Below are 288,358 nucleotides of genomic sequence, written 5' to 3'. Positions count from 1 at the left end.
CTATACTAACGACACATCGGCATTCAAGAAAAGCTGTGTGTGTATAATGTAGATATAAAATATACACACATAAGATATACGTTCCCCGTATATTTATATATATTTATATTTATGTAAATATATTGTGTCATTATTTTTCGTAACCACATTTGTACCCAGCGGGATTACAGTTCTTAAAGATCATATATTTTCCTGAAATGTGTAATATAGTTTGTGTATATATACTGAATGTTTTATACTTGTATTGAAATCTTGTTCTGAGGTTTTTAAAATTATCTATACATAGACTGGAATTCGTGTGTCTATATTATGAATGGCAGCATACACAAGGATGTGTATATATGTACGACGGTCTATAGGTGAGTACAGAGAAATCTAAAGATGCAGATAAACATATCTATCGATGTAATTATATAATATATCAGGAGCTACACATTAGACGCGTGCAGGAATATATGCTCTTGAAGAATTGCAGTCCTCCTGGGTACAAATGTGGTTACGAAAAATGATGTGGCAAGCCCGCGGCGGCTGGAGGGAAACGGAGCTTTGCAGGGATTCCCGTTCGTATGTGCAGTTCAAGAAAGTTAACCATGCGCTTCTAAAGAAAGATGCTCCGTGGCGTCCTGAGCCTGTGGAATCGGGGAAAGCTGCGAGATAGTTCAGTATAAGGCTCACTAATCCTGCACTCCGGGAAAACCCACTAGAGACCGCGAGTTTTTTCCCGAGCAAGTTCTGCAAGGTCACCGTTTTCTAAGTTAAAAGGAAGCTCATAGCGAGAATTAAATATGTGCATAAAAATGCCAGGAGACTTATTTTTAACCAGATCTTCGCATTTTGATACGCACACTCTTTGGACTACCTAGTTTTCAAGGATTGGTTCAGGAGAGCCGAAGTTTGTAAACACAGGTAGCTGTAGTTATAAATGACGGCTCAATATTAAAAATGGCAGCGAAGGAGCAACAAGGAGCCTCGAATTTACAAAATAAGCAGGCGAGTCCTCGTGCATTGTTCCTTAGAACCAAACCGAATATTTGTTTGCAAGTCATCGCAGAATAACGTTTTAAGGAATCCACCTCCATTTGTGCGACTGCAAATGGAGCGGCCTTCGTGACTATTTTTTGTACAATACCTTTGAGACGCTTCTGCAGGGTGTCCAGTACACGCTTCCTTCTTGCTGCTCGGAGTCGCTTTACCTGAAGATAAAAAAGGGAGATAAACATGTCACAGGCACATAGAAAATTCCGGTTAACCGGGGGGAAACAGTTCAGCTGTGTAGTCTGGATCTCTCCCAGAAAAGATTCCACTCTATAATCTCCCTCCAGTCCCTTCCTAGCCTCCTTTTGTTCGCTCATCTGCGGGGCCCTTTAAGGTTTGTAGGTAAACAAGCGCTGTCTGTTTTCGATCACATTTTTATGCTCTGGGTGAAGAAAACCCTGCTACGTCCTGGACCTGATCCTTCAGCCTTTACTCTTTTAATTCCGTGTTTTTTACTCCTGTGTGGATGGACTGCGAGAACCGAGCCCCGTTTTATTGTGCAACAGATTTAACAGGTGTGGGTTGGGATTTTGTTTGTTTTTACTTTTTTCGACTATAATCAGTTATCTAGGCACTGTGCCAAGACTCTAGTGAGTATAAATGCAAATATATATATATAGACATAGACATCTGAGAATGGGGAAAGAGTACCCTGTATCACAATCAGGTCCCATTTACAGCTATTGATTTCAGTGTAGGGCTGTGGGTTCGGTTTCTAGGCTGGGAGTGGAAGTTTGCAGTTTACTGCACAGTAGGCATGTTTGAGCTCACTTTCCTGGTGCTAAAATGAATGCCTGTGCCAGCCAAACCCAAATAACATGGTAGGTTTGCAATGAAGTGTGTTAGCTTCCTTTTACTGCTGATAATATGGTAGCCTTCAGAACCTCATGTTACTATAGCACTTAGCATTTCCCCCTCACTTAACTGGAAATCTGGATAATAATTTATCCACCTTTCACTGAGAGATCATCTCTGTCTATCAGGACTTCCTCAAAATCTCCATCTGAGACAATTATTCAAAACTGTAGCAGAGAAAGTTGCGAGAAGACTTCTTAAAAACCAAATATGAAATAAGTTAATAGATCGAGAACGTTTAATTTAAATATACGTGGCCATTTGATTTTTTCAGTTTAATACCCACTCTTTCTCTCCTTTTGCTAATAGGCTAGTCACTGGGGTTTAATTACGAATTAGAAATGAACTCGACCGTGCCTCTCTGGCTCCCCAGCTATAGGGGAAAGGGTTCCTGACGAAAGCGGAACTTACAAATCAGAAGAGAGCAAGTCCTTGAGTGCATTGGAAATCTGAGCCTCTGGAGCCAGAGACGCGTTGCTGTCTCTTGAAAAACAGGCAGGGCTAAGAGAGAAACTTTACCAGCTCCTAAGGGAAAGGGGCTCTGAGTATCAGCTGGCTCTGGGCGCAAGTTTGATCCAAATCCATACCAAGAAGGGACTGACTCTGAGCCTCTGCCTGTGGGATTGGGCTTCGAGCAGCCCGGCAAGCAGGAACGCTGGTTCTTTTCCCCCAGGGAAGAAGGGTGGACTTGTGTGCCATGATGGCCAGTTACCCAGACCCCGAGGAGGACCCCGTAGCCCTGATGGCTCATGACACCAACGCCAGCAAGGATGCCGAGCGAGCCAAGGACGAGCTGAGCCCGGAGAAGGGGGCCGAGAAGCCGGACCCCTCTCAGAAGCCCCCCTACTCCTACGTAGCTCTGATCGCCATGGCCATCCGGGAGAGCGCCGAGAAGCGGCTCACGCTGTCCGGCATCTACCAGTACATCATCAGCAAGTTCCCCTTCTACGAGAAGAACAAGAAGGGCTGGCAGAACAGCATCCGCCACAACCTGAGCCTCAACGAGTGCTTCATCAAGGTGCCCCGCGAGGGGGGCGGCGAGCGCAAGGGCAACTACTGGACGCTGGACCCGGCCTGCGAGGACATGTTCGAGAAGGGCAACTACCGGCGGCGGCGGAGGATGAAGAGGCCCTTCAGGCCGCCCCCGACCCACTTCCAGCCGGGCAAGACCCTCTTCAGCAGCGACGGCTACGGCTACCTCTCCCCGCCCAAGTACCTGCAGTCCGGCTTCATGAACAACTCGTGGCCGCTGGCCCAGCCGCCCGCGCCGATGTCCTACGCCTCCTGCCAGCTGGCCGGCGGCAACGTGAGCCCAGTCAACGTGAAAGGACTGTCGGCGCCGGCCTCCTACAGCCCCTACTCCCGGGTGCAGGGCATGGCCCTGCCCGGCATGGTGAACTCCTACAACGGCATGAGCCACCATCACCACCACACGCAGCAGCTCAGCCCTGCCAGCCCCGCGCCGCCTGCAGCCCCGGCCCCCAACGGAGCCGGCCTCCAGTTCGCCTGCGCCCGCCAGCCCGCCGAGCTCTCCATGATGCACTGTTCCTACTGGGACCATGACAGCAAACACAGCGCCTTGCACTCCCGGATAGACATCTAGAGACCCCCGCCCTCCTGTCTGTCTGTCTCTTGTTTCTCCTCTGTAGTGGCGGATTTGTCTAAATTGCTCTCTGTGCCAAAAATGGGCACCGCGGAAAAATGTAAGCCCTGCTCCGCGTTTGGTTGAAGGCAGTGTAAGTGTTGAACTTTAAAACCCTCTAGCTGCAGCGAGAGACCTGGGTGATCCTATTGGAGTGTAAGGTTATCAAGCTATGGCCGGTTTGTCTGATTTATAACAAGAGGAGGGGGTAACTTTTCTTTTTAAAGCATGCCATTCAAAATGCACACTTTTGTCCTCAAACATATACTCCATTCTGTAATTTGGCACTCTTATTTTTGGGCATTGAGGAAAGTAAACTGAGGGGGGGAAATAGAAAAAACGCCAATTCGATCTCCGCTAATTGTAGATTTGTTGCCGGGACAGGCCTATCCGCTGTGTGTCACAGGACTTTTATAGTCTGGAAAGAATTGCACTTCTTCAAAGTTCTGTCCTTCTGTCAAAATAGTACTTACCTGGGGACTGTTTTAAAAGCAGAACGCATGCCTACATTTCCTAGCAATGCTGTTGATATTTGAAACAAACAAAAAATAACAAGAGTAACTTGTGAACTATGTCGGCAGTGATATAGATATATGTATATTAAAGTAGAAAATGTCCTGTGAGGTCTTAAAAATAATTTTATACTGGTCTAAAATAATATTTTGAAGTTCTAAGAAAAAGTTTCCTATAATAATTGCGATTGTTTCCATGCGCATTATTAATTATTATTATTATTAAATAAAAGTTAAATTTTATCTTCATATTTTTGACCAAAAACCTCCTGGCCCCAAACGGAATCTTTGGTAGGTTCTGCGTTTAAGTACTCAGCATCTTTCTTACAAAGTTTTGGTCCTCCGACTTTAAATAGATTAATGTGAAAAACATAGATGTTTAAAATATTGGGGCCAGTTCATAGCGATTTTATAAATGTTTATGTAAGCTGATAGATACTAAGGCATAGTACTATTTTTGGGACCAACTTTTCTAGAGTAAACTAGCACTTTTATTGTATTTTCTAGCATTGTAAAGTCTCCAATAAAATGTTTTTTTCTTTCTTTTAATATTGTTTTATTTTCCTTCAGTCCTGCGTGCTCTACTGCTGATATGCAAATCCATTGAGAGATTCAATGCAAAATATTTTAATTGTCTTGAGTATTTGCAGAGATTCCTAACATTCTAATATAAAATACCAAAAAAATGATGTAATCAGGGATAGCATTGTGCATAATACCCATCTAGAGAGACGTGTGTAGAGTATATACAGTTTATATGCAGATTACCCTCGCTTGATATTTTTATTCCAAGTCTAAATAATTGAAATGTCCTAAGCAGCCAAAACTTAATAATTCTGTTTTTAAAATATATTGAAGACAGTCTTTCTTTTTTTGTCATGCAGAAATATTAAACTTTAGTCTCTTTCCTATATCCAGAGTCCGATCCTGCACTCCTAAGGCAGAAAAAACTCCACCTGACGTTCTTTAGCTTCAGTGGGAGTTTTGTTTGAGTAATAATTCCCAGATCCGGCCTTAAAGGGTGTTATGCTTTCACAAAGCCAGTCATTTTGAGCCGCTCCAAATTATCTAGCAGAACAGAGTAACAACTGCTTTGATTTCACTGCTCTTCTGCGATCAAACTTGCAGAGGTAGATAATACGGATTTCGTGTTCTCTTTTACAGCTGTGGTAATGTAGGACTAAACAGCTGTACTATTTGGATTAAGCCAATAACAGATTCGAACCCGAGTTTGACTCTGTCTTCTTCTGCTAAGCGTACCAATTCCCTAAAGGAAAACTACACTGCTTGCATAACTGATAAACTGTAGCAATTCAAAAAACTATTAAATTATGCCGGAGACATGTCAGAATTGTTTTGTTATTGGAAGGTACTTGGAAAGCATATCCTCTTTAACATACTGTGCATTCTTGACATGCCCGCTGTTTGTTGTGACTTAGAAAGCATCTAAACAGCAATTCAGCAATGCAAATAATATTATCTGCTTTGGCAGCTGCATTACTCAAAATGTTATAAGGTGGCAGTGCATCCTTTTTTGTAACCCCAGGCATCCAAATTTTATTTGTCCTCGAAACCTGACTTTATAGTATTTACTCTACGATGTTGGTGGTTATGTTAGCAGCTGTTTCTGGGCATTGACTTTGCTTTAAAGGCTGTCTATACTTGCTGGAGACAGACACCTTCCTTGGTTATGCAATATATTCTTGTGAGTTAAATGGAGACTGAGCAAAGAAATTCTTGGTCAGGACAAAGTTACTTCCCATCGATTTCTAATTAACGAAGGACCCTGAATGCATAGTGCAGTGAAGATACAGGAGGTTAGTTATGTCATTGGTTTTTTAGATCTGTTATTCCCACCGTTAGCAGTGGAGTCCCTCTCTCTCTCCCACCTTCTAATTTAATGGGATCTCTTTAGCACGAAAGGAATAGTGTAGATAGGTAAATCAAAGTGATTGAAAAGTGTCAATAACCTGGCGTGTTTGTGTTAGTGAGTGTTCTTATTTAAAAACCTGCAGGTGTTTTCAAAATCCTCTCCTTTCTTGAATGAAAAAAAATAATATCCCCACTGAAAGTCTGACTGCGTGCAGAAATGCTGTAATAATCCTTTATACTAAACAGGTCAGGGTTAAATGATAAGAGATGAATATAATTAGATACCATTTCACAACACAACATACGTAGACGTTGTTGTTATTTTATTATATTTGTGCAATTTTAAACTAGTGAGGGTTTGAATGTGACAAATTATGCAGCTGTGTCCCGTAACTACATTATTGGGGACCAGGCCAGAAGAAAGTTTAGCAACAAAATAAGGGGACTGAGGTATGCCGAAATTCCCAACTCCTGAGTTCTGTTTAGCCTCCTCACAGCTTTGCTATCACGTAGCACTGGTTTGAATGGCATTTCTGACTCCTGCAACAGTGTCCAAAAGAGACATTCTGATTACAGGGACTTCCTAGTCTTTCTTAAAATCAGTTCAGTGATGCAGTTTCCTCTCTGTGTAATACCCTTCCATTTTGTCCGTGGGCCTTTGCAGACTCTGCAGGGGATAAAGATGCAGCTCTCAATACAGAAAGAGAGCTTTCCCTTTATTTTTGGGAAACTTTGCTTCCACCTAAAATAAGCCCCTAGATAACATTCACTGCCAGGCGTTCAGAGGGTAGTTCCTCCTGTCAACAAAGACTGGCAGTGTAGCATTATTAACAATGTCTCTTGCAAAATAACGTTCGCCCCTGCATCCGAGATCTGTTATCAGATGCACAGGAAGAGGCCAGCCCTGCATTCTTGGCGTATCCAAACCTCAATGCCCAAAGAAGCCTCGATATAGACGGCACACGCACAGCGTATGTGCAACTGTAAATTCCTGTGGTTTTGGGTCTCCTTGTGTGTGGAGAAAATCAAGATGAATACAATCAGCACAGGCCTGAGTATCTGAATAGTATCTTGTTGAATGTTTCATTTGATAGATTACTGCTTATATCCAAGCCTACCTGCCCTTTTCTTGTTTGTGGCAGAGTAATGGCTGCGAAGCCTTGCCAATGAAATGTTTTTAGGATTAAGCAACCACCTGCACGTTTTTAATCCCAAATTAGGCCAAAGGATGCCTCAGGCTAGGAAAGCCCTTGCAGTCATCTTGAGTATAGCATATTCTGTGGTGAGATAAAACAGATACACACACACAAAGTAAAAAGGGGTGTGGGGGGGGGGAATATCCTTTGGTTTAACTTCACTGATGTCAGTTTGCCCAGGAACAATGAGGGGGGTATTAGGGAATATTTGTAAGGGTTGGAACAAATTGTAGCCAATATTCTATGCTTCTGATCTCTTTAAAATGACACTGACCTTGATCTCAGAAAGAGATTTACATCCTTCAGTCATCAGCTTTTTTAAGTGGCCTTCACCAAAATGCCTCTTCATCTTGTAAAATGCACACAAAGCACCTTCGTTAGGGAACTACAAATTCCGCCATGACCAAATCCTATTTGGCAGTAAATTCCTGACACACTCTTATTAGGGTGAACGTTCTAACGCAGATGTTCTGCTTATCGCCGATGGGGCTGGGATTGGAAATAAAATAATAAATTTGGTGCTTGATCCTGCGCTTCTCAATCAAACAAAACTCCCTTTGCTGTCAATAGGAGCTCAGTCTGGCAAGTGACTGCAGGATCAGGCTCCCGTTTCATAATGCATTGTGAGACCATGTGGGTTGATGCCATTTATTTGTGTTCCAGCCTTTTCACTTTCGACAGAGGGGAGAAAGGGACCATTAAAACTAATCGCCATAGAGGAAATATTATTTAGTGCATACGCACGTCTGAATGTTTTCATTGCACTCTGTGCAGCCTTTACCATAGGGTCTTCATTTGCCATAGTGTGTTCAATTTACCTTTCGTGGGCTCGATCCAACGCCTGTTGAAGTCAGTGGGAGCCTTTCCTTTTGAGCTCCATGGGTTTTAGATCGATTTTTAAGTCGCAGAGTCTATTTTTGTTGGTTTTAGTTTTGACCTAATGTAAGTTTTCACTCCAGTGCTTGCAGATAGCAGCCCCCCAGTATTTTATCATAGCTGGAGACAAAATTTTATAACGAATACGGATGATAGGAGAGTCTGAAAAAACTCAATTTCTTTACGGGCAGGAGCACAGATGTATTGAGTCGGCAGTGAAATATTGTTAGCGGCCTAGGTACTCAGGAAACCACTGTAAGTACATAGATGGGTTAAGTCTCATGGGCTTTTCCTAGGACTGGACTGTAGGAAAATCAGGATGCAAATCTGGAGGGGAAAAAAGGAAACGAAGCAGTATTGTCTGTGCCTCTTTCAGGTCCCTGGGGGTTAACGTGGACAATATAGATCCGGACAGTTGCGCTGGCTGTCACTGTGTTTGTGTCTCTCTCTGTCACCCACACACAAATATGTGCATTTGCAACATAGCTAAGCTGTATTAACTGTCTCTTTCCTTCTCGAGGCTGCATTTGTTTAGAGCTTAGTCTGAAGGTGAAGTGAGTGTTTACCAGAGTTTCCTCTGTGGATTTAAAGGGCCTGATCCAAAGCCCATTGTAGCCAGTGGAAAGTCTCGCCTTTGACTGGGATGGGTTTTGGATCTGTCTCCTAACGCGGAGGAGTTTATTACTCTCAGCAAAACACGTGGTATATCTGATTTCCACATGTATTGTCTGAGCTCTACGTTTTGTAAACAGATTTATACAAATTGATCAGAATAACGAGGGCACATTTTGAAATTACAAATGATTAAAACTGTAGTAGGGTGATAAGTAGAAGACCTAGACATAGCATTTTAATATCTCGCTCTTCTTTTTTAATACCTTAGGTTTCCCTATGCAATTTGAATTATGTTTGTGGGGACGGATCTAGATATTATAGACAAAATGAGGTAGTAAACCGTACAAAAATATCGAAATAAAGGGGAATATCATAATACGATTATTTCTTCTAGAAGAAGAAAAACTGGCTAGGAATAGACGAAGCAGCAGCTGAACGGCATCGTCATGCCAGATACGGATAAAATCTGGGTCTGATGATTTTATTATTATTAATGTTGTTTTTCATGTATCGTTATTATAGAATATTAATGTGTCAGTATCTACTTTTTGCCCCCACGCTAGTGGTCAGATCCTGGCTCACATTTGGACACAGATCCTCCGCATCTCTTTTGAAGAGTTCTGTTTCAAAGCTGCTGATAGGACATGGCTAGGTATTATTGTGGTGCGATCGTTTTAACTAACCAGTGCAGTGGCTTTGCATAGATTTCATTTACTGTTGTGAGCGAGAGACGCTAGATGGATAAAGTATCGGGGGTAGCCGTATTAGTCTGTATCCACAGGAGCAACAAGGAGTCCAGTGTTTCTTTAAAGACTAACAGATTTTTTTGGGCATAAGATTTCCTGGGTAAAAAACCCACTTTTTCAGATGCCCAATTAAATCTGTTAGTCTTTAAGGTGCCACCAGACTCCTTGTTGTTTAGATGGATAAAGAGCTGTCAATGTAACATCTATAATTAGTCTTTAGTAAGCCAAATAACGGATAGCCAGGCGGTTTTCCACCAAAATACCCTAATGATAATCTGTTGGATTATCACACGAGGTTTTTTGTTTTACTTACTCACGCTAGTCCTAACCTAACGTGTTAATAATGTGGGCAGGGTAGGATCGGATAGCTGCAAAACTAGCTTCAGGAATCACAAGACAAAACAGTCCAGGGCATAGTTTAGTACAGGACATTAATGTTGTGCGCGTTGTTTTAAAATATCCAGCTTCTGCTGAGCCCTGAAATCAAGCACGGGAGTGAAAATCAGAAAATCCATTAATCCTGTTTGTTTGCTTGCTTGTTCATTAAACTCTCAGAGATGCAATAAAATGCTTGGTATTACACCAACTGCTCTTTGGCCCATTCAGCTGGTCCTAGTTAGTCCTTGATCGATATTTTAAATATTGAATGATTGTTTCCTTTGAAACGTCGATGCGATTTTCAATTTTAAACTAAACCCGAAATGTATATTCTAATAAGAATAGGTCTGAGTTTTTATATTAACACCTGAAAATATTAGAAACTAGAGTTTTACACTAGGGAATCTTTTGTGGTACTTTTCCTTCCAAGATTACCTATCTAAAATTACCACAGACGATTAAAAATATCACTCTACAAGACATAGCATATGCTTGAGTTTTTCTCATTAAGTAAAGAACGGTGAATACTAAAGCTGTGATCTAACACAGCAGCCCATAGCATAGAGGTGTCACGTCTGCTTCTGTAAAGATGGTTTCTGCTCTTCTTTAAAAAGTATATTCAAAGTCTGGCTTTAAATGTGACTGTATTGAGTCCCTCCTCTCTGTAGCTGGTCAAAGGCTCAGCGTCAGAATTCTTATTATTTTAAGATTTCCGAAAAAAAAATTCAGTTCAGAAGTGAGCAAAGGGTTCGATTCTGCAGTCCTTACTCGGGCAGGTTTCCCTTTAACGCGGAGATTTTGCCTTGGTCAAAGCCTGCAGAGTCGGTTCCCAGAAAAGGGAATAATACATGATAGGAAGGGGAGGCGTTTTGTGACTCTCAAAACAAGGGGGCTTTCCTTTTGTGTGCTCGTTTTTGTTTCCCTGAAATTTGAAGCACAGTATGCAGCCTAGGTGCTTCTGGTATTTATAAAGAAATACCTGAAGCTGCCCAGAAGTTGAAAACCTGTCTCGCATGGCCTTTGTCAGAGATAGTGTTAAGCACGTGCGCATTCCCACATAAAGCTCTTAATGAAGAATACAAGCCTTGCTGTGTGTATCGGAGTCAGTGCCACACAGGACTAAAAGGGAACACAGTACATATCTGGTCCCCAAATATGGACCAGTAAAGCAGCTATTTTGCTTTGTAGTGTGTGTATTCAATCGACATAGCATGGTTCTGATCTACTGGGTGCATGTTATATATGAGACACCTTTACAAAATATATCCTCTAGTTCAGCCAGAATTCACGCTCATGATGCAGGAATCACTGTGTGCATTTCTTTGGCCTGTGTTCTGCAGGCTAGATGATCATACTGCTTCCTTCAGGCCTTAAAATCTATTAATGTTTCTCCAAATGTGTAATTACCTGAGAGAGCTGGAGCTGTCCTGGCTTCGGGGAAGTCTGTTTTTGTTTGTTTGTTTGTTTCTCTTTTTAAACTACTGTAAAAAAGGGAATTAAGTACAAAAAACCTACATGTAATGGCTGAGACATGAAGGAAAACAAAAAGCCAGGAAATTCTAAGTTAAGCCTGGCACGGTGTCCTTTTGCTCCCCCCACCGCAAGGGGGTAAGATAAGGATGGAGTGTCAGCCTTAACTGTGATTTTCCCGGTTTGTGTGTGGTTTGTAATACATCATCATCCTCACTCCAGCGTCTTTGTGTTTAATGTATATGCAGTTCTGGCCAAGAATCCTTCAGATGCCAGTGAATGTCCCATCTGTAATGTATTTAGCTACTTGATAGCTGATACAGTATCTGGAGGAGATGTTACACGTTAGACTTAAAACAATCTTTCCTGCTATTTTTAAATTACTGAGCTAATTATTCCCACCTTTGGAAGCTATTTAAGCAGAAGTTTGTTTTTACGCTTAATTACATCTCTCTCCGTAGTCCCGAGTAGAATCTGATCAGTTGCAGCTTCTCAGTCCCCAAACTCGATTCTAACAGAAATGTGTTCCGATCGGCGTATGGCTAAAGGCTGGAGCCTGTCTCTTAATACCCCTTTGTCGCTCTGAGTCACTTTGCATTACAATAAATCCATTTCCACTCCCAGTGCTAAGATTCTTGCTGGAATTTGCATGCTGCCATTCCTGGTACAGTAGGTTGTTTTCATGATCATTTTCTATATTTTATAAACAGAGGTCGCAACTGAAAGTAAACGGTTCAGTTTATTAACCCATTCACCTTGTTACCGTTTATTGCGACAATGCCCCCTTTCCCTTTTGCTAATCGCAGCCCTTCATTTAAATACCAGCAGTTGCTCCCATAACAAATTTAAATATTCGCGGGAGAAATGAAACCGGGGGGACATGTTTAAGGTGAGCCCCACGTTTGCAAATGTTCGGAAACGTGAATTATTATTGTAAAGCCTTTTTCAGAACAAGATAGGAGAAAATGCACTATTAATTGGGCTGTAAACAATGCACACACGTATCACTGGGGCATCAGGGCTTTGTGCACTGTGAAAACGGGAGTGCTGGCGTGGGGGTTAGTCGCTCAAGGAAATAACACCCCAGCTTTCCTGTGAAAGGCAGAGTGCGAGAAAGGAAAAGCTGGAATTCCCGCTTGAACCTTTTTCTTGACGGCTGTTAATAAAACAAAGCGAGCTACCAGGCAAAACTAAGTAAACAACGGGAAAAAATAAATCCGCTTTGGGGAAGGCGGCGTGGTCTTTCTGGGGTGTTCACCTATGTGGCTAACAGCAGGGCGTTAGACCTAAGTATTGTAGATCTGATCCTCTTTACTTGAACTCTTCAGTGAAGAGCAGATAGATCCTTGCAGGCTTTACTCTGGCAAAACGCCCATTGACGACCAATACTAATGTCCAGCTTTGTCTGTGATTTTTAACAGACTTAACAACCTATGATCCATTTCCAGCAAGGGGAATTTTCAGACATAAAAGATTAAAACACACCAAGTTCCCCAGTTTTAAGGCTCTGAATGACCAGAAAGTTATTTTCAAATAAATCCTCTTCTCGTTAGTCACTAGCAAAAACTCCCACTGAGTTCCATGGGAACAGGATTCTTTATTAGCAGCAAACCCGTATCTAAATATCATTTGGTGCAAGGACTGTGCTGAGGTTTCTGGCTAGGAAGCTAGAAGCTTTAGGAACTCTACAAAGGATAATTGGATTTTGCTCTCAATCTGAACCTGAAGCTTCTTTCTACTAAGTAAAGAACAACTGAGTTCCCTTACAGAGTAGAAAGCCCACCCTGCTGTCCTTGCTCAGCCATGGCTCCCAATGCAGTCTCTGGCTGTCATTTCAGGGAATGACACTTCACCCTGGGTACCATTAGCTTCCAAGATCCGTTGTTATTTGACCAAATATGTTTGTAACGACCAGATACTTTTTTTGTAGTAAGCAATTAACTATGATGTTAGGCACGTGTGCAACGGTGTTTTGTAAACAGCCGGGCTCCTTGAGTGGTGCCTTTGATTTTAACATTCGTTTGTCATGCTGCAATCTCTGTCAAATCCAAACTAGACAGAACTACAGTCATGACTGCGTTCATATTTTAAAAAGTCTCATTTTTGCACCAATCATCAGTGGAAATCCAAATGGACTGCACTTCAGGGAGTCAGCGGGAGCTGTGTCTGCCTGGGGACTGCAGAATCGGATCTTTGCTTCTCTGGAAAACAACTTGTTAGAAAACTGAGTAATCATTTAAAATATTCAACCAGATGCCACCACTCACTCTCTCTCTCTCTCTCTCTCTCTCTGTCTCTCACTCACACACACACACACACACACACAGAAAGAGAGAGAGAGAGAGAGAGAGAGAGAGAGAGAGAGAGAGAGTCCTGTCTACATTCTGATCATAAGCTCTGGACCGCTTAAAGCAATTGGTATGGGTTTGTAGCATTAAAAGGTGAACGTTTTCAGAGCGTCAGCAAGGGAGACTGTGACAGCAAGGGAGACCCAGATGTGGTTCCTAAGGAATCTCAGCCTTTACTGATCCCTGTAGCATTCAAACATATGAAATAATGTATTTACTCCACTCCAGCTTAGCCCAAATCATGTAAATATTCGCTTCTTAACAAAGGGTCTAAATCTCTCATAGAACACACGAATCCCAAACTCTCCCTAAGTCAAAGGGGAGTTTGTCCTATGGGAAGATGGGGTCCTAACGACTCGATCGTGGGAGGTGCTGAGCACCCCTCTTTTCAGGTCAGTACATCCGAGGATCGTGCCTCACATGCCCGAGCCAGCAACTTTGTACTCATCTGAGTAATCCTAATTCAGGTGAGTAGCCCCATGGAAGTCAATAGGAGACCGAGGGAATTACTCGCTCGAGTGAGGATTAAGATGTTGTGGGATCAGGACCTCCATGTGGAAAAAAATCAAGAAGAGGGACAGGGAGAGACCTTAGCTCATTATTACCTGCTGACACATTGTCGTTATGTATTTGCTATCAGTGACCTGGGGGTGGGTGCATCCGAAATTGAACGTACTAATAACTGCAGGCTGTAGTAGTTAGCTCGGATTCTGAGGGTGGAAGGAATGACAGCAAGTCCTACTTTATTGATAATGTAGGCAGACGCAGGTGTGTTTTGGAGAAGCCGGGCTCGGGGACTGATCCTGCTATCGGTACATTATTCCTGCCTAAATCTAGCACCCGTGCTTCTGAAGGTCAGGGCTGGCAGTAGCAGCTGCATAGAAATCCCTGTTGCTTTGTCTCTCTGGCCTCCCTACCTGACCTGAAAACAGTCGAGGGATATGATCCTTTAGTTCACCCCACGAAGATCCATCCTCTGTTTAAATCTGAGTTAATGCTCTAACTAGCCTTTGTAAATATAATTAAATGAGGAAACCTTTCTCATCAACAACCAGTGGAGATTTTTTTTTTTGAACTGTTGTGTAAGAACTTTTAATACACTGTTACATAAACGCTGGCGATTGAGGAGACGTTTGGCAGTTTCTGAAGAACTTCCTTTTGGTAACAATACACGAAGGCTTTGAACCGCCAGCTCTTCCTCAGGCAAACCAGTGGGAACGGAAGCAGGCCCATTGACTTCCATAGGATTTTTGTTTGAGCAGGATCGGGAGCAAACCGCACAGTTTAGGTTATTCGAGCTCTTGCAGCGTTTCTTCACCCTCCTAGATGTGGAAGCTTTGGATCCATCTTGCAAGCCTTACTCGTGTGAGTAAATCTTATAGTGAAGTCATACCTGATTAAAGATGGTTTAGGTATGCAAAAGTTGTAGAATCGGGGCCTTTAGGACTATATCATAGACCCTGAAACTTTTCCCTCATATTAATCTGACAGTAACTCCCGATTGGTTCATTTGGATTTGATGTCACAACTAAATTAAGGGAATGGCTGACAAATCACTTGCACAGTATGTCAATCCGATATAGTGCTGATTGTATGTAGCAACCTTCCCCCGCCCCCCTTACTGCAAGGGACTGATATTTAATAAATGAAGTGAGCTTCTGTATCTGTGCAAACATGCAAGCAACTCAACTAGTATTTTGACAAATATAAACAAGGCTGGTGACTTACAGACGTGTAGCCAGAAAGAGGAGGATTTATTCTCTCAGCTATTCAGCGCACCGTGCGGGATCTGACCTTCTCTTACACAGAGAATTTGTCTCAATTTAAAAGCTACACCCCAGAGTGCAATCTCATTGTCCCAGCCAAGGTACACTGCCATTGAAACCAGGAGAAGTTTTGCCTAGATGAAACTGCAGGATTTCACCCTTGCTATCATTTGCTCTAAATGATCTCTGAAAATCCGGCAGCCTTTCACTCCGCTCTTCCGTTAGCTGCTGGTCTCTGTGTGTGTGAGAACATCAGAGCGTTTCTATTTTGGTAGCTTTCTGGGCTTTTACTCTGTGTAATGTCAATACTGCCCTCTACCCGCAACAAGCAGCATTTGCAGGCAGAGTATAACGGCGTGTGTGTGGGTGTGTGCGCGTGGGTGGGGACGCGAACCAACATCGTGCGTATGATGTATAGTGCATTGGCTATCACAGCGTCAAAACTGGAGCAGATGCTACAATTATGACTAACGTGTGGACTGGGGAATTAATTGCTTACATGATAACCCCCCACGCCACTATTCTGTTCCTCCATTGCTGTCACAACATTGTTGTATACCTGTGTGGAGTTGTGCAGTTCGGGGCTCAGCAGGAATATGCTCATAGCTGCAGTCGCGTCCTCTTCTAGGGCAGGATGAACAAAGGAGGCACAAAGCGCGAATCAAGGTGCTTCATATTTATTTTACCTTGCTCTTCCCCGCCCCCTTCCTTGGCTCACGTTGCTGTTTCACCCAGCCTGATTCCTGGCATTCTTGTCCACGTTTTAAGCGGTGAAGAAGTCATTTCCAGTCCTATGGTCCGAGTTTCACCCTGAACTTATTGAAAAGAGAGTGTGGGGTCAGTTCTGTTTATTATACAACCAATTAAAACAGGAAAATATGCAGAGCCCTTCATTCAGAGAGATCCGGCCATTGTTATGTCGAAAATGAGAAAAAAAAATTTCTGAAACAAAAAAATACATGTTACCTTTGAAAAGTGTGTGTGTGTGTATTTTCTCTCTCTCTTAATTAATGCCTCAGTTGACCTAAAAGCCGGGGCACGATAGTAGAGAAATATTTCCCACCTCTCCAATTTTCAATTGCTTTATTTCTTATTTTAACTCTTTTTGTGCCAGATCGGAGAATTGGATCCCCAGTCCTCACCCGTTTGTTACTTTCCCATAACTCCCTGTCCACGTGCAGAGAGAACAGCCAAACCTGTCGTGTTTCCGCTCTTCGTATTCACGCGTGTCTGACGCACCCGGCGAGCCCCGTGAAGGTGTAACACGCTGGGCGGCCGGGCTTTCCATGGCCTGGGGGCGCAGGAGAGGAGCCCTCCAGTCGCAGCTTGCAGTGGGCAATGTTTCCCTTTTCCCTTAGCGCACCGTGATCCCTCATTTTCACCCCTCGGGTTCGGTGCTGTTTCCTGGGGAGTTTTTCTTTGTGGGGGTTCCCCTAGCCGGGTGGGCTTTCTCCTGCGTTAAGTACTAACGTGCTTTACAGGGCGGTTTTCAATTAGAGCTAGTGATATCACATCAGCTTTCCCCTATTTAAATTCCTTTGCCTTGTCAAACTGGTGACTCAGCTGTCTTTATAGGGAGTTGTTTTGGAAACCTGAAAACAGAACCCCCCCAACACTCTCCAACTCCTCTCTTTCTCCTTCCCCATCTGTTTTTAGCCAGAGGAGTGGAAAATAAATAACATTTTCTTTATTACCTTTAAAGAACAAACAGACAAAACAAGAAAAACCGTGGGAGGGTGGGGGAGTAAAGCCTGATTGTTCAAAGGCTCACTGTTCCCCCCAAGAATAGTCCCATTGATTGCAGTTGGGTTACTACAGTGATGTGAATTTAAGATTTTGGACTAGGATTTAGGCTCTCTAGGTTCAATTCCCAGCTCTACCCCAGAATTCCTGTGTGACTTTGGCAAGTCACTTAAGCCAAATTTTCAAAAGAGGCCTGGGCCTCAAGTGCTCAGAACCTGGAACTGGAGCCAGATTTTTCAGAAAAGCTCAGTAGCCTACTTGTACCCACTGTGCTGAGTTCTCCTGAAATCTGGGCCAGTAGTTTCTGCTCTCAGATCTGTAAAATGGGGGTAATGTAATGCTCCCATCCTCCTCCTGCCTTCCCTTTGTCTTGCCCATTTAGATGGCAAGCTCTTCAGGACAGAGTTTGTCTCTTGCATCTGTTTGCACAGCATCAAGCACAATGGGATTCTAGTCATGGTTTCAGCCTCTAAGTGCTACTGAACTATGGATATAAAAAGAATAATGACGGCATGCGGAAAGGGTTTGATGCTAGAAATATCAGTGAATGCTAGTAAAAGGAGCCAATATGCAACGTTTAAAATGTGGACACTTGCCTTTAATTTCCTCCTGTGCTAACGATTCACTGGCTAGTAGAACACACAGTCAGAGAGAAGATGTCTTTAAGTAACAATCACCAAAACAATTGCTCTGACTGCCCTAATCAAATGCATTTATTTTGATCTTTGAGCTGTACTGAAAACATTAGACCTGCCCTCTTGTGATTGCTTACAAGGTATTATATAACAGCCACCCTTCTGGAAAAGAGAAAAGAATTTCATAGGACTAAACCAATAGGATTCCACAAAAATGACTCTGAGGGCTTATCTCCGCTGAGCAACAATGCACGCTACAGGGGTGTAATTTCTAAAATGGACTAACTTGTTGCAAATTAAATCCTGTAAATTCTGCTGGTGTGCACTAAAGGTTTCCTAGCATGCTTTAATGTAGTACTGTTTGAAACAGCACTATGTTAGAGCGTACTAGGGAACTTTTAGGGCACACCAGCAGTGTGTATATGGACCAATTAATTTGTAACATGCTTCTGTGCTTTAGAAATCACACCCCAGCAGGGTACATTGCTGCACTGCATAGATAAGCCTTGAATGTCATGATGGAAGATCAAATCAGAGACAGGAAAGCTGAGGCAATCAGTGAGTTCTTACCATTTATTTGGACGGATGTTTTATTTATTGATTGATTAAAGTTTAGAAACCTGATGTGTGTTTATTAGTCAATCAAGATTCTGCAGGATTTGGGAGGCTGGAAAGAAATTCATTCAAAATAAACTGCATACGGTCTCTAGTAGAATTTGGTTTTCAATAAACATTAGTCCTTACCTGACCATGGTTGGAGACACTTAAAAATCCCTTGATAAACAGCATCATTTAGATGCCAAATGTCATTACGCTACAAGAAAGTTTTACCATGTAATTATTTTTCTGATGTGTGTATCTTTCAGAATGGACGTTCTCTGGTGAGAAAGAGTTAAGACAAAAATAACATGAATGCACAGTGAAATGTAACCACTGCCACATTTTCCTTTAGGCTGTCCAGCTCCAGGTGTACAAAGGAACCCTTTCAGGAAATCTTATTATTGGGATTTCACATGTAAGTTAATTTTACTTCTGCCTACAGACAGCTCTGAGCCTCTAACATGGGCCATCGTCCTTGTGCTCTTAAATGTCATGAAAAGTGCAAAGACGTGAGCCACACTTTGTTACATTAAATCAACACATACCCGGTTATAAAACCTGAAGTTGGACACACTTTTTAACCCTTGACACACAGGGCTGGATCCAAAGCCCATTGAAGTCAATGGAAAGACTCCTATTGGCTTTGGATCAGGGCAATGAGAAAGTTAAGTTTTTCCTCTTATGCATGTTACCTAGCTTCCTCTGATTTAGTGTGGCGTACATAGCTTCTCTTAGTGAACAGAGGAATATTTCAGATCCAGAAAACAAAATACTAATTGAGGGCAATTATAAAATAGTGAATAGAAATAGGATACTTTATTTCTTTCTTAAACAAAATATTCTTGTAAAGTAATGTAAGCTTAATTAAATTAAGGGAGAAAAGTGTTAATGTGTAATGCAAGTTAAGTAGCACATGCTATACAAATGTCCATTTTGGCCTTGGGGAGCACTTTAATGACAATAGATGTTAACTCTTTATCAGCTGGCCAAGGGCAGGAAAAAACAAGTAAAATGATCTTATGGTTGAATCGTCTTTCAGGAGGGGCATTCACCATGGAGGAAGTCTTTCATAGGTATTAAGCTTAAAGGCACACAGTCAATTGAAAAGTTAGTTTGAAGTATTTTCAGGTATTACACATGCCCCAGAGTCCCCCTGCCAATATTTATTATATTAGTCACATTTTCCTATTTTTGCCATGCTTTCTTGTTGCCTATTGTTGTTCTGAAAGCAAACAACAGAGGACACTGGTAGCTCAAACACAAAGTGTGGTCAAAGGCCCTAAATCAACAAGTTGAAAAACAAGAGACTAATAATTTGTCAGTAACAAAAGTGTGATTTTCAAAAAAGTTAATCATCTCTCTTATCACGCAAATTAATGCACCTTAGATATGCTCAAAGAATACAAAAGGTAACATATACACATTTTGGGGAATAAATCTGGCAAGTTTCCTCTGCTGTCCTTCATGGTGTGTTGTTGGCTGTTGTTTGTGAGTATGTGGCTGACTACTGGTTCATTCATGAAAATGTTAATAAGTTTAAAAAGTTTCATGAACTGTAACAGAAATGATTATTCATCTGAAAATTCCTCCTACAAGTGTGCTATTCATTATTTCCAGTTTAACATTCTCCTCTTTCAGAATAAGACCTTGCAGCAAAGAGTTGAGTAGTTGTATTCACCTTTAACTTGATTTTTTAATAACCGTTCTTGCTGTGCTTGCTAAAGAATACATGTGTTCAAAAAACAGTTTGCTGTTAGTCCTTCTTTTCTTCTCAAGCCATACCACAGTGAAGCAGGATGGCCATATACTGATTGGGATCAGCAGCTGTACTTCCCATTAATATCAGTGTGAGATGCATGCCATTGGCACTTTAATTTGTGTCATCATCATCATCACCACATATTTCCATGGCAACAATCTAATGTCACCAATGTGAGATTAGAAGATCATAGCTGGATCCAGCAGAAGCAGAGCTTTGAGGGCAAGAGCTCTTGCTATAAATCCAAAGGGTATACAGAAATTAACCAGCAAAGTAAATTACTCTAATATTCTCTTCCCTGCCATCAGATGTTCTTTCTCCATTTCCTAGTGTGCCCTTAAGATCTCCACACATTTTTAAAATAAACAGAGGAAATATTGAAAGTATCAGATTAATTTACTGTTAATACAGTACCATCGAACATTTGTTTTCTTGCTGGAATAAACTTTTTCCTTGTGCTCTAAATCTGATGTCCCATACAACGCTGTCTTTTCTTTTGTTTAATCTTGTTTGGGAAGCCTCCAGTTTTGGGTTTTTTGATAAACTACTGTTCACTTCAGCCCCGATGAGTAAAGTGCTGGCTGGGACAGTCACAAGTTACCCTGAAATAGAAATAGGAACCACTTGTTTAAACATCCTAAGACTCTCAAAGCAATCACAGAAAGAGATTTATTTATTTATTTATTTGAGTGAGAGGAGAGTAAGGAGATTATAGGGAAGAATGTCTGCTTGGGCTGCTACAAACACCATAAGATTTCATTTTATTTTTTTCCCCATTAGCTTTTCCATTCGTTGAGGAACAATTTCCAGTATCTGAATCAAAAAGCATTATTTCAGTTTTGTTGTGTTTTATCTTAGCCTTTTTTCATGTTTTCATTTTAAAAGTGACAGATTTGGTAAAACCCTCAACTGTTTCCCATTAGGGGGGGAGAGTTCATCAGTGTGTCTTTCTGATGTTCCACATTACACATTGTAGAGTTTAAAGCCGGAAAACACACTAAGTAGTTACAGTTGGCTTGATGTGTAAAGTCCTTATTTCTTTATTATTCTGAGTTCTGGGGGAGGTAGCAGAGAGAATATTCTGGAAAGGGATGAGCAGGTTTTGGTTGCACATACTTGCCTCTTTAAATCAACGAGCCAAATTTTGCTCTCATTTACCTGAAGTAATTTCACTACATTTGATCCAACTGGTCCATTTTCTGAAAGGTCTAGCATATGAAAGGAAGATTTTCAAACTGCCTAATTGTCAGTGTAACACTTGTAAAGTGTATACAGGCCAATACATTTTTGCCTCACATGGAGCCTTATTATAGTGATGTCCTCTTCTTTGTGAAATAACATCCCTGTAGTCAGATTTGCAGTTTGCACATTGTAATGCACTGAGGGTGAAATCCACTGCTCTTGCATGTGTACTCCTGTATACACTTTAGGGCAGTGGTTCTCAGCCAAGGAATACACAGAGGTCTTCTAGGGGGTACATCAAATCATCTAGATATTCGCCTGGTTTTACAACAGGCTACATAAAAAGCACTAGAAAAGTGAGTACAAATTACAATTTCATACACATAATGACTTGTTTATACTGCTTTATATTCTATACACTGAAATGTAAGTACAATAGTTCTATTCCAGTTGATTTATGTAATAGTTATATGATAAAATGAGAAAGTAGGCAATGTTTCAGTAATAGTGTGCTGTGATACTTTTATATTTTTATGTCTGATTTTGTAAGCAAGTCATTTTTAAGTGAGAGGAAACTTTGGGGTACACAAGACAAACTTCTGAAAGGGGTACAGTAGTTTGGAAAGGTTGAGAGCCACTGCTTTAGAGTGCTGCAACCAGGTAGACAATACATCCTATCCAAAAGGGAACAAACTAAGGAAAGTCTATCAATTTGTAGTTTCTGGTGTTTTTTTGTGAAGTAGTGGTGTGGCTTGATCACCCACCTGATACTAATTCCCTCTGGTTCTACAATGGATGGTTCTTGTAGCTGAGATTGAATTTGTAGGTCTAATCCTGATAGCGGATGGGGCCATCTTTGGTTAGCCCCGGTGTTCAGACTTGCTTTGATTTTGATTTTTTGTTAAGATTTTTTTTTTAGATGAATTAAGAACAAGTCTTAAATGTGTTTCCTTCAGAATTGTGGATTCAGAGAAAATGTACGTGATAAGTTATAGCCTACCAACAGCCATATATAGGATATACAGCAGGTTTAATACAAACAAGAGGAAATTATTTTTCACACAATGCACAATTAACCTGTGGAACTCATTGTCATTGGATGTCGTGATGGCCGAAAGTTCAAAAAAGAACTAGATACGTTCATGGAGGATAGGTCCATCAGTTGTTATTAGTCAAGATGGTCAAGGATGCAGTCCCACACTCCAGGCAACCCAAAACATCTGACTGTCAGAAGCCAGGAGAGGGAGACAGGGATGGATCAGTCCAGGAGCACTGTTCTGTACTATCCTCCTTAAGCTCTGGTATGGGCCACTGTTGGAGACAGGATACTGGCCTAGCTGGACCATTGGTCTGCACCACTATGGCATTTCTTATTCTCTTTTAGCCTATTGGTTCATCTTTTTATGTGTGAAGTCATGTCAAAGTTATCCTAGGTTTTTCTTATATGGGCAAAGTGGATTAATGTATGTCTGCTTGTATAAATATCTTAGAGATTGGAGAGATCATTTTCCAACAGCAAAGGAATGAATTGTTGCCCATTATTGGACATGGATACAGCTGCTTACAAGATGTTTTGATTATAAGAAAATATTGAGGAATATCATGATGGATGGAAATTTCTTCTAGACTATGTAAGGTCTTTAATACATCTTGAAACTTCTGGATCACTTGTGATGTTGAACTGTACACTGTTGTGCTAGTCCTCTCTTGTTCTTAATCTCACCTTCACTTCTTTCACACATCCTTCTTTTCTCTTTGATAATACTTCTAGCCTTTGATATTTTATAGTGTTAAGTGGCAATAATACACCATGCTTCATTATATCCTTTGTGACACTGTTGTCTCACCCTTTTTCTTTTATAAGTCAAATCACTGTTAAAAAAATCTCATATGTCTTTATCCTAAACCGTTGTCTTTATACCAAGTGCTGCATCTATGTCTGCATTTTAGCAGTGTGAACAGTTTTAAGATGGGATTTTCAAAAGTGGTCAGTTGGCCTAACTCTGTTCGCATTGATTGTTTTTGCGGTAAAGTTAATCAATTAAACACCAACACTGCAAAGTGAACACTGTTGACTTACAAAATATTTAAATAAGTTGTCTTCAATGGATAATTCTTCCAGTAAAGACATGCATGTGATAGAGAAGTTTTAAAATAATCTTTCTTTTATGACTGAGTTCTCTTAAGTGTAATGGGACCTTTTACATTTTAGAAAAATCTCTTAAGTACCTATAAGCCAATGTATGGAGTTTTCCATTGAGTGGTAAATCTTCATTTTGTGTTTCTTAGACCCAAAGTAAGTCAGTTTGCAATCTCCAGATTTTGATCAAATCAGAGGTTAGGATGGCTTGAGATGCAAATGAGGAAAAGAAGATATGGGCAATGGAAAATATCCCCTTTACTACTTGCATTCATGAATCTGCAAACAGAGAATAGCTGCCAATTTACAGCCACAATTCGTACAACAAAATACAAAATAAGACAAGCAAAGGACTCACACTGTGACAGAATATTCTGGAACCACTCTTTTTAATGATTTTATGTGAATTCTGATGTTCCCATAACATAATCAACTATCTCCACTTATTTAAAAAAGGAATTGCATATTTGTAAAATAAATGAATGATTAAAATTCATTAAAAAACCCAAGTACAGTAGATTCCTGTGAAACTCGAGATATGGTGAAATCACATTTATTAAGTAAGATGAAAATCCTTTATTCTTTTGGCCTTACATTAATCCATGATGATGCCAAAGTCAGAGAAAGGACCTTTGTGCAACTTAGTTTTGCACTGGGATTTTAAATGCTTTTCTGTGCAGCTGCTTGTGATGGAAAAGGAGTCTCTGGGTCAGTTTCACGTTGTCTGGCTCACAGAGTTATAATGGGTTGAGCATGGGACAAGCCTGGGGAAGAGCCGCAGGATCCATTTCTATGTGGCTCTCTTGGCTCCAATATCCCATTCAAGGGACACAGAAAGGTAGCAACCACTAGTCAGTCTATAGGTTGCAGTGCTGCATCCTGGCTCTCAGGTGAATGACATCAACTTCATATTTGTGATGATAGGTGTCATAGAGGAAGATATATAACTATATTACTAGATTATCTAGAGCCCAGCCACTTTTCCTGAATAGAGCCCAATTGCTCAGGTTTTACACTGGAGTAGTGGATTTCACCCTCAGTGCATTACAGTGTGCAAACTGTATGTCTGACTATAGAGATATTCTGTTATGAAGAAGAGAATTTTGCTGAAAGATTTCCACGTTAGTCAAAAATTTGGGGGCCTATGTTTTCAAGTGTCTACTAACAGTGAGGCCTTCAAATTTGAGCTGCTCAGGGCCTGATTTTCAAAAGTGCTGAGCACTCTCAACTCAAACTAATGTCAATGGGAAACTTGGGAACTGAAAGTCTCTGAAAGTTAGGTCCAAGGTAGTTCAGTTTGGGAATCCGGAATCAGAGGGTTCTTTTGAAAATTTGGCTTATGGGAAATGTCCTTGTTTTTCTTTTAGACATTATTTATTTGTATTACAGTAAATGCCTTGAGGCCCTAAGCCATATTGGGACCCCAGTTTGCAAACACATTGCAAACCTTGCCCTAAAGAGCTGACAGTTAAAATAGTTCTGTGATATTTTTTCAGAATATTACTTGTTCTTAAAGATAAAGAAAAGTTTTTGCTTATGAGAAACATGAGGGGCCTGATTCTTAGCAGGCGTCAGTTGCTGCATTGAAGTTAATGGATTTATGCTATATTGGTTGAGGATCTGGACTTATACTAGTGCATGAATTTAGCAATGTCTCTTTTGTTTATGCTATCCTCTGTGTCACTATATTAACTAATAGAATAACTGTGATGATATGTTTATATTTTCCATATCGTATTTGCTTTCTCCCAGACAGTTGAACATCCATGTACTGGAAAACCAGTTGGGGGAAAGTGCCTTAAGAGTGATTACATTCTATGATTAATGGGCGGAGCACGTGTGTGCATTCTGCCCCAGTGGCTCTGACGCAATATGAGAATTATTTTTCTGTATCACTTACATTATAGTCGAAATGTGAAATGAGCTCCATGTGGCAGTGGCCAAAAGGTTGTGGGGCGGGGTGAGGGGAGGGGGGAAGAAACACTCTCAGAAAGTTTCAGTTATCCCTTGAAGCTATATTACAACATATACTAGTCCTAATTGAATCAGTGTGAGAACCTTTCCCCCTCCATTTAAATCAGTGCAAGTCTCTGTCCACTTGCCTCTTGAGACACATACATCTGATGTGAAGAAAAGTGCAGGGAACACCAACACCTTCAGTATGACTTTAACATTTTGTTCAATACTTTAACTGCTAACAAAGGAAACTTTGTTTCTTACTCTTCCCGAGCCTTCCCCCCCAACACCTCCCCCATGACAGCTTTATCACCAGGGACTGATCCTACAGTCTCTGCTCATCTAAGACTGCAATAGGTGAGTCAATGGGAGTTTTGCCTGAGTAAGAACTGCTACATCTGAGCCTAAATCACAATAAGGTAGGTACTGTTTTCTAGTAAACTTGCTGTGAGTAGTCTAAGAGCCTGAAAAGTACTAAATTGTCATTAGGAGCGTTGATGATGATGATCACTCTGGGCGTTGTGGCTTGTAAATCAATGAAATGAGTCACATCAAACTAACTGTCTCTTTAGGAAAGACAATGTACTACTCTTCCAAAGAACAGCAAGCATCAAGGATAGCAAATGATTAAGAACTGACTAGGAATGGTTAGCTTAAAAATAAAACAATATAGTAATACAGGGAATACTGATGTCTAGCTGGGAGAAAGTGCTGTTTGGTGCTATACAGGTATCGGGTTTTGGACCTTTGCTAGATGTGACTTTCATGGAAACATCAACTTTTTAATTCGAGAGAGCATGGTCTAGTTTGGGAGAGCAAGGGAATGGGAGTTACGGCTCTTGGGTTCTGTTCCAGGCTCTCCCACCAACTCCCCACTTAATTTTGGCAAACACTTAACCTGTATGAGCTGCATTTTTACCTTATGTAAAATGGAGCCAACAAATAATCACTATCTCACTAGGGTGTTGAGGCTTGATTAACATTCATAAGGCATTTTGCGAGCCTCAGATGACAATTATTTGATGTATTTTAAAAGTATAATTATTATTAAGTAACACACATTTAAATGACCTCTCAGAAAGCAAATGACAACTGATATCCAAACACATGTCTGTTATGTAATGGCTGGGGAAATATACGCATATGCAAAGTAATATATTAGTCACGAAAACTTATGGCTCTTGTATTAAACACATGGGATGAAGATGGATTATGAAGACTTTGAAAAGGCCCTTGGTTTAAATGTATACTGATCTCTGAAATGTCTTGATAAATTTACTGGAACAATTAAAAATAGTTAGATTGTCAGGATACATTAGACTTAATACCCTGTGAAAGAAAGGTTTCAGCAGGAGGGAAGAACACAGCATAGCTAGAGAAAGTGCTAAATAAAAGAGAGGGGAGAACAAGAAGTAGAGAGGGGAGGGACTGAAAGAGAGAAGCAGAAGAGAGGAAAAAGGAAAGAGAAAAGGAAAAAGAGGAGAAAAGGAGAGTGAAACTAACAATAATAGTAATATTTTGCACCTACTGTATCTAACAGCTTTCACCAGAGTCTTTCAAAGACCCAATCTTATCCCCTTGATCCATACATGGAAAGATTTTGTTTTCATGGATCTCACCACTCTGGTTTGGAAAATGGAATCCAGCTACATCTACAGCACTGTTCCCTCTTTGTCAAGCAGCAGTGCAGGGCATGAATTGGGCAGGCTGTGGGAGAGTGGGCCAGGGACAAAAATCCTCATCTCATTTGCTCCATTGAAGGATAACACACCCAGAGCAGTATATTACCTTTTGACAGCCCCATACCCTAGGGCCATCCATGTTGCTTGAGGACCTCACCTTTTGTCCCCCATGAAAAGGAACAATGTCAGTCCCCCAGTAGAAGAGTACATGCACACTCTTCAAGGGGACCCTCAGAGTTTCCTGCCCTCCGTCACTGAGCAGGGGTATAAACCAGAGAACAGACCTAGTGAAGGCCAGAAAAGATGAAAGTGTAACACAATCAAAGTGATTTACAGAGGAAAGTTACTTAGGAGGATGCATGGGAGGGCAGTAGCTGCTCCATGTGAGCTGTAAAATCACTAACATTTCAAGTGTGCTAATATTCTCCCTCTGCTGAGCTAGGGGCTTCCTACTGCAAACACTCATGCAGAAATGGTTGCTTTTTGGGATACCATCTAGAGCACCTAAATACACACACAAAGGAGTAAATGTTTGCAGAACCAGGCCCCAACATACTTCCAAGTCCTGCATGCGCTCAGTGTGTAAAACTCTCCCTAAAGTCAGTCACTGGCAGAGGTACACACACAGCCTCTCCAGGAACAGGCCCACTGCAGATACAAAGAAGACGTAGCACACTTGAAAAGGCTGTACCTGCTCCCAGAGCTGTTCACACTTATGTGTAATGTGCTGTTTTATTTTTAAGAGCTGAACTTCGCTTCAAGAAATCATAGGAAATACCCACAGCATTGTGTTGTCCAGGACACTGGTTAGATCTTTGACAACTGCTGTCAGTGATGTGATTCCTAGTCATAAACTTAACTCTCTTTGTGAATTATTCTCTGGAGAAGCTTATGGTGAAGTTCTGAGTCATGGTGACTAGCACCTGACCCCCTTCTTCCCCCAAGTAGCCCCATTAATTTCAGTGGGTCTTCCCTGGTGTTAGATCCTGCTCAAAGTGAGTATGTGTATCAGAATCTGGCCTTTATTAAGGGACAACCTAAGAAACTTTAAATATTCCTGCATTTTTACATTTTATTTGCTTATATTTCCAAATCCCTTCAATATTTTAACCAGGATAATTTCTGTTTAATTTGTATTTTTCTAACATGCAAACATTTCTAGCTTGGTTTACCCAATCTCTGCTACTTCTCTGAGAAATTTAATCAAAATTTTGCCATTTCCCCTCAATCATCCCTGCAGTTCTCACAATTTCTGAGTGGTTCTATTATGCTGCAAGACAAGAAACAGAAACCTGGATGTTTAAAATTCAACAATGTCTCATTGTCTCCTTGCTGCTTGAAAAGGGAATGGCAGAGGAAAAAACCTCCCATACATCTGTAAACAAAGTAAAAGGAAGTGAGTTCACAGTCCACTGAGAAGTACAGGACTCCCATGAAGTAAGCCTTAGTTCATTTAAGGAGAAATACTCCCCTGCCATAGTAGAGAATTATACTTTTCAGGAGGCAACGTTACAGGAGCCTTTATCAATACAACCCTATTCTGCCTTCAGTTTCACCAGTGTAAATCAAGAGTCACTCCACTGAAGACAATTGACTTATTTCAGATTACATTTGAATAACTGAAAGTAGCATATGACCCATAGAATTCAAAGTGAGGGCTTTCTCCCTCTGAAGTCAATGAAAAAATTTCTGTGGATTTCAGTTGTGTGATTGAGGCATACTAGTGATAGGAGAAGTATATTGAGCCAACATCTGCCAAATAAAGGCTGATAGTTAGACAAGAGATTGATCAATAGATAAAGACAAGCCCCTCCTTTACTGGTGATGTCATTTCTAGTGACAGCCTTCCATAAGCCCTACAAACCCTTGGTTCCTCTCTGCCTCTTTCTTTCAAACTTTTGGCCCCACCACTGTCCCTCCCTTTCCAGAGTAGTTACATCTTAACCATATCCCCTTCCACATCTTGATATAAGCCTTCTACATGCTGCCACCAGCCACTATAAAAGTCCCTTTGCCTAAGACGAAAGCCAATAGTATTAGATCTACAGCCCAGAACCTATATATCAATTTTGTCTGATAAGTAGCATTTATTCCTAAAACCAATAAAAAGTTCTAGATAAGAAATCATGAGAAAGCTAAAAAGGAAAATGGAAAGAAGTGCTGAAAAATGTTTTCTAATGGCCTCATTAAATTAAAAAAACATTAATGCTTGGTTTCTTTTTTACAAAATTCTCCTAGAATCCAAATTTCAACCAAAAATAACACCACATGGAGAACTGGAGACTAAATTGTAAAAATAAAAAAGATCTAGGTTGTTAATGATCTGTGGTGTAGAACAAAAATAGCAAAATAAAATACAGAATTCTGATTCTGATTTTCAGTCCCTCACCCAGAAAGAGGCTAGAGCTTGTTGGACTGGGGAAAAACAGATAAACTGACTATGGCTAGTTTTAAAATGAAAGTGTGTAATGTGAGGAATATAGTCACTTTATGTAGATTGTTTGTTTATAATAGCCCCATTATTATAATGAATTATTATAACTGCTGCAATAAATTATAAAATATGGGTTTTTTGGCTAAAGTGCAGATATAATTCAGAATCATTCTTCCATCAGAAGGTGGGTAAAGTTAGCTGAGCCTAACATTGTTGGTGGAGAAGCTTGCTGTTAAACTGTTTTGTGCTGTACTCCATTTTTAGATCACAATATGTCTAGCGGCACAGATTTACGGACTCATCCCAAACCTTCTGAACTCAAAGGAAGTTTGGATCAGGCCCTTAAAGCACATTCTGTTCTTCAGCCTGTAGACAGGCTTTGCTTTACTATTGGCAAGGTGAAATGCAGCATTCTGGAGAGCACATGTGGTTGCTTTCTTGCAGGGTGAATTGTGTCCTGTATGGAAAATAAATGGCAGCTCAGGTTAAAAACTTGTGCGTGTGGGGAGGATTGTTTATGGCATCTCTGAGGACATCAGAAATGCAGATGTGTGAAGTTAGTAATTTTTACTTGTTACAATGTGAGAGGCAAAACCTCAAATATATGTGAGTGTCCATAATATCTGTGTATTACAATATGTTGCATGAAGGAAAACTCCATGAGCCTCGTTCCTTGGACACCAGCTCAGAGAGTTTAGTTCCCAATTAGTATATGGTATATCTTGGATAAGGAAGGATGAAGAAGAATTGGCAGTCACATATAAGGGCTTTGAATGCCAAAGAAGGAATACAAAAATAACATGGATTGAAAATCATACAAGATGCAGATTTGGCACCAAGAAAGCTTTTTCCAACTCAGCATAGAACACTGGAAAAAAAGAAACAAATCATATTAAATGAAGTCACAAGAGAGAGACAAAATAATTTTTCTTTCACCTACATTTAATTTATTTTTTTCTTATTTCTGTCAGCTGTGGCAATTTATAATTTCAATATTAGTAAGATTTGGGAGCATTTGAGTAAAGTGATATGCTGAGGTCTATAGGCATTCTGCCAGTTGAAGTGTAGAACTGAGGACTTTTCGTTTAAAGGGATACAATAAGGCAGTTCAGTTTCAGATTGTCCCAAAATGAAGTTCTAAACGTAATGATTCCAAACACACCTCTTTCCAAACTGATTGCTGATGCATATTAATTATATAGTTGTTTATTTACCCTTGAGTTTTATATCCAGTCTTGTTTATAGGGTGCACGAACAGATGAGATTTGTACTAGTGCCCTCCTGAAAGCAGAATAGGATAGTGTCGAGGGCATCATAGACATCTTTGGATGGTCTTGAAAAGGCCAACAAATATGGCAGCCATTTCTCCCCACCCCCCTGCAAGTCTCCTCTAAAAAGAGTCAGCCAGTTCCCCCAGTGTCCCTCAGCAGGGAAAGGCTCCAACTATCTCCTTATATGCCTTCCATTAACAAAGAGCATCTACAAGCTAGAGGAGCAGTCAGGCCCACCAACAGTTCCTTTTATTTTGCATATTAGCTTTGGACAAGATACCACAGTGTCAAGATACTGTTGCCTTGGGTAGTATTTTATAGCTGTTTCCCTTGGCACCAGTCAATGTTTGTGTAATACATACCCAACAGTGTAATGTAAGACCCTCAGTAAATTAGTGCATGTCTTATGGCTTGAGAAAAAGTACTCTTGTACAAACTCAGTAAAGCATGATTGTGGGGGCAGAATTTGGCACTATGTGAGTCAGTGTGACAGGTATGGAAGGGGGTCAGGTATATTTGAAACATAGAATGATGTGAATGTTTGGAAACTTAAAGGTGAGAACTTTAATATAAAGTAACTTTCAGTTCCAGGTCTATCAAACTTTATTGTGTCTGTTTACTAGATTAGCCCCATTTTATAGGTTGTGATGCTTTGAATACCAAGCTACCATGACTAACTATTGGTTTACAGACTGTTTTTTAGTAGTAACAAAAATTAAAAGCAATAGCTATGGGTGGCTTGCTCCCCAGAAGTATTGCTATGCTACACTTTTGCATTTAAAGACCTTAACTCTAGCAAGGTGGTTACCTCAGGAATCATAGCTTCAGCCACAGGTGACTTCCACATCTCAACAGTGCTAATGCAATTACTGTAGTCAGAGAACAAGAAAGTTGGGGAGCAGCACTGGATTTCTCTTTTGGCTACACAGCTCTGTGACACTCTGTACCTTGGGGGAACACTCTGCACCCCCATGTTCATCCTTATAATATGATTGTGTGGTATCCAATGCAAAGTTTGTCATGTTGGGTGTCTTCAGAAGGTTCATGATGCACTGAGAATTGTTGTAATAGTAATGTTATAGGTCAGAGGTCAGCAACCTATGGCACGCATGCCAAAGGTGGCACTCTAGCCAATTTTTGAGGGCACGGGGCGGCGGGCTGAGCCGCTCAGCCCACCGCTGCTCTGAGCGGCTCATCCCACCACTACTCTGGGGTTTCCACTGCCGGCTCCTGCCAGCAGGGATCCCACCTCCGGTCCCACTCAACACCCACTGCTGGCCTGGGTGAAGGAACACCAGGCTGGCAGCAGGCTCAGACCCCAGCTGGCAGGAGCCAGTGGCCAAAACCCCAGAGCGGGGGCGGGCTGAGCTGCTCATTCGTTGCTCTGGGTTTCCGGCTGCTGGCCCCTTGCCAGCCGGTGTCCCCACTGCAGTCCCACTCACCTTGCTTCCTGTTGGAGTTCCAGCGCAGGCCCCCTGCCAGACAGGGTCCAGGCCTCTGGCCCTGCTCAGCCCTACCAGCTGCCAGTTCCACTCACCTCAGCTGCTGATCTGGGCTTCCAGCTGCTGACCTCCTGCCAGCTGGTTAACAACTTGTCATGGTACAATTCCCCACTCTGAACCTTAGCATCCAAAAGATGGGGTAACCAGCATGAATTCCTCTAAGCTCAATTACCAGCTTAGTACCCGTAGCGCTGCCACCAACCAGGAATTCCAGTGCCTGGTACACTCTGGTCCCCCCAAAACCTTGCCCGGGGACCCCCAAGACCCAGTCCCTATGGATCTTAACACAAGGAAAGTAAACCCTTTCCCTCACGGTTGCCTCTCCCAGGCTTCCCCTCCCTGGGTTACCCTGGAAGATCACTGTGTGATTCAAAATCCTTGAATCACAAAACAGAGAGGACAATTCACCTTCCTCCCTCCTTCTCTTTCCCCCTCCCAGACTCTTCCTGAGAGAAAGTAATCCTGGCACAGAGAGAAATCAGCCTCTCTCTCCCTCTTCCCTCCTTTCTCTCCACCAATTCCCTGGTGGATCCAGACCCAGTCCCCTGGGGTCTCACCAGAATAAAAAAAAAACAATCAGGTTCTTAAACAAGAAAAGCTTTTAATTAAAGAAAGAAAAACAGTAAAAATTATCTTTGTAAATTTAAGACGGAATAGGTACAGGGTCTTTCAGCTATAGACACTGGGAATACCCTCCCAGCCTAAGTATACAAGTACAAATTAAAATCTTTTCAGCAAAATACCAATTTGAACTCCTTTCAGCCAAATACACATTTGAACGCCTTCCAACCAAATACACATTTAACTCCTTCCAGCCAAATGCACAATTGAAACTCCTTCCAGCCAAATGCACATTTGCAAATAAAGAAAACAACCATAAGCCTAACTCGCTTTATCTACCTAGTACTCACTAGTCTGAACTTATAAGAGCCTGTATTGGAGAGATTGGAGAGAAACCTGGTTGCACATCTCCTCCCTCTGAGCCCCCAGAGTGAACAACAACCAAAACTAACAGCACAGCACAAAAACTTCCCTCCCACAAGATTTGAAAGCATCCTGTCCTCTGATTGGTCCTCGGGTCAGGTGACAGCCAGGCTCACTGTTCTTGTTAACTCTTTCCAGGCAAAAGAGATATGAAGCACTTTTGGTTTATTAACTCTTACTTATCTGTTTATGACACAACTGATCACTCGGAAGCCTGTGTGCAGCTTAAAGTATCCAAATATGTGCCAGACATTGGAAAACTCCGCAAGGAAAAGCAAGGGCAAGGATCACACTAAACTGATAAGATCTGCATTTTAATATAATTTTAAATAAAGCTTCTGAAACATTTTGAAAACTTTGTTTACTTTACATATAACAGTAGTTTTGTTATATAATATATAGACTTATAGAGAGACCTTCTAAAAATGTTAAAATGTATTACTAGCTAGTTCTAGTTCTAGTCCCCGAGTTCTGGCCTGCGCTGGAACTCCAATGGGAAGCAAGGTGAGCGGGACTGCAGCGGGGACACCGGCTGGCAAGGGGCCAGCAGCCGGAACCCCAGAGCAACGAAGCCTTAAATTAGAGTATATAAATGAAGACTCGGCACACCGTTTCTGGAAGGTTGCCGACCCCTGTTATAGGTTGTAATTTCATGTATATAGTTATGAGGCTGAAAATGTGTCCTCATGGCTTAAAACAAGACCAGGCAAAACTCTCCAGGAACAGAGGGGCAGTTCATACCTCATCTGGGCGTGTATGGGGCAAACCCAGCCCAGTTTCACAGGAACAAAGGACACTGGCATAGGCAGCAACAAAGGATGTGTTAGATTCTCGAATGAGTCACCCCTCTTCCCTTGGTCAGTCAGGGACTACGATGAGGTAATGCTCACCTGACCCTGAAGGGGGGGGCACAAAGCCAAGAGGGAATAAAAAACATGATAAAAGGGAGAGACATTTGCCATGCTCTTCCTCTCTCTTCCACCTACATCTATAGACATCACCACCAAGGGACTGAAGCGCTGATCAAAGGGAAGAGCCTGGCTTGCCTAAATGGTGTCTTCGCTGGCTAAGTACACTTCCAGTGCAGCAACCAAGACAGATGGATACAAAGGGACAAGAAATGAATAATCATCATTAGAGCTGGTCGGAAATTTTTCAACAAAATATTTTTTGGTGGAAAATGCTGATTCATCAAAACTGAACTGTTTGTAGGAAAGGATTGGTTTAATCGAATTTCCCATTTTTAAATAATTTGGAAAAAAAGTTTTTTTGCAATGTCCCATTTTGACATCTCAAAAAGAAAATATTTTTGATTGATATGGCTTTTCATTTAGAAATTTAAGTTCATTTACAGAAAAAAAAAGTAGGAAAAAATAAAAAGGTTGAAATCAAAACAAAATGCTTTGAAACTAGTGACATGAAATGTTTTGACTGACCTGATGAGAATTTTTTATTTAGACTTTCGGTTTAGGAACATTTTAGACATCAACTTTTTGTCCTGATTCAAGATGGGAAATTTTTTGAAATCTCAAAAATTCTTGTAGGACAGGAAAACAGTTTCCCACGCAGCTCTAATGATCTACTTGTGATTGATGCTCAGTACCCTGTTTAGAAAAGCTATAACCAAGAACGCCCTTTTAACAATATGGGAAATAAGACAGACCCCAGGGGAACCTCCCCTTTCATATCTTTGATTTAATGGCACATGAATGCCCATCACCAAGAACTGATTCTGATCTTCTTGGTAGGGTCTTGGATCTGTTGCAGAGTCATTCCAGTCACCCCAGCAATGTTACCAGTGTTTTCCCTAGTTATAATAAATGGGCTAGGAAGCAGCGAAGTAAAGAAACCTTTCCAACCATCTCCCCCACTGTCTCTGGGATGGGAGGGGCATTTATGTGCTCATCCCCTCTTTTCCAATTAATACCAACATTAGGGGAGTTGAATTTGCAAACCTGAAGAACTGAGCTTGTTTGCAAAATATGCTTCTTCTAGTGCACAAAGCCCAAGTCCTGCAGATGCTGACGTGGAATTAAAAGCGAAGCTGCTGCCAATTTAGTGAGTGTAAGTAAAATAAAATTGAGCTATGGAAGTTGAAGAAAATAAATCTGTACCTCCCTGCATGGGAGAGCACCTCAGTGGAAATTCTACACAGTGTTCTTTTGTATCATTTAGCATCTGGAGGTTCAGCAGTGTGGATCGGTATCACCACTTCTGCTAAACTGTCCATTTGGATAGAGAAAAGTTGCTAAATTCAGAATTAGAATAAAAACTAAAGCAATGCAGTGTGCATTTCCAGAGAGGCTGGAGCTGAGGAAATTCAAGATGACTAAGCTGGGGCTATCTTGAAACCTGAGGCTGCTCAAGTATAGACACAGGACATGTATTATTTTTCAAGTCCTAATTTAAAGCCATAAAAATGCATAATTGCTTCCCCAAACCCCTATCTGAATTGTGGTATCTCAAAGAAACACTGACATAGTATTTTTGGTTTTCACAGTTACTCTCCAAATGTATCATTCTTGATTTCTCTCTCTTAATGTCAGTGACAGGTACTATCTAAACCTATCTATCTAAACACTTCAGAGAGGATTTGTTATTATCATGAACATCATTTTGATGAGGGCTTAATCCAGCTCCTGCTAAAGTCAATGAAAATTCTCCTATTAGCTTCAGTGAGAATTGGATTGGGTCGTTAACACAACACTGTCATTTTCCTGCTCACTTTGCCCATCGGTGACAACCCGAGCTTTGTGCTTCATGCTTCCCCCACAACCATTTTCTATTAAATCCCCTTTTGTACTGGGGGTTAATGGGACTCATGTCAGCCACAGCTTAACAAAATCAGCCTTTCTGGCCCAGGAAGTAGAATCTCTTTTTTTAAAATGTAAATTTCTGGCCCTTCTCCTTGAGAAGACCTCAGCAAATCATGACAAAATACCTACCTTGTCTGTAGTGCTTTTCAGCTGTGCTTCTCAAACCGTACACAGATTGCTAGTAGGGGAGGAACAAGAAGCTGGGCTACCCTTTGGCATCAGAAGGCTGGCTGGGGAGAGGGGTCCTGAAGTTCCACTGAATGCACATCTTTATGGAGAGTGAATGAGTAACACTGGTGGTGCATCAAAAAGAATCACCTGGCTGACCCTTCCCCAACCTCCCAGGCCAGCCCTGTGCAGGCTTGTGTGGTAATGGCAGTCAAGAGTCTGTCGTGTTTGGGGCAGGGGGCAGTAAAATACTGTTTTTGAAGATCCACCCAAAAATGCTGAGACTGATTTTGCTTGTTAACATTTTCAGCCCTCTGACTGCTCTTCGCTCAGGTAACTGCTGGGCCATGGGTATTGCCAGGACCGTGGTAGCTGTTGGAAGAAGAACTCCTCTCCTGCACTCTCCACCAACCCTGCAGGGACCATGTGGAGATGCCCCATGTAGCCCTCACCCCTGCTGTCCTCTCTAGAGGCATATTAAGGCAAACCCTTTATTGGTGTAAGCAGAGTCAGGATGAGCTCTACTCTGACATCTGGTGGTGAATTGTGGCGAGTTGTGGAAAAGAACTTCAGGGGCTGATCTTGTTTGCATAGGCACACCTGCCCTGCCTAGCATGAACCCACAGCAGCCCAAATGGTCACTTTGGCTGCTGTGGGATCCCCAGTTTCTCTGTTATTGGGGCAGGAAGAATAAAGTAGTGTTACTCTGATTATGTGAATCAAGGACAATGAAACTGTTTTCTGACAGAGGGACTCACCATCAACTAAGCAGCACTCGCTAGACAAGGGACATGGGTTCCAAACTGAAAGTGAATTGAGAGAGGCTTGGGACAGGTATTTGTGCTTGATGGTATGTGCCCCCCCCTTTTGAGGGCCTGAAATACTAATTACACCTTCTTCTCTCTCTACTGTGGAGTATCAGAGCAAATTTTAATTCCATTAGGAATCTAGTTACAGAATGCTGAGCTGAATTTACTTTGGGCCAATGGTGCACCAGCACCAAGGCTCCCCTGCTACAAGCTGAAATCACTAAGAGCTGAAATCACTGAGTGCTGTGCTGTGGTGGGGACCTTAAGCTATGTTGCTGAGTGGCTGGCAGAGCAGAGCAGTTTTCAGGATGACTGGACTGGCTCGCAGGACAGCTGGTGGCGCGGAGTGGCTGGTGGAGCACAGCAATTCGTGGAATGGCTGGAGCAGCTCACGGGACAGCTGGTGGAATGGAGCAGCTGGCAGAGCAGAGCAGTTCGCGGAACGGCTGGAGTGACTCACGGGACGGGTGGTGGAGCGGACCAGCTGCAGCAGAACCCCATGGAGAGGAGGACCAGTCGGCCTCAGACCACGTAAGACACTGCTGGACACCCTCCATGAGGGCTGGGAGGTAGAACTCTGCAGATAAACTTTTGAACTCTGGGGCTGCACTGACCAGGGACAGAGACTTTTGGGTTGTTGGACTTTTGGGTGATTTTTGGGTTACTGGACTCAACAGACTTTTGGGGTGTTGGACTTTTGGGTGATTTTTTGAGTTGCTGGATTTAAGTTTGAATCCTGTTTGTGGTGTTTCCCCAAGATAATGCCGCATTGTTTCTCTCTTTTATTAAAAGGATTTTGCTACACTCAGACTCCGTGCTTGCGAGAGAGGAAGTATTGCCTCTTAGAGGCACCCAGGGGTGGCATGTAATTGTCCCAAGTCACTGGGTGGGGGCTCGAGCCGGTTTTGCATTGTGTTATTGAAACAGAACCCCTAGATATTGAACCTGGCCCTCGTTGCTGCCAACTCAGATGGGCAGAAGGGTCACGTTGGCATAGTTGCTACATTTTATTTCTTTAGTCTTTAACCCACTTAGGGGTGGATTTATGCACCAGATCATTATCCTGCCTTCATGAAAAGTATCTCATAGTAGGATGAAATGAATAGAGAAAAGGTTAAGACTTTTTTCACCACTATTTCAAATATTTGTTATAAAATTAAATTTCTTCAAATGTTTTTCTTTTTTCTTTTTCCCAGATTCCCTGGTTCAGCAGGACCTTCTTTCTTCTTTCCTGCCTTGTGTGCCTGGCTGCCTTTTCTGCAAAGCTTGTCTAGTTCTAGAGACATTTTCACTCCACTTTCTATTGCCAAAACAGTACTGGAAGCATTTCTGACCCTGCAGGTAGACAATCAAGCCCATGAGGAACCCCAATTATTTAAGTTAATACAGTTCCAAGTGGGTGCAATGACTCACCTGCACACAGTGGCTTACAGATTCAGGACCTTTGTTTAACCAATTGTGTCCAGCAACAGCATCTAGAGGAAGGGTAGAGAGAGTTTATTCTCCTCCTTCCCAAAACATCTGCAGCCTTTTTCTACCTTTCTCCCCTTTCAGACTCCTTTAAAACTGTCTGTAACTGGAGTTGAGCTGTGCAGTGTAAGGCTAGTCTGCATTCCATTGAAACTCAGCACGTCTGCTTCACTAGTGCTTCCAAGCACCATGGCCAGGCTGAAGAGGTATGTGTTACTTTCCCTTTGAAATCCCACTGTCAGTCCCTCTCCAGGCAAAGCTTCAAAGGAAAACTTGCTGCGATGCTCAGCAGAACTGGAGAAGGAGCCAGGCTGAGTCTAAGCAAAACGTTACTGTAGGCAGTTGAACTAGGAGCTAACTCCCATCTCCCAATTCAGTTTATTACATTAAAAAACTAATTGAAAGGGGATGGAGCAAAGACGGTGGAAGTGCATGGGTAAACAAGTGGGAGAGGAATACAGGCCTTGAATGCTATTGCAGCTAAAGTCTATAATATTTTAAGAGCAACATTTCTCCATTCTAGAAAAATGTTTTAAAGGAGAGAGGGGAGAGAAGTTAATATTAAAATTTTTTTTGCCTTAACCTATTTTCTACAGTGGACATAGGGATTTTCCTTCTTTTTGGCCATCAAGACTTAGCAGCGGTAGTTGGGGCACAGTTGAGGTCACCCAGCCTATTGGAACATAGCTTTGGACAATCAGTATCCCTCCTCCATATTGTAACTGTATAGAGGCTATCAGAAAGTAGCAGCTTTTGAATATTACCAACTTGTGATGCATCAGAATGAGTAACTTAGGGCCCTGATCCTGCAAACAGTTATGCACATATTTACACACATTACAGATGTACATGTACATAAAGCTCTGTATTTGTACAAATTTTGGCAGAATCAGTGCCTAAAAGTGGAAAGACTCTGGATCCCATTACTAGTCCCCTAGCCACCCACCCATGAGAGAATCTCTCTCTCAGAAGTGCTAAGATGTCAGACATCTGGGATGCTGTGTAAACCCTTGACCTTCTAGAACTGGTACTGGACTATCACTGTTCCAATCTGACCCAGCATGTCCCTTTGTGGGTGGCTGTAATGTGGCAGATGAAGCCTTACTTGATCTTCGCCGAGGTATCAACAAGGCTAAGCAGCTCAGAGCACCTCCTTGTGGAGGGTCTCATTTATTAACAGGAAGAATCAACTCAGAACATAAACATCCCAACATCTCAGCAGAGTGACTAGCTCATTCTTAGTTCCTGTCCCACATCTGAGTCTAGTGTTCACCTCGACCCAGGCTCTCGTTCCAGGGGTCTCTTGGTTCCAGTCTCCGCACCAGGTTTTAGGCCTCTTGCCCCTACCAGAGTAACATCCTTCTCTGGAGTTTAGGGAGATCTGTTCACTGCCACTCTGCTCCAGGAATAGCAGCCGGTCCTTGCCAGGCCAGGCTGCTGGCTCGCGTCTGGGGGATGAGTGGTAAAGCCCACTGACTAGGAAGCTTCCCTCTCAAGAAGCTCCTCTTATAGGCTCCCCGTCCTGGTAGAGCTCAGCTTCTAGGCTCCCTGTTCAGCCCTGTGGCTCAGGCTTCCCTTAGGAGCCTCCTGCCTCCCTTTGGAGTTTCTCTAACTAAACTTAGGTAACTTTTTATTTGGTCCAGGTACTTGTTTACTAATCAGCCACCTGTGACAGTCAGTTACCCCCAGAAGGGGCCTTCATAAGGCAGTCACAGTCACAGACTGTTCCCAGACTGGTCTCTAGCCCCCCCTATAAAGAGCAGCTGACCTGTGAGTGACAGGGACTTATACATTACTATATGCATTTTTCAGTTAATAAAATATAATCTATCATCTGTTGTAATGAGTGTACATCTAGGATGTTTTTCAACGTTGTTCCATTTCCAAATTAAGAAACTGTCCTGTGCTGAGCATGCTTTTAACATTGTTTGTTGGGTTTTGCTGTTTAGGCTTCTGGAATGTTTTTATCTTTTTATCTAAATGGTTCCATATTAAGATCTCAGTGTTTTGATGAGGAGAAAAAAAATAAAATCTTCTACACGAGGCTATCCAAACAGCATGGAGCAGTGGCTTTCTACTTCTGAAATAGAGACTACAGTTCAGTAAAGGGCCTATGTGAAAATTGCTGCTGAAACTAACGGACAGTAGTCTACAGTAATTCAAGGCCATGTGATGGTGGTGGTGGCGGCAGCAGTTTCTATATGTGACAGAGTTACTGTGAAACATGTTTCCTTTCATACCCAGAAGGCTATGAAAAAACAAACCAACAGGCAACCTAAGCTGAGTAAAGCCTCCTTTCAGTGTGCACTCCTCACTTCCATTGCTGCTAACCAGAGCTGTGCATTCAAACAAAATTAGAGGCGCGTGCATCCTATTATGTTTACAGATACTGGTACTTATCTAGAAAGGACAGATTGAGCCTATTCTTGAAACTCACGACTCTTAAAAATTCAAAAGATCTTAATGGGCCTGGTCCAAACTCCACTGAAACCAATCGAAAGGTTTCCATTGACTTCAATAGACTTAGGATCAGGCCCTAAAAGAGAGGTTGGATTTATCAAAGCTTTACAAACAGAACTTTGAAGTTGGCCTTGACTAAACATCTCTAGTTGCAGGGCGAGTCACCAGGCTCTCTTCAGTGGCCTCACTTATTGTGACTCGGATGTGACTTTTCTAGTTGAATAAGGAAGTTATGGGACAGGTGCTATGGAATCTCAGAAGAATTTCCTGTTTAGGCCTTATTCTTAGGGAGCCAATAGATAGTGTGACTGCTGTCTGGGCTAGTGGATCATAACCCACCAAAGCAAACAGGTTTCCTTGGCTGACCTGGCTTCTAAAGAAATGTTCTGTACTGGCACTATAAAATTGTGGTGCCTGCGCATCTTCTGCATTTACCCTGCATCAGGGGAGCCTCAAATTCCTGCCTGACAACACATTTTGGCTTTTTCTCTATCCAAATGTTGGGAGAGAGTCACACTCTTACTCCATTTCTAAGGCTTTCTTGAGAATCCCGTGCAAGGCCTCAGGATCCTAGTTTGGGAAACAAAAGAGTGGAATCTGGAGAATCCTCAGCCCCTCCAAACAGCATAAATAAAATAGGCATGCTAAGGCTGGCCTGGACAAGAAGGGCTTTCAATGATTTCTCTAAAAACTCACCAAGGGACTTGGACAGATAGTCTTAGAGACAAGAGGCAGTGGCGGAACTGATGGGGGGCAGGTGGGTCAAACATCCCCCCAGTGGCCCTTAGGTGTATGTGTGGTGTCTTTTCATCCATATTATGCAACTGATAAAAGGAGGTCTATGTCATGGGTTTCCATCCAGGGTTGGAACATGAAGTGCCCCACACTTGTTCCAAAGCAGTGGCTCCTATCCTGTGGGTCTGAGTGTCTCCCCAATCTGGGTGTTGCAACCTGGCATACAGGGTCATGTGGCCCTGTGATCTCATGTGCCATGTTGCAACACCACTCACTTATGACAGAAGGGTGGCTGGGCCAAACCTGAAAAGTACTACAACTATGTGCGCCAGATCGCAACACCTGGAGTGAGTGTAGGGTGGGCTCGCTCTTCAGCCCACTACCAATGACCCATTCACCTTCCTGCCCGTTGTAAAACCTGGTTCCGCCACTGATGAGAGATATGGACAGTATGAAGAAAACACACTCTTGACACTGGAGTACTGGATTTTAGCACACCAGAAATTTAGCTTTTGGCCACTAGGTGGAGATAATTACTCTTGGTAAGAAACAGTTCAGTCCTTCAGACAGGTCATTTCCTTAGACTTGCAAGAACTTATCTGGGCAAAGAAAAGCTACTTTTATTTTCTGACAGATTGGAAAAGGTCTATGCTTGTAGTGCCAAGATATGAAGTTAACTCTGTTGCAGTAACAGATACATTTTGAGTAATGTGACTTTTGTTTCAGAGTCCTTCCTGTCTACGCTACATTGTACAGCAGTAGGCAAAGGCGTTAGTAATAATGTACTCCGAAGCAATCCTCCATCAGCCTACAAACATGGGACACGGGATTTGGCTGATGGATAATAATCCTATAGTCTGTGGAAATTTATACCCACCTGGCTTCAAATATTACTGGCAGATTGAAAAAAAATTAATTGAATAAACCTGTGCACGTGTACAGCCTGGCTAAATTTGCTATGGTCAACATGGCAGTATCATTCTAATTGATTTACAAAAGAATCTTTTGTTTTGGTAGAAACTGCTTTTTCATTTGAAGTTTTTGATTATATTTATTATTGATTGAGCCTTCACCATGTGTTTGTAGCTGGGGAGCTTCATTTTAGGGATGTGAAAACTTCAACTGGACAAGTATTGATGCTTATAAAAAAAAAACAATTTTTTGACATTTTCCCTATAAGCATTTTTTGACATCTCCCCTATCTCCAGATGCCATTATCCACCAACCAGACTCTTCTCTCTTCAGTGGCATCCATGCTCTCTTCCCTCAGTTTGATTCTTTTTTGTCTTCCAGTCTGACCTTCCAAACTGATCTTCTGTCCACCCCCATTATAATCTATTCTCTGGCTGATAGCCGCACCTAGAAACCAGTGACTCCCAGTCTTTATCCCTACATTTCTTTTTTTTTCTTTCACAAGCAGACCACTCTCCATTGGGACCCTGGGGGGAGAACTGTGCTCTGCTAGCAACGTCTTCAAATCTCGGAGTTGGCCAAGGCTTCTAGCATGAAGTGCCTCCAGAATGCACTGTGTACCAATGCCATCAGATCTAAAATGGACAGCCAGCTCAGCAGGCAACCCTAGGCCTATGAAGATGTCACCGTGGGTCTATATGAGGTGAAGGGAAAAGTATATGATGGGAGGGAAAGGATAGAGGATACTTACAGAAACTGATATGACCTTGGAAATATTTGGATTTCATCTGAAATCTGGGCAGTGGTACACACTGCTTTTTGTATTTTTCTGAACTACTTTTTTTAAAAACAAAACCAGTGTCTCTTGGTGGTTTTCCTGTTAGTTGTTGCCTCTAAAACAGATTTTTTAACTCAACATTCACCAAGGAGGAAAGATTCTTCTGCTCCACTGACCACATCAAAGGGCCAAGTAAACATATACAGCTATCAGACATTTTAATTGTAAAAACAGCAGCAAAACTTGCTCTCTCTAATTAGTGGCATGTGCACTCGTTCCAGAGCTCATAGTTCTCTACAGAATGAGTTCATTGTGGTAAGTACCCAGCAGCGACGTGTGGGTGTTTAGGCCCACAACTGCACTGAGAATGACATTGTGTATACTGGAAGAATCAGGGAACACACGCCAACAGTGAAAAGCTGTCACAGAAAGAGCTTTTCCCCTGAGTGTTTATTGACTATAACATTCAGTTTTGATTTGAAAAATAACTTCAGTGGTTTGACTTTTCATTTTTTAGGGATACTCATCTTCTTTGGAAATATTTGACAACACTTTTCAATGAAAAAACATTATACACCCACCTGGATATGTATACTTGGAATAAATTGTCATTGTCCCCACCACCTGAATTTAGAACTCACTTTCTCTAGTTTGATTTATAGCTAGCCTGGAATGCCATTCTTTATAATAAGAAATGTCATTTTACTGCACCACCTCTGAGATGTCTCATTGATAAGAGATATTTCATTCATCTGTTTACACAGAAATATAGCAATGCATTAGATCAGATCAGATCTATCTGCACCAGTGTCCTACTCCTATAGTAGCCATGACGGAATGCTTCTGAAGAAGGTGCAAGAAACCTAGCAATGGGAAAATACAGACTAATCTGCCACAGGGGAAGCTTTTTCTAACCTCTGCTAACGGGCAGTGGACTTCTCTTCAGGGCACAGTCCATGGCTGAGACATTGCCTCCACTGAAGTCAGTGGTAAAACTCCCAGACTTCATGGGGCCATGACTTCATCCCATCTCTTAATACAATATGTGTTTGTAAGCAGGGCTGCACAGAGGTTTTTGGGGGCCCAGGGCAAAATTGGACACTGAGGCTCCCCCACCCTTCCAAAAAATTACCAATGCAGGGGGATGGGAGAGGGGGTGGAGAACGAGTCCATACCATACTCACCCTATGGCTGCGGCTCCTGTCCTGTGGGGCTGGCCCCAGCTACCTGCTTCAGGTGTTGTGACCTGGCACACAAGGTCACAGAACCACTCAGGTTTAGCCTGGCTGCCCCTCTGAGATGCTGCACACCAATTTGCAGCACCACTTGGTTTGGAGACCCTCTCAGCTGGGAGGCTGCGGGGGGAATTGCCCCTTTTGCACCTCAATCCTCCTAGTGCTCCTGTTTGTAAGGATATAGCATAATGGGCCCTGATCCTGTTTGGAGCCACTGGGTGCTATTGCAGTTTAAATATTATATTAAATCATTATACAAAATTATTCAATTTAATATAACTGGATGTGATCATTATCCATATAAATGCCTAGTTCTTGTTTGCATCTGACAAATTCTCAGCTTCAGTGATATCGCGTGGCAGTGAGTTCCACGGGTTAATTATGTGCCTTGTGAAAAAGTATTTTATCAGTTTAAAATATATTTTTTTCAGTTTCACTGAATGTCTCCTCAATCTTGTATTCTGAAAGAGAGTAAATGGAAGCACCTGACCTATCTTCTCTATACTATGTATTATTCCCTAGGCCTGTTTCATGTTCCCTCTTACTCATCTTCTTGCTAAACAGTTTCAATCTTTTTGGTCTCTCTTCATAGCAAAGTCTTTCCATTCATATAGGGCTAGCTCCTGTCCCACTGAATCCAAAGACAGAACTCCATTGATTTAAGTGGGAACATGATCAGGCCTCTAAATAATTTTTTGAATCAGTCTCTGAACGTTTTCTATTTTTGCTTAGCTTTAGCATTGATTCGGACATGATTCCAGTGAAAGAATTAAATGATGATTTACTACTTTACAAATCATGCCTTGGGCTTTAAAGACAACAATCTTTTGAAGTTTCAATTTATCTGAAAATACTTTAGTGGAAGAATTGAATTCATGTTAAAATGGTCAATTGAAATCATTAGTAGTTTTGTCGGGGTAAGAATAACAGGATTGGCCTCTACATTAGGAACATAGGAATTGCCATATTGCATCTGACCAGCATCGAGTTCCATATCCTGCCTCTGACAGTGGATATTATTAGCTGCTCCAGAGAAAAGTGTAAGAACTCTGCAGAAGGCAGATGTGGGATAATTTGCCCCCCTCCAGTAGGTTTCATCCTGATCTCCAGTACTTAGAGATTGGCTTAAACCTTGAAGGATAAAGTATTCTTTCCAAAAGTTGTTGTTATAGCTTTGGATATTCTTGATATTGATATAAAAGTCCAATTCCTTTTAAGTATTGTGTTAAGTTCTTAGCCTCAACAACTTCCTGTGGCAGAGAGTTCCACAGTTTAATCACACATTGTGTGAAAACATGTTTTCTTTTATCACATTTTGGATTTCCTACCTTTTAATTTAATTGAATGCTGTCTTTTTCTTCTTATGAGAGAGGAAGAACACAAGTTCCCAGTCTGACTTCCCTATACCATTAATTACACTGCTCTACAGCCAAAATGCTTCTGAAATAAATGTAGTCCAACTTTACTAACTCTTGGTCACTGAGAATGAAAATGATGCTTAAAATTGTTGATTGGCTCTAGTTTTCAAGATATGCTATTGGGTCAGTATATACAACCCTTGACTTGGGAATGGCGGAGGATAAGTGAGTTATAAAGGGAAGTGATCTCAATTTAAACCAGAAATGACTAAAATACATCTTTGACTGGATCTATGAACAAATCTATGACTGGGTTTGGACAGTACTTGCTTTTTAGGCAAAACAATGAATGATGCAATCTGAAGCTGGTATTGCGTCATACATGATATGAATTGCATCATGTTATTCCTAGAAGTCATGGATGATGCAATCATAATGAAGCTTACATCACTCTGCTGAACAAATTGCCCTATATCAGCTCTAGAAATCATACAGTGTCTGCTCTCTTCTTTGTCAGTGTTTGATTTTGCAAAGGGACACATTTCTGTTTAGCCAAAGTGATCAGAGATGCCTCGTACTTGTGTGAACAGTGCAGATAACTTCTGCTATGTTTGTGGTGAAGTGACTTTTGCATCCCAAAAGCGCAGTATAACCACTATGGTTAAGAAAGCCTATCACCTTTATTTTGGCTGCAAAATTGGAGATCAGGACAAGAGGTAGGCCCCACACATATGCTGCAACACTTGTGCAACAAATCTTCGCCAGTGGTTGAACAGGAAAAGGAAATCTATGCCTTTTGCAGTGCCAATGATTTGGAGAGAGCCAACAGATCATACCAGCAATTGTTTCTTCTGCATGGTGCCTCCAGTTGGGAAAGGTGTGTCAAAGAAGAAAAAGTGGACTGTGCATTATCCAAACATTCCATCAGCTATACTCCCAGTACTTCACGGAGAAGGACTGCCGGTTCCTGATGCACCAGAATCATTCTCACTTGAGTCAGACGAGGAAGAGGAAGAGGATGAAACTTCTGGTCCTGAACCATCAATGTCACAGGACCCACATTTTCTCCCATCCTCCTCCTCTGAACCACACCTCATAACACAAGGTGAACTGAATGACCTTGTCAGGGATTTGGAACTACCCAAGAGTAAGGCAGAGCTGTTGGGCTCCACACTACAGCAGTGGAATCTCCTGGCAGGCTATCAGGGCAAATGGAGCCCACCAATGCTTTCAGACTATTGCTGGACAGTGACAAGAGATACTCCATTTAATGAATACAAGAGACAAGCCAAGAAGCGCCGATTAGACACTGAATAGGACTAAACTGTGTACAGAATAGTTTTTTGCCTTTTGTTTCATAATAAATTTTATTTATATAACCCTTTTGCTGATTTTTAGTGTTACATAAACAGGACAGGTGAAATATTATCATGTAAAGCAACCATAAACACATGAAAAGACCTAGGTTTACAATTTATGATGAAAACTCTGCTATCTACACAATGTACATAGACATAAAATGTAAAAACTTAAATATCTTAGAAACAGTAGCCAATCAGTTGTTTTAATTGTCATATTTGAATTCAGCACATCAAAATACATAATAAATATCACATTTTATCTCTGAAGCAGACGACTTCTCAAAAATTGTAGACCAGTGTTATCTGACATACTTTTATCAGGTCCCCTTTTACTTGTCTCTTTTCTAAGGTAAACAACCAGTCTTTTCAATCTCTCTTTTTATGAGAGCTTTTCGAAGCCCTTGATCATTCTCACCAATCATCTCTGAACCCCTGTTAATTCTGCAGTGTCTTTGCTGAGATGGGGTGATCAGTATAGCACATGTATCCAGATGAGGGGGCATCATTGTTTATTCAAAGGCATTGGGACAGGGTGTACCAGGCATTTGATGCCCCTTAATAGGGGTCTCACCATCTTGGCATGCTTTGCCTGAGGAAGGTATCTTTTCAAGGGAAAAACCCCAGAAAGTTTAGACCTCCAAGAAATGTTTAGAGAGGCCACACAAGATCAGCTGCTGGCAGAGCTAATGAGAATTGGTCTTTGTGGGGCTAGTAGGTCAAGGAACAGGCTGACTTGGCTGAAGGCAATCAGAGTCCAGCAGGCAAAATAAAAAGCTCTGGGTTCAGGTGACCCTGTGATGGTATTACAATACTCTTTGTATTTATTAACCATCCCATTCCTTATACATCTTAAAATCTTCTTACCTTTTTGATCACATTGACCTGAGGTCTTCACTGAGCTGTCCAATGACACTCAGGTCCCATTCTTGAGTTGATGCAATTAATTAGGAAAAGTACAATCTCAAAGCAGCCGCATCTTATTTGTTAGACAAAATGTAATTGTCTATAAAAACAAAAAGTGTGCTAAACACTTTGTCATTAAAAGTAAGTATGTGCTGGGCTGAACATGTTTACATAGCTAGTGCTGGTTAAATAATGAAAAAAAAATCCCAGATGATTTAGTTGGTGGATATTACATTATCATCTAGAGAGGTGGTTGAATGGTGGATCTAATAGTTGTGAATAATTTATCTGATTATTGATGACAAAAGTCAAACCAGTTGCTAATATTATTTGACCAGCTTTATTTTCATCTTGCAGAATGTGCACAAGACAGCTCTGGCAAGAAGACTGAATAATGAAACTTTACTCTTCAATAGTATAAATCAAAGAAAGTCTCTCCTCAAACTGGGTAACTGTTCTGTCCCCCTTAATCAGAGTGATTTCAATGGGATAACTCTTAGACTACAGTACAATGCAATGTGAGCTGAAGTGGTAAAATCTGGCCCTTCGGTATCAATTTATAATATTAATATCTGGTTACAAATATTTTGTCTGCTCGTACATATAAGAGCTCTTACAGCTTGATATCTGTTGAATGTGTACCAGCAGAAAAAGGGGCTAACTTAAAAATAAAAAATTGTTATGAAAGGAAATACCCAGAAATCTAGCAACAAATATTTTATTTTACATTTTCCTCTTTTGCTGTAATATATGCTAAAATATGTAAATATGCTTTTCAAGAAGCATGTTATTAGCATTTTGTAATTGTATAGATGGCTGTGTTAACATTTTCCATGCTCTGTTATTTAATAGAGATGTTTAATATTGTATGTTTACAAGAAATTTGAACATTGAAACAACAAGGAGTCCGGTGGCACCTTAAAGACTAACAGATTTATTTGGGCATAAGCTTTTGTGGGTAAAAAACCCACTTCTTCAGATGCATGGAGTGAAAGTTACAGATGCAGGCATTATATATTGACACATGCAGAGAAGGAAGTTACCTCACAAGTGGAGAACCAGTGTTGACAGGGCCAGTTCGATCAGGGTGGATGTAGTCCCCTCCCAATAATAGATGAGGAGGTGTCAGTTCCAGGAGAGGCAAAGCTGCTTTTGTAATGAGCCAGCCACTCCCAGTCCCTTTTTAAAGTCTGAACTTGGGCTTGAAGAGACTTCAAAGAGAAACAGCAGAACGAAAATTCATTTGCAAATTTAACACCATTAATTTGGGCTTGAATAGGGACTGGGAGTGGCTGGTTTTTTACCCACAAAAGCTTATGCCCAAATAAATATGTTAGTCTTTGAGACACCACTGGACTCCTTGTTGTTTTTGTGGATACAGACAACACGGCTGCCCCCTGATACTTGAACACTGAAAGCAATTCATAATGCAATAATTTTGATAAACTCATGAAAAAGTCTGTGGCATAGGGTTAAAATGCAGGCACTATCGATAGCTTTGATCGTTCAAAGTTACAGCGCTGTGGTATTTTATTTATGATATTGTTCTCATTGCACTAAAGCATCAGACAGCCACCAAGGGGGTAATGTAACTAGGTATTGTCTTGTAGGATTAAGCAAGAATTTATGGCACAGCAGTTTCTAGAGACAATGTTGTGGCAGCAGTCACAACCACATGATTGTTTTTCCAGATATAATGGCGGTATAGTTATGATTCTGAAGCTTTCTACTCAGTGACAGAAATAAAGCTTTTGTCATACAGAAGAAATGTCTCTGCGTGACCTAGACATTGAATGGGAATGCTCAAGACTGAAGAGGCAACAACAAAATCAGAACCATTCTGCGAGACAACAGAGGTATTTGCTATGTAACATGATGAGTATTTAAGTGTGATAGAAGGCAATGGATTTCAATTACAGTACACTGGCACCAACAACCAGATGCAACAGTCAGTGAAAAGAGGATTTTAGTGCTATGGTACTTAGCAAGGAAATCAAAAGTAGTGATTGTTTTACAGAAATGCAACTTACAAGTCACAAAACAATGCAGGTATACTGATCCCAATGCTATAGTCCTTCAACAGTCTGATCAGGCCTTTGTATTTAGTTAGGGCTAGAGCACTGTTTCTTAAATGTTGGATCCCAGGAAGGTTCTGGATAGATAGCAGGACCCTAGGACAGTGGTTCTCAAAGCTGGTCCGCCGCTTGTTCAGGGAAAGCCCCTGGCAGTTTGGGCCCGTTTGTTTACTTGCCACATCTGCAGGTTCAGCCGATTGCAGCTCCCACTGGCCACGGTTCGCTGTCCCAGGCCAATTGGGGGCTGCGGGAAGGGTGGCCAGCACATCCCTCGGTCCACGCCATTTCTCACAGCCCCCATTGGCCTGGAGCGGTGAACCGCAGCCAGTGGGAGCCACAGTCAGCCAAATCTGCGGATGTGGCAGATAAAAAACCAGCCCGGACCACCAGGGGCTTTCCCTACACAAGCAGCAGATTGGCTTTGAGAAGCACTGCCCTAGGCAAACATAGTGAACCTGCCCTGCACTCACCCTGTTGTTGTAGTAGTAGTACCACCTGTCCCACAAGGCTGGGCCCAGTTTCCTGTTCCAGATGTTGCAGCCTGGTACATGGGGCCTCAGTGCCACTGAGGTTTGGCCTGTGCAGGGATGTGATGTTCCTACAGTGACAGAAAACCCTCCTTTTGTCAGTATAGGGTTCATCTACACTATGGGAGTATGGGCCATGGGCAGCCTGCCTGCATTGGTCAGCTACTTAGTTACAGTCAGGAGATAAATAGTGGGGTCACAGTCAAGCCAACTCAGGATACCAGGAAATGGGGGAGGAGGTGTCAAGCACCAAGTTATAGACAGCAAGCAAATAGAGTTGGGGACAAACTAGGGTCAGAAGCCACAGTCTAGGGTCTACAACAAAGCAGGCAGGTAACCTGCACTGTCACTCAGACAGCTCCCTACATTGGCTTCCTGGTTTAGATACCAGCATAAGCCAATCAGTCAAGGAGTCATGTCACAGGACATCTCTCTTGCTACCCAGTAACCCTCACTGCCTGGCCAGTTCAGAAGGTTTCAGAGTCACAAACACACACTAGGCTGTGTATCTTTCACCAAGGTGTGCATTTATTCCCCTCTTACATAGCAATGTCATGTACTGCAGTTTTCCCTCCAACCTTCACTTCCCAGCCCAGGCTCACCCTCTGAACTTCCTCCTCAGCTATCCTTTGCTTCCTGTTTCCTCCCCTTATATTCTCCCCAATTACCTTGTTACCCAATGATTGTTACCTGGGTGCTCACAATCCCCCATCAGGAAGTGTGTAATTGCCCTCGGCTGGGACTGCAGCCTTCTCCAGGCTGTAGCAATGTCAGTGATCAAGGTGCTGCTGGTAGCACCGTGTCACAGGCTGCCATTCAGGCCCTGCTGGGCAGTACATCCTGCAGAGCCTAGCTAGGTCCCCCAGCAGAAACCCAACCTAAGCATCCAATGGTGATACAGAGCACATCAGCAAACCAGAATCTTCCAGGTTCTAGTCCCAGATGTTCTTACATCAGGGCCATGTTATAAAGCACCAGATTCTGCCACTCTTAATTATGCAACAGGTAATCAGTGGGGCTCCTTGCAGAGTAAGTTATTAGTCAGAGCATGTCTAGACTACAGAGGTTATACCAGCATAGGTAAATCACATAATCAATCTGATTTACCTGTGCTGGTATAACCTCTGTAGTCTAGACATGCTCTGACTAATAACTTACTCTGCAAGGAGCCCCACTGATTACCTGTTGCATAATTAAGAGTGGCAGAATCTGGTGCTTTATAACGTGAGCAAGCCATTTAAACATTCTGTAACTCGGTTTACCTGTATGTATAATAATAATTGTTACTATTCATCTCTTAGGTGCTTGGAGTCTTAACTAGCTAATGTCTGTAAAGCAATCTCAGACACCTGAAGAAAAGGTTTTGGGCTTAGAGCCTGATTTGTTGTGTCACTTCGTTTCAAAAATAGCCTCTGATTTAGATACCCTCATTTTTGGGGTACCCAAATTGAGCTCCCATGGTCTTGATTTTCAGAGGTGCTGAGCACTTGTCACACCAATTGTCCTCCATTTGTTTTCTCATATTATAAAACTTTTTGTGCCAGGAATCAAGTCTTCAATATGTTTTTTTTTTCAATAGCATCTAGGACAGTGGGACCCTGATCCTGACTGGAGCCTTTAGGAACTACCAGGATTTAAAAATGATTTTTTTCCATGTAAGACAAGCCCTAATTTGATCACTAAGTCTAACCAAATGAGCAGTATATGATAAGAAGCAATCCAGTTCTTTGGGGTGTAGATTTATGAAGCTAAGAAAAAAACAAACAAACTACCTTTGAGGTTGAAAGAGCTATATGCCCCTCTCCTAGATGTTTAACATAACAAATAAAGATGCCATTAATGTGATTTGCACTACCACAGGCTGGTTTTACACCCTACAATACTTTATAATAGAGTAAATAACCCACACCACTAACGCTAAAGGACAGTATTGCGCATGCCCATTCCTGTGAATACTGCACTGACTATGCAAATACGACTGTCTTGCTGTAAACCCTACATGTGTTTTCGCTGCTTCTCTGGGAAAAGGCATTTTGTCAGCATCACTCAGCATTTATGCCATTTTGTATCAAGGAAGCACTGATCATGCAACTCCCTGGATGCAGCACACAGCAAGTGTACAGGGTAGTAAGTTAGCTGGGATTTCTTTCCTCTGGGTAATTACTGTATGTGATGTAAAATTCATAACATTCCTTGACTGAATCTCAGGGCCATGGAAAGGTCAGCTGGGGCTCTAGACAGCTCAGAGTAAGAGACATTTGCAGATTTAATGCACTAGGTTGATTTGCACATCAGCAGTACAGAATATGTGCGTTGGATGTGCTGGAAAGGGGTCTCTTTGCTTGAATATGACCAGCTGCAAATGTTCCAGTGTGCTTTATTCTTTCTGAGGTCCTTCCCTTTAGTACAAGGTCAGTTTCAAGGGTCAACTTCTGGTCCCACTTCTGCAAGCAATTACTACTAAGCACAGTGTTTACAATCAGGTTGAAATGTCTGTGGTGCAGAGACTGTCATTTGCTGTATTTGTGCAGAACCCAGTGGAGCGAGGCCCCAGCCTCATTGACCCTTGGCAGCCATGTGTAGAGACCAGGCATTTCATGTGATAGTAATGTGTCTGGCAGCCTTGTCACACATTCCCACGTCTCACCTGGATTCTCACACACCTAGTTGAGCTTCTGGGAGCCAGTAGGCGTTTGTCTGCAGTTCTGCCCATTGACCACCATGGTGCCCACTCAACAGGCAGCCAGGTGCCCTTGTTCTGCTCCTACTCTGGATCCCAGCCACAAAAGAGTAGCTGGGAAGAGAAACTGATAGCAGTAGCAACTGCAAAGCACAAGGCGAGGCCCATGACTCCCTCATCCTCAAGAATCAGCTGTAGCATGCTCCCTCCAGCAGCCACATATATCCCAATACCCACCTGTTTCACTATACACCCCAGTAACCCCAGGCAACAAGCAAACATGCACCATCCAGCCACCCCAGCACCAACTCATCCAGCACCTCTTCAGATTCTTCCAACCCGACTTCCCCACTACTACTCCCTAGGCAGCCAGATAGAGCCCAGATCAGTCAGCCATCACCCAGCTATCCTCTGGCAACTTTTAGCGTTCACCCATCCCTAGCACCCCCAGTGACAGCTTCCATGTTTTGTGCAGCTCCATGTTCTACCCCAGCCAATGCTTGAGACAGGATGTGTCAAAGTTTATGTTTTATATACAAATATTTGCAAATATGCAAATTATTTCATTTTGATAATTTAATAAAATGTCATGCATGGTACTGCACACAACTTATACTATGCCCATCACCCAGGTATCTGAGCACCTGATTTTAATGGGATTCAAGTGAATGAAATTACTCAAAAGCACTGGATTAAAACAGGAGATGATTTTATCTGATGTAGCTATGGAGTTATACTTTTTAAACTACATCAGTATTTGGCCCATGCTCTGTATTGCTTATGGTACTAATTTAGAGTAAGTTGCTGTGAGCCAAGATGGTGGAAGTTGCTTAGGTTAGATGGGAAACTGTTGCCACCTGATCTGCTCAGTGTGGTGGATATTTTTCATGTGGACAGTATCTAATGCTTTAAAGGGACACTGCATTGTCAAATTAGGCCCCAAATTTCACTTTTGTAAAACTAAGATTTTATAGCACTTAGGCTCAATAGAAATGTGTACAGTTTTTAATTCTAGTAATTTTTTAAAATCAAATAAACATTCATCTAAACTGTTTTTAGTGGAGGAAGCCCTCAGTATGAGCAGCACTGATGGAGCGTGACTAGGACTTCTTCTGAACAAGTAGCTTCTCTTCATCGTGGGTTTTAATATTAGGATTTAAGTAATAATCTTTAAAACAAATATTTTGAAAGGTGGATACTAAGGGTTGAGTCTGTATAAATGCAATTAATAAGACTCTGAATTAGTCTCTTTAAAAGTAACAAAAAAGTTAGCTTTGAATTTAAAAAAGGGAAGTGAATGGCACCTACCCAGCCCCAGAGTAAAGACTCTTGTGTAATTATGGAGATGGAAGACTAGAAGCAGGTTAGTCAGGGTGGAGGTTACCCAGTTTCCTACAGAGAGTGCCAAATATACAGTTAGCTTGCCTTGTGGCTGGGCAGTATGAGTCAGTGCCTGGTATAGCAGACCTCAGAGCCCAACGTCTTCAGACCAGAGTTAAACCAGTGGAGCAGAGTTATTTACAGTCAGCGTACAGGAACATGGAAGAACAGGTCCACCTTAGAACTGGCTGCCCTGAACCTCCATTTGAGAAAACTGGTCTTGTGATGGGATAGGACCAATGTGAAATAGAGAGGAAATTCCCACCAATGCAATAACCAGTTCACTGAAAACAGTGGGATCCTTAATGGAACACAAGACTCCATCAGCTTCAGCATTGACTTCATGCTCCTTGCATGCTCACCCAATACTCTGCATCTATGTAAAGGGGTATCAGAATCTTGCCCTCAGTTGTTATCAGAGGGAGTTTGCTTGTATATGACCTGGTAAAAATTGAGTCAGGATCTTGGGATTTGGCCTACAGGCAGCTTCAGTTAACACAGTGACAGAAGTCATAACTAATGAGATTGTCATGAAGTTTCCTGAGAGTGAATAATAATTTCTCTGCTTTCCTGACAGTCATGTCATAATGTAGTCTTGTGATCTTCATACTTCCCAGCTGTAGATCAAAAAACCTCACAGCTTCTGGGTACACATAAATACCAGTCAGTTCACAAGAGAGTGAAAGGTTTGGGAATAATGTGGCATGCCTGCCTCTGTCAGCACTCATGCATGTTTTATAGATAGAAGTAGTTGCCCATCAGTAGGGATTGTGACTTTAGAAAGCAGACATAGGCCCAGACTCTCTGCTGCTGTGGGAGCAGCAGTGGGAGCCATCAGGGAGCAGGTTACATGTCTCATTCTCTTCTTGTCCCACTCCTCCCTGCTGCTCAGCTTAGAGCAGCCTAGGCTTTGCTTTAACCTACAACAGCTGGCTATGGTCCCCAATGGACCACTCCTCAGTCCAGGATTGTCTGTGTGCTGCCCATCCCTGACATACTCCTGTGCCATTGACTGTGCAGTGGGTGGCATAGGAGATCTTAAGCAAACACTTGTCTCTTACCACTAAATTATTTGCTTTGAGATACACGAAGACAATGATTACTTCTTGGTGCAACTTGGTCTGTTCCGTCATTAATGTGGAACTTGATATTATCTGATAACTGGCCTGGTACTTTATAGAACATTGTGTTCTGGCTGCCATCTCAGCCTCAAACAGTGGCCAAAGCTCTAGTTAGGACACAGTGCAAATGCAAACATCTACTTCAGATCTAGAGAAGTATGAACTCTCTGCAGTGTTACCAACCCTTGCAATTTTATCCTGAGTCGTGTAATAGTTGTTTGTCCTAAAGCCCCAGGTCCTGAAGTCCTGTGATTCTGTGAGAGTCTCTGCTTTCATTTAAAAAATTCCTAGCCCTCGTGGTTGCAGACAAGATATTGAAAATACATCTCAAGTGTGACCTAAAGGCTCAGAAACCAGGAAGAAAATTTGTATATACAAAAACATTATGATTTTAAAGCCAGTTTTATGATTTTTGAAAGCTTGGGTTGGCAACATAATTGCTATAGTTGTTATGTTCTATGTATGGTCTAACTTTTTAAAAAAATTAGCATTGTAACAACCTATTTAATATCATTACATGATAACAGCCAGGCAAGTGTAGACAGGCACATGTATGGAATTACAACATGAACACAGTCAAGTATGGAATTCAGATATGACCCTGAGAACTCTGCTTTCCCCTTTCTTCCAGAAAATATGCATATAGTTTCTTCACTCTTTCAGTTAATGAGGCAAGACTCACCTCTTCACTAAGCCTCCCTCCAATATAACCACCAGGGTCAGCCTTCAAAGGGGCTGGTGAGAGATAAGAAAGGAAGGAGAAAAAAAGAGAAGAATTAAAAAAAGGCAGTGTTAAATAGAAAGAAGGATACAAAAGAAACTGAAATGGTGAGAGATCAGAGATAAGATTATCAGGATTTTCTGAATGCTAAGTAAATGGATATGAATGATGCCAAAGTACAATGATAATAAGGTCTTAAAAGTATGAAAGATATGACAGACAGCAGACAGGCTGTCTGTTGTCTGAAAACAACATTGCCATTAGGTCACATTCAGAGTTTTCCTCACAAGCATAAAGACAAGAAGCTTAATGGGTCTGATTCTCCTTTCCTTTACACCACTTTATTAATAGTAATTATTATTAGTATTATAACAATGGCATCTCTACTGGCCCCACTCAGGATTGGGGCCCCATTGTGTGAGGTGCTGTACATGAAGATAAATAATACATTTGGTGTTCCTATTACTTGCTTTCTGGTTTTTGTGTCTTTAGGAATCACATTATTAGGCATTTCTCCACAACCACAAGGAGCAGAAACTTACTTTTTAAAAAAGAAAAAGAAAGGTGAGAGTCTCGTGTGATCACATGATTCCAGTAATTGGAGATTTACTGAAAACACTAAATATCACAAACTCACAAAAAAAATTGTGAGTTGACAATGCTGGTTGCAGTTCATCAAGTAGGCCTGATAATGACAATATAAGGACAGTGGCATAGGTTGGTTTCCAGCTCACTGGAGATACTTTTGCAAATGCTCTTCCAATAACTTCTTCGTTCCTGGCAGGAAAACAAAATGTGTCATATCATGGTGTAGTACTGTGGAGCCTTGTAGAACTCTTTGGGAATAAACCAATGGAATACAATGTAACCCCCTGCACTAGAGAGTGTCCATATAGTGCTGTGGTATTCTAGTCCCTTTTGGATATTTGGTAGTGCGCTGTGTGTATCATATGAGCTAAGATCAAGTGAACTCTGCTGCAAGAGCTGGAGTGACTCTTGTTCTTTTTCTCTCATGAAATGTACACTTCTGCTAAGTATGCATGTGAGTGCTGGCAGAAAAAAACAGTAACCTACCTTGACCACCCCACCCCACAGCAGCTGAGGAGAGGAGAAAGGGACCCATTGCCCTGTGGGGCTTCCCAAGCTTGCAATGGGGGGTTCCTTTAGTCCAGGCCTCTTAGGAGGCAATTCAGCATTTGCCTGTAGATCCCACTGACAAAGGACATTCCCTCCATTGGTCTCACTGAGGGGCAGCTCTCTGTTGTCCTCCTATCATCCAGCTTTAGTGGTTGGCTCATGTCTCCTGCTTGCAGGTTCACTCTCCTGGCCTTCCCTCTGCAGACAGCCTCCAGACCATAGGTGCCAAGATTTGTGCGGCTCCCTGAGATATTTTAGGCAAATTTAATTAACTGATTTGCATATTTGCAAATAACTTGTCTATGACCATAGACTCTGATTTGTGTTCAATATGTCCGTTTCTGAGCAGTGGCACAAAACTTGGTACCTTTTAGGCTGAGGTAGGTAGGAGAGCAAGATACAGGATGCTCAGCAGGCTCAGCCCAGTCTGCTCTTTGCCTGATTCTCTTACCCTCATGACAACACTTCCTTTTCCTGGTAACATAGTGCCCTCTATTGACTTGAAGCTGAGCTGGGTCTGTGGCCCTCGCAGAATTTCATGTGACCCAGTCCTTTCCACCCAGCAGCTCATTTGAGGAAAGAGGACGTACCCATCCAATGATGAACCAACAGCTTCATTGCAATATTTAAGATTTGAATTTGAAAGAAACTGAGGGAGAGGGAACTAGAACTTGGGTGGTGTTTAATGTAATTTGATGTTAAAAGTGTTGATAATGGCACATTATGATTGAAAATGTAATAAAAATAAACTCAGGAAAGGTTATGATTTCCAGTGGCAACTGTAACTCCCTCCTGGCATGCATGCAGCAATTTGTACTATAGTACATGCTATTAAACTTCCTAGAGAGTTTACCTTTGGACTGAGAATAACTGCATGCACACAGCTAAAGACACACAATCAGACTGAGGGCAAAGTTCTGAAAAGCTGTAAGGGCCTGAAAATTAAAAGTTGAAATGAAAGGGCCTCCCCTCCTCAACCATAACTTTAGCATCACTACCTGACTGCTTTGTCCGCAGAAGCTGCAACTGTTCTCTATTTTAATCAGATTTTGATTTGAAGCCCATGGTAGTTATTTAATTGATTTAAAGAAAGTTTTGGTTCAAAATATCACTGCATTTTGGCTCTTGTGTACTTGGAGCAGTCTTTGTTTTAAGAGTCTGTGTACATGCATGGGTGTTTGTGTACAACGCTGCTGAAAATACTAATTCAGTACAGCAGTTCTACCTTTGTATTCATCCAAGCAGGAAGTCAGTCTGTTAACAATCACTCTATCTTTCCAACACCATCCCCCTGCCAGCCAAGAGGAGGAGTTTACTCATTACATACCAGTCACTGGCAGATCCCATCTTTTATTTAGGCTTTCTGAAGGCTGACAAAAGCATTTTGTTTCAACAGGAGCTCAGATCTTTATCAGCTTTTATTTGTTCACTTGGTAGAAATCTGAGAGGGAAAAGGTTCAGCCTGTACCTTGGATTGATACACGGTGGAAGACCGAAGGACTAAAACTTCAAAAGGAATTGGGTGTGCTGCAGGAACATGACGGAGGAATAAAACGCCAGCTGTGCTGATAAGTAAAGCCTCTGTGTACTTTACGTGTGTGTTTGTGGAAACCTGGCTAGAGAACACACACAAACTAGGACAGCTACGTCCCACCTTCCTAGAGGATCTGATCCAGAGACCTGAACAAGGGTAGGAAAGCAGGTTCTTTTCCTCCTCCCCTCTTTACAAGAAAAACAGGCTGTCAGAGTGATTGTTCATCTATTTATAAAGTGTTACATCAGCTAGCCAGGAAATTCTGTCTCCTCACCTCTTGTAGCCTTGTTTTCAAAAGTTACAGCCTGAACTGCTTTTCACCAGGGTTTATCTGCTTAAATTTACAGAGAGACAAGATACTCTGCTATGAGTTAAGTAGGTGGTGAGAAGCTGGGACAATAATAAAATGAGAATTAATTGATTTGTGCCAGCTGAGTTTGTGTCTACACTACAGAAGCAAAATGTTTTAGGTGAGGGGAGAGGAGATGAATGTTGTTGACACTTCTAGAAAGAAAATAACTTGAAATGCACTGTTTTGCTGAATATTGATTGAAAAATACTTAATATTTGTTAAAGGCAGAAAGAGTAAAGAGATTGAATTCTATCTGGATGGGGTATTAAATACTTAGCTGAGAGATTTGAGATTCTTTTATTTAAAAGACTTCCTGAGCTTTTTCATTTTTTAAGGTCTGTTAATAACACATTCTGGGAACCAGCTTCTGGCTAACGGTATGATTATTGTGACTAGTGTAGAAATGAAGGAGATGGCACTGACTTTCCATAGTTGTTTTAATTCCTATGGAAGCCCTGGGATTTCCCTCGCATTACAGGCACCACCCAAGGCAGAGTGCAGAAGCAGAACTGCAATATGGCCTGATCCTGTTCCCATATCATCAACAAAATTACCATTGGTTTCAGTTGGAGGAGAATTGGGCCTCCTTTTGTAGCCTGCCTCTCTTCCCACCCCCATGTGTGGTCTCCCTACTTGATAGCCCTGCATCCATGGATGGCTTTTCTCATCTTGTTAGCAATCTGCTCACTCAGTTTCCATTCAGTGGATGTCAATTGTATGAGTTCCTGATTCACATCCTCAGGGATGTAAATCCACTGCAGGTGCCTCTGTGTTCTTGGGGGGGGGGCACAAGTCCAAGGGACCTCACCAGAGCTGTTGCCCTCACAAGGGAAGAGTCAACAGCTTCAAGAGATGTCCTGTAAGGCGGTGGTGGAGGAGAAGCAGATAAGAGGGGGGCACCCTTGGGGAAAGCTGCCAAATTGCCATCTTCACTGCAGGAAGCCCCCTCCACCCTTGTCTGGGCATGTGGAACAGTGACTGGCAGCATCTTCAAAGTTCCACCCATCTGTCAGCTTGCTGCTTCTCCTGTTCTCCTCCAATGTGGGTTAGGGGCCTTCGGAGCAGCTATGGGGAGGGGAAGAATGTTCTGCTCACTCCCTTCATCAATTAAACTGTGTCCTAATTTTCTCTAGTGTTATCTGTTTCTTTAAACATTTTCCATATTTACTGTCCAAAGCTATAATCTGTAGTTCTTTAGTAACAGAAAGCATTTCATGTTGCTTGCTTGTCTTTAGCATACCAAGGTTTTCTCTGGATACCATCACTTTCCATGTTTCCTTCCCAGCTAAACTTCTCACTGGGCCTACCCCAACACTCACATTGTCTCAGGATGTGACTCCTCATGAAAGCATCCAATCAATAACCCGTGACTCAGTTTACCCAGCAGGCCAGACTCCCTCCCAAATAGGCCTCTGACTCCTAATGGCCAGAAGAGATTCTTGCTATAATGTGTCCCTTTCAGACACTACATTGTGTTGAGAGGTGTAGCATGCTGCAGGTTATTTTAGTTACAGAGCTGTTAAAGCATGAAGCAGATTGCTGAGAGTCTACTTATATATATACTTTACTTTTTGTAACCATTACATCCTGCAAGAGAGCTCATAAAACTTCAGTGGCACTACGTTTTGGGTATGCATTTGCATGTGATTGGGGCCTGTATTAAAATGATGCTTTGTAGGTGGTGTATCAGTAGCTGGTTTTATACCTAAACCTAAAAAACAATATGCCAGCGCTTGGTGATGTCAGAACAATTTGTCATGTTCTCAGTTAACTTTGTGGAGAATAAGAGTAGGCGACCTCCGAAACTGAGCTGGCAGCCAGCAAGGGTCAGGTCCATGGGCTGAAGAAATGCCTGGGGAAAAGGAAGTTGAAGTGCAGCAACTGAGCTCCTTGCAATCTTTCATCTTGTCTTTGCACAAGCACCAGTTTTTTGGTGGGAGCTCACACTTAATATCCCCATTGCTGGGTCCCCTATCTCTTTCTAATGCGATTGGCTCCACAGTTGGCAGCCGAAGTCTCCGGGACTCCTTCAGAGGGCAAGAGTGGTCAGGCATGGAGGTTGGGTTGTTTTGTTTTGTTTTTTAATTTAGAAATTAAAATAAAAAAATTGTCTTAATTTTTTTTAATGAAAATTAAAAAAAAAACAACTTTTGATTCAGAATGCTTCCGCAGTGCCTCCTGGGAATTGAGTTTGGGTGCATTATTGCCCCAATTCTCTTCTATGGGGCACACTGCCTAACCAGACAACATCTCCCAGGCTGCACTGTGGTCTCCCATCTTGGTGAATCACTCCAGTATCATGGGAGTCCCTAATCGTGGTGCATCATAGGAAGTGTGGTCCAAGTGGCGATCTGACTCAGAGGAGCATGAAGACTCCCATGAGGAACCACAGCAGCATTTCCCAGAGTGAAGTGTGTTGGTTTTCAGCGTGATGTTTTGGTTGAAAACAGAAAATGTCTGTTTTTGAGTGTTTGGTTTTTCAACATAAAGTCAAAATTTTCTGCCATAAGTAGAAACTTTTAATGAAAAACATTGTTTTGTCATGCTCAATTTCCCAGTCAAAAAACCATTTCAATTGAAGTGTTTTGGGTTTTTTTGGACAAGCCCTAGTAAAGAACCATAGAGAAGCTAGTGTTGTAGGGGGATAGAAAGACCCACCGGTGAAACATTCCCTGCCATATTATCCTAATGTAGAACTTCCTTCCACAGGATTTGGAAGCTTGCATAGGCCTTAAGATATCACCCTACAAGACTCTGCTTTGAGTAAGTGGCCCCTTTCGTACACTGCTAGTGTTAGCACCTGTGCAGTCCAGTTGACAAGCCAACAAGTTCATTTTGCACACTCATGACACACACATTTAAATGCAATGTTTTGAGAACCAGGAGAAAGATAAGCCGTGACATTGTACATTATATAAAGTTTCATCCTTGGCTCAATCTGTCACAAGTAATTGTATGCCCTATCATTTCAGCTTCCCTACTTCTACCGTAGATTTCCCTTCTCTTTCATACAGTGCTGCTTTAACAAAAAGGAAAGTTTATGGTGGATAGTAGTAACACGTGAGCTTTTTAGATTGGTCTATGAGAATCTCAAGTTAGGCTTGCCAAATATTAATGTGGATGTGTCTAGCATCTGGCACCGAGAGAGGCTAGAGAGAGGATACTGGATAGATGACCTCGGATCTACTCCAATATGGTCATTCTTATCTTCCTGTGTGCTGAAAAGTTTGCTCTGCCACATTTTTCTCCATAGGGTGGAACTTTATTTTAAAGATATTGTAAAAATATAAATAACCTTCTGACCTTCCTCACTTCCATTTTTTCCTCTACCTTATTCACCATTTCCTTTCCCTCCTGCTCACACTGTTATTTTCATAAACACTGATTGAGATACGCTAACCTACTATCCACTATTTCCATACTAATGTATGTGAGAGGAGAAGAATTTGCTGAACATTGCTGCTAGTTCTTTCCAACGCCCAATATCTCGCAGTAGTTAAGCCCTGACTTTTCACAGGTGCTGAGCTCCCATAGACATCATTGGAGTGATGGGTGCTTAGCATGCTGAAAATCAGAACCATAATGTGGCTAAGGAGTCACCGTCAACCAGGAGCCCCAGTTATAAGCACAGTTGACTTTTAATTGTGTAGTCTTAGGCATCAAGAAAGTGATTTTCAAACTGCAAGTATGGGCCATGAAGTGAATTACACTTGTTAAGGGAGCCCTTAAGATAAAGAGAGAGAATTTGTATTTAGGATCCACAAATAAATAGAGTGATTCTCTATATTTTCTGTATATGTGACCTCATTTTACTTCTTGGGGAATTTTAAAAACAATATATCTTTGTGCAATCAATAGAAACACTGTGGGCATTGAAACAGCTGTGGGAAGGTTGTTTATGAACTATTAAATTATTTTCAGGTAGCTTGGAATATGTAGTATGCTTGGCATACATTGTATGATTACCATAACCAGTCTTGCAAGGGATGATAAGCCAAACAGCCATCACTTCTACTTTTGAAGTATTGCTGGGGGTTTTTTATTTTATTTTTTTCATGTGAAAGGCTTCCTCACTGAGATGAAAAGATTCCCTCTCCCAAAAAACCCCCGGTGACCTAAGGCTTACACTATTACATCATCATTTTGGGAGTGACTTTTGTCTTATATAATCCCATTTTTTTCCATTTTAAACTCAGCTACCAAGATCAGTGCTCTCACCCTGCATTCTAGAAGGCAAGGTGCCATAAACAGACACTATGAAGTTAGCATACGTTACCCCACTATCCCTGAAGAGTGAGAACACTACCTCTGTTAAATCACAGGAATTAAAATTTTTTTTTTGTCTTGGGCTTCACATAAACACCATCTCTCAGAGCTGTGACCAGGAGGAAAATTATTTCATCGTGGTTCTGTATTGTCTTTGAATATGTAGAGAAGCAGTCTGTACCATGGAGGTATATTTCCAAGTGGTGGTAATCTTTGAAGGTCTGATCTGCATATTTATGAGCAGATTGCCCCTCTGATCTGCCTACAACCTCCTCTGCTCAGGTTATGCATGCTGTGACACAACTTTATTGGTGGGACCATGATCAGCCAGCATATGTGTGTTCATTACACAGTTTTTACACTTATTTGGGGAGAAATGATGCTTGACTCTGGCCTGGAACCAGAATCTAACCTAAAATGACAGATCTAACAGATAACCTAACTAGGATATTCAGCAGGTCACACCCTGCCTTCTGCCCAGCAGGTCACACCCTGTGAGCTGCCTTCTGCATAGCACTGTGTAAAATTACCTACTGATGGTATCCCAGTGGAACCACAGCTTGTAAAAATGAACAACTAAATAGGAAAATAGCATAGAAAAGTGAACATTGTGACAGTTCAACAATCTACAGCATCAGTTTAAAAAAATCCTGGAGAAAAGGGATTCTTCTTAAACAGTACAAGTAGAAGATTACTAGCTCACACAAAACAAAAAATTCAAAGATTTGTGGAATTGTGGCACCAGGAGACTGCACTTCAGCATCTATCCAGCCGTTCCCATTTTTCTTCTTTTTTAGATGGCTTATTAGCATATGAGGGTGTTAAAATTGTGAGACCCTGTCTTTTTTTTTGCCTCTCCTTTTCTCCATGAGAGAGTGGTGGTGGCAATGGGATTGTGAGATCACAGGAAGTTAATCTCTCCTCAACTAGTTTACTGTCATCTCATTTGTTGATGTCAAGTGAGGCAGGGGGGCTAGACACAGACAAACAGACTGGCTTTGGCTGTTGTATATTGGGAATAGTAGTAACCTCTATAGAGCAGGATGAAACGCATCTTCCTTTATAACACCATCATTGCTCTTTTTCAGTTGCTTAGAGCTCTCTCAAAACAAATTATTTGGGGGAGAGGGTTAAAATTTTCTCCACTTGGTCTCACTGTGCAGATAGATTTTATTTTTGGTTCCAGCAAACTCTATTCAGCCTTTTTCTTTTCTTTTCTTTTCTTTTTTTTTTTGAGTACAGATAGCTTGTTTAGCCTGATATATACTCAGATGAAAAACACAGCTTATCCCAAACCAAATTTAAACATAGCTTCAGTGCTTAAAATGGAGAGGTCATTAGCATGGCCTACACAAAGTGATGATATATTTCAGCTCCACATGCTCCTGCTACTGCCCCTTCCCCCATTATTTTTTTAACCAGCTGCACAAAAATATTAGCTTATGGAAATAACCACCTGTGTTCACTTACTTTCATATGCACCCACCATCAGACTACTGCATAGGTTTAAATATATAAAAGGTATCTTGCTCAGCTTGATTTTTTTTTTTAGTCTAAGGAAGACATGATTTGCAAATAAATTTCTGAAAATCTACTACCCATTCATTATGTACCCTCTTTGTGACCTCAGAAAATAATACTGCATTTAGCTTTTAATTAAAAATACCAATTAAGTAGAATAAGGAGATTACATAGGACAACTTGATGATGTCAGTCTATTCATGGGCTTCCTCCTAGAGCATAACAAATGCGAGGAATCATAGAAACGTAAGGCTGGAAGGGACCTCGAGAAGTCTAGTCCAGCCCCCTGTGCCATGGCAAGATCAAGTAACCTAAACCATCCCTGATAGGGCCTTTTCCAACTTGTTTTTAAAAGCTTCCCATGATGGGGATTCCACGACCTCCCTTGGAAGCCTAGGCTAGAGCTTAACTGCCCTTATAGTTAGGTTAGATATTATGAAAAACTTTCTAACTCTCCCTTGCTGCAGATTGAACCTAATATTTCTTGTCCGACTTCAGTGGACATGGAGAACAATTGATCACTGTTCTCTTTATAACAGCCCTTAACACATGGAAGACAAGTTAGCAGGTTCCCCTTCAGTCTTCTTTTCTCAAGATTAAACATGCCCTGTTTTTTTTTTTAATGTTTCCTCATAGGTCAGCTGTTCTAAATCTTTTATCATTTTTGTTGGTCTCCCCTGGACTTCTTCCAATTTGTCCACATCATTCCTAAATTGTGGTGCCCAGAATTGTTCACAGTACTCCAGCTGAGGCCTCACTAGTGCTGAATAGAGCGGGACAATTACCTCCTTTGTTTTACATACAACACTCCTGTTAATACACCCCAGAATCACATTAGCCTCTTTTGCAGCGGCTTCAAATTGATGACTCATATTCAGTTTGTGGTCCATTATAACCTCCAGATCCTTTTCAGCAGTCCTACCACCTAGCCAGTTATTCCCCATTTTGTAGTTGTGCATTTGATTTTTCCTTCCTCAGTGAAGAACTTTGCACTTGTCTTTATTGAATTTCATCTTGTTGATTTCAGACCAATTCTCCAAGTTGTCAAGGTCATCTTGAATTTTAAACCTGTCCTCCAAAGAGCTTGGAACCCCTCCCAGTTTGGTGTCATCTTCAGATTTTATAAGGATACTCTGTACTCCATTATCCAAGTCATTGATAAAAATATCAAATAGTACCGGAGCTAGGATCGACTCCTGCGGGATCCCATTAGAAAAACCCTCCCAACCTGACTGCAAACCAATGATAACTACTATTTGGGTATGTCTACACTACGGGATTATTCCAATTTTACATAAACCAGTTTTGTAAAACAGATTGTAATAAGTCCAGTGCACGCGGCCACACTAAGCACGTTAATTCGGCAGTGTGCGTCCATGTACCGAGGCTAGCGTCGATTTCCAGAGTGTTGCACTGTGGGTAGCTATCCCATAGTTCCCGCAGTCTCCCCTGCCCCTTAGAGTTCTGGGTTGAGATCCCAGTGCCTGATGGGGCAAAAAACATTGTTGCGAGTGGTTCTGGATACAGCCTCACCCCTCCCTCTGTGAAAGCAGCTAACAACCGTTTCGCGCCTTTTTTCCTGGGTGAACTGTGCAAACGCCATAGCACAGCAAGCATGGACTCTGTTCAGATCAAGGCCGCAATCGTGGATGTTGTAAACACCTCGCGCATTCTCATGCAGTCTGTGCTGAACCAGGACCTGCAAAGTCAGGCGAGGAGGAGGCGGCTACGGCAGAGCGGTGACGAGAGTGATGAGTACATGGACACAGAATTCTCTAAAACCGTGGGCCCCTGCACTTTGGAGATCCTGATGGTAATGGGACAGGTTCTAGCCATTGAGCGCCGATTTTGGGCCCGGGAAACAAGCACAGACTGGTGGGACAGCATAGTTTTGCAGGTTTGGGACGATTCGCAGTGGCTGTGAAACTTTAGCATGTGTAAGGGCACTTACATGGAACTTTGTGACTTGCTTTCCCCTGCCCTGAAACGCCAAAATACCAAGATGAGAGCAGCCCTCACAGTTGAGAAGCGAGTGGCAATAGCCCTGTGGAAGCTTGCAAAGCCAGACAGCTACCGGTCAGTCGGGAATCAATTTGGAGTGGGAAAATCTACTGTGGGAGCTGCTGTGATGCAAGTAGCTAAAGCAATCATTAAGCTGCTGCTACGAAAGGTAGTGACTCTGGGAAACATGCAGGTCATAGTGGATGGCTTTGCTGCAATGGGATTCCCTACCTGTGGTGGGGCGATAGATGGAACCCGTATCCCTATCTTGGCACCGGAGTACCAGGGCACCCAGTACGTACATTGCAAGGGGTACTTTTCAATGGTGCTGCAAGCACTGGTGGATCACAAGGGACGTTTCACCAACATCCACGTGGGATGGCCAGGGAGGGTTCATGACGCTCGCGTCTTCAGGAACACTACTCTGTTTAAATGGCTCCAGCATGGGAATTACTTCCCAGACCAGAAAATAACAGTGGGGATGTTGAAATGCCTGTAGTTATCCTGGGTGACCCAGCCTACCCCTTGATGCCATGGCTCATGAAGCCATACACAGGCAACCTGGACAGTAGTCAGTCAGGAGCTGTTCAACTACAGGCTGAGCAAGTGCGGAATAGTGGTAGAATGTGCATTTGGCCGTTTAAAGGCGCGCTGGCGCACATTACTGACTCGCTCAGACCTCAGCCAAACCAATGTCCCCATTGTTGTTGCTGCTTGCTGTGTGCTCCACAATCTCTGTGAGAGTAAGGGGGAGACCTTTATGGCATGGTGGGAGGCTGAGGCAAATCAGCTGGCCGCTGATTACGCGCAGCCAGACACCAGGGCGATTAGAAGAGCCCACCACGAAGCGATGCCCATCAGAGAAGCTTTGAAAACGAGTTTCATCGCGGGCCAGGGTACAGTGTGACTGTTGTGTTTGTTTCCCCTTGATGAACCCCCCCTCCCGATTGACTCATTCTCTGTAAGCAACGCACCCTCCCCCTTCAATTACAGCTTGCTTAAGGAAATAAAGTCACTATCGTTTAAAAATCATGTATTCTTTATTAAAAAGTCATTATAAAAAGAGGGAGAGAACTGACAAGGAATCCCGGGTGTGGTTTGGGAGGAGGACAGGAGAGAAGGAAAAGGCCACTAAAAAAATTTCTAAGTAATGACAGCCTTTTGGCTGGGCTGTCCATGGGGGTGGAGTGGGCGGGTGCACAAAGCCTTCCCCCACGCGTTCTTACACGTCTGGGTGAGGAAGGTATGGAATATGGTGAGGGGTGAAGGTGGTTACACAGGGGCTGCAGTGGCACTCTGTGACTCTGCTGCTGTTCTTGAAGCTCCACCATATGCTGCAGCATGTCAGTTTGATCACGCAGCAGCCCCAGTGTTGCATCCCGCCACCACTGATCTTCCTACCGCCACCTCTCATCTCGAGTGTCCCTCCTATCCTCACGTTGGTCCCTCCTGTCCTCACGGTCACAGGCATCTTTCCTGTAATTTGATACCACGTCCTTCCACTCATTCAGATGAGCTCTTTCATTGCGGGTCACTTCCATGATTTCAGAGAACATTTCGTCTCGCGTCTTTTTTCTCCGCCACCATATCTGAGATAGCCTTCGGGATGGAGTAGGGAGGCTTGAAAACTTTGCAGCTGCATGAGGAAGGGAAAAAAGGGAGAAAAGTATTTAAAAAGATACATTTTACAGGACAATGCTTATACTCTTTCACGGTGAACAACACTATTCACCTTACATAGCACGTGATTTCACTACAAGGTCGCATTTTGCATCTTAATATTGAGTGCCTGCGGCTCTGGTGTTAGAGATCTCACAGACGCAGGTCCAGGCAGCAGAATTCAGCTTGCATGCGTCCATGGTAAGCCATTGTCTTTCGACTTCTGCAGCCTTCATATACACAGTGCCCTCTTTTCCCAAATACCAAGCAAATCCCGTTCAGTGCTGCTTGTTTCCTGTTAACGTGCAACAGCAGAAACCACCCCCCCATCCAATTCTCTGAGATGATTGCTTTACCCCTCCCCCCACTGCGTGGCTGGTAGCAGGGAAGATCCCTGCTAGCCAAACGTGAAAAAGCTCAACTCTATTCCCCGCCTCCCTTCTTCCCGCTTGGCTATCTGCAAGGAAGGATTTCTTTTAAGCTACAGGCAAACAGCCCAGTAGGAATAGCCATCTCTGTCCCCTTAATTAAATTTCTGAATTTCAACCAGATTACCATGAACGATATCACTCTCCTGAGGATAACACAGCAAGATAAAGAACGGATATTGCTTGAATGCCAGCAATCACTGGGACCATACACAGCTAGGCTTTGTCATGCAATGATACCAGATTACTTGCTACATGCATGGCGTGGTCAAGTGTCCTACCATGGAGGACGGAATAAGGCTGCTTTGCCCAGAAACCTTCTGCAAAGGCTTTTGGAGTACCTCCAGGAGAGCTTCATGGAGATGTCCCTGGAGGATTTCCGCTCCATCACCAGACATGTTAACAGACTTTTCCAATAACTGTACTGGCCACAAATGCATCCCAAGTCCTCAGGGCAAATTAATTATTAAAAAACACTTGCTTTTAAACCATGGTTTATATTTACAAAGGTACACTCACCAGAGGTTGCTTCCATGGCTTCATTGTCTGGGCTAGTGGCTTGGGAGGGCTGGGAGGGTAATTCCATCAGGGTGAGAAAAAGCTCCTGGCTGTTGGGGAGAACAGAGTGCTGTGTGCTCTCTGCAAGCTCAACCTCATCTTCCCCGTTTGCAGAATCCTCAGCCATGGCTGAGATTACCACCCCCACCTCAGAATCCACGGACAAGGGTGGGGTAGTGGTGGCGGACGCCCCTAGAATTGCATGCAGCTCAACGTAGAAGCAGCATGTTTTCGGCCCTGCCCTGGACCTTCCCTTTACTGTTTTGGTTTTCTGGTAGGCTTGTCTGAGCTCCTTAACTTTCACTCTGCACTGCACTGAGTCCCTGGTGTGGCTTTTCTCCGTCATGGCCTTGGAAATCTTTTCAAATGTTTTTTCATTTCGTCTTTTGGAACGGAGTTCTGTTAGCACAGAATCCTCTCCCCATATAGCGATCAGATCCAGTATCTCCTGGGCGGTCCATGTTGGAGCTCTTTTTCGATTCTCCGGAGACTGCATTGTTACCTGTGCTGATGAGCTCTGCGTGGTCACCTGTGCTGGTGAGCTCTCTACGTTGGGCAAACAGGAAATGAAATTCAAAAGTTCGCAGGGCTTTTCCTGTCTACCTGGCCAGTGCATCCGAGTTCGGATGGCTGTCCAGAGCGATCACAGTGGTGCACTGTGGGATACCGCCCAGAGGCCAATACCGTCGATTTGGGGCCACACTAAACCTAATCCGATATGGTAATACCGATTTCAGCGCTACTCCTCTCGTCGTGGAGGAGTACAGAAACCGGTTTAAAGAGCCCTTTATATCGATATAAAGGGCCTCGTTGTGTGGACGGGTGCAGCGTTAAATCGGTTTAACGCTGCTAAAATCAGTATAAATGCGTAGTGTAGACCAGGCCTTTGAGTATCAGAGGGGTAGCCATGTTAAAGCAGCAAAGAGTTCTGTGGCATCTTATAGACTAACAAATGTATTGGAGCATGAGCTTTCATGGGTGAAAACCCACTTCATCGGATGTATGTAGTGGAAATTTCCAGAGGCAGGTATAAATATGCAAGCATCAGGCTAGAGATAACGAGGTTAGTTCAATCACGGAGGATGAGGCCCTCTTCTAGCAGTCGAGATGTGAACACCAAGGGAGAAGAAACTGCTTTTGTAGTTGGCTAGCCATTCACAGTCTTTGTTTAATCCTGAGCTGATGGTGTCAAATTTGCAGATGAATTGAAGCTCAGCAGTTTTTCTTTGAAATCTGGTCCTGAAGTTTTTTTGCTGCAGGATGGCTATCTTTAAATCTGCTATTATGTGTCCAGGGAGATTGAAGTGTTCTCCTACAGGTTTTTGTATATTGCCGTTCCTAGCATCTGATTTGTGTCTATTTATCCTTTTCCATAGGGACTGTCCAGTTTGGCTGATGTACATAGCAGAGGGGCATTGCTGGCACATGTGTGGTCTTTCAACCAGTTGTGCACCCACCTCATAGTAAATTTATCTCAGCCACATTTCTCTAGTTTGCTTATGAGAATTCTATGCAGAAGTGTGCCAAAAGCCATACTAAAATCAAGATGTATCACATCACTGCTTCCTTCCCCCGCCATCCACTAGATCAGTAATCCTATCAAAGAAGGAAATTAAGTTAGTTTGGCATGATCTGTTCTTGACAAAAGCATGCTGACTATTCCTTATAACCCTATTATACTCCCGGTGCTTACAAATTGCTTGTTTAATAATTTGCTCCAGTATCTTTCCAGCTCCTGAAGTTAGGGTGACTGGTCTACAACTCCGTGTGTCCTCCTTGTTCCCCTTTTTAAAGACAGGTGCTATGTTTGGCCTTCTCCAATCTTCTGGGACCTCTCCCATCCTCCAGGCATCCTCAAGATCATTGCTAATGGTGCCGAGATTGCTTCTTTAAGGACCCTAGGATGAATTTTATCAGGCCCTGCTGACTTGAATACATCTAACTTATCTAAATATTCTTCAACCTGTCCTTTTCCTATCTTGGCTTACATTTCTTCCCCCGGTTGTCAATATTAATTGTGTTGAGGATCTGGTCATCATTAACCTTTTTAGTGAAGACTGAAGCAAAATAGGCATTAAACATCTCTACCTTCTTAATGTTATCTGTTATTAGCTCTCCTTCCCTGCTAAGTAGAGGACCTACACTTTTCTTCATCTTTCTCTTGCTCCTAACATATTTAAAGAACCTCTTCTTATTGCCTTTTATCTCCCTTGCCAGGTTCATTTTGTGCCTTAGTTTTTCTGATTTTGTCCCTACACACTTCTGCTCTTTTTCTCTACTCTTCCTTATCAATTTATGCATGTTTCCACTTTTTGTGGGATTCCTTTTTGATTTTCAGGTCATTAAAAAGATCCTGATGGCACCATATTGGTATCTGGGGGAAGGGATAGCTCAGTGGTTTGAGCATTGGCCTGCTAAACCCAGGGTTGTGAGGGGGCCATTTAGGGAACTGAGGTAAAAAGTTGTCTGGAATTTGGTCCTGCTTTGAGCAGGGGGTTGGATTAGATGATCTGCTGAGGTCCCTTACAACTCTGATATTCTATGATTCTTTCTTTTGGAGTGGAATTGTTTGAATTCAGTTGTGAATTTAATATTGTCTCCTTGAGGAACTGCCAGCTCTCTTGAGCTCCTGTTTCCCTTAGATTTTCTTTCCATGGCATCTTACTTACCAGTTCTCTGAGTAAGAGTCTGCTTTTTTGAAGACCATAGAAATGATGAAAGTATCCTCTAAACTTTGTCTGTTTCATAGAATATGAAAGTAATTGAATTACCTTCAAGCTGCAGCTCAGCTCTCAAAATGATAGAGACTTCCTGCTGAGACTGTTGGGTTCTGAACCTTAATTGATTCCATGATGAACTTTCCTATAGTTACCTTAAGTGATGTTTACAGTGCTTCCTTTCTTTTAGTGTCAAATATCCAGTTACCAGAAACCTTAATGAAAGCAACCACACAGAATAGGTCAGATGCTCACTTGGTATTAAACTCTAGTTCATAGTTCACTGTAATTGAACTATGCCAGTTATATATACCCACTGAAGATCTGGACCAAAGACTGCTTTTTAAAATAGTAATGATCAGTTTTATACTGACAACACTTTGTATTTTCAAAGCACTGAATAAATATTAGGCTGACTGTTAGTTAATTTATTGTATTATTCATTGGATGAATTTGTACTTGTTTGTTTCTGTGATGGGAAGATAAAAGCCTCCTAAACATGCCATATATTTTTGCTGTTAGAATTACTGGACAGTTATTCTAGTTTGTGTGACAAACTATGTGTGAATTATGACCTAAGCCTGAACAGAATTTTTGAGGTTGGGATAACTTTCCCTACATGATCGTAAGTTTTCTTTTTGGTGCACCTCTGCACTTTCTTCTTGAAAGAGATGCTGGGAACACCGAAAATTTCAGAGAGAGTGAGTTTTCATAAGATTTCTGGCATAATTGTATAGACTCTGTATGTGTTTGGCTAAATAGTACCATTTCTGGGTGCTTTCTTTGCTTATAGGAACTGAGCATCCAGATTTCTTAAAGTTCACTTGTCACCTGTTTGTACCCATGTAGTATGATCATTTTATAACCCAGTATGAAAGTTCCTTATTCTTCTGACAATCAAAGGTACAGTACAGTAGATGTCATTTAAAAAAAAAGACTGCTTGGTCATAGCTACAAGTTGAAAACAACTATTTCAATTACAAACATGGGTTAGAGTCTTAGTTACATAATTTTAAAAATCCACCAAATTCCAGGGCTGCAGTTGGTGCAGTTTTGTGTACTGGGGGAGCTTTATACCATCTTCCCATTTCCCTATGATTCGCAGCCAGTTCAGATCGCAACATGATTTAAAGCAGTCTAAGGATTGCAGTAAGTTGTGCTGGTTAGTAATGGCTCCTGTGGTTGGGGGTGGGAGGCATTTCACAGCTGGAAATTGCCAGAGCTCAGTAGCACTTTGGCCACACTCCGTTACCTGGCCATATCTCCTATGCTATGGCCTGCTTTTCTGCTTTTTATTCTTCCTTTTTATTGTGGGCATAAATAAATGGTAAAATTAAGATAACATGAGGTGGAAAGAAAAATATTAATGTAATTGGTGGGGGAAGCAGTCACATGGGTCACAGCTGGATAAAGAATACTGTGTAAACAACATATGAAACAAATGGGATTGCATGAGATCTTAATGAGAGAAGTTCTGGAGGGCATTTGGTTTTTTAATGCAGTTCCCAATTTATGCATTAACTTTAAAAGGTAACTGTGTGCTCATATATCTGTCATATGAATTGTTCATAAAACTAGTAATTTTTTCCATGAGTAAGATGCTTTGTTCCTCTTCCTGGTCTGCCATAGCCAATATTTCTAAGTAATTATGATTTAGCAGCAACTGTAGGAAAGGCTTTGAACTAGTCTCCTGATTCCATTGCAGCCTCCAGAACTCTGAGCTGGCTGTTCCAGAGGCAGCATACCACTCAGTGATTAATAAAACTTGTGGGAAGTGGGCATAGCAATCACAGCCTCATGTGCTATTGGAAATACTGATTTACTACAACTGTTGGACCAGCAGAATGATACAGGATCATACAGCACCTCTGGACAGTGTACCAGGTTCGTAGCTAATGATGTAGCATTCAGAAAATAATGTAATTAAGAAAGTAATTACTACCTGACAGTGACAAGTAGTCTGGAATGCTGGTCTGAGTATCTGCTCTTTTCCACAGCACCAGGAAGTAATGGAAGTTTGGCTGTTAACCAGAAACTCTAGTGTGGTTTTCAAGTTCGTACTTAGTTCATCTAATTTTTTTTTTTTGAGGTGGGAATGGGGGGAAGAGTGGGCTTTTCTTTAGACTAAAGAACTTCAGCTCAATGTAAGAGAGTGTTTTTTTACTGATATAACAAAAATCATTTGATACCAGTTTTAAAACTGACACCAACAAAAAATTTGAAAAATAACTCGACAAATGATGGGCCTCTGCCAAATACCTTTCCAAAGTTCATATTTAGCTGGCCAGTTTGGATAAAAGCACTGGAAAGAAATTAAGTTAGTACTTTAATAAAAGTCCTTTTAATATCCTTACAATTATATCAGATAGGAAAAACTGAGTGAGGGGAAAAAAGAGTGAAAACAAAACCTTGGAAAAGTGTAGCCAACCTAGATAGCAAGGTTAGTTAAAAAGATGGAATGAACTGGAACACAGTAAGATGCACGATATCTGACATGAACAGAGCACATACTCTGGTTTGGAAAGACCATTGGACTCAGTGGGACTACTCCCATGTATGAAGTTATTCACATATGTTTGCAGTTCTGAGGTCTAAATGTTCAGAATTTGAGACAACTGATATTTTTCTATGCAGTAATAATGCAGATTGCTATTCAAGATCCTCATTATGTAGAATGTTTATCCATCATAGAAAAATTCAATGAATCACTATATGTGGAATCTTTTTCTTTGGACTATAAGGGCTTCATAACTGAAAGCAATAACAATAAAGTTGCCATAGAGGCATTCATTCTGATTTTAGTAGACTTAAATTATCAGCCTTATCATAGTTATGTAATGTGGTGTTAATGTTGATTTTTTTGCACTTAGCAAATGTGAATTGGTCATTTGCTGCTGAATGATGCAATGAACCAGTAATGTTTTTATTCAGTTAAGCAGGGTGCTGCTTCTGTCAGAAGTAAACATATCCATGATTACGGATCAGATGTGGATAAAATTTTGTATCCATGCAGGGCTCTAAGCATCACAAGATGATTAACACAGCAATGGTATGACAAGGAGCAAAACTGATAAGTAATATTAGAGCAGTGTTAACCCCTGAAGTGCTTTGGAATTTACTGTGATGTGAACTCTTATATTATCTGCCTTGAAGGTACACAGGTACAATTCACATTGAATTCATTCACAGAATTGTGACTTATTGAATCTGAGTCCTGAACTGGGCCCAGCAGCTCTGATACATTGTTTATTTGCTCATTTATGATGCATCAGAATGAGTTCACTTTAAAAGGTTACCCTGACTGCTGTTGAGGAATAAGAAGGGGTCTTAATTTGGGATGTCAGAAAGATCCAGTCCAAGGACCATTTAAATTTTCATATTTGAGTAGATGTTGTTGGACCCTAAGTTATGAAAGATATGTAGAATGCTTTTTGAGTCAGTCTAAAGCATTTTTCTTCATTATGGACTTCTTTTCAATGAAAAATTCTCTGAGAATTTGATAGCTGAATTATCACTCCATCACTTGCCTTCTATACAAAAGATAGGTAAGTTTGTGTGATATGTTTAAGCACAAACACACATACCCTTGAGTCCAAATACTAAATGGCTTAGCTTAAAATCAATTTTAGGGACTTATTCTAGGCAAGAAATATCATGTTTATATTTTAAATTTGCATCCAAATCACATATATTTGGACTGATATGCCAACAGGCCTTTTAGTGGCATCTCTCCCAAGCAGCTGATACCCAGGATGGACTACTCCATTCACACAGTCTGATTAAAACTCTCTGGTATAAATTTAAGTTAATGAGGGAACGTTTAAAGTGGAATAACCTTCCAAGTAAGGTGGTAGAATCAAGTAAAACTATTGTATTTAAGCAAAAACTGCATGACTATGTGGAAATCGAGTTTAAAAGGTACTAGGTCTCAATGCAACTCCCACTGAAATATGAGTCTTTCCAGTGGCTTAAAAGAGAATTTGAATGGGCTAAGTTTTGTGTTTGCAAGTAGCCAACCTCCCATTCCAGGGTAAGCAGGGACTCTCCCTGATTCTTGTTTTGTTTCTTCCTTCATCCTAGGCTGAATGTTAGTTGGGTAAGTTGCGAGGGAGCAGGGTGGTGTATGTGCATACTTTTTATTTATGTATTTAGTCTTCCCATTGCACACACATTAATACAATCTTAAAGATTTAAGTGTAAATTTGAAAGGTAAGTCCAAAAGTTACATAGGACAGAAGGGACAGTGTTGTCATCAAGCCATCCAGACCTACTTCTGGTCCTGTACAAATACTCAATTATGAATACATGCTTAACCTGTCAGGCACAAATCTGATTCTCCCCTCCCATACAGCGTTGGAGGAGACATACCAATGAGCTTATATCAATGGGGCACTGGTATAAGAGACTTGGACTGCTACAGCCTGCTCTTATGATTGAAATAAATAATGAAATTCCCATTAACTTTCATAGTCACAGGTTTGTGATTGAATTGCCTGAATACGCCAATATTTTTAAAACTGTGGAAAATAGATTTACATTTTGGTTTATTCTGATCTTTCCTAGAGTTTCTAATGGAGATTGTGACAAAGTTATCTATAGACTTGAAACTAGTGTAACATGTTATAGATGGAATATGAAAGCGAGAAGTTCTTTCCCAGCTGAAATGCTGGTTTACTAGAGAATAGTATATACTTTTGATAGAAAAGCTGACCTACAGGAATATCCTACTTTTCTGTTTAATCATAAGTTTGTATTTCTTTGGTAAGCACAAAAAGATTTGAATGGAAATATACATTGATATTTATTTGAAATTAAAATAGGTTTATAAATATATATGTATAGATTCCTATCTTTTAAAACCTATTTTAATTTTAAATGAAAAATACTAGCAATAAATTGAATACCTTTTTTGTTTGTTTTTTACATTTCTCGACTAGTTTTCCGCAAATATTTTTCTCATAGTAATTTCACACAAGTCTAAAAATGTAAAGCCTTCCTAAGTGTGAGTTTTAGTCATGTAAACTGTTATATGAAAACATTACTAATGTAGAATTATGAGATATTGTTGTTCCCCTCTCTATAGCGGTGATGAGGCCTCAGCTAGAGTACTGGGTCCAACTTTGGGCATCACACTTCAAGAAAGATATTAAAAAAATAGAAAGAGTTCACAGGAGACCAACAAAATTGATAAGAGGTTTAGAAAGCCTGACCTGTGAGGGAAGGTTGAAAGAATTCGACATGTTTAATCTAAAGAAAAGAAGGATGAGGGAGGACATAACAGTCTTCAAATATGGGAAAAAATTGTTATAAAGAGGATGGTGATCAATGTTCTCCATGTCCACTGAGGGTAGGACAAGTAGTAATTGCTGCCTAAAAACTAAGCCTAGGGAGATATAATTTAGATATTCCTAAAAGGTTTCCAAATAGAACAAGAGAGTTTGTGGAATCCCCATCATTGGAGGTTTTTAACAGTAGGTTAGAACAGTGCTTCTCAGAGTTGGGCCGCTGCTTGTGCAGGGAAAGCCCCTGCTGGTTCGGGACGGTTTGTTAACCTGCTACATCCACAGGTTCGGCTGATTGCGGCTCCCACTGGCTGTGGTTTGCTGCTCCAGGCCAATGGGGGTTGCGGGAAGTGGCACAGGCTGAGGGATGTGCTGGCCACCCTTTCCACAGCCCCCGTTGGCCTGGAGCGGTGAACCATGGCCAGTGGCAGCTGCGATCAGCCGAACCTGCAGATGTGGCAGGTAAACAGACTGGCCTGGACTGCCAGGGGCTTTCCCTGAAGAAGTGGTGGAATGACTTTGAGAAGCACTGGGTTAGAAAACATCTGTCAGGTATAGTCTAAGTAAATTAATCCTGCATCAGCATGTGGGGATGGACTAGAAGACCCCTTGAAGTCCCTTCCAGCTGCATTTCTATGATTCTGTGATTCTGAACAGGTATAATCTGATGATGATTTATGTTGGAAATCTATAGGAAATATTTTGAAAACTGAAGTACATTTTGCATTACAATGTATTTTTTAAAATAAATCATGGCTGGTTATATGTTCTCTGTAAATGGTGCCAGAGGGTTAGGGTGTCATTTTCAGGTGTCCAACACCCTTAGCCACTTGAAAATACTATTCCTCTCCATATCCATATTCGAATTTCATTGACTGTTGTCTGAAAATTAGTTGTAGAGCTTTTTGAAGTCATTAAAAGTGGTACCTGTGAATGTCCTTTTCAGTTGGTTCAAGGACAAAGTTAGTGTGTGTTAAAAATTAAAGTTTTAACTTACAGTTAAAATGTAGCATGTTTGTACCAGTTGTCTAGTGCCATTAGTAAAAGTGTTAGATTCCAATGGAGTGGTTAGAGGCAGTTTGTTTTAATTGGATTACGTCAATGTTTTGCTTCAGCAACTCAGTGTAGCTTTATGGTGAGGATCATGGCAGTTGGAACAGGCTCAGCTGACAGCACTGTGATACACACACACACACACACACACACACACACACACACACACACAGAGTATATTGATATAAAGCTATAGATAGCTATATAAACCCCCATATATTGGTTGGAATAAAAATAATCACCTCATGTCTGCCTTCCACGTTCTTCTTTTCCTAGCAGATCCTCTCAGACAATATGAAATGTTAAGGGACTACACTGTTGTTTAGGGAATCCTCTGTGCCATTGTAGACAGGCAACTAGATCACCATCATAAAGTTATAATTGCCTTTGAAACTGCATTTGCTTCAGAAAGAAACACAGGCAATAGCTGAATCAGAGGTATGACCATTTTTGTCTCTCTCACTCACACTAACCACCTGTAGAGGAACTTCTGTAGAAGTGGTTCTGAATCTTTCCAGACTACTGTATCACTCTGGGGAGTCTGATTTGTATTCATTACCCCAAGTTTCACCTCACTTAAAAACTGCTTGTTTACAGTATTAGACATAAAAATACAAATGTGTAACACACACTGGTACTGAAAATTGCTTACTTTCTCATTTTTACTGTATAATTCTAAAATAAATCAATTGGAATATAAATATTGTACTTAGGTTTCAGTGTATGGTATATAGAGCAGTATAAACAAGCCATTGTATGCAATTTTAGACTTCGCTAGTGCTTTTTATGTAGCCTGTTGTAAAACTAGGCAAATATCTAGTTGAGTTGATGTACCACCTGGAAGACCTTTGCATATCCCTGGTTGAGAAGCACAGTTCTGTAGGACTGGGAATAAAGGGAGTTGCTGGAGAGGTAGCACTCCCTTCCCATGCGCCGGGAGGGATTGGTTGAAGAAGCCTGGGAAGGGGATGTGAAGAAATTTCTGATTGGCAGACATGAAGGGAGGGCTAAACACTTATTCTTACCATCATCACCTTCCTGTATCAGGAGCTTACCTCCAAACTCAGATAAACAAAATACTGACTAACAGCTGTTGCTATTGCGTACAGCTTCCTAAATTAAAAAAATAAGATTGCTAGCTGAAGTAGAATTTTTCAACTAGCCTAGAAGCTGGTGAGTCTTTCTGCTACCCCAGTCAAGACTGACCTAGAGCCCTGGTATCTGAATTTTAAAAATCTGAAGGTTTAGTAACTCTTTAACCAGTCAAGAAAAAGTATGGCTGTAGTAGCTTCCTCATTCCTGTGAAAAACTCCAGAAAACTCCACTCACCATTAGTAAAGCTCTGCACAGATAGCTGCAACTAGCCAAAAGCACACCCAGAAGCTGCTTGTAGGCAGTTCACTCTGTCCAATAGAAGGACGTGTGCACCTTCCCCACCAGGGGGAACCAAGAGGCATCTGGAAAGTAGCACTTCTGCACATATCTTCACTGAAGCACTCTTTACAGCTCCAAACACAGAGGAGGGTATTGATAGTCTCATGACAATCAGAGTGCAAATTTCAAACTCCCATCCACTGGCTGCTGGAGAAGCACTGCCCTGAGCAGGGCAGGCTCATTCTGAAAAGATGTTTACTTTGTTTCTATGCTGATGCCATTCATGTATGAAGAGCCAGCATCTGTTATTGAAATAGGTACAATAACCATTGTGTGGTCTAGTTTTACCCACTCACCCTCATCACTGACTTGCTGAGTTTCTTTCTCTTCCCACTATCAGCCACCAGCTCCCTTCCTTCCTTCCTCTGCTGTTTGTCTTCTGGAGAAGACAATTAGCATCTCTTGAGCAAGTCCTGTTACGGATGCCACAAACACCATCAAGAGGTCATGGAAAACCTGTTGAGGGATAGAGCATGCTGGTGGCCATCGGTTTTTGGGGTGAAGTCTGTAGAGTTTAGTAAGGAAACTGGTACCTTTACTCAAAAAGGAAGATATTAGTCAGAAAAAGCTGCCATTACAAGCATACAGAATGGAGTAAAAAGCACTCTACTTCTGCCTTTCATATAGAACTTAAGTGGTTATGTCACTGTTCACAAACCAGCAGTCCTTCAGTGACTTATTGTAGAACCATATCTGTGAGGCAGTCTTGTCACAATACAGTATTAAAATCCATAACAAAAGGCAAATGTCACCGTAAGAGAATTTTTTAACAGTGCCCAAACCCCATAAAAATAGAGAGTAATAGTTGTTATTCTCTTATCTTTTCAAAATACAATCAGATTTAAAGTGATTCTGTAAACATGGCCTTGTAGGGTTGCATGTTTGTTGTTGCTCACTGATTTCCATATTAAATAAGCTCTGCTTACATGTGTAGGTAGGTTAATGGTCCCACTATTGTGGGGAACTTTCCTGGCTTCTGCACTACCCCGCTGAAGTGGGCTAGTGAAAGGATCTGAGTCTTCACTCCCACTTCCTTTAACCAGAGGCCTGCCTGACCTTGAGGACTCCTCTTCCACTCTTCTATCTAACTAGGGTGACCAGATGTCCCAATTTTATAGTGTATATATATAATTTATATATAATTAGTATAATAAGCCAACCATTCCCAGTTTCTAGGCCTGAGAATGGTTGGGTCATTACACTAATTAAATCTATTTCCGTATGTTAAATTCTCCTCACACCTTCTATGGGTCATCTTAATTATCACTTCAAAAGTTTTTTTTCTCCTGCTGATGATAGCTCATCTCAATTGATTAGACTCTTCCTGTTGGTATGCATACTTCCATCTTTTCATGTTCTCTGTATGTAAAAATATCTCCTGTCTGTGTGTTCCAATCTGTGCATCTGAAGAAGTGAGCTGTAGCTCACGAAAGCTCATGCTGAAATAAATTTGTTAGTTTCTAGGGTGCCACAAGTACTCCTGTTCTTTTTGCAGATACAGACTAATACAGCTGCTATTCTGAAACCTGTCTGTTCCTTTTTTAGGTGCCAGGCCTCCTTCTCAGGCCCTGGCTGTGCTGCAGGGATGTTGTGGGTTGGACACTTGCTCTGATGATGGCCACACACCTCTGGGCTTCGGGTGGTGAGACCCTTCTTCCCAGCATTAACCCACCGTCAGGTTAAGATCCCCTTCCCAGTCTGGCCTGTAAGTACCCTTGGCTGGGGGTGTTTTTCTGTGCTGAACCCTTTGCCCAGAAGCCCCACCTTGGCTGGCCCCAGTTGCTCACCACACCTGGCTCTGTGGCTGCAGCTCTGCTCCCAGCACAGGATCTGCTCTCCCTGGACTGTGTCTTGTTCTGTGGCTGCAGCTTTCCCCCCAGGACAGGTCTGCTCTGTGGGCTGCTTCTGTGACTCTGCTCCCAGCTCTGACCTGCTTCCTGGGCTGCTGTTCTGGCCCCTTTGGCTAGCACAGCTCTGCTCCCAGCTCAACTCGGGCCCCTGCTCTCTCCTTAGTTTGGCCTCACTCTATCTGACCCAGACAATTCCAGCTCACACAGAGGATGGGACCACCCCAGCCTCCTGTCTCCCTGATTAGCCTGCCCACCCTGTCAATCAGGCTGATCTGGAGGACTGGCCTGTCCCCATTGTCCCTGGGGACTTTCAGTCTCAGGGTCCTGATTTCCCATCGACCCTTCCCCTTTCTTTTGGCACTGGGAGTTAGCCAACCAAAACACCCCCACTGAATGTTAGTAAGGGGGCAATAGTCCCCTTACACATGTAAAAAAATAGGGTGTTTTCCCCCCTTAGCTGTCGATTCTGCAGTCTGTCTAAGCTCTGAAAATCATCTGGGCTTCTTTCCTTTTAAAGCATCTTCACCAGTACTAAAGGATCTGCAGGTCAAATTAACTCTTATTTACACCTATGCAATCTTTGTCTCTCAGTGATGTCCTCAGTGACATTGTGCATCCCTGGGTAGAGCTGTACAGGTGCAACTGATCGGTAGTTATTTATTAGGTTCCAGTTATTGAGATTGGTGAAGTAATATCTTTTATTGGACCAACTTCTGTGATCAAACCAACAGACAAAGGGGGCACTGCTGTAGTCTTCAATGGTGGTTATGTTAATGAAGCCAACCAATAGCTCTCCAATTCACCTACTATAAAGAACTCAAAGACAACCTCAGGCTAGTCCTATGGGGTCAGGACCAGAGTCTGTAAGACAGGCAAATAGTTAATACTGGGTTTTAACCTGGGCGGGGTCACCTCAGGTGTAGTCAGCCTTTAACTACAGTCTATCAGGGCTGGCTTGGCCTGGGTGGAGCTCAGGCAGCTACCAAGCAAATAGTCTTTCAGGGGCTCGCTTTATTACAACAATCTGAAACTCACTAACAGCCTCACCAACCCACCCTCTTCCTTTCTTCCCTATGACTGGAGAAGCGTTAACAGGCCACTACACCTTGAATGGTGCCTTGAAATATTTGTTAACTACGTATGCTCAACAATCTGGTCAAATCTGTGTTGCCTCTGCAGGACTAATGGGAATAAATTGCAATAAACTGTTTTTGCCACTAAAAGGAACAGATGTGACTCTAAACAGGTATGTTGAGTAGGAAGGTGTCATATTTACATGCACTTCTCAGAGCTGTAAGTATAATCTAGTACCGGAGTAGGCAACCTATGGCATGGTGCTTAAGGTGGCACGTGAGCTGATTTTCAGTGGCACTCACACTGTCCAGGTCCTGGTCACCAGTCCGGGGGCTCTGCATTTTAATTTAATTTTAAATAAAGCTTCTTAAACATTTTTAAAACCTTATTTACTTTACATACACCAATAGTTTAGTTATATATTATAGACTTATCGAAAGAGACCTTCTAAAAATGTTAAAATCTATTACTGGCACGCAAAACCTTAAATCAGAGTGAATAAATGAAGACTCGGCACACCACTTCTGAAAGGTTGCCGACCTCTGATCTAGTAGAAATTCGTCAGGAAAGTTGGCACTACAGGAGAAATTCATAGGAGAGAACAAATTCCACTTGAAACTCCCTGAGTTTTCTCTTGTAATGTTTCCTTTGCATTCTCCCTTGACGGTGATGGATTTTCGATCTTTAAGAAGGGATGTGGCTTGGAAACTCAGTGGAATTCATGCTTTTCAGGGCAACCAGTCTTCATCCTTGGGATTCTTCAAGGAAGGGGAATGAATGCCTTGTGTAATGCACACAATTAATGTGTATGTTTGACACAGCATTACTTCTGAAGGGGATTTCCACTAGGGTAGGCATCAGTCTAAGGAGACCTAGCTCTATGATCTCACATCCCAGAATAACCCCACTGGAAGTGCAGAGCCTTGAAATTCAGGAAGCAGCCTCTGGACAGCTCTTGATGAGAAATTAAATTATTACTTGAAAAAGCCTCAGTAGTATGAAAATAAACCTGACGCTTTTCATGATGGGACTTTAATTGCCCCTTCCCCATCCCCTCTTGGCATCAAAATTGTAACACTGTGGCGATATCTCCTGACATCCACTACAAAGCCCATCAGAGGTCTTAGAAAGGAGCATTTCCCTTGACAGATTTGAGAGAGAGGTTTTAAAACTTGTGAAAACAAATATAGGGAAATATCAAGGAGTTCAGGCAGTGATGGATAAAAATTACTTTCTTAGGTTAAACCTTATGTATCAGGGACTCATGTTCTTGAAGGGAGAGGAACTAGGGAATGTAACCTGCTGTTCTCCCATTTAACAAGAACTATTTATCATAACCAAGGAGAGAGGCAATATGATTTTGCAAACAAGGGCTTATATGTACTTACATGAAATGTTTAGACATTGCTTAACATATTGACACACATAACGTATTAGTCAACTTGTGTAATTTCAGTTAGGATGGGATTGAGGGTGGAAGATTTCATATTCTCCCCCAGGAACACTTTTTGTTGAACATTCCTGTCATTTAATGCAATCTGGTTTATTTCAAAAGCAGAAAAGTTATCCTTCAGAAGTATTGTTATGAGCCACAGGGATGGCCTCTCTGGCAAAGGTGATTAACAATATCCAGAGAGGGTGTGAACTCCATCAGAGACAGGGAAACCATCCCAACCTCGCCTTCAGCCTGGTGTAGAATTTTAACAAATGTCTTCTATGAACTGCGTCCAATACATCAGTGTGTTCAAGCAGGAGGGAGATACTTTTGATTGTAAATACTTAGATACTGTACTTTAGATTGTAAATTTAAATTGATCCAGTGTTCTTTCTGTAATATAAGTAGGGTATTATTCCCAAAAGCTCTTTCAGCAAACCATTCCTATTCAGCAAAACATTTAAGCATGTGCTGAAACCCCATTGATCATAATGGGATTTAAGCACCTGCTTAATGCTTTGCTGAATTGGGACCAAAGCAAACAGCTGTGTTGTAAGAAAGACAAATGCAGCTCCACTGCTGGTGTGAAGGATGTCACAGAATTACATGGAAGATGTGAGAGGGATAGATTGAAAAGTGTGAAGCTAAATTGGCATCAGTCCATTTGCATTCTGTATCCACTCTCAGAATCCAGACTGTAATTGTGTGAGTCACCTATCATATGATTTGTTTAGCTGGCAAAGCCACTGTAAAAATAGAACCAGCAGCATTTGTGTGGTTGTTCAATTTAAAAGGGGGATGATTCACATAAATAAGACTTTCAAATTTGTTATGATAGATTGCTAGGGAGAGTGGGTGAGAAAAACAGTTTAATGAGTAATTGGGAACACAGGATGATCTAAAAATAGATGCAACAGAAAGCTTGAAACAATTGAGGCTGGTGTATTTTTTTGTTTGACAATTTTTTTTCTCTTTAAGCTCTTAAATTAATTTTTTGATGTCCCTCAACCAGACTTCAAAATTAACAACGTTGGTAATTTAGCTCTAAAAGTCAAGATGTTGCAGATATATTTCAAAGAGCCAGTTTAAAACAGAATTCTTGGAAGTAATGCATGTCTCTGTGATTCAGTGTGACTAACAATGTCTAATAAGAAATGTCTGTGACAAATGACACATGTATCGACAATTTAGGGATATGCCCAGAACCTCTGTTGCATTGTTTACCATGAGCAGTGACTATAAGTTTGTAGATGCTGATCTGAAATGTATTTGAACACTATCTTTTTCAGATTAGGGTTTAGAAGAAATGGTGTTTAATCCCAAATAGTGAGAATTTAATCTCATTATATACTGACCAGAAAGTAGTATTTTTGGTGGCGTGCCAGTTATTGACAAATGACATTTTAAGAAAAAACATTTTAAACACTTAGTTTTATCTACAGGTGCTTTCTTGTGCTCAGTGTACTCCACTTCCACAGAAGTCAGTGGGACTTGATTTGTTGGATCAGGTCCCATGGCCATAAGACCAATTCTGTAGCAAAAGTTTATATAAGAATAGATACTCATAAGTGCTAAGAAGCTTGTAGACACTCTACGTATTTTCAGTCAAAAATATAAATACTTTGAAAATGCCTAAATGCAAGTTTTATCACTTTCTATTATTTTTTCTTTTTCAAAAAAAAAATTCTCATTATAGTTATGACTGACCAAAAGCCAAGAAATTCAAAATTCAGATTCTAATAGGAATCACGTGAACTAATAGTCCTTTTGTACTTAAGAACTGGTATTGTTGGTGAAATTATACAGCATATTTCCATTTGTGTTTCTTGTTAACTATATAGATCAAGATTTCATATAATTAAGGCCCCTTGTTTCCGGTTTTTATTTCATTTAGAATTTCTTAGGTGTTTGTTTATTATAAAACTTGAAAAACAGGTGAAAATTACTGGAAAAAAATTATCAAAGTTTTCTGGGTAATTATCAGTGTTAATGTTGCAGGATGGAAGGACAGAAAAAGAACAACAAATAGAGAAAACCAAGAGTTTTGAATGTAACAGAAATATAATGCTGTGGTTTATTTCTTTTTAATTTTCTTTTAACAACAGTTCATTAACAGTTTTCTGCTATTACCCTGGATATAAGGGGCTTCAATGTAAATCCAAAAGTCCTGGGTAGTGTAGACTCTCAGCAATTTTTTCAGTGTCTCTTTTTTTCCACTTAAGACTCATTCTCCTGCAGTCTTGCATGTAGAAATATTTGATCCACATCAGATGAGACATCGAGGGTGGGGAAAGCAGCATAACTCAAAGTTGGGAAGTCAGTTCAATGGATTTTCCAAAATTCAAATGGAGCAATGTTGCCATTGTCTGGAGAAGGCATTATTATGTATGCGTGGAATTTGCTTTCCAGTTTGGCCTTTTCTTCATTTAGGAGCCACAAAGATGGAAAAGATAAAAATATAGTCTCTACATTCATCAGTAAGGCCACACTTTTGCTATGGAGGTCAAACAGCACTATTACTTTCCAGAATGGTGATCACTCTTAAAAGACTTAGGGGACCTATTACAAGTGACCACTGCTTTCTACTTCTTTGACAGTTTTGTATGAAAACTTTGAAAAAGCTTTACAAGTGTTTCTCGCTCTCTGGCAAAATGGAAATGAAAAGATTTATTTGTTTTTCCTGGAATCTCCTCATATACGCTTTTGTGACAAAGTTCTTCAGACATTGTTGCCTGTGATCTGTGTTGGAGAACGTTGTCTGTTTAAGAACAGAATTCCAAATTTTTCTGCACTTTGTATGATGGCTGAAGAGTTTCAATCAGAAATTAGAAGTACTTCATTAATTTTTTTGTTTGAATGCTGACAATTTTCAACCTTTTCTAGTCACAATGTGAATTAGTACTTAAACTTTGTGCAGCAAAGACCTCATTTAAGTATTACAGGGCGGAGAAATTCCATGATGTCTCAGGAAAGGCATCGTCCAGCAACCGAAATGGGTTGATGTCACCTGAAGGACATGGAAGAGAATAGAAAAGGAATAGTACTTGAACATAACCCCCATCCCAAAATCATCCTCTTTCCTGTCACACAGGAGGGATGCAGGGATAGGAGCTAGGAGACAACAGAGGAAAGCAGAACAGAGGGGAGAAGAAGAGCATGAGGGTGAGATCTGTGAAGGGGATGGAGACGAAAGAACAGGGAATAATCCTGCCATTGATACTTGATGGCAGTCCTGCAGATCCTAGTCAAACAGGGTATGTCTACAGTGCAAGTTTAAAATCCATAACTGGCCTGGGCTAGCTGACTGTAGTGTAGGCGCCCTGGCTGCAGCCTGACCTCTGGGACCCTCTCGCCTCACATGGTCCTAGAGGCCCATCTCCAGCCCGAGCCCGAACATCTACACCGCAATTATACAGCCCTGCAGCTGAGCCCAATGAGCCTGAGTCTGGTGGCATGGGTCAGCCACAGGTTTTTATTTGCAGTGTAGTCATACCCTGTGGAGATGTTTGGCTAAGCTGGTGCCTGAGCTCTGGGATCCTAGAGGGTAGAGTGTTTCAGAGCTCAAGCTCCAGCCTGACCCTGAATGTCTACACAGTGATGTTTAGCTCTGCAGCCCAAGTCAACTGACCTGGGCTCCCCACGGCTGTGCCATGGGTGTTTTATCCTTATGATGTTCCCCGAGACATAGATTCACCAGAAGCAGTGGGGTTGCCATTACCCTCCTCCCCGCACCGTGCACTCCTCTGAAGAGCTAGGTCAGGAAGGGGCTCTGTCCAGGGCTTTGTTCCCTGAGGCTCCTCTCCAGGTAGTCGCATATCCTCAGGCAATGCTGAAGGGCTCAGCTCCTCACAAAGGCAGGTGAGGAAGGGGTGTCTGGTACTGATGGAGACAGCATGTGGTGGGAGGGGTGCCTGGTATTCATGGGAGGCAGTGTGAAGGGGACAGGGATGCCTGGCACTCAAGGGAGCGCATCAGGCAGATGGGAGGGGGATGAGGGGAAAGTGGGTGAGCCCCGGAGTCACACTGAAGAGCTGGGTTCAGGGGCTTTGTTCAGCAGGGAAGTGGACAGGGGCCAGTTCTTATTGGGTGCAGCTTTCTGCTCCCAGTGGCCAATTGTGCCAATGTTCAGGAGTCATGGGTGCTGGGACCAGGCTCCCTGAGCAAATTGGCAGCAGCCACCAACCAACACACGTGTGCTTTGCTGTCTGGCGGTGATGGTACATGTTGGGAGCCAGGCCCAGGGAGTTCTGGCACTTACAAAATTTGGGTTAAAAGGTTAACACCTGAATACTGGGTTTTTCAAAACCTGGGAATTTTTGGAGGTTTTTGGTAAAAACTGAAAATGAAGGGCCCTACATATAATGAACTACAGTGATTGAAAAGTTCATTGGCCTCTAGCAGCTTTTTGATATTAGATTTTAGTTAAGTAGAGTATATTAACCAGTTCAGATCACAGGAAGACAAAAGTTATCCAATTGTTAACTCTTCATTTACCAAAGAAAAATGTAATGTGATGGCTATATTTACGGTAGCTGTAATTTAACCTAGTCATCTTTAGCTTCCTTCTGGCTTTGCATATCACATGCAGTTCAGGTGAGATAAAGGAAGGTTTGTGTTTGAGGAAGTCTTTATGATTAACGAGTGGCACTTTGACCAAATTCAGAGGTAATGTGCAAGTTACACATCAATAAGTGCATTTGAATCTAAGAGAGACTAAGGTGGTGTAATTTAGATAGGGTTTATGGCCCCTACGGCCATGAGTCTTCTCTCTTACACCAGTTTTATCTCTATGCAAATCCATTTCTTGTGTTGTGGTTACTGCTGACTTACAATGGCATTCTGGGTGTCAGGAGAATAAGGCCCTAAGCAGACTGAACGAAGGTGTATGTTACACCAGTTCACACTCATGCAAGGCCAAATTCAGAGATGAGTCTGTCTTTGCAGGTTATGGATGTGATCGATTACCTTGTTCATTTACAAAAAGTATATCTACATTTATACGGTTTGATTATTACTCTAACTTTTCACAACACTGAATCACATGAGAAATATTAAATTCTCCATATGATCAAAATGGTCTTAATGAAAAGGCATAGGCTAGAAAACAGATTTAAGGAAGAAAGAAGAAATGTTTTATTTTAAAAATTCATTAATTGTGTTCTAGTTTTTACTGTTAATCTCCTGTCTAGTTTTTGCCCTTTGCTAATAGTAATAAACCATTAATCTGGGAGATATAAAAAGTGTGTCCAAGCAGAGGAGAAACAACAGAAAAACATCTTTATATGCTACCCTTTGATAAACTACACTACAGTTTAAATTGAGAACTATTGGACAGTTTAGCTTTGTTGTCATGTTTCCTGAGATTTTATTTTAGTTGCCAGCACATGCACTCTTTAATTAATAACTAGACATTGTTTTCCAACAGTAGACAAGATGCCATAGTAATGAGGAATGATATATGCTGTTGCCATTTGGATAGGAGAATAATGGGCTAGATTCTGCCATCCTCCAGCCTTGCCTACACAAGAAAGTTTTACCACTTACATCAACATAGTTATATTGCTGGAACCCACCTACATGGGCACTCCTATTCTGGTATAAGAATGGGTTTATTTTTATTTATTTATTTTTGTTTAGATTAAACCTCTTCCAAAGTGACATAAATTAAAACGAAAAAATGCACAGATAGTGGAATAAGAATGTCTGAATGGGGGCATTATACTGGTCTAACTATATTGGTTTAAATTTGCATGTTAGGCTATACTGAAAAAACTTTCCAGTGTAGACAAGTCCTTACTCATGTCAGCTCTGCCTCAGCAAGGGACATAAACATAACTTTAAGCACATGAGAAAACTCATTGACTTCCGTGGTGTTACTCCTGTTTCAAGGAGTAAGGTACTATTTATTGTAAGAGTGTCAGAAACTGGCTCACTGTAATGTTATCACAAGCTATTTATTATCCTTTTATAATTGTTTAAAACTCTAACACTATTACATATTTCAGGCAGTACTATCATTCAATTAATTTTGAAGAACAGCATTTGATTTTCTTATAATACCTTTCATAATCAACATATTCCAGAAGTGATAAGCTAGTTATTGGTACACCTCTACCCCAATATAATGCAACCTGATATAACATGAGTTCGGATATAATGCAGTAAAGCAACACTCCGTGGGGGCGGGACTGTGCACTCCGATGGATCAAAGCAAGTTCGATATAATGCGGCAAGATTTTTTTGGCTCCCGAGGACAGCGTTATATTGGAGTAGAGGTGTAGTACAAATTTATGTAGGCAGATATGGCATCTATTATATTTTCAGAAACAGCTAACCCATTAGAACCTTCAAAAGAATAAATGAGCTAGCTACGTTTTCAAAATGTGTCATGGGATCTTTAACTTCAATTAGAACGATCAGCAGAAATAACACAAAGGACCTCAGTTTAATATCTCATCCAAAGAATGGAAACTCTAACAATGCAGCTATTCCTAGTGCTGCAAAGGAATGTTGGAACTGAGTATGAGTCCAGGTCACTACATGTGAGCAATTGAATTGAGATAATGGCTGATAGGAAGATTACATAAAAAAATGGGTTAAATGTTAAAGTGATGTTATACACTACAATGTCATTCTGTGAACAGGATATTGTAGGGTTCCATGTTTACTCACTCTCAAAGATATCTGTACAAAAGGCCTGATCTGACAAATTGCTGAGTGGTAACAGGAGTGGAGGGTATGCAACAACTTGCAGGATCAGGTCCTTAATTTGATTATTTTACAAGTAAATATATATTATTTTTCTAACAACAAGCTTGGCTTCCTCATCTTAAGGTGAAATTGTGTTTTCTCTAGTTTGTGCATCATCACTCGTAATGATTCTGCAGTTGCATCTTAGTTAACAATTTCCTAGATGGTGCTTGAATCAAAAGATAATCCAGTTCAATCTCTCTTGGCTGTATTGGCTCTGCAAGGCTAACAAAAACAAACAAACAGAGGGCAGTAAATACTTTATTTTTATAATTTAAAATAAATTTCAAATACACCCAGGTAGCAAATCTTTTGAGGAAGTGGCACTTTTGTTTTTGACCATAACCACACTGTAAGGCTGCTCAGCTGAAGTCACTGAAAGTCAGGAATGCAAGAATTTGGATTCTACTAGTAACGCTGCCCCAGCTGTGTTTAACTTCTTGTATGTATTAGGATACACATTTACTGATGTAAACAGTAACACATTAACCTATGCATTTAGTAAAAACAGCAAACAGAAAATGCTGTATAGTTTATACACTGTACATGTAACATAACTGAGTTAGCATAGTGATTGGCACCTTAACGTTACATTTCCAAATTTTTGATTAGTTTACCTGTACAATCTTAACATTTCATACAATTTTTTTTGCATTTAATTTGCTAGGATTTAAATGTTTATGGCAACTTAAAGATTATTTTTTAAGTACCATCATACGCTGAAAATTATACCCTTAAGAGTGCTTTAAATATTTACGACAACATATAAGTGTTTAAATGACTTGAAACCTTTCAGATGACCGCACGTCTTTAAATATTTGGGACAGTTTAAAGGCTCATGCCATATGAGATAAAATCTTTTTATCAATTTTGAGTTCTGCAATGGTGAAAAATATACATATTCTCCTTTTAGAAGAAAAATTTCCACCGCTTTCATTACACAGAGACTTAAGTTGTAGCTGAACTTTGAAATATGGTAAGTCAAAAGCCCCTGAAGTGTGTGTTCACAACCAAGACTGAAAAAAGTGTGTGATAAAGTTATGAGCAATTCAAAGTTGGCTTCTGCACATGTGTAATAGTTTCTGTGGGCTCTTTACCGAGATCAAGGTATATCTTATTATTTGTATTATTGAAGCCCCTAGGAGCCCTACTCATGGTCCAGGATCCCACTGCTCTAGGTGTTGTACAAACACAGAACAGTATCTGTTCTCCCCTTCAAATCAGAGTGTCACTCAGCTTACCCTAACAGCTGCTATCAGTTGTTAGCAGGGGCTTTCAGCTTCCTGGCCTCTCACTGCATCCTGATTGTCTCTGGTGCTCGGAGACCACCAAGTCTTAAAAGTAATCCCCAGGAGCTGAAATGGCTGGTGTGTAGATGGGAGGGGATTTAACAGAGGAGCCATTTGGAGTTGGAAAGAAACATACAAAAATGCTGTGACTGAGGCCAAAAAAACATGACGTGTCCTCAGCCATTTGGAGTAAATTTAGTTTCTGATGGAGGTATCTGTCTTCTCGGTTTCTTTAGGTCCACCACTTGTGGTCCTGATCCCTATTCATATTGGTGTCTCAAAGGAAGTGTGGTAGCCATGGTGTCAATATTGAGAGGCATTGCTAAAACCTCACTGAGCAAGGAGAGGGTGTTGACAATTCTTAAACACACTGAAGTCTAACCCCTCTTCAAGATACTTTCCTTTGATGTGGAACTACTTGCTATTCAATCCTGCATGATCTTAAACTTTACCTCCTTTGGAGAGGTGGTTGAGAAGGCAGAGCTTGTCAATTCCATGTGCAGCTGGACACTCCCCCAACATTCCATTGGGACGACACCTGTCATGGTCATGAATTATCTGTGTTAATTTGAGGTCAGCTGGCATTTATTCTCATGCTGAACCTCTCAACAGATTTTGATTCTGCTGACCATGGGTTGCTGCTTCAGTTGACTGGTGATACTGATGTTCTGCCAGGAACTGCCCTGCAGTTGTTCCTTTCATACCTAGAAAACAGACATAGTGTTCCCCTCCATCCTTCCTGTATTTCTCTCCCTTTTCCTCCCTCCCTTCTCAATACTGTCTTGCCCTTCCTTCCTTTTCCTACTATTCGTGTGCTTCTATTACATCATCTCCTTCCCCCCCCTTGCCATATTCCCAAATTTATATTTTAAAAAACAATTTTTTTTAAAAACATATGTAGTTTTCACATAGCCACTTATCATGGACTACAGCTCGTGTGCTTGATTCGTTTTCCGTCACTCTTCATCTGATTTGTCTATTTAGTTTGTAAACTCTTAAGGGAAGCTTCAATCTTTTAATGCCATCCCTACCCCTTCATCTGATTGGGGCTACTGGAATATAAAAATAATAATAATCAGTGATAGGCAATTGTTTGCCTTCACCAAAAGATTTGAATTGGCATCTCTGTCAAATGCTTGCTGCCTAGTTGGGACAGTATCAGCATGGATATATGCCTCAGTTCAGGATGGCAGCATTCAGGAGGCACCTTCTTTCTGCCTTAGTTCCAGATTAGAAATTTAGATGCTTTAGGCTGTTTTAAAAGCTTTAGGAGCTATTGGTTGATAGTCTGATATTTCTGGTGGATTGCAGCTGGCATGAGAGGTCAAGGACTCTGGGGGGGGGTGTGTAATCTCTCAAGTTGCTTGGGCTGATTCCACTGAGAGCTTGAATATGAAGCTGGAGACCTTAAATTGGACTCTTTATTCAGTGGCAAGCCAGCTGAGTGACTGGAACACCAGAATGACGTACACATAGCAACCTGAGCTGCTGAGCATTTTGTTACAGGTAAGGCTGGAGTAGTCTGAATTTCCTGTCACTTTTGCAGATACTGTCAATTCTCAACAATGATGTTGCATTAACAGTAAATTTTTGCAGTTAATTTTGTAAACGTTAAATAACTTTATATAGCAAAGCACTATTGAAAACTTCTTGCTGCAGGCTCTGGCTTCATTAGCCAAGCTGTATATCCATTTTGTCTGACATCTGCATTTTCAGTCTGATGTCACTCAGCCCATTATTTGCCATTGCCTCCCCCTTCATTGTATTAGCTGTGAGAAACAAAGAGAAGCTTATAATAGGGACACATGGTAGTGCAAGGGTCAGAAGAGACCAGTACATAACAACTGTACAATAAACCTTCTAAATTAACATTTTGGTTTAAAAAAAACATCAGTGTTCTACTGGTTGCCAAGTTTCCCTTTTCATATCCATTAGCATTTTAACTGTACACTCAAACTCATAATGGCCATGGCCAGTGCTGATATCATATTGTTTTAAAATTATTATACAGAAGGAAATAATCCAGTATGATCTCTTTGGTTTATAGCCTGTGTTCTGTGTTGAAGTTGATGTAATAGCCTCCTACCCATGTCCAGCTACTTCTTTATCACATCAATTACAAACTGTTGCAATATTCCATGTGTTGCAATATTTTGACCTCATACACAGAATTCTTCTGTAGGTTTCATGAATATCCTCTCTTCACATACTGAAGTCACTAGGAGCTGTAGTACCTATCACCACTTTTTATTTTAGGAGCCTAAATATAGTTTTTGGCACCTAACTTCAGGCACTCATGTTTGGAAAATGTAGGCCAACGTTGAAATAACATTTAAACAAATAACAGGAAATAGGTCTGATAACTGTTTACATTTTTTTGTTATTGTTAACACCTTTTTAACTTGAATCACTAACAATATTCTTTCTCCAAAACAATAAAGATTCACCATCTTACTCCCTAACTTAACGGATGGAAGAGTTAACAATGTTTGTTCTTTGAGATGATAAGTGGATCTTGCAGCAAAACTAGGGAAGAGTAGAGCTGACATTCCTGGCATTTAAGATAATGAGCAGAACAATCTTTAATAAAGGAAAAAGTTTAAGTTCTTTGTGTATCATAGGAAGTAAAAAAGGGAACAAGTTCAGTTAAAAAAAATCACTTGCAGAGCACCTTCGAAGGGGAAAATCTTTATTTCAGTCTCCTTTTAAATTAGTTCACTCCTTGTTTCTAACAATGCCCTGTTTTTGCAGACTGATGTTTTCCTTTAGGGGTTTCCTTTGTCTCTTGCATTCTGTTCTGAATGAGAAAGGATAGAAGCAAATAAAAAGCAGTGCTGGCCAGCACAGATCATATTTAACAAGGTGCGGCATAAGTGTTTTTTGGACAGGTGGTGGCTAAAACCCTTACTCAAAAGGGGAAGTCGTACCAGCCCTATGGGTAAAATAGCCATTTCAGAGCCTGTAAAGTATACTTATCTGAAACCAATACCCATACCAGTGCCAGCTCTCCTTAATGGATCAACCTAAAAGAACTCAAATCCTAAATTCTCTTTCCATCTACTTTACTGTTAAGGATAGGTGAACTCATTTTATCTAACGCTGAACACACTCATAAATAAAACTTATCTGTTTTCTGTTCTATGGAGAGTGGGACGGGGTAGGAAGAGGGAAAGGGTAGAGTAAAAAATTACTGAAAATCTATGGGTAAAGTAGAATTGAGGGGAAGCCATGACAGATAGAAACAGAGGGGGAGGGAGTGAGGGGTACAGAGGGGAAAAGAGGCAAATTGAACAAAAAAAATTACAGAATCTATATAATTGCATATACTTTAGGGCACAACTTGTCTCAGCTTAGCTTTTACAGATGGTTTTCCTTTTCTTTTCCATATATCATATAGGATCATAATCTTTTCTTTAATACAGCTAAGGAAAAAAGTTTAAAATACAGGGAAAAGGGTTGCAAATTCAAACTAGTTTTGTACATCTCATTTTGACAGATTCCCAAAATCCAAAATTGTACGGAACTGGGTAGTCCCTCACTACTATATTAGGAGTTTGTCACATTACTTTTCATATGTAAGAAGTTCTAAAGCTTCTTATATGTATTACAGTAGATGTCGTCATACTGATAAAGGAGTGACTGTGTGGCAAATAGAGTAGCCATTATACTCTCAGAATTGTACTCTTGCAGCTTTAGATGGAACATGTTTTTTCAGGAGAAAAAAATATATTCACCAGGGCTCTGATCTTATCTGGTACTTTTCAAAAGAGTGCCTGTGCATAAACTATCCTGTGAAGATTATTATTACCACCATATCACAAAAAACAAAGTAAGATAATATCTTGTTTGCCACTCACAATTACATTGTAGTTCTTCTTGGCCCCAATTATTTTCTAAGGATTTCCATCCTACTATGTAGCTGTTGTTTTGGATACTTCTCTCAGTACATTACGTTGATTTCTGTGCCCCCGCTCCCCCATCTCTTTCCTTCCTATCAATGGTCTTGCAGTCTCTTTTTTTTCTTCTTCTTTTCTTGTGGGTGTTTGCATCTATCCCTACAGTACTTTAGTCCTATCTGCAAACTTACCTTGTGTGTTAATGTCTTTTCCTGGTAAAGCAGTTCCTTTTCCCTTCTCAGCTCTCTTGGTAAAGCAGTGGCTAAAGTAATATGAATACAAAGCATGTATTCTATCACCCATCATCCCAAAAGTATTACATGTTTTCAATGTCCAAAAATGTGCCCTAGGTGTACATGGTTTTACATGAACAGACATGATTCAGATACAAAATTCCCAGACAAAACCTTTGTTACACTGTTGTTGTATATAACAATAGCTGGGGATGGGGTGGGGGGGAACATTAATAGAATGTTCTTTTCACAGAGAGAAAAGTAAAATTGAAAGTTACGGTTACATTTAAAACCTCCCTTTTTCTCTCTCCCAAGTAGTAGAGAATATAAAAATGCAGATTTAAAATACTTTAATTCTGTCCCAGACCCTTGCCACTCTGTGCACCATTCGTGATAGATAGGGATTTATGACAAGTGTCACAATATCACAGGAAGGTGACCTGTTATAACTCCAAATATCTTCATGTCTTCATCAAAGACCTAGTGGTTGAGACCTCTTCAATACCCTTATTTATTTATTTATTTATTTAAGAACTGACACTGTGTTTGGAGCTGTATAGACACACAATTAAGAGTCTTTACTCTAAAGAGCTTAGCATTTAAAATCTCAATCATGTATGATCTCCAAGGGGGCGCAACCCCATTGAAGTTGATTCACATGTGTAAAATAAGTATAATGGTAACTGCCTACCCAATATTAGTTTTTTTTATAATGTACTTTGAGTTCTGTGGATAACAGATGCTGTTCAAATATAAAATATCATTATTAAAGTTAGAGGATGGCAGATTGCAGACTCCAGAGTTTATGAATCCCAGCCTCCTTGCTCAGTCCATTAAAGATTCAGCAAAACCAAGCTGGTTTGCACCTTATAAAAACTGCATTGGCACATGCAGAACAACCTAAAATTTGCAAAAGCCAGAATAAATAAGCGTTTTCTAAACAATTTCCACCCAGCCTTTCCAGAAAACAGTCAAAGTACTACAAAGTATCACTAATACCAAGTTTCTAAACCTAGATGTTTGAGATTTAATATTTCAAATAATAATAAAGTAGAACAGTTCTCAAAGCGTGAAATATTGCTAATTTTTCATGCTACCTGTTTCCGCAAACAAATCTCCTTTTGGTAGAGGAACACAAAAAAACTCAGATGGATTGGTTTAATTTGAATGAATTAGAGTGATGAGCAAAAGTGCATGTGTTAGCTTGCTACCTGTGACAACTTGACCTACGGAGAGATAAGTATCTGTATGATCAAAACTCTCACCTGATGATGAGTTTATTTTTCATTTAAAATATTAGCAAATGTTACCTTTTTTTTCTATACAGAAGCATCTGTCATATTCCTAGATATTCTTTAAGACCATGATATTCAGAAAGAACTGTTACATTTTATCCATGATATTAAATAGTCTTAAAGGAACTGAAAATAAGCACTCGCAGAAACTATTAATTCAGACAAACAATGAAGAGTAAGGTTGTGCAAAAATCTGACATATGGTAGGCAAGCTCTATTATTGATTCATGTGTAACTTGACATTTTGCCTAAATATTGCATCACCCACCGATCTCCCATGCAATACCTAGATTAACTGGAGAGAGCTGGGATTGAAGTTCCTCATTGTTCCCAAAATCTTGGAGTGGAACAAACACTCTGCTACAATTTTGCCAAACCTAACATTATGCATTGTTAGTGCATGAGTATCTGAAAGTGAAATTGAAAATAAAAATACTGATCAATTTCACTTTTGCTTCTATTCAAAGGTGAAAGATTAAAAAAATTACCATAATATAAAGCGTTATTACTACACTAAGGAAGTGTTTTTAATATGCTTACCATGACTATATTCAATTTTAAATATGAAAAAATTAAGGTACTAAAGCTTCATTCTGCTTTTATTGAAGTAAATACGAATTTTGGCATTGACCTCAGTGAGAGCAGGAGCCTATGCTCACTGTGTGAAAAATTCATTTTGTCTGAGTTATAAGGTACACAGGAATAGCATGTGTATTTAATAAGTTACAGGTACACAGAAACAACATTCAAATTTCCTTTTCTTTGATTGTCTTTAAAAGACAGTTTGCCTATTTTTAAGTCCTTTCAGTGGCATTTATTGGTTTCTGCATAATTTTCTGTAGCAGTTCCGTTACAAGATTCTTAAAATGAGGATTTAGCATGGATCAGCTGCTGCAGGGAAAGGAGCTACTGTAATAAAACCTTCCCTGTTATTTTCCAACAGCCATTTCAAAGTACTCTTCTTTTAAGAACCTTTCCCAGCTGTGTGTGAACACTGAATTTGACCTCTTTCAATCTTTTACAATATGGCCCTAATTTGTAAGAATCCTCACTGCAAAGATGCAAGAATGGGAGGCTAGCACCCTTTAAATAATATATTATGTAACTTGCAGTTTTCTAGAGACACCCTGAGGGAGGATACTAACTTAAGATGAATTGTACAGTAGTAGCAATAACAGAATTTATTTATAATGTGATGTTTTGCTACAATGAATAAGTAATGGATGCAGTCTCACTACATCAAAAAAACTGTCAGCACAAAAAACAGTAGTGCAATCAAGGCTGCTCTTAAGTAGAACCACCCATAGTAGTTGTTTTAGTTTTGGTCTCGGGAGACTTGCCACCAGTATGTAACCAGGACTGTAGGACCCTGTGTTTCTATGGGCCTTTGCCACCTCTGCTGTCCACAGGCCTTTGCTGCTTCTAGGTTCACTTTTGAATAACCAAGATTTGGGGGTGAGGGAAGGCAGGGCCACTGCAAGTCAGAGGACACCTGAGTACAGTTTCTCTTGTGGAAGAGATCTGGGGTCAACTCTGTAAGTTACTTCACTAAGGACCCTACAAAACCTAAGGCCAGCTTCACACATAGTATGATAAAAATAAGGAATAGTAAGATCTTTTTACCCTCTTGTTTCCTGCTCAGGAAACAATTACAGTGTTGTGGCCAGGTCAGGTGTCAGAGAATGGCGGTAAGACTATTACTCAACATTGGACTTGGCACTTATCCAGCCATTTCCAGCAACACTATTAAAATGAAAACAAACTCATTAGTTTTCCATTATACAGCAAATGAGCAGCAGAACTCGAGTCCCAGTCCATTCTTTCATGGGTGCATTGCCAAGTCCTAGACTGGGGCCTTGGGGAAAGACTGCTGTAACTGCTGAGTAGCTGCCACTGGGTACCCATCTTCGGGCAGCCCTTGCCCTTCACCTGCAGTGTACCTACAGCCTGATCCTGGTACAAGTCTTCACATGGGAGTGCCTAAGTGAGGCTGGCCCCTTGTGCACCTGGGCACTCATGCCCGTTCCCTAATGTTGGGGTTTGCTGACAGGAATGGCAGGCTGAAGTACCAGAAGGAGGCTGCCAGACAACTCTCCAATACCAAATTCTACAGGCCACTTTGCTCAGATCCCACTGAGGAATATACTAAGAAACTGCACCATCCACTCCGGACACTCCCTACACTAACACAGGAACAAATCAACATGCTCAAGGTCCCGACCGGGGTTATTCTATCTACTACCCAAAATCCACAAACCTGGAAATCCTGGATGCCCCATCATCTCTGGAATTGGCACTCTCACTGAAGGACTATCTGGATATGTGGACTCTCTGCTCAGACCCTACGCCACCAGCAGTCCCAGCTATCTCCATGACACCACTGATTTCCTGAGAAAACTACAATGCATTGGTGATCTCCCAGAAAACGCCATCCTAGCCACCATGGATATGGAGGCTCTTTCCAAAAACATCCCCCACACAGATGGAATACAAGCTGTCAGGAAGAGTATCCCTGATGATGACACAGTGCAACTTGTTGCTGAGCTCTGTGACTTTATCCTCACACACAATTATTTCAAATTTGGTGACAATATATACCTCCAGACCAGTGGCACCGCCATGGGAACCCACATGGCCCCACAGTATGCCAACATTTTTATGGCTGACCTGGAACGATGCTTCCTTAGCTCTCGTCCACTCACACCCCTTCTCTACCTATGCTACATTGATGACATCTTTATCATCTGGACCCATGGGAAAGAGACTCTGGAAGAATTCCACCATGATTTCAACAGCTTCCACCCCACCATCAACCTCAGCCTGGACCAATCTACACGGGAGGTCCACTTCCTAGACACCACAGTACAAATAAGTGATGGTTACGTTAACACCACCCTAAACCGAAAACCCACTGACCGCTATGCCTACCTTCGTGCCTCCTGCTTCTACTCCGGACGCACCACACGATCTATTGTCTGCAGCCAAGCGTTGAGGTACAACCGCATTTGCTACAACCCCTCAGACAGAGACCAACACCTACAAGATCTTCACCAAGCATTCTCACAACTATGATACCTGCACGAGGAAACAAATCAACAGAGCCAGACGTGTACCCAGAAGCCTCCTGCTACAAGACAAGCCCAAGAAAGAAACCAACAGAACTCCACTGGCCATCACCTACAGTCCTCAGCTTAAACCTCTCCAACGCATCATCAGTGATCTACAACCCATCCTGGACAATGATTCCTTGCTTCCACAGAGCTTAGGTGGTAGGCCAGTCCTCGCTCAAATACAACTCGACAACCTTAAGCATATTCTCACCAGCAACCACACACCAAACCATAACAGCTCTTACCCAGGAATCAATCCATGCAACAAACCTCGATGCCAACCTTGCCCACATATCTATACCAGCGATACCATCACAGGACCCAACCAGATCAGCCACATCACTGGTTCATTTACCTGCACAGCCACCAATGTTATATACGCCATCATGTGCCAGCAATGCCCCTCTGCTATGTACATCGGCCAAACCGGACAGTCTCTGTGTAAAAGGATAAATGGAAACAAGTCAGATATTAGGAAGGCAATATACAAAAACCTGTAGGAGAACACTTCAGCCTCCCTGGACACACAGTAGCAGATTTTAAGGTAGCCATCCTGCAGCAAAAAAACCCTTCAGGACCAGACTTCAAAGAGAAACTGCTGAGCTTCAGTTCATTTGCAGATTTGACACCATCAGCTCAGGATTAAACAAAAACTGTGAATGGCTTGCCAACTACAAAAGCAATTTCTCCTCCCTTGGTGTTCACACCTCAACTGCTAGAAGAGGGCCTCATCCTCCCTAATTGAACTAACCTCATTATCTCCAGACTGATTCTAGCCTGCATAGTTATACCTGCCTCTGGAAATTTCCATTACATGCGTCTGACGAAGTGGGTATTCACCCAGGAAAGCTCATGCTCCAATACATCTGTTAGTCTTCAAGGTGCCACAGGACTCTTTGTTGCTTTTTATGGCTAACTGCCATCTCCCATCGATGCAGGTGCCCCCACACAGGGTATCAGCCGTAATGGAGCCGTCCCAGTTCTGAAAGAGGAGCTCAGCAGGTGCTGTAATAGCCTCTCGCCCCTCCCTGCCCGCTGTAGCCCAGGGGCTCTGTTCCCTGCCTAGGCTCCTTCGCCCAGCGCCCTCTGCCCGGGTCCCTCCGTTCGGCCTCACACGCCCGTCCATGGTGCAAGCCACCCTGCCTGGGCTCCTGCCGAGCCGCGTCCCTTCCTCCACTTTGCGTTGCACTTCAGGGGCAATCCCCGCCTGAGCCGCCCGCCGCACCTCTAACCTGCGCTCTCAGCACGAACCAGCGGGAAGCCAACCAGGCTGCTGTTGAAAGCCGCAATCGGATTGGCTGGGCTGGTGGGGGCGGGGCGGAGTCAGGGGGAAGCTATTGCCTAGGTAACCGCCCTCCCTCTCACCTCAGCTTTAGGAGTCCGCGCGCGCGCGCATCCCGAGGCCTCGCGATTCCATGTGAGTTACCGGTGACGGGCCACTCAGTTGCTGCCGCGCTGGCTGGGAGGCGGCGGCGGCTCAGGGGCAGCAGCTGCTGCCGCCGCCTCTGCCTGGGCAGGTGAGTGACTGCGTGAGGCGGGCGGGCAGAAGGGACCTTGTGTGTGTCCGTGTGAGAGCGGGAACTGCGTGTGAGTGCAACGTCTCCGCTTCCCCCCGGGACCGCGCCTGGGCTGCGGCTGGGGATGCCCGCCCGGAGGGAAGCTGCCGCCGCGGCGCGGGGCCGGTTCCTACCCGAGCTGGGGCTTTGCTGAGGGCCGGGGCGCGGAGCTGGGGCGGTTTGAACGAGAGAGGTGTCTCGCTGCGGCACAAACGGGAGAGTGGGGCGAGACCCCCCCCCCCCCGGGAGAGATCACAAGTGACTGTGCCCAATGAAGCCTCCTTTCTCTCTTCCCTCCCCCTCGTTTGGCAGATCTGGGGCTGGTTTTCAGTCCCTTTTCCCGCTGCTTCTCAGATCCCTTCTGCAGAACGGTGGCTGCTCCCTTCCTTGTTTGCCCGGTGGTGGCAGCGAGTGTACAGGGGACGGGCAGAGGAAAAGGGTATTTTTCAGCTTCTTCAAAGAAAATTGCAACACTGGAGTTGCTCAACAAAAACGATAGTCAGTTTTCTGCCCTCTTCCTGCCACTGCTGAAGTTTAGTCACATGTTGGTCTTTATCAGTTGGGCTGAGAGGAGATGGTGCATAGGACTAAACCTTCAGATGGCTTTGAGTTAGGTGGGAGTAGTTTGATCTGTGAGAGAGGGGGGAAGATAAGATTACTTGAAAGTTAACATGATCTGAAAGGTCTTTTGTAGTGTGTCGATCTGTTTAAAACCGCAAGAGTATCATTTAATTTTAAAGTTCAAAAATGAGTCTCTGTTCTTTTGTTGTAAAAACACAGAAAATGTAAAAACATAGAAAATGGTTGAGTATCCTTTGAAATTGCACGGGAAACAAACAAGTGGCATGTAAGCATCCCAACCTCTCTTAAGATTACTGAGGATGCTACTATGGCCTGGTCTACACACACAACTATGTCACTACAACATAACTGTCACTGAAAAATTTACACCTCTGAGAGATGAAATTAAGGGGACCCAAATCACGCTAAGACTCTTGTAGATTGATGGAAAAGCTGTCACCTCTTGGGGTGGGTGTTTGTGTGTGTATTTACTGCAGTGATGGGGAAAAAACTCTTCTATCACTGTGGCAACATCTACACTACAGCAGCATCGCTACAGCTCACACATTTGTAGTGTAGACATACCCTTAAAAATGACAGGGAAGAGGTGCCCTTCTATGATTTGTTATTTATTAGTATAGCCTAATATTATCTCCTATGTTTAAAAAAAATTATTTGATGTAGCTTCTGCATATTCCTACTTCCTCTCCCTGGAGTTCCCGAACTTCAGGAACCTTCAAGAAAAAGAGTGCTTGTTGGGACCATTTGAGTGACCCACCCTCCGCAGCACCAGATATTCTAAGCCAAATTTATAAATGGTCGTGCAGTCTCCAACTGCTGCAGTTCTTTCTGTTTTATGGCCTTTTGCAAGCATAGGGGTCTTTATTTCATGCCCAGAGAATATTTTTTCAATCAAGAATCTCTTAACTTATTACGGCTTCCCTCCGAGCAGGCATAGTTTTAGAAAGTTGGTAGGTAGTAGTTTCTGTGGCATTTAGATGCTTGGACTGCCTCCAACTTGACAGAAAAGGTGAAGGGAGAAAACAGAGCTCCATGCAGGTGAAAAAACTCTGAGGGAAGGGATCCTGACCTGAAGATTTTGGTCAGTAATGCAGTTGGAAGCATATGGTGAAAAACTTTGCTTTGAATCTAATATAATTTAAGCTAGGTATTGGAAAGCATTTTTATCTTTATTTTCTTGCAGCTATTTCTGACTTTTATGCCTCATTGGTTGTACTCACTTAAAGTCTGTCTCTTTGTGGTTAATACACTTGTTTTTATCTAATCCAATATGTTTAACTTAAAAGTGTCTGGGTAACTTTAAGGTAGCAAGCTAGTGTATGTTATTCATTTAAAGGAATAATAGACTTAATACGTTTAACTGTCCAAGAGAGGTCTGGGCAGTACATAACATACATTTCTGGAAGGATTGGGAGTCACCCTGCATAAGTAACCAAGGCTGCAAAAGCCAGAATGTAACCCAAGTGTTGCTGGCATGTTACAGTTACACAGACACACTCAGGATGTAGCTTGCGTCCTGGAAGGTTGTTTGTGAGCTGCTCAGGAGGAAGCTACTTCAACAAGGCATTGTAAGGCATCTCAGGTTGCAGGGCAAGAGTGATAGAGCATCCCACTGGTCTGGACAGCACCCCGGGTATTGCATACAGTACCTGCTGTCTGATGTATCTGGAGGGGAGCCTATTCTCAGAAAAGTTGCTTGGTATGCTGTGCCTTTATGACATGTTGACACCAGGCATTCCTCTTGACCAGGGGTTCTCAAACTGGGGGTTGGGACTGCCCAGGGGGTCATGAGATCATTGCATAGAGAGGGTCGCAAGATATCATCCTCCATCCCAAACCCTGCTTTATCTCCAGCATTCTATAATGGTGTTAAATATATTAAGTGTTTTTAATTTATAAGGGGGCGGCTCACACTCAGAGACTTGCTGTGTGAAAGGGGTCACCAGTACAGAAGTTCGAAAACCACTGCTCTTGACTAACTCTGCATTCCAGACCTTTGGATCTATTTTCAAGTTGGGATCCTGTTTTGTTGCAAGGATGGAGGAGACTGAACAACCTCAAAAATCCCTTAAATGGGGAGGTAGACGCCCTTGGTGCCAGGATTATCTAGCTCTAACTCACCTAAGCACTTAGCACTCAGAAAGAAACTACTGAGCTTCAGTTCATCTGCAAATTTGACACCATCAGCTCAGAATTAAACAAAGACTGTGAATGGCTTGCCAATTACAGAACCAGTTTCTCCTCCCTTGGTTTTCGCACCTCAACTGCTAGAACAGGGCCTCATCCTCCCTGATTGAACTACCTCATTATCTCTAGCTTGCCTGCATATATATATACCTGCCCCTGGACATTTCCACTACATGCATCTGATGAGGTGGGTATTCACCCACGAAAGCTCATGCTCCAAATCGTCTGTTAGTCTATAAGGTGCCACAGGATTCTTTGCTGCTTTTACAGATCCAGACTAACACGGCTACCCTCTGATACTAAGCACTTAGGGTATGGTTCTAGGATTGCTCCAGTACCAAAGAAGCTGGCTTCATTGCCAAAATTAATCAGTGATGGGAAGCCTTTGTCAGGGACTTAGGTGTTGTCTTTTCAGCTGACCAGTGTTGTTTCTTTTGGAACAGGGGTTGGCAACCTCTGGCACGTGGCTCACCAGGGTAAGTACCCTGGCCGGCTGGGCTAGTTTGTTTACCTGCTGCATCGGCAGGTTCAGCTGATCGTGGCTCCCACTGGCTGCGGTTCGCCGTCCCAGGCCAATGGGGGCGGTGGGAAGCTGCGGCCAGCACATCCCTAGCCCGCACTGCTTTCCACCCCCCCATTGGCCTGGGATGGCAAACCGTGGCCAGTGGGAGCCGCCATCGGCCGAACCTGCTGACACGGCATGTAAACAAATTGGGTACTTATCCTGGTAAGCCACATGCCAGAGGTTGCCTACCCCTGCTTTAGAATAATGGACTCTCTGAGTCCATGGCTAACTGGGCTTTTTGTTGGTGCTGTGCTCCCCTTACCTCCAGTGTTTCACTAGGGCCCAGTGTTCAGGGAAACTTTGCATACCATGCCATCCTTACTTCTCTGCTGCTGCCTTCAGAGCTGGGCTCCTGTCCAGCAGCTGCCACTCCAAGCTGCCCAACTCTGAAGGCAGTGCCACCGCCATCAGCAGCGTAGAAGGGCAGCAGTACCGCAACCCCACTTACACACGATAACCTTGCGAGCCCCTCCCTCTCCCCCAAACTTCTTTTTGGGTCAAGACCTGTACAATTACAACACTGTGAAATTTCAGATTTAAATAGCTGAAATAATGAAATCTACAATTTTTAAAATCCTGTGACAGTGAAATTGACCAAAATGGACCCTGAACTTGGTATGACCCTGGTCACATTGAAGAAGAAAGGCAGGTTACTTACCAATAAATGTAATTCTTTAAGAATTTTACCTCTGCATAGTCTTTCTGGAGTGCTGCTGTCATAGGATTCTGGAGTTTAGCAGGATGATCTAAGGTGGGTGGGGACCATGTGGCCTTTTGTAACCTTGACTCCAAAATTTTGTGTGGCACTTGGGAACTCATGGAAGCCAAAGTACCTTTTTTAGAAGGATTCTAAAGCTCAATGGTGCTTAATAGTGCTTCTTACAAGTGTGGCTATATAGAACACTCTTGAACTAAAATGACTCTTTAGTAAGTCTTATCTATTCTACTCGTTTTTACTTAAGATATGTCAAGTCCTGTCTTCCTGTTTGCTGTGGGACGACTTTTGGGGACCTTTTCCACCTCATAATTGAAGAGGCGGAAATTTATGAATTCTTTAAAAACAGAGTTTCCCTCCCCAAATATTTGGAACGGTGAACCGCGGCCACTGGAAGCTGCAGGTGGCTGTGCAAATGTAAACAAACTAGAGATTACTCTGACGGGCTGCAGGTTGCCCACCACTGGTGTAGACTGACTGACTTACTGTGGACTAACTGTTTGTGTAGACAAGCTTACAATCTAGGTGATATTGTATGTTAGCGTTCAATTGTTCAGCTACAAAACTTGAGTTTACATCATAGTTGGAAATGAATGTGAGTTTAGAAGTTCAGTTGCAGTCACTAGTGACGCAACTCATGTGTTCATGACAGAATTTAACACCAGCAGTGGATTTGTGCATCTCAGAAACAATTTTGTTGCTTTTTATAGAGAGTGTGTTTGAGGAGAATGGTTTTGTTCTTTTGTATGACTTTAGCTCAAGTAAGAAAGTCACTAGTTCAGTAAACAGTGATGTAATTTGTAAGTAAAAGGTACAGGTTATATTTATTAATAAAGGGATGACAGTGTTTGTGTAGCAGAGCATACCTGATAACAAATGTTTCTTGCATTTGTTTAAATGTATATTTGCAAAAAAAGTCTCTTCGTGAGTATATTCCAATGCAAAGAACAATTTTCCTGTTGTATGACAAGACTAAACATTACACCATGATTCTAATTGCTATTGCATCTTTCATTTAAACCGTGTTCTAAAATGCTGTGTACAGCTAAATAAATTACAGGGGAAAACAGGTCAGTTAAGAGGGAAACTTATCATCAGCACTGACTGGAAATGAAATACAGAGTTAATGAGGCAAAAAGATACAGAAAAGTTTTTTGTTTTCTTCCCCTACAGTTTTGACTGAACATTTTCTCCCCTGTGCTGTTTGGCTGATCCACCCCCTGCCCCAGTCTTTTCATCTCAGCCTCACTGCACACACCCTCAAACCCACCTATCCACCCCACTCCTCCTGTAGCTTATCCCTTTCTATCTAACCTCCCCCCCCCCCAAAAAAAAAAAAAAGAAACAAAACAAAAACCAAAGTGTGGAACTTGCATGATATTTGCTGTTATAATATTGTTTACTCTGCTTGTGTATTTTGCCACTTTCCCCTACCCTTTGTTTGTTCTGTCTGTTTAGACAGTATGCCCTTGGGGGCAGGAACCACGATGTGTAGCATGGTGTAGCCCAATTCTTGCTTGCTCCCTTGGCAGTATCATAATAAACTTGATTAATAATAGTTCTGTATTACAGACTCTAAAGAGGAGCAGATGAGGAGGCTTTTGTGAGGGTCAGAGAGGAAACTAGTATCAGATGGGGAGGGAGCAGAGACAGATGAGGTCCATGAAGTAGTCTGTAGCTAATCCCTAGAGGGCTTTAAAGAACAATGAGGGCAATTTGGAACTAAATCCTGAAATGAATGGGATTCAGTGGAACTGCTGGAAGATGGGAATGATATTATATGTCTGAGTGAAGCTTCAATCAGCAGCTTGCTGCTCATGTAGTATGCTGCAGAGGATGGGTGAGCTGGGCCAGGGGTTAGTCATAGGCTACATCTACACAGCAAAAAAAAAAAAAAAAAAAAAGACCTGTGACAGCAGGTCTCAGAGACTGAGTCAACTACCTGGGCTTGCACTGAGGGGCTAAAAATGGCAGTGTAGCTGCTGGCCTTAGGTTGGAGACCAGTTCAGAAACATAGTGGGGAGGATATCAGAGTCTGTTAACCCAGGTTCTGAGACTTGCTGCCAGGGGTGTGTGTTTGGTGGTGGTTTTACATTGTTGGTGTGTTTTGTCATTTATTTGTTTACTATGTAGATGTATCTATAAAGAAGGAAGTAAATATAACAAAATGGGGATTTCAGCGGAGGTGGAGTCAAACCAATGGCATGCAGGGAAATGTTGGAGAGGTGGTTTTTATATGCAAAGTTGTTTGAATCACTTCTGTCTTTGAGGAACTACAGGTTTATTTAGTAAAATAATGCAAGAATGAATAGGGAAGCTTTGTCATGGAAGCCAAAACTTTAAGAAAACGTGCAGTAAATTTGTGTGCCTCAACTATTGGACGCTTGAGGCATCTTGTTTCTGATTTTCAGGTAAGCTGAGGACCCACAGCTCGAGTTGATTAAAGTGTAAAATTGGCTGTGTAGGTTTTGAAAGTTTTTGTTTTTTCAATTGGTAACCATTGGAATAAAGTGGTAATTCAGGCAAATGGTATGGATAACGTTCAACAAGAAAAGGGGTAGATAGTTTGGCTCCAGTGTTGAAACATAACCAAGAGTTCCAAAGAGGAAGAGTGCAGGGCAAGACTACCATCTGAAAAAGTAGATAGGAAGCAGCCAGAGATCCTTGCATATGTGTATATATCTGATCTAGGAGTATGAAATAGTCAGTTTCAAAGAGTTTCAACAAACAGTACTAAAAAGAGATAAGGCTTTCTTGTGGAGGTTTGAAATGTCTTTGCTGCAGTCTTACTGGACTTCACTTTGTGGGATTAAGTAAATAACTTGAAGGAAGTGGTGTGTGTGCGTGCGCGTGTGTGTGGGGGGCGGGGAAGATAAGTAATGTGAGAGGATGAAGTATGATTCTCTTGGGCTGTGATCATCTGGAGTTCTGCACTGGTAGTGCAATACATTACTATAAAAATTGTTTTTGTAATGACTGAGGATGTGGAGTAGAGCGAAAGGAGTGAAGAGAAGAGGTTTTTTTTTTTTTTTTATTTGCATGTGAAGAAATATACTTGCATGCTTACGACTCTGAACTGTTTATAGTGGGGTGATTAGTGTTCATTGTGTTCACATGAAGTAGTAAGGATCACATAAAATAGTAAATTCCATGAATTCCTAACTCTTTGAGTTAGAGAGGAATGATCTGTGAGTTTTGAGATTTTCAACTGGCAGCTGAAGCATAAATCTTTTGCCTAACGCACAAACAAGCAAAAAGTTTTACCTGCCAACATTAGTTATTAAAATAGGAAAAATTTGATTTATCAACCTGTTGAGAGTTGATCAGAAAGCTTCTTTGAATTCATTGTATAAGAGAATTAACCTCTTGACTACTTTTTGATGATCTCCCGCTTTTTAATAAAACTTCTGAAAATACTCCCTTATTAAAAAACTATAATCTGTGTATTCCTACCCAATTGTTTTTATCCTAATAATAATCCTTTGCATTCCTATAGTTCCCACAATTCATGGATCATAAAATACTTCAGATACTCAATGATTAAGCTTTGCCCTGGGCAGTAAGTGGTCATTCCCATTTTATAGATTGATTTATGTAATGTCAACTAACTATTACGATTCTCAGTCCAATGGGTTCAACAGAAGCAAAGCTGCCTCCCTGGCACTAATGAAGCATTAATGTTTTTTGTTTTTTTTTTAATTTAAATAATTTTTATGTTGGCCATAGTGGTGATAGTATAATCGTGTGTTTGATGCAAAGTAGGTGACAGACACAATAATGAAAATGCGTTAGTTTAGTTTGCTGGTTTCAGCAAAGCACTTAAGCATGTGAGTAGTCCCATTGACCTCAAGAAAAGCACAAGCTTAAGTTCTGTGCTGAATTGGGGCTTTAACGCTTAAATTAAGGAAGAAAATGCTTTTAAATTGAACTCTTAACCAAATTTTTGATCAAATTAAATATATCTGGATGGTCAAACCATGAAACTGTATCAGATCATATCTTTTCATAGTTAATTATTTATGTAATGGTCTTTGTTTTTGTGTGGTCCATTAACTTTGTAATTGCCTTAGTACATTACATGTTGTTTATTTATATTGTACCCATGAGCCAAAGTGCTGGGGAAGGATAACAGTAGGATATAATATTAAAAGGAAAAAAAGTCAACAGTAAAAACTAATAAATCAGCCAGTGGTTCTTAGTGAGAACAACCTGTTGGATTTACACGAACAGGAAGAGAAATCAAGTATTTCAAAGTCATATTAAGCAGAAAATAGTGAGACTTTTGTACTTGTCCTAAGAAAGGTGCAGGCTAGAGAAGACAGAAGAGAGAAAAAAACAAAATATTTGTTAATTAATGGAACAAACAGGAAAGTAAATGAAGGATTAATTCAGCCGCTAAAGTTAAATGTTGCAATGAGAGCTTTAAAGCAAGTAAGTATCACTGTACTTGCTTTATAGCAATAATTACCCATTTGCCTGATTTACTGTCCAATTCTACAAAGGATTAAGGAAGACTCCCATTGGTTACAAATTTCTGCACAATTGTATTGGTCCGGCCACATACATTCCTTTGCAGAGTTGGCGCCTTACTATATACCTGACTTATAGCTTGGTCCTTAGGTTTGTTGAGTATCTGGACTTCTCACTGGCTTCAACAAAAGTTTCAGGTGCTCTTCATCTGTTGGAGTCAGTTCTATAAAATGTGCACTCCCAGGGCTTTTTCCACAGCAAATTGAGATTCTTGATCGCTTCATATTCTATCTTCTTCCATTTCCTCAAAATAATGTTGTTTTATGATATGTTGCAAGCCTTCATCTCTTCTCATTTTATAATAACAGATTTGTATTTAAAATGCTTAGTAAGATTTTCCAAGCCCTTTTAGATGATTTGAAACTCACCTCTACTTCTAGGATTTCAAAATTAATTTTACTGGGTGGGAAAATCTATGATAAAACACTGAGTTAGGACTCAGAATATCTGGATTCCGTTCTCACCTGTGCCACAGATTTCTTGTATGATCCTGGGAAAGTAATTTCATTTCTCTGTGCCTTAGTTTATCATCTGTAATTATGGGGATAATAGTACTTTTAGTCTACTTATATCTTAAGATAGTCCAGGAGCTTTGTCTTATGTATATGTATAATGCCTAGCACAACAGGGTCTGAATTAGGACCACATGGTGTTACTATAATACAAATAATAATATATTACGTTATTTAACTATGAAAACTTGTAGTTGCAGCAGCTGATATATCAGACATAAATAGCTGGTAATTATTTGTATGTACTACATATTAGATTAGGAATATTGTTTCTCATCCTCATTTGAAATGGGAACTGTAAATTCTCAATGTAATGCATTTTTATATGGCACTTTTAAAAACACATCTGGTAAAATATGTAATAGCTGGAATGTTTTTGCTTTGACTGGAAGCTTTTACTGAAGAGATGTCCTTTTAGGGAATGAAAATCTACTCTTTTATGAAGCACTACAAAAATTAGCCATAAAAAGGAAGAGAGAAAATCTTTTACCATTGCATTTAAAATGTGTGGATTTTTTAATGTTAGTATATTAAATGGGATGTCTTTTTAGTGTAAATAGTTAATTGGGAATACAAATATAAATGATTAACCCTTTCTATTTAGAACTATTTTCCATGAGTTTATTTTCCTGTTTTACATAACGGTTAGGTAAATTTTGTGAGAAGTTAGGGACATTCCTGTCTTAGTCTCTCCGCTAGAACTGGTAGTATCAAATATTTTAACATGTACGCTTTCTCAAGTGACATGATTTTTTTTGGCACACAAAGTAAATTTTAAATGGAAGCAGATGTGTCCTAACTTTATTTCTAATTTGATTGGCGTGAACATTGGTTGTGATCAGTCATAAGATTGAAAGAGGTCTTTATTTCCATGTTCCTTTGGTTTCCCACCGTCTGCTTGATCATTTGAAATACCAGTTTTAGTGTTTAAAACTGCTCTTTGGGGACTGAAATGCTTGGGGGGATGGAATGGAACATGGTCTCTCAAATGTCTAGATGACCAGTTCAAATCAACCCCAACCTGGTAATGACCAAAAGTCAGGGCCACTTATTAACTGTGAAAATGGAAAAATAGGTGCTGGTCTCAAATCAGTTTGTAGTAGGTGTGTATCTAATATCAAAATTCACACCTCCTTGTCAGGTCAGCAGAGTGGCCAAAGACTGAACGGCAAGGAAATGGAACTACCTGTGGAGGGCCAAGTCAGAACTGAGGTTCACTGATCAGGAAACTTAGTGGTCTTATGCTTTAGTTGTTTTAACAAAGCAGAGCTCAGATTTTCTGGGTAATCTGCTGCAGATTGACTTTAAAACAATCTAGTGTCTCTAAATGAAGAAAGGACAGAAAACCTATTGTTTCTTTTTTTCCTTTGCAGATCATCTTTTAAAACTCAGATTTTGGTTGCAACTTCTCAGAGCACAGCCTTGCAGAATAAACTAATAGTATTCTGTATTCATTTGGCTTTATAGACTTCCTGGAAAGATTAGCAGTGTGTGGGTATTTAGACTCTTATTTAGGAAGGAATCTTCAGACCAGGCTGCATTTATGGGACACTTTCTATCCAAATTACTGGATTTCAGTAAAGGGATCTAATTAGTAGTGAGTAGATTACTTTTGAGATGCACAAAAAAAAAATAAAATGGAGATATACCTAACTCCTAGAACTGGAAGAGACCTTGAAAGGTCATCGAGTCCAGCCCCCTGCCTTCAGTAGCAGGACCAAGTACTGATTTTTGCTCCAGATCCCTAAGTGGCTCCCTCAAGGATTGAATTCACGACCCTGGGTATAGCAGGCTAATGCTCAAACCACTGAGCTATCCTTCCCCCCCCACTGTGCTAAAGGAAATAATAGTGGCACTATTATTGTTTCATTTTTGGTATGTTGAACTCAAACTAGGTTCTGACACCTGTCAGAAATAAAACATACCATATATACTTGTTCATAAGCTGAATTTTTTTAGTAAAAAGGGGAAGCACCAGAGAAGGGCATTGGCTTATGAACAGGTATAGAGAGGGAGAGGTGGGACACAGCCCCCGCCTCCCAACAGAGGGAGTGAGGAGAGGCAGCAGAGCAAGAAGGGAAGAGGCGGGGCCAGAGTCTCTCTACTTCTGGCCACACTGCTCTCTCCCCAGCCTCCAAAGCAGCTGCAGCTCTGGGGCTGGCAGGCTGCAGCAGAGCCGCTTGGCTCTGCCCCCCAGAGCAGGCTGTGGCTGCCCAGCCCACCGTAGCATGCCGAGGCCGTGATGCCCAGCCCAGCCCAGCCCACTGGAACATGCGGCCATGCCGCCCTGTCTGGCCTGCCAGAGCAGGCAGCGGCTGCGCTGCCCAGCCTGCTGGCACAGCTCCAGCCAGGCCAGAGACATCCTCCCCTAATTCTCCAAGATAAGGTAGGAAGGGATGGGATAGGGAGAGCATGGGGGTCCCGGGCTAGGAGTGGGTTCATGTGGGGGGTGGTCACAGGGGTTACTCCCCTGACCCCCAGCTACTTCCTCCCAAAAAATTTCCCCACCGGTTGCTCTCCCGGCCCATCAGAATAAGCAACTGGCACGCCAGGACACTTCTGTTTACTTAGGTTTACCTCTGTGTCTGCGGATGCTCAAGGTAAACAAACCATCTCGGCCCACCAGCAACTTATCCTTATGGCCCTGGCGCCAAAGTTTGCTGACCCTTGAATTATAGAGTTGGCTTATGAACGGGTCATAAAAAAATTCCTTTTTTACTTATCCATCTTGGAGGGGGTTGACTTATAAACGAACCAACTTATGATCGAGTATATATGAGTTAAGTTTTGATGGGAGCAGAATTTATATTTGACGTTGGCCCTGTGACTTGCTGGTTAACCTTTAGTGAATAACTGAAGTTCTGTGTTCCAGTTTAACAAATATGTAAGATTTCTTTATACTTGCTACCGCTTAGTGGTGTTGAGTGTTAATGTTTGACATGTACAGTTTGTCATGAAAGGCCATATAATGTAAGAATATTATTGAACAGTTATTGCAGAAGTGCACTCTATTGAGCTCATGCCTCTGATGTTATATAATGTCGGGAGGTCATTTTGAGATTTTCTGTGTCTTTGAGTAGGTTTAAAAGCAAATATATAAAGAACAATTGGATGATTAGGGCCTTGTTGGTTTTTTGCTTTTGTTGAGCTATTCTGTTTCTCCTTTCCATGTTTGTAATTATTTTTATTATTTTTCAAAGGGAAACTCATTCAAATTTTAAGTTTCCTAATATTGGGATTTAGTGAAAAATTACAGTGTCTTTTTAGGTTGATGGTGGAAACGATTTGTCTATAATTTTAACTCCTGAGAAGGCTAAATATGCAATAGATTTCCAATCACATTCTGTTAACTGAGGCTCCTTTTGTTTAGCTAACTGTCACAGAATGTTGATAGCTTTGGGAAAGAGACTTGATATTGCTTTGTGTGTATGAGAAATGGTGGACATAAGAGAGAGCAGAAAGTTCCTCCACAAGAAGTGCCCTTTCAGCTGCCATGGCTCTGAAGCTGGTTTTGGGTGAGAAATGTAGATAGTTTTTCTCACCTGTGATCTCCCCAAAGCATTCAAAACCATCTGAGATTGATTAGCTACACTCTTCATCCCACAAAAAGGTGATTAAAAAAAGTTCTCTGTTGCCAAGTAGAGGTCTGGTCATAAGCATCAGTACTCACCGACACTGTATGAGGCAGTGCTGTGGACTTTGGAAGGACCATTGAAACCAGTGCCTTCTCCTTTACCAGGGAGATCTTTGACCATGCCATCTTCAGATCTTGTACTAGTTCCAGTGGGTGTATGCTTAATTCTGCTGTTAATGCTGTCGATGATGCAAGCCGTTCTTGTGGCAAATGACAGTTTTCCCTGGGTTTGTTCTTTGAGTATCCAGGACTGGGAGTTACCTTGTTAGCCTCTGCCTGCAGTGAGAGGGAGTCTTTCTTGTGGTAGCTGGATGTGAATTCCTGCGCACCACCAGCCTTTCAGCTACTCAAGCACTCCTCTGTGGGCTATGCCACCCTTTCTATGTCTTTCAGGTTGGCAATAGGTACATCCCAGTCAAGAATTTCTTTGAGTCATTTTCATGTGATATCCAGTTCCTGACATTGGTTAGTCACAGATTTCCAGATCCTTTTCACTGAGAGGTGCAGTGTACCCTGCTTTTGCCTTAAACCACCACTTCTGCAAACCACACAGCACTTATGAGCATTTAAAACAAACATAGATTTAAGAAAAAATAAATATTTAATGAGAAACGAGAGAGTGGTGAAAACAAATGGTTGCAATGCAAAATTTTAAAATGTGAACCAGGATCTACACTTACAGTTTTGTGTTCCATGGCGACAGCCATCTTGATGAGGCAGCGTTTTTGGGTGCAGGCCTCCAGCATATCAGGGAACTACAAAATACAATGGAAGACTTGCCATTTGAGGGCACTGAGCTTTTTTCTCAGAAGACGGATGATGCCATATGCACGTTGAAAGATTCTTGGCCAGTTCTTCACTCACTGGAGGTCTACATCCCAGTGATGAAGAGGAAACAGTTCAGACCACATGCTCAGTACAGACCTTACTACCACTCAAGTGCTCAGGATGTTTCTAGATCAGAGATCTAAGCGTCCTAGGTGTCACCCGTCAGTGTCATCCACAGCAGGCCTTTCTCACTGGCTTCAAAACAATCATTTTTACATCACAGTCAAGGACAACATATAGACTGTAAATCATCTCCAATTTTAGACATCCCTCCCATTTGGAGAATCTATCTTCGTTTTGCATTCCATGGACAGAAATTTTTTCAGGCAGGTGAGTTCTTAGCAGTGTGAAGGAGGGATATATTTTCCAATTAATGTCCTTCCCCTTCACCATCCCTTTTCAGGGACTCATCTCATGAGGCTATATTAATATACAATGTGTATAGTCTCTCTTGGATCTGGGATCAGTTGAGGAAGTTCCTTACCAAAGCAGAACAAAAGGGGCTTCTCTTGCCTCTACTTCCTGCCTTTACGCTAGCATCCCACCCCTTCCTTGGAGATGGGAGATTGATATGCATCCTGCAGATTGAGGGCATACTTTTAATGTGGCAATCTATCCTGGCCAGAGAAAGAAAGTATTTTCAATTCAAGATAGGCAGTGTGTACTAATAGTACACAGTACTGCCTTTCAGACTATCCACTGCCCCGGAGGTGTTTAATAAATATATGGCAATAATAGCAGCTCCTCTATGCCATTCAGGGATTCAAATACTTCCTTATCTGGATGATTGGCTAGTTTGGGAAAGATCAAGTTCCCACATCCAAAACATCATCTTGCTCATCAGACATCTTTTTTTCTCGTCTTGGTCTAAAATGAAATATAGACAAATAGACATTACAACAAACACAGAGAATAAATATCATAGGGACAGATCTAGACTGTACAACCAGATTCCAGTCCATAGTCTCTCTGTCCAAAATCCTCCAGTCACAACGATACTGATGTCCTTGGGTTTGTGTGCAGCTGTTAGGTCACATGGCCTTGTCTAAGTACATGAGTTAGCATACCAGACTTCACCACAGGTGTCATCTTCAGACCTGGATCCACATGGTATATTGTCCAAACAGGCATTTTGTGTACATTCTGATTTGTGTCCCTGCTCAACTGCTTCAGTCTCTGAATTGGTGGATGGACCCTCAAAATGTATGCAAGGGTATTCCCTTCCTGCCAGCAGAACCAACTGTGACCCCGGTAATGGATGCCTCCAGCAAAGGTAGGGTAGCCCACCTGGGTCAGCTTCAGGCTTAGGCACTTCAGAGCAAAACCTCCTGGGCCTCGTATATAAATATACTGGGCATTCAAATGGTTTGGAGAGCTTTTGAGATGTTAGTTTCCAGCATCAGAAACCGGGGTGGGGGGATGGGAGAGGTTCAACTGTTTATTGACAACACCGCTGTTGTTTTATCTGAACAAACAGAGAGATGTAAGATCTAATCAGTTATGCCAAGAAATGATTCATGTATTGAACTTGTGCATAAAGAATGTCTTGCTAAAGGGGCTGATGAATACTATTGCAGTTTTCTTCAGTAGGAACTTCCTAAACCATCTTGAGGAATCAGTACAGACATTCCACATCGGATCTTTCAAGTAATAAACCTTTTCGTAACCAACCTGAAGACCAAATGCAGGAAATTCTGCTCCAGAGCAGGTTGCAGCCCAGATTCTTCGACAGATGCCTTCTTTCTCCCTTGGTCAGGTTTTCTGATGTGTGTGTTTTCTCCTGTCTCTCTGATTCTGAGGGTGATCAGGAAGCTAAAGAGACAAAACAACGTTAATCCTCAGAGCACCAGGCTGGCCAAGACAGTACTGACCTTGTGTGTCATAACCAAGGCGATATACGGCACGTTACCCTACAATCTCTTTACCTCATGGTGTGGATGATCTCTGAGGTTGAGCAATGAGGGAAGAGTGCTCACGGAATGTCCAAACCATTTTGGTGTACAGCAGGAAGGACACAAACGGAGCCAATTATTCAGCAAAATGGAAATGGTTCTTAGCGTTGACTGAGTCTCACAAGTTGTCACTGTGCAATATGGAAACTAGACATATAATAGACTCTCTGCTGCATTTGAAATTGTCTGGCCTCTCCATCAGTTCAGCGAGGGTGCATTTAGTCTCCATCTCAGTGATATGTCTACCAGTAGATAGATTTTTTTGTCTTTTTTGCATCCCGCGGTATCTAGGTTTTTTTTTTTTTTTTTTTTTTTTTTTTAAAGAGCATTGTTCATACGTACCTTCCTGTGTGTGATCCAGATCCTCACGGGACCTGAATTTGGTTTTGTACTGTTTAATGGCTTTCCCATTGAACCTTTAGCAACAACTTACTTATCTTTGCTATCAATGAAAACTGCATTTCTGGTAGCAGTTAGTTACTTCTGTGTGAAGGATGTTGGAGCTCCAGGCACTGTTAGCTGTGACCCCCCCCCATTCCATGACATTTCATAAAGACCAGGTTTCTCTTAGGTCATATCCTAAGTCTATGCCTAAGATTGTATCTGCATTTCTCCTCAACCAGATCATTCATCTTCCAGTGTTTTTTTTTTTTTTTTTTTTTTTGGAAACCTCATTCTAGCAAACCCAAGAGAAGCTTCTCTCTTGGCACATTTGGAGGGCTCTCTATCCTTTTATCCGGACAACGCTTCGGTAAAAGGAGTAAAGCGCAACCGGTTATAACCAGTGTATATCTCACTGGCTATCTTAAACTATCCAGCTCTGCTATAATCTATCAAAGGTTTCTCCTCCGAGAGTAATAGTGCATTCCGTTTGGTCAGCCATCTTGAGTAACATAGTGATGATGGACATTTTGTGTGGTCATTGTCTGGAAAAGGTAAGTACCAATATGCTGTCACTGAATCTTCCCAGGACAACACCAACTTCAGAAGTCAGCACCGCCGTCTTCCTTCAAGTAATATGAAGTCCCACCACACTCAAGGAAAGTGCTGGTGAGTGAAATGTATGTGTGCACAATCACTTGAAGGAGAAAAAGGTTATCTATCTGTGCAGTAACTGTTGTTCTTTGAGATGTCTTGTGCAACTCTCCCACCTCCTCCTCTACTTCAGGTATTAGTTATCGATGCGAAAGAATGCAGAATGAGGTGGTGGCCAAAACTCTTTTATGCCCTCAGCTCTATGTGCACGAGACTGGGAGGGGCATATGCGTTACCTCATGATACTTCTGGCAAAAGTCCTTTCCTCATGTGCACTGGACACAGACACACCTACAGTGGAATGTATATGTGCACAATAAATCTCAAAGAACAGTTACTGTTCAGGTAGGTGTGATGGGTTCGGTCACAGAGACTCCTTGGGACTGTCACCTGATGTGCTGAAATTACTTCTGAGCCCGTTTTCCCTGATGGCTTGGGACTCCAGAACTCTATCTTGATGAGCCAGACATGCTAGTCTGCTGCAACACAGACCCAGTTCTGAACCACACCCCCAAAGCTGCATGCTTTAACAGAAAACCACTCAGCAGGTACTCTTGTCTCCAGCACCCAACACCCAGTTCCCAATGGGATCCAACCCCCAAATAAATCCGTTTTACTCTGTATAAAGCTTATACAGGGTAAACTCAAATTGTCTGCCCTCTATAACACTGATAGAGAGAGATGCACCGCTGTTTTCTCCCTCAGGTATTAATCACTTACTCTGGGTTTACTAATAAACAAAAGTGATTTTTTTTAAGTATAAAAAGTAGGATTTAAGTGGTTTCAAGTAATAACAGACAGAACAAAGTAAGTTACCAAGCAAAATCAAACAAAACACGCAAGTCTAAACCTAATACATTAAGAAACTGAATACAGGTAAATCTCATCCTTAGAGATGTTCCAGTAAGCTTCTTTCACAGACTAGACTTCTTCCTTGTCTGGGCCCAATCCTTTCCCCGGTACAGTTCTTCTTAGTTCCAGCTCAGGTGGTAACTAGGGGATTTTTCTACCCCCTTTTATATCTTTGGCACAAGGCGGGAATCCTTTGTCTCTCTGGGTTTCCACCTTTCCTTCTAAATGGAAAAGCACCAGGTTTAAGATGGATTCCAGTACCATGTGACATGTTCACGTGTCCTGTGAGACTTCATTACTCACTGGCTGGCACCCAGGTTTATAGGAAGGCTTACAAGTAAACGGAGCCATTTACAACCCTAGTTAATGGGCTCTATCAGGATTCCAAGCCACCATTAATGGCCCACACTTTGCATAGTTACAATAGGATTTCAGAGTAATACTTCATATTTCTAGCATCAGATTTAAGAATGATACATTCATACAGATAGGATGAACACACTCAGATTATAAGCTTTGTAATGATACCTTACAAGAGACCTTTTGCATAAAGCATATTCCAGTTACATTATATTTACACACATAAGCATATTTCCATAAAGCATATGTAATGCAGCGTCACAGGAGGTAACTTTTTTATTTTCTTCAGCACCATGGTGTGACATACTAGAGGCTCTATGACATTGAAAAAAGCTGGGAGTAGAAGAGAGGAAAGAAGCTGAAGGTTTTGATACTTGATGCATTTAGCACCCAGCCACAAAAGGTTTTCTTTTTTGGCATTTGGGAGGTAGTCCTAAGGTGACTTAACGCTTGTTATTGGGAATAAAGAATTTGAGTACCCACTAACAGCAACCAAAGTCAGTGATTAGCTGCCCAATTGCACTTCACATTTATATCCAAAGCTATGCCCAACAATGATGGGGTTAGCTATTGATGCTTCTGCTGAAGTATCAGCAGCGTAATAGTTGATTTTTGGGATTTAAATTGTAGTTTTCAGAGATAAAACCACACTGATGGATAGCAGCAGTTCACATTTTTCTGAAGTTAAACTGGTGTTTCATGCTGTTAAACTGGTGTATACCTGAATCTACCTTTAGTGCACATTTTATTTTAACAACCATGATTACAGATGATTTTTTTACATGAAAACTTGATTACTAGAGTGCAGTTATAAGCAACTTCACAAAAAAGGGTAATTATAGTAATTTTTGTGTCCAAATAATCAAGTTATTTGGTCTTGCTGTTTGGCTCTTCTAATGTGTTTTTATGTACATCAAACCCACACAACATAAAGAAAATTAAGGAACTAAACATACAGTATGTTAACTGAAATGTGGTGAGGAAGTGAAAATCAGTGTGTTAATCTATATTACTCAGTTTTTTTCTATCTGGAAGAAATTTCAGGGAACAGAAAGTAGGAATAGCTTCATTTTGAAAAAAGTTTAGCATGTAACGAGTAAAATCTTTACAGAACTACAGATGAAGCAAGTAAACTGGGGCAGGCTGTCTGATGTAGCGTAGGACCTGATCCAAAACCCACTGACATAATACAGAAAAACTCCTGATGACTGCCATGGGCTTTGGATTGGGCCTCTCATGAGGAGACTGCAACAGAAAGTTAACCCTCCCCCCACCAAAAAAAACGTTTGCAAAATAGTACTGACAGGAGATGTATTGGAGGTATATTAAGCAATAAGTATATTCACGTGGTATAAAAGTGTTTCCTTTAAACATGTGTAAGAGGGAACTACAGGAAAAAGAGCAATTCTTGCCTGAGCTCAGTGTGTGGCTGTGGTCAGAAAAGTGACTGTTAAAATGGTGTTTTTACTCACCAGGTTTGATCCGTATGTATGCAGTCATACTTTGTTTGCGTTAACAACAAATACGATATTTTAGAACTGCAGAACTGATAACGCTCTGAGAGAGTAAGCAGGATTCTTCTATGACTGAGGTCAAGACATAGAATTTGCTAGTGTTGTTTCATTTGTAGCATCTTTATTACTGCTGGTGATACATGGGCCAGAAAAAGACAACAATACAGCTTGACTTTCAGTTTACAGGTACATTTTGTTAGGCTGGCTGTTTTTAAAATCTTTTCTTCTTTCCTTTTGAAATTATGGATTTCTATTTAAATAGATTGGAACTTCTAGACATTCTTGAAATAGTGATTTTATAAATGTCTGCTTTTCAGTTGTGGTGGAATTAATATTTTTCCTTACAATTGTGATAGAACCTTTAGCATACTTTAGTATTTAAGGAGTTTAATTTTAATAAATGGAAATTTATTAGTTGGCAAAAATTACATTATTTCCTGAAACTTGAACACCTTTTAGATCTTTTCTTTTTAGCTCTGGAGTAGTTTAGTATGTCCATATTTAACTTTTCCCCCTTAGATTTATTTTTTGCTTAACTTTCACAATGGCTTAATAGAGGGGGAGAAGGGACTGCAGTGAGACTACTACTGCTCTTGCTCTCTTGGCAAAAGTGCTGGTTGTGAATTCATACAATCTGGTGGATTGTAGCAGAACCTGTTTGAAAGCTCTGCATTAACCTGATAAAGGGCCTTTATAGTTTGAAAGCTTGTTGGTGCAATAAAAGGTAATGTGTGATAAAACTTATCTGCAGATCTTCAACAGCACTAGCATTTAATCCTGTAGTATAATTAATAGCGTGCCCATGTCTTCAAGACCTTGAGACCCCAGGCATTTATTTGTGTGTTTTTTGTTTTGTTTGGAAAGGCATCTGGAAATTCAAAAATAACATAAAACAGTAGGTATATTCACCTGGTACTTACTTGAAAATGTTAACTAAGTAGTCCAGATCAGTTTGGTGTCACAAATTTTAACTTGCACACGCAGAGGAAAGTTGTTTTGGAATTTTGGTTGCCTTCTTCAAACAAGAGCATGCATGTAGCAGTGCGCTCACAAAACAGCAATCACAGTGAAGAATTGTGGAAAGTCATCAGCTATAGTCAATCATGTACCTTTACTTGTGAACTAGACTTCAAACACATCAAAGGCACTTGCTCTTATGGAATACTAAGGTCATTTAGGACTTCTCTAGTTATTTTATGCATTTTATTTTTAATTGTGTTTGTTCCTGACTATTGTAATTGTGCCTAATAATGATAGGTCCAAATGTAATTATGAATAATTAAAAAGCAAATTAAAAGAAAACCTGATCTATCAGAGCTCAAAAAAAATCTTTTAATTTTGTAAAATGGACATATATATTATGAAACTGCTTCATGGTTATGTAATTTAAATGGCTCCACAGTCTCTCAGGCCTGGGACATCTGTCTCAAATCTTCAATAATGAGTTGTCTTTAGGGTGATAATTTTGTTTAATTTAAAAAAATTCAGATTTTACTTAAATCTTTTTAAATTAAAACCCATTTGAAATTGACAGTGTATGGTGAAGCCTAAATGTATTATAATCTATTAAAATAATTTAAAGTAAATACAAAAAAAAATTTAGCCATACATGTTTGCTGCTAATTTTTAAAGAATATTAAATCACTGAAGTGTTGGAAGTCTCTGGCTAAATAGCTGGAACCAGCATTTGCTGAAGTGCTAAATCAGCTTTAAAACAGCAGTGGACTCTTCTGCAGGTACAGAGGAGTAGTTTATTCACCTAGTTTAACCCAATGACTAGTTTGTTCAAAGTTAAGAAACCAACTGGGAGTTGAAAATGCAGGAAAGCTTGTTTTCCTCTTCCAATCTATGAATAAAAACTAAGTGTGAGAGGATGAGACCTACTAGTTCTAATTACACAGTGACCAGAAATAATCTGTTATCTGTACTAACTGCAGATACTCCTTTTGTTTGTTAAATCCGTTAGCTTTAAATGCAAAAATGTTTTGATAAAATTTTCTTATGCGTCAAGCACATTTAAGATAGATTATTTAATAAAAACATTAGAGTGCTTTATGCATTTTTAATTGAATTTCCAGATAAATAGTTTGACACAAATTGCAAGTAAAAATTAATTATGTGGTAAATAAGAAATGCATCATTCAGCATTTCCTAACACAAAAAATGTGAAAATTAACAATTTATATAAATGTGAGTTAAGCTAGATAATGGCTTAAATAAATGTGTATAGATACACTGTCTCACTGGTTAGCAAATAGAAGCTCCAAATTTAGCGTAAAAGCTATATTTAGTTGCAACTCATGTTTTTATGGTTACCAGCCGATGAGTCAACCTTTCTTTAGGAAAATAACTGAAGTACAAATGCAATACAGTTAAAATTGTTGATTTAAATCGAAGTTTCTTTCCTATTGATTTAAATCATGATTAAAGTAAGTGATTTAAATTGCTTTGATTTTAAATCAATCCACCCTGCTTATTTTCCTCTCCTAAGATGCTCCTGGATATCAGGATGAGCAATCCTCCTCACAACAGAGCATACCTGAAGTCTCTGCCTTCTGTCTCACTACTTCTCAGGAATCATGATAACCTTGGCTTCACCCACACAGCTCTCTGCACTTCAAAATGACAGGCAGGCAGAGAGAAACAGAAGAAAAGCTTATTAGATACCACATTCCTCTAGCCTTCCTCTGCTTATAGCTATCTCCACTCACACTGAAGGGAGTACTCAGTTACTTTCATAGAACCTTCCCCTTTCCCCCCCCCGTTCTCCCCCTCTCACTGCCTCAGAAGATGCTGAATAGAGTTGAAGTGTGCGCTGGAGGTCAAGGGGAGGGGAAAAGCAGGAGATGACTAGGCAGGCTGGAGGATAGGGGTGGGGAGGGCTGTGCTGGAGGTAGGATCTTCAAAGCCAGAGCTGTGCTGGAGCTACAGGACCTCTGTGTGCATATGATTGTGGTCTCCTAATCAGGATTGTCTCTGAGATTCTTTCTTTGAGCCCCTCTCTTTGGATTTTATGGTGGGAGAGGAGTAACAGGCTTCATATTATCACATACTTTTTAAAAAAATTGTTAAATACGGATTAGTTACCTACTCAAAAAAGTGTTTCCTCAAATGTTCTCTTAATGTATTTAATTTAGCATGCTGGTGCAGCTACGCAGCCTGGTGTGTTGGGGTTGGAGCCAAGGCTCTGCCCAGATCACACAACATCCCACTCACCTACAGGAGGTGATGATAGACACACAAGAGTGTAAAGGAGCAAAGGGAGGGTGGGAGGAAATGGAAAATTACAATACAGTCATAGGAACCACAAGAGGTAAAACAGTAGGGGAAATCTGTTCAACATCTTAGATATCTGTATACAAATATAGGGAATATGGAGAATATGTAAGCTACATTATGACTTGATGGAATAAATCTCATGACTGTACTACTGATGTAGTGATGATGTTCAAGAAAGACAGGTGGGGAAAAAAGGCATTGCATTAAACATCAAGAATATGTGCATTTATTCTGAGGTCTAGAAGATTGTGAGAGACCAACCAGTTGAAAGTGTCTGGGTAAATGTAAATGGCGGAGAGGGGAAGAAACGGGGGTGATGTCATAGAAGACAACTGTTGTGGATCACCAAATCAAGAGAGTAAAAATATCCAAAAACACAAGACCGGTAGTAATGGAGGACTTTTAAGTAACCAGACATGTATTAGTAAAGTAGTACAAACATACAAAATATCCAGTGACTTTCTAGAATGTACTGAGGAGAACTTCTTGTTTCAGAAGGTGAAGAAAGTAACCAGAGGAACAGCTATTTTAAACTTGATTCTGACTAACAGGGAGGAATTGATAGTGAATCTGAAAGCCAACGATAATTAGGGTGTAAGTGATCATAAAATGATAGATTTCATGGTTCTAAGGAAAGGAAGGAGTGAAAGCTGCAGAATAAGGACAATGGAATTGAAAAAAAGTAATTTCAACAAACTCTGAGAACTGTTAGGTAAAGTCCCCATGGGAAGAAAAATCTAACGGAAAAAGGAGTTTGGAGAGCTGGTATTTTCTCAGGATAATATTAAAGGCACAGCAGCAACCCATCCCCATGCAAAGAAAAGATAGGCAGAATAGTAAGAGACCTATATGACTCCATAAGGAGCTCTTCACTAATCTGAAAATCAAAATGGAATCCTACAGGAAGTGAAAATGTGGACCAACTGCTAAGGATGAATGCAAAAGAATAGCATAAACATATAGGGACAAAATCAGAAAGGTTAAGGTGCAAAATGAGTTACTCTTTATGCCCCTAGCTAAGTATAACAAGAAGGGGTTTGTAGAGGGGCTTTGCCGAGTTTCGTCCCTCAGTGGGGCTGTGGGGTATCCCACCGCCTCACTCTAATTCGCCGTCAGTCCGACCTCTGCAGCCATGTGGGATGTCAAGCACACAATTAGGGGCTCAGGCCTTTAAGCAGGGGCTGAGTCAATAGTTCAAAATCAGCCCAGGCCCTAGGTCAGGGCGGGGCAGCAACCAAACAGTCAAGGACTCAGGCCTTTAAGCAGGTGCTGAGTCAGTAGTCAAACTGTCCTAGCCTCTCCAGGCCAGGGAAAGGAAAAGGGGGGAGTCTGTCACCCAGGCCCTCCCTCTCCACTGCGTCCCAGCCCGGGGCCCTAGCAGCAGCAAAAGCTTGCTGCTGTCAGTGGGGATCCTGGCCGTAACACACTGACATAGGTTCAGGCTGTGCTGCAGCCTGACTGGGGTCGGCTGCCCCCAGGCTACTTCCACACTGCCCCTTATAGGGTACCTAGGTCGTGCTAGCATCCTCAGCGGTCTCGAACACCATCGGTTCCTCCAGGTAGGTAGCGACGGATAGACTCAGCTGCTCCTCGGGGTAGCTGGCAAGGGACAGGCTCGGCTCGTCCTTGAGGTAGCTGCAAAGGGGCAGGCCCAGCTCCTCCTTGGGGTAGCTGCAAAGGAGCAGGCTCGGTCAGTCCTCGAGGTAACGAGCGAGGGGTAGGCTCGGCTGGCCCAATGCAACCTCTGGTCGGCCGGGGCCTGCTGCTGTCTCCCAAGAGGGAGCTCGGTCGCAGATGTCTGGTCTCTCCGGCGACTGGCTCTCCACTGAGCTCAGCCGGAGAGCTTTTATACTTCTGGATCGGCGCCGTGACCTCTGAGGGGCGGGTGCAGGACCAAGAGGCTCTGCCCACCTTGGTGTTAGGGGCGGTTTGTCCCTCAGCGGGGCTATGGGGTATCCCACTGCCTCGCTACAAGGTTCTACAAGTATATTAGGACTAAGAGAAAGTAGAGGACCTACACTTTCCTTTGTCTTAGCATGGAGAAGAAGAGCTGATAATGGATGATACTAAAAAGACAAGGGTGTTTAATGTGTATTTTGCTTTAGTCTTCACTAAAAGGGTTAATGGTGACCAGATGCTTAACACAATTAATATTAACAACAAGTGTGAAGGTGCACAAGCCAGAATAGGAAAAGAACAGGTTAAAGAATATTCAGATAAGTTAGATGTATTCAGATCGGCATGATCTGATGAAATTGATCTTAGCATATTTAAAGAACTAGCTGAAGCCACCTCAGAACCATTAGCGATTATCTTTGAGAGCTCATGAAGGAGGAGTGAGATCCCAGAGAACTGGAAAAGACAAAAACATGATTCCTACATTGAAAAAGGAACAGTCAGCTTAATTTCGATATCTGAACAATACACAAACAAATTATTAAAGAGTTAGCAAACACCTAGAGAATATTCGTTTTAAGCAATAGCGAACACGAATTTGTCAAGAACAAATGATGCCAATCCAATCTAATTTCCTTTGACAGTTACTGACTCAGTGCATTTGGGGAAACAGATGCAGTGTATCATGATTTTAGTAAGGCTTTTGACATGGTCCCACATTACATTCTCATAAGCAAACTAGGGAAATGTGGTCTAGATGAAATTACTATAAGGTGGGTATGCAACTGGTTAAAAAGAGACACTCATAGAGTAGTTATCAATGGTTTGCTGTCAAACTGGGAGGATTTGTCTAGTGAGGTCCTGTGGGGTCTGTCCTGATTTCAGTATTTTGATCAATAACTTGGATAATGGCATGAAACATATGTTTATATAGTCTGCAAATGACACCACATTGAGAGAGGTCATTTGCACTTTGGAGGATTAGATTAGAATTCAAAAGGGCATTTGTTGATAAATTGGAGAATTGGTCTGAATTCAACAAGATGAAAATGAGTAAAGACAATTGCAAAACACTGCACTTAAGAGGGAAAAATCGAACACACAACTACAAAATGGAGAATAACTGGCTAGTCAGTAGTACTGCTGAACCTCCAGATCCTTTTATAGTCAATCACAAATTGAATGTGAGCCCACCCCAGGGCTGAAGCCCAAAGCCTAAGCCCCACTGTCCCAGGAAGGCGGGAAGTCACTAGCTGCCTGCTCCTCCTGCATTGTACCCCAGGTGTCTCTAGAGGGGGGCAGGACCCAACCCTGCTGGTGGCCCCAGCAACCAACATGAAGGCTGTGCATCCAGGAGCAACAGAGAGGGAAGGGCTGCTACTTTGCCCCTCCCCGTCAATCATAACCCAGGAGGCTGTGGCTTCAAGAAAAAACCCTCGTGGCCTCATGCAGCCATGGTGGCCGCATTTGAGAAATGCTGTACTAGACTATGTGACGTAAATATTCTCGGATAGTAAGTGAAAAGAACGGAAACGTGCTGGTTAATTTGTGGTATTTCTTCATTAAAAATTTATGGAGCACATAAAATGACAAATTGTTTAGATTTTAATTTGTTTAATTACATTCTGTCAAGAATTACTCAGCTTCTTTTGTTTTTGCTTTGGTTTTTAAGGTCACTTTTGGATCACTGCACAAAGTCTTCAGAGAAAACAGTAGTGATTACAAGGAAACGATGCTTAACAAAAACAAGTTCATTGTCAAGTAACACTCAAACAGGAGCATATCTCTGAAGTAAGTATCACTGTGAAATCTTTTAATTGTTTGTTTATTTTTTTAAAAATCTTGACTATGGCAGTTTAGTGTGTCATTAGTGTATTAGTGTGGAGCAGTGTTCTACAAAATACTACAGAGGTCAAATGATCTACATGTCAGAGTGCAAAAGCACCGGCAGAATCTTTTTGTGACCCCTCTTAACTATACACTAACTATGAACAATAAAAATTAACTATAACTATGTAACTTTGAACTATATACACATCAAAATAACTAGAGAACTATGAGTAGCTAGGGAGGTGGAGGTCAGTAAAACCGCACTCCATTGTTCCAACGACTGACACGGGCGGTAAGAATGAACTGAGGGGCGCTTGGGTCAGCAGGGGTATATATCCGGTGCCATCCACCTCCCTAGCTACTCATAGTTCTCTAGTTATTTTGTTGTGTATATAGTTCAAAGTTACATAGTTAAAGTTAATTTTTATTGTTCATAGTTAGTGTATAGTTAAGAGGGGTTTGGGAATTAGCCCCTTCCCCGCGCCCGGTGCCGGCGCCCATGCCCGGTTCATCGGGTTTCAAACCGTGCTCGGTCTGTCATAAGCTGATGCCAACAGGAGATCCACACGACTCCTGCCTTAAGTGCCTCGGGGAATCTCACCTGACAGATAAGTGTCACATTTGCAAGGCTTTTAAGCCGAGAACAAAAAAGGAGCGGGACTTTTGGCTAAAGCAGCTCCTCATGGAGGCGACTCTTACCCCTCCATCTTCGGCACCGAGCACTGGTCAATCGTCAGGCAGAAGCACCTCCTCGGCACCAGACCGTGCTGGTACTGCCAAGGCCTCTCGGCACTGGCCGTCGCCGGCACTGAAGTCGAATCAGCACAGCTCCCTCTCCCCGAGGTCAAGAGAGCCTAAGACTCCTGCTGCTTCCGTGCCACCTGCACTGCAGCCAGAGAGCTCCTCTAAGTCGGATTGCCCGGCACCGACGATGTCGGCACCATCGATTCCGGTCCCACGAGGGCCGTCGAGTCCGGTGCCTGTCAGCTCCCTGGCGCGAGCCATGGTTGAGCTTACTATTCCCTCCACGCCGGAGACATTCTCAACGGCGAGGGATCTGATTGCCACGACAGAGTCGACGCTGCCTCAACCTCCGGCACCGCCGGACCGGGTAATACGGTCTGTCGGCAAGCCTGCCTTGATAAGACCATCCTTTGTCCTCACAGCAGAGCGGCACCATTCACGATCATGGTCCCGCAGACGTTCCAGGTCCCATCGGCGCTCCCGCTCCCGACGCCGCTCGCAGTCCCGGTACTGTTCTCCTCCTTGGTACCGGTTGCACTCACGGCGCCGGTCGGTATCCCGTTCGCCGGCCCACTACTCTCTGCACTGTTCCAGCTCCTGGCACCGCTCCAGGCACCATGACTCCTGTAGCCACTCCCAGCCTCGAGATCTTGGTCAACCTCCTGGCACCGCTCCAGTCTCAGGTCTCGATCTCGTTCCCGGTACCGGTACGCCTCCCGGTACTGGTACGCCTCCCGGTACCGGTCCCCGGTACTGAGTAGGGCAAGGTCTGCTAGAGACAGAGACTCTGCCCAGGGCTTTTCAGCACCTCCATGGCCATCCAGACACGCATCAGTGTTGGCCCATGCGAACAGTTCTTATGCTCAGGACCACAATTCAGATGTGCCCACCAGAGTCTTTCAAGAGACTCAGGCCCAGGACCAAGGATCCCCTCAGTGGTCTTTCTGGACACCTTGGGCTTACCACCAGGCCCAAGGCATACCAGTAGTTCCGTCCCGCTCTGTCTCATCAGAGCACCGAGTGTCAGAGGCGACGGTAGCCCTCCCCCTCTGACTGCTGCGGAGGAAGCCCCAGTTCATCCACTGGACTCCCAGGTTCCTCTGGAGCGGGAGATCGCCCAAGAGCAACAGGCCACCCAGGACCCGCTCGTCGCCGGCATCTCCTCTTCCTCTTCTCCAGATGAGGCGGTGGCAGGAACATCCTCCTCGGGCCCTCCTCCAATCGACCTAAGAGCCCATCAGGGCCTCCTAAGGAGGGTAGCACTCAATATGAACTTCCAGGTGGAAGAGGTCCCGGAGGTAGAGGACCCGGTAGTGGACATTCTATCGGCGGATGCCCCCACTAGAGTGGCCCTACCGTTTATTCGGACCATCGAGGCGAATGCCGATACTATATGGCAGTCTCCAGCCTCTATCCCTCCTGCGGCCAGAGGAGTCGAGCGTAAATATATGATGCCCTCTAAAGGGTACGAGTACTTGTATGTCCATCCTCCTTCCTGCTCACTAGTCATCCAGTCCGTTAATGAGAGGGAATGTCATGGCCAGCAGGCGCCAGCCCTGAAATCGAAGGAGGCTAGGCGAATGGACCTACTCAGCCGCAAAGTGTACTCGGCAGGGGCCCTACAGCTCTGGGTGGCAAATCAACAAGCCCTGCTTAGCCACTATAATTATAACACCTGGGAGGCGGTGGGTAAGTTTACGGAGCTTCTCCCTCAAGACTCCCGCCAAGAGTTCGCTGCCCTCTTGGAGGAAGGGAAAAAGGTGGCCAGAACTTCCCTCCAGGCCTTGTTGGATGCAGCAGACTCAGCAGCCAGGAATCTGGCCTCGAGTGTTGCCATGAGGCGCATCTCATGGCTTCAGGTTTCAAACCTCCCACCGGAGCTGCAGTATACCATTCAGGACTTACCATTTGATGGTAAAAGCCTCTTCTCGGAAAAGACTGACCCCAGGCTGCAAAGCCTGAAGGACAACAGGGTCATAATGTGCTCTCTCAGCATGCATACGCCGGTGACCCAACGCAGGCCTTTCCATCCCCAGCCTCACCGCCCGTACTCCGTGTCTAGACAAAGACAGGACTTTGGCAAGCGGCGCGGCCGAGGTTGTTGCAGATAACCGTCAAGACTCCAAGGGGGCCAAAATCAAGGTCCCTCGAAACCACCACTGGGACCAAAGATGAATTTTTGAAGGTGCGCCCGAGGGTGGCTTACCAGTTACAGGCCAGGATCCCTCTCCTCCCTTCTTCACCCATCTCTCCTACTTCTTCCCAGCGTGGTCCCAGTTAACTTCAGATCGCTGGGTCCTATGCACGGTGGAGTATGGGTACCACCTCCAATTTATTTCAACCCCACCCTCCCACCCTGTCCCTCTTCAGGGACCCCCTCACGAGCAATTCGTCTTACAAGAGGTGCAGACGCTCCTCGCCATAGGAGCTATAGAGGAGGTAATGATGGACGAAAGGGGCAAGGGATTTTACTCCCGTTATTTCCTAATCCCCAAGTCGAAGGGAGGTCTCAGACCTATCCTAGACCTGCGAGGACTCAACCAGTTTATGATAAAGTTGAAGTTCCGCATGGTATCCCTGGGGACCATTATCCCGTCCTTGGATCCTGGAGACTGGTATGCCGCCCTCGATATGAAGGACGCGTAGTTTCACATCGCCGTCTTTCCTCCGCACAGGAGATTCCTCCGCACAGGAGATACCTCCGCTTTGTAGCCAACTGTCAGCACTTCCAGTTTACGGTCCTGCCGTTTGGCCTTTCTACAGCCCCAAGGGTATTTACAAAGTGTATGGCTGTAGTCACCACCTACCTCCGCCGACGTCAGATATGCGTTTTTCCGTATCTGGACTATTGGCTCATCCAAGGGGCCTCTGAGACACAAGTCACTCAGCATGTGGGCATCGTCAACGACCTATTCACACAACTAGGCCTGATGATCACTATAGAAAAATCCACTCTGGTTCCCCCGCAGATGTTAGACTTCATAGGAGCTATCCTGGACTCCAGTCTAATCAGAGCCTGCTTACCACAGCCACGGTTTCAGGCGATGGCAACAATCATCCAAGGTCAACAGAATTTCCCGACGACCTCGGCTCGCACTTGTCTCGGTCTCCTGAGTCACATGGCTGCCTGCACGTTTGTAACCGAACACACCAGGCTCCGCCTCCGTCCTCTCCAAGTTTGGCTCAACTTGGTATACCGCCCAGGCAGGGACCCAATAGACACGATAGTCACTATTCCCTCGAGCACCCTAGGCTCCCTAGAATGGTGGCTAACTCCCTCCCTGGTGTGTGCAGGGATGCCGTTCCATCCGCCCCAACCCTCAATGTCCTTGACGACGGATGCGTCCTCTCTCGGCTGGGGTGCTCACCTCGGTCACCTTCGTACTCAAGGCCTTTGGCCTTCTCAGGAGCTGGCATTACACATAAATGTCCGAGAACTGAGAGCAGTCTGTCTGGCTTGCCAGGCGTTCCAGCAGCAGTTGCGAGGCCGTTGTGTCTCAGTGTTTACAGACAACACGACGGCCATGTACTACATAAACAAACGAAGGGACATGGTCCTCCCACCTTTGTCAGGAGGCCATCCAGCTCTGGGACTTTTGCATAGCCCACTCGATAGATCTGGTAGCGTCCTTTCTCCCAGGCATTCGGAACACCCTGGCAGATCGACTCAGCAGGTCTTTCCTGTCTCACGAGTGGGCGATCTGCCCGGACGTTATGCCTTCTGTTTTCCAGAAGTGGGGATTTCCCCACATAGACCTGTTCGCGTCCTGCGAGAACGGGAAATGCCAGATGTTCTACTCCTTCCAAGGTCTCTCTCTGGGATCGATCTTGGACACTTTCCTGATGCCGTGGAAGAGCCAGCTCCTTTAAGCCTTCTCACTGTTCCTGCTTGTTCACAAGGTCCTGCTGAAACTCCGCAGGGACAGAGCGCGCATCATCATCATTGCTCCAGCGTGGCCCAGGCAGCACTAGTACACCACATTGCTCATGTCATAAACAGATAGCTAAGGGTTAATGTCTCTTTCACCTGAAGCACCTGACCAGAGGACCAATCAGGAAACCGGATTTTTTCAACTTTGGGTGGAGGGAATTGTGTGTCTGAGTCTTTGTTTTCCTGGCTGCCTGCTTTCTCTGAGCTTTGGAGAAGTAGTTCTACTTTCTAGTCTTCTGTTTCTAAGTGTAAGGACAAAGAGATCAGATAGTAAGTTCTATGGTTTCTTTTCTTTGGTATTTGCATGAATATAAGTGCTGGAGTGCTTTGATTTGTATTCTTTTTGAATAAGGCTGTTTATTCAATATTCTTTTAAGCAATTGACCCTGTGTTGTATCATCTTAATACAGAGAGCTCATTTGTATGTATTTTTCTTTCTTTTTATATAAAGCTTTCTTTTAAGACCTGTTGGAGTTTTTCTTTACTTCAGGGAAATTGAGTCTGTACTCACCAGGGAATTGGTGGGAGGAAGAAATCAAGGGGAGATCTGTGTGTTGGATTGCTAGCCTAATTTTGCATTCCCTCTGGGGGAATAGGAAAGTACTTTTTGTTTTCAGGATTGGGAACAGAGAGGGGGAGTCTCTCTGTGTAGTTTCACAGAGCTTGTGTCTGTGTATCTCTCCAGGAGCACCTGGAGGGGGGAAGGGAAAAAGGATTATTTCCCTGTGTTGTGAGACTCAAGGGATTTGGGTCTTGGGGTCCCCAGGGAAGGTTTTTCAGAGGGACCAGAGTGCCCCAAAACACTCTAATTTTTTGGGTGGTGGCAGCAGGTACCAGGTCCAGGCTGGTGGCTAAGCTTGGAGGTTTTCATGCTAACCCCCATATTTTGGACGCTAAGGTCCAAATCTGGGACTAAGGTTATTACAGCTCAACCTGTCGATAGCCAACCCAATTACCCTGTCACTCTACCCAGACCTCATAACTCAGGACCACGGCAGGCTTCGCCACCCGGACCGGCAGGCTCGTCACCTCACGGCGTGGCTGCTGCGTGGCTAAACCAGTCAGAGTTACGTTGCTCTGAATCAGTACAGTTCTCCTGCGTAGCAGGAAGTCTTCCACCGGTCAACGTACCTGACCAAGTGGAAGTGTTTCTCTTGCTGGTGTGAAACGCTTAATCTTACTCCCACTGAGGTCTCGATCCCCTCTATTTTGGACTACCTCTGTCTCTCAAACAGCGGGGTCTAGCAGTATCATCACTGAGGGTACACTTGGCAGCCATCTCTACCTTCCACCCAGGCGAAGGTGGTCGTTCCATGTTCTCACACCCTATGGTTTCGAGGTTCCTCAAGAGCTTGGAGCGCTTATACCCTCAAGTACGCCGCCCAGCCCTGACCTGGGACCTCAACCTTTTTTTAAACAGACTTATGTCTCCCCCATTCGAGCCATTAGTAACCTGCTCGCTACTATACCAGTCTTGGAAGACAGCTTTCCTCGTAGCCATTACATCGGCCAGATGAGTCTCCAAGCTTAGGGCTCTTACGGTGGATCCGCTGTACACTGTGTTCCACAAAGACATGGTGCAGTTGCGACCATACCCGGCTTTCCTCCCTAAGGTGGCTTCGGCCTTTCATGTTAACCAGGACATCTTTCTCCCGGTCTTCTTCCCGAAGCCACACTCAATGCTACATGAGCAACAATTGCACTCCCTGGACGTCCGTAGAGCGCTCGCATTTTATGTTGAACGGACAAAACTGTTTCGTAAAATGCCCCAACTCTTTGTCGCGGTAGCAGACCGAATGAAAGGCCTACCTGTTTCCTCTCAAAGGATCTCATCTTGGGTGATGGTGTGCATCCGCACTTGTTATGATTTGGCTCATATTTCCCCAAGCCACATCACCACGCATTCTACCAGGGCTCAGGCTTCATCTGCCGCCTTCCTGGCTCGTGTACCTATCCAGGAGATATGTCGCGCAGCTACCTGGTCCTCGGTCCACACCTTTGCTTTGCATTATGCTCTGGTTCAACAGTCAAGAGATGATGCAGCCTTTGGCTCAGCAGTTTTGCATTCTGCCACATCTCACTCCGACCCCCACCGCCTAGGTAAGGCTTGGGAATCTCCTAACTGGAATGGATATGAGCAAGCACTCAAAAAAGAAAAGATGGTTACTCACCTTTGTAACTGTTCTTCTTCGAGATGTGTTGCTCATATCCATTCCAAACCCACCCTCCTTCCCCCACTATCCGAGTAGCTGGCAAGAAGGAACTGAGGGGTAGTTGGGTCGGCAGGGGTATATATGCAGTGTCATGGCGGCGCCACTACAGGGTGCGCCCAGCCGACCCACCAAGTGTTGCTAAGGTAAAAATCTTCCGAAGAACATGCACGTGGTGCACGCACACCTAACTGGAATGGATATGAGCAACACATCTCGAAGAACAACCGTTACAAAGGTGAGTAACCGTCTTTTGTTCCTAGTCAGTGGTCTTTGCTATACAAAACTCTAGCTATTAATAGTCTAGGTATAACCAAATTATTATTATATTGTACTAAAAGGCAAGGAGGACAGATTGGGGTTATACTTCTTGTAAAGTAAGTCAAGGTTAATCTAAAGGAAATAGTGTTGGCTGACCCCTAAAAATTGCCACAGTGGTTTCCTAAGGTGCAGGAAAAAACTGTGAACAGATCAAATTGTTCTGTACATCTTAGTGAATGATCCATACTCTGGGAATTGGACTGCATTTTTCCTAATGAAGAGATATTGATAGGCTATTAGATAACCTTTTTCTTGCATACAAAAAACTGTTATGTTTGCAAAGTCAAACACTCAAAGTTAGGAAATGTCAGAATTAAGATTGTTTGGGAACACTTAATTTGTCCCACTTGCACATATACATTAGATAGTCTCACTCAATATTGCCTATAAAGTATATACCATATATAGAGCCCGTGTCCTGGTTCCCAGTCCAGTGCCTTGAACATAAGAGCATCTTTTCTCTTTTTGCATTCCTTTGTTTCATTCACTGTCTATTCTATGCAATTAAAGATGCAAGGGTCCTGTAGATCTTTCAGACATCTGATTTTTGGTACTGGGGGATCAATTCCCTGCTCCACCATAAACTTCCTGTGTAACCTTGGGCAAGTCACTCAGGGCTAGAACCACAAAGGTATTCAGGTGCCTAACTTCCATGGATTTCGGTGGCATTTAGGAGCCTGTGTGCCTTTCAGGATGTGGGCCTTAGTTCCTCTTTACCTCAGTTCCTTACTGATAAAATGTGATATCATGTTACTTCCCTATCTCGCAAAGGTGTTGAGATTATATTAAAGATTGGAATGCTGAGGTACTGGGGTGTGATAGAGGCCATATTAAGATATAACAAATGTGATCATGTATTTAAAGATGGTATACTATATACTGTAAAATATAAGATAGAAATATAGAAGAATTTATATAATTTTAGGGCTTGATTGTTGATCTCATTGTTAAGCACATGAAATTACTCCTGAATTACACAGGCATAAGCAAGAGAAGAATCTGGCCATTAAAATTTAAGGAAAAAAGCTTGGTTTTAGTTTGTGGCAAAAGAGCATTTTGGAATGTCTGTTAATTGCCAAAGGGAAAATTACTCCTCTCTTTTTAACTACATATTTCATATAAAGGAGATATGTAGACAGTCATAATTTGGGCATAAAAATGTCTATGCAGATTACTGCCAGACAAGACTAAAAACTTTTCCTACTCGGTATTTTTTTCTAATCAAAACCAGAGAAATACATTTTGCTGCTGAAGTCACATTCTTATTTTCATTCTAACATTTTATTCATTTTGTTTTCTTTTTGTGGGCAAAAAATAAGTGATTTGAATCCTAAATTTTAATACTGTCAAGAGAATTAGAGAACCAAAATGATTAAAAAATATTTAAACAAACTTGGGGCCAGATCATCAGCCGTTGTAAATCCAGTATGCAGAGGTTTACACCAGTTACTGTTCTGGCGGATTAAGTTAACTGAACAGTACAGATTTAATAGGACGTGAGAAGTCGTGTATTCTGACCGTCAGTTCATTCAGTCTCAGAAACAAGATCTAGTAACACAGATGATAATAGGGAGGCTAACATTAGAGCAGATATTATTTCTCATTAAAGTCTTTGTCCTTTATTAGTTTCACGTTGGGTAAAATAAGAGGAAAACATCTAGCAAATTAGCAACTTAATGAAATATTGCCTGTTTCCCACTTACAGCCTAGTTTTGGCAAGCTAGTTCTGACTCCAGGAATAATTGATTTTTCTGTTTAGTGAGTTCAGAATTCAGTCATTCCTAGTAGTAAGATAACACTGGAAAAGTTTACCAGGAAAGCCTTGAGCTCACCATTGCTTGGAGTTTTCAAGACGAGATTAGATCTTTGTAAAAGACATTCTTTAATCTTCAATCCAGGCTTTGTTCTGCAATTGCTGCTGCTCCCACTCAGAGTGGGTGCTGCCAGTAGAGTTGAAATTGCTGACCAGTTTCCCCTTTCCTGCAGCCTTTCACTGTCATATTTCCTCTTTCCTCTGCAAGAGTGGAATTGTGTTTTGAATCCCTGCACATGCTTCTTGCCATTTAGCCTATGGAATACTGTAATAGAGTATTATTCTATATAATATATAAACAATTATAGTTAATTGTATCCACTTATTTATGAAATTGTTTCAAAATTACAGCTTGAAATGAATGACCTTGTATGCCTCAGAATATATTTAATTATTGAGCTGAATATTACATAATTTTCTCATTTTTAAAGAGTTGCCCAGATGATAAAACAATGAATTCCATGTAAAAAATGATTAAATACCCTTTGGATATGAGGCATATACTTATCCTCCTTAGCCACACAGTCTGTGGTTAATAGGTGGATTTTCATCTTGCTAACCTGGTAACATGAGAGCATCCCTAGAGTTTCCTAAATATAGACAAGGGTTTCAAAGAAAAAACAAAACAAAACACATTGAATGTCTAACTGAATGTCAAATCTCTAAAAAGAGCTGAACAAAATTATTTATCTAACAAGAAAATAGGTACTGAAAGCAGTTCAAAAACCCAAGTGCAAATTATTATTACCGCTACAAAAATAATACAGCACACCTATAAATAGCAAAGTAATATTACTCAGCTGCTACCTTAGCCCAGGGTCCACTGATGTCACCTCAGTGAGGGAGAGTCTTGAAAAGTAGGATTTCCCCTGCTCTGGCTCCCTGTTTACCTGTTGCTGACACTGTGTTACTCCTATTGCTTATTGATACAACTCTTGCGTATGGAAGGAGCAAGAAACAAGACACTTAGGAGTTAGTTTTTTAGATCATTAAAGAAGACTAGTAGTGCTGACTCTTACATGGGCATTGATCTAAATTGTAGTATGGTCTCTTTCTTTTTGGAGAAGTTGCTCTGACATCATCTAATAGAAGATGCAGTTGCGGGATTGTTTTTTTTTTTTAGCATGCTCAAGAGCTCTGCCTGGCAGAGGTACCACACAGCTCTTTCTAAGCAAGCACATTTTTTTCTTAAAATGAAAGCATTCAGGAGAAAAACATATTAAAAACAATAAATGAACACAAATACTAAAAAGTTTACCAGAGCTTGGGACTCTGGTAGGAGTCAGTCTTTCTAACTCTTCCCGGGTTGGCGGCCCCCTTAGACAGAAGGACCTTTCTGTTTGCTGGATCAAAAAGAAGGCCTTCAGTCAGTTTAAACACAGACTGTTTATCCAAAAGTCCTTTGTCTGTTGATCTCTGGAGAATGTAGTTTGAACCAGTATATGTGAGCCTCTCCTAGTGGTGGCACCTCTCTGTAGGTGTTACAACCTGAGTTAATTTGCCTAATCACCCCTCACTGTTTTTAGTTCATGGAGGGCTGTGGTTCTTCTCCTCCATGGAATTATGTACTGTCCCTGGCCCACAATGATACATAAACTTAATACAGTAATATCTCCAAAAGATATTGCAAGAAATTGCCATATCTGTTGCAGTGTTTATGTATATAAATTGAAATCTATACAAGGTAGTAGCTCGTGTCTTTCAGATTTGAGATACAGCACACATAAAAGTAATAAAAATAATCCTAAAATAAAACTCCAAGTGATGCCTATTCTCGCAGAACAATATAACATGTAGTTAAGATAATCATTCCATGCTGTGTGATTAATTGGATTAGAAGTGCTATATATGTTTTCAGTATTATTAATATCCTCTGTGTTCCGACACAAATGATCGCATGGGGCAAGATCACTATTCAGTTTTCTAGTAACTTTTTGTATGACAAAAATTGGCCCAAATGGCCTTGTAGTCTAAGAATTTGAGATGCATTTTTAAATCAATATTGCTAAAGATGCAACTGAGGTTTAGCTAAGTCTCTTCACCATTCTGGAGTTGTTAGTATATGATTTTGGGTTCTGTTTTGTGCAACAATAACCTTTTTCTATAAGAGGCTATGGACAGCTGCTTTTAAATCTCAGCGTAGGAGCTAACAATAAGGCTGGACATGTAGGAGGACTAACTGTACATTTTGGGGCAAATCAGAATTACAGATCTAATTACTGGATATAGTTGTCCTAGTAAAGATGAAGAAGTTTTGGGTTGACCATAAAGAGTCAGATTTCCCCAGACTGGTCACACCTCCAAAATTTCTCATCCCTTCTGTTGTACATGAAAATTTGATTAGCTGAAGGATTGATTCAGGAGTGCACGATATTTCACACACAACTGGTGTGATCAGTCTATCCTCCAAGACCCATCCATGCCCGATTGGGGAGGATGGTTTTGGATCCACTCTGTCATCCTGGAGTTAAGTCCAAAGCTGATTGTGAAGAGTTACAAAGGGATCTTACAAAATTTGGTGATTAGGCAACAACATGGCAGATGAAATTCAGTGTTGATAAATGCAAAATAATGGATGCCGGAAAACATAATCCCCACTATACATACCAAATGATGGGGATTTCAATTAGTTGTTACCACTCAAGAAGTCATTGTAGATAGTTCTCTGAAAACAGCTGTGCACTGATATTCAAAAAAGCTACCAGAATGTTAGGCACCAATAGGAAAGATTTAGATAATAAGACAGAAAATATCATATTGCCTCTCTATAAATCCATGGTATGCCCACACCTTGAATACTGAGTGCAGTTTTCATTGCTCCATCTCAAATAAGATATATTAGAATCGGAAAAAGTACAGAGAAGGGCAACAAAAATTAGTAGTAGTATGGAACACATTCCATTTGAAGAGAGTAAAAAGACTGGAACTGTTCAGCTTCGAAAAGACAATTATGAATAAAAGTCTATAAAAGCATGAATGGTGTGGAGAAAATGAATCGGGAAGTGTTCTTTACCCTTTCATCTAACACAAGAAGCAGAGGTCACCTAATGCAATTAATCGGCAGCTGGTGTAAAATCAACACAAGGAAGTACTTCACACAAGGCACAGTCAAACTGTGGAACTCATTGCGAGCCGTGGCAGCTTCATAGACAGTAAGATCACATGTTTCGTACAAGAAAATCTGTAAAGCAGCACCTGGTCATCAGTTCATACCACCTTCAAAATTCTACAAGCTGGGCATCCAGTCATCATCTGATGCTGCCTTCAGTAGAGATGTGCTCCTCACTGTAGTAACACAGTAAGAGGGCCGGCTCTAACTTTTTTGCTGCCTCAAGCAAAAAAAAGAGTGCTGCCCCGCCATGAGCGCCGTGCTGCCTAACCCCCCTACCCCCCCGAGTACTACCTGGCTGAAACAAACAAAAAAAACCCTCCAGTGCTGCCCTGCCCCAAGGTGCTGCCCCAAGCACATGCTTGGTCGGCTGGTGCCTGAAGCCAGCCCTGCACAGTAACTATTAAGAAAAGGTTTTTGCATCAGTACATAACTGTACATGGTCCCCCACCAATCTCCTCTTCTCCCCTCCCCCCCCCCCAGCCACCCCCAACCCTGAGTGGACACTGATCTAAACATTTCCATGTCATGGAACTGTGGATCTCATTACGAATAAGAATAAGAAAATTTATCCATGTCTTATCTGAAAATGTCTTTATTTGGAGTATTGAGGTCCACAGATCCAGCCCACCCTGAATGGGCTGTGTGGCAAATTGCCGGCACTATTTTGATGGATCTCACGCTTTCTCTTCTTTGGGAGGGGTTCAGGGCACCATTTCTTGCCCCTGCAGTGGAATGTTAACTGCCCCACTAGTGTCCTAGAGGAGGGGAGTGGAGAGGGAGGGACCTAGGCCCGCCCTCTACTCCAGGTCCCAGCCCAGGGGCCCTGAGGATAGTGGTAAACCACTTGAACTGACACTTCCTTCCCCTGGGCTACTTCCGTCTCCTGCCCTTCAGCTTGTGAGGGGCTTTCTGCCCTCCCTCTGTACAAGCAGGGTGCCCCTTTACCTAGGGTCTTGGACTTCTTAGCTCACCGCAGCACTTCTCCAAACTGTCCTCTGCTCCAACACCAATTCCTCTCTGCTCCAACTCTCACACTGTCTGATTGAAGCAGGGGGGTTTTATCATGTGACTGGCTTCAGGTGCTCTAATTAATCTGTAGCAAACTTTCTTCCCCTTACAGGGAATAAGGCTCCCTTCTAACCCTCTCCTGTTGCCCTCTGGCCAATGCTGTATCACAGCTGTTAATTTTGGAAAATGTTCTGAATTATTAATTGGCACTCTGTTTGTTATTCATTGAATTACTTGCTTTACAGAAGGATTGTTCTGTTTAGTCTTAATGCTTAATTTTCCTTATTGATATAGAGTGCTTAGTTTTCCATAGGTTATGAAAGTGTCTGAGCTGGTAGTTTCTCAGAGATGGAGTCGCACCTCTCGCACATCCTTCCTTCCTTTATTTCTTTCTCACTAAAGTAAAAGTTAAGAACATGCATAAGTGTTTTTCAGGATTGGGACCTATGGCTCTGATACAGAAAAGCATGTAAGCACATGTTTAGCTTCAAGCATGTGAGTAATTATCATTACTTCGGTGGAACTATTTGTGCTTTTCACTGATTACAAATCTAAATTATTAGCTGGTCCTAATGGAATAGATTTGAGAGTGTGGGAATGGTGAAAATGGCTGTACGCAAAGGATGTCAAAATATGCAAAAATAAACTAAAACACAGAGAGACAATATACTGGAAATCTCCTAGTTACTCTTAAGCATTTCTTGTAACTAAGTTTTTTATTTAAAAAAAAAAAATTCTGATAGAAGTGGGATATTCCAGTTGTCCCAGCAAAGATCAGACTCTATTGACGAGTTGAATAAAGAGAGTTGAGGAAAGACATTGGCACTCCTTTTATTTCTATGCGTACAAGAAAGTCTGATTTGACAGATATAAGTGGCTTTAAAATTCCTGTGGAAACCAATGAGTGTTAAGAAAATCTGTATTTAAAAAAAAATAGACATGATTGTAGGTCTCACTTCTTTTGATGATTTTGCATGATTTGACATCTAACAGTGAAAGCCAGTGAAAATGAGGTAGGATCAGATGATAAAATAAAGAATAAAAAAAGAACAAGTTAAAAATTGCTTAGACAAATTAGATGTTTTTAAGTTACCAAGGCCTGATAAAATGCAATCTAGAATACTCAAGGAGCTGACAGAGGAGGTATCTGAGCCATTAGCAGAGGTGAAAGTAAGCTGGTACGATCTGGTATGGCGTACTGGACTGCACCGGCTTCTGCGGTGGTGATTTAAAGGGCCCAGAGCTCCGGCCACTGCGGGGAGCCCTGGGCCCTTTAAATTCCTGCCAGAGCTCCAGCAGCCGGGCTCCTGCTGTGATTTAAAGGGCCCGGAGCTCTGCGGCGGCGGGAGCCCTGGGCCCTTTAATTTGCCCTGAGCCCCAGGGCAGCTGGGAGCTCTGGGGTGATTTAAAGGCCCTGGGGCTTCCAGCCACAGCCGGAGCCCCAGGGCCTTTAAATCTTGAAAGGCCACGCCTCTTCCGGTTGAGGCCACGCCCCCACTCAGGACTCCGGTGTACCGGTAAGTCCTTTAAGTTACTTTCACCCCGGCCATTAGCAATTATCTTCGAAAAGTCATGAAGACAGGAGAGATTCCAGAGTACTGGAAAATGGCAAATATAGTGTTGGAATAAAGACAACCTGGGGAATTACAGACCAATCAGTTTAACTTCAGTACCTGGAAAGATAATGAAGCAAATAATTAAGCAATTAATATGCAAACACCTAGAAGATAATAAGATGATAAGTAACAGTCAGCATACAAATCATGTCAAACCAATCAAATAGCTTTCTCTGACAGGGTAACAAGCCATGTGGATAGGAGGGAAGCAGTAGATAAGGTATATCCTGACTTTAGTAAGGCTTTTGTTCTTCGAGTTCTTGTTCATGTCAGTTCCAATCAGGTGTGTGCGGGCGCACGTGCACAGTAGCTGGAAGATTTTTCCCTAGCAGCATCTGTTGGGTCGGCCTGGGCGCTCCCTGGAGTCAGGCCTTCATGGTGTTCAATATAGACCCCAGCTGTCCTGCCACCTCCTCAGTTCCTTCATACCGCCAGTGATGGTTAGCTGGAACTTCCCTGTGCTCTTGTCTTGACAAGCGCATTTAGCAGTTTCTTACATTGTTCTCCATTAGTTTTCCATTGTTAGTTAATAGTTAGTAGTTCATTAGTGTTACATAAGTTTCTTTTGTGGAGGGAATACCCTCTTATGCTCTGCCAACACCAGGGCATGCTGGGGTCTCTGGGCTTCAAAGCCTGCAGCAAGGGTATGTCCAGAAGCAATCCTTACACCTTGTGTCTAAAGTGTTTAGGAGAGGGCTGTCAGAAGCATTGTGCCATTTGTAAGACCTTTTGACCCAGGACTTTAACAGATAGAGAGCAGCGCCTGAAGGTCCTGTTAATGGAGGCAGCACTCTGCCCTCAGTCTGACACTAGGTCGATGGACCCTGCGCTGAGTACGTTTTCCTTGGTGTGGAGCACTCCTGCACCATCAACAAGGGCACCGGGTGAGAATAAAGACTCATGGCACTGTCCTGGCTCCACTAGCAGCTCACATGCTGCATGCAGGCGCCATTCACAATCGCTGGTGCCGCAAAAGAAGAGGAGGCCGGAGAGGGGTTGCTCTTCCTCTTCTAGGCCTAAGGAGCTCGCTGTTGTTAGACCTGAGTCAGGCGACACTACTTCTGCTCCACTGGTGATGGTCATGCCGACTTCTGCCTGCGTAGAAGGGCTGTTGAGTCTGGAGCCTCTTTGCTTGCCAAGGCCAAACTGTGAGCTGCACCTCCCTTTGACACTGAAGGCGTTTGAAGTGGCCCACGAACTGCTTCACCTCACCACACCATTCTCTCCTCCTAGACGGGACAGGTTGCTGGCACCAGTCATTCCCTGGGATCTTTCAAGGGGCAAGCCTGCTGTGATGGCCGGAGCGCCTCTCCCAGGCAGCAGAACACACCCAGCAGCCGTGCCGATCCCTCACTGCATGAAAGCACAGTGCCTAGAAGTACTGCTCCCCCATGGTCATCATTTTCAGACACCTTGGAGTCGGGCTCCTATTGGTCCCAGAGGAGTAGGAGCAGATGGTCCATGTCAACCCGGGACCAGTACCCTTACCCGGCACAGTGGCCTGCCCAATAGTAGCCCCTAGCGCAATGGCCCTTTTCATCAAAGCCAAGGTCACAGCCAAGAGTCTCATTCCAGGGTGACAACCGTGGCCTTGGCCTCATTTGTCCCTCCCTCAGCACCGTTGGCACTGGCAGTGTTGGGGGTAGGCCCATTATCGCCGGCACTGGCAGTGTTAGGGGTAGGCCCATTATCACCTGCACCACCATCTTGACACCTCCAGCGCAGCTGGCACCAGGTCTGGGGGTCCGGTAGCCCTGGCACCGGCAGGGACTCCAGCAGTGCCATAGACTCTAGCACTGGCGGTGATGGCGATTCCAACTTTGAGAATGACATTGGCACTGTTGGTACTTTCAGCACTGGCGGTGCCTGCATCGGTGTATGCAGCCACTACACTGAGGGGCACACCACCATTTGGGTTGGCACTGGCCCAAGAAACCCAGGTGGCATGGGACCCCTTGGATGCTGAAGAAGTGAGCAGCTACCCCTCACAGAGATCTTTTCCTCATTCTCACCAGAAGAGGCATTGGCAGGCATGGCGACAGCCAGGGTTCTGTAGCCGCTGTTGCGTAGGGTTGCCCAGGGCCTGAGCGTTCAGGCGGAGGAAGTAGTCGAGGATGCAGATCCGATGGTGAACATCCTTGCCCCCTCTGGACCTGCACTTATTGCACTGCCACTTATAAAGACCATCTATGAGACCACGAAAACTCTGTGTCAGACCTCAGTTTTGTTGCCCCCTATGGCTAAATGCCATGCAAGATGCTACTTTGTGCCATCCAGGGGTTACAAGCATGTATACATGCATCCCACACCTGACTGTCTTGTGGTCGCTGCTGCCAACCAATGCAAAGATCAGGACTTCCAGGGACACTGAAAACGGCCCTGAAGAATCAGGAGCAAAAAAACTTAACCTTTATGGGAGAAAGGTCTACTCCACTGAAGACTTGCAGCTCTGCATATCCGATCAGCAGGCACTCCTATAACACCTGCTTGGCGATGACTGAATTCACGGAGTTGCTCCCTTCGGACTCCCATGCCAAGTTTTCGGTGTTGGTTGAGGAAGAGAGACTCCTCTCCAGGACATCCCTTCAGGCAGCACTTGATGGGGCTATGGCCGCAGGAGTGGCTATGAGAAGGGGATCATAGCTCCAGGTTTCTGTCATCCCCTATGAGGTACAGCAAACCATTCAGGACCTGCCTTTTGAGGGTGAGACTCTCTTCTAAGAAAAAACTGACAAAGGGCTAAACAGCCTTAAAGACTCCAGAGCCACCCACAGGTCCCTGGGCATGTATATGCCTTCAGCACAGCAGAGACATTTCCGTCCGCAGCGTCCTCAACGGTTTGATCATCAGAACCACCAAGATGGCTCCAGAAGGAGAAATCGGAGTGGCAGGAGAAGGCTCTGTGAGCCCTCTGGCCAGGGCTCGGGACATTCCAAACCATCTTCAGGAGCCAAATCGGTCTTTTGAAAGTGTGGTCAAGGACAGCACACCAGAACAAGATCTGGATCCACTCCACCTTACCTTTTCGCCTCAACTTTCCCCTTTCTACCGTGCATTACTTTGAGTATTACTTCAGAACGCTGGGTGCTGCACACAGGAGAGAGGGGATACTCCATCCAATTCTGTGTCCTCCTGCCCTTCCATCCCCTTTCCCCCATCCCTCTTCAGGGACTCCTCTCATGAGCTGTACTCGCTTCTGTCGGTAGGGACAGTGGAAGAGGTTCCTTAGGCGCAGAAGGGCAAGGGCTTCTATTCACAATAGTTCCTCATACTGAAAGCCAAGGGCGGCCTCAGTCCCATCTTGGACCTGTGGGAACTCAACAAGTTTGTTAAGAAACTCCAGTTCTGCATGGTCTATTTGGTCTCCATCATCCCCTTGCTGGATCCAGCAGACTGGTGTGCTGCCCTTGACTTGAAGGACGCATACTTTCATATCACAATTACTCAATCCCACAGAAAGTACCTCAGGTTTGTGGTACTAATACCTACTAACAATTCACAGCCCTTCCGTTCGGCCTGTCAGCAGCACCTTGAACCTTCACCAAGTGCATGGCAGTTGTTGCTGCTTTCCTGCGCAGGCACCAGGTACAGGTGTTGCTGTACTTCGGTGACTGGCTGATCAAGGACCGTTCCAGGACCCAAGTAGAAGCTCAGGTCAGATTAATCAGAGCCACCTTCGACAACCTTGGTCTCCACCTAAATGAAGCAAAATTGACTTTATCCTCTATCCCGAAGGTAGAGTTTATAGGGGCAGTACTGGACTCGATCCAAGCTGTGGCCATACCTATTGGAAGAAAGGTTTCAGACCCTGACAGATATCATTCAAGGCATCAGACAGTTTCCCACCATCACAGCAAGGAACTGCCTGAAGCTTCTCAGTCACATGGCTGTCTGTACCTACATAGTGTAGCATGCCAGACTCAGGCTTCAGTCTCTTCAGTCGTGGCTCACGTCAGTGTATCGTCCAGCCTGGGACAGCTTGGACAGGATCATGACCCTGCCTCACCCAGTCCTCGACTCTCTCCTGTGGTGGCTTGACCCTTAGGAAGTGGTCTCAGGGGTCCCCTTCACCAGTCCGCAAGCGTCTCTCTTGCAAGTGACGGACACGTCAGACTTAGGCCGGGGAGCTCATCTGGGAGACAGCAGGACCCAAGGTTTCTGGTCTCATGCAAAACTGGCTCTCTACATCAACGTCAGAGAGCTGAGAGCAGTGTGCCTAGCATGCCAGAACTTCTGTGCACTCTTCACGGGACTTTGTGTATCTGTTATGATGGACAATATAACAGCAATGTGCTATATCAACAAATGGGGGTGCATGCTTCCCCTGGACGTCACGTTTTCAATCTTCCAGAGGTGGGGCTTTCTCCAGATAAACCTATTCACCATACGACACACACAATAGGAAATGCCAGCAGTTCTGCTCCTTCAAGAATCACAGCCTGGGCTCCAGAGCAGATGTGTTCCTCTTTCCATGGGGAGGCCATTGCCTTTCCACCCATACCGCTCATTTACAAGGTACTCCTCAAAATCTGGAGGGAACGAGCTCAGGTCATATTGATAGCACTAGCCTGGCCCCATCAGCGCTGGTATACATCTCTCCTAGACATGTCTGTGGAAGCCCTGGCCACTCTTCCAAGACACAAGATCATGGTTGTCTTTAACATCTGAACTGTGTGTTGCTTCACCTCATGGCATGGAAGCTCTGTGGTTGAACCCGATGGAGCTTTCCTGTTCAGACCAGGTTAAACTAGTCCTCCTTGGCAGCAGGAAACCCTCTACGAGAGCCACCTACCTTGCCAAGTGGAAGAGATTTTCAGTGTGGTCAGCGCAGCACCATTTGTTCCCAACACTAGCCTCAGTGCCAGTCATTCTGGACTACCTCCTCCATCTAAAGCAGAAGGGGCTTTCGTTTTCTTCAATAAGAGCGCACTTAGCTGCCATATTGGCCTTCCATCTGGGTGCAGGGGGATGCTTGATGTTTGCTAACCCTATGGTCAGCTGATTTTTAAAAGAACTCGACAGACTGCACCCTAACGTCTGTCAGCCTGTCCCCACCTGGGACCTCAACCTGGTCCTCTAGGCTCATAGGATTACCCTTTGAACCGTTGGTGACATGCTCCCTGATCTACCCGTCTTACAAGATGGCGTTCCTTTTAGCGATAACCTCAGCCAGGAGGGTGTCTGAACTCAAGGCCTGAATATCAGAGGCTCCTCACACGTGTTCTGTAAGGACGGGGTTTCCTCCCGAAAGTTGTGTCAATTTCACGCCAATCAGGACACCTTTCTCCCAGTATTCTACCCTAAGCTGCACTCCATCCATCACTCACTGGATGTCCGCAGAGCACTAGCCTTTTACATCAAGAGAATGAAGCCATTCAAAAAAATCGGTCCAGCTACCCGTGGCGGACAGAAATGAAAAGTCTGCCTGTGTCATCACAATGCACTTCATCATAGACGTGATCCATGATGAAATGCATTGTGATGTGCTACAACCTGGCAGGGGTTCCCGCACCCCCAGTTACTGCGCATTTTACCAGGGTGCAGGCTTCATCAATAGCTTTCCTGGTGCAGGTCTCTGCTCAGGAAATTTGCAGAGCGGCAATGTGGTCCTCCATCCATACTTCCATCACTCACTATGGATTACCCAGTAGGCCAGAAACGATGCAGCCTTCGGACGAACAGTGCTCCCATCAGTGGAAGACTCCAACCCCACTTCCTGAACTTAGGCTTGTGAGTCACCTGATTGGAATTGAGATGAACAAGCACTTGAAGAAAAAATGGTTAGTCACCTTCTCATAACTGTTGATCTTTGAGATGTGTTGTTAATGTCCATTCCAATACCTACCCTCCTAGCTTTCTGTCGGAGTAGGTGGCAAGAAGAAATTAAGGCAGTGACGGGGTGGCTGGGGTCTATATTGAGTGCCATGATGGCGTGACTTCGGGGGGCGCCCAAACCCACCTGACGTATGCTGCTAGGGAAAAATCTTCTGGCTACCATGCACGTGCGTGCACACACACCTAATTGGAATGGACGTGAACCACACATCTCAAAGACAACAGTTACCAGAATGTGAGTAACCGTTTTATACTGTCTCGTATGACTTTCTTATAAATAAACTAGGGAAATACATCCTAGATGGAGCCGCTATAAGATGCGTGCATAACTGGTTGGAAAACTATTATCAGAGAGTAGTTGTTAGTGGTTCATGGTCAAGCTGGAAGGGCATATCAAGTGGGGTCCTGCAGGGATCAGTTCTGGGTCCGGTTCTGTTCAATATCTTCATCAGTGATTTTAGATAATGGCATAGAGAGTACACTTATAACGTTTGTGGACAATACCAAGCTGGGATGGATTGAAAGTGCTTTGGAGGATAGGGTTAAAATTCAAAATGGTCTGGACAAACTGGAGAAATGGTCTGAAGTAAATCAGGACAAATGCAAAGTACTTCACCTAGGAAGGAACAATTGATTGCATAAGTACAAAACGGGAAATGACTGCCTAGAATGGAGTACTGCGGAAAGGGATCTGGATCACAAGCTAAATATGAGTCAGCAGTATAACACCATTGCAAAAAAAAGCAAACATCGTTCTGTAATGCACTAGCAGGAGTGTTTTATAAGCAAGACATAAGAAGTAATTTTGTTCTACTCTGTGCTGATTAGGCCTCAGTGTCCTGTTCTGAGCGCTGCATTTCAGAAAAGAGGTGAACAAATTGGAGAAAATCCAGAGGAGAGGAACAAAAATGATTAAAGCTCTAGAAAATACAAGGGAAGACTGAAAAAATTGGGTTGGTTTAGTCTGGAAAAGCGAAGACGTGTGTGTGTGTGTGTGTGTGTGTGTGTGTGTGTGTGTGTGTGTGTGGGGAAAACACATAACAGTTTTCAAGTACTTAAAAGGTTGTTATAAGGAGGAGGGAGAAAAATTGTTCTTGTTAACCTGAGGATAGGACAAGAAGCAATGAGCTTAAATTGCAGTAAAGGTGGTTTTCAGGTTGGACATTAGGAAAACTTTCTGCTAGGGTAGTTAAGCACTGGAATAAATTGCCTAGGGAAGTTGTGGAATCTCTGTAATTGGAGATTTTTAAGAGCAGACAAGACAAACACCTGTCAGAGATGGTTTCTAGATAATACTTAGTCTCGCCTTGAGTGCAGGGAACTGCATTGGAAGACCTCTCAAGGTCCTTCCTAATCCTGTGATTTAGCATCTGGATGTAACTTACATGTTGTGGTGATAAAGGAGGAATAGTTAAAACCAGAAGAACAAAGGTTATTTTTACTTATGTACTGGTTTTCTGGGCCAGTATAGTATGTCCTAGGAAAGTTCATGGCCAAAAGTAACCTTTTTATTAGGCGCTTAACAACATGAAAGGACCTTGTGGTCTTCAAATGAATTACAACATTTTTATAACAAACTCAGAAGGAATTAATACAAAATTTGGGCATGTAAAATAGAATTCCATTTGTAATGCTTGTTCTTTAACAGACTTTCAGTACAATGATTTTTAATGGGGACCATTTTTACTCGAAAATATTGCCAGTTTTGGAAAAAAAATAGTTATACTCCACAGACACTTCTCATGTGTTACAGTAGCTCCAAACAAAGGAATAAAAATTAAAGTAATCACACACATCGAAACAATGATGGGCTGCCAATTGTATTCACTATAAGTAGGAAAGGAGAGATCAAGTGTTTCTATCGAAAGCCCAGAAGGATCTGTGAACTGGTATTTTTCATAACCAAGGAAAGCAAATACTCTCTTCTTGACTGTAGTAGGTTAGTTAGTTAATATTGCACATTTCAGTGTCTTCATTTAAGCATTACTGAAACTCTTACTGCAAACCTGAATGCTATCTCTTATTGCATACAGTCAGTTCATGCCAGTTTAAACAGACTCCTGGGAAATAGATGCAATATTTATAGTAACTAATGATTTAGAAAAGCCTTTTCATGGCAACATTGTAGATGCTTTGAATTCTTATAAGATTTGCTGTAATTTTGGAATGCCAATTCTGTATGAAAGTACTAGGATGAAAAAATCTTCTCGTTTCACTGACTTCAGTGTTTTTAATCATGCTATTTGTATTTTTTTAATTGTTAAACCATTTAAATTGAAATCGACCTGTACAGCTGCAAGGCCACAGTGCTTCTACTCTGTTCAGGAAATGCAGTTGGCCCAAGAAAAATCCACAGACTTGCATGAGTTTGGGCTAAGCACTTAATCTGTCTGCCATCATTTTTATTTGTAAAATGGAAATACTAATGCTTTTTCTTCCATCTTTTCTCTCGTATAGACTGAGATCTTGGTCAGGGACTTCTCTTGCACTGACTTTCAGTTTTAAGTGAAGAAGAGATTTCAGTTCCATATATCCTCCAATGTGTGCATCAATTCCCTTGGACACATCCTATTCACAAGCTCTGCATGAGGGATGTGAATTTCTCCCTTGAATAGGGAAGAAGGGGTTTTTGTTGAAATTTTATTTTGAAAATGTCATAAAATATAACAAACCACACTTCATATTCTAACTTGCTTATCCAGCTTTGTCACTAGATACCCTTCTCTCCTTCATTCTCAAATGTTTCCTTTTGTGGTTCTTTATTCATTTTTAGAATATTGAATGTTTACGTATTTAGAAAAATGTGTACAAAGATGATATTGTCAATGCCTGGTGTTTCTGGTCCTTAGACTATGTGTTACGCTGCTGCTGTTTCCTAGTATATTACTGTGGTTAGATTGTCCTCTAGTCTGCCAGGGACAGTGAGGTATTGTTGTGGCCTTTTTTAACTGTTTTCTTTGCTGCAAGAGTCTTACTTAGTCTCTTGACTGCCACATGACAGAACAAATAGTAAATAAAGACTGTATTGATGGCTGTGGTGTTCATCTTGGAATGTGGTGTTTAACGGTTGCAACAAGTTATTACAACACACAGAGTAAAATAGTGGGCAAGTATAACTTTAAATTGATAGTTAATGGGAGCAAATTAGTTTTTCATGTTGTTCTTGCCTTCTACTTAAAATTTGATACCAGTTTTCAGCGAAAACTAGAATAGAAAAGGCTTTTCTGTATTTAAAAGTCAAGTTTTACTCAGTTGATCAAATACAAATCATTTAAGCTAATCCCTTGTTGATATTTAAATTGTGACTTTCTATTTGAAAGAGACAGCTTAAAATAGACTGATTTAATATTTATTTTTGTATTACCATAGTATCTAGGAGCCCTAGACATGGACCAAGACCCCATTGTGCTAGGTGCTGTACAAACACAGAACAAAAAGACAGTCCCTGCATGATGGAGCACTACCTTTTCTTAGTGCATATCTGAACATTTTATGCCAATTTTCAGTATATCAGTCTGAGGTCAAGTATTGGTATTTCATTTTACAGGAATTCTGACCACATGTCTTGGCTGGTGGTGGGGTACGCAATATGCTTTCAGATGTACAAATTACTACTGACTTCTAAAGTATATGAAGAATTAATTTAAGACTAGATTGTACCCTTGCCTTATGAGGCTGTTCAGGAGAGTAAGTGCTACTGGACATAAGTAAGGGTGTCATCAGGCCTTTAGTGTTTTAGGTCATATTGCCGATGCATTTGTTTTTTCTTTCCAGCACCCTACACTCTTTCATTCTGTTCTGGTGAATAATTTGTAATTCTTCGTTAGCAGATGAGGTACTGCATTATGGTTTGGTTTTTTTAATTAAAAAAAACTCTCTGCCAGTTCCTGCTTAAACATTTTAGCCTCTGGAGTATCGAGTTCAGGAAAAAGAAAATTTCCAACCTAAACACACATGACAAGATCCAACATGTTTATTTTAAAAGGACTGAGCTAACTTGGATCAATTTTAGATGTCAATAACTTAATGATATATGCCAGCATATGATTAAAATGGATGCTGATGGAGGTGCAAGATGTTTCTCATTGACTATAGTCTTCTGCTGATAATTATTTTTAAAGAAAAATATGTAGGACTGTGAGACTACTGAAAGGGAAAGTCTTTCTTTAATAAAAATGATAATTTAATTTATTTGACTCATTTCTGTTTCTCCATCCCATGTTTCTCTCACACTCTCATCCCTACAGGCCAACAAAATTCTTGTCCCCAGAATAGCTATCCAGTATATTTGTTTAAATTGGATGAATGGCAACACTTTCCTAATTCAATTTTCAAAAATAATATAAACAATATATAGACATTTCTCTGAGACAAAGCGTCTCTGAACTTAAGGATGTGCTGGGAGGGAAATTTTTAATTATAACTTTTAGTGTAGTAATATGATAATGCTTCTTATTAAAAATGTAAGAATCATACCTTGATTTATAATAAACTAAAAGTTCAGCTTTTGGCCTCCGAGTACCATTCAGTCCAAGATAGCCTAGGATGAAGTTTTTACTCTGGAAACAGTTAGTATTCTAATATTTAGGATTAGTTAGCACAGATTTTTTCAAAGACATTTTTCTCTTAATGCTTTATAAAAAGGTCTCTACCATGTGTTAATGTTAGTGGGAACAATAATTCTGTGTACGTTTACCATACTATTTTGATGTACATAATGTTGCTTCATCACAAAGCTCATTCAGATTACAAGATAGAAGACTTGCATTTCTCCTTTGCAGTATTGGACCTGCTTCCTGTAAAGACTTAAACACTTTATCCCAGGAGTAACCAGGGCCAGTGCAACCCATTAGGGCGCTAGCATTTGGGGCGTGGCATTTCAGGTCCTTCAGCGGCGACCGCGGTGGCTGGATCTTCGGCTGCCCCAGTTGTTGTTGGCATTTAGGCGGAGGGACCTGGGGCAAGGGAGCACAGGGAGGGCTGCCTGCAGCAAGTAAGGGGGTGCACGGCACGCAGGGGAACTGCTCCCTGCCCCAGTTCACCTCTGCTCCGCCTCCTCACCTGAGCATGCCGCCCCGCTGTGCTTCTCTCCCTCCCAGGCTTGCAGCGCCAATCACTGTTTGGTGCTGCAAGCCTGGGAGGCAGGAAAAGTGGAGCGGCAACAGCGTGCTTCGGGGGGAGGCGGAGCAGAGGTGAGCTGGGGTGGGGAGCTGCCCTGGGGTGGCGGGGAGCTGCCCCGAGGGGGCGGGGGCAGCTGGGGGGGGGCACCTCAGGGCGGAGGGATGGAGTGGGGTGGGGAGCTGCCCCGGGAGGAGTGCCTTAGGGCAGAAGGCTGCCACAGGGCTTGGGGGAGTGGGGCGGCGCAAGGTGAAAGATTTGCCTAGGGCACAAAACATCCTTGCACTTACCCTGGGAGTAACCCTGCTGACCTCAATAAGACTGTTTTAAAAATTTTTAGTAATTAAAATTAAGCATGTGTATGATTATTGCAGAATTGAGACCTTGAATTGAATTGCTTTATTCTTCATTATGCCATTGCTTAGGGTGTTAATTTTTCTGACTAGCTAAACCCAGCTGTTATCCAAAACTTTCATAACACAGCTTGAAAGCTTTGCAGTTATTTATTCATTAGAATAAAGTTTTATTACTTTTTAAAAATTTCTGTCTAACCTTAGCTGCGTTTTAGACTCTGGTCTTGTTCTGTGGCACATGTGCGAGAGTAGCATTCTTTACTTAATGAACATAAATGCAGCCTTCTTTCCCTTTTAGAGTGTTTTTTTTTTTTAAGTTTTTTTCCCTTGGAAAAAGCTCCAAAGACTGCTGAAAGCATAGGTATATATTTTTTTCTTTTTAAGATTACTGTTTTCAGAAGGAAATGTAAGTAATTACTTTGGGGAAAGATAATATATTTTGTGCCAACTTTTACTTTTGTGAATCAACTTTTAACTATTCAGTTTAAAACTGTCTGTGGTTACCTTTGATAGAAAGTTGTTAAATATTGGAAACGAATTAAACATAATCATACTGTACTAAAAGCATGTTTTTAGTATATTGTGGTGCTATATAGAATTTAACTTACTAGATGGTTTCATAAAGATGAGACGCTGCATTTGATAATGATTAGGATAATATAAAAACAACCATATGTTTTGTGATGTCCACCTTTTGGTGGATGTATAAATAATGGAAGATGAAACGGCTTAAACAAAATGTAGACTCCAATAGTTGCTTCTTGATTTTTCATGGTTAGTGCCCTAATTTGTTCCAGAATTAACTTTTTAAGTATGCTCTCTCCAACCGAAAACAGAGGAATTCCTTCTTCTACCTATGTTGGCATCTGAAACATTGCTGAGGGAAACAGTGGAAGGTGTGATAAAATGGCAAGCTGGGCTAGACCAATTTGACATATACAAACACACTGAGAGAGTTGAAAGGAAATACAGATTCGGCACCCAGGATCTGCAGGCTGCTCTAAAAGGAAGGTTGTTCTTCGAGTGCTTGCTCCTATCGATTCCAATTAGGTGTGCGCGTGCCTCTTGCACGATTGTCAGAGAACGTTTACCCTAGCAACACACGGTGGGTTGGCTGTGGATCCCCCTGGAGTGGCGTCTTAATGGCGCTGGATATATGCCCCAGCCGACCCAGTGCCCCCTCAGTTCCTTCTTATCGCCCATGATGGTTGTTGGAACTGTGCAGCATGACATAGCTGTCCTCCACTCTTCCTAGCTTTTGCTTCCCAGTTTTAGATAGTTGTTCTAGTTGTTATAATATATATAGTTAGTATAGTGTAAATAGTGTTATAGTTATAAAGTTAGGCTTGTAGTTAAGTTTAGCAGGTTGGAAGGGGTCCTCCCCCTTCCTCCTTGCCTGCCACCCGGGCTCATGCTCAAGGCTCCAGGTTTTAAGCCAGGTTCAGCCTGCTCAAAGCCTATGCCAACAGGAGACCCCCACGACTCTTGCCTGAAGTGTCTCAGGGAGTCTCACCAGGCTGAGAAGTGTGAGATCTGTAAGGTGTTCAGACCTCGATAGACTCAAGCAGCTCCTTATGGAGGTGGCCCTTAGCCCGGATCCCCTATCGGCATGCCAAGTTCTGGCACCGAGCGCGTCGGTGTGCAGTGCCCCAGCGGTGGCTTTGGGTACGGCACCATGGGGAAACTTGGATAGAGGCCCATGGCACTGGACCTCTCCGGCATTGCGTCCAGTGCAAGTGGCTTGGCACTATTCTCTGTCTCCAGGACAGAAGAAACTGTCTTGCAGCAACAGGCGCTGGCATCTCCTTTGCTAACCTGGGAGTCGCATCTGGCACCCGAGCGACTGAGAGTGCAAGCACCGATATTGCCACTGTTGACTCCGGTACCGAGGGAGGAGCCGTTGAGTCTCGTGTACGCTAGCTCCCCAACCCGGACCATGGTTGAGCCCCGACTTCTGTTGACACCAGAGACATTCATGAGAACGAGAGACCTCATTGCCTTCACAGAGCCAGCACCGGTGCAGACTGCGGCACCGCCTCTGACTTCTGTTATAGTCTAGGGGCAAGCCTACCCTAATATGTCCACCATCTCCTAGCATGGAGACACGGCACAGCTCCTGATCTCGGCGCCGTTTGCAGTCCCGACACTGTTCCTTCTCGCGGCACCAGTCGTACTTGCTGCTCCGGTCCACCTCTCTGCTCGACTCCAGGCCGCAGTACCATTTGGACTCCTGACATCGCTCCCGGCACCAATCGCCGCGCCAGTCGCCTTCCTGGAGTTGATCCCGGCACTGCTCCTGCAGACATTCGTCGTCGTGATCCAGGTCTGGATCCCGGTACCAGGTCGGTCATCGATGTCAATCCCAGTACCACACCCCGACGCCTCGCTGGTACCACTCTTCAGCAACACGGTACTGGTCCGCACTGCACCCCGGAGAGTTGACAGAGATATGCTCTGCACCGCCTTGGCCCTCGTGCTGTGGCTCACAGTCATTGCAGTCTGAGGGGGCTCGCGCTCAGCCTACCCAGCTTCAGGCCAGGGCGAGGGTAATGTGGGTCAATGGCATGACAAAGGCCAAGATTTTAATCAGGATCCTGCAAATTGTCCTTCTGGACACTGTGGGCGAACCACCAAGCCCAAGGGGTTCCATCAGGGGCCTTCCGCTCAGCCCATTCAGAACCCTGGATACCAGAAGCCACTATAAGTTGTCCCCCTCCTAGGGTTATGGAAACGGCTGCACCTACCGCAGTGCAGGCCTCAAGCCCCGGTGTAGCAGATCCTGCGCAACAGGACTGCTTGCTACACGATCCGCCACAGGACCCCCTGGATTCTGTGGCATCGTTGTCATCTTCTCCAGACAAGGCAGTGACCGAGACAACAGCCTCAGGTCCTGCCCTGACAGACCTTTGTGCCCATCAAGACTTTTTACATAGGGTGGCACATAATATGGACCTCCAAGCGGAGGAGGTAGTGGAGTTGGAGGACCCAGTGGTGGACATCCTTTTGGCGGAGGCCCCGTCCCGAGTAGCGTTGCCCATCATCTGCACCATCCAGACCAATGCCAAGACAGTATGGCAGACCCCTGCCTCTATCCCACCAACGGGAGGTGAAGAGGATATGCTTTGTCCCATCCAAGGAGTATGAGTACCTTTATGCTCACCCTCAGCCATGTTCATTAGTGGTGTCCTCGGTGAACGCAAGAGAATGGCATGGTGAACAGGCCCCAGCACCCAAATCAAAAGATGCCAGGTGTCTAGATCTGTTTGAGTGCAAAATTTATTCAGCGGGAGGTCTTCAGCTCAGGGTCGCAAACCAACAAGCACTCCTGAGCCAGTATTGCTATAACTCGTGGAACTCCATGAGGAAATTTCAGGAGTTAATTCCGCGGGAGTCCAGGGACAAGTTTGGGGCCTTAGTGGAGGAGGGCAAAAAGGTGGCTAGGACCTCCTTTCAGGCTTCCTTAGATGCAGCAGACTCTGCAGCTTGGACCCTGGCATCAGGCATAACCATGCAACGCATCTCCTGGTTGCAGGTATCTGGCCTGCCACCAGAGCTGCAACAGACCCTGCAGGACCTGCAATTTGATGGGCAGGGCCTGGTCTCAGACAAGAGGGACTCTAGATTACAGAGCCTGAAAGATTCCAGGGCCATCATGCGCTCCCTAGGTATGCACACTCTGGTGACCCAGCGCAAGCCTTTTTAGCTGCAGCTTCAAAGGTTTTACCCTCCCCCTTGTCCGATGCAGGACTTTTACAGAAGACGCGGACGAGGTGGTAGAAAGAAATCCAATGGCCACCAACCTGGTCAGAACCAAGACCCTCCCAAAACATCGGTGGGGCCTAAGCAAAGCTTTTGAAGATGCGCCCGAGGATGGCATATCAGTCACCACCCAGGATCCTTCCCCTCCATTTTGAGATCATCTGTTTCGTTCCACCGTGCGTGGTCCCATATAACTTCAGACCGGTGGGTTCTTCACACGGTGGAAAAGGGATATTCTCTCCAGTTTTCTTTCTCCCCTCCCTCCCTGTCCCTCTTCAGGGCCCCCTCTCACGACCACTCCTTATACAGGAGGTCCAAATGCTCCTGTCCATGAGAGTGATCAAGGAGGTTCCAAGGGAGCTAAGGGGCAGGGGTTTTTACTCCCGCTACTTCCTAATCTCCAAGGCCAAGGGTGGGCTTCGATTCATCCTAGATCTGCATGGACTCAACAAATTCATGATAAAGTTGAAGTTCCTCTTGGTTTCACTGGGGACCCTTATTCCTTCCGTGGATCCTGGGGACTGGTACGCCACCCCTCAACATGAAGGACGCGTACTTCCACATAGTGAATTACCCACCGGACAGATGCTTCCTTCGCTTTGTGGTCAATCACGAACACTACCAATTTGCTGTACTTCCCTTCGGCCTGTTCACCACTCCCAGGGTGTTCACCAAGTATATGGCTGTTGTGGCAGCCTACCTTCATCATCAGTGGATCCAGTTGTTTCTGTATCTCGACGACTGGCTCATTTGAGTCCAAAGCAGGGACCAAGTTCAATCCCATGTTCAGTTCGCCCTAAGCACGTTCCACCGTCTGGGTCTCCTGCTCAACAGCAGAAAGTCGACTCTGGAACCAACCCAGAGAATAGAGTTTATCAGGGCAGTCCTGGACTCCAGACTCGCCCGCGGTCTCCAGCCGGACGAACGCTTTCAGTCGATAGCAAGCATCATTGGCAGCCTTGTAAACTTTCCGACTTCCATGGTAAAAATGTGCCTCAGCCTTCTGGGGCACATAGCTTCATGCACTTACGTAACCAGGCATGCCAGACTTTGGCTTCACACGCTTCAGTCCTGTTTATCAACAGTATATCGACCAGGTTGAGACAGCCTGAGCATGGTGGTCACTGTCCCGGAATTGGTTTTGACTTCCCTCCATTGGTGGCTGGACCCCACGTTGCTGTGCAGCGAGGAACCATTTCACACTCCACAACCCTCCTTGTACCTGACTGCAGATGCATCATCTCTGGGATGGGGTGCCCACCTTGGGGAGCTCCAAACACAGGGCCTGTGGTCCACATCCGATCTGACTCTGCATATCAATGTACGCGAACTGATGGCAGTACGCCTAGCGTGTCAAGCATTTCGCGAGCACCTACGTGGGCATTGTGTGGCAGTCCTCAGAGACAACACCATGGCCATGTTCTACATCAACAAGCATGGGGGAGACTGATCGTCCCCCTTATGCCAGGAGGCCATTTGCCTGTGGGAGTTCTACATAGTCCACTTGATACGTCTGATGGCGTCGTTTCTCTCAGGGGTCCAGAACACTCTGGCAGACCACCTCAGCAGGTCCTTCCAGCCTCGCAAGTGGTTGATTCATCCAGATATCATCCACTCCACCTTCCTGAGGTGGGGGTTTCCACCTTGTGCATCAATCGGAAGTGACAAGTGTTCTGTTGTCTCCAGGGGCACTCTCTAAAAACTGAACCAGGTTAATTCCTGTCAGCAGATCACCACCAGTAATAAAGATGCTGAAAGTCAAATTATGTCTTTGTTACATCTGTGTAACCATATTATGCTCCCATTTACATTGGAGTTGCACTGTACTGGTTGTACCTGGAAGGCAGATTCTTTCCTATTTCCTTGGAAAGACCAGCTGTTCTACACCTTCCTTCCATTCCCTCTGGTCCATAGGGTCCTACTCAAACCGCACAGGGACAAGGCATGCATGATTCTGGTCGCCCCAGCATGGCCCAGGCATTACTGGTACACCACACTCCTGGAGTTGTTGGTAGAGCCTCCGATCACGCTCCCACTGTGGCCAAACCTGATCTCACAGGACCGTGGACGACTCTGTCACCCTGACTTGCAATCGCTCCACCTTACACCGTGGATGCTGCATGGCTAACTCAGTCAGAGTTACTCTGTTCACAATCAGTGCAGCAGGAAACCCTCAACTCAAGCCACGTACCTGGCTAAATGGGGGTGTTTCTCCTGTTGTTGCAAGCAGCGTGGCATGCCCCCGTTGCAGGCCTCGATACTTCTCATCCTAGACTATCTCCTGTCCCTAAAGCAGCAGGACCTGGCGATATCATCTGTCAGGGTGCACCTGGCAGCCATCTCGGCTTTCCATCTAGGAGAACATGCTTCCTCCATCTTCTCCAATCCGATGGTCGTTAGATTTCTGAAGAGTTTAGATCGCCTCTACCCACAAGTGTGACAACCGGTTCTGGCGTGGGGCCTTAACCTGGTCCTCTCTAGGCTAACGGGGCCTCCGTTTGAGCCAATGGTCACCTGTTCACTCCTTTACCTATCTTGGAAGACAGCCTTCCATGTAGCCATCATTTAGCAAAATGTGTATCTGAAATCAGAGCCCTCACGTCGGAGCCGCCGTTTACCGTTTTCCATAAAGACAAGGTACAGCTTCACCCCTACCCTGCCTTTCTCCCCAAGGTGGTATCAACTTTTAATGTGAACCAAGACATTTTCCTCCTGGTCTTTCATCCAAAGCTGTACGCTACGTGTCAGGATCAACGTATGCACTCTCTGTACGTTCGTAGGGCCCTCGCATTCGACCCAGCTCTTCGTTGCAGTGGCTGACTGGATGAAAGACCTGCCAGTCTCCTCGCAACGCATTTCCTCTTGGATCACGGCCTGTATCTGTGCTTGCTACGACTTGGCTGGTGTCCCAACCCCTGGCCTCACCGCTCACTCTGCGAGGACTCAAGCCTCCTCGGCCACTTTCCTGGCTCAGGTTTCAATTCACGAGATCTGTAGAGCTGTAGTTTGGTCATCTGTACATACCTTTGCCGCTCACTACGCATTAGTTCAGCAGTCTTGAGGCGATGCCACATTTGGTTCAGGAGTTCTGCACTCAGCAATGTCTCACTCTGACCCCACTGCCTAGGTAAGGCTTGGGAGTTACCTAATTGGAATCAATATGAGCAAGCACTTGAAAAAGAAAAAACGGTTACTCACCTTTGTAACTGTTGTTCTTCGAGTTGTGTTGCTCATATCCATTCCAAACCCCACTCTCCAGCCGGCAAGAAGGAACTGAGGGGGCGCTGGGTCAGCTGGGGTATATATCCAGTGCCATTAAGGTGCCACTCAGGGGCGTGCACACCTAGCAACTGGGTGTTGCTAGGGTAAAAATTCTCTGACGATCATGCACGCAGCGCGCGCACACCTAATTGGAATGCATATGAGCAACACATCTCAAAGAACAACAATTACAAAGGTGAGTAACCATTTTTTGTACCATGCTCTCCTTATTCATTTTGGACTTTGCTGCTGCATCAGTTTCTCTCCTTCTGCAGCCAAACAAAGCCACCACTTTTGGTACTTTCTAATTCCTCTCTCCTCCTGGGGACTGGTTTACTATCAAAACAATTGAATTTTAAACCTAGAAATTTCCAACCTCCTGTGGGTTCACTGATTCATTACTCCCATCTTAAAATTTTTTTGTTCTTGCCTCTCTCTGCAGGTAGCTGCTGCCAAGCCTTTCCTGTGGTTGGTGTGGAGGGTCTCTCCCCTGGTCCCCTCCCTGACACTCAATCCCCTTCAGATTCACTGCTGGACTACCTGCTTGTCTCTACTGAATTCAGGTTGCCTTTTATATTTTCCCAAAAGGCCTGGTTAATGAGCCACAGATTCCCATTGTTACCCCTGGATTAATTTCCTTTACCTGTGGAAGCAGGCTACACCTGGCACAGGTGTGAGGCTGAGCGGCATACGTCTTAGCGGGTCAGTTCACCCAGTGCCAAATATCACAACTGCTAGAGAATATTTTTTTAAAAAATCAATTATTTTATTTTCCCATTGGTTTGAAAAGAAACATTCTTACTCTACTTCTTCCCATTGCAGTGAGAGTAACCCTGTTCTCTGTCAGGTGGTCGCAGAATGAAGCAGGGTCAGAGTGTAGTGCTGCCAGAGTCCAGGAGGAAGGAAATGTAATAAAGAAGCCTAAGCTATTCCTGTTGTAGTGGAAAGAACAGATCTAATCCATGAGCAGCATCCTCATCAGTGGTTGTCCATGAAAGATATTAGATCCTCTGTCACTTGGAACTGTATATGTAGCCCTGCTCATGGTTCCCTTGGAAAAAATACTCCTTACCTGTAATACTTGTTCTCTGACGATATACATTTCAGTGCTTTACCTTTTTTGTGTGCACTTATATTTTAATCAGCTTTTATTTAGGAGTTCCCTCCTGCTTTTCAAAGGAACTGGCTGTTATAGGAATAAGGGCAACCCATGGCACCAACTGGGAGGGTGCTCAAAATGACTTTACAAAGTTCCTCGGAGACTGAAAACCTTGAAGCTGTTTGTGTTCCAACTTGGTCTCATGCTTGAAAAACAGACCCAAATGTGGAAATCTACTGAGAAGTGTATTTTTAGAGAACAAACATTTCACAAAAATAGCTGTCTTGTTCAATACAACACATTAGCTGTTATGTTATTGCTTGACTTACTGTCCCATGTTTGGGTTTAAATGATTATAGATGAGATTTGCTCAGTTAACAAATTACTTTTTTTTTTTTCTAGCTGATACTGCTATAAATCTCAGCCTGGTATCGGAAACTCAAGATGGGTTCTTTACAACTGGTCCGTTATCAATAATAAAGATTCTGCAGGTCAAATTATGCCTTCCAGGAACAACCAGTACAGTGCAACTCCAATGTAAATGGGAGCATAATATGGTTATACAGATGTAACAAAGACATAATTTGACTTTCAGCATCTTTATTACTGGTGGTGATCTGCTGACAGGAATTATCCTGGTTCAGTTTTTAGAGTCTTGGGTGAGTCTTTGTGGTTGGTAGTATTTAAGACAGACAGACCTTGCAAACTGACCAAATTTAATCTAAAATTACTGAGACACACAAATATGAAACACCAAAGTACTTCTTAAAAAAAAAAACATTTCAGAGAACTGCACATTTCAGAGAACTGCACTTTACACAGGAAAATATTTGTGTTATCTAGCAAAATCACAACAGAAAATACTTGTAATTTCAAATGGTATATAATATTGAGCTGTGCTTCTGGTAAATTAAAATAATCTTTAACTAGATACTAGAAACACCAAGATTAAATGCTGCCTTAATTACTTCCTCCTTTTGTATGATAAATGGTTTTTACAATGACCGTAGACACACACAGTTTTGAGCTTAGGAGCCTGAAATAGCACATTTTTCCTTTAACTGAAATCTCTTAAATGCTTCTCATGGTTCCCTTTGCCATCCAGATGTCTTCTTGGCACAATTTCAGCTACTGGATGTGAGGGTTGTTAGTTAGTCACCACATATTGTACAGTTTGGCCCATGACTCATTCTCACAGCAGTCTCATATTTGTTACCAGTACTATTTTCAGTATAAATACATGCTCTCCCTTGACCTTTATGATGTCAGCTAGTGGCAGAACTAGAATCATGATTGGATATTGTTTCTAAAAGACACCAATTTGTTTCACTAATGAACAAAATGTTAAGTAAACATCTCACTAAGTGAGTGCTTAGTTGTGTTAAAGTTTGCATCTTGGCTTCTTGAAATGTTCCAAACTACTGGTTAACATAGGTAATTCCTAGTTTTAATAAAAAATATGGATGGAACCTGAAAGGTTTCTGATAATTTACATTGAATGCCAGAAATCAGAAAAAGATCCCAAATAAGTACACTAGGGCCTTTTGCCATATGTGTTTTCTTGGTTACAAAATATTTAGTCAAATTAAATCAGTCCCATATCTTTATTGAATATCACTATTTGAATATTGTTCATAGCATCAGAATGAGTTCTGTAATTACGAACTAATCTATTTCATTTTAACAAAAAGAGGAGGGGGGAACAAAGTATTTGGTTTTTAAATTTCATGTTTCAAACTGAAATGGAGTGACACCCTTCTCCCCTTCCACCCCTATTGCGGCTGATTAATTAATTTGTTTTGCTGCAGTACCTATAGCAGAACCAATGCCCGACAACAGAGATTTCACTTCCCTTATGACTACCCCAGTAAGCAACACTTTTAAGCAGACTTAGGAGATGTGTGTGGTGTAGAACAAAAATAACTGTTAAATTAGAGCGAAGGTTGCTCAAGTGAATTTCCTGTCATTAAAAATCAGGGCAGTTGCCAGTTACGGCATAACATGTCAGAGACAGTAGTGGTGAGGGTGATTGAATGGGGAGACACAAATACTAGACAATTCGCAATATTGAAAAAAATTCATTTTAAAACTTAATGCATTTAAAGTATTCATTTCCCTCGATTTTTTTTTCAGAACTGATATCTCATAATAATATTGAAAAGTTTGTCTTCGCAACCAGAGTTGCTTGAAATGTAACTTTCTTCAAAGAAAAAAGCTTAAAATCTCAGTTGCCAGGGCAAACTTTCCACTTGACATAGGTAAGTGAATCTAATTAATGTTAAATATGTTCATGCTAGAACCAATTCCATTTTTGGGAAGTACTTAGTTTTTCTATATGTTTTAATTTTAACATGATCTCAGTCAACATGGATTTGCTTTGAGGACTAGCTGATTGGAAACCGTACACAAGAAACGAAAGAAAAATTCCAGAATGAAAATGGGAATTCCCAAGTTTTTTGCTGGTCTTCAGTTGAGAATTTTTTTTTTTTTTTTTTTCTTTGTAAGCATTTGTGTCCCTAAAGGTTATAAATGAAGCTACTTGTTTTTAAGGTGAACCCTGCTACTCCATCTCAGTGAGCACAAGGAAAATGTTACTAAGTCTGAATCTTTAGTTTGATGCAGGCTGTCTCTAACAATTAGATTTTTGTGGTTCCATATAGAAGATACAGAGATGAACAGAAGCCTTCTGAAATGGCTCCAGTCCTTTTCTTTCTGACTGAACTGAGCAGGGGGTGGCGTAACCTGGACTGTAACTAACTTGCTTGTTTTTTGCGATGTGGGTGCAGATGTGTATTCCATGAGCCTGTGGGTGTTTATGGAGTCTGACATACAGCATAACTATTATTTATCTGTAATTTGAATCCATGACTGACAAAAAATAAGTGGCAAACTATAATATACTGCTTCTGGATGTACCCACATGTGTAGGTACCTTTACTTCCATTTAAAAATGTAACTGTTTAAACAATAAAAAATATTTAAATAGTTAACAGATTAAAGGGCCAGGGCGGCTGGGCTTGGGGCGGCTGAGGCTGCTCTGGCCAGCATCGGGGTTAACGGCTAAGGTGGGTTAATCAGTAAGACTAATTCTTACCAATTAATATTTTACATCCCTACATCCAAGAGGGACTTTTTTTTTGGTAATAGTATTCACATTTTGCTGTAATCCTATGTCAGCAAGACACGACATCAAAGGGAGACTTGTTAGCACTGCAATAGTCAGCATTTTGATTTCATCGCAGTTGCTGCATTTTGTTTTTAATTTCTCTGTACATAAGTGTATCAGAAGAGGATGACACTTGAGTCTGCTGCTCTTGCACATAGCACTTTTGTGGCTCCAGAAGGTGCAGCAGCTGAGTAAAACCAATATCCTTAAAGTTGAAATCCCACTTCTCCTGCTGATGTTGTAGTAGAAGTGCTTAGTGGTGCAATGATACAAGTCTGATCCCAGAGTACAGAGCAGAAACAAGAAGAAAGGAAAGAAGGATAAAAGCAGAAGAGATGCGACTAGCTTGCTAGTACCAGACTTTATTTAATCTTGGACAGACCGTGATTCCCTCTTCTCATATTGTTGGAGAAAAAGATTTGGAGTGCTACAAAGGCAGCTTGTTTTGTCTGTGAAGGAGTGCTTTGCTGCAGTCTTGTGACCCTCCCCACCCTGTAGTAAATGGAACAGTGTTGACTGAGTCTGGAGGGAGCATTGTCCAGCCTTCCTCAACTAGAGGGTAATGCTGAATACAGTGATGCTTTTGAGAAAGATAGAAGAGATAGTGTATGGGTGGAGGTGGGACTGATGGAAAGATAGAATTCAGGGAAGAGAAGAACTGGCGGGACTGTTGGGAGGGTGAGAAAGAGACCCAGGGTATGTCTTCACTACCGGCTGAAGCGGCGGGCAGTGATCGATCCAGCAGGGATCGATTTATCGCATCTAGTCTAGATGCGATAAATTGATCCCCAAGCTCTCTCCCGTCGACTCCTGTACTCCAGCTCGGCGAGAGGCATGAGTAGAGTCAGTGGGGGAGCGGCAGCGGTCAACTCACGGAAGTGAAGACACCATGGTAAGTCGATCTAAGTATATCGACTTCAGCTACGTTATTCATGTCGCTGAAGTTGCATAACTTAGATTGATCCCCCCCCCAGTGTAGACCAGGCCTCAGAATACAAAGCTGGGGAAATCAAGCAGAAAGAACTAACTGAACTGATTCATATTGGTGTTGATTGTGTATGAATTTCTTTTGTTGTCTAGTCAGTGCAATTAGATGTGGTAATTAGTTGGATTCATAGCAAATGAGAACTCTATCACCCTCCCAAAGACATAGAGTAGGAGAGTTGTGCCCCTAGACAGAAATGACATTAAACCTAAATAAGGGGTTTTATAGACTTATAAACATGTTGCTTTTATAATCCTTAATCACTCTATTTGTGAGTAGGTAGCAGCCAGTGTAAGCTTGTTAAATGTAAAAAGTATTTGAAGGAGAAATGTGTTTTGTTCTTATATTTCTATATTGCTGAACATTGTATGTACAGCATGCATTTTACCTGCATAAAATATTGTTTTAGGAAATGTTGAAAGCAGATATGTTGGGGGGGGGGGGGGAGGATTTCATTTTATCTAACTCAGAATTTGTCATTTTATTATGTTTAAGATATCTGAAAATGACAACTTAAACTTTGATTTTAAATGTCACACATTTTACCACCAGTTTTGAAAATAGTGTTAATCAAATCAGAAAATATTTTCAATTTACACATTTTTTATATGCAACTCAAAAACAGTGTTTTTTACTCCACTAATGTTGCAGTTCCTCATATTAATACTTTTTCATTAGTTCAACAGGAAAAAAATAAATATTCTACTCTTGTACTTTTATTCAATATCACACATGATACTATGAATGTAATTGATTTCTTAATCTGTACATTTTTAATTTATATACATGTGAACACCACATTTTATGAAATACATTAATTTCTGTAATCTTAGATTTGATAGCTCAGAAATATTCCCAGTAATATTTAGGCTCTTATCTTAGTACAAATATGTACTTTATTATTATTATTATGGTTGTGAACTGCTACCTAGAATAGATTGGAATTAGTTGAGATTTCAAATATTGCAGAAATATGTAAATATTTATGATCATTCCTGATAACATCATAGAATGCAGTAGAACATACATTTTGTTAAAATGTACATGCTATCATATATTCAGATGTATAACAGATTTGTTTGGTCCATTTTCCTATTCATTTGGTATTTTAACCATTTCTAGTCTGTACAAGTTTTTGACCACTACTTTAAACAGGTTGGTAGGTAGGTAAATTAGTGAAAGTGTGTGTGTGTGTGTGTGTGTGTGTAATTAATCGTAGTTGGTAATTTAGGCCTTGATCCTGCAACCACAAAGAAGTACCTTTAGTCACTTGTGTAGTCTCTGAGATGAACAGGAGTACCAGCCTACAAAGTTGATTACTTGCATATATTTGAAGTATAAAGCGTCTCAGGCTCCAGTAGGGTTGCCATCCCTCCAGGATTGTCCTGGAGACTGCAGGAATTAAAGATTAGCCTTTAATTAAATGTTATGTTATGTGACGAAACCTCCAGGAATACGTCTAGCCACAACTGGTAACCCCTAGGCTCCAGTCTTTCAAGATGATTTGTGCAAGCAGACCCATACAAAATCTCAGAAGAATTTAAAATGTCTGACTATAAAATGCTGAGTTTTACTGAATTTTAATTTTTTCCTAGGGCCATGTGGTTATGATATTCAGGTTCCATAATGCCTCCTGCCATGACAGACATCCTTGACATCTGGGCAGTGGATTCACAGATAGGAGCTGATGGTTTAATCTCTGTGGACTTCCTGCTCCCAACTGGAACCTACATCAACCTGGATGTGCCTCGAGATGCCACCATATGCCATATTAAACAGGTAAATTAGTGATTGGCTTGCTATTTTAAATGAACTCCATTGCTGATTTTGTTAAGAAGTACTTTATATATAAAATGTTATTTACAAGTCTTCAAGTAAGCTTTTAGAAGCTTGTTCCTATCTATGAAACCAAGGTGCAACTTTAAAAAGTGAATAAAATGTAAACTGGTGTGATATTTTACTTAGACTGTAGACCGCATGAAACAATAGTTCCAAGAAGTGTGAACTGCTCCCATTCGTCTCATCAAGTCTTACCTCTGAAACTTAATGGTGACAATTTAAATGTCAGCATTGACTATTTCACTGCTGATTATTTTAGCTCAGAACTAGCTGTGCTCATCTCGCAATCCCTAAATTCTTCCTCTGCCTTCTCAGGGACTAAAAACCGCAACTACCCCTTAATCATCAGCAAGAACCTTAGCTTCTCTGTGTGACAAATCTATGATGAAATTATACATTGTCTCCCCCACCCACCCGCCCCCAAAAAATCTACATTGAAGATTGAAAGGGTGAGAACATTGCAAAATGAATTAAATTAAATATTCAAATAAATAACACATGGGCTATTATCCTGAATATATTATTTTAATATTTAACTCAAAATGGAGGTTTTTTTAAAATTTAGAAATCCTGCAAGTTTCATTTAGTCTGCTCTAGCAGCATGGGGGCCAGTGTACTCCCAGTTATACCTCCATACATCTGGAGTTACACCATTGACTTCAGTGGAGTAACTCAAGATATACATTGGTGTGACTGAGAACAGAATTTGTCTCCTGGATCCTTGCACAGATTTTAGTTTAGGTTCTCTGTGGCATGCATCATGTTTTGACTCTGAAGGTTTAAAGTACTTCTGTTAATGTTATTTAATTAATAAAACATTTTTCATTTTGCATATATTTTGGAGGCACACATGGAGTGTGCAGTGTAGAAACTCTGAGTTAGATCTCTAAGGTGAGCATGTCTAGCTGTGGCTTTGGAAAATGAAACAATGCATTTAGGTGTGTATAGCGGTTGGTTCAGCAACGCATATGTATTGTGAATATAACTTTCTTTAAGAGATACAGCTAAATTTAGAAAAATCACACATCTCATATTTTTAGCTGTTGTTGAAAGTTGCATCTAAGATTACTGTAAGCAAAATAGGTTAAAGAAAATATTTTCCATTTTTCTCAATTTTTCAGGCATTAACAGCACTTTATACCCATATTCAGTTTCCTCTGTAGTAACTCAGTTTGCTATTTGTGTGTGACACAGAAACAAGAGACATTCATTTTAAACATAGGTAGATATGATTGTAAAACCACAACTTTTCTGGTGGACTCAAAGGAAGGTGTAATGTCTGATAGTATTTTAACTATGTTTTTTTTTAGTTGACAATATTTCCATTTAGAGAGACAAGGTGGGTGAGATAGTACCTTTCATTGGACCAACTCTGTAAGCTCAAAAGCTTGTCTTTTTCACCAACAGAAGTTGGTCCAATGAAAAATATTATCTCACTCACCTTTTCTCTCTAATATTCTGGGGCCCTCATGGCTACAACAACACTACATACAATATTTCCATTTGACAGTGTTCTTTTCATCTAAGGTCCCTGGGTTCCAGTATGTTGATTGACAGTAGTAGTAATTTCTGGAGGGTTGTTAGAAGTGCCTTATTTGGGGCATCATTGTAAAGAGAGTGAAAGCTTTGATTATTAAACGTGTTAAATGCTTTTTTCCTGTAATGAACTTGGAACATCCTTGCTCGTGTGTTCTAGAAACAGCTGGTTTCGATGTTCCTATAATGTTTGTACCAAAAAGGGCTTTTACCTTTTCCTCCCCCAAGTCTTTAATTACTTTGGGATGTATTACTGTATTTTTATTTTTCAAAAGACTGGTGTAAACAGTCCATCCAGCAAATGAATGTCTTGAATAATTGTAAAAGGAGGAATAGAATAAAGTCTGGTTCCCAACATTCCTAGTTATTTTGTTCTTTAACTTGAAGTAATGAGGCTGATCTGCTTTTGTTTAAGGAGTAATAGATTGAATGCATGGTAGGGAAGTATGTACAAAAACAGTCTTCTGCATTAAACTTGAAGGTCATAAAACTGACTTGTAAGAGACCTCTTTGCTGATATCCAAGCATAGGTACTGTACTGTGCTTTTATAAAGTATTAAAAAAATACTAGGCGGGATTCCAGATTTATTTTGTACCATGGATTTGAAGTTCATAGAATATTCTAACTTCTAACCTAAGTTTGGTGCCATATTTTGCCTGTTGAGGCGTAGCGTATCTAAGTCCTCTAGCTCAGTAGAAGACTTCTTTAAAAGAGGGGCTAACAGGCCTAAACCTTACCCATACATTGGTTTTATGTTTCTTTCTTAGAGCTTTCAGTATCAGTCCTTTTAAAGCAGGGCTGATAATGACCCACATCCTCAGCTGGAAGATCCACAAAGAAACTCAAGGTGCTATGTTCGTTGTCATCACGAATGCACAAATGAACCTATTCCTTTAGCTCTACTGTCTGTCTTTTATTATTTCTTTTATTTATTGAGGACCATACAGATGTAGGAGAAGTTGTTTCTCTGAGGAGGTTACGGCCTAGTTATCTGGTCTGCTTTTGCTTGGAGTCAGACTATTAAAATGGTTGTAAACGTTCCTTGGGCATAAGGATAGTGATCATGAAAAAGGCATTAAAAAGCTTTTAACTTGAGATACTCAGTGAGCCTTTATCCAGTAAAATAGAGGGGGTCCCTAATCTCCATGTGTCCTAGGGCATACCTAGTGTTCAGATTAGATTGTACTTGTACAAATTACAGATTACAAATTTCAAGTGCTTATGATTTCTGGAGTGGAAAGAAACATCTCACCTTACTTCATTTAAGTTCTATTTTTCAGTCAAAATCTTCACGATTGCCATGGACTTCATTCCTAAATGATGACACAGTCTGAAACTTTCAGTGGGCTTCTCAATCTACAATAGAATGCCTCTGTTCCCTTCCTGTTCTCCTCCCTCCTCCATCTTGCCTCAGAGCTTAAAATAAGGGGACTCTTTAGCTGCTTGGGGCACCCTATCTTGCTTGTCTTGGCTAATGAGAGACAAAAAGGCAGTGAGAGACAGAAAGGCATCCTTTAAAAAGTGGAAGTTAAATCCTAGTGAGGGAACTAGAAAGGAGCATAAACTCTGGCAAATGAAGTGTAAAAATATAATTAGGAAGGCCAAAAAAGAATTTGAAGAACAGCTCCAAAGAATCAAAAAGTAATAGCAAAATTTTTTTAAGAACATCAGAAGCAGGAAGTCTGCTAAATAATCAGTGAGGCCACTGGACGAGCGAGTTGCTAAAGGAGCACTCAGTGATGCTTAGGCCATTGGAGAGAAACTAAATTAATTCTTTGCATCAGTCTTCATGGCTGAGGCTATGAGAGAGATTCCCCAAACTGAACCATTCTTTTTAGGTGACGGATCTGAGGAACTGTCCCAGATTGAGGTGTCATTAGAGGAATTTTTGGAACAAATTGATAAATTAAACAGGAATAAGTCACCAGGACCAGATGGTATTCACGCAAGAATTCTGAAGGAACTCAAATGTGAAATTTGCTAAACTACTAACTGTAGTTTGTAACCTATCATTTAAATCAGCTTCTGTACCAAATGACTGGAGGATAGCTAATTTTTAAAAAGAGCTCTAGAGGTGATCCTGGCAATTACAGGCCAGTAAACCTGACTTCAGTACTGGACAAACTGGTGGAAACTATAGTAAAGAACAAAATTGTCAGGCTCATAGATGAACATAATTTGTTGGGGAAGTGTGAACAGTTCTTTGAGGCGGTCAACAAGCATGTGGACAAGGGAGTTCCAGTGGATATAATGTGCTTAGATTTTCAGAAAGCCTTTGACAAGGTCTCTCACCACTTCTTAAGCAAAGTAAGTTGTCATGGGATAAGAGGGAAAGTCCTCTCATGGATTGGTAACTGGTTAAAAGATAGGAAGCAAAGAGTAGGAATAAATGGTCGGGTTTCAGGATGGAGAGAGGTAAATAGTGGTGTCCCCCATAGGTTTGTACTAGGACCAGTCCTAATCAACATACTCATAAATGATCTGGAAAAAGGGGTAAATAGTGAGGTGGCAAAATTTGCAGATGATACAAAACTACTCAAGATGGTTAAGTCCCAAGCAGGCTGTGAAGAGCTACAAAAAGATATCACAAAACTGGGTTACTAGGCAACAGAATGGCAGATGAAATTCAGTGTTGATAAATGCAAAGTAATAAATATTGGAAAACATAATCCCAACTATACATATAAAATTATGGGGTCTAAATTAGCTGTTACCACCCAAGAAAGAGATCTTGGAGTCATTGTGGATAGTTCTCTGAAAACATCCACTCAATGTGCAGCGGCAGTCTAAAAAGTGAACAGAATGTTGGGAATCATTAAGAAAGGGATAAATGATGATAAAATATCATATTGCCTCTTTATAAATCCATGGTACGCCTACATCTTGAATACTAAGTGCAAATATGGTCACCCCATTTCAAAAAAGATGTATTGGAATTGGAAAAGGTTCAGAAAAGGGCAACAAAAATGATTAGGAGTATGGAACAGCTGCCATATGAGGAGAGATGAATAAGACTGGGACTTTTCAGCCTGGAAAAGAGACAGCCAAAGGGGGGGATATGATAGAGGTCTAAAATCATGACTGTGTGGAGAAAGTAAATAAGGAAGTGTTATTTACTCCTCCTCATAACACAAGAACTAGGAGTCACCAAATGAAATTAGTAGGCAGCAGGTTTAAAATAAAAGAAAGTATGTTGTCCCATAACGCACAGTCAATCTGTGGAACTGCTTATTAAAGGAGGTTGTGAAGGCCAAGATTATAATAGGGTTCAAAAAAGAACTAGATAAGTTCATGGAGGATAGGTACATCAATGGCTATTAGCCAGGATGGGCCGGAATGGTGTCCCTAGCCTCTGTTTGCCAGAAGCTGGGAATGTCCGACGGGGGATGGATCACTTGACGATTGCCTGTTCTGTTCATTCCCTCTGGAGCACCTGGCATTGGCCGCTGTCGGAAAACAGGATACTGGGCCAGATGGACCTTTGGTCTGATTCTGTAGGGCCATTCTTTTGTTCTTATATTCTTATGTTAAAACGGGGGGCCCAGATAATTTCCATCCGAGAATATTAAAGGAACTGGCACATGAAATTGCAATCCCAGTAACAAGGATTTTTAATGGATCTGTAACTTTGAGGGTCAGAACCTATGACTGGAGAAGTGCTAATATAGTTCCTAGTTTTAAGTAAGGGAAAAAAGTCATCAGGGAACCTACAGGCCTGTTAGTTTGACCTTAATTATATCATAGAATCATAGGACTGGAAGGGATCTCGAGAGGTCATGACTGGACTAAGTATTATCTGGACCATTCCTGACAGGTGTTTGGAGATTTTTAAGAGCAGGTTAGACAATGATGGAGATTCCACCACCTTCCTAGGCAATTTGTTCCAGTGCTTAACAACCCTCAGGTCTTGCAAAGTCTAGTTAAGGATGTAGAGGTGAATGGTAATTGGGATAAAACACAACATGGTACAAAAGGTAGATCATGCCAGATCAACCTTCTTTTTATATTCTTTGAGAAGATAACTCATTTTTAGACTAAAGAAATGCAGTAGATCTGATCTACCTGAATTTCAGTGAGGCATTTGATACCATTCACATGGAAAATTATTAGTTAAATTGGAGAGGATAGGAATTAATATGAGAATTGAAAGGTGGATAAGGAACGAGTTAAAGGGGAGACTATAACAGGTCATACTGAAAGGTGAACTGTCAGGCTGGAGGGAGTTTACTAGTGGAATACCTCAGGGATTGGTCTTGGGTCCAATCTTATTTAACATTATTACTGACCTTGGCTCAAAAAGTGGAAGTATGCTAATAAAATTTACAGATGACACAAAGTTGGGAGGAATTGCCAATATGGAGAAGGACCAGAATATCATACGAGGTGATCTGGACACCCTTGAGTAATAGAAATGAGATAAAATTTAATAATTTCATAGTGCAAAGTTGAAGGGACTAACAAGAATTTTTGCTCTAAGCTGGGGACCTATCAGTTGGAAGTGACAGATCTGGGTATATTGGTTGAACACAGGATGACTGTGAGCCACCAATGTGATGCGACTATGAAAAAAGGCATCAGGTGAGGTATTTCCAGTAGAGACAGAAGTGTTACTACTATTATACAAGTACTGGTGATATCTCATCTGGAATACTGCATGCAATTCTGGTCTCCCTTATTTAAGATGAATTTCAACAGGAACAGGTTTAGAGAAATGCTACTAGTATGATCCAAGAAATGGTAAACCTGCCTTATGAGGAGACTCGTAAAGAGTTTGCCTTGTTTAGCCTAACCAAAAAAAGGCTGAGGAGAGGGATGATTGCTCTCTGTAAATAAATCAAGAGGGATAAATACCAAGGAGGGAGAGGATTTATTTGACATGCTCCTATTTGGGGTCAGGAAGGAATTTTTTCCTGGGTCAGAGACCCTGTTTGTTTGTTTACCTTCCTCTGCAGCTGGGGCGCGAGTCACTTGCAGGTTTAAAGTAGTGTAAATGGTGGATTCTCTGTAACTTGAAGTGTTTAAACTATGATTTGAGGACTCCAGTAATTCAGTCTGAGGTTAGGAGTCTATTACAAGAGTGGGTAGGTGAGGTTATGTGGCTTTCAATGTGCAGGAGATCAGACTAGATGATCATGCATGTCCCTTCCCTTTTAGAGAAGGGGTAATTGAGCCCCAGAGCCCTTAGTTCTTCACTGCCCTGCACCATGTGTAGTCATTTACACGTGTACAGATCAGAATGAAGGCGGCATACATCCACATTGCACTGATGTACATGACTGCACAAAATACAGGACGATCAAGAATTGGGGCCATAGAGATGCAGGCAGTCTGTGGCATTGCTGGGAATTGAATCAAATCTATGGAATCCCTGTCTGCTGCCCATCTCTCTGGACAATGTGTAGACAATAAAATGATGCAAGAAGATAGTGGTTTTTAACTGTAATACATAAAAAAAGAGAAAACTTCAGATTTGTGAATCCATGGATCAGTGACCCTAAAATAGTCTGTGTTTAGAAATTGTGGGAATTGTTTTGCCAGGAGAACTTTAGGAGCTTTAAGAAATTGAAGAAAATTCTAAAGTAGTTCATCTGACGGTTGGAAACTGGATATGTATTGAAGTTTTGTTTTCACTCAGGCCCTGTTTAATTTTCATATATATCAGTAAAATCATGAATGGATATTTTTGTTCATTTCTAAATTTTTAATGAAATTTTCTTAAATTTCTTTTAGTTTTAATATACTATCTCTCCCTCCCACTCCCGCACCTCCCATTGTCCCTTTCGGCTGCTAATTCTGTGCTCATATTTTGAGCACATAACTCAAGGTTCCTCCTTCATAAATCAAGCCCCGACTATTTAATTTACGTCTGAGACTTGCAGCCATCAAATTCAAATATATTCATTTAAGGCTTCATTTTGTAAAGTATCCCTCTCCTATCTGGCCCTTTGAATAAAGCATTAATTGTATAATATTAAACACCTCTCTTAATTCAATTTTGAGAGAGGATAGTCTTCGTAATAAGTAATTATGAAGCCAACTGAAAGAGGCCTGCTGTAAATATTTGATGTGCAAAAAATATACACTTTAAAGTCTTTTTGTAATTGGATTTATTTTTTGTCTGTGCATGCTTGACAAATATGAAGAACATTTACAAATTTATGTTGATTAAACAGATGTGGCATTGTATGTGCCAAGAGCACTCCTGTTTTGTTTCATATCAACTTGAAATGTTTCATAAAATGCACTGAAAGTAACATTTTTGTGGCTTTTCTTAAAGTATAAAAAGTTGAATCATTTTGGTGCTGTTTTCCATATGAAAAACTCAGCCTCTAGGGCTGATAAACATAAAGATGGAAATTCAGTATTGGAAAAGTAAAGAGCAACTTCCGTATAGCCAAAAGAATCATGCAAGCATTTTACAATGGAAACTTGAGTGGAGATTCTTAATTCCAGTCTCAAAAAGTGTTAGTGGAATATAATCAAACATTGCAGAGCATAACAGTTGAAGACTTGCAAAACATACCTTTTGTTTCTAGCAACACAGAATTGGATGTCTTTCAAACCCAGCTTGCTTTACTGTAAATAAACAATAGCCCTGTTTTATTCAAATTAGATGCATGGACTGACTTGGTCATCGAGTGAGACAGTTCAGTTGATCTTGATTTAACGTGCATTTCTCCAAAGGTGGAGTAGGTACCCAGAGAATGACCGGCAAAATGTTTATTTGAAGCAACATTTCTTGCGTACCTCTGGCCTTAATTGGTATCAGGCGTCATTTCAGGGGGCTAGAGGTGCACGTATCACCTGTTAAAAATAACCTGAAACTAAATATATAAATTAAAATTTAAAAAAGTAAATAAAATAAAATAAAAACTTTCTACCTGAATGCTTAATTTTTATATTGTGAAGGCTGTCCACAATGAGAGGCTAGAAACATCCTTTACTACAGAAGCAAACTAGCTGAGATTAGTATTGATATTTTACAGGTCTCAAAAATCAAGGGAATCCCAGTTGCAAACTTCAGAGCTCCAAAGATCATCGTTTTATTTTTCCCTCAGGCTGGTAGAGTCATAGAAATGGTATGATCAGCTTCCACTGGAGATCCTTATATTACTGTATAAAAAATCACCTGCTAAGTAAAGTAGGAATTTTAATTTGCTCCAGAGGGAGGCTTTGACCACAGAGAGGGCCAGATCTGTAGGCAAAGTGGGGAATTAAAAGTTCAGGATAAAAGGGGAAGATTTTCAAGACTTTGGCAGAGATGTAAAGAAACCCAAGTCCCCCTAAAAAGGAGGGGAAAATCCCATGCCTATAGTCTAAATAGGCTAGGTGGGTCAGAGGAGTGCTAATGAAACAATGAAGCCTTTTCACTTCTAATTCAATGGTTTAAATAGAGTATATGTCAGCAGTGATCTGTGGGCTCCTAAACTGTCATTGGGTTGTTGTAACTGTATGAAACAGAGTGGTTTTCTCAAACCATTCCTTAGTGAACAAGTGACCACAGCACAGCCAGCACCCTTGTTGGCATTCATCAGCAAGTCAGAGGCCAATAATTGAATAACCATGAAGACTGAACTATTTTTTTAATCTGCAGAGTTGGTCCTTCCAGACCATGGCTGCAGCACACAGAGAAGGTGATATAGGGACATCTGCAGTGCAGGTACCTTGCTTTTGAGAGGGAAATCCTCTGTTCAAAGAACGGTCAGAATCTCACCCACCCACTCCTGTATCAGACCTGTGTCTGAGCCATTGAAGTCCTCAAATCATGGTTTAAAGACTTCAAGGTGCAGAGAATCTTCGAGCAAGTGACCCGTGCCCCACGCTGCAGAGGAAGGCGAAAACCTCCCAGGGCTTCTGCCAATCTACCCTGGAGGAAAATTCCTTCCCAGCCCCAAATATGGTGATCAGCTAGACCCTGAGCATGTGGGCAAGACTCACCAGCCAGACACCCAGGAAAGAATTCTCTGTAGTAACTCAGATCCTATCACAAGCCACTGGGCATATTTACCGCTAGTAGTCAAAGACAAATTAATTGCCAAAATTAGGTTATCTCATTATACCATCCCCTCAATAAACTTATCAAGGTTAGTCTTGATGCCAGATATGTCTTTTGCCCCCACTACTCACCTTGGAAGGCTGTTCCAGAACTTCATTCCTCTGATGGTTAGAAACCTTTATCAAGTCTAAACTTCCTGATGGTCAGTGTATATCCATTTGTTGTTGTGTCCACATTGGTACTGAGCTTAAATAATTCTTCTCCCTCCCTGGTATTTATTCCTCTGATATATTTATAGAGAGCAATCATATCTCCCCTCAGCCTTCTTTTGGTTAGGCTAAACAAGCCAAGCTCTTTGAGTCTCCTTTCATATGACAGGTTTTTCATTCCTTGGATCATCCTAGTAGCCCTTCTCTGAACCTGTTCTAGTTTGAATTCATCCTTCTTAAACATGGGAGACCAGAACTGCACACAGTATTCCAGATGAGGTCTCACCAATGCCTTGTATAACGGTACTAACACTTCCTTGTCTGTACTGGAAATACCTTGCCTGGTGCATCCCAAGACTGCATTAGCTTTTTTAACAGCCATATCACATTAGCATCTCATAGTCATTCTGTGATCAACCAATACTCGGAGGTCCTTCTTCCTCCTCTGTTACTTCCAACTGATGCCTCCCCAGCTTAGAACAATAATTCTTGGTGTTAAATCCCTAAATGCATGACCTTGCACTTTTCACTATTACATTTCATCCTATTACTATTACTCCAGTTTACAAGGTTATCCAGATCTTCCTGTATGATATCCCGGTCCTTCTCTGTATTGGCAATACCTCCCAGTTTTGTGTCATCCACAAACGTTGTTAGCACATTCCCACTTTTTGTGCCGAGGTTAGTAGTAGAAAGATTAAATAAGATTGGTCCCCTAACTGATCCCTGAGGAACTCCACTAGTAACTTCCCTTCAGCCTGACAATTCACCTTTCAGTATGACCCGTTGTAGTCTCCCCTTTAACCAGTTCCTTATCCACCTTTCAATTTTCATATTGATCCCCATCTTTTCCAATTTAGCTAATAATTCCCCATCTGGAACTGTATCAAATGCCTTACTGAAATAGAGGTAAATTAGATCCACTGCATTTCCTTTGTCTAAAAAATCTGTTACCTTCTCAAAGAAGGAATCAGGTTGGTTTGGCACGATCTCCCTTTTGTAAAACCATGTTGTATTTTGTCCCAATTACCATTGACCTCAATGTCCTTGACGACTATTTCCTTCAAAAATTTTTTCCAAGACCTTGCATACTATAGATGTCAAGCTGACAGGTCTGTAGATGCATAGATCACTTTTTTCCCCTTTCATAAAACAAGACATTCTGTACATATTAAAATAATTTCATATGCAGTTGTTCTTTTATTTTAGAATAAATGACATCTTCGCTAATAATTGAATACTTAAATGAAAAGGAGAATAAATTTTACATTACAATCAAATAAATGTAAGGTGGAAACCCTAGAAAATAAGAAGAGTGCTAACGTGCCAATATTAAAAAAGGACAGGTGGGATGATCCAGGTAACAATGAACTGATTAGCCTGACTTTATTTCTGAATGAAATAATGGAAAAATCCATATGTCATTAAGCTGATAAAGAATTAAAGGATAGGAATATAATGTCAACGTGGTTTTACGGAAAACAGTTCTCATCAAGCATCTTATTTTGTTCTTTGAGATTACAAATTGGTTTTACAAAATATGATTGTGTAGATACAATATATTTAGACATTTTTGTAAAGTGTTTGACTTAGTACCTCACAACGTTTTGATTAAAAACTAGCATGAATAATATGATATCAATAGAGCATATATTAATTAGGTTAAGTGGCTGAGTGACAGATCTCAAAAAGTAGTCATCCGTGGGGGTGTCATCATCGAATGGGGGCGTTCTGAGGGAGGTGCCATAGGGATCTGAATGAGGCCTAGTGCTATTAAACGGTTTTATCAATGATCTAGAAGTAAATACTGCGGATAAAATGTGCAGATGACACACAGATTGGTGAAGCGATAAATAGCGATGGGGCCAGGGCAATCATACAGAGTGATCTGGGTCGCTTGGTAATGTGGGCTTATTCAAATAAAATGCATTTTAATACAGCCAAATGCAAAATTGTACATTTAGGAAAAAGGAATGCAGGCCATATCTGTAGAATGGGGGAACTGTTCCTTGGAAAGCACTGACTCTGAAAAGAATGAGATCATTTGAATGTATAAACAAGAGTAGTGAGTTAGCAGTAGGGAGTTCGTTTTACCTCTTTATATGGCACTGGTGAGGCCTATTTGGGAATACCATATTTGCTTCCTATTTTTAAAAGGATATTGAAAAATTAGAAAAGATGGAGTATAGGGCCCAAAATGTTTTGAGAACTAGAGAAAACGCCAGTGAGATACTTAGAGTTGACAATCTGGTAAATTAATCAAAATAGATTGAGATGTGATTTGATTAGTGCATAAATACTTTCACGGTGAGAAAATGCAGATAACAAAAGTGTTCTTTAGTTTAGTGAGCAAAAGCATCACAAGAACCGATGGCTGAAAGCTGAATCCAGACAACATAAAAACAGAAATAAAGCACAGATTTTTAACAGTGAACTTACTTGTGCATTTGAACAAACTACCAAGGGAATTGTTGGGATCCTGTATCTCTTGATGTTTTCTTATCAAGACTGACTGCCTTTCTGGAAGATATGCTTTAACCAAGTTATTAAGGCTCAACACAGAGGTGATATTGCGTGAAATTTTAAAGGCCTGTGATATACAGGTGGTTAGACTAGATGATTTAATGGTCTCTTCTGGCCTTAAAATCTATAGAAAAACTGGCTCTGCTCAACAGAAGCACTTTGAAAGTTCTATGTTTAGCCGAAGATTTAAAATACCTTTGAGATCACACTCTTTTGTTCTTTAGTTCTTGTTCCAAAAAAGCTTTAGGAAAGCTAGGGTATAAAACTTTATACACAAGACCTGAACAGTAGCTAAAGAGACAGAACTCCTTTTCTGTCAGTGATTTCAGCTTTCCTGTTACGATGCTTATATTGATGCAATTTAGGAAAGTGTAAAAATGAAAGTTGCTTTTAAAAAAATCTTAAAGAATGTCAGTGAAATATTAACTAGTTTTCTATGTTGAAATGAGTAGGGGCAGTGTAACTCAGTGTCGGGGGCCTGATTCTGAAGTTATGTGCACTTGTGTAAATTAGCAGTAACTCCGGTGGTATTCAGCTGGAGAAAAAAACAATGGAAGATTAAAATTGGGCTTATCTTCCATGCCGACCCTTATGAATAGTGGGTTACCTGCAAAAGACTATTGTATTGTCCTCTACATTTTTCTTTGAAACCCACTTGTGTCATGGTGCCTACAAATGTAACAGTGGCTAGGCAGCTGGAGTCCTGTGACCATTGCTTATCCTACTGATTCTAATAGTCTCATAGTTACCTTGTGCTCCCCACCAGTTTGTCATAGCAATCTACAGTACAACCTCAGAGATACAAACACCTCAGGAATGGAGGTTGTTCATAACTCTGAAATGTTTGGAATTCCAAACAAAATGTTCTGGTTGTTGTTTCATAAGTTTACAGCTGAACATTGACTTAATACAGTTTTGAAATGTTACCATTGTGATGGGTTCAGTCACAGAGACCCCCTTAGGACTGTCATCTAGACTCCTTCCTAGTCTGGACCCAATCCTTTCCCCTGGTACAGACCTTGTTAGTTCCAGCAGGCGTCTTAGGTGAAAAGCAGGAGATTTCACATGACTCGGACTCTTCTGTTCTGTTCCACCCCCTTTGATATCTTTGGCACAAGGTGGGGATCTTTTGTCTCTTTGGGTTCCCACCTCTTCTTCTTCTTCTTCTAAATGGAAAAGCACTAGGTTTAAGATGGATTCCAGTACCAGGTGACATGGACACATGTCCTGTAAGACCCCAAGCCACCATTCTTCCTGGACTGACTCACAGGAACACAGGAAGGCTTGCAAGTAAACAGAGCCATTTACAACCAATTGTCCTAGTTAGTCAATGGCAAGATTCCAAACCACCATTAATGGCCCACACTTTGCGTAATTACAATGGGACTACAGAGTTATACTTCATATTTCTAGTTACAGATACAAGAATGATACATGCATACAAATAGGATGAACACACTCAGTAGATTATAAGCTTTACAGTGATACCTTACAAGACAAGTTCTTTTGAAACAGAGATAATAAGGAAAAGGCAGACTTTGGTGATGGAGAATTACAAGTGGCAGGACTTGGAGACAGAGTGGATGGGAGTTGGGGGAGGGATAACTCAGTGGTTTGAGCATTGCCCTGCTAAACCCAGGGTTATGAGTTCAGTCCTTGAGGGGACCACTTAGGGATCTGGGGCAAAATCAGTACTTGGTCCTGCTAGTTAAGGCAGGGGGCTGGACTTGATGACCTTTCAAGTTCCCTTCCAGTTCTGTGAGATAGGCATATCTCCATATTAAAGAGACCTTTTGCATAAAGCATATTCCAGTTACGTTATGTTCACATTTACAAACATTTTTATAAAGCATGTGGAGTGTATCACAACCATGCAAACAAAAAATTCTGCATTCCCTTCATTTTTTCAGTAGTTTACATTTAACACAGTACTGTACCGTTTGCTTTTTTTTTTCTTGTCTCTGCTGCTGCCTGATTGCATACTTGTGGTTCTAAATGAGGTGTTTGGGTGACCGTTCAGTTTATGGCCGACCTGGAACAACGCTTCCTCAGCTCTCGTCCACTCAGGCCCCTTCTCTACCTACGCTACATTGATGACATCTTCATCATCTGGACCCATGGGAAGGAGACTCTGGAAAAATTCCACCACGATTTCAACAGCTTCCACCCCACCATCAGCCTCAGCCTGGACCAATCTACACGGGAGGTCCACTTTCTAGACACCACGGTGCAAATAAGTGATGGTCACATTAACACCACCCTATATTGAAAACCTACCGACCGCTATGCCTACCTTCATGCCTCCAGCTTCCATCCCGGACACATCACACGATCCATTGTCTACAGCCAAGCACTGAGGTACAACCACATCTGCTCTAACGCCTCAGACAGAGACCAACACCTACAAAATCTCCACCAAGCATTCTCAAAATTACAATACCCGCACGAGGAAATAAGGAAACAGATCAACAGAGCCAGACGTGTACCCGGAAGCCTCCTACTGCAAGACAAACCCAAGAAAGAAACCAACAGGACTCCACTGGCCATCACATACAGCCCCCAGCTAAAACCCCTCCAACGCATCATCAAGGATCTACAACCCATCCTGGACAATGATCCCACACTTTCACAGGCCTTGAGTGGCAGGCCAGTCCTCGCCCACAGACAACCTGCCAACCTGAAACATATTCTCACCAGTAACTGCACACCACACCATAATAACTCTAGCTCAGGAACCAATCCTTGCAACAAACCTCGATGCCAACTCTGCCTACATATCCACACCAGCGACACCATCACAGGACCTAACCAGATCAGCCACACCATCACCGGTTCATTCACCTGCACATCCACCAATGTAATATACGCCATCATATGCCAGCAATGTCCCTCTGCTATGTACATCGGCCAAACTGGACAGTCTCTACGGAAAAGGATAAATGGACACAAATTAGACATTAGGAATGGCAATATACAAAAACCTATAGGAGAGCACTTCAACCTCCCTGGCCACACTATAGCAGACCTTAAGGCGGCCATCCTGCAGCAAAAAAACTTCAGGACTAGACTTCAAAGAGAAACTGCTGAGCTTCAGTTCATCTGCAAATTTGACACCATCAGCTCAGGATTGAACAAAGACTGTGAATGGTTTGCCAAATACAGAACCAGTTTCTCCTCTCTTGGTTTTCACACCTCAACTGCTAGAACAGGGCCTCATCCTCCCTGACTGAACTGACCTTGTTATCTCTAGCTTGCTTGCTAGCATATATATACCTGCCCCTGGAAATTTCCACTACATGCATCTGAGGAAGTGGGTATTCACCCACGAAAGCTCATGCTCCAAAACGTCTGTTAGTCTATAAGGTGCCACAGGATTCTTTGCTGCTTTTACAGATCCAGACTAACACGGCTACCCCTCTGATACAGTTTATAACTAGTGTTTGTAACTCAGGTTCTACTGTATTGTGTTAGATGAAACTTAGATTGTAAGCTCCTTTGGGCAGGTCTATAATTTATATGTTTGTACCTAGTACAGTGAGGCTCTGGCGTTTAGTGTATCTGTCTCTTGTTTATTATGTAACAACAAAAAATGAAATATGGGCACAGTTGTATCACAGATAATCATGTTTACTAAATATACACAAACATGCAAGGCTTAGCTACATCCATACTGCTGATATGGTTTCTGGTGGCTTCTAAAATACTGAACATATTGGAGGGGTCACAAATTATTTAAAGGGTAGCTACCCTATCCCTATAACACTACAGTATGTCAAACATAAGATGAAAATACTGATTGTTCGTCTTTTGGTTTGATATACTGGTAATTTAAATGTAATAGATACATGGTATGAAAATTGGTCAAAAGACTTACTCTGAATTTTTATGGGAAGAAATTGTTGATGGGGAATATGTTTGGCAAAGTGTAAAGAATTTTTTTTACTCAGCATAGTGGTTAAAATAAATCCCACAACTTATTGGAATTACTGAAAAAAGCATGAAACCTCTATAAGTATCAGTTGTTTAGCCTAACCACTCTATGTCCGTAGCTGTGATTTTTAGAAATGTGGAAAGAATTAATATTAAATGGAAACAATAGATACAATTATTTATCAATCTTATTTTTTGAAATTCTCAATATGTCTTCCCTTTGCTCATACTCTGTCCCCTCCCTCTAGTATCTTCTAGATCTTTCACTGTGAATGAGAATAGGAGAAAAAATGATCTGCAAATTTTTTTGGGAAAGGAGATGGTTGTGATCGGGGGAGGCACCAGAGTGATGGAGGAGAGTGACACCTTGCTGAGCAGCACAAAGGAGCTCTGCTTCTAGGATCTGTCTGTGCTCTGTTATTATTTTAAATTAAAGCCTTGTCTTCGCTACTTTTTAAAAAAAAAAAAAAAAAAGTGAATTTTACCTCAGGGTAACAATGCATGTGAGTTTTCTCCCGGTAAAAATGCAATGAAGATAAGGCATGTTAGTTTTACCACCAGGTAAACTATGAGAAGTCAGCATTATACATCCCCATGGGGGCTGACCTCTCCTAGTTTGCCTCACATAAAACCACTATGCCTTGTCTTCACTATGGTTTTATCTGGAGGTAGCTCACATGCCTTAGTTACCCTGAGGTAAAAATATACCTTTTTTAAGCAGTAAAGACAAGGCCTAACAAATACACTGGTATGTACGTATAAGAATTAAATAAACTGGCGAACAGTTCAGCCAGTTTTTTCACTGTATGTTGATTTTCCAGTACTATAATTCAGGAGCACATTCTAGTGCTCAGTTCTCTCTCTCTCTCTCTCATATTGATATGGCCTATCAATGTAGTATCTGAGTGTCTCACAATGGTCTGATCCTGAAATCAATGGGACCGTGCCATTAGGGTAAAGCCCTAACATTGTGAAGAATATCAACTTTCCGAAGATAAATTTTAAGCGTAACTCTCAACATTGCTTTTGGTACCTTAATAGATGTCTGTCTATTTCTTCTTTGCAGCTACTATGGAAGCAGGCACACAGCTACCCTCTATTTCATCTCCTTATGGAGATTGACTCTTATATGTTCTCATGTGTGAACCAGACGGCTGTACGTGAGGAACTAGAGGATGAAACTCGAAGGTTGTGTGATGTTAGACCCTTTCTTCCTGTCCTCAAACTAGTGACAAGAAACTGTGACCCAGGGGAAAAATTGGATTCCAAAATAGGTGTCCTTATAGGAAAAGGTAATTTTGAATTTTTTCTCTTTTGTTTTATTTGGAAAAGGGAGGGAGAATTTATTTTGTGTAAGTTAGTTTCACAGAGGCCAGGATATCTCTGCCTCAGCCCTTATCTTTTAGAACTACGTATTCTAAAGCAGATAGAAAATGTAACTTAAGAATTTTTTTAAACACCATTCTAATACTAACATTAGAAGTTTCAAAAATTGTAGTGAGGTCATTTTTGTAACCAGAATAAACAGAATTAACAAAAATAAACGTGTATTTCTGAGCAATTATCGCACGTATCTGGTGAAGTCATAATGCACAATAATGAAGTTCAAGTGGCTGGAAGCATCTGAAAAGTGCAAGAGGCATGAAGTGGATAACGTGCCTTACTACTAGTTCGAAATGTGATTTAACAAAAATAATAAAAATCAAGGTCACTTCTGATTCATGATGACAGTGGCATGACATTTACAGCCACTTAGATCAATTTTCTGAAGATATGATCTTTAATGGGTTCTCAGTCTTTGGCCTCCATCTCCCAGCATGAGATTTAGCAGAACTTCCTAGCTCAAAGAAGTTTGACTTTTGAGATAGAAGAAGCACTCAGCACAGACCTCCTTGCTTGCACGGTTCGCGCTTCTCCAACTGCGGCTACTTCAGCCTTAGCCAGTCCCTGATTGCCCACAATCAGGCAAGGAATTTCCTGCAGAGAGCCAAAAAAGAACAGAGATGAAAGAGCTGATATGGTAGTGATAATAGTTGTAGCTCCTGCCTAATCATAATCAAAAAGCATATGACTTGATGTTTATAAGAGTATAGTCAGGGATTAGTATAACAGGGCTCATTTTGAACTACTGCTGCCTCAGAGGACCAAAAAGCTTTGGGCTAGGGGGAATTCTGCCAGTTTCACACAGGGATCATGAGATCCATAAGTGAGAATCCCATGAGATACTTTCAAAGAAGAATTACAGACAAATATTTTCCTGCTCTCCCATCGTGTGTGTGTGTGAGAGAGAGAGAGAGAGAAGGAGAGGTGGGGGTGGTTGTTTTTTATTTTCCTTGTGATACATCTTGCCAGAGAGGAGGCCCCTTGAAACTCACAGTACAGAACTTCTATATCACATTAACATCTGTCTGAAACAGAAGATCAAGGGTCTACCTCCAAAGACATTCCTAACACCTGAGTTGATTTTAAAGGCCTGTTTAGTTGTATCCTTCTTTCTCCCCCAAAACCTAACTAGGAAGGCTAGATAGAACTCCTTTTGGATCCTGTTGGGGCTGGTCCTTAATCAAAGTAAGAATCTCTTTTAGGGGAATTTTAAACTTCAGTCTGTTGTACGTCAGTACATGACACTATGGCTATTGGAATTCTAAGACCAGTGTTATCAAGTTAATGGTAGAATGCAATGGATAATTAGTGATCAGAAAAAAGTATTCTGTGGTGAAGGGTGTTACGATAAGGATCCTAATGTGTGTAAGAAGGTAGTAAATAGGGCTGTCAAGCAATTAAAAACATTAATTGCTATTAAATATTTTTGGATAATTTCTACATTTTCAAATATATTGACTTCAATTAAAACACAGAATACAAAATGTACAGTGCTCACTTTTTATATTTTATTACAAATATTTACACTGTAAAAAACAAAAGAAACAGTATTTTTCAGTTTACCTAATACAAGTACTGTAGTGCAATCTTTGTCATGTCATGAAAGTTGAACTTACAAATGTAGAATTATGTACAAAAAAAACCTGCATTCAGAAATAAAACAATGTAAAACTTTAGAGCCGACAAGTCCACTCAGTCCTACTTCAGCCAATTGCTCAGACAAACACGTTTGCTTACAATTTGCAGGAGATAATGCTGCCTGCTTCTTGTTTACAGTGTCACCTGAAAGTAAAAACAGATGTTTGCATGGCACTGTTGTAGCTGGTGTCACAAGATATTTACATGCCAGATGCGCTAAAGATTCACATGTCCCTTCATGCTTCAACCACTATTCCAGACATACAGGGCTGTCCCTAACGGGGTGCGAGGCCTGGAGCAGAAATGATGGATTCATCTCTTCCGGGACCGATTGCGCCGGCCAATCACACCATTCTGCGGGGCCCCCCAAAGTGCAGGGCCTGGAGCGGTAGTCCCAATTTTCCCTACCCAAGGGATGGCTCTACCAGAGAGCATGCATCCATGCTGATGATGGGTGCTGCTTAATAACAATCCAAAGCAGAGTAGACTGACACATGTTCATTTTCATCATCTGAGTCAGATGCCACCAGCAGAAAGTTGATTCAATATTTTGGTGCTTCGGGTTCTGTAGTTTCTGCATCTGAGTGTTTCTCTTTTAAGACTTCTGAAAGCAAGCTCCGTACCTTGTCCCTCTCAGATTTTGGATGGCACTTCAGATTCTTAAACCTTGGGTCCAGTGCTGTAGCTATTTTTAGAAATCTCAAATTGACACCTTCTTTGCATTATGTCAAATCTGCTGTAAAAGTGTTCTTAAAACGAACATGTGCTGGGTCATCATCCAAGACTGCTAGAATATGAAATATGTGGCAGACTGTGGATAAAACAGAACAAGAGACATACAATTCTCCCCAAGGAAGTTCAGTCACAAATTTAATTAACACATTATTTATTTTTTAATGAGCATCATCAGCATGGAAGCATGTCCTCTGGAATAGTGGCCGACACATGAAGGGGCATATGAATGTTTAGCATATCTGGCATGTAAATACCTTGCAGTGCCAGCTACAATTGTGCCATGCAAATGCCTGTTCTCACTTTCAGGTGACTTTGTAAATAAGAAGCAGGCAGCAGTATCTCCCATAAGTGTAAACAAACTTGTTTGTCTTAGCGATTGGCTGAACAAGTAGGACTGAGTGTACTTGTAGGTTCTAAAGTTTTACATTGTTTTGGTTTTGAGTGCAGTTACCTAACAAAAACAAATCTACATTTGTAAGTTACACTTTCATGATAAAGAAATTGCACTACAGTACTTGCATGAGTTGAACTGAAAATTTTTTTTATCATTTTTTACAGTGCAAATATTTGTAATAAATAAAGCACTGAACACTTTCTATTCTGTTTTTTCATAGAAATAAATATATTTGAAAATGTAGAAAAACATCCAAAAATATTTTAATAAATTTAAATTGGTATTCTACTGTTTAACTGGTTTCAGAGTAGTAGCCGTGTTAGTCTGTATCCGCAAAAAGAACAGGAGTACTTGTGGCACCTTTGAGACTAACAAATGCATTCTATGCATCCGAAGAAGTGAGCTGTAGCCCATGAAAGTTTATGCTGAAATAAATTTGTTAGTCTCTAGGGTGCCACAAGTACTCCTGTTCTTTTTACTGTTTATCTGTGATTAATCACCATTAATTTTTTTCAGTTAATTGGGTGAGTTAATTGTGATTAATCAACAGCTCTAGTAGAAGCCTATTCTTGTTTTGCGTAGTTGGTGGTTTTTGCTTCAGCTAGCTTGGTATGATTCATGGTTTCTTAATAGTTGCACTGTAGACGTCTTTCAACATACAATGAAAAGCTGTTAAGCTATTTTGTAGAGGCTTAACATTGCTCTATGAGTGAATTGCTTTTGGCCTTTTTAGTACAGAATTTTCATCTTTAAATACATTGTCAAATTATTCACTTGCAGATACAAATGAAGACAAATAGGGATTAGTGAGGTCATACACTGCATAGCAAAACAATGGAGAATTGTTAGTCCTTTTATACAGACTACAAGTTTTGTTTAGGTTTTAGCAGCAAACTGTCTGCTTGTTTGTTCAAACTGACAATGGAGCCATTACTGACATAGTCTGTTTAAACACTCCAAAAATAGTATTCTGAAAGATTATTTGATTAATTATTTGAGTTTTTATGACTCTGCAAGACATTTATGTACAGAGCTAGCCTTGGACTCCTATTTTGTGCTTTGGAAAACTGATTAATTCCAATATGAACTTTGCCTGGTTTTCAAAAGGTGCTTTTAACACAATTTGGAGAATATTTTTCAAAGTGAGAGAAATGTGATGTTCGTATATGCCTTTGCTTCATTAGGTGTTGAAGAAGTAAAGCTGAGATCTTTCTGCTTTTGGTTTACATAGGTTTAGCAAAGCTACACCAGTGAATTTGGTTTGTGCAAATTTTTAATCTTTTTTTGGTTTTGACTGGAGGATCAGATTTGTACTAGTTCAAAAATCACCAAGAGAAATGCTAGGGTAATCTTGTCTGTTTGCTACACCATTAGTTCTTGTAAGCCACCAGACCATCTTTCCATCCTCTTCTTCTACCTTCTCCTAATTATTTGTGGGAAGGAGAACTGGTGGCTTGCAAACCTTTTCTCCTTGATGTCTTCAGGCTATGTCTGGCCACACTGCTTTACCTACCATGTGTTGCCTTGCAGGATGGGAGGGGAGCAGGGAGGTAAAACAGTTTAATTTTGCGATCTTTGAGGTCTGGGAGTAGGAGTGCTTTCTCATTTAGCAGTGATCTGGAGAGGCTTTTGTTCTTGCTGTTGAATTGAGTCCTTACCCCAGACTGCATTAACATTTCTGCTCTCAAAACTGAATTAAAAATTGTATGGAATGCTCCACTCAGAAGAGTCAGTTCACTCTTCAGCAGCTCTTCTGGTTCTGAAGGATGAACAGGAATAAAGTGAAGTTAAAACTTACTTACTAAGCAAAATAAGCATAGAATCATAGGACTGGAAGGGACCTCGAGAGGTCATCTAGTCCAATCCCCTGCAGTCATGGCAGGACTAAGTATTATCTGGACCAGGGGTGGTCAATCTCCAACTCATGGGATTGCCAGCCCCGCGGTGCCATGGGCCTCCTCCTGCTCCTGGAGGCGGCCGGCACTGTGTCCCTGCTGCCCCTGGAGGAGGGATGACAGAGGGCTGTGTGTGCTGCCCTTGCCTGTGAGTACCTCCCAATGTGGCTCCCATTGGCCAGGAATGGGAGGCCAATGCAGAGCCCTCTACCCCTCTCCTCCAGGGGCAACAGGGATGTGGTGCCAGCCGCTTCTGAGAGTGGCACAGGGCCGGGGCAGGCAGGCCACCCCAGAGCTGCTTCAGGTAAGCAGCAGTGGGCCAGAGCCTGAACCCCTCCTGCAGCCCAACTCCCTGACCTGAGCACCCTACCTGCACCCCAAATCCTTGCCGCATGCCTCCTGCACCCCAAACCCCTGCCACATGTCTCCTGCATCCCTGCCCCCTCCCCTGAGCCCCCTCATACACGCCGCACTGCTTCTCTGCCCCAACCCCTTGCCCTGAGCCCCTTTCTGCACACTGTACCCTCTCCCACACCCTACACTCCCTCTCGCACCCCAGCCCTACATTCATGGCCCTGCATGCAATTTCCCCACCCAGATATGGCCCTCAGGCCAAAAAGTTTGCCCACTCTGATCTAGACCATTCCTGACACGTGTTTGTCTGAGCTGCTCTTAAAAATCTCCAATGATGGAGTTTCCACAACCTCCCTAGGCAATTTATTTCAGTGCTTAACCACCCTGACAGTTGGGAAGCTTTTGTCATCTGTGGATCTGAACAAGAAATCTTAGTCCAGGAGATTTGCAAAGCAACCAAATTCTCTGCTGTATGTTTAAGAAGTACCATTGCTTGTTTTTTACTTCAAGGGGAGGAATTTCAGTTTAGATTATTCATTTTCTATAGCTTTCTGAGGTAGAAAAAGCCAAGCTCTTCTGTCTTCTAGAATTTTTTGTTCAGAATGTCTCTCTTTAAAATTATTTATCTAAATCCTATTAAAAATGGTAGAGTCCACAAGTAAGATCTAAGGACTGTACTCTGGCATGAAACTGAGGAACTCTCCCCTTTTTGGTAGCTAGGTTGGAGAGCAGGGTTTCTTGCCAGGATGTTGCCCCTAGAACAAATTGGGCTCTGGCTAATAGGTGACATTAAAACTTTTCAAGCCGTGACTTGGTATAGTTTTAATAAGTCTCTTCATAATCACGTAAAAATGTTATGAGGAACACAAATGTAGTGTTTTAACTGCTTTCCTTTAGAAGTGGAGTGTGTTTTTTCTCCCCAATTTTATGCATGACTTTTTTTGTTCTGGGCATAAAAATTCTGTAGAAAAATGCTGTGTGCAAAATATTAAGTATCTTGTAGCATCTTACATAGGTTGTGGTAGTGAGTCCATGGTTAACATTGCATTGTGGTTTTCTTTTAGAGCAGGACTAAAGTTCTTCTTTGCATTACTGATTTGAATTCCAGGTCTGGTACAAAAACTGTCCTGGAGAGATTAGAATTTTCTGTGCTATTTTGGAAGTTAAAAATGTTTAGGTGAGAAAACTGAGGCTAATGGCATGTTCATTTAGCCTTAACTGGTGATTTTCTTTGTTTTTAGTGATTATGTTGATTAAGAAAAAAAAAGCACATAAGCAGTCTTAACTCTGTTAACAAAGGGTGAGTGGATGGGAATAGCTATACAATATTTATGCAACTAAATATTCCGTGTTTGATTGAATCTTTTTAGGCCTCCATGAGTTTGATGCCTTACAGGACCCTGAAGTGAAAGAATTCCGTAGTAAAATGCGGCGAATCAGTGAAGAGAAACTCCTGTCGCTTGTGGGCCTGTCCTGGGTTGACTGGCTAAAGCACAGCTATCCACCAGAACAAGAACCCTCAATCCCAGAAAACTTTCAAGATAAACTCTACGGTGGAAATCTTGTTGTGGCCATTCATTTTGATAAATGCCAGGTAAAGTTACTAGATGCCAGAATAGGAGTCTTTTTTTACATACATATACTTTTTGATTTGGGATCACAGTTCATATGTGAACTACACTTCATGTTGGCTTTGATGTGAGACGAACAATCTGCTCTTCACTGTTGAACATCTTTGGGCTTAATTTAGTAGCAATCAGATTGTGAATTACAGTGTATAACTACCCTCGGAAAAGCATAAGGCATTAGATTTCTCTTTATTTGTCTAGTAAATAATAGTGCTCATGCACAAATAAAAAACTTTATTTAAAAAATAGTTAATGTTGGAATTTAAGTGTAATCCAGCCAATAACCCAGAAAATTGCACTTCCTGTCGAGAAGGGAAAAAAGCACTAGTTTCAAGCCAGTTTTATTTTAATTCTCTTTGGATTATTGCTTTCACAAGCATGAAGAGCTACTTTTAGGGATCCAGCACAAAGAGGTCTTATCTCATGTTTCCAACTGTTCTCCCTTTGCTTTTTTTTTTATAAAATATTTTTATTTAATTAATAAATATTAACAGGTTTACAAATCTTGCCATTTAAATATTAGAAACAAAACTATAATCATTATAACAGTGAGTTATTTAAAGAAACATACAGGACTAATCTGCCTATTTAACAGGGTGTTACCTTTTTACAGAATGAGGATAATTACATCACATATGATGTCGTTTCTACTAATTTTATAAAATTGAATAAAATCTCTGATTATACATGTAACAGACCAGGCATGTTTATCAAATATTAAAAAAAACAACTGGGCAGATGTGCTAATTTTTTGGAGCTGAATGTACTTTGAGTAATGAATACACGGTACCCCATTATCTAAGCATCTATTTGTCCTCTATTTTGCTGGGTACGTAATTGGTAGTTAACTTTTCCATAACCACAACCTCCCGTATTTTTCTGCCGTTAGAATATTTTTCCTTTTCCAGTGAGATGCTTTGAGTGTCCAAGCAGCTACTAGAAAATAAGAGATTCATTCTTCTTTTTGCGCAACTATTTCTGCTAGGAAGTCCATGGGGGATTAGTAATAAATGTCCATCCACTTGTGATATTTGATTACATATTGCATCCCAATACTCTCTCATGACAGGACATACCTACCATACATGCACAAAGTGTCATTTTTAAAGAAAATTTCTCCAACACTCATCCCCGTTCAGTCTCTCTATATTTTTTAACATGACTTGCGTGAGGAACCACTGAAACAGTACCCTAAAGACATTTTCTTCTATGGGGCTACAGACTGAGGTCATTGGTTCTCTTTTCTAGATAAAATTATATTCCTCTGCGGTAATGTATCTATCCTGGTCCTTTCATATGAGGATTTTTTTTTTGGGGGGGGGGGAGGCAGTTAGGAAACTTGTCTGCAAGCACTGATTATAAATTAGTTTTAACATTTTGGCCTGGTCTACACTACGCATTTAAACCGAATTTAGCAGCGTTAAACCGATTTAACCCTGCACCCGTCCACACAACGAGGCCCTTTATATCAATATAAAGGGCTCTTTAAACCGATTTCTGTACTCCTCCCCGATGAGAAGAGTGGCACTGAAATTGGTATTGCCATATCGGATTAGGGTTAGTGTGGCTGCAAATCAACGGTATTGGCCTCCGGGCGGTATCCCACAGTGCACCATTGTGACCGCTCTGGAAAGCAATCTGAACTCAGATGCACTGGCCAGGTAGACAGGAAAAGCCCCGCAAACTTTTGAATTTCATTTCCTGTTTGCCCAGCGTGGAGCTCTGATCAGCACGGGTGGCGATGCAGTCCCAAATCCAAAAAGAGCTCCAGCATGGACCGTACGGGAGATACTGGATCTGATCGCTGTATGGGGAGACAAATCTGTTCTTTCAGAGCTCCGTTACAGAAGACGAAATGACAAAGCATTTAAAAAAATCTCCAGGCTATAATAGACAGAGGCCATAGCATAGTGCTATGTGACAAGCGTAACGGAAAGCCAAAGAATCAAATGGACGCTCATGGAGGGAGGGAGAGGGTACTGAGGACTCCAGCTATCCCACAGTCCCCCCCAGTCTCCAAAAAGCATTTGCTTTCTTGGCTGAGCTCCCAATGCCTAAAGGGTCAAAAACATTTTCCCGGGTGTTTCAGAGTATATGTCGTCAATTTACCCACTTCCCCCCACCCAAAAAAAAAGAAAAGGGGAAAAAAAAGTTTCTCACCTTTTTTCAATGTCACCCTGTGTCAGCTGCATGCTGCTGGTAGACGGGTTGCTGCGGCGCTGAACACCAGCATCCCCTTCCCAGTGGCAGATGGTAGAATATGACTGATATTTGTCTTCATCATCAGCCCGTGAGTGCTCCTGGCTGGCCTCGGTGAGGTTGGCCGGGGGCACCTGGGTAAAAATGGGAATGATTCCTGGTCATTCCTGGCAGATAGTACAGAACGGCTGGTAACCGTCTTCATCATAGCAACTGGAGGCTGAGCTCCATCAGCCCTCTTCCCCCTTCATGTCTAAAGAAAAGATTCCGTACTGCCTGGACTATCACAGCAGCTGGAGGCTTCCTCCCCCTCATTTTATCTCAATAAAAACTCAGTGTTTCTTATTCCTGCATTCTTTGTTACTTCATCAAACAAATGGGGGGACACTGCCATGGTAGCCCAAGAGGGTTGGGGGAGCAGGGAGGCAATGAGTGGGGTTGTTGCAGGGGCACCCCCTAGAATGGCATGCAGCTCATCATTTCTGCGGGATCTGACACGGAGCGGCTGTGCTCTCTGGTTCTCTGATACACTGGTTCTGTAGTACATTTGCCCCGTATTCTAGGCAGGACTGACTCTATTTTTAGACAGAACATAAAGAAGAGAATGACCTGGGGAGTCATTCCCATTTTTGTCCATGCACCCCCAGCCAACCTCAGCGAGACCAGCCAGGAGCACCTATGTCAGCGGCAGGCGGTACAGAACGACTGATAACCGTCATCTCATTGCCAGTTTACAATGGCAGACAGTACAATAGGGATGGTAACCATCTCTGCTACCTTGCAAAGGCAAATGAATGCTGTTGTGTAGCACTGCAGTACCACGTCTGTCAGCAGCATCCAATACATATACGGTGACAGTGACAAAAGGTAAAACAGGCTCCATGGTTGCCATGCTATGGCATCTGCCAGGGCAATCCAAGGAAAAAGGGTGCGAAATGATTGTCTACCATTGCTTTCACGGAGGAAGGATTGAGTGATGACATTTACCCAGAATCGCCTGCGACACTGTTTTTGCATTGGGATCTCAACCCAGAATTCCAATCGGCGGGGGAGACTGCGGGAACTATGGGATAGCTGTGGGATAGCTACCCACAGTGCAAAGCTCCAGAAATCGACGCTAGTCTTGGTACATAGATGCATATCAATGAATTAATATGCTTAGTGTGGCCGCATGCACTCGACTTTATACAATCTGTTTTACAAAACCGGTTTATGTAAAATCGGAATAATCCCGTAGTGTAAACATACCCTTTGTTTCTTAATCATGGTTGATACTATTACTTGTATTAAAGTTAACTTCCAGTATAAAATTTTTTTAGAAAGCTGAGAAACATAATACCTAACTTTGAATGTAGTCATACCCTGGGAAAGTGGTCAAGTTAAAGCTAGCTTTGAGTTCGAAACAAGTTAGAAAAGTTTCTTTACTGAATAGTGACCAACTATTTGTATTCCATCTCTCCCAATCTTTAAAGCTCTCTGGTTTGTGATTAGGTTAAGATCTGGATTTTTTGAAATGGGTGTCATTGGTAAGAGGAAAGCACTTATCCCTAGTTCTATTCCAAACCCATAGAGTAGCCTTTGCTAAAGGATGTGTATAAATATCTGGAAAGCATAATATTTGATTGAACCTTGGTAGCCTAGCAGTGTTTACATTGCCACAGTTGTTCTATAATCCAGTGTTTGGCTGGGTTAGAGCTCTCCCAATCCACTGCCGCTTTGATTTGTTTTAATAATACTATAGAATATTTGGATTAGCGAGTCTCCATTCTGTTCGAGCAGTTCTGTACAAAGTATCTGCACTCACTTGTAGTCTTTTCTTATTCCATATTAATTCTAACAGCATCCTCTGTGTTCCTGCTAGGGTTTTTTCTGGGATGATCACTAGAAAGAGTTTGAAACAAGAAAGATAACATTGGCAAAATATTCATTTTGACTCTGACTGTTCTGCCCAGCCAAGAAATTGCATACTTTCTCCAGCACTCCAGATCTTTTTGTTGAAGTAGTGACATTTAAATTATAGAGCTTTTCATGATTGTTTGAGATTTGAATCCCCAGGCATTTTATAGAATTTGTTTCCCATTTGTACCCAAATGTTCTCTGAAGGAATGACTTCTTAGAGTCTGGCTCCCTTTGTTTTTACAGCACTAGAATGAATCAGGATGGCTGATGTTAAAAGAGAGTTCTCAGAACCATTGAGTACATATGGTGCAAATTCTGACCCAGTTCTTAGCTATTCATGCTCTTAAATCTACTGTTTTGATTTTAAACTTGATACTAATGAAATCTCTCTGACTGAAAAGAGATTGATTGGAAACAGTAAAGAAGAACTTTGCTGATCTGGTGAAAAAGAATAAGCCCGACTACATAGTTGAGGCTGGATAATCAGAGACAAAACAACAATAACAACATTCTTCCATGTCCAGCTTAATATGAATTTTCTCTTGTACCTTCCCAACAAAGGCCTGGCTCCAGAGGCTCATGAATTTGTCACTTCCAGATTAATTTGCTGTAATTCTTTGTATCTGACGCTGTTATAAAAACACTGTGAAAATTGTAGATAGTGGCTTAGGCTGCCGTGAACACATCAAATCTGTCTTGTGGTCCCTCCATTGCTTCCCAGTCCATTTCTGATGCCAGTTGGTTCCAACAGCCATTAATAGTTCTACTTTGGTACATTAGTGCTATATGGATGTTTCTGTTTGTGCTTTGTTAGTTTTATAAAAGCAATAATCAAAAGAGAATTAAAAAATAAAGAATGAAGAGTGGCATCTCCTTTCAACCAGGGAGAGCAAACTGAGGAATTACTAAAAGGGTTATCCCCAAAATAATTATCTAATAATCCCCAAGATTAGCTGCCTAGAATACATCAGCCAACTATGACATTAATCAAACTGGCTCCTTGATCGAGAGAGAAACCACCTCTCTCACACATTTAAATACATGTAAAGATACCCCCCAAATAAGAGTCTGTAATACAGCATCAGCAATTGTGGGGAGAGATCGCTTCACTCCATGGCTCCCTCACGTTAGTTATGGTGAGGGTAAGGGGACAAAAGAGGCCCCTGGGGTCTGGCAACAGCTGTAGGAAGGGAGGCTGATGTGGACCATACCATTTTAAAATTGAGAAAATGTTGAATTGATTTTAACTTAGTTTATTATGGTTATAATTTTCCATTTGAGAGGCTTGGTTTTTTACCAAGAAATCTATATATAAATAAGATGCAAGACAAAATAATGCAAGCTAGACCACAGTGCATTTGTAAATTGCTTTTAGAGTGATCACATTTTTCTAGAGTATTTTTTAAATGAAAACTCTGTGAGTTGTTACAAATCAACTTGTATAACATATGTTGAAAAAAGAGAGGGAAGTTTTCTATGGAAGGAATATTTCTCCTTTTTGAGACTCTTTAATTTCACCGTAACTTGTATCTATGGTAGTCTCAAAGAAACTAATTTAGGTACAGTATCTACATAACTTTAGCTTTTAGAACAAAAAATAGTTTAGAACAGCATGAGGAATATGCATATAATCTCTGAAATCAATCTAAAATGTTTCACTGAAAAATTCAGGTTCTTCCAATATTCTGTACATAATCTCATCAGGTATCTGTCACTTCCCCCCAGAAAAACCAAATATATATTTTTGAAATATAATTCCGCTAGCATAGCCTAATTTTTTAACTGCCTGCCTGTTTTTTTTTTTCTTTCTGTGCAAGATTTTACTTACAGGACAATTTGATAAATATCTCTGTGTTCTTCTTCGAGTGATTGCTCATATCCATTCCAGTTAGGTGTGTGCACCGCGCGTGCACATTAGTCGGAAAACTTTTACCCTAGCAACTCAGTGGGCCGGCAGGTCGCCCCCTAGAGTGGCACCGTCATGGTGCTCGATATATACCCCTGCCGGCCCACCCGCTCCTCAGTTCCTTCTTACCGCCCGTGTCGGTCGTTGGAACAGTGGAGCGCAGCTTAGCTGACCTCCACTTCCCTAGCTACTCATAGTTCTCGTATATAGTTATGCAGTTATAATCCTTTTATATATATATTTGTATAGTTATACGTTTTTTCTTTGCTAACATAGTTAGTTTAGTAATAGTTAGCGGGGTTCAGGAAGTAGCCCCTTCCCTGCACCCGGTGCCGGAGCCCATGCACGGCTCACCGGGTTTTAAAATGGGCTCGGCCTGCCAGAAGCCGATGCCGAAGGGAGATCCACACGACTCCTGTTTGAAGTGCCTCAGAGAATCACACTTGACAGCTAAGTGCCCCATTTGCAAGGCTTTTAAGCCGAGAACAAAAAGGAGTGGGACTTTCACTTACCCCTCCAGCTTGGCACCGAGCGATGATCAAGCAGCTGGCAGAAGTGCCTCCTCGGCACCGGACCCCGCCGGTACTGCCAAGGCCTTTCGGCACCGGCCATCGCCGGCACCGAAGTCGACTCCGCACCGCTCCCTTCCTCCGAGGTCGAGAGAGCCTACAATTCCTGCTGGTGCCTGACGGCTCCCCGGCAAGTGCCGTGGTTGAGCCCCCTGCTCCTGTTGCTTCCGTGCCACCTGCATCGTAGCCAGAGAGCTCGTCTAAGTCGGATTGCCCGGCACTGACACCTGCAGAGGCACCGATGACATCGGCACCGTCGATTCCAGTCCCCTAGGGCCATTGAATCCAGTGCCTGACGGCTCCCCGGCACGCGCCGTGGTTGAGCTCCCTGCTCCTGCTGCTTCCGTGCCAACTGCACCGCAGCCAGAGAGCCTATCTAAGTCGGATCGCCCGGCACCGACACCTACCGAAGCTCTGACGATGTCGGTACCTTCGATCCCGGTCCCACGAGAGCCGTCGAATCCGGTGCCTGACAGCTCCCCAGTATGCACCGTGGTTGAGCCTGCTGTTCCCTCTACGCCGGAGACATTACCAACGGCGAGGGATCTCATTGCCATGACAGAGTCGATGCTGCCTGACCCCGGCACCGCCGGTGCGGGTAATAGTCTCTTCATATGACCATCCTCTGTCAGCACAGCAGAGCGGCACCGTTCATGATCACGGTCCCGCAGACGCTCCAGGTCCCGTCGGCACACCCAACACCACTTGCAGTCCCAGTGCTGTTTTCCTCATCGGTACTGGTCGCACTCACCGCACTGGTCGGTATCCCGTTCGCCGACCCGCTACTATCGGCACTGTTCCGAATCCCGGCACCGCGACAGGTACCGTGACTCCCGTAGCCTCTCCCCGAGCCTCGAGATCTCGGTCAACCTCCCGGCACCGTTCTGGTTGCAGGTCTGGATCTCATTCCAGGTACCGGTACGCCTCCCAGTGCCGGTCCCTGGTGCCGAGTTGGGCAAGGTCCGATAGAGTCAGAGACTCTGCCCATGCCTTTTTTTTTTAGTACCTCCATGGCCATCCAGACACGCATCCGTGTCATCCCACATGCACAGATCTTATGCTCAGGACCACGATTCTGATACGCCCCCCGACAACCTGAGGTGGAGGAGGTCCCAGAGGTAGAGGACCCGATATGGTGCCCTCTAAGGGGTACGACTACTCGTCTGTCCGCTCTCCTCTCTGCTCACTAGTCTTTCAGTCTGTTAAGGAGAGGTATTGGCATGGCCAGCGGGCGCCAGCCCCGAAACCGAAGGAGGTTTGGCGAATGAACCTACTTGGCCGCCGGGTGTACTCTGCAAAGGCCCTGCAGCTCTGGGTAGCAAAGCAACAATCCTTGCTTAGCTGCTATAATTATAGCACCTAGGTGAAGGTAGTTTTAGTTTATGGAGTTTCTCCCTCAAAACTCCCGCCAAGAGTTCGCTGCCGTCTTGGAGGATGGGGGAAAAAGGTACCCAGAGCGTCCCTCCAGGCCTCGTTGGACGCAGCAGACTCAGCAGCCAGGACTCTGGCCTTTGGGGTCGCCATGAGGTGCATCTCATGGCTTCAGGTTTCAAACCTCCGGCCGGAGCTGCAGTATGCCATTCAGGACTTACCCTTTGTTGGTAAAGGCCTCTTCGCGGCAAAGACAGCCCCAGGCTGCGAAGCCTGATGGACAATAGGGTCCTAATGCGCTCTCTCAGCATGCATATGCCAGCGACCAAACGCAGGCCTTTCTGTCCCCAGCCGCCATACTCTGTGCCTAGCCAGAGACAGGACTTTGGCAAACGGCGAGGCCAAGGTGGTCACAGACAAACGTCAGGACCCCTAAAGAGCCAAGGTCAAGGTCCCTCGCAATTACCACTGGGACCAAAGACGAACCTTCCAAGGTGCACCTGAGGGCGGTGTACCAGTCACAGGCTGGGATCCCAATCCCGCTTTCTCCTGGCGTGGCCCCAGTTAATTTCAGATCGCTGGGTCCTGCGCATGGTGGAGCATGGGTACCACCTCTAATTTTTTCCAACCCTGTCCCCCTTCAGGGACCCCTCTCACGAGCAATTCCTCGTACAAGAGGTGCAGACGCCGACGGACGAAAGGGGCAAGGGGGTTTACTCTCGTTATGCCCTAGTCCCCCACTCGAACGGAGGTCTCAGACCTTCCTAGTCCTGCGCGGACTCAACCAGTTTAGGATAAGGTTGAAGTTCCGCATGGTATCCCTGGGAACCATTATCCTATCCTTGCCTCCTGGGGACTGCTATGCCGCCCTCGATATGAAGGACGCGTACTTTCACAACGCCATCTTCCCTCCGCACAGGAGATACCTCTGCTTTCTAGCCAACCGTCAGTACTTCTGGTTTACGGTCCTACTGTTTGGCCTTTCCGCAGCCCCACAGGTATTGACCAAGTATATGGCCATAGTCGCCGCCTACCTTCGCTGATGTCGGATATGCGTTTTTCCATATCTGGACGATTTGCTTATCCGAGGAGACTCCGAGACACAAACCACTCAGCACGTGGGCATCGTCACGGTCTTATTCACAGGTCTAGGCCTGATGATTACTATAGAGCAATCCACTCTGGTTCCCACGCAGAGGTTGGACTTCCTAGGGGCTATCCTGGTCTCCGACCTAGCCGGAGCCTGCTTATCACAGCCGCGGTTTTAGGCGATGGCAACAATCATCTGAGGTCTGCAGACTTTCCCAACGACCTCGGCTCGCACTTGTCTCAGTCTTCTGGGTCCATGGCTGCCCGCAAGTTTGTAACCAAACACGCCAAGCTCTGCCTCCATCCTCTCCAAGTCCGGCTCACCTCGGCGTATCTCCCGGAGAGGGAGCCAATGGTCATGGTAGTCACCGTTCCCTCGAGCACCTTAGGCTCCCTAGAGTGGTGGCTAACTCCCTCCCTGGTGTGGGCAGGGATGCGGTTCCATCCGCCCCAGCCCTCACTGCCCCTGACGACGGACGCGTCATCTCTCTGCTCGAGTGCTCATGGTCACCTCCGAGCTTAAGGCCTTTGGTCTTCTCGAGAGCTGGCATTCCACATCAATGCCCCAAAAAATGAGAGTAGTCCACCTGGCGTGCCAGGGGTTCCAGCGGCAGCTGCGAAGCCGTGGTATCTCGGTGTTTACAGCCAACACAACGGCCATGTGCTTCATAAATAACCAGGGAGGGACATGGTCCTCCCCCCTTTTGTCAGGAGGCCATCCATTTCTGGGACTTTTGCATGACCCACTTGATGGAGCTGGTGACGTCCTTTCTCCCAGGCGTTCGGAACGCCTTGGCGCTTTGACTCAGCAGGTCTTTCCTGTCTTACGAGTGGTCACTCTGCCCCATGTGAGGCGTTCTGCTTTCCAGAAGTGGAGATTTTTCCTCACATAGACCTGTTCGCTCACCGCGAGAGCAGAAAATGCCAGATGTTATGCTCCTTCCAAGGTCTCTCCTCGGGATCGATCTTGGACGCATTCCTGATACCGTGGAAAGGCCAACTCCTTTATGCCTTCCCACTGTTCCCACTGGTTCATTAGGTCCTACTCAAACTCCGCAGGGGCAGAGCACGCATCATCATGATCACTCCAGCGTGGTCCAGGCAGCACTGATATACCACGTTGCTCGGCCTGTCAATAACCAACCCAATTACCCTGCCACCCCACCCGGACCTCATCACTCAGGGCCACGACAGACTTCGTCACCCGGACCTGCAGCCTCTTCGCCTCACGGTGTGGCTGCTGCGTAACTGAGCCGGGGTGGCAGGAAGCCTTCCACCTGGTCAACGTACCTGGCCGAGTGGAAGCGTTTCTTCTACAGGTGCAATACGCTCGATCTTGCTCCTACTGAGGTCTCGATCCCCTCTATTTGGCCTGCCTCTGGCCTTCAGCAGCAGGACCTGGCGGTATCATCGCTGAGGGTACACTTGGCAGCCATCTCTACCTTCCAGCCAGGCTAAGGTGGACGTTCCGTGTTCTCACACTCTATGGGTTCGAGGTCCCTCAAGGGCTTGGAGCGCTTGCACCCTCGGGTGCGCCGCCGAGCCCCAACCTGGGACCTCAACCTAGTTTTAACCAGACTTATGTCTCCCCCATTCGAGCCGTTCGCGACCGGCCCTCTGCTATACCTGTCTTGGACGACAACTTTCCTCGTAGCTGTTACATCGGCCAGACGAGTCTCCAAGCTCAGAGCTCTTACGGTGGTTCCACCGTACAATAGGTTTCACAAAGACAAGGTGCAGTTATGACCACACCCAGCTTTCCTCCCTAAGGTGGTTTCGGCCTTTCATGTTACCCACAGCTCAACGCAATGGGCGCAACAATTGCACTCCCTGGACATCTGTAGAGTGCTCGCATTTATATTGTGCTGACAGAACCATTTCATAAGGTGCCCCAGCTCTGTCACGGTAGCAGACCAAAGGGAAGGCTTGCTTGTTTTCCTCTCAGAGGATCTCATCTTGGGTGATGGCGTACATCTGCACTTGTTATGATTTGGCTCATATTTCCCCAAGCCACATCACGGTGCATTCTACCAGGGCTCAGGCTTCATCTGCCGCCTTGCTGGCTCGTGTTCCTACCCACGAGATCTGTCACGCAGCTCCATTGGTCCTCGGTCCATACCTTTGCTTCGCAGTATGCCCTGGTTCAACAGTCAAGAGATGCTGTAGCCTCTGGCTCAGCAGTTTTCATTCTGCCACATTTCACTCCGACCCCACCGCCTACGTAAGGCTTGGGATTCACCTAACTGGAATGGATATGAGCAATCACTCGAAGAAGAAAAGACGGTTACTCACCTTAGTAACTGTTGTTCTTCGAGATGTGTTGCTCATATCCATTCCACACCCGCCCTCCTTCCCCACTGTCGGAGTAGCCGGCAAGAAGGAACTGAGGAGCGGGTGGGCCAGCAGGGGTATATATCGAGCACCATGATGGCGCCACTCTAGGGGGCGACCTGCCGGCCCACTGAGTTGCTAGGGTAAAAATTTTCCGACGAATGTGCACGCGCGGCGCACACACCTAACTGGAATGGATATGAGCAACACATCTCGAAGAACAACAGTTACAAAGGTGAGTAACCGTCTTTTATGTTGCATCTGTTTTGCCCACTTGTTGCATCTTGTATTTAGGCCATAATCCTGAAACTGACTTCATGGGTAGCTTGTGCAAAGGCAGTTGCATGTTTGAGTCCTTGAGTCCCAATCTTCCAAAGACCTATGTACATGCTTAACTTTATTCACTGTGACCAGTTCCATTAAGAACATGCAGTTTTGGGTCTTAGATTATAATCTTTTGGGGCAGGGTCTGTCACTTCCTATTTGTCTTTACCTGGTTGAACCCACCAGGCACTGCTGGATGACAAATAATGATAATCAATAGTTATATACAGGCAAGTAATTTTATGATTTAAAGCATTCAAACTCACAAGCTTAAAACCAATATATATTACAAATATAGACTTTGTTTTATGTTTTCCTTATTTGAACTTGGCTGCAAGTCAAGGGCTCCCAGAAACACTGTTCTCATATTATTGATCCTTTGTGGTAAAATTTAAAAATAAAAATCATAAATAGAAAACAATAAAATGTTGATTGTGTATTCAGTTTTGGTAGACTAATATTTCTACTTAAGCTTTCATGCTCTTCAAAGTTGTCCTGATGATAGCTAGGATTAGGAGATAACCATCTCATAGCATCTAGGAGGGTTACTGTTTCACTCGCAATAGTTGAATACAGATTAACCATAGTTGCCTTAATGATAATATTAAACATAGATTTTCATAATTTTTTTCATTTTTTGTGGAAAGTGCAAATATGAAACTTAGATACATGCCAAATGAGGTTATCTGTATATCTGAAGTAACCTTTCCTTGAGAGAAATGAAATAACTTAAAATAGTAATAATAAAACCTATACACAAGCCTTGTATCAGGTTATGAATCCAACTATGACAGATACTTTTGCAACATTTATCAATACAACTAGTATCCACTCCACTTGAAATATATTGAGCAAAATTTTCAAAAGCACGAAAGTGATTTAGGTTCCTAATTCACTTAGGTGCTTCTGAAAACTCTCACTTATATGTACAGCATGGTATGAAACTTTATATTTTTCCTTACTTTTAATACATTTCTCTGAAAAGTTGAGTGTTAAATAGTCTTTCTTTTTTATATTATTAGGATGTATTTAGTTTTCAAGTGTCTCCTAACATAAATCCTGTCAAGTTGAATGAATTGGCAATCCGAAAACGTTTGACTATCCATGGAAAGGAAGACGAAGTTGATCCTTCTGACTATGTGTTGCAAATTAGTGGAAGACTGGAATATATTTTTGGTGACCACCCATTAATTCAGTTCCAGGTATTGACATTTTTTGAATTCTAAATTTAAGACAAAAGTGGGTTCTGCCTGGAAACAAGGAAAATTAATTCACAATTATGCTGGAATAACTTCTGGTTGAGGAATTAATTCTTTTGGAACAGCTGGGTTATTTATTTTAGAATTGTTGTTGACCACAAAAATAAATTGTTGTTTCAAAGAAAATTTCACAAGGATTATCATGCTGAGAAGTAGAATGTATTTCCCACATGAAGATATTTTATCTTGCTTATTAGAGCCGATTTAGCATTATATCATGATTCAGAGAATGACAACATTAGAATATTAAAAATAAGGTTGACAGCTTTTTTTTTTTTTCCTCTCTCCATAATCACACTAGTTCAGATTGAATTGTTGTCATAAGCTTAGACAATTTTTTGGTCAGTTTGTCTCAACTTTAAATTTTAGACATGAGCCAAATTATCAGCTGGTGTTAGTCAGTAAAGCTCCACTGACTTTAGTGGAACTATGCAAGTTTACATCAGTTGAGAATCTGGCCCATTATTTTACACATATAACTATAAAATCGGTTTTATTTGGATGGTTATTTTGTTTCTCAGGTGACAGTACCTCTCAAATTTATAATAATAATTCATGCCAAAGGCTTTTTTTCTTCCTGTAAAACAATAGTGTATCTGCACTGCTGCTGTCTCATTATATACACTTCAAGTGCATTCTCTGTGACTCTCACGGTAATGAGAGAAGTTTCACATTAGTGCTTAAACTAATACCCTTTTTCTATGAATTTTCCTTCCAAATGCAATAATTTTCAGGAGTTAATTGCTCCAAATTTGGGTCTGACATAGCTTGTGACATCACATAGTATTTAGAAATCACAGAGGTGTCAGGTTTATCAGAAGAGAAAATATCAGCTTGTAACAACTATTTTCTGTCTGGCTTCAGTATATCCGTAAGTGTGTGATGAACAGGATTCTTCCTCACCTGACACTGGTTGAGTGTTGCAGCATAAAGAAAATGTGTGAACAGGAGATGATTGCCACAGAAGGTGCCATAAACCGAAAATCATCCAATCTTCCTCTTCCTCTGCCACCAAAAAAAACACGAACAGTTACTGTAAGTTGATAAGGAGAACATTTACTAACAAAAATAACTTAAGACACGCCACTGATGACTTTTTTTTCTTTATGTATGTTTTTCCTCTCATACTTCTTTCCCAAGAGTCTCCTATTGTTGTTCAAGATATTGCATCAAGGATAAGAGGCCTTGTAGCCTTTACCTTGTCCTTTCCATTTTGATTCTTTTACCCTTTTCCAAATTAATGCCTCTTTTCCACTATTACTGTCACTACTTTTTACTACAAGCCAGAAGAGCAGGTGATTACCTGTAACTAACCAGGGGAGAAGTTGCATGAGGGAACGATTGAGTCCACAGGTTCAACTGCATGCCTGCTCTTCATCAGCTGCAGTCTTGCATCTGCTTCTTAACTCAGATTTGCTGCACAGTACTGCCACTTCAATAAACTCTGAAATATTTTTACTAATTCTTAATATCATGTCTGACAATTGGATTTTTTTTTAAATGTTATCAGTCTATGTTCATTAAACTGCTATCCTCAGAATGTGATTGCAATTTATATATGTGTAAATTCTGGGAACAAGGAGAGACTTTGTTCAGTGATACAGGAGTTAATTACTGCAAAGTTTTTTGTGTTTTTGTTTTTAAATAGCTTGTATGTATGTGAGGTGAATAGGTTTGAAACTTAAAGGAGGTAACATTTATTATTCTGATTTGTCAACCATCACAGCAGGCATATTTTAGTCCCAAGATGTGGTTTACATGTGTTATTTCCTTTCCTGCTCCCTCAGCGCATCTGAAATGGTCTTATGGCTATGATAGCTGAATTTTCATTCATTCATTCATTTTTTTTAATTCTTATTAATTAGTTTAAATATTTAATCATGCATTTTTAGCTTTATCCATAAATATTGCAGAACTATTTAACACGTAAAATACTAGATCACTAAATTGTATTTAAAAAAAGACTTCCACATTTCTGTTTTACTTGCAGCAGCTGACTCACAGTGTGTGGGATATGAGCAACCCTTTCAAGATTATGCTGTTAAAGGGTAATAAGTTGAACACAGAAGAAACTGCCAAAGTAAGTAATGTAGAGCCTAGTATCTGGAGACGTTCTTGTGACTGACCATTTTAATTTGCAAAGTGTTTAGTGAATGTCTGCTCATAAAAGCTCCAGTTCAGCAAGTGTTTTAAGCAATATGCACGTGAATAGTCCCAGTTGCACTACCCACCTGCCTAAAGTAAGATACGTGCTTTAGTGCCGGGTCTAATTTGTCCCTGATTTTCAGCAATTTTTTTTCTAATGTTTGGTGCGATCTTGACACAAAAGGTATGTATTCAGATCAAGCTATTGTGATATAGACATGTATGCCTTATACACGAGCACAAATTAAATATGAATGCATTTCTGATTCAGCACTAGATATATAGTGTTTTATGTAGCTCTGATTAAACTGTATCTTGTATAAAAGCTAAGGGTCTAGATCACATGCTGCTGTGTAATCTATCCTGTTTTTAATATTCTAAACACGCTGAACATAGCAAAAATTGCAACAGCACTTCCGGTAAAACTGTAGATGGCTACATCACAGACCACAAGTTGTTAACACATGGGAATTTATTGCACAGTCCCACAGAATTACATAAAGACCTTACAAACTCTTTGCCTCTGAAACAGAACAGCATGAATTTTCCTAATTTGTTTAGATGACAATTAAATAAAGAATAATCATACTGAGGCCTGGTCTACACTATAGAGTTAGGTTAATGTAAGCTGCCTTAAGTATCTGAGCACCTTACTTGTACAATGAATATCAAGAGTAAATTCTCTTGTCAACATCATGCAGTCTCTGGCTCTTCTTCCATTTTAGGTTTCAATATATATTTATTTATTTTTTTAGAGCCAAATATGAGAGGAAATTTTCTATCCAAAGCAAGATAGCTTTTAACAGAAACTAATTCACAACTACTGTCTGTCCAACTTCTCAAACTTATTTTAGTTTCATTCATGTACTTAGATACACACCATAGTGCCTCATAAAGTATCATAGATCTCATAATTGGCTGAAAACTTCAGAAAACCACATTCTACATTTTAATTATGGAGCTTTAAGCAAAACCAACTTATCATCTCTTCATTCTTAAAATGAGTCATTAGTAAATCTCAAAAGATTTGATGATATGGTGCTAATAAAACCCTCAAAGCTCCTATGCTTATCTGAACCTTTGGGGCTTGGACTGGGAACCTTCAGAGGTAAGGATCTATTTTGAAATTTCTGGCATTTCTTCTTTTGGCATGAACACAAATACTATGACAACAGCTTCTAAGTTGCCTTGAAATAGATCCGTATTCCTGGTTCTTTGCTTCTAATGAATGACTGAAATATACTCTTATCTTGAAATTTTGATCTTTTTGTTACAACGGAATGCTCCCTGAACTTTCTGATAATTCCACAGTGATCCTACATCATTTCTTATCACACATGGAGGAGGAGGAACTTGCTAGTGTTGCTGTTCCACTAGCTCAGGTGTTGCTGATTCATGCATGTATGCACAGTGTTTTATTACATTGCTTTTTCATGGCCTAGTTTACTACAAAGTTTAGATTAAATTATTCTGAACATGCTAAAAATACATTTGACTCATGGCGAGCAGGCAGAACAGAAGTCTAGATTTTAAAAATAGAAAAAAGTCTAACTTCAGTAATTTTGGATTATTTGTTTTTTCACAACTTTGATGTAACAAATTGTGACAGGCTCTTCCACAAATACAGAATTGGAGTACAATTCTATATCTTCAGTTTAAATGCTAGAAAATAAGGAAAACACAGGTATAGTTTCTATTGACCAAATGTCAATATCTTCTTCCTCTTATAGGCTCTAACCTCTGTTTGGTTTTTCCACAGTTTTAAAATTTCAATTTTGTCTCTGAAGTTCCGGTTCTTTAATTAGATTAGGCCAGATTTGCACTGAGATTTTGACACTAGTTTCACGACCCCACTCTATTCTATAGATTCTTATACAACTCTTATCACTGTAGAATCTGAATGCTTTCCAATAGTGCACTATCATCTGTCATATGTGGTTTGTTCTCTTTCTCCCTAGAGTAGGGGTGGGCAAACTACGGTCCGTGGGCTGGATCCGACCCCTCAGGGCTTTGGATCCGGCCTGTGGGATTGCCACCTCCATGGCACTACGGGCCCCATGCCGCTCCCAGGAAGCGGCGGACACCATGTCCCTACGGCCCCTGCAGGAGGGGTTGCAGAGGGCTCTGCGCACTGCTCTTGCCTGTGGGTATCTCCCCCGAAGCTCCCATTAGCTGGGAATGGGGAACTGTGGCCAGTGGGAGCTTCGGGGAAGGTACCCACAGGCAAAAGCAGCACGTGGAGCCCTCTGCCTCGCATCTCCCAGGGATCTCAGGGACGTGGTGCTGGCTGCTTCCGGGAGCGGCACAGGGCCACCCCAGAGCTGCTCCAGGTACGTGGCACTGGGCTGGAGCCCAAACCCCTCTTGTATCCCACCTCCCTGCCCTGAGCCCCTTGCTGCACCTCTCCTGCACCCTGAACCCACTGCCACACCTCACACCCCTCCTGCACCCCAACCTACTGCCCTGAGCCTCCTGCTGCACCCCACACCCCTCCCACACTCTGCCCCTCTCCGCTGAGCCCCCTTATACACCCCACACCCCTCCTCTGCCCCCAACCCCTTTCCCTGAGCCCCTTCCTGCACACCATACCATCTCTGACACTCTGCACTCCCTCCCGCACCCCAAACCCCTGCCCCAGCACTGCATGCAATTTCCTCACCCAGATGCGGCCCTCGGGTCAAAAAGTTTGGCCACCCATGCCTTAGAAGGAAAATTGTGTGTGCTGTTCCGGGTTTTGGTTTTGGTAAGGTTTTGTTTTGAGGTTTTATTTTCCTGTGTCTTGAGAGAAAGTGAGATTGAAGGCTTGCAATTGGAACGGAAGGTGAAGTGGGTTGTAAAGGTCCTTAATTAATGTGGGAGTTCATTCCACAGTCTCCAACCAGCCCCTGAGAAAGCAGTCTCCTGCACAGATGAACTGTGCCTTTATAGTACAAAGTTCCATAGTGGCTGAGGAGCTGAGTTGTTGACCATGGTTCTCATCTCAGAGCTTTAGGTGATCTTTGAGGTACACAAGCCCAAGCTATTGAGCACCTGGAAGATAAAGCCGGAACTCTACTCAACAATGAGAGAGCCCCATGACTTGAGGTCTGTAAACCCAAGTCAGCTGGCCCAGGCCAGATACAGGTTTTTCTTTGCTGTGTAGACATACCCTGAGAGAGGAACAGGGACTTAATCATGAGCCTCTACCACAACAATAATAGTCTGTAGAGCAGACTCATTTTATCCCTCTCTTTAAGAGGTCTCAGTGCCACTATATGGGACAGAACACCACACCCAAAAGGTGTGTGGGTTACATACTTCCCCTAGCTGAGGAAGCGCAGCCCGGGCTTCAGAGACTTCCTAGTTGAAATCCCGGATGAGCCCCCACTTGTAACGCCAACAGACCCCGGTCGTTGGTGGGGGACCTCTGGAGCTTAGTGCATGAGGCTCTTCAGCATGAGCTAAAAGCCAACTGGCTGTTAGGAAAGGCTGTAGAGCAGGCTCACTGTCTCTCTCTTTAAGTAGTCTCGGTGCCACTAGATGGGACAAAACACCACACCCAGAAGGTGCGTGGGTTACACCATCTCAATACAAATTCCTGTAGCCCCTGCCATGTGTCTGAGTTGGGACAGTAGAGTTCTGTGGCTGGCCATATTGAATGTTTACCTGGTATTTGTTTTCCTGATTAGAAGTAAAGAATTACCAGAAATCTCACCAGGCAGCTCTAAGATTTCCTTTTCGGTGCTGTAGATCTAAGTAGGTGAAATAAAGAACCAGCCTGAACTCTGAGGCCTGGTCTACCCTAAAAAGGTAGGTTGACATAACCTCAGTGTAGATGTAGGTATGTTGACAGAAGAACATTTCTGTCGACCTAGCTACCAGCACTGAGGGAGGTGATGTTCCTTTAGCAAAAGAAAACCTTGTTCTGTTGGTTTAGGCTGCATCTGTGCTACTGGGTTATGCCAGCATAGCTATGGTGCCCTAGCTATGCCACTATAGTCCCTGTAGACATGGTCTTACCCAAAAGTCTAAAGAAAATGTTTATAAGTTCAGGAAAATTAGATTAACTTAAGTTTGATTTAAAAATTGTATTTCTGTTTACATGCAATTGCTGCAGAGGAAGTGGCATAATACTCTGGGAGAGGCTGTTATCCTGGTATTTCTTTCTGGACCGGAAATAAGGAATTGTCAGAAATCTCACCAGGGAGTCTTTAAGATTTCCTTCACAGTTTTACAGACCTGAATAATTTGGATAAGCATCTGAACTTTTTGAAGTTCACCCAAGTCATCACTACCCTTACCATGCATTTAATTCTGTCAAGAACTGAATTGTAAATCCACATATATATTTTTGCTTTTTTCTAATGGGTTTTCAAGGCAACAGTTTCAATGGGAATATATAAGATTTTTAAAATAAAAAGGGGGAAAACACCCCATCATGAGTTTACTTTTTTGTATCCAGATTTCGTAGTTGTTTTGCTTTAGCATGTGGGCTTTGTATAGAGCAAAAGGCTTACCTTGAATTCAAGTAGAAAAAGAAAACAAGGGTAATATTTTCGACCTGACGCCTTTCCAGAAAATATTTTAAAGGGAAGAAGTGAAGTTAATCCTCTTACTCATTATAGGCTCAAAAAAGAAGCGACTATAAAATACTGTCAGCACTTTTCTTCACATAGCTAAATACATATAGCTTTATCACTAACACGTTCAGTTTAATACTTATTCTGCCAACATGAGTTATGCGTGAGCACCAACAGTAATAGACACCAAAATGAAGTAATTTTTTTCAAGATTTGATTTAGTTTCCTGTACAGTGTATGCTTTTAGGTTAATAAATACTTTGTGTTTTTAATAGACCTGACCAGGATATGGAAATCACTTCCTGCAAAAAAAAAATATGGGTTTTTGAAATAAAAATATAATTCTAAATCAGGACAAAACATCGAAATGCAAAATTTCTCATGGGTATGGTTTTTGGCTTCCCAGTTGCCTGCTTAGAAGGCCCATTTCACTTGTGAAATTGACAAGAGCCTGACAGCGAGACAGAGAGCCCCAGTGCTCAGCCTCCCTTCTCCTCCCCTATCTCCAGGGCTGGAGAAGCTGTGATGCAAAGAGCGCTGGTGCTTGGCCTCAGCAGCCCTCTGGGAAAGCTTTTTTCAGTTTCAAATGAAATGACAAGAGCCTTCTAGGAGAACAACATTGGAGCTGTCAATTTGATTTTCCTGACATAAAGGAAATTTTCCGATGGAAATTTTTGATTTTGTGAAAAGGGCTTTTTTTCATCAGAGAATCATTTCAAAGAAAAACTTTTTCAACCAAGTCTTACGTTTTTAAGTAGTATTCTTGGCTTTGTGGAATGTTTTTGGATACTTTTCTGTGTCACCTCTATTACAGGTTCATGTCAGGGCTGGTCTTTTCCACGGAACTGAACTCCTTTGTAAGCCAATTGTAAGTGCAGAAATATCTGGGAGAAGTGAACATGTTTGGAATGAAACACTGGAATTTGAAATCAATGTCTGTGACTTGCCAAGAATGGCTAGGCTGTGCTTTGCAGTTTATGCTGTGATGGATAAAATGAAAACTAAAAAGTCAACCAAGACCATTAATCCCTCCAAATACCAGACCATCAGGAAAGCAGGAAAAGTGGTAATGTTTTTATTTGTTTTCCCGTAATGTACCTCTTAATGTACTGAGCAGTATATTTGTAGGCATTGTATTTTCTCACCTTGGAAATCTGAAACACAAATGAAAAAAATTGGTGACCTTAACTGAAGTAATGCTCAGTTAAAAAAGCAACTTATTTATGAACTGTCTAGTCTCAGGGAGCTTATTTAAACAAAAAAGGATAATTTTCCCTCCTTTTGTTAATTATTAGTGTTTATTTTTCTTTATCCTTTTTATTCTAGCAATTTTTTTTTAAATAAAGGGGTATTGTGAAAATCACATTTTAAAATCTTCATGTGTGTTATTAATGGCATCTTATATTAAAAGTAAAATTTTTAAAGAAAAAACTAATTTATTTCACATCATTTTTGTTTACTTTTTGCATTTCACTATTCAATTTTTGGTTTCCGTGTACTCAGACCAAGGCTGTGTACGTTCCCCAACACAGGGGAATATTCTTATTGGGTTTTGTAAAAGCTTTTGGCCCTCCCTACACACAGAAAAAGGCCATAAACTTAAAAGTAGTTGGCAATGTCTCTTTTTAAATGAGCTGAAGCTTTACAAATTATTAGTATTTGTGAAATTGTATTGACATCTTTTGAGCTCTGAACAGGATAGGTTTTTTTGTTTTTTTGTTTTATTCCTAGACCCGATCCAGAAAATCACATCTTTAACTTTCATTATTGAACTAAAGACAATGGGACTTAGGTACATGCTGAAAGTTGAGCATGTGCTGAATTGCTTTCCTGAATCAGAGTCTTAGTCTAGAACTATTTTTTTTTTTTTTTTTTACTCTTTATTTTTCTAGTTTTATGTCATTTATCATTTTAAAGTTTCAGATTTATTGTTAGGTTCCATTTAAACAATAAAATCTTTCCTTCAACAGCACTATCCTGTAGCCTGGGTAAATACCATGGTATTTGATTTTAAAGGACAGTTGAAGAGTGGAGACCTCTTACTGCACAGTTGGACATCATTTCCTGGTAAGGTTTGATTTTGTAATCCCGGGATTTGCTGTATACTCGTACTCAAGAGACTAAAGAACAACATTAATTTAGGATAAAGGAATATTAATTGTTTTTGGCTGCCATTATCACTGTTCCAAATAGGGAAAGAGAGAGCTAACATTATTATTGCATAAAATATGTCTATGTCCCCTCAGTAGTTAGCTCTGTTTTTCTTCTGATATTCTATGCAGTCTCCTTAGTCTGGTGTTTGTTAAACTTCAGTCCTTCTCTCAAAAAATACCAAATTTCTTGGGGATGTTTCTTGTTTAGTTTGGAAATTCGTTATATCCTTGAAGTGTTATCCATTACTGAATAAGGACACTTTAAAAATGGCAATGACTATTATTTCTAGCAATTTATAATGTTTGCCATCTTTAAGATGCCATTATATTTTCATTGTTTCTGTTGGTTCAGATTCCTATGCCATAAAAAGCAGATGATTGTTTTGGTTAGAATGAAGAGTGGCATCTAGATTTCATATTGTTTTATAAGCAACCTGTATATTTCAGTGAAGGAAATGTTATTATAATAAATTTCAATCCATGTGGTTTTTATCAACTGACTGAAAGTTAATTGCATTGTCATGTCATATATATTACAGAGTATCTGTTTCAGCAAATTAGAGAGCTTAATATACATTAATTTTGATTTATACTTTTTTTTTCTTTAAAGAGCAGCTTTTAAATATTTATTTTAAAAATCATGCTAAAGATATTCATTCTGGATTAGATCCGCAGCTGGTAAATCTGCTTGGTTTGATTGAGGATCAGTGGCGCCATGCCAGTTTATAGCTGCTAAGGATTTGGCCATCTATTTTGTTTAATTCAGTAATCTTTTCTGTGGAAAATGGGAATTATAATATGGTAGTTTATGCTGAATATGCAAAGTGCATAGAATAGCCTCTGTCAGTAAATCCCAACTACTTGTAACTGCCTCTGAAGTTTTGGGGAGCCTTTTTATTCCAAGGATCTGTGTTTATAAGAAGCTAATTAAACCTCTCAACCCACCTGTGAGTAGGTGACTATTCTGCCTATTTTGTCAGTAGGGAAAATGAGGTACAGAGAAGTGAATTGCTCATAGGCCTGCATTAAATAAGTGACAGAACCAGAAATAGAACATCCAGAGTCCTAAGGATATCCTTGTGCTTTCCTGACTTGTGCTGCTCTCTCCCATAAAGCCCCACATCGTAGTCACCTTCCACCTGCATGAGGAAAACTGGACAAAATGCCCTTTTGAGTTTATTAATCTTGCTCTTTAATTAGAGAAGCAATTCAGCGACACGATGCAGTCTTGTCTTCAGTGGTTTAGAACTCCTGTTAGATGTGGATCATTCCCCCTTGGACAAAGTTATGGGAACCTATCCATGGTGTTGAAACCGCAGCTAGAGATTGGCATGCTACAGGGACAATTTTTACTGCTCACCTTCCATTTTCTGAAACAGTAACAAGTGGAAGTGTCATAAGAGCCAAACTGGTTCTATAACTTGTCTTCCTTTCAATGGATGATCCTCTTGGGCATCAGACATGTTGACGTTAGGAACAGATTGTGCCAGAGATTCATTGCAAAGTAAGAGAGAATCTGGCCCTCTATGTATAGCTATGTATATTTTTATAATCAACACAGGAAGCAGTTTCTCATGGTATTGCTGCCTTATCCAAAGACACTTTGTACTATAACATAAATTGTTTTGATATTTTAGATGAACTTGAAGAAATGTTGAATCCAATGGGAACAGTACGAACTAATCCTTACACTGAAAATGCAACGGCTTTGCACATTAAATTTCAAGAATATTCAAAACTGCCTATTTATTACCCTCCCTTTGATAAGGTAAGATATAATATACTAAATAAAGAGGAGCTATGAATGCTAGTATATAAATGGCTATCTGGTATTTACTTTCTTCCCCTTTAACACTGGCTTTTGATTAAATCCACCCTTCCTGCCTTTTAGCTTACATATTGTAGTTACTAAAATTTGGAACGTATAAGTAAACCTCAGTATTCTGGCTTCAGTATTTTTAGAGAACATGTTGAACAGAATTTTTTTAAACAGTCTGCACTTCTAGTGCATGTTGTTTTGAGTGTCAGAAAAAACACTGTCTGCCTTTGACTATAATATACCACTGTTGCATTTCTGTAAACCTCAGTATAAACACACTCAGTGATATCAAACTGTACTTAACCAGGACTAAAGGGTCTGACACTTCATGTTTAAGACAATATTTTATCCATTTTCTGTTTCCTTCAACAGTTAAAATCCTTTTCTGGAGAAATACACTTTTTATGTCTGTTTCTGCACTGAAACTCTTCTTTAGTTTGCTTTTGAAAAAAATTACCTTTAGTTGTACTATACAATGTCACAGATACAAATAAGAATATCTGCCTAGGGACAGGAAGTATATGTGAGTGTGTGTTCAGAGTATAGCTGATACATCTACAGTGTAAATACTAGAACGCTAGTCTATTCACAAACCAGCAAATAAAGCTGATCCCAGGTGACAATAATAATATAAGTACAGTTTCGCAGCACTAAGCAGTTGGTACTATTTTCCTGACAGTAGTGGAAAATCTTATAACCAATTGCTGAAGAAGTTATTTCTCTTGTTTAAAAATATTTTGGCAATTTTATTACCTTTTAATTATAATTCTTGTTCTTTTTCTGTTAATTATCTTGTATACATTCATTGCTAAAAATATTTAAAATCATATGTATTTGCGTTCCTGAGATAATTTAGAATATATACTACCTTTACTAGTTTCAGAGGAGTAGCCGTGTTAGTCTGGATCTGTAAAAGCAGCAAAGAATCCTGTGGCACCTTATAGACTAACAGACGTTTTGGAGCATGAGCTTTCGTGGGTGAATACCCACTTTGTTGGATGGTTGGATCCGATGAAGTGGGTATTCACCCACGAAAGCTCATGCTCCAAAACGTCTGTTAGTCTATAAGGTGCCACAGGATTCTTTGCTGCTTTTACCTTTACTAATTAATATTTTTGTTTTTGTGTTCAAAGTTTTTCTTTTCTGCTTTTAATTACTTACAATTGAAAATTCAAATATTCAGGCATGTTCAAACATTATCATAAATGTGGTCAGAGGATTTTATTGAGTGCAGTACGTTATATAGTCACAGTTGTTTAGTATGATAATCTTCCCCTGTCTGTCATAACTCTTTGTTGGGGAACTTTATCCTCTTCTTCAACTGTACCTGAGTAATTCTGTACATCAAACGCAGGGAAATTCTTGTGCTTTTTATGTGAAGTGATTTCACAGCTGGTAGAAGAAATGTTCACTGGAAGCACTCAGTATTGGAGAACTTAGATACAAGTCCTTTTTTGGTGGTTCTTGGTTGCTCAAAACATTCTGCTGCTTTTAATTCTCTAGAGTATCAATGGGAAACTGAAAGCATCAAAATATTTTGCCTCAGATATTAAGGTCCAATATTGAGAATGAACTGAGATCAGAACTGCTGAGGATGAATTGCTGAGATCAGGATGGTATAGTAATTAATAATTTTGTGAAGGAATAAAGCTCCCCTCTTTGGATGAAGGCCCCTTTGTACCAAAATGATGGAGACAATGGGCCACATCCTCAGCTGGCATAGATTATATTTGTAGCTACCTGTTTTATACGAGCTGAGGATTTGGACCCTCAACATTTGTTTAAATTTGCACGTAAGATTTAGCAAATACATAATTTGTTTTAATTGTTCCAGTTTTCAGTGTTGGTTGAGGGCATTAGACAAAATACCTTTAATTAGATGTATGATTGTGGTTTGAGAGTCTTAGATCCTAAAGATGAAACTAACTCTCTCTTTTATTTTTATATATAGATAGAAGATATAGATATATAAAGATCATAGCATCAGTCCACCTGTTAGTAGAATATACAAAGACCCTCATTATAGATGCAAATTGATACTTCACTTTAGCCATCTTCACTGAAGCAGCAGCTAATTATTTAATGTTGTTAATCATGTATCTGCTGTAAATGTTAGATGGTATTTAAGCAGAATTAATTCAGAAGTCCACTGAAACTGAGTCACAACATTAATCCAGATTTGTCTCATCTGCTGTCTAAGATCTATTTCTGTGCTGGGAAGTCAAGCTCTCACCACTTTACTTGAGATGATTGTATCTTGTGTCTTTTATTTATTGTACTGTGGTGGAGTTTATAGCTGAAATTACCCACAAATTGCATTAAAAACATGTTAAGATTGCAAAGTCAAGTGCTCAAAAGATAGGAAATGCCAGAATTAAGAAGGTTGGCTGTGCTGCTTGAATTCAGCCCTGTTATGCATACACATTGATACAGTCTTTAATTCCATTATCACAAACTACTTTTTCCATAGGGCCTCTTCCTTATTCATTTCACAGGATGGACGGTGCTCAATGAATGGCAATCTGATATTTCTTTTATCCTCATTGTTCAAATGTGACATCATGCGTTAGTTATTGCACGCTGTTCAAGTCCTGCTATGGGGACAAAATTATTATTTTCTTCATAGGCCCTTCTATAGCACTCATCACTGTATTATGAGTGCTTCACAAAAACTGATGGATTTCTTTTCACAACATTCCTGTGAGGTGAGGAGGTAGTATTGTCCCCATTTTACTGCTGGAGACCTAAGGACAGAGAGAGAGTAAGGTCAAAAGTATGCACTAATTTTGACTGCCCAATTTTAGATGCCTAGGACCTGATTTTCAGAGCACTTAAGCATTTTATGGCACTTTATATATTCAGAGCAGAGCCCCCATTGAATGTAGTAACCATTATACGTGCTTAGCACTTCCGCAAATTACATCCCAAGTGTCCAGAAAATGGAGGGAACACAGTGGCCACCTGTGAAAGTTTTTTTGTAGTGTGTGACTGGTTGAGCATCACATAAAAACTCAGTGGCAGAGATAGGGATAGAATCCAATTCTCCAGGGCAGCATTCAGCAGCCTTAACCATAAGCCCATGCTTTTCTCTTCCTGCAAAACCCTGCCTCCTTCACTAGTTCCATTCCAATTTCTGCAACAAAAGACCAGAGCTCCTACAGATAAGGACGTCCTTCACTAAACGGCACTGGTTCATCCATTTCCGCCCCCCTCCCTTCCAACAGCTCCTTGTATGATCTCAATCTTCCCTTTACTTTTCCCTTTATCATACTGGCTTCCATTTCCCCCATTTGCTCCCCTCTCCCAACTCTTTGTTCCAAACTACTCTCTCTCTCTCTGCTGTTGCCAGCGTCTGTCTGGCTCCTGTCTTCTCTGCATTTGAATCAGAGTAGCCTTGTGACTGCCAAGAGCAACAATTATAGGTAATGTCCTGCCACTGCAGCACTAGGCCAGAGTTTGCTCAGTACAGATAATACCTTTGGAGAAGTTAGCAGCCAGACTCTAACAAGGCTCTACTAAGATGTGCAAACTGAGATTTTATTTCCAAAGGTTTATAATTTGAGTGGGAGGTTTTCTATAGAAGCAGAAAAAGGCCCATGCCTGCCATATTGCAAGACCACCCCCAAAGCATGAAGGTGCAAGAGCTTCTCAATAAAACGATAAAAATATTTTTAACTTGGCCAAAGATGTATTGTCCTCTTAATTTTGCTCTGGGAAATGGCTAAACCATTTTTGCTGAAACTTTCAAAACAAAAAACTCAACATCAGGCAGAGACCCATTGCAGAAAATTTCAACCAAAACAATTTTTGGAAAAGTTGCATGCAACTGAAAACAGAATCTGATAATAGAAAGCATCAAGCAGCCTTAACTGTAGGCATTGCTACTGGCTCCACCTATAATCATTGTGCAGTGGATGTTGATTATACTTTTAAAAAAAGACTATGTATTTGATTGCTTCTATAAGCTGATTGCTGATGTAATTTTTAGATATTTTTACACATGAAAAACATCTGGTTTGAATGCACAGCTTTCTTATATTGAATACTGTCTATGAAGGAGAACTATTAAATAACCTAAAGAGGATAAGTTACCTGCTTATAGTTATGTACATTGTTCCACTGAGATGTGTCAACCAAAGCTTTTGTGGCTTTAAGTAAAAAAAAAAATATATATGTTGGGCAGGACATGATCCACTATCTCCTTCCCCTCGCTCAGGGCTGCCACCTTCATGGTGCCATTTCTAGATATCTGAACTTTCAAAGTACTGTTTGTGCTTGGGTGCAGAATGGCTCAGGATATTTGTAAAGGAACAAGTGCTGTTGATTCAAATCCAGCCCAGGTCAGTAAAACCCTAATGTTACTGTATGTTCAGCGAACTATGCAAAATAGGTTGTAGGTCTCAATCTAATTTGCAGTGGAATAGGCAGGGTAAAAGTAAGTTAAAGGACTTACCAGTACCCTGGAGTCCTAAGCAGGGACGTGGCCTCAACCGGAAGAGGCGGGGCTTTAAATCAAGATTTAAAGGCCCCAGGGCTCCAGCTCCGGCTGCGGCTGGGAACCCCAGGGCCTTTAAATCACCCCCGAGCTACCGGGGTAGTGACGGCGGGGCTCCGGCGGTGATTTAAAGGGCCAGGTGCTTCGGCCGCTGCAGGGAGCTCTGGGCCCTTTAAATCGTCAGCCTGGGGAAGCCGGTCCGGTCTGGTATGGCGTACCGGCTCTTGCTGCTATGCTGGACCGGACCAACTTACTTTCACCTCTTGGGATATGTATCTAAATCATAGAACATCTCATACAATGGATGCTACCTGACAATAATTTTGGGGGTGTTGAGCACTGAGCACAGCCACCAAAAATTGGATGGACATAGAAATTGAAGTACCCATCAGATTACTGAAGGGACAGTGTAGGGAAGCTGACATTATAGAAGATGTGTTTTGTGGATAGGTAGACGGCATCAGTCTCCAAGAATGTTAACTTGCAGCTTTTCACAGATTTAATTCACATGTCTAATTGTAAAGATGAGGGGAAAATATTGTACTTACACGCTCTGAAGTGGAACCAAAGAACATAGATTTATGCAAGGATGACATCTTAAGAGAATACCAGATTGCCTGAGAAATCCTTTTGCTTTAGGTGCATTCCACTAGTACTTGCAGCTGGTATGTAGCACTCCTTTGTGCATACTATACTGAGTTTTCTAGACCAGAATCTATTTTATTAAATTAGCTATCTGTATTCATAAAAAGACATTTTATGGAAGAGTAATAATACACATAAGGTTGTGATGTAACATTATACATAAACACATTTATATACCACACTTACAGTATAAAGAATTAATAAATATGAGTAAATAATCAGTTCTGTAACTAAAGAGAGAACTTCTGCTGTATCGTTTCACCACTTCACGTTTATAACATTTTTCCTTCAAAATGTAGTCCAGTTCTTTATTTCAATCTTAAACTTAAACTATTATCCTTTTTCAGATACTTGAAAAGGCAGCTGAGATTGCAAAAAGCAGTGAGAATGCTGGCATGCCAGTAAGTATCCAACCTGAAAATAGCATCGTCAAAATTAGAAAATCCCAATATCCTATTTCTCTGTCACTTTATGCTTGTATTATTCTAATAAAAAATAAATATATGTATTCAGGTAACATTAAAACCCTCTAGGTTTTTTAGGTTGGTTTGTTTGTTTGTTTGTTTTTAAATGACCACCCACTTTTGTGGGACTTTCATTTCCTTCAAATCAAGCATATATTCTCTGTATTGGACACTAGTCAGGCTACAAAGTGGACAAGGGATGCTGTGGCTTAATATATTTTATGAACTATACCTCATCCATGTCTGAAATTTGGTTTCATACAAATTTAGCTAGTTGTAGCAAGATCATCTGTCTGGTTGTCAGAAGCTTCCCAATAATGACCATTTTTGAGCTAGATTGATCTTTGAGAACAATAAATTCCTTAATTTTTTGTATACCCGTGGAGTGGAGATATTTGATCTTCTGAAGGAGGTGAACAGTTCTGGAACAGAGGTTGTACTTTTTATATGAAGTCTTTAACTAGAAATTGCTTTCTTAATACATACCCACCTAATGTTGAAGAGAAAAAATTAAAAAAATGCAGAAAACTACAATCCTGCTAGTTCTCCAGTCTGCTACTGGAAAATACCTGTTCTGCTTACTGATCTATAGTAAGAACTGTATGATGTTTTAGAATACAGATGTTTGTCAACAAGTACATCAAGTATAAATAACACTGAATAGAGAGCACTTTAAACATTATGCAGTGTTCTGAAACACTGAAATCTCATAACTTGTTCTATTACAAGCAACTGAATATGTCAATGAGATTACCACTTACACAGCAGAATCTCAGTTTGACATTATTTGTAATCAAGACCTTTTATTTATTATCTTTTAGGAACATGAAAACTGCTTTCTTGAATAAAGCTTTCAGTTACAAAATCACTTTATTTTCAAGACTTTCTCATTTACTGTATATTTTGACATAAGAACAAAGTGCATACTTTTCATAACTCACGAAACAAACATTTCAATTACACCAGCTATTTTAAGTCTATTCTGTTAAACAATTTATTCTTAAATGATATTTTTGCTTGAAGATATTTACTTAAAACTTTTCAGCACATTGCAAGGCTCAGGCACTCATCCTGTCTAATAAGAGCTAAATTTGAAGTAGTAATGTATGTAGCATTTGAATTATTTTGTCAGCTAGGAACTCTCTACAGAATGTTACTATGAAGTGAAACTGTTTGATACATAAACAATATTGTCTTCAATTTGGCCTATAATTTTAACTGAACTTTTACAAGGACGGAAAAAGGTTTTCATACAAAAAGAATACCACTTTAAAAAAAATCTGAATCCACTCTGATTTCCCAAGATCCAAGGAAGTTTCCATACTAATTGCTCAAGTTTTCAGGTTGCTTCAGAGCTTCATACACAGTGAAAATAGATTATCAATGTCTCTGCGTAGAGTCCATCTTTGTTTAGAAGCAGGAACATCTATTACATGTAATTATGCGTCTATATGACTTTCAGATTATGTTGATCAGCTTTCCTTCCTTGCAGTTTGCATAGTAAGGATGCATCCTCTGACCACTGTGTCTTTTAAATGAAGATTTGTTCTTAGTAAACCTAATTTTTAAAAGTAATGTTAATTTCCAAGTTCTAGTAATCAAAGTTATGTTAACTTTTAACCTGTTATAATAATTGACATAGGATAGTTAAGCACTGGAACAAGTCACTTAGGGAGGTTATGGAATCCCTGTCATTAGAGGATTAGAACAGGTTAGAAAAACACCTCTCAGGGATGGTCTGTGTATACTTAATTCTGCCTCAGTGCTGCCAGAGAGAAGATGACTTCTAAAGGTCCCTTCCTGCCCTACATTTATTTTGATTCTGCGTTAAAATGAGAATTGTGAGAATAAAACAAATTTGTATTAGAAAACATAATGTGTGTTAGTATTTACATACAAAACCAGTCTTTTTTTGTTATAGTTGGAAGTGCATCCTTCACATTTGATTTTAATTTGACTTTTACTCTTACACTGCCATGACATTATTTAGCTGACAAATAAATGGGAAAAGTACTTTGCTGTCAAAACAAGAATTCCCCAATTTAAATGGGAAAACAGCAATATCGCCATCTACTGTTATTTATGCAGAAGTATAATAACTTTTTTCAAATAATTTCGTTAATTGAATTTAGATTCTGCTGTACAAATATGTTCTACCATCACCAGAAATTTGAGGTCTGACATAAAAGCCTGATGATCGTCCCACTGTGATCTAAGAAATGAATCCAGTTCACTTAATACTACTGTTTTCCCAATATAGCTTTATCATAGACTATTAGAGCAAGCTAGTCAGTCTACATCCAGTATAACATAAATTTGGTGATTCTTTAACTTACTTTGCTAACTTTAATTTACCTAGGGTCGAGGTGGCAAAAAGTTCTATATTGAACTAAAAGAAATCATGGAAAGGGACCCCTTGACTCAACTATGCGAAAATGAAATGGATCTTATATGGACTTTGCGGTATGACTGTCGTGAGAATTTCCCACAATCACTGCCAAAACTGCTGCTGTCTATAAAATGGAACAAACTTGAAGATGTTGCTCAGGTAAGGCAAATGGCAAAGGCAATGTAAAAATATGGCAGGCAAATCATGAGCAAAATTTTTCTTGTACACAGAAGCATTGAAGTGTTGTGCTAAACATTGGTTTAAAAAAATAGGCATTTGGGCCATTGATTTCAGTGGAGGTTGGGAGCCTAAATACCTTTGTGGACCTCGGCCATAACTCTTTTGCTTTCAAAGAACCTATGTCTCTGGGCAGATTTTAATACTAATTTAAAAGTTAAACATGAAAAACCAGTTCCCAAGCACTGTTTTCTCAAAAAACTTCAGGCAAATAGTGTGCTCTGAGTTGACAAAGCTTTCAAATTATTTTTAAGAGGATGTCTCCATAATCCACCAGCGACTGGAAAGGAGAGTGGTAGACAAGCCCAAGGACGCAAAAGAGAAATAAGATTGACACAGTTAAATTGTTTTATTCCCCTCCATATTTTCTTTAGTTCTCTCCATGTCCCAATTTTAGGCCATGATCCTAAAAACATACATCAGGTCAACTTTGAGCATGTGCCTAAGCATTTCCAGGATCAGGGCCTTGATTAAAACTGCAAGTCCAAAAACTTAGGTTCAGATTGACTGTACTTTTTCAGATGGTAAAATCTTTGGAACTTTGTGGAAAAACTGATGGTTCAAACCAGCTAATATATAGTTATTGGAGAAAACAATTATTTTTCAATTAAATATCTTGCTCCAAAGTATAGTGTCACTCACTTCAGTGAGACTACTTGCTTGAGTAAGCTGTTCCTAAAGCTGCTATAGAGATAATTGGGGCTTCAAGTTTTGATGTTAATATCAAACTAAGATTGCATTTTGTCAAACAGATTGCGTCATCCTCATTTTAGTTTCAATGTATCAGATATTTAGGTATACGAGTCTGTTTTAATACTTTAATTCATATGTCTACATTTTTCATATCATCCCAGATAGAATCCTAGTCCTGTAATGCTTGTTGAAAATTGGTAGAAATGTGTGTGATAGCTTTAGAATGACTCTCCTCAATTTGCATAGCAATGCACAACTGGATTCATGACTAAAAAACTATACTTTGTCAGTGTTTAATATTAGTGGAGTATATAATTGTTCTGAATTCAGTTGCTATATTCTCTGAGTTATTGAAATGAACTGATACTTGTGGAATTCTGGTTTCTGAATGAAATGTTTATTTTTCTAAGGTGATTCTAATGTGAGATCCTCCTCTGTTATGGAACTATCTCGTAATAGCTAGATAGCTGTAGGCCATTTAAATTTTTAAGTTGTGGAACAATGTTGTTTGTAACTTTGTATAGGAAAAGTATATGGATTTCATAGTCGTCATAATATTTCTGTTTCTCAGACTGATTTAAAAGTGTAAATGTAGCAAAAATAATGGATTTCTATTTTTTTTTTTTGGAATTTTGCCTAGACCTTCTGTGTACTCAAAAAAAAGCTTACTATTGCAGTGGCCAAGGCAAAACTATACAGACCCAGACAGCCTTAACAGATCCAACACACTAACAGAGAACCAGATGCTTGTTGCAGTATGTCTGCTTGCTTTAATTTAAAATTTACTATTACTGGAGCCATGCATTGAATGGCATTTGTGATTTTAGAGACCATCACACTAAGATTGTATCTGTCATCTGTGGATATAATTGGCAGTATTATAGTAAGCTATCATACTAACTTGGCATTTGTGATTTTAGAGACCATCATATTAAGATGGTATCTGTCATCTGTGGATATAATTGGCAGTATTATAGTAAGCTATCATACTAACTTACCATACTAATAATTTGAAAGAGACACTATTTACCTTTAAAATGTTTGTGCTAAAAATCAACTATGTTTTATGGAGCATAATGATCACAGTATAAACATGTGTTCCAAATAGTTTCTGAATCGAACCTGGTACTCCTCCACTTACTAACTATAAAACTTGTAACCTTTTTTAGGAGACTGAGAAACCCATTCATCCACTATGTGGAAAACCCCCTTTCTCCCACCACCATCACCATCGACTTTACATATCATGCGGGCCTTTTGATTGGACAGTCCAGTTAAAATGTTGCTCCAGGGTCTAGGTAGCAAAGAGCCGAAGGAGAACATATGCACTATTCTGGAAGATCTATTTTCTTCCATTATGTCCTTCTTTCCAACATGCCTTAAGTTACTCTTGAAGCTATTAAAGTAATTTGATTTTCACCCTCTAAACTTGCAATTGGATGGTTTACAGCAGTGAACTCGAGACTAGTCATATGCATCACCCACTCATTCTTCACCCTCTTGCATTCTTTTGTACACATGAATTCTCTCACATTGTTTATTCATTCCAATATGCTCTTGCACATCTACTGTTCACTTAAGCTTTTGATTTGTTTTTATTTAGTATGTTAAGAATATTTTAAAGTGGTATATATTTACCCATAAAGATGAGAATGTAAGGAAGGGGCTTTGGGGTATGCTCACCACAGGTCAATGACTAAACAATTGTAGGAAATGAATTGACAGGTCCACATTACTTAGAATAGGTTTTTTATTTGGAAATAAAGATTAGAGAAAAATAGATTAAATGACATTATGGCACTTCATTTAAAAATATTTTAAAATAAAATGCCTAAGATAATATAGATAACGTTGTGTATTTTTGCCATTTATCATGTATCTTAATGTGCACTTTCTGGAAGGAATGTGGTATTTTTTTTGCTAATGTAGAGAAGGGGATGACTTGGCAATTGAGTAATGTATTTGGCAACATTAGTAACCTATATTTGTGAGGAAGACAAAATTCTTCTTCAAGTGCTTGCTCATGTCCATTCTGTTCTAGGCGTGCGCATGCCCACATGCACAGGCATTGGAGATTTAGCCTTAGCAGTATCTGTAGGTCCAGCTGTGGTGCCCCCTTGAGTGCCGTGCTTATGCATTGGTATATCAGGTGCCACCAACCCTATGACCTCTCAGTTCCTTCTTACCTCCCATGATGGTTAGTTGTAGCACCTTCCTTGCATAGCAAGGGCTAGCGGTTTTGTCTCTTCTGACTTTGAGCTTTAGGGTCTTGTAAATAGTGGTTTATAGTAGTCAGTGTTAAGTAGGTGTTAAATGTAGTTAGGAGTCAGAAGGTAAGAGTCCCAGTGGGGACTTTGCCCTAGGTGGGGCATGCCTGGTCTCTGGGATTTAAGCCCTGTGTAGACTGTAACAGGCCTATGCCTGTAAGTGACCCCCACAGCAGCTGCCTCCGGCACAGAAAGGCAATTCAAGCCTCTGCCAAGACTCCACCAGTGCGAATGGGCACCTGATGCTGCATCAGCGTCTATGGCGCCGCCTTGGCAGCATGGCCAGTGGCCAGCACAGTGGCCTTATTGGAGTTCATGGGACATGCTGGTGATGATGATGCCCCTTTCACACGACTCGTCTGCCGCTGCCTTGGAGCAACAGCTGGCAGCACCGGGCTCCGTGCATGAGACCCGCTCAGAGGTCGGGCTATAGGAAACAGAACCCACCCCAAAAATCCCCTACCCCATGAGGGATGATGACCCAGAGCCTACCCCAGCGGTACAGTTGTTGTTCTCGTCCCTGGATGAGGCAGTCATGGGACCCTCAAGGGGCCAGCCGGCTGGACGATTTTAAGGAACACCAGGCCCTGCTTCAACGGTGGCCAAGAACTTGGGCTAGAGGTGGAGGGGATGGCAGAGCAAGCTGACACCTTGTTCAATATCTTCTCAGCCTCTACCCCGGCACGTGTTGCACTACCAGTGCATGACGGGGTCCTGAAAATTGTCAAGGCCCTCTGGCAAACCCCATCATCCATCCCTCCCACCTCCAAAAGGGCCAAAAAGAAGTACTTTGTCCTGGCCAAAGGTTCAAGTACCTTTATACCCACCCACCTCCAGGTTCGCTGGTTGTCTCCATGGCCAATGAAAAGGACAAGTAGGGGCAAACTAGTTGAACTCCCAAAAATAAAGAGGCCAAAAAACTGGATCTTTTGAAGAGAAAAATTTATTCAACAGACAGCATGCAATTCTGGGTGGCAAACCATCAGGCCTTCTTAGGCAGGTACAATTTTAACTTATGGGACTCTCTCCGTAAGTTCAAGGAGTCCCTCCCTCAGGATCTGGTCCAAGGATTCAGCACTCTGGTGGAGGAGGGCACTGAGGTGCTTTCTCCAGATGGCATGGGACACAGTGGCTAGGGTGATCATGGCAGCGGTGGTCATGAGGTGCAGCTCCTGGCTTCAGACCGCCGGCCTGTCCCAAGAGATGCAGACCTCTATCCAGGACCTCCCATTCAATGGAAACAGTCTCTTTTCAGAGTAGACTGATGTGAGGTTGCATGGGTTAAAAAGTTCACCTTGGTGCAACAGAGGCTGGTCCTGGCAGAAGTCACCAGACTTGGAGACCACTTGGACTACGACCAGGGAGACGGGTTGGCTCCTCTGATGCTCGCTCAGCTCATGGAGTTCTCCAGACATTGTACTCCCCAGCGTATACTTCAGGAGGTGAGGGCTGCTTTACTGCCCACTGCTTGGGCATATCTTGACTGGGTCCTGCGGGAGGGCACCCCCAGCCCACCCTATACCCCGGGCCCCCCGGACCTTTTCATCAGGCCCCTGCCTTGTGTCCCCACCTGACCATCCCACCCCTTCACTGTGAGCTGGCTGCACAACTTGCAGCCAGTCTGTTTCCAAACTGTGCCGAGGAAACATCTGTGCATGCTCAACACCCTTCATGTCCTAACCCTTGCATTCCACCCCAACATGAGTGGGGGACCTCCTACCACCTCTGGAGGGTGAGGAACCCCCGTGGGCCAGCCTATATCCCACTGTGGTCCCAAAGCCCACTGAGTATATTAGTTGGCGGCTCCTTCATAGAGCCGTGAGCACAAGCATGTTCTTGGCGCAGTTCACCCCTGTCCCAGACACCTGTCTTTTCTGCAGCGTGAGGGAGACCTTGCGCATGTGTATCTGAAGTGCACCAGGTTGCAGCCCCTCTTCCGTCTTCTCTTAGATATCCTGTTACACTTTTGGCTGCACTTTTCCCCTCACCTCCTTATCTATGCACTCCCTATCCGTGTCCCTACAAAGTCACAGGACCTCTTTGTCAACCTCCTTCTAACACTGGCCAAATTGGCCATCTAGACCAGAGAGAGGAGGTTGGCTGATGAGGTTTCCTGCAACTGCAGGGCCTATTTCTGATCCTTTGTCTACTCACACATCCTGGCAGAGTTCCTCTGGGCAGTGTCTGCTGACTCCCTTGATACCTTCAGTGAGCAGTGGGCGAAGTCCAGGGTTCTTTGCTCAGTGTCCCTATCAGGTTCCCTTCGTTTAGCCCTATGACCTCACTCCTGTCCCTGTTATAGCTTTAGTTGTCCCCTGTACTTAATTGAGATCCCGGACCTTGTGGATCCTCCCCTTAGGCTGTGGGAGGACCTTTCTGCCCACCCACTTCCCGAATCCCAACAGGACCAGCAATGTCTTGGCAGATCACCTCAACAGGACTTGCTCATCTCTTCATGAGTGGTTGCTCCATCCGGAGGCTGTCAGCATAATTTCCCAGAGGTGAGGGACTCTGAGCAGAACTGGTGTTCTGTTCGATCCAGGGGATGGACAGGGCTTCCCTGTCAGACGTCTTTCTCATTCCTTGGTCAGAGGCAGTGATGTATACCTTTTGGCCAGTGCTGATGATTCTCAGGGTCCTTCTGAAGATCAAGCAAGACAAGGCGAGAATTATCCTAATAGCCCCCACGTGGCCTCGCCAGCACTGGTTCGGCACCATTGCTGAGTCTTTCAGTAGCCGCCCCACTGCATCTGGCCAGATCTGCTGTCCCAGAACCACAGCAGCCTTTTGATGGTGCTGCACTTGATGGCTTGACTACTGCATGGCTAAGCCGGAACAACAGGCTTGCTCATCCCGTGTTCAGCAGGTCTTACTGGGTAACAGGAAACCCTCTGCCAAAGTGACTTACCTGTCCAAATGGAAAAAGTTCATGTGCTGGGCCTCAGAATGGCGTATTTGGGCTGAACAGGTCCCACTGCAGGAGACCCTGGATTATCTGCTGCACTTCAAACTCCAAGGTTTGTCTCTGTCATTGATCAAGGTCCAACTGGCTGCTATCTCAGCTTTCCATCTGCTGTTCCAAGGTAGGTCGATCTTCACTGGCCTTCTACGTAGGTAGAATAGAGCTGTTCCGTAAGTCAACACAATTGTTCTTTGTGTTGACAGACAGAATGAAAGGTCACCCGCAGTGTCTGCTCAGAGGATTTCATCCTGGATCACAGCCTGCACCTGCTACTGCTATGAGCTGGCGAAGGTGCCTCCGCCAGTGCTCCTGACAGCACACTCGACTAGGGAACAAGTGTTGTCAGCACCCTTCCTGGCACAAGTACCTGTCCAAGAGATCTGTAGAGTTGCTACCTGGTCGTCTGTCCACACATTCACTTCTCATTATGCACTTGCCCAGCAAGCTCAAGACGATGCTGGCTTTGGCAGAGCAGTGCTGCAAGCTTCAAGACCATGAACTCCGAGCCCACTTCCATGGATACTCCTTGTGAGTCACCTAGAATGGAATCGACATGAACAAGCACTTGAAGAAGAAAAATGGTTACCTATGTTTCGTAACTGTTCTTCGAGATGCATTACTCACGTCCATTCCATTCCATTACCCGCCCTCCTACCCCTCGGGCAGAGTTCCTGGCAAGAAGGAACTGAGAGGGCATAGGACCGGCGGCGCTGGATATACTGATGTCTGAGTGCAACACTGAAGAGGGTGCCCCAGCTGGTCCTACGGATACCGTTTAACCGTTTTTTCTATTCTAAAATGTTTAAGATGTTATTTCCTGCAAGCATTCATCCGCATGAATAGGTCCATTTAATTCAATGGGAGTTCTCATGTGCCTAAAGTTACTCACTGGGCAAGTGTTTGCAGAAGCAGGGGCATACTTGGCTGTGAAATATGTATATTTTTTGTTATTACTCTGTTATGTATTTATATTAAGAATAAGAAATAAAGAGCAGATTCTGTCCCCCATGCCAGTCTTAAATCAGGCTTGGCTCAGTGGAGTCCCCTGGAGTGGGAGGAAGGAATCCTCTATGCCATACTCTGTGGCTGCAGTAGCATCCACAACACTTGAAGCACACTTCCATGAAGAGAAATGGCTCTGAAATCCTCAGAGCTGTGTGTCTGATAGTATTTCTCTCACTCCCGTGCTTTCCTTTTATGCTGGGTCAGTAATAAAGAGCTGAGCTTCTTGGCATGCAGAAGTCAAGGGCTCCCCTGCATGTAGTCCCAGAATCTTGCCACCCTATCCTCAATGCAGCAGAATCATATTGATCTGCTTTGGATAGGGCCTCTCAGTGTTGGAAAAGTGGGAGAGTTAGCCCTGTGGCAGTGGCTAAATGAGTTTTATAAATTATAAATCACATTTGGCCCATAAAAGAATGTTGTGTGGCGTTCATGAATGTTTGTTACGTGTTTGTACAGACCTTGTGCACTGCCCCAGACATGTAGTAGGGATCTTGCACTGAATGGAAAAATAGAAAAATAATTATTAAAAATCTCTTTTCAGGATAATATAACTTCAATTTGGATTAAAAATGAAACAGTTGTTTAAACAAGACTCTTACTCGATTAGGTTGTAATAGATCCCATACAGGGGAACTATGCAAGGTCTCAGGCACCACATAAGATATTCATTAAAGGTTTGTCACATTTGTGTGGTATACAGGACCTTGTGTGGTCCCTCTGCACTCAGATCAGTTTCACTCAAACTGCATACACACTCTTTCTCTTGGTATGCGTACTTCCACCTTTTCATGTTGTCTGTATGTATAAATATCTCCTGTCTGTATGTTCCATTCTATGCATCCAAAGAAGTGAGCTGTAGCTCACGAAAGCTTATGCTGAAATAAATTTGTTAGTCTCTAAGGTGCCACAAGTATGCCTGTTCTTTTTGCATACACAATGTATTTTAAGAAGGCTTCTTTATCTAAAGAGCGTTTTGTGCATATAAGACTTTGCACAGTAAATGTATTTGTACAGAATAAAGATAAGAGGTAATTGTAGGTTACAAATACTAGCAATACTGCAAATACTAATACCCCACACGCTCTCTTTGTGAAGCACATTTTAAAAAAATACTGAAGCATTTTGGATGAACATCTGAACTTCCAATTTGTTGTTTGATATTAGAAGGACATTGTCAAATTTAGTCTCCTGAATTGAGTTTTAGAAAGTAATTCAAATAAAAAAAAGGACAAGTAATGCATCCCAAAATGTATTTAGCTTATTTAATTTCACAGTTGTAGTTTAGTAATATTGGTTATAATAATTAATGTGTTAATAAATATACTGTAGTATATTTTACAAAAGTAATGAAGTATTACTTAATGATTCCTCATTACTGGCCTCTGTTATTAAATCTGTTAAAGAAGAGAGACTGCCACTTTTGTGTGAATTGCAAAAATTAAGAGGTTCTACCGTACCTCAAAAGTTATATCTTATAGTAGTTAATGTTCACCAATTTTAAAGTAAATGTTATGTAATGGCCAAGGACCATCACAACAGCATCAACTAATTCCCGCTGTGTAAAATACAGTAATTTCTTGACATTAGATGTTTGAATAATGTCTTTTACTGGCAACAGACATTGTACTGAATCTGACATGTGGTGCGAAGAAGATTTTTAACAGCAGTTGTCACTAAATGTGATCAAAACTATTTTTCTGGGTGTTTTTAAATTTTGCTATTTGCAGTCAGAATCTAGTCTCAAGAAATTATATAATATTAACAGCAGAATATCTTACTGTAATAAATTATTTTAGATGTTTTGAAAATAACAAATAAAATACACCAACAGTAGCTCTCAGAAAATAATGTAATTTAATTTTACTATTTCTTTTACATACTACATTCTTGTAAATGTTACAGCTGAAGAGTCATCCAGAATGAATTTGTCCAAGTAATTGCCCTTATTGTTGCTGAGGTGCCTCGTGAATACCAAAGGCTCTTACCTTGGCCCAGCAGCAGGATGGGAGAACTTGGTTAAGTGAGGGATTTGTAGAGAATGTGTGTGGAAAGCAGACCCCAGATCTTATTAAACAGATCATCCAAGTTAACCCATCCACTCTCAGTAGGAGGTTATCCTCGGGGAGGAGATAAAAAAAAGACAACTCAATTGGGTATTTTGAAATGTCAAACAATTTTAAATAAAAATATAGAGTTTTTAATTCAACCATATTGCTTAATGTGGTAAAGAAGTCTCACTTGGAAAGAATTCTTGGTGCATATATGTTCATTGACTAGTGAAAAGCAAGAGTTTCAAACCAATATAAAGACCAGTCAGATTTCAGGTGTCATTCAGTCCTTTTTTGTATCTCTTCTAGAACCTTAGCAGCACTGAGAGTTGAGATTCCTCACTTCTTGGTGTAATGCCCCTGGTATTGTCTTCATGTATGTGAGATTCTAAGGCATGTCTACAATGCAGCAGGGAGGTGTGATTCCCATCAAGAGGTAGATAGACTCTCACTGGCTGGAGTTGAGCTAGTGTGCCAGTGTGGATGTTGCTGAACGGCCGGTGGCTCAGGCTAGCTGCCCAAGTCCAAGCCTGCTCGACTCCCTGGGTCTGAGCTTGGTCTGGTAGTGTGAGCCGCTGCCAGTTCTACAACCTGCACACAGCTATTTTAGTGTGCTACCTGAAGCTGAGCTAGCATGAGTCTGTCTACCCGCACTAGGAATCACACCTCCCAGCTGCAGTGTGAATATAGCCTTTCTGTCACAGGAATGAGTGCTTAATCTCATTTAGTTTTCATGCACTGATTTGTTTCGTTTCGTATTTTTGAACATGGTTGATATTGAAAAGAGCACATTTAAATAAAAATACAGTACTCTAGATGTAAGGATTCTTAAATGTTTGGAAAACTTCCAAATAAACTTCCCCATTGTCCTAATAGTTCTGCAGATGTATTTTTTAAAAATGGATTTAAGAAAGGAAAAATTATCCAGATGTGACTAGTACGTCTGATGTCCTTTGACCTTCACATTTTGATCAGCAGATGCTCACCTGGGACATTGAGCTAGTTGGCCTACACTTCCCTCCTCATGCAGATTCAGAAGAGGAATGTAAACAAGAGCAGACTGTATTTTTGGAATTTTCTTGGCTCTTTCACAAGTCATCTAGCTCTTGCTTCCTCTAAGGTCACATCAGTTAACATTTCCTGCTTTAATACCCATTGTCTTTAATTTTAACAATTTAATGCAGTCATAGTCTAAGTTGTAGGAAATAAATATTTTAAATGATTGCTTAAGCTAAGATTTGAGCAGTATAGGGCTATAATTTTCAAACTTAGTTGCTTAAAATTGAGCACCTAAAACCATATTTATACATTTTAATAAGTGTCCTGATTTTCAGAGGTACCATTGAGATCAACATTCAGCCATGACATATCAGCATCTGGGATTTTTATCTGCTTCAACATGTAGGTCTCTGTGTTTTTGATGGTTCAGCACCTGCACTGGTGCTCTGGCATATTTGTTTTGGTGTTTAAGTGATGAGGTGCCTATGTTGTCAGTGCTTCAGTACCTGTGTTTGTTGGTGCTCAGCACTTGCTTTGGTGTGTCAGCATCACTGTATTTTTAGAGTTCCAGCACAAGTGGTTGTGGTGCTTCAGCTCCTATGTCATGCTGCTCCCTGATGGAGGGAAATAGTATGACTGGATATTCCCATCTCTGGGCTGAATATCTGGTACATCCGGTAGTTTGAGTATATATTTCTGTGGCAAAGCAGTATTTATATTCCAGAAAATTTTTGTACTATCTTTCAATCATTCTGAAACCTACAAATATCAATTCTTCTCGTCAGTCTGTGTTACTGAAAATAACCTCACTGACTGAAACATTGATTGTTTTTCTCCTCAGGGATTGTAACATGGGCATTTGAGCTAATTTTTTTTTTAATTGATGTGCATCCCCGGCAACCTGTCAATGAGATTACACAGGATATAAATCAGCATGGAATGTGGCCACTTAAATTTTAAATGATGGCCTTGGATATTAATTAACATTACAAAATAAGTACACATTTGGTATATTTGAGTGAAACCATTCAGCTCTGATCTGACATGCAGTGGAAGGTGGAAATCTCACTTTGAGGATAAACGGATTCACTAATCAGAGCAAGAACATGTAAATTACTTTCATCATTCAGCATTTACTAAGTGGTCCTTTCCATTGTGAAATATTTGTATTCTCCTACTAACAGGAAGGGTTTTTTAGTATAGATGCTACTTATCACAAAAGAAAAGTAAATAAAAAAAATAAAATAAAAAATAAAAAAAATGTAGTGTTGATATCCCATTTAGATCCCCGCTGGGTTGCTGATTTAAACTGACAATGCATACTGTCTCTACATGGATATATGCATACATACTACATGGATATATGCATTAGAAAAGGTATTTTCAGGGGGCAGATTAATTTTAAAGTGCTTATATTTTAATTTAGTAAAAGCAAAACAGTGTTCTGATAATATGATCACTTCTTTTCAGAGACTTTTATAGATCTATTTCCTCAATTATTCTAATATGTTCTCTAGTGTTTCTTGTACTAACAGATCTTTATTCATATATACTTGGTCAGGGCTAGATCTACCATAAGGGATAAAAATAACAAGGGCAGTAAAACTTCACTAATTTTACTAATCGCTCATAGTGTTATAGGTGACTGTGAGCTAGAAGTGGATCAACTCCTGTTATTTTAATAAATATTTCATATTTTCAAATTATAGAAATGCATGCCCCTTAACCAGTTTGAGAAATAATGCTTCTGTTTGCAGGCGTGTAGCAGTTTACATCAATTCTGCAGCTGTAGCATGAATTAGGGAAGGAGGATAGTCTTGCGGTTAAGGCAGCTGGAATCAACTCCCAGTGATGTCACAGGCTTCTTATGTGACTTTGGGCAAGTCGATAAATCTGTCTGTTCCTCAGCTTTAATAGAGATGTATATTCCTTTTCTCCCACTGATATTTGTGGAGAAGTGACAGTTTTTTACTGAGTATATATACAGTGTCTAGCACAGTGGGGTCCTGATCCCACATTTGGGACCTTTGGACACTACTATGAAGTTTATAATGATGAAGTGTATATTTTAACAAAAGCAGCCCTCAGGAAAATTGTGCACCTTACTGGATAACTAATTTAAACTTGTAGGGTCAGATCCCAGGAGTACAGCTAAAATGTACAGAACCAAAGTCAAGGGGTATGTTTTGAGTTGGGTTAAAGCTTTTATTTGTACTGCCCTGATCTTTGTGGTGGTGTGCATATTTTTTCTTTCTTGTGGTCTGTTAGACTGGATGCTACTCTGATCATTTTAGGGGATGAAAATCTAACTTAGGATCCAGACCATGCCCTCTTTTCATTAACCACATTCTGTAGCTTTAGGTCTATGGACTATAGCTTCCTTTTCCCACTATGCTGGTAGCAGGGAGTGTGTATGGAATTTGAGTACCCAGGTCATCTGCATACCATTACAGGATCATCCTTCACTGTGGTGTTCTTCCCTGGGTCACTTATGCTCGCAGCCAAAGTGACATTAGTACAGAGCAGTCAGATTACATCCAAAGATGTGCTGCATAATTTGAATGGGCCAAAATGTATAATCTGAAAAGCTTTTTTGTTCGTCCACCCCTCTAAAAAAAAAAAAAACACTTGATTTTTCACAAAAAGTTTTTCTTTTTCTTCATCAAAATTTTCATGTTTTCAAGAAATTTTCCACAAAACTTTACAATTTTTTTTTACTGAAATCATTTAGAACATTTATCTTATTTTTAGTTATCTGATTTTTTTGTTTTTTAAAACCATTGTTTACTTACTGAAAACCAGGTTTTCAGAAAACAAAACTCCACCAAAAGAACCCCAGAAGAACAGCTGAAAAATGGGAAATTTTTCGAAAAGTTGTTTTCCTGGGTTTTGAACCAGCTAGCCCCATAATCTTCTTCCAAATAATTATCATCAGGAAAATCTGTCCATCTAATTTCTCAGCTATGTATTGAACAGGTGACTGACTGTGGATGATATTGTTTTTAAAACAGCTTCAGGCTCTTCTTCAAATATGGTCAAAATTGCCTCCTAGAGAAGCATTAGAGTTGCTGGATTTCAATTATCCGGACCAGTATGTGAGAGAGTATGCAGTGGGCTGTTTAAAGCAAATGAGGTAAGTAATGGTAATTGTTCCGCTGTAAAAGTATTATGGGGGGCGGGGAATTGCACTCTACTTTTTTACAAGAGAAGAAAGGACTCAAACTCAAAAATGGTCTAAGAACACATTCTTTCCCACACAAGGATCCCCAAGTAAAATAATACATACAAACAATTAAATAAACTCTTTTAGAATGGCCCAATTATAATCTAGTCTGTCAACCCATTAACACCTCAGTATACTGCCATTCTGGGAACAAGGTTCATGTCCTTCCCTTCCAAGAAGAGGCTGGCAGTGTCCTCCATCCCAAAAAAAGGAAATGTCTTTCCTCCCTACTTAAGGGATCTACACTTACTGGGGATCCACACTGTGGAGATCGATGCACCAGGGGTCGATTTAGCAGGTTTAGTAAAGACCTGCTAAATTGACCACAGAGCTCTCTCCCATTGACTCAGTACTCCACCACAATGAGAAGAGTAAGGGAAGTCAACGGGAGAGTGTCTCCCGACAATGCAGCATGGTGTAGACACCACAGTAAGTCGACCTAAGCTACGTCGACTCCAGCTACGTTTTTCACGTAATTAAAGTTGCGCAACTTAGGTCAACTTATCCCCGTAGTGTAGACAAGACCTTAGTCAATGGGAGAATCACTATAATGTGAGGCCTTTGATGATGGGAAGAAGTACATGGATAGTGAAATACTGTGAGGATCACAAACCAGCTACTCTGTGTCTGAAAATAGTGGCCCAATTACTCACTGTACCATTTAATAAAAAGCTAAGATTTGATAGAGTTGTTGACTTCAGTTTCTTCTCATAGGTAGTTTCTCTTGCTTGCAGTTCTTCCTTTATAGTGTACATTTCTGCTGTTGTAAAAATTTTGCTCCACAATAAGTTGAACTTTATCATTTGCAGAATTACTGCATTTCTCCTGTCCTTGACTCCTGAGCTTTATATGTGATGAACAGCTTATTATTGTCAAGGCTAGGTTATTGACAAAATATTTTGACTTTTTTCAAATGTAAACAAGTAATTGCTCTGTTAACCCTGTCTCACCTAATGATGCTGAATTGGTTATCTGGAATGATTATTCTTAGTAATGTCTCCAAAGCAGAATTCCCTTCAACAGGATATAATAACTCAGTTTCAGATTTTTTTTATATGCCTGATAAAATGCCTCAAGTAAAAATGTAAAGAAAATGTAATCTAAATGGTGGTTAATAATAGATTGGTTGGAAGGGACCTTAAGAGGTCATCTTGTCAATCACCCCCATGCTGAAGCAGAACCAAGTGTATCTAGACCATCCCTGACAAGTGTTTGTCTGCCTATTTTAAAAGCCTCCAATGATGGGGGTTCCACAACCTTTCTTAGTAACCTATTTTAGTTAGAAAGTTTTTCTTAATGTCTAACCTAAATCTCCCTTGCTGCCAATTAACCTGATTACTTCTTGTCCTACCTTCAGTGGATATGAACAACAACTGATCACCATCCTCCTTATAACAATCCTTTACATATTTGAAGACTGTTAGGACATCACCTCTTTGTTGTCTTTTTTGAAGGCTAAACGTACCAGACAGCAGAAAAATACTTGTATTCTAGGCTTTCTTACAAAAAAATAATAGTTATAAATAAAGTGTTATCTTTGTTGGAATTTATGCTACAACAGATTACAATACTTCTATCCAAATTAAACCTTAAGCATTCTACTAACAGTCACAATTGAGTTTTCAGTAACTTGTAAAGTTTTAATTTTTCCTTTTGTGTCTCTTATGGGTAAAGAGTTCTATAGGCAATTCAGAAGTGTAAAATCTAGAAAGTTCAGCGGGTGAGTTCAGATATGCCCTGACATCGCTAAAGCAACAAAGTTACTACATAAAAAATAGAGAATGCAAGTGTTTGTTTCTCTTGGAAATAGACGGTTTCCTAGAAAGATGTATGTTATGTTTGAGAAGGAATAATTTTTTTTCAATTATACAGAACAATTAAGTTATAAAAATGGGGCCTGAAAGGTATTTGGGTGGCTTTTTGGATGAATTATTGAATACTTTAGTTCTGGAGTTTTTTGGTTTGTTTACTTTTTTGTTTTAAATTTTGGTTGCTCTTGACATCTTTTTATGAGAGCCATTCTAAACCAACATGCCATATTTTCATTTTTTAGCACTACCTGATTGCAAAATTATCCAGGTGAAATTGGTGCTGAACCTCAAATAATTGTAGGTGGAAATTTTAATTCAGATCTTGCATGCTGTGGTTGCATAAATATAGAGCTACCCATTTAACTGCAGATGCAGATGCAACCTCGCAGAGGGCTGGCAGAATTGTAAGGCCCCACAGAGATCTTGTAGCTCATCTTGACTGTCTCATTAGAGCCATAGGAATGACTTCAACATCTGGATAACTGTGAAGGATCAAATCCTTGGGAATGGCAGAACTGTACTTAGTGCACTCCCTTTGATCACTAAGCATCTATTTTTTCCCTGAAGACCAAGTCTGGCCATTTAGTCACCCTTACCCTTACCAGCTTACTGTGTTTCACAGACCTGGATTGGGAGTTGCTGAAGTTTATTTTCTTAGGTGATTTCAATGTCCATTCCTGTCATACCTCTTGCACTACGTCAGGGGGCAGGGTGAGCCTGAGCTGTTGCCTTAGATCCATCTCCACGGTCAGAGTAATTGAAAGAGGGGCCATTGATCTGTTGTGAAGCATTGAAGGCAGTTAATCTGACTTCACACAAAACACACTGGAAAAAATTCCTGTTGATTTCAGTAGATTTCACCCAAAGTATTTTATGTCCCTTGATTTCCATCAGAAGTTTCTGCTCTAATCATAACAGTGTTGCTCCTTATTATTCAAGGTCTTCTAGAACCTCTTTGACAGTTTCACACTCAGCCTACATGCATTATTTATTCTTCCTCATTTGCCTGAAAGGTGGAAACCTTTCCTGTTAGATGTGGATCTTACCATTGTTACAGACTGTGTGTCTCAAGAATCGATCAATCTAGTTACCTGGCTGTTTACGAGATTTTATCATTTCCTTCCAGTGATGAAGAGCTCTCTCAGTATCTTCTCCAGCTTGTGCAAGTTCTGAAATATGAACCTTTTCTCGATTGTGCCCTCTCCAGATTCCTGGTAGAGAGAGCACTTGCTAATAGGAGGATTGGGCAGATGCTATTTTGGCATCTAAGGTAAGAATTTCCCCTTTTTACTAGAGTGGGTGGTGTGTATCCTCAGCAGACAGAATAAACTGTTTCATACCAAATACACGTTCTTGAGGATTTTTCATTTTAGCTATTCCCCAGTATTGTGTATTTCTTGCTCTTGTGATTTCTTAACTTTGATGTTGATAATATTAAATTCTTCATAAAATGGCTGAAAAATAACAGTAGTGCAATCTCCAAAACAAAAGCTACATTTAAAAAAATATTAAATTGCTCCATTTTGGAATTAATATTGTCATAATATGGAAGCCTTATTTCTATAATTGTTCTGCATATAAATTTAAATGTTTGTTTTGTTTGCATTGGAAATGCAACATTTATACCCTCACAAGTTTGAATGAATTTCACTTTTATTTGAATTCTTGTTGAGACATTAAATTTCTTTGATTCTTAGTTGCCACTTTTTGAAGGCAAGAGTAGAACGGCCTTTCTGTGAATGACAAATACTTTGTAGGAAGAGCTTTAGTTTGTCTCAAGCTTTTACTTAAAACTAAAGTAAATACAGTACTACATGTTTAATTTTTGTGTGGAGGATAATTAGCTTTTGTCCTAATACCTTTAAAATGGTTTGTTTTGGAGGAAGGGGGACTCCTTTGGAAAATTTTCATATTCCTCGTGAACCCTTGAGACTTCCTCCATTTTTCCTCACAATACCCCTGCCACTCTAGCATAACTGAAGCCTAGCCAGCATCATTCCCTCCATAGTTTATCAGCAACATTTCTGGCCAAAGAGGTACTGAAGACTGATATAAAGGCATTCCTTCCTTCCTAGTGATTTAAAATGCCTCTAAAATATTCCTGGGCCAAAGAATGAGGGAAACTCTAATAGAAACCAACTCTTCTGCTTCAAAGTCTAGCACCTAGCCATTGAACTATGCTGCTGTCCTTAGGGAAAGTGGCCCTGCATTAGGATTATGTTTTTTCAAATGTAGCTTTGCATTTAAGTTAAGTCAGAGTATTATGTTTTGTGTTTAATTACAGTAGTAATAAATTCCTATTGTAATAGCTTGAAGATTTCTTATCTGTAAAATGGATACAATCTATCTTTGCAACTCAGTGGGGTTTTTTTTCTGTTTTCACATGATGCTTCCTGTAGGTCAGAGGTGCACATACCTGCTGTCTCAATACAGTTTGGTGTAATACTTGAAGCTTACTGCCGAGGAAGTATTGCTCACATGAAAGTGCTTTCCAAACAGGTATTGATTGTTTAAATATTTGTCTTCACTTATTCCTGACTTGCAAGTGAAATATCTATTCCATCGATGATATGGGGCTCAGCTGCAAGCTCCTTCCATAAGAACTGCTGTGTGTGAAAAAGGAAGGGAGGTAAAGAGAAGAAAAAGCTATTGAGAGACATAGGAATGGGGAACCCCTTCCCCAAGCCACTGACACAGGAAGTAGCAAGGGGTGGGGGAGCCCCAGAGGAGGAAAGCTCTCCTGCATGGCAGCCATTTAACTATTCCTGATACTTGTAAATAGAGTGCATGCATCCCCGGGGAACAATGGATTTAGTAGATTACTCTAAAAGGTCACTTCTTGCAACTTTGGCTTTTGTTAAAAGGTAATTCAAACTGTTGCTTTAATAAAGAGGCTGAAATAATGCCTTAACAAGTTTAATAAATCTAAATAGATCGCTATAAAGAGAAATGATGACAAACATAATTTTTGTTATCTCTGTGGGGATACCAATCAAGAGAAGAGGTGAGGTTCATTTCTAAATATATTATAGTGTGCTGCTGTTAATGACCTGCCAATGCTTACATTGCAAAGCTTGTTCTGAAGAGTTTAATGTGTCGAAATTGCATTGGCTTAAGAGCTGGGCTGCTAGCAGTAATACACATTTCTGAAAAACAGAAGTAATATCTCTGATTTATTTAATGCACAGCGAAAACATAAACTGAGAGGAGGTAACAAAAAGCAAGCCAATTAGAAATTGTCTGATCTAAATTTTCGTTTAGTTCTGATCACATCTGGGTTACAACTGTATCTCAAGAAGTAAATGAAATAGGAATGTACCATTGTTGTTCTCTCTTAATGCTGTTCAGAAAGCATTGAAAAAGCCATCTCTCACAAATGTGCTTGTTAGTATTATTAAAATCATAAAAAGACTAGGTGATGAAATGCTGTCAGTAAGAGACTTAAGGTCAGTGAAGTTTTCTATGCTCTTCTCAGGAAACAAATGTCAACACAATCAAAGAAGGGGCAAAAAACTGGGCAAACTGGGCAAACTTCCCAACTGTGCAAACACGGAAGAAATTCAAAGTAGAAATACTTCAAAAAGTTCCTGTTTATTCAGTACAAGTTCCATTTTGTCCCCTTGTCACTGGTGTTTGTACAGCTCCTGGAACTGTGGAAAAGCAGAGTGCTTTTGGTTTTGACAGATGGCTGACCTGGCAGGTCCTCCACTGCCTCAGTTTTATAATCATACTGCATACAACTTCCACAGCATCCTGTCTGACAGTTTATCTATAGAAATTTTGAACTTTAACTCAACACCTTATAGATTAGGCTGAAGTTTCCTTGTATAGAAACTAACTTTGCAAATGTGAAAGTAGAATATCTTTGAGTGAATAATAATCAGCCTTAGATTGAGCAAGTTAGCTTTGGTTTAAAGAGGATTTTATGTATACAATTTTAATAAAGATCCATAATCACTTATCTCTAGTTGAGATTAAAATACAGCATGCATATGTTAATATGTTAATCAGTAGCAAGCCTAGAGAGAAATGTACAAAGGGCTTTGCTATATTGTCATTTGGTGCTGTAATGTCACGGCATTTTCTTCAGTGTCTTTACTCAAAAAGATTGCCACAAAGGAATAAACAGTTCAGCGAACATCACAAGGAATAATACAATATTGGTTACAAATAATTATCCAGTTACAAGCAACAAGATTTAAAGTTGTTGGTTAAATAATAATAATCTCTTATAAATTCCTAGTAATCAAGATATTTAAGTATGTGCCTAACTTCCTCATGTGAGCGAGGTCAGTTGAAGTTAATGGGACTGCTCAAATGCTTAAAGGTTAGGGACATGGTTAAGTACAGTTGACTGTGGGCCATATAGCACTTTTCTTCCATAGTTCTCAAAGCACTTTTAACTGATTCTTGGTCACATTGAAGTGTCATTGCAATGAGGATTTAATAAAATAAAAACCATACTTGCTTTTCTTGTATTTCCCACAGATATACAATATGCCTTACCTGTGTGGCTGAGGTCAAACAATTGTGATCAGACAGACATTTACCCCTTCCCCCGTTAATTATTTGATTAGGGAGTATTAACAGTTTTACAGAACTTTGCCATATAAATATAGGAAACAGAATCATTACAACTGAACTTTTGCTTAAAGAGACATACAGAAATACAGTAATCAGATCTCTCTGTTAACAGGGTGCTACCATATTAACAGAGTGAGCATTACTACACCACCAATGATATGTCATTTCTAGTGATTTTATTAAATTGAGTGATAACACCTATTTAACAGACCAGGCATGTCTGTCAAATGTTAATATTCTAAAAAAATTGGACAGGTGTGCTGGGTTTTTTGCAGGTGAATGTACTTTGTCTGAATATTGAATAAAATTTAGCCAATTATCTAAGTACTTGTTTATCCTCTGGTTTTTTTGGGTATTGGTATGGAAAAATTAGCATAACCACAACTTCCCATATGTTTTTTTTTTTAACCATTTCTCTAGAATTGGGCTATTTTTCTTTTTCCAATGAGATGCTTTCAGTACTGAGCAGCTACTAGCAGACAAGAGACTCATTCTTCATTTCCTTTTGTGTGACCATTTCTGGAAGCCCCAGGAGATTACCAAAGGATAATTTAGTAATACCCATCAATATGTGATATTTGATTACTGATTGCATCTCAGTACTTTCTGGGGTTGACAGCTTTCCAAACACCGCCTCTGCCTCGTCCCTTCCCGAGGCCCTGCCCCCTACCCAACCCCTTTTCTCCAAGGCCCTTCCCCTGCTCACTCCATTCCTCCCTCCCTCTATCGCTTACTCTCCCCGAGCCTCACTCATTTTCACCGGGCTGGGCGCGGGGGTGGGGTGCAGGACGGAGTTTAGAGTGCAAGCTCTGGCAGCGCTCACCTCCAGCATCTCCTTGAAGCAGCTGGCATTTCTCTCTGGCTCCTAGGGCAGAGGTGTGGCCAGGTAGCTCTGCATGCTGCCTGTGTCCTTAGGCTCCGCTCCTGCAGTTCTCATTGGCTCCGGTTCCCTGGTCACTCTCAGGGCAGAGACAGCACGTGGAGCCCCAGTGTCCGTGCCTCTGCCTAGAAGCCTGAGGGAAATGCTGGCCGCTTCCAGAAGTCATGCAGAGCCAGGGCAGGCCAGGAGCCTGCATTAGTCCCGCTGTGCTGCTGACAGGACTTTAATGGTCCAGACAACAGCACTGACGAGATCTATTAGGATCCCTTTTCGACTGGGCCTTCTGGTCGAAAACCGGATGCCTGAAAACCCTAGTACTTTCTAATGACTAGACGTGTCCACCATGAATACATAGTCTCTTTTTCCATCACTATTTCTCCAATTTATCCCCATTCAATCTATATTTTTTAACCTGTCTGGTGTGAGGTACCCATTAAATAATATCTTAAAAAGAAATTTTCTTTTATTGTGCTACAGAGTGAGATTACTGGTCCTCTTTTCCAGATCAAACCCTATTCCTCTGGGAGTAATTTGTCTATCCAGATCCTTTTCCCAGCATGTCATACATGGGCATTTTTTTGTTAGGAAAGTTGTCTGCAATGACTGATACAAACTAGTTAGATTTTTTGTTTGTTTGTTTCCTAATTGACCAGATGCCATTGCTTCTGTTAGCTTTCTGTATGAAAGAGTTTTTTCTAGAAAGTTGAGAAGAATAATGTCCTACTTGAAAGTAGTGGTATTATGGCATAGTAAGCTAGTTAGTTTTGATCTCTGAATAAGTTAGCAAAGTTTCTTTACTAAATAGCTGGCAAACTGTATGTATTCCATAGCCTTCCCAGTCTTTATAGCTCTCTGATTCATGATTTGGATTAAGATCTGGATTATTTGCAATGGGTGTCATTGGCAAAGGAAAAAAAACTTACCTCAGACAAACCATTTCTAACCGGGTAGCTTTTTGTGTCCTCCCCTCAGTTCATTTGAAAGTGAGTCAACTGTAGTGAATAACACAAAAATATTTAGAGTGAATTCCTTGTCCCATTTAAATCAATGACAAACTTAACTTCAGTGAAGCCAGGATTTCACTTTTTACATTGTCAGTGAAGATAGGCAAACCAAACAGATAAGTCCCATTTTAATGTTATAATAGGGTAGTTTTCAAATGTTTGTTGTAGTGGTGGGTAAAATGGATAGCACAGCTTTATTAAACCAGTGTTCACTATGGCCCCAGTTCTGCAAAAACTTAAACGTAAGCATGTGCGTAATTTTTTGTGGGATCAGTGGCATGATTGTACTGAACTGATATAAGCCAGTTAAAGCAAGGTGGCTGAATCCACATTTAGATTCTTAAATAAATTTGTTTTTTTTTCCAGAGGTGATGAATGCCCACTGCTCCCACTGACTTCAGTATTAATTTAGGTGCCAAATTTTAGGCGCCAAATTTTAGGCATCTAGTTTGAAATTTGGCCAGAGTTCTTAGAATTACGTTGTATATGGAAGAGATAATGCATATATATAGACCATACAGTAAAATAAGTTTTATGGGGAAATTTTTCAAAAACACCTAAGTTTTTTTTATTTTAAAAAATAATTTAGCAGCTTGTCTCATTGAAAGTGGTGGGACTTAGGCTCCTGAGTGCCTTTGTCACTTTTGAAAATGCGACTTAGATGTCTCAGGCACTTAGGTGCTCTTGAAAATTTTACTCTTTTCAGAAATGGCATCTTCATTACAATCGACTCTTAGTGTATTGAAAGAAACTGTTACTATTGCTGGCTTCAATATTTTAACCAAATCTTTAATTGGCCTTTTATTTTGAAAATGAGACTTTGCATTTGTAGTTGTATAATATGGATTTCAAATCATCCTTTTATTTAGAATTTCATAAATGATTCAGAAATTAATACTTTAAAAATCTATTTCAGGTTGAAGCCCTCAGTAAATTGAAGACCTTAAATAGTATAATAAAACTGAACGCCATGAAGCAAAGCAAAGCAAAAGGAAAAGATGCAATGCACACCTGTTTAAAACAAAATGCATACAGAGAAGCACTTTCTGACCTCCAGTCTCCTTTGAATCCTTCTGTTATACTATCAGAACTATAGTAAGTTATATACGATTGTCCGTTTACATTTTCACCATAACTTTAATATGGAAACACTTTGATTTCTGTTGTCTGTGCAGCTCAGCAGTGCTCTGACACAGAGTACGTTTTCTAGGGTGGGAGAAGGTCTGTCTGTCTGGTATCATCCTAGCTATGTAAGCAAATTTCTGCTTTCTTAAGGTTAAGATGTCAGTTTTAGTTTGGGGTTGAAGATTTTTGCTATCCACCTTAAAACTTAAAGCTGGCAGGGAAAGCAGGGGCAGAGGTAGTCTTGGCACATCAGTTGACAGCCCCAAGGGGGTTTCTGTGATCCAACCCATCACAATATATATAAACCTAAAAGTGAGTCAGAGTACAGTCTTGGCGTCTGGTTCACAATAATAAACATGCTAGCCATTAGAATACTTTGCTCAGCAGTTAAATACGAGCATAAAACTAAAATTTTACTGAGTTAGATTTAAAGACGGTAATGTATTTTCTTAGAAAATACAGAAAGCTATTTCAGGCATTAGGTTTAGTAGTTTCCAGATATAAAGTTATATAGATATAGATAAATAAGTAACGTAAATTTGCCAAGTATAACTGACACAATAGTGCTGAAATGAAAGTTTGGAATGGCATTCAACCAAAGTATAAGACAATTCCACACTAGAACTCTAAAACTTTTTATTGCCCTTCATTCTTTCAAATAAAGAGTGTTTACTTAATTGAGTAAAATAGTTGTTGTATTTCCTTCCAGCGTTGAGAAGTGTAAATATATGGATTCTAAAATGAAGCCTTTATGGATAGTATACAACAATAAGATGTTTGGAGGAGATCTCTTAGGGATCATCTTTAAAAATGGCGATGGTAAGTGATATTAAAAATTTATATTTTTTGCTCCTTTTCTTTTTGCATTTAGACTGTATGGCTTTTTTATTACCGTAAATTACCCATGCCTTCCTATGGCTCGATAAACAGATACTATTAAGCCTATCCCATTAGAAACCCATCCATATGTCAGTTTATATGTTAGGGCTCCGTATTATTTATTCACCCCATTTAACCTTTGGAACTGATGTATTATTTAATTGGGCAGCATTCTTTGAATAAAATGTTATAATGTTTACTTTGTATGTTTTGATGTAATTGACTACTGACTTTTTAATGCCTGTAATACAAACAACAGGAAATTATTTAATTAAAGTAGCAATTTTTTATCTTTCCCTTGCAGATCTACGACAAGACATGTTGACACTCCAGATTTTGCGTTTGATGGACTTACTTTGGAAAGAAGCTGGTCTTGATCTCCGGTAAGAATTTTTACTGAATCCAATGCAAAGAGAACCCAGTTCCCTGAATAGACAAGGGTAGTCTCTAATGTGGTACATTTTCACTTCTCATATCAGCAGTGATGTGACTAATGAAATCACAGAATTTTTTCCCAAGTTTTCAGGCCTTCTGGTTAACAAATGTGCCTGCAGTTATCATGGTTTCACATGCAGTTGTTCTAAATGTATTCACAAGTTATATGCATATTCAAGCAATTATTTGATTATGTCTTTTTGTGCAATCAGACATGGTCCACTATAAAGGTCTGAGGTCTTGTTCTGCTGTGCAGTCTTTAACCTGAACTCTTCCTTTTCTTTCCTGAGTTCTTTTGCTTAGTTTTCCTGCACTTCAGTGTGCTGATAAAAACTTATAAAGTGGAGAAGACTTTGGGAAAAACAGATTAGTGCTGCCCTTGTGGCAAGGTAGTACACTCCAGTCTGACTAAATCTGTGTCTCTCTCTTATGCCAGAAATCTTAACTGTTAACCCAGGGTCTTCAGCACAGTCTCTACATCAGATAGTGAGGAATAGTCTTCAACAAGCGTAGAATCTGGGCACCAGGTACCTTTAACTTTAACAAAAGGAATTGACCATTGAGGATGTGACTGTTTTCCTTGACCCAAACTTATCTTCTCCACTGGACAAGGCCTTTTTAGTGACAAGAATGCATCTGACTGACTAAAACAGCCTCAATGCCCACTGAGCACTTAAAAGAAAGTGGTTCATCATTCACAGCTCACCTGCTGTGCCAACTAGGATTGTCTTCACTTTTTCAGTCTTTTTCTGATGAGATTTCACTTGCTAGTGATTAAAATTCAGATGACCTTTCTGCTGTTCATTGTCCCAGCCTCTGGCAATATGGACCCGCAGTAAATGAATCTGACTTTTCAACTAAGGGAGGAGTCCAAGAAAGCATCCCCAACCATTCCCTGCATTTTGTCCTCAAAGACCATTCAGTGTTACAAAGAAACACCTCAAAATTACTAACACTGACTCTCACAGCTCTCAAAGGCACTCCACATAGGTTTATCCTCCTTGAAACCTAACAATGCCTGCACCCCTCCACCCAGTTTATCCAAAAAATTGATTCATAATAGTCGAACAGTGCTAGACTTCCACTTTGCACTCACAATTAACTCCTCCAAACTGCAGATTGCTGGTGGACAGGTGCAAATTTAAGGATTTACACCCATATAAGGTGAATTCCGCAGTGGCCAAAAGTTTTGTTAATTCCATTTTTGCCAGAGAAGTCAATGCTATCTTTAGGAATCTCCTAATCGGTGGTTCTCAGCATTTTTTGGTTTCTGACTCAAAATGGTCCAAATTATTGTGGGAAAGAAATAATGGAAGTAGTGCAGTGAATGGAAAATGATGTACTTTTTTGTTGTGTACCAAGCAAACGTGCTGTCACCTTTGCCATGGTGAAGTCTTGTCGTCATGTTATTTACACACATTTCTGTCTCGCATTTGTATGACAGCTTTCATGCCATCAATTGCTATGTCTGTTCGGCTTTCTTTTGGAACTTAGGCCCAGATTTTTAAAGGTAGATAGGCATTGCTGCATTCAGCATTAAAATACCTAACCGAATTAGGAGCCTAAATCCCATCATCTGTCAATGGGATTTAGGCTCCTAAGTCCCTAAATCAGTATTATAAATGAGATTTAGGCTCCTAAGTCATCTAGGCATTGCAGCACTGAACACAGCAAGGCCTAAATACCTTTTAAAATCTTGGCCTTAATCTTTTGGTGACAGGAAACACTCGAGTGAGGGTACAGCTGACGATTATTATGATGCTTTGGTATATGTCAGGAATATATAGATCTGGAAAACATTGTCTGTGATATTCTGTGATGTAATGATTTTGTGGATTATCTGTTAGCTTGGTCTTTCAGATCTAATATAAATATGCTTCATGTTCTGGTCCAGGAAGTGGTAGTCCTAGTTAGCATTAATGCTGCGTATGTCCAAGTGAGGTAAAAACTTAGAAGGCAAATCTCTGTTTGTCAGCCAGAGTAGAGAATTTTGAACAAAGAGCATACTTATGTTTGGCTACAGCTAGAGGGCTAGCCATTGGCTGAGCCATGAATTGTCTAGAGGGCTAGCCACTGGTTGAGCTGTGAACTAGCTGGAGGCGAGGCTAGCTACTGTGTTGAATTGTGGGAGTGTGTGGATCTGCAGTACAACTTTGCAGTTCTCTAATAGCCAGACCTAAGTGGCAAACAGAAAAGAATTGGAAATTAGGCACATTAATCTATTAATGAGTAGATATCCATATGGATCCCTTACAGGAGGATTTCAATATCTGATTGAGAAGTATTAGGTCTGTGGGAGACCCAAAGGCCGTGGAGGAAATAAAGATTCTTCCCCTGATTGTTTAAAAAAAAAAAATCTCAAGGCAGTGTGAATTGTCGTTTTGATGTACTCAGAGTTGTTGTATCACTGACCTGCCAACTCCAGTTAAGCACTTTAATCTCAGACAGCCCTTGTGCAGCTCTCAAACTGAGAATACATTTATGAGGCAAGTATATGGCATAGCTGTGTTGAGCACCTTTGAGGTCATTTGTTTGCTCTGCTATCCTTAATTGCCCTTAATGATCATTCTGGGGCAATGCTGAATGGGCTAGAATGTTTGAATACCGAGTTCCGTTGACTTGTCTTTTCTCTGTATCTCCAAAAAATACATAAGTATGAGGCCGTTATCTCTGTAAGTACACCTTCCCCTGGTATAAATCCTCCTTCACGTCTTCAAGACAGATTTCTATTAGTAGGGTGACTTTTCCCACAGTGTCCAGTATACAGAATTCATGCATACATATTAGTTAACTATTGCTTTTCAAGGACTGAAGACATCACCTTGAACAGTTCTTGGTTACAATCTGGAGGGAGGCAGGCTCTTTACATAGAATGTAATTCAGGATATAGACATCGTGTCTCTAATATAAATGTTACACACGTTATTAAAATCATCCAAATTTACAGACTGGTAAAATCAGGCTAGATATGGCCATCACAGCATGTCATTTTAGTATTTTTCATAATTCAAATATTTTTACTGGATTGGAGTCCTCTTTGATTCGTTGTTTTACTGGCATTCATATCTATTAGTTGATATTACTGGAAGTAGGTTTCCTACTGCTTCTTCATCCCAAAAAGTTGGCTTATGACCATCGCCTGCATATATTTATAACCCATGCCACTACTTTCATTAATAGCAGAGGCTCAGCATTTCTGTCGAGTGGAAAAATGGCCACAGAGAAAACAATCACAAAGTGCTTTGGGAGCAAATTATGTTCCTGTTTATGCACTTGTAGTTCATTATTGAAATCACTCACTGAAGAACAGAATTTTTTTTTTATTGCACAGCGTATTAGTGTACCACTGTCTTTTAAATGTTAATATTTATCCTTTTTAACCCAAACTGCAACTGAGTTCTGTGTTTGCTTTTATTTGGTAATTTGTATTACATTGGTTTCTTACTTAAAATTTAAACTAGCAAGTGTTACAGTAGAGGGAAAGAAGAATGTAGACAAAGATTCAAGACAGGACTAGGAAAGATTACTATCCTCCATCCACTCCTTCCCCTCTCTCGCCTGGAGTTAAGTATTTCAACTCATTCGTTTGGAAACAATTTGCACTAGTGCGGTCTATCCTAATTCTGCATAATTGTGGGGTGTTTTTCACAGTGAAAAGTCTCTAGCATAGAAACCAAATACATTTTAAGACCTTATATACAATGACCACAAAGTAGACACAGGTAATCTAATTATCTAAAAGGAGTAATCTAAAAATAGTTAATACTGTAATTTTTAATTAAATAAAACCAAGGAATTTCACAGTGTTGAGGAGGAAGTGGAGTTTGCCAAATCTCCCAGTGTCGTCTAACCTGTTAAGAGAATACTGCCTATCACTGCAGGAAATCGCCCTTGTGAATTTCTGTGCTGAAATTGAAACCTATCCTCTTAAAGGCATTTATTCAAAAATATTCTCTCAGCTTTCTGTGGTTTGTTTAAATAAATGTCTGACTTAAGCTGGGTAGATAAAGGAATATTAAAGTTAAGATCATCAGTCTGATCTCTCTTCAACCTTTTATATAGGTATCTCAGTTGTGTATAATGATTCTTGCTACTTGAGGTACAATACTTACTGATCATTTTCACTCTGCCTAATTTTATAAGTTTGTCAGAACTTTATAACTTTTTTAATGTAGTTTTGTATTCATTCTAGTCAAATTTGAAGCATATTTAGCACAGTCTAATATACCCTGAAGGCAAAATGAACAGAGGCAACAACATGTGGGACTGTTACAAATAAGCCTAGTTTCTGTTTGATGTAAGGTAATGCATGCCTGGTGAAAGTAACTTTCTTTGCCTAGTTTTTTTTCTACTTCTGTGCTTGCTTTAAATAAACCTCTAGTGAATTAACTCTTAAATGCTCTTTTTTACAAGAAGTGTTAGCATAATTTTCAAAAAATTACATTTCCTTACCTGTTACGTTTGCCTTTATTTCCTAATGGCAGTTTTTCAAGTTAAACAGTTTATATATGGCAGGCTCTAAACTCAGTTCTTCTGACCTGGAACGCACCTTCAATGTGAATAATTACTACATCTCATAGATGATGTATATAGTGTCATTGAGGTTTAGTTCCTGCACTGAGCCCTGAAAAAGTGCTCTTTCATTTATTCTTATAATTGGATTATAACTGATTCTCATTAAAATCTTCAGGAAATGCTTTTGACTTCTGCGCAGACTACAATAAAAAAAGGGAACAAACAAATTTTATATTAAAGACAAGAAGGATTAGTTAAGTATGATATCCCTGTGATGATTGCTTTCTTACCACTTGTTCCCTGATAATAAAGGGAGCAAAGGGTGAGAGGGAAAAACATGATGTAATAAATCTGTAAAGCAGTTTATCTGTTTCACTTCTTGATATATATTAGGGGGATCTTTAAAAAAGTGTATATTTACCTTACCGTGCTATAAATCCTTCATTGCTGTATTATATTTGAAGTATAGGAAAATGCCACAGTTCATCTGAGTAAAGTTAATAATAAAATAAGATACTGTAAATGTTTAAAAGTAGCTCAATGTGCTGCAATGAAAACGTACATAATTTTCAATAATTTAGGGATTGGAGACTGAAATGAACAGTGTAGCTATCACTCATTTTGGACCAGTTTTGAAATGCTATTTCTGAATACCAATGAAACAGAATATATTGTTGATCTAGCTATTATCATGGGTTTATGCTAAGGAAAGAATAAACATAATTTCCTGCACCTAAAGAGCGGTAATGATGGTTACTTAACTGCTGTAGACTTCTGACATACGATTTACCATAATGCACCTAATGAAGAGGGCAGACTTTTTAATCATCTGTGTAAATAGTCATGAACTTGACACTTCTTTTGTATACCTTCCATGTTTTTTTCTTCCTAAGGTTCATCTTTAGTACCCCTCTTAAAGCTTAAGAGTTGCTCCCATTATTACCATCTTTAACATACATCCCCAGATCGTAGTCCCTCTCCTTCTCATTGATGACTGGATTGGACAGCACAGAACTCCTTTCAGAGCTAGTAGGTCCTGCTCTTATATCTTCCAGTCTTTGTAACAGAGTAACACAAAGAACTCACCTCCTTCCACCCACTCACTACAGCACTGAACGTGATAACTGTGCACTAGTACCAGTTCCAAGAATTGAAATGACAAGATAAGGAATATAGCATTATAGTGCAGGACACTAGCTATTAGGCAGCTGCCTCTGCCACTTCACCCACTGCTGCGGATACATATACAAACAAACAAATGTTAGTTTTAGTTGATTACTCCCCACCCCTTCAAAAAAAAAAAGAGACTGATTTCTAAGAACATCTTTGGAACTAATGTTTCTAACAATAGGTTGATTTTTTTAACAGTCTTGCAATTTAGCATTCCATTCCCTATCATTATCCATAACTTGAAACCATGTGAGGTACAGAGCTGTAATCTTTACATTTTGTGATTTTAATTGCTAAACTGTGTACATCTTTGCAATAAGCTAGAAGTCAACATATTTTTAAATAATATTCAGGCTGCACCAGCTGGAGAATTTGATCTTATCATTTAAATATTTGTAGTTGAGGACTCATAGTATGATTTGCAAAGGCACATCGCATCAAACCACACAGATATGGAAAATTATAAACAAGTTACCCATCAGGAAAATATGCTATTTATGAGAAGATTCCTTTTAGTAAAGTCTAAGATAGAAGAAGAATTTAAATAGACAGATTACTTCAGGAAGTGTATGTTTGCTTTAGGGTAATTAAATGTTTGCTTAGTTGCTGTAAAGTTGAACATTTAAGTTAATTTTTTTTTTGAAAAGAGGAAAAATATTTGCACATGATTTATACTATTATGAATAGCCTACAGGAGGTTACTCTTATACTTGGGGGCAAGGACTGCCTTCCTGGCAGCTGGAGAGCGCCAGATCAGGCATTTCTCAGTTACTCCCTTCTCAGGGGTAGACTCTATGACTCCAGCCCAGCCCCACACACAGCGTCTGGCAATTGGGAATTAATTTGATGAGTCATTAGATATGTTTTCTCTGACTGACCTACTTTCTAAGGTCGTCAAAGGGAGATGAAGAGAGATGCCATGTAGTCCAAAGATTGTCCCCATAAACTCTCAGAAAGAGTCGTAAGGGGAACCCCCAGAGAGAGCTGAACCTGTGGATCTGTTTGATTGGGAGCCCTGCTTTCATCCATCCTTTATAATTCATGCTTATAAACAAAATTCTGACGGGGCTGTAGAGCCTGCAAAAAGAATTAAGTAGTATGCAGGCAGCAGCATCCAGATGGTGATCCAGGCACACTGAAATAGCCTTAGTTATGACAGTAACAGCATCCAGCCCCCACAGTAGCATATGCTGGAAGCAGGGGAGAGAACCATAAGTCACCCCTACCGCAAAATCAAATGTAAATAACCTTATTTCTCCAGCACATGTGTCTCATCGGAAAATATAAAAATAACCAGGCTGGGCTCTTGTGAAGGTCAGGGGTTGGGTGTGTCTGCTGTTCATGAGGCATAGAGCCTAAAGAAAGGATGAATAGCAGGCTTTGAAAAATATGTCCTCAATTTATTTGCTTGAGGACTAAAGCTATTAGCATAGAGTGAAAATACTGGTACTGCCACACAACTGAAGTCTAACCATATTTAATTTCCACTGACACATCTTCAATCCCCCAAATAAAGCAATTCAATCTGGTTGAAAAAAATCACACCTACCCCTCCAGTCCAGTCAGTGCTGCCCCTTCCGCCTCCAATCCTCCTGCCCCCCATTTCTTTGAACAATAGGTCTCCCTTGTGCTGTCCTGGGTGCACAGAAGGCCCTAGGCTTCCCAGCTTCTCCTGCTTCACCTGGGACCTCTGGATCCTTAGCCATGAACCACACTCCTGTGAAAACAGCAAGGCTTCAGTTGCTCTATTGCTGCTTTTCTCCACCTTTCCTTTTAAAAGAGCAGGAGCACATGCTTACTGCCTCAATTGAATCTTCTCATGGGAGCCTTATCCAATCTGAGGGCCTCTGCCACCACAGATGTTACAGCTTCAGTGAAATGGTCCTGGTGCGGAAAGCGCTATGCAGCAGATGAGCAATCTGGGATGGGGGCCAGACTTCTCTTATAACCACCACAAGCCTGAATGTTTATTTTATAGCAATTCTAAATGGAGGCTCAGTCCTGTTCTTCTCTTCTGCTTGGGGTCTACACAAGGACAGAAACCCCAGCAGATCATCCTCTCCTGGAAGGGTGACAAAGTATTCAGCTACTGGGAGCATGTGTTGGTCTTCTGTGCTGCAAAGCTGGACAGGGGTAGGAGATTTAGAGACCAACCTTTCACCTGGAGATATTGACCTGCTTTACAGCCAGCTTATCTCATAACTTCAGGTTTGTCTACACTGGGAAAATGAGTGGTATTTTAAAATATGTTATCCAACACATTTTTAAACAGCATTTTGCCATAGGATGGTAGGTAAAGATAATTAAGTTTAAAAACATGCTACCTGGTCATGATTAACTGTTAGAGGGGAATGAATGTTAGTCAACACAACTTTAAAATACCACCCATTTTCCCAATGTACACAAATGGTTTCAAAGGCTGTGTATTTTTTTCTAGGAGTCAACTGAACTGTCACATATAAATCAAGATGCTTTAATCCAAAACCTACATATTACAGTGTTTGGTAGATTGATAGGCAAAGCGTTATATACATATATTTACCTTTCTTGTCTAGAAGCCTACAGTGGATTTTCATTTTTATTTGTATTGATAGGTGTGACGTCTGGCATTGTGGGTACTACAAGTAAATTAAGGGAAAGTTTATTTTTAAAAAAACCAAAGAAAATCTTTCTTTAAAGTTTGTAGAATTTCAATCATTTAGTAAATTGAATGCTATACCTGAAAATAGAAGAACTTGCTGATATAATGAAGTACCAATACTCTCCCATTTATTTGGAAGAGATCCCTTTTGAAGAATTAAGCTTTTGAAATAGGGATTGAAAAATACTAGAGAAAATATCGTGTGGAAAGAACATTATATTTATTGCCAAAGATTGCTTATAGATCTGTCAGTGATCTTTACATGGTCTTAAAAAAGGAGGAAGGTATCCTGCTGACAGATGTTGAAGGCAAAAAGGCTAGAAGGAGATGGACAGAGCCCTGAGGATTTGTCCCCAGTTTGACTCCTGTCAAACTGTCTCTCTGACAAGAATGTTTTTTCCTCCAGTTGTAAGCACACTGTCCTCCAGGGGCTGAATAGCTTTCATCATTGCTTGCTTTTGAAGGGGAAGTTGTTGGATATGTGCCAAGTTTAGCTGCAAGTAAGGTAGGTTGAAATGCCATGGAAGAGTGCCAGCTTGCACTTTAACCTGGCAATACTTGGCTTACATTTTCATGTCGTGATAAGGATGCGAAGTGTTCCTTGCATCGTGAACCCTGATGTTATGCAATTGTTATATGTATTCTTTAATTCCAGTTTGAAAACTCTGCCTTGGATGTTGTTTTTTTTAAACTGGGAAAGAGACTGTAATAAAAAAGAAAAGGTTACAAATCTGAATTTTTTTTAGTTTATTTTAAAAACAGATTTCTGAAATACTGAACAATAATCTGGATATATACTATAACCAAATCATCTACGTTTAAGTTTTATTTTATGGTTCTCAGACAGAGATTGTATTACATATATATGATTCTGTTATTCCACTGAATGGTAGAGATGGAAAAAGTAGCAGCGCTTCTCATTGCTAGTGGAAGATTATTCCTGACAGTATGGGTTTTTTTTTGTTAGTGCTTTCCCCAGTTCAATTTTATATGTCCCCAAAACACAGTTTCCTGAATTGTGTAGGGGCAGTTAAGAGATGTTTACCGGGGGGGGGGGGGTGTCTGTGGCCGGGCCAGGGTTGGAATTCTCAATCCATGTATTCTCTTCAGCCTGCCTTCTAGCTTTGCCCAACTTGTCCTTCTGCTGCTGGTCCTATCCCTGCCCTTAACTGGGAAACCATAAAAGGGGTTGGTGGCTTTCAGCGGTGAATTCTTGACACAGATTCTGAAATGGTCCTGCATGAAGAGATAACATGGGTGATTGGCAGCAGGAGGCATTCTACCTGCTCATAGCAGTCCGGAGTTCAAACATTTACATAGTGTAGGGTGACCATATAGTAAGTGTGAAAAATCAGGACAGGGTGAGGGGGTAATAGAAAGCCATATTTAAAAAAAATAATAATAAAACCTCAAATATCAGGACTGTCCCTATAAAATCGGAACATCTGGTCACCCTAACATAGTGAGAGAGGCTAGAGAAGTTGTGAGCAGGGGAGACTGTTCTGCAGCTAGGAGTGAGAAGAAGGGAAAGAGGTGTGGGTGGGAAAGTAGAGGAGATTGGTAGGAGCAGGATTAATTCAGCTTCTGCCCTTACCCTAACGGACAAGAAGGTCAGTTCACCTTTCAAGACCAGTGGGTAGTAATGTTAACTATATACTTTTGAACTCATGTCCACTACTATATTTGATGCCATATTTTGGTCTAATTAAATAAATCCTAAAATTAGTAACCAGCTTTTTAATATTTATGAATATTTTGTAATTTCTATTATAGTAAATTTCAGTTTTATAATCAGTTACTTTAATGAAGAAGTATAAAATAAATCGTCTTAGGGTTAGTGATGGGAATAGTGTACAACTAGAACACCAGATTTGATGAAACTGCTTCATATTTATTTGAGTAGTAAATATTGCTAGCATCTATATGACCCTATTCTCCATACTTGTAAATACCTCAATTAAATTAGTTCTGCATTAAATAATCTTAAGCCTGTTTTTTGTATTCCCCATCCATACCTCCTCACCATATTGGTTGCATTTGTGTGGTCCAGTTCAATCTTAGCTCTAATTTACTTCAATATGAATTATCAAAACTGAAAACAGAATATATTACCATTGTTGAGTATAACATAATTATGTGTTGCCAATATGCTCGTCTCTAGATGGTCTTTTCTATCAACATCAGTACCTGTGGTGTGCACTTCCTTGTCTTTTACAATTTTCTTGATTTTAAATTAGTGTGGTGGTGGTGGATGTCCTGTAAAAGAAATTCCAGATTTGGGTTTTCTATCTCTTTGTAATGCACCCAAGCAACCTACAGTGGTCATTCTTAAAGACTTTGGAGAAGATACTGTGCTACCTCTTTATTAATTTCTTGAAACTTTTAAATTGAACTAGAAAGAATGGAAATCCGATAAATAGTGTCTAAAATATAGAGGGGCTGGATTTTCATTGGCACTCAGACACCTTTAAACTTCTCTGACAGTGTAAAGGAATCTTAAAGTGAGTGTGAATGTAATGTACTTCCTCTTTACAGCTGGTTTACATTCTAAACTTGCAACTGACATGAAATGGCTCCCTCTATTGTTTTTCTAACAGAATTACACTTCTGTAAAAAGCAAAATGTTGCTTATTTCCCATATAGTAGAATCCCTGTTTTGCAGACTAATTGGGGACTGAGGAGTGTGTAAAGTGGAAAAGGTCTTTAAGACCTTTTAAGCGCTAAGAATTACAGTAAGTACAGTGTATAAATTGTAGTATTGTGCACTGCATCATTTTCTTCTTGTCCTTCTAAGCATTGCAAAAGAATTTCCAATACACTAAAGGCATCAAAATGTGAAAGAATGTTGACTTGTTCTTCATCTACATGAATTTTGTTATGTGATATCCACCCTCCCTGCCTTTCTCTCCCCCCCCAAAAAATAAATAAATCAGGAAATCATTTCATATAAGTGGCCATTTGTAACTTGTAAGATTGGTATTTGTAAAAGTGAGCTTCTTCAGCAGTTTCTGTATTTATGTAGTGGAGGGAAAATACTATTTTTAAATAAAGCATTGACGTTTTCACTCTGGAGACATGTCCATTTATTAACTTCTGAGAATTTAGCCTTAAAATTAGCATAGACATGCAGCCCAAGAATGTTTGTGTTGAAAGAAACAGTCTTCTTAATATTTTTTTTAATAGTGTCTCTGTTTTGTTTCAGGATGTTGCCATATGGTTGTTTAGCAACAGGAGACCATTCTGGCCTTATTGAGGCTGTTTCTGCTGCAGAAACCATTGCAGATATTCAGTTAAATAGTAGCAATGTTGCTGCTGCTGCTGCATTCAACAAAGATGCTCTCTTAAACTGGCTAAAGGAATACAATTTAGGGTAAATTTTCATGTGTATTTCTTGCTTATAACTTATGTTATAAAATTTCCTACAAGGTGAAATTCTGCTTTGAGGATTAAGAAAAAAATCACAAATCCCATTTTAGGGTCCAGTCCTGCACGGTGATGCAGAGCACCCATTTTTCAAGTAAATTTTCAGAAAATGTATTCTGTATTCAGAATCAGTAGAGCGTACACTGTATTATTAACCTGTAATAAATAGGTTTGATCCCCTTTTTAAATTCAAAGCAATCTGAATTCTGGAGCCATTATAGCATCACCATAATACATATCCAAAAGGATTGGGTGAGATTCTGCACTGCACCTCAAGAGGCACAGCAGAAAACTCACAGCCCAGGGATTGGGAGAGGCTAAGGTGGCTGTAAACTCTGCAGTCTCGAGCATAATTTAGACATCCCTCAGGACTTGTCTGGGACCCGTTGGGCCATAGCGCTGTCTGGAATCTCCAAGCACTGTGTGCTGTAGCCCTGCCTCCAGCACTCCCTGTATGCCAGGGCCTGCCAGGGAGTCCTCAGACAGCAGTCTCATTTCTGTCTTTCACTGTTCCTGTGCCTTGAGAGTCTTCCCTTGGCTGCATCCAAGACTTTTACCTGCCTTTTACATTGCTCTGTCCCTTTTACCCATGTAAAAGGGCTGAGTGGAGTGATGATCTCGCCCATTGTGTGCATGCAGCTATGAACAAGTACACACATATATAGATGTCTTCGCAAGTTTGTTGCCTTTTTCTTTTTAGATGCCGGATTCAGATTCAGGTTGCTCTTGGAGTCCAAACACTCAATTCCACCATTGGCAGCATCATTGGATAAGCCATGAAACATAGTTTAAAGAAAATAATAATTACACATACCTAATGGCTCAGTGCCATTGCCTACTGTAATCATTTCATGTCTACATAGTGAAATGGTTTAATAATCCTGCAGTTGGGCTGTTTTAAAATATCCATCTCTGATCCTAGTTTAAGCAAAAGTATGTGTTTTCTTAATGTGAAAATAGAAGGTGAATTATTGCTAATGTGCAGAATTATTGTTTGCCTCTGTGTTTTTTAGAGATGACCTGGATCGAGCCATCGAGGAGTTCACCCTATCTTGTGCTGGCTACTGTGTAGCTACTTACGTACTGGGCATCGGTGACAGACATAGTGACAATATCATGGTCAGGAAGAATGGTCAGGTAAGAATCCTGTTAGCAGTTAGATGAACTCTATTTAAAAAAAGTCTTTGCCATTATAATTCTTGTACAAAGCTTACTTGAGGTTTTTTTCAGGTACCTTTGTCTTATTCTAGTTTTGGTGTCTTATTAGAATAAAACATAAATATGGAACTCTATATGTAAATAGTAGTCGTCATGGTTAACTCCATTCTGGTAGATGAGGAGAAAAAGTGAGTCTTGAGGAAAGATTTTAATCAAGAGAGGATAGCAGCTTAGAGATCACTGCATATATTGTAAATTAATTATTTGTCAAGTAAGATTGTTCTGAATAATTCATCATTTCCCTAAAACCCAATAAGTCTCCTTATTAGAGCTGGGCAAATTTTTTTCATGCTAATCATTTTTTTCACTGAAAAATGCTGATTCTGTTTAATCGAAATGCATATTCAAGTCTATTTCAGAAAAATTTTTGGTCAACTGTATATTTTGTGAAATATGCAAACAGTTCATTTTCAGCATTTCTACAATGTAATATTTTAACTTCTTATTTCAGAAAGACATTTTGTTTCAGAATTTCACTGTTTTGTTTTTTAAAAAAAATTGAAAAGTTAATCTTGAAAGCAAAACACTTTAGTTTCAGATTGAGCAAAAAGTTTTGTTCAACCTAAAACAGATTTTTTTTTCCATCTTCGTTTCTCCAGAAAGACTGAAACATTTGTGTTTTGGGTCAGCCCAAACAGAATTGTAAGTTATTTTTTGGTTTGGCCACCAAAGCAGAAAAATCAATTATGTACACGGTGCTACTCCTTATAGCCCTAGATCAGGGGTTGAAAACCTTTCAGAACTGGTGTGCTGAGTCTTCATTTATTCATTCTCATTTAAGGTTTCATGTGCCAGTAATACATTTTAATGTTTTTAGAAGGTCTCTTTCTATAAGTCTATAATATATAACTAAACTATTGTTGTATGTAAAGTAAATAAGGTTTTAAAAATATTTGAGAAGCTTCATTGAAAATTAAATTGCAAAGCTCCCTGGACCAGTGGCCAGGACCCAGGCAGTGAGAGTGCCACTGAAAATCAACTCGCGTGCCGCCTTTGGCACGTTTGCCATAGGTAGCCTACCCCTGCCTTAGATGATTATAGCTATGGTCAGATCTTAGTGTATCTTGCAAAGTACCAACCTAGAAAATCCAAGTATGGAGTTTTGAACTGTATGATTCCATTAGGGTTAAACATGAAGAATACTCTCAATAAAAACTGTTTTTCATAATGAATATTTTTTATTTCTAGTGTAGCTTTATCCAGATTTCAGTGAAATCACACCTCCATCTACAAAACATTTTCTCATTTTTAGAACAATGCTGTCAGTATTTTATTAATTTGTAGAATTTTTCCTTTAATATCCCTGACACTGCCCCATCACCAAAAACATGAAATAAATTAAATTTTAATAAGTATTTATTTATTTATTTTAAAAAACCTTACCTGACAAAATTTCAGCCCTGTAAAGGTAGAATGCCAGAGACTCCTTGAAGTCTACAGGGGACTTCACGTGGAAAACACTTAGGGTGTGTCTACAGTATGAAATTAGGTCAATTTTATAGAAGCTGATTTTTTTATAAATCGATTTTATACAGTTGATTGTGTGTCCCCACTAAGCACATTCAGTTGCCGGGGTGCGTCCACAGTTCCAAGGCTAGCCTTGACTTTCGGAGCGTTGCACTGTGGGTAGCTATCCCACAGTTCCCATAGTCTCAGCCACCCATTGGAATTCTGGGTTGAGCTCCCAGTGCCTGACGGGGCAAAAACATTGTCACGTGTGGTTTTGGGTACATGTCATCAGGCCCCCCTCCCTCCGTGAAAGCAATGGCAAACAATCGTTTCTTGCCTTTTTTCCTGGGTTACCCGTGCAGACGATCTACCATGGCAGGCAAAGAGCTCACTCAGCTCATTGTCACCATTACATCTCCTGGGTGCTGCTGGGAGACACGGTACTGCATTGCTTCACAGCAGCAGCTTCTTGCCTTTGCAGCAGCAGACAATGCAGTACAACTGCTAGCCATCGTCGTCATCTCCTGGATGCTCCTGGCCGACCTCAATGAGGTCGGTCAGGGCACCTGGGCAGACATGGGTGCTCCTGGCAGACCTCGGTGAGGTCAGTTGGGGCTTCTGGACATAAATGGGAGTGACTCCAGGTCATTCTCTTCTTTAAGTTTCGTCTCCTGGAGGTTCAGTCCTCCCTGGAATATCATGCGAGCTGGAGGCTTCTGCCTAGGCTGCTCTCCCAGTCAGCAGCACCACGTGTTCGCACCTACCCCAGCCTACCCCTTGCTCTCATGGCTCGTGAAGCCTGGACAGTAGTAAGGAGCAGTTCAGCTATAGGCTGAGCAAGTGCAGAATGGTGGTAGAATGTGCCTTTGGACGTTTAAAAGCTCGCTGGTGCTGTTTGCTGACTAGACTGTTTGTGATTAGAAGAGCACAGCAAGGTGTACTGCTCATCACAGAGGCTTTGAAAACCAGTTTCATGACTGGCCAGGGTTTGGTGTAACAGTTGTGTATGTTTCTCCTTGATGCAAACCCACCTCTTTTGTTGATTTTAATTCCCTGTAAGCCATGTCGTCAGTCGCCCCTCCCTCTGTGAGAGCAACAGCAGACAATCGTTTTGCGCCTTTTTTCCGCACAGACATCATACCACGGCAAGCGTGCAGCCTGCTCAGCTCAGCCACCGCTGTTGTGTCTTGGGTGCTGCTGGCAGCAGACAGTGCAATAGGACTACAAACTGTCATCATCGAACGACCGCTTCCGCTGCCACTCTGCTCTCCTGTAGATGCCATACCACAGCAAGCATGGAGCCTGCTCAGATCATCCTGGCAGTTATGAGCGCTATAAACACCATGCGCATTATCCTGCAGTATATGCAGCAGCAGAGACTTCAAAAGCAGGCGATGAGGCAAGGGCAGCGCGGTGATGAGCATGATGAGGACGTGGACACAAGATTTCTCTCAAGGCATGGGCCCTGGCAATTTGGACGTCAGGGTGGGAGGGGGGCCTGACGACATATACCCAAAACCACCTGCAACAATGATTCCAGACTACGTGCTATTGGCCTGGTGTGGTAAAGTGTCCTACCATGGAGTACAGAATAAGGCTGCCCTCCCCAGAAACCTTTTGCAAAGGCTTTGGGAGTATATCTAGGAGAGCTTCATTGAGATATCCATGGAGAATTTCCACTCCATCCCCATACACGTTAACAGACTTTTCTTGTAGCTGTACTGGCCGCGAATGCATCCCAAATCTTCAGGGCAAATTAATCATTAAATACACTTGCTTTTAAACCATGTATTTTGTTTTCAAAGATACACTCACCAGAGGTCCCTTCTCTGCCCTCAGGGTCCGGGAGCCAGCCTTGGGTGGGTTGGGAGCGTATTGGCTCCAGGATGATAAACAGTTCCTGGCTGTCAGGGAAAACGGTTTCACCACTTGCTTCCTGTGCACTATCTTCAACCTCCTCTTCATCTTCCTTGTCCCCAAAATCTGCATCCTTGTTGCATGAGAATCCATTGACGGAGTCCACGCACAGGGGTGGGGTAGTTGTAGGGGCAGCCCTGGAATGGCATGCAGCTCTTCATAGAAGCAGCACATCTGGGGCTCTGACCTGGAGCGGCCGTTTGCCTCTCTGGTTCCTTGGTAGGCTTGCCTGAGCTCCTTAAGTTTCACGCTGCACTGCTACGGGTCCCTGTTATAGCCTCTGTCCTTCATGCCCTTGGAGACTTTTTCAAATATTTGGGCATTTTGTCTTTTGAAATGCAGTTCTGATAGCACGGATTCCTCTCCCAATCAGCAGTCAGATCCAGTACCTCCCGTTCGGTCCATGCTGAAGCTCTTTTGCGATTCTGGGACTCCATGGTCACCTCTGCTGATGAGATCTGCACGGTCACCTCTGAGCTCGCCATGCTGGCCAAACAGGAAATGAAATTCAAAAGTTTGCAGAGCTTTTCCTATCTACCTGGCCAGTGCATCTGAGTTGAGAGCACTGTCCAGAGCAGTCACAGTGGAGCATTCTGGGATAGCTCCTGGAGGCCAATACCGTTGAATTGCTTCCACACTACCCCAAATTCAACCCAGCAAGGTCGATTTCAGCACTTCTCCCCTCATCGGGGAGGAGTACAGAAATCGATTTTAAGAGCCCTTGAAGTCGACAAAAATGGCTTCGTCGTGTGGGCAGGTGCAGGGTTAAATCGATCTAATGCTGCTAAATTGAACCTAAACTCGTAATGTAGACCACGGCACAGATACTATGATGTTGGGCATCATGGTAAAGCCCTAACACAGGTAAATAATGTTTATTGCTGTACCTTGGAAGCTTGAAACTGAGATTTCCTTTCTGACTGATCCTCCTGTGTGGACATTGCTTTGTACTCAGAGTGGCCAGAAGAGCCAGGCTGCTGGCACTGATTTTTCTGTTCAGTTTTGAAACACTGAGAATAAAAACCTAAACAAGAAATTACATCTCCTTCAGAGAGACACAAAAGATGAGGTGTTAGGGCAGGATGGGGGATCACTGAGAGTCTCATTTTTAGCTAACCGTTCCTGACAAGGTCTCCTGTCAAGGTTTTTTCCCCCACTTTGAACTTTAGGGTACAAAAAGTGGGGACCTGCATGAACACTTTTAAGCTTAATTACTAGCTTAAATCTGGTATCACTGCCACCAGCCAGAATTTAGTGTCTGGCACACTTTCTGTTCCCTCAAAACCTTCCCTGGGGAACCCAGACACAAACCCCTTGGGTCTTAAAACAAGGAGAAATTAACCATTCCCCCTCTTTTTCCCCCCCACCAATCCCTGGTGAGTTCAGATTCAACCCCTTGGATTTTAAAACAAGGAAAAATCAATCAGGTTCTTAAAAAGAAAGCTTTTAATTAAAGAAAGAAAAGGTAAAAATTATCTCTGTAAAATAAGGATGGTAAATGCTTTACAGGGTATTCAGATTCATATAGACCAGAGGGACTCTTCCCCTAGCCTTAGATTCAAAGTTACAGCAAACAGAGGTAAAAATCCTTCCAGCAAAAAGACACATTTACAAGTTAAGAAAACAAACATAAGACTAATCTGTCTTGCCTGGCTTTTACTTACAATTTTGAAACGTGAAAGACTGATTCAGAAAGATTGGGAAAGCCTGGGTGTACATCTGATCCCTCTTAGCCCCAAGAGCTAACAACGAACCAAAAAAAAAACTCAAACAAAGACTTCCCTCCACCAAGATTTGAAAGTATCTTGTCCCCCGATTGTTCCTCTGGTCAGGTGTCAGCGAGGTTTACTGAGCTTCTTAACCCTTTACAGGTAAAAGACATTAACCCTTAACCATCTGTTTATGACCCTGACAAGGTCCCCTTTAATTTTTTTTAAACAAATTATAAAAATAGTATATTTCTCTGGAGAAATTAATTTCTATTTCTCTTTTTGTTTAGCTCTTTCACATAGATTTTGGGCATATTCTTGGGAACTTCAAATCCAAATTTGGAATTAAAAGGGAACGAGTGCCTTTCATTCTTACCTATGATTTCATTCATGTCATTCAACAAGGCAAAACGGGGAATACTGAGAAATTTGGCCGGTAAGTATTGTTTGGATGTCTAAGATAAAGTCATAACCTCTTTCCTCTCCTTATAGCTGGAACAAAGTATGTTGATCAGTTCCAGCACACAGTTCTATGCATAATCAGCATGCAGTAAAATAATGTAAGGTGATCAGCCATCCAAGTGGACCTAGACTAAGGAAAAATACACCTTAGCAAACTTGAAACATTTTTGCTTTTTAAGAGAGAAGTAATTTTAACTCGTTTAATTTGAAAACGAAGTGTTAAGAAAATACCGTACATCCTGTGTATATGGATGAACTGAACTACTCATTATGGTATGTAACCTATCGTTTAAGTCAGCTTCTGTACCAGATGACTGGCAAATAGCTAATGTAACACTGATTTTTTTTTTTTTTTTTTTTTTTTTTTTTAAAAAGGCTTCATGGCTGATCCTGGCAATTACAGGCCAGTAAACCTACCTTCAATACCAGCAAATTGGTATTGCTGGTAAGAATAGAATTATCAGACACACAGATTAACATGATATGTTGGAGAAGAAAGAACATGGCTTTTGTAAAGGGAAATCATGCCTCACCAATCTATTAGAATTCTCTGAGCGTGTCAATAAACATGTGGACAAAGGTGGTCCAATGCATATAGTGTACTTGGACTTTCAGAAACATTTACAAGGTCCCCCACAAAAGGCTCTTAAGCAAAATAGGTACTGATGGGATAAGAGGGAAGTTTCTCTCATGGATCAGTAACTGCTTAAAAGATGGGAAACAAAAGGTAGGAATAAATGGTCAGTTTTCACGGTCAAGAAAGGTAAATAATGCGGTCCCCCAAGGATCTGTACTGGAGCCAGTGCTGGTCAACATATTCGCAAAAGATCTGGAAAATGGTAAACAGACTGTGAAGACTTACAAAGGAATCTTCAAAAACTGGGTGACTGGGCAACAAAAAGGCAGATGAAATTCACTGTTGATAAATGTAAAGTAATGCACAGTGAAAGACACAATCCCAATTATACATACAAAATTAGGAGGTCTAAATTAGCAGTTACCACTCAGTAAAGAGATCTTGGAGATATTGTGCATAGTTCTCTGAAAACAGCTGCTCAATATGCACCGGCACTCAAAAAAGCTACCCAAATATTTAGGACCCAGTAGGAAAGGGATAGATAAGGAGAATGCAAGAGGGGAGGACTCCTGTCTCAGACTGAGAAAGCAGGACAATCAGCGAGTTATCTTAAGTGCCCATACACAAATGCAAGAAGCCTGGGAAACAAGAAGGGAGAACTGGAAGTTCTGACACAGTCAAGGAACTATGATGTGATTGGAATAATAGAGACTTGGTGGGATAACTCACACGACTGGAGTACTGTCATGGATGGATATAAACTGTTCAGAAAGGACAGGCAGGGCAGAAAAGGTGGGGGATTTGCATTGTATGTAAGAGGAGTATGACTGCTCAGAGCTCCGTTATGAAACTGCAGAAAAACCCAAGACTGTCTGGATTAAGTTTAGAAGTGTGTCTGCTATAGACCACCAGACCAAGGGGATGAGGTGGACAAGGTTTTCTTCCGGCAACTAGCAGAAGGTACTAGATCTCAGGCCTTGGTTCTCATGGGAGACTTTGATCATCCTGTTATTTGCTGAGAGAGCAGTACAGTGGTGCACAGACAATCCAGGAAGCTTTTGGAAAGTGTAGGGCATAATTTCCTGGTGCAAGTGCTGGAGGAACCAACTAGGGGCAGAGCTCTTCTAGACCTGCTGCTCACAAACCGGGAAGAATTAGTAGGGGAAGCAAAAGTAGATGCGAACCTGAGAGGCAGTGACCATGAGATGGTCAAGTTCAGGATCCTGATGCAAGGAAGAAAGGAGAGCAGCAGAATACAGACCCTGGACTTCAGAAAAGCAGACTTTGACTCCCTCAGGGAACAGATGGGCAGGATTCCCTGGGAGAATAACGTGAGGGGGAAAGGAGTCAAGGAGAGCTGGCTGTATTTTAAAGTATACTTATTGAGACTGCAGGAAAAAAACATCCTGATGTGTAGAAAGAATAGTAAATATGGCAGGCGACCAGCTTGGCTTAACAGTGAAATCCTTGCTGAGCTTAAATGCAAAAAAGAAGCTTACAAGAAGTAGAAGATTGGACAAATGACCAGGGAGGAGTATAAAAATATTGCTCAGGCATGCAGGAGTGAAATCAGGAAGGACAAAACACACTTGAAGTTGCAGCTAGCAAGGGATGTTAAGAGTAACAAGAAGGGTTTTTTCAGGTATGTTAGCAACAAGAAGAAAGTCAAGGAAAGTGTGGACCCCTTACTGAATGAGGGAGGCAACCTAGTGACAGAGGATATGGAAAAAGCTAATGTACTCAATGCCTTTTTTGCCTCCGTCTTCACAAAGTCAGCTTCCAGACTCCTGCACTGGGCAGCACAGTATGGGGAGGAGGTGACCAACCCTCTGTGGAGAAAGAAGTGGTTCGGAACTATTTAGAAGAACTGGACAAGCACAAGTCCATGGGACTGGATGCGCTGCATCCAATAGTGCTAAAGGAGTTGGCGGATGTGATTGCAGAGCCATTGGCCATTATCTTTGAAAACTCATGGCGATCAGGGGAGGTCCCGGATGACTGGAAAAAGGCTAATATAGTGCCCATCTTTAAAAAAAGAAAGGAGGAGGAGCCAGATAACTACAGGCTAGTCAGCCTCACCTCAATCCCTGGAAAAATCATGGAGCAGGTCCCCAAGGAGTCAATTCTGAAGCACTTAGAGGAGAGGAAAGTGATCAGGAACAGTCAGCATGAATTCACCAAGGGCAAGTCATACCTGACTAACCTAATTGCCTTCTATGAGGAGATAACTGGGTCTGTGGATGAGGGGAAAGCAGTGGATGTGTTATTCCTTGACTTTAGCAAAGCTTTTGATACGGTCTGCCACAATATTCTTGCCAGCAAGTTAAAGAATTTTGGGCTGGATGATTGGACTATGAGGTGGATAGAAAGCTGGCTAGATTGTCGGGTTCAACGTGTAGTGATCAATGGCTCCATGTCTAGTTGGCAGCCAGTTTCAAGAGGAGTGCCCCAAGGGTCGGTCCTGGGGCCGATTTTGTTCAATATCTTCATTAATAATCTGGAGGATGGCTTGGTCTGCATTCTCAGCAAGTTTGCAGATGACACTAAACTAGGAGGAGTGGTAGATATGCTGGAGGGTAGGGATAGGATACAGAGGAACCTAGACAAATTAGAGGATTGGGGCCAAAAGAAACCTGATGAGGTTCAACAAGGACAAATGCAGAGTCCTGCACTTAGGACAGAAGAATCCCATTCACTGTTACACACTAGAGACCGAATGGCTAGGAAGCAGTTCTGCAGAAAAGAACCTATGGATTACAGTGGATGAGAAGCTGGATATGAGTCAACAGTGTGCCCTTGTTGCCAAGAAGGCTAACGGCATTTTGGGCTGTATAAGTAGGGACATTGACAGCAGATCGAGGGACGTGATCATTCCCCTCTATTCAACATTGGTGAGGCCTCATCTGGAGTACTGTGTCCAGTTTTGGGCCCCACACTACAAGAAGGATGTGGAAAAATTGGAAAGAGTCAAGCGGAGGGCCACAAAAATGATCAAGGGGCTGGAGCACATGACTTATGAGGAGAGGCTGAGGGAACTAGGATTATTTAGTCTGCAGAAGAGAAGAATAAGGGGGATTTGATAGCTACTTTCAACTTCCTGAATGGGGGTTCCAGAGAGGATGGATTTAGACTGTTCTCAGTGGTAACAGATGACAGAACAAGGAGTAATGGTCTCAAGGTGCAGTGGGGGAGGTTTAGGTTGGATATTAGGAAAAACTTTTTCACTAGGAGGGTGGTTGAAGCACTGGAATGGGTTCCCTAGGGAGGTGGTAGAATCTCCTTCCTTAGAGGTTTTTAAGGTCTGGCTTGACAAAAGCCCTGGCTGGGATGATTTAGTTGAGAATTGGTCCTGCTTTGAGCAGGTGGTTGAACTAGATGACCTCCTGAAGTCCCTTCCAACCCTGATATTCTATGATTCTATGATAAGACAGAAAAATATCATAATGCCACTATATCAATCCATAATATGCCCACACCTTGAATATTTCATGCAGTTCTGTTTGCCCCTTTTCAAAAAAGATGTTAAATTGGAAAAAGTATAGAAAAGTGCAAAAATATGATTGAGTATGAAACAGCTTCTGTATGAAGAGAGATTAAAAAGACTGGGATTGTTCAGTTTAGAAAAGACACGATTATGGGGGGATATGACAGAGGTCTACAAAATCATGAATGGTGTGCAGGAATTTAATAAGAAAATATTATTTACCCCTTCAGATAACACAAGAACCAAGGGCTACCCAATGAAATTAATAGGCAGCAGCTTTTAAAACAAACATAAGGAAGTACTTCTTCACACAATGCACAGTCAACTTGTGGAACTCATTGCCAAGGGATGTTGTAAAGGCCAAAAGCATAACTATGTTTTAAAAAAAGAATTAGCTAATATCACAGAAGATAGGCCCATCAGTGGCAATTAGCCAAGTAGTCATGGATGCATCCTCATGCTCTGGGTGACCTGAAGCCTCTGACTATCAGAAGCTGGGCTGGACAACAGGATGATCACTCAAAAATTGCCTAGTTCTTTTCATTGCCTCTGAAGCATCTGAAACTGGCCACTGTCAGAAAACTAGACTAGATGGACATTCGTCTGATCTAGTGTGGCCATTCTTACATTCTTAAGTCTGCATTCACAGCAATGATGTCTCAACCATGAAACATAGCTATCTTTAGCCATGTGAGATAACTGATTTGTTGCCTGGAGGGGGAAGGGGAAAGAGAAGTTTGGTGTAAGAGAAAAATGAGGAAGGATTTCTTTTATAATAGAAATTGGTTGTATATAGATCTGATTCATGTTCATATTTTTATAAATGATTTTCCTGAATTTAAAACCCACCCATTGTTAAAACACACAATTATTTTAACACCCTTCTTGAGTACTGTGTAAGTAGAAATAGCACTGTTTCTATCACTGTCAGAAATTATCCTGCAATTCTGCAGTCATCAAATTCTAGGGTTTATAGCACTATTTAGCAGTTTTGGTGATATTTCTAAAACTAATTTTCTACAGATTTTTGCCAAATGGCTAAATGTAAATGTATGTACCATCATATTCGGCAACAAGCAATTATTGAGAGCATTTTAGGTCTGCCTACCAGAATCCTAAAGATAATATAGCTGTCAGCCAAGGCTACTAATTTTAAGCTCCACTTCCTTTCCATTTGTTTTGCTCGCCTGACCTAAATGCATAGATGGTAATGTGATTCCCCAGTTCTTCTAGTGATTGTTCATATGGATTCCGTTCTGTGTGCCTGTTTCCCATGCGTTCAGAACATTCCGTCCAAAGGAGAAAGCCTCAAATGGATTCATAAGTTTCAAGGCTAGAAGGGCCTGTTGTGATCATCTGTCCTGTAGAACACAGGCTATAGAATTTCCCAAAAATAATATCTTAGAACAGATCTTTTAGAAAAACGTCCAGTCTTGATTTAAAAATTACCAGTGATGGAGAATCCACTGTGACCCTTGGTAAATTGCTCCAGTGGTTAATTACTCTCACTGTTAAGAATTTACTCCTTATTTCCAGTCTGAATTTGTCTACATTCAACTTCCAGCCATTGGATCATGTTGCACCTTTTTCTGCTAGATTGCAGAGCCCATTGTCAATTATTTGTTTCCCAAATAGGTACTTTATTGATTGTAATCAATTCACACCTTAACCATCCTTTTAAGATAAATAGATTGAGTTCCTTGTGGCTCGATTACTAATCTTTTAATCGATCTCGTGGCTCTTCTCTGAACCCTCTTCAGTTTATTAACATCTTTCTTGAATTGTGCACACCAGAACTGGACACAGTATTCCAGCAGCGGTTGCAGTGCCAAATACAGAGGTAAAATGACCTCTCTACTCCTACTCAAGATTCCCCTGTTTTTGTATCCAAGGATCCCATTAGCCCTTTTGGCCAACATCACACAGGGAGTTCATGTTTAGCTGATTATCCACCACCACCCCCAAACCTTTTTCAGAGTCACTGCTTCCCGGGATAGAGTCCTCCATCCTGTAAGTATGGCCTAAATTCTTTGTTCCCAGGTCTACACATTTACATTTAGCTATATCAAAAGGCATATTGTTTGTTCATTTGTTTGCAACCAGTTTGCCAGCTGATCAAGATCGCTCTGTATTAATGACCGGTTATTAATGACCTCTTTGTTATTTACCACTCCATCAGTTTTTGTGTCATCTCCAAACTTTATCAGTGATGATTTTGTTTTCTTCCAGGTCATTAATAAAAATGTTAAATAGCATAGGATCAAGAACAAATCCCTGCAGGGCCCCATTAGAAAGATACCTACTTGATGATGAGTCTTCATTTACAAATAAGTTTTGAGACCTATGAGTGAGTCAGCTCTTAATCCATGTAATGTGTGCCATGTTAATTTTATATCATTCTAGTTTTTTAATGAAAATGTTGAATGGTACCAAGTCAAACACCTTACAGGAGTCTAAATATATTACATCAACACTATTATTTTTATCAACCGAAGTTGAATCACATAAAAAAAAAAAGTATGAAGGAAATAGGAAATCTTTTCCATAAATCCATGTTGATTTGTATTAATTATATTGCCATCCTTTAATTCTTTATTAATTGACTCCTGTATCATTTGCTCTGTTACCTTGCCCAGAATTGATGCCCAGATTGGCAGGCCTATAATTCTCAAATCATCCCATTTAACCTTTTTAAATATTGACACATTATTAGCTTTCTTCCAGTCTTCTGGGACTTCCCCAATGTTCCAAGCCAGCGCTTCTAAAACTCTTGGATATGCGTTATCTGGACCTGCTGGTTTAAAAATGTCTAACTTCAGTAGTTGCTGTTAAACATCCTCCTTAGAAACCAGTTGAATAGAAAGAGTGTTATCAAATAGACTGACCTATACAGCTAAGTGGAAAAGGATTTCTATGTGGGCATTTCATCAGCATCTGTTTCCCTCAACACCCATTTCAGCAGTATTTTACTGTTTGTTAGTCCAGAAAGAATCTGGACTTTTAGTTTCTGAAGGGTCAGTATAGCAGCAAGATCTGCACATCACTCTCTTTATCCAGGGCCACACAATATTTTCTCATCCTACAGCAGGTAGATTCCTCAAGAGCCTTCCTTATTCATGTTTTCCCCCAGTTTGGGAGCTCTGTCCCTCTTGGAACTTCAATATAGTATTAAATGTTGATGGCTCCCTTTTTTGAGCCCATAGCAACCTGTACCCTATACCGTGTATCACGGAAGACTTCTTTTTTAGTAGCCATTGCATCAGCTCAAAGGGTAGGGGAAATCAGTCCCGTCTGGTGAGTCTCTCTTATATAGTTTTTCATTAGGACAACATTACTCTCAGGATTCATCCCAAGTTCCTGGCCAAAGTTCTTTCAGAGTTCCATATGAACCAGTTTATTCATCTCTCAGTTTTCTTTCCTAAGCCTCACTCAAACGCAGGGAAAGCTCAACTTCATACATTTGTTGTAGTAAAGGCATTGTCATACTATCTTAACTGGACAAAATCATTCAGGAACACCTAGACAGCTAGTAGCTTTCCCTGATAGTGTTATGGGTCAGGCAGTATCCTTACAAAGATTATCAAAATGGGTCTCCAACTGTATAACAACATGTTAGGAGATAGCCAAGTTAGCTCTTACTATATTAGAGCTCATTCCTCTAGGGCACAGGCAGCTGGTCCACATCTTTACAAGACACTGTTCCTTGGCAGAAGCTTCCAGATTGGATTCCCGTTTGGTAGGGCTTTCTTGCATTCATTATTTGTTGACTCCTAATATGCAGGTCCAAGCAAACAAACAACTGTTGTTGGTTACCAAGAGTGGAATACATGTGGACAATCATTTGAACAAGAAAGAATGGAGATTCTTTGAGATGTGTTAGTCACATGGATTCCAAGGCCAACCCTCCTTCCCTGCAACTACAGAGTCCTGCTCCTTCCAGATTCTGGCTTGTCAAAGGAGCTGAGGGATGGTTGGGCCCATTCCACCTTTTATTCCTTTGGGCCAGTGTAGGAACTGCTGCACGCTACATGGGGTGTGTGTGTGTCCAAAGAGGAGAATCCACTTAGACAATGCCTCTTAAAGAACCATAGTTACTGTCAGATAAGTAACAGTACTTTCTTAGCTCTTCTGTTTCTTTTCTAATGTCTTTCAACTCATTTACATAAATGAGAAAGAGAAGAGAAAAAGGAAGGAAAAAAATCTAGTTACAGGAGAATGAAGAGGGAGGGAATGTCTGTACAGATACCTCCAAGCCAGCTCACAGCTAAAAGACTCTGTAGCTGGTAGGCAAGAATTACAGGGAGCCAGCAGAAATAAACCATCCTTCAGACCAAATCTTCCACTCAGGGGCTCTGAACCATCTCATTGGCAGGGACACAGTAATGTCCCTGAGGTTCAACTTCATCTCTCTGACTTCTCTGCCTACCTGAGAGCTTGTCACACAAACAGGCTCTCAGAAATCTGGCCAGTTCCATAGCCTCCATGGCTATCAGTGTTGTGGAAACCATTTTTTGTGCCTCTCCAGCTTGGGCCTCCGCAGATTGGCTGCCGATCCTTCAACCCATTGCTTGCAACAGCCACTGACTGTGTTTACTATCATTGGCTAGTATGAAAGGTAAGGTACATGCAACAAGGGAAAATTGCCCACCAGTAATTCTATTTGTTAAAGTCCTTTCTTCTCCCTTTCTACATCATTCCTGACTTCTACCCACTCTGACTTGTCCCCCTTCTATCCACACACAAATCAGTTGGACTCAGGTCAGCAAGCACTCAGGACCTAGACTCCTGCTAGGGGGGCCGAGGGGAAGGAAGCAGTCAAAGATAGAGTCCTGGTGTCACTTGGGTTCAGGCCCTGTCATTTTGAAATGTGGATGCAACTCAAGCCACATACCCAAGTCAGAAGGTCTGTGGAGTACAGTATTGATGCATTAGCAAGGTCCAGCAATTGTAAACCCGGGTTTATAATGCAGTGTGGACTATCAAGAGTAGGCTTAGAAACACCAAGTCCACAAGCCCAGGTCCCACAGACCTGGACTTAGTGTGCAGTGGAGATGTACTCTTAGAAGGAGTCTCTCAGAGATTTTACTTTGATGTAAGTCATCACTTTGTGACAGAAGCCCATATTGGCAAAGAAGTGGGCATATTGATGCTTGTACATTCAGTTTGACTCACCTTTTGCCTCCTTGCTGCTGGTAGGTGGAGCCATAATGCTGTCTGTAGTTGGTGCTGCTGGATAAATGGAAAACAAACTGAATGCCAATGAGCCATTTTTCTACTGTAGAATAAGTAGTTAGCCCACAGTTCTGTTTGATACTGTCAGTATTTACTGTGTTTATATTTGCAAACAAATGCAGGGTTGGAAGTGGAACAGCTGAAGGGCTAAATAAAAGTTCACAAGTGTCATTTCAGACAGTAATTGTATACTAAGCTTAATTTCATTTGAAAAAATATATATTGGGCCAGATGACCTATGAAGAGCTATCTCACTGTATCTTCTCCTGCTTCATGTCCATTACATGTATGTTTTGTGATGGATGTTCAGGTTCCGCCAGTGTTGTGAGGATGCATATTTGATTCTGCGAAGACATGGAAACCTATTTATCACACTCTTTGCACTGATGTTAACTGCAGGGCTTCCAGAGCTAACTTCTGTCAAGGATATCCAGTATCTCAAGGTAAAAACCAGAACTACATCTCAATATGACTTAGCATTTCTTCTGTACATGAATTTATGGTCACATAGCAAATGCATTTCCTTACTTTTCTAAGCCCTCTCCCTAGGATTCCATTCCATATAATAGAATTTTCTTCAAGTGGTATCTAGTACTGAGGCACAGACCCATTTCCCTCAACTATTTTGTATGTAATATCCTGGAATGACTAGTTACTGTCTCTCAAGGGATCTGTGATGCATCCTAGGGGGTATCAAGAGTTTTTTGAGGAACCTTGCTACCTCCAGGCCTTAGCATGAGGAATGCTTGTGTATGCCTGCTGTGGGTCAGTTCCCCAACTCCACCAGTCTCTGGCAATGCAAGCACTGCCCTCCAGGCCTCCATCAGCCCCACTCTTCTTTACAGGTTAATGATAGGTACACTCCAACCCCTGAGCAGCCCCGTGGAGTGCACAGTCCGTGATCCACTAGTCACTCACAGAACTCTCAAATACTCTGCTCCCAAAGGTACAGTACAGCCAGCTTATCAGTTACATCTTAGACCATGGCTCTTCTTACCACACAATACTTAGGTATGTTTACAGTAAAAACAATACGTTTATTTAGCAAAGAATAGATTCAAGAAGCTAGTAGAATATATTATTTCATTTGATATGTTTGTATATTTTATAATATGCTTTCTAGAGCCTAAGCTTAACTAACAGGACGTTCCAATGTGTTTCAGAGGTTAGTTCACCCAAAGTTTCTCTCCAGTGTCAAACAACCAGACAGGCTGTGATCCTCCATTCAGAAGACAAGCATGCTGGCAGCTTGTCCTCTCAGTGAAGGATAACTGGGTGCATCTCTGCACCTCCAGATATAGTTCCAATGATTCATTGTCTTCACTTGTAAAAAGGGTAACCCCCGCTGCTTGTTTTTTCCTGTCTAGAAGCTCCCCTGGAGACATTACTATCATTTGATTCGCATTTTTCTCAGACTGTATGTAGTTGTTCATTATGCAGATGGCACTAAACTGGGAGGCGTGGTAGATATGCTGGAGGATAGGGGTAGGATACAGAGGGACCTGGACAAATGAGAGGATTGGGCCAAAAGAAACCTGATGAGGTTCAACAAGTGCAGAGTCCTGCACTTAAGACAGAAGAATCCCATGCACTGCTACAGACTAGAGACCGAGTGGCTAGGAAGCAGTTCTGCAGAAAAGGACCTAGGGATTAGAGTGGATGAGAAGCTGGATATGGGTCAACAGTGTGTCCTTGTTGCCAAGAAGGCTAACGGCATTTTGGGCTATATAAATAGGAGTATTGCCAGAAGATCGAGGGATATGAGTATTCCCCTCTATTCGGCATTGGTGATACCTCATCTGGAGTACTGTGTCCAGTTTTGGGCCCCACACTACAAGAAGGATGTGGAAATATTGGAAAGAATCCAGCGGAGGGCAACAAAAATGATTAGGGGGCTGGAGCACATGACTTATAAGGAGAGGCTGAGGGAACTGAGATTGTTTAGTCTGCAGAAGAGAAGAATGAGGGGGGATTTAATAGCTGCTTTTAACTTCTTGAAAGGGATTTCCAAAGAGGACTGTTCTGAGTGGTACCTGATGACAGAACAAGGAGCAATGGTCTCAAGTTAAGTGGGGGAGGGTTAGGTTGGATATTAGGAAAAACTTTTTCATTAGGAGGGTGGTGAAACACTGGAATGGGTTACTTAGGGAGGTGGTGGAATCTCCTTCCTTAGAGGTTTTTAAGGTCAGGCTTGACAAAGCCTTGTCTGGGATGATTTAGTTGGTGATTGGTCCTGCTTTGAGCAGGTGGTTGGACTAGATGACTTCCTGAGGTCCCTTCCAACCCTGAAATTCTATGAGGCTATGATAAGCACACAGTACACAATATACATATAGCCAGACAGGTAGATAAGCATCTCCTGACTGAAAGTAACTTGTTAAAAACCTTCTGGTGACCAGTCCCAAGGCACAGATCTTAAGAACATAATTTGCAGTATACATACATAACTGATTACATATTATCCATACATACATTTTGTGATGATTATGGGGACCATTGTGACTCAGGCTTTCAATAGAGACCTTATATGATACACTTTGTCAAACTAGTATGTGGATACCAAACCTGGGGGATCTCTGTGACTCTTATGAACCCTGTGCCCTCTGCCAGTTGGCACCAAGAGGTCAGATTCTGACCCTCTGGGCTGCTGATCTCATTAAGATCAGTGGGAAATGAGGGTGCTTGCATACCCTCAGAGGTTTTTTTATGACCTCACAAATTGGCCAAGGACCACAGTGCTGTAAAGAAAAAAGCTTTTCTTAATTTCTGGGTCAAAATAAAGAAATAGTTTTAAAAGTATCTTATCATCTAGGTAGGTAGTTCATGTTCATATGAGAGGGCTAATGGAATGTTTTTCACAACAGAACAGTACAGCATGTTGCAAATTGCTTCACTCAGGTAAAAGTACGTTTTTCATACCAGCTTTTCCTGGTTGTCACTTTTTTAGATTCTCCGTCAGTTCATTTCTTTTTTGCCAGCATTGAGTTGCCATCTGCCTGTATGTTACTCATAACTTCTAGTTACTGAACTGCAAATTAGTGCCATGTTCTTCTTCAGTAGTTTTTTTTTTTTTTGTTGCTTTAACAGTAAACACTGGCCAGAGTTGGTTAGTTTCTCAAAAACACCTGTGATTTCCCCTTTTTTTCTTTCTAACTTTATCATTAAATCCAGAAAATATCACTGTATATTGATAAAAGACTAATAGATTTAAGAGGTTTATAGTAGAAAAGGAGAATGTGATTTAGAAAAATTAAAATTGCTGGGAAGGGGGGGAACATAACTGGATTTTAAATTCCCAACAGTACCTTTTTGTTTCCTTTTTGTTTTTTAGGACTCTCTTGCCTTAGGGAAGAGTGAGGAAGAAGCGCTAAAACAATTTAAGCAAAAATTTGATGAAGCGCTCCGGGAGAGTTGGACTACTAAAGTGAACTGGATGGCTCACACTGTTCGAAAAGATTACAGATCCTAGGTGGTTTTTAGATTTGCACTAAACTGAATATTACTCTGACAATAAGTGTTTAAAAAGGGAACTGTAGGCTTGACCAACAAAATGTATTTCAAAACAGAAAAAGGAAGTGGTCTGGAGAATTGCTGATTCTTTTGCACTCTGCTTCTGAATGCTTGATCCCAAGACTTTCTGAACAAATAGTAAATATCCTGGATAATCAGTTCCTGCTGACTTTGCACGCTGAGAGCTACTAGATACTTTATTCTTTTTTTTTTTTAATTATTTGGTACTTTAAAAAAGTGTAAATATTTGTTTTTGTATGTTGGGGTAATGTATTCTACACACCCGAGAGGTTTGGAGACCTCTCATGAAACTGCTCATTGTTTTAAAATTGGGGCTTAAAAGAAGAGTGAAAGTTTTTGATATCTTAATACTAGCTAAACATGACCATACTGTATATATTTTTTCATATGAAATCTGCCCTACTTGCATAAATGCATTAATTAATTCTACTGTAAAGAGTAGCCACAGTTATTGTACTACAGGGAGGTGCTTAAAGTCTTGTACTGCTGCTGAAAGAACAGTATACAGATATTTGTAAGATTTCTAATGGGAGTTCTTCAAAAGCACTTAGTTTTGTCCTAACTTTCTTCTCACTGACTTCACTAGGAGCAATTAGACCAATGCTGAATGCTTCTGAAAATCCCTCCCAAAAGATGTATTGTCTTCAATTCAATCTGTTTAACTCTTTGCAAAAAGCAAAGTTATTTCATCTGTCTGCAAAGAGTTGCTCCATTCAGTCTTCCATTTAAGTTCATAACAGTGATGCACACACAAACACATTGTGTAAAGTATGTACAGTATATGGACAATTTTACTTAAATATAATACAAATACTGATTAACAGAGCCTATGTACCAAAATAATAAGGAAATTGTACCACCAACTCGGTACTTAAGATTTTGTAAAAATAAAGTCCATACTTAAAATTCAACATGTTATAAAACACCAGTGAGGAGTCATAACTCTGTTCTTACTGTATTTATTAAAAGCCTGCAGTAATATTACTTTTCCAGGATATTTGTGTTCGGTTTAAGATGATTGATAACGAAACTGGATTTGTTTTAATTTATTTAGTGAGGTATCAGTTTTTTAGGTGCATAAATGGAGAGCTATTGTGATACGTGCAATAGAAACTGCTGTTTTAAAGGTGTAATATATACTGTTTCTGAACATTAGGAAGATGGAACTTAACTACTGTTCATTCTCCAAAGACCACTGGTAGCTCTCAATTTGTGTTGACATTTGAAAGAGAATTAAATATATATTTACCTTTGGACTAAACAATTGTTTTACACAGGAATTTCATTAAAGATGATTTTACTTTGTTCTTAGAGTGAATTGTTTTGTCCTCTTTAAAGACCAGACACCAAATCTAAGCCAGTTAGAAGTACAGCATTTTACACAATTACTTGATTTCTTTTTTGTCAGATATGAAAGGACTGAAATGTTGTTTTGCCCCAACTGTTGGGTATACTCTCTCCTCATTGTTCTGTGCTACTACTGATGTTTCTGGGAATGTCTGTTGTGTTAATATGCTAACATATCAATTGTTTTAGTTTCCTATCCACTTTTGGTAACCATGTACCATATCACCCCTCTGCTTTTAGGAGCAGACAGGAAGAAGGGAAGAAAAACTACTCCAATGGCCACAAATCTGTCTTCACAGTAAAGGGAAACGAATCATCAGTCTCTGCCACTTCACTGCTTAAAAATTAATATCTGTAACCGTTGCTCAGTTGAATCAGCAGAACCATAGCTTGACATGTTTAGTTTTGCTATGCAACAAGGCAAATTACTCAAGGCTAATGTAGGTCTGATAGTTAGAGGCTTGAGTTGGAGGTCATGTGGAGCCATACTGCAGTACCTCTGATAGGGACTGAGCTTCAAGGAAGTGCAATCTCTCCGAAAACTCCCGAGAGCACAGTGGGGAATGCACATATTGCATCCACCCTGACTGGTGCAGAAGGATTGGAGGGCCATGACAGAAGGAATGATAGCCCACTGGTTAGGGTACTAGCCTAGGATTTGGGAAGCCATTGAATTTCCTGGTCCACCATAGACTTCCTGAGTGACCTTGCACAAATAACTAATTCTCTCTGTTCCTCAATTCCCCATCTGGAAAATGTGGATAATAACACTTCCCTACCTCACAGGGGCTTTGTGAGCATAAATACATTAAAGATTATGAGGCAGTCAGATATTACTAATGGAGGGCATATAAGTACCTCAGATGGATAGATGGCCCCGTCTGTTCCCTGCTTCCTTTTACTGTAGCTAGCACCCCAGGGAGCATGAGCACTTGTACAGAGTCCTGCACTTAGGACAGAAGAATCCCATTCACTGTTACAGGCTAGGGACCGAATGGCTAGGAATCAGTTCTGCAGAAAAGGACCTAAGGATTATAGTGGACGAGAAGCTGGATGAGTCAATAGTGTGCCCTTGTTGCCAAGAAGGCTAACAGCATTTTGGGCTGTATAAGTGAGGGCATTGCTAGCAGATCGAGGGACGTGATCATTCCCCTCTATTCAACATTGATGAGGCCTCATCTGGAGTACTGTGTCCAGTTTTGGGCCCCACACTACAAGAAGGATGTGGAAAAATTGGAAAGAGTCCAGCAGAGGGCAACAAAAATGATTAGGGGCCTGGAGCACATGACTTATGAGGAGAGGCTGAGGGAACTGGGATTGTTTAGTCTGCAGAAGAGAAGAATGAGGGGGGATTTGATAGCTGCTTTCAACTACCTGAAAGGGGGTTCCAAAGAGGATGGATCTAGACTGTTCTCCATGGTAGCAGATGACAGAACAAGGAGTAATGGTCTCAAGTTGCAGTGGGGGAGATTTAGGTTGGATATTAGGAAAGACTTTTTCACTAGGAGGGTGGTGAAGCACTGGAATGGGTTACCTAGGGAGGTGATGGAATCTCCTTTCTTAGAGGTTTTTAAGGTCTGGCTTGACAAAAGCCCTGGCTGGGATGATTTAGTTAGGAATTGGTCCTGCTTTGAGCAGATGGTTGGACTAGATGACCTCCTGAGGTCCCTTCCAACCCTGATATTCTATGATTCTATGATACTGGCGCTTATATTGGAGCATCCTTGTACCTTCCTGCCTTCATGATTATCTTTTATCTTCCCCATATTTGTTGTTGGCAATGAATGAGCCAGAAAACTCTGGAATCTGAGAGGCAAACTAGGGTTGTTTTCCCTGCCTGGAGACTTTTGTGACGGCTTCATTTAAATTTAAAAATGGAGTGTCTTAATTACTAAATAAGAGTGATAAATTAGTTTCCCCTATTTATGTTCATAACTTGAATTTTAGACTGTCCTTCAAGTTTCAGTTTTTAATGTGCTTCACGTTTTTTGCTGACAAAGCATACCTGCTTTGGAGAAGGTGGCAGGAGAGACAGAAAGGCTAGAGATTTCATCCTCTAGGTAGGAACTCTTGGGACCTTGACAAAGGAGAAGCTAATGGGATCAGTAGCTGGATATTTCAGCTAAAATCATCAGCAGAGAAGTAATTAGCTATATTGACATTTTAAATAGTCATTTGTTAGGTTTTGGTGTAAACATCCCATTGAGGTAAATGGCCCTTCACTCAAAGACAGCTGCTGTTTTAGGCTGATTGCAGCCTTCAGGAGACATCATAGCATGAGATTACACTTGTTTGACAGTTTTAAGATTTTCCTCAATGATGAGGAATAAGAATATAAGAGAGACAATACTGGGTTAGACCTGGGTCCATCTAGCCCAGTATCATGTCTTCTGACAGTGGCCAATGCCAAATGCTTCAGAGAGAATGAACAGAACAGGGCCATTTTCAAGTGATCCATCCTGTTATCCAGTCCCAGCTTCTGGCAGTCAGAAGGTTAGGGACACCCAGAACATGGGGTTGTATTCCTGATCAGCTTTGCTAATAGCCATAGATGGACCTCTCTTCAAAAAAGAATTAGATGAATTCATGGAACACAGTTATACTTTTGGTCTTCATAACATCCCCTGGCAATGAGTTCTACAAGTTAATTGTGCATTGTGTGAATTACTTCCTTATGTTTGTTTTAAACCTGATGCCTTTTAGTTTCATTAGGTGACCCCTGCTTCTTGTGTTATATGAAGGGGTAAATAACACTTCCTTATTCACCTTCTCTGCACATTATAAATCTCTGTCATATCCCCCTGTAGTAGTCTCTCTTCCAAGCTGAACAGTCTCTTCTTAATCTCTTGTCAAATGGAAACTATTCCATACCCCTACTCATTTTTCTTGCCTTTCTCTATACTTTTTCCAATTCTAATATCCTTTTTGAGGCAACCAGAACTGAATGCAGTATTCAACATGTGGATGTTCCCTGGATTTATATAGCTGAATTATGATGTTTTCTGTCTTATCGTCTATCCCTTTCCTAATAGTTCCTAACATGCTGTTAACTTTTTTGACTGCCAAAGCACACTGAGCAGCTGTTTTCAGAGAACTATCCAGACTGACTCCAAGAGCACTTTGAGCAGCATGGCTAATTTAGATCCCCATAATTTTGTATGTAGAGTTGGGAGTGTTTTCCACTGTGCATTAGTTTTCATTTATTAACATTGAATTTCATCTACCTTTTTGCTGCCCAGTTTTGGAAAATCCATTTATACTCATCACAGTCAGCTGTGAACTTAACTATCTTGAGTAATTTTGTATCATCTGCCAACTTTGCCACCTCACTGTTTATCCCATTTTCCAGATCATTTGTGAATATGTTGAACACCACTGGTCCCAGTACAGATCCTTGGGGGGCCCTGTTATTTATCTCCCTCCACTGTGAAAACTGATAATTTATTCCTACTTTTTGTTCCCTACCTTTGAAGCAGTTACTTATCCATGAGAAGACCTTCCCTCTTACATCTTGATGGTCTACTTTATTTAAGAGCCTTTAGTGGGGAACCTTGTCAAAGGCTTTCTGAAAGTGCAAGTACACTGTGTCCACTGGATCACCCTTGTGCACATGTTTGTTGACATTCAAATAATTATTATAGATAGGTGACTAGACATAGTTATCAGGTCAAGGGAAAGCATAGATAGTATAGTTTAGATCTACAGCAAGACCTAAATTCCACTGCTGTTGAAAACATGGAATCCAACTACAAATTATGAGACTGAAACATCTTCTGATTCATGAAGTTTCACATTATTTTAAGCTGTTGAGGAGAGTCATTGTAATGTTACCTTGTTATGCACTCTTTCCTGTTTAAAAAATATTACAGCCCTTCATTAAAGCAGCCCCTCTAGCTGCATTCTCTCACTGTGTTTGTAGAAGAGAAGATACACATAGTCACCCAAACCTAAGATAAATAAGCTGTAATAGCACCTTTTTCCAGAGCATAGATTGTAAATTGTTTTGTTATCTCCTCTCTTGTTTAACTTCATAATTGTGTAGTGTGTATGCTGCTCCCTAAAAGTGCTCCATCTTCTGTGTATTCCTTCCCTCACTTCCTGCACTATCACTGCTTGATGATAGCAGATGTTCACAACTATCCATCTAGGTATTTGCTTGTTAGGTGCCAACTCAATTTGTTTTCCAAGGGAGGCAGCTTTCCTTGCTTTCACTTCCTCACAGCTGTGTATATTTTGATTTCATAACTGTCTTACCACATCATTTTTAAACAGTCTGAATTATTCAGATCATCTATCTTCTAATGAATAGCTGCTACATATGACTTCATAATATAACCTGATCCTATTAATTTTTTGGAACTATTGAAATCAGATAACTAGTACACAGTCTTAATTATTACAGTATCAGACTATGATCATTTTATTCCTTTTGAGTAAAACAAAGATGTGATTTCAAATGTCATTCTTCATTTGTGCAATCAATATTCCTGTTAATCTTTTATAATACAATGTGTTAATCTAGCACTCACCTGTTAATACTAAAGATGAAATATCTTCAGACATGTTAACCTTTTTTGTAATCTTTAAAATTCACCTGGAGCTGGGAGCTGAGATGGTCTTAGAAAGTGAAATTCTCTAGTCAGAGACCATCGTAGAGCAGATGCATCAGTACAAGCTGCCCCCCCCCGTACCGCAAAACTGACCTAGAAGAATACCTGTTAGGGATAAGGATAACTATTACAGTAGCAACTAGGAACACCAATCCAGGCGAAATACTAAAGAAAATAGCTCCTCCCCCAAGATTTTACAAGGCTGGTAGTCTCCATGCCTACTTACATAAGGGTTTTTAGAAATACACGTGATCTCTCTAGGAGGTTTAAGAAATACACACGTGATCTCTCTAGTGATTTTTCTCTGTGAATAAGAACAGAAGCTGTTCCAAAGAGTTTTTTCCAAAGGTGCCATGGGCCATACAACACCCTTTAGTGAAGCTGTGGAATTAAATCCCCCCACCCCACCTGAAATTCTTAACCAAGATAGCAAAAAAATGAACCATAAACATTTAAATGGGAAATAAAATTGAATCTTTCACATTTTGTCTGATAACTCTTTTCATGAGCCACCCCAGGGCTCTGGTCAGGGTACAGAGACTGAGATCTTTGTCTATCACCTGAGGAACCTTCTTATGAAAAATGCAACATGCAGAGTTGAGATGAATTACAGCATTGACATACATGTACAGAGAGGCTTCAGCTTTATTAAAGAACTTTTTTTTCCCCCCCCAAACAAGTCCAGTGGGCAGTTACTGGCTGCTAATTAATAACATACTTACAAGCGATAGCCTGTATTGCTGGATCTCCCTCACACTGAGTTCTCAGAACTGCCCCTACTTAGTAAGTGTTTAAAGTTCTTTCTTTACCAGGGTAGAATTTAGAACCATTCTGTTTATCTTTTCCAGTTCTAAGTGGGGCTGGCAAACCACTCTGCTCCTGGCTAGGATAGCAAGGCATACTGTATCTGCAAGCTGCAATTCTGTACCATGCCCATACAAACTGTAGCATTGACAAAGTCTATAGGTACAAAAGCAAAGGTGCATTCGGGTACATTTTGTCTGCTCTAATAATTAGAAAGAAAGCTGTTAGGTTCTAGAAGCTCTCTGCCAAGCAGCATTTTATGTCTTAGAATAATCTTGTGTGTTTAGGGGCATAACAAAAAGGCTGATAAGTTGATCAATTATATGCCCAAGCATTAAGAGTTCATCTGTGAACTTTTCTTCAGATGTGGGCTCCTTACGACTGCATCCACTTGCCACATTTGATCACTCAGAGTAGAATTTTGCACAGATGCCATTTTACACAACTAAAGCTAATCTAATCAAGTGCTTGACTGCTCTAAACTCCCACAAATGGTGGTAAGAATGCAGGGTGTCTTACAGGTGCAAGATCAAGCCTTTACTGTTGCTGGGAGCATCTGAGATGGGATATGGCTATCCTGCTATGACACAGGCAGTTGGGCCCTGTTTGTAATTTGTTTCACTTCAATAGAACAGATATAGTGTTTGGCAAGACAGCCCCTTGATCCTAATTAGCCATGTGTGGGATGCTTTACACAACA

General features: G+C 41.4%; 3 protein-coding genes across 18 annotated transcripts; 2 read left to right on the top strand and 1 right to left on the bottom strand.

Moving 5' to 3' along the window:
• The first annotated feature begins 2,405 nt into the window (after nt 1-2,405).
• Nucleotides 2,406-4,175, top strand: FOXL2 (forkhead box L2). Its single transcript, XM_050964140.1, has one exon. The coding sequence runs from the start codon at nt 2,588-2,590 to the stop codon at nt 3,491-3,493; it is 906 nt and encodes a 301-aa protein (XP_050820097.1). The 5' UTR covers nt 2,406-2,587; the 3' UTR covers nt 3,494-4,175.
• Nucleotides 4,176-59,202: 55,027 nt separating this feature from the next.
• Nucleotides 59,203-282,210, top strand: PIK3CB (phosphatidylinositol-4,5-bisphosphate 3-kinase catalytic subunit beta). 5 transcript variants are annotated; one of them, XM_050964000.1, is made up of 25 exons: nt 59,203-59,535; nt 74,587-74,765; nt 129,252-129,370; nt 169,336-169,519; nt 186,841-187,066; nt 193,544-193,767; nt 206,512-206,691; nt 207,613-207,783; nt 208,739-208,828; nt 214,267-214,518; nt 215,423-215,519; nt 217,243-217,373; nt 222,912-222,965; nt 225,388-225,576; nt 238,640-238,761; nt 241,789-241,932; nt 243,062-243,161; nt 248,047-248,225; nt 248,965-249,074; nt 249,439-249,517; nt 261,098-261,265; nt 262,332-262,455; nt 267,902-268,047; nt 277,677-277,809; nt 280,698-282,210. In XM_050964000.1, the coding sequence occupies exons 4-25, from the start codon at nt 169,367-169,369 to the stop codon at nt 280,833-280,835; spliced, it is 3,210 nt and encodes a 1,069-aa protein (XP_050819957.1). In that variant the 5' UTR covers nt 59,203-59,535; nt 74,587-74,765; nt 129,252-129,370; nt 169,336-169,366; the 3' UTR covers nt 280,836-282,210. The 5 variants fall into 5 exon arrangements, with proteins under 5 accessions (XP_050819957.1, XP_050819958.1, XP_050819960.1 ...); XM_050964001.1 differs by lacking the exon at nt 74,587-74,765; XM_050963998.1 differs by lacking the exons at nt 59,203-59,535; nt 74,587-74,765 and adding an exon at nt 102,989-103,099.
• LOC127056370 (uncharacterized) lies at nt 68,597-184,771 on the bottom strand. Of its 12 annotated transcripts, none has more exons than XM_050964144.1 (5): nt 102,948-103,037; nt 101,938-102,019; nt 97,136-97,206; nt 70,126-71,760; nt 68,597-69,155 (listed from the first exon to the last, which is right to left on the bottom strand). In XM_050964144.1, the coding sequence occupies exons 4-5, from the start codon at nt 70,778-70,780 to the stop codon at nt 68,917-68,919; spliced, it is 894 nt and encodes a 297-aa protein (XP_050820101.1). In that variant the 5' UTR covers nt 70,781-71,760; nt 97,136-97,206; nt 101,938-102,019; nt 102,948-103,037; the 3' UTR covers nt 68,597-68,916. The 12 variants fall into 12 exon arrangements, 7 of the variants coding, with proteins under 7 accessions (XP_050820101.1, XP_050820100.1, XP_050820102.1 ...); XM_050964143.1 differs by lacking the exon at nt 102,948-103,037 and adding an exon at nt 102,815-102,865; XM_050964147.1 differs by lacking the exons at nt 68,597-69,155; nt 70,126-71,760; nt 101,938-102,019; nt 102,948-103,037 and adding exons at nt 87,059-88,016; nt 93,501-93,586; nt 93,678-93,752; nt 184,686-184,771.
• Nucleotides 282,211-288,358: the final 6,148 nt, after the last annotated feature.

Source organism: Gopherus flavomarginatus, chromosome 8 (genome assembly GCF_025201925.1).
Source record: "Gopherus flavomarginatus isolate rGopFla2 chromosome 8, rGopFla2.mat.asm, whole genome shotgun sequence".
Classification (NCBI taxonomy): domain Eukaryota; kingdom Metazoa; phylum Chordata; order Testudines; family Testudinidae; genus Gopherus; species Gopherus flavomarginatus.
This window is presented reverse-complemented; position numbering and strand designations above follow the sequence as displayed.

What these genes read in the sequence shown, in the direction of transcription:
- LOC127056370 (XM_050964144.1), bottom strand. Translation starts at nt 70,780, where the DNA reads ATGCACTGGCCAGGTAGACAGGAAAAGCCCTGCGAACTTTTGAATTTC. An exon ending in AGCCATGGAAGCAACCTCTG is followed by an intron (nt 69,156 to 70,125) that starts GTGAGTGTACCT and finishes TTCCTCATGCAG; the next exon opens with CTGCAAAGTTTTCAAGCCTC.
- FOXL2 (XM_050964140.1), top strand. Translation starts at nt 2,588, where the DNA reads ATGATGGCCAGTTACCCAGACCCCGAGGAGGACCCCGTAGCCCTGATG.
- PIK3CB (XM_050964001.1), top strand. Translation starts at nt 169,367, where the DNA reads ATGCCTCCTGCCATGACAGACATCCTTGACATCTGGGCAGTGGATTCA. An exon ending in TTCATTTTGATAAATGCCAG is followed by an intron (nt 193,768 to 206,511) that starts GTAAAGTTACTA and finishes TTATATTATTAG; the next exon opens with GATGTATTTAGTTTTCAAGT. An exon ending in CATCTTTAAAAATGGCGATG is followed by an intron (nt 249,075 to 249,438) that starts GTAAGTGATATT and finishes TTTCCCTTGCAG; the next exon opens with ATCTACGACAAGACATGTTG.